This window comes from Plectropomus leopardus, chromosome 17, assembly GCF_008729295.1.
Source record: "Plectropomus leopardus isolate mb chromosome 17, YSFRI_Pleo_2.0, whole genome shotgun sequence".
Taxonomy (NCBI): Eukaryota; Metazoa; Chordata; class Actinopteri; order Perciformes; family Serranidae; genus Plectropomus; species Plectropomus leopardus.
This window is the reverse complement of record NC_056479.1, coordinates 18685119-18973476: the sequence shown is the minus strand read 5'-3', so window position 1 is coordinate 18973476 and position 288358 is coordinate 18685119. Positions and strand designations below refer to the sequence as shown.

The window sequence follows — 288358 nt, the reverse complement described above, 5'->3', positions numbered from 1 at the left end:
ACAGAAAAAGGTCATCCCTGCACTCTGTTTAGTATAGTTGCTGGTTTCCTTTTAAACTAAGATTTTACACTAAAAATGCACCACAAGTGATACACTTATAAAATACAATACATTCTTAAAACCAAGTTGTGTCCAACTTTTTTGCATAGTAACCTAATAAAAAAAAAAAACAGTGATTTCCCCTCTAAACTTCTCATATTTGCATTTAAATAACAGGCCCAAAGACAAAAAAGCTATAAGACAGAATAAGAAATACAGTGTAGAACTTTGTTATTTCTTTCTTAGTACCCCACTGATCTTCGCAAGCTTTTCCTTTTGATACTTAAAGTATATTTAGCTGATTGTTCTTCTGTAACTAAGCAGGAGCTTGAATGCAAGATTTTAACTTGTCATTGTGTGTTTCTGCATTGCAGTATTGATGCTTTTACTACAGTAAAAGCTGTTAATTTTTTTGCAAAAAATATGAGTGCTGTTATACAAAGTTTGCTCCTAATATGGCCTTGCTCAGAGCATCATATTTCTAAAACACATAAATGCATATATTCAGTGATGGTTTGAATCCTCTCTTGTGAAGGTGGAGGCCTGTTTCGGACCTGTGTCCTGCGGCCCTGTGGCATCTACGGACCAGAGGAGAGGAGACACCTCCACAGAGTAATGGTGAGAGACACAAGCAAAACAAATATATGTATGATATAAAAAGACCATTTCCTTTTTGTGTTGGCACTGGAAGAAATACACATCTTGTGGTGTCTGAAGCCTCCCTGGCAGAATGTGTTCTTGCCTGAAGAGTTTACATTATTGATGGAGCTCTGCAGGCGTCTAGTTACAGCCGCCTTTTCTTCCAGTCTGTCCTCTATGCAGTACAGTCTGCTGAAGGACTCTATGTCTTTGAGTATGTTCTGGATTTGCTGTCAAGGTAGTTGACTTTTTATATACTATGTATTGTAGGATTCCTTCAACTTAATCCACTAGTGTGAAGTCAAATTTTACAAAAAATGCATAGAAACCAGATGTAAGTTATTATACCTACAAGGCCATTAGTTTCAGTTTATTACATTACAGTAAGGGATGCTCATCACTAATGACTGAGGGTAGGGGGGCAAAGTAGGGGAAGCATGTCAAATTATTATTTTTTTTTTTTAAGGCCAGAATACCCTAAGAAAATCAATATGTTTTCTTATTGTCCCTCATCTCTGTCTCACTCTCAGATGAATGTGGAGCGTCGGTTGTTCAGTTTCAGGTTCGGTGACCCTCAGGCTAGGATGAACTGGGTACATGTAGACAACCTGGTGGTGGCCCATACGCTGGCAGCCGAGGGGCTCACACTGCAGAGGAGCTGCGTCGCTGTGAGTGTGAACAGACTAATTAAACCACGCAGGATAGAACATCACACCTGAAGATTATTTTGAAATCTTACTTTTTTTTAACACTAGAAATCAATTTATGACTTGCATTTTGGTTATATTTAACACAAGGTGATTAGTTTAGTTTTTCGATTTAAGACATTTATATCGTAAAAAAAGGGCACAAACTGGTGCAAAGCCTTCACTAGAATGCAGGAAATTTAATGTTTGATGCTCAAAATGTTCTTGCAGAGTGTGCATATATGTACCCCCAATATTGAAATGAAACCTACACCCTTGAGTGCTGCTATAGAAAATCTTTGTTCTGCACATCACAAACTAAGAGCAAAGATAGGCTACAGTTGTGTGCATGTTAACAATAACCACTGGTTGCTATGATTATATATGTAATTTGAAAGTAATGTTCATTGTCCACATTGTTTTCTGTTCTTTTGCAGAGTGGACAGGCCTATTTTATTAATGATGGGGTTTCTGTCAATCTGTTCGAATGGTTGACACCACTGGTGAGTGAACTGATAAGGCTGGGTATATTAAAAGAAGTCGTATTGTCAGTAAGTCAGAATTTCCCTCTGTTTTTCATTACCTTTGCAGTTTGAAAAGCTGGGCTACAGCCGACCATTGATAAACCTGCCTGTGTCACTCGTCTATTCTGCAGGTAGCTCATCTCTCTTTCTCTAAAACTTCTACACCTTTCAGATAATCATTTAAATATTTGGTGAGTTGTTACTGACACTGTTTCTCTTTATATTTTTTCTCCTATTTTCAGCCATCCTGGTGGAATATTTGCATGTTGTTCTGAGACCTGTGATGGAAGTGCCCCTCCTCTTTACCAGAAGTGAGGTAATTGTGCTTCTTTCTGCTTCTTCTGTCTCTTTTTTTTCTTCTCAGACTTCAAATGAATTATGGAGAACCAACCGTTTCTCTTCTTGAACATGTTTTAAGTTCATTCACTGGAATTCCTCAAAACGTTCCTTTTGCGATCTCACCTGAATAATCTAAGTGTTGAGGGGCACTTTGGATCATAATGGCATGTCTATAGTGTCGAAAGTTACAACACTGTACACTGCGTGTGTGTGTACCTAATTGAAAGTATGCGTCTCATGTTTTGCAGATAGGTTACCTGCTCTATCATGATTCTTGTTTAAGTCTCTCCCATAACAGTGACGACAGACTTCATTAGGCGGGTATTTTCCTATCAGCCCCCTCCCCCTCGTGTGATGCTATCTTTTGAGCATAAATTATTGAAAACTAAAGCCAGCCTTCAATTAATGCAAAATATTTAACATTCAATATTCAGACATGCCAGTTTGTAGCACTTTAAAAAAAACTCACATAAGAATTATAATGTATCAGGAAGTCAGGTATTCCTGCCTGGGGAGACCTTTACGATTCATCTCAAGGAGCCGCCGTCGCGGCCTGTAAGATCCTCATGAATGTGTGATGAGACAGAAACCAAAGCTGAGCCCGTGGGCCTGCACACGGAGCTCATTCTGTCAGACAGCTGCTGGCCCGGGGATCGATGATTGTCCTGTGAATAAAACATAAACTGCTGTGGGTCAGAGCAGGAAGTTCAAGACGAAGTCTGCAGGAAGTGACCTCAGTACAGTGGCTGTTGCTATGGTGAGTGGAGTCGGCTGGGTTCAAATGATCCTGCCAACTCTCATGTTAGGCCATCGCGTGACATGTAGAGGAGTTTTTCTACTCGTAAGTAAATTCTGGTTCTGCGAACACAGCTAAACGTCAAATCGACCTCAATTTAAACACTGCAGAGATCTGCATTGAAGGTCAACTGTTCAATAAACTTAACCCTTTGAAACTTCACTCGACATCACTTTCCTCGTGCCACTTTCAGACATCTCTCACAACATTGAAACCTTTGAACAATGAACACATCGGTGCAATTCCTTTCATAAACATGAGCAACTTGGTGAGATATGTTCCATAAACTGCAAGAAATTAGTAGATATTGAAAATTGATTTTAAAAAAGCTACAGCAAAAAAAGTTAAGGAAAAAACCCTATATTTTCAATTATCATGATTATATATTTAAAATTACAATACACAATCAAGTAACTTTTTAAAGAATTTTTCACCAAATTTTGTTTGCCATGTTAATTGTTTGTAATTTTATGCTAACTTGTTTCTTTCGCCGCTTATTGCCTTCTTCCCAAGTTTCTGAAAGAAATCAAACCAATTTGTTGAGGTTTCAAAGAGTTAATGGATTATTCTGTTGATTCTGTTGCAATTTATTTACAAGAGCTCCAAATGTGTATTAATCCACAGCTGAAAATAGTCCCCAGAAAATGCACTGTTCCCTCCTGTGTGAGCAATGTTTGCTTAAACTACAGTACCCAGTCTATACATGTGTGACCTGTTTAAAAGATGTTTGTCTCCAGTAAGAACGAAAGGGCTTGAATGAGAGAACTACAGATGATAATATCGGTATGTAGAACTACATACCTAAATACATACTTAGGTAATAACTCATGACAGGCTGTGGTATGTTGTGATTATATCACAGTTAAGGGGCGTTGTTCGGCACGACACAAAGTGGAGGAGACACATTCCACTTTAAACTGTTTTCATTATCATATTCATGACACATTCTCACATACACATAAACAAGCCCTCCTGGCTACCTGCACACAGTGCAAAGGGATTGCCATGCAACACACTGTTTTCATATGTTGTTTTTAATCAGATAAGTTGATTTATTTGTATTTTGCCTTTTCTTGTGCAACCACTAAAAAACTGTCAGTGAGATGACTTTGAAAACTGACTGCATGTTTTGTAAGGTGGCGGTGTGTCGCTACTACATACTCCGTATGTCACTTTTTAGGTTCAGTAGATTTTTCTCTCAGAAATATGCACGTAATAGTTAGCTTAGGTCACCATGGAGGTTTAAGTTCCTTTAAATGTATCCATGTTATGGCAGTTTGTTAGGTACCTAATTAGTTTGTGTAGTTTCCATAGTTACGAGGTTAAGTGTGGTGATTTAGAGTTGTGCAAAGAAATTAGCTGTTATATGCTGTTTTGTTTTGCTTTGTTGTGGGAAACACTTCACAGGTAATCCTTCTGTTTATGTTATGCACACATCTGAAAGGAGTACTGCATTGTTTATTACACCTGAACTTTTTTTTTTAATATTTACACTATTTATTACATTTGCACAATAATCATTCAATGCATAATAGAAATAGTCGCCCACTCCCCATTTATACCTGAAGTTATTGCTCTACACTTGAAGATTTCAACCTTTGAACAATGAGCGCACTGTTCCTTTCAAAAACATCGGAAAAAAAGACAATGAGTAACTTGGTAGGAAGGTAGGATGTTCTAAAAATTGCAAGAAATGAGTAGATATCGAAAATTAATTTGAAAAATCTAGGAAAAAATGTCTAGGGAAAAAAACATATTTATACTTATCATAAATACATATTTAAAATGATATTACACAGTTGAATAACTTTTTTAAGGACTTTTTACCAAGTCTTGTTTGCCTTGTTTTGTTGTTGTTGTTGTCCATAGTTATGAGGTTACTTGCAGTGATATGGAGTTGTGTAAAGAAATTAGTTGTTATTAGCTTTGGACCTGTTGCGGGAAACACGAAAGGGCTAATTCTTCTTTTTACATTGTGCACACGTCTGTAAGATATATTGCACTATTTATTACACCTGAACTTTTTATTATATTTGCACTATCCATCCCATTTATACGATAATCATTCACTGCAGAAATAATCGCCCACTCCCTATTTATACTTTTTTTCTAAAGTTTTAACTGTAATTTTAATACTTTTATTCAGTAATTTTCCACTCTTTATTCTTTCTCTAGTCTTTGGGTTGTGCCCTTGCATGCTTAGACTGGAGGTCTGGGAGAAACAACATTTCAGTCCCATATATGTCCTGCACATACGACTGAATTGGCAGTAAAGTTCACTTTGACCTTGTTATGTCACAGCTAACATATCATCCCCTCCACATCAGCAAATCAGCACTGCTGATTTGACTCCAGTGAGGGAAAACTGAAGACAGTAAAAAGGGCGTATCTACCAGAGGGAGATGAATCTAGTCAAGATGATTGTCAGGTCAGACAGGATGAGCAGGACTCAGCAGTCTGTAGTTGCATTGTGTTCAGCAATGATGATATACACGTAAATCATTACACAACAGAGGTGTGTGCTGATTGAAGCAGTTTTACGTCATAAGCAAAGAACAACTGACTCGTGGGAGGATGAAAAGATTAGAAAGATCTTTTAGGAACTCTTCTCGTCTCACTGTTTGAACTCTCTTCACGTGCAGACACCTTATCCCTGAGCGGTAAGAAGATGCAGTAACCGGAGGCATCCATCAGTCACTGGCTATCAGAATGTAAAACCAAGTTTGCCAAACAGAGGTTAAAGTGAACTATTAGCCTCACAGTATGACCTTTACCTTGGACTACTCTGCAATAGCTTTGGGAGCTTTTTAATTTATTTTATTTAACCTTTATTTAACCAGGAATAGCTTCCCATTGTCGGAGCTAAAACTCTGAAAGCACTTTCACCAGAGACAGTGCGGCACAAGGCATGACATACAAAAGTTTTCCATGTGACCGAAGGTTGCAGCCACTGACAGTTTCAGGAGTCAGCAGAGAACATAAATAAGAAGGCAGTTCATGTAAAACTTTTTTTCATAAAGAAAAATGTACCAGTGTTCCAGTCTACAGTTGAACAGAAAAGACAAACCAGCTTTTGAGCTTCTAAGATGATTTCTGCCTTGATAAAATATTTGTACATTTAACACAAATGCCTTCCACTGCAGGTGAGGAATATAGCTGTGAACCACACCTTCAAGATTGAAAAGGCCTGTCGAGAACTGGGTTACTGTCCGAAGTCCTACAGCCTGGTGGACTCTGTGGAGCAGTACCTGAATTCCAGACAGCCTCAGTCCAGCTCGTCTTTTCTCAGCCTCTGCTGGACGTCCCAGCTGCCTCAGCACCTGCTCCTGCTGCTGCTGATGGGCGTCAGCCTGCTGCTAGTGATGTTATCCTGCATACTTTGTCAGAACTAAATGAATGGAAAAATAAGCTGTTTTAAATTTGTTAGAAAACTCAATGTTTGATGGCGTATTCCCAACACATCTGACTTGTTATTGAAACCAATAAAATGAAACACGAAACCAATAAAATATGCGCTAAAAATATGTCTTCAGAATGTCATGTTATGTTATGATTTTTTTTTTGTTTTATCTTTGTTGATGTTGGTATATGTGTGTCTGATTTCCAAATGATGAAATCACCAGGGTGCTGAAGAGTGTTAAACCTGAGTTTTGTGAATGTTGTTGAGTTCTCTACAGATTCAAGTTAATATGAGGTGGGGGAGGGGGGGACTAACTTTGTTTTACAATTACTTACATTTTGATTGATTGTCTTAAAAGCATGTTTCCAGGTTTAATGATAAATACTGATGTGATTTACCCATCTTAAGAGTTTAATTGGTAATTTTGTACACTTTTAGAAATAAAAGCATATAACAATAAATGCCTACAATAAGCGCTTTAATTTATAAGTTCCCTCTGAAACACATATTTTTTGTTAAAAATTCAGATCCGTTAAATAAATTTAAAGTGTTACCCAACACAGTGTATCACATATGAGGAGTGAACTGGTGTTTTTGTGCACATACAGGCTACCACAGGAGTGCGCTCTTGCACTGCGGAAGATTTTGCCAGCGGTATGTGGTATTTGCAAAACGAGCCCTTCAAGTGTATCTGCGTCGTGTGCGTTTTGGCACAACACGCAAGTGAGTGAGTACAGGGGTGCTGAATGAGTGCGTGTGTGCATCTATAACGTAATCTATCGGTAAAATCAGAAAGAAATGGCAGCGGTGGGATTCGAACCCACGCCATCGAAATGACTGGAGCCTAAATCCAGCGCCTTAGACCACTCGGCCACGCTACCACCGCACACAGCGGCCTTAGATGCATATCATATTGCTATCATATTACGGTTCGTCTATTGGTAGTGTACTATTCAGATGAAGTACCACAAATCTGTATATGGATACTGAAGAGTTCTAGTTTACATGCCGCCACTGTCCGATGCTTCCCCGAAAGTCTCGGTATTCAATATTTGGGATAAAAAAACATCCAAAATGACAACATTATATGTGCAAACTGAAGACGTCAGCTGGTGGCTAGCAGGCAGATCTCCAGGAGCGGTCACAGAGGAATGCGTGCTTAATTTGTCCTGAGTTGAAGTGAATTGGACACAATACTTAGCATATTTGGCACTGTCACCACCAACGCTGCCACCATCAGTTGGCGTCAGTCGGGTGTTACGTTGCCCAGAGCAACAGAACTCTGACAAAGTTCCATCCATAGAATTTACACGACAACTAGTTCCGACCACAGTTTGTTTTGCGCTTTTAACTACGCATGTATCACTCCGCTACACAGGTGTTCTGACCTGTCAATTAACAGTGAAATAGCCTGCACAACAAATCCAAGAGGAGCGCGTTTCCATAAATAACATTTAAGTCAAATATGGATTTGTCGTAAAAAAAAATACGAAGGGAAGGATCGCCTGGATACTGCAAACCTGCAGGTATGCGCACATGACATCTGACGATGTAGCAACAATCGCTGATCAAGCAGTTAATTTATAGGCGTCACACTTATGCCACCGAAGCGACTGTCAACAGAACCGTATTTCACTGTGTGCACGGTAATAGCCTGTGGTAACGTTTAGTAACACGCTATGTGCAGGAATTTTTGCTGCTTGGCAGCAGTCAGTCACATCAGTGGCAGAACTATTTTTGTTGGCGGAGCAACATAAATGATTAAATAAACAAACAACCCCATAATCTGTTGTCACTTTTTATTGTTAGAAGTGTTGCATAAAGCAAAATCACACACAGGTCGTGCTGTTGTACTGAATCAGTGGGTGTTTTACTGCCTTTAACAACACAATGGTTTGGTTTGGTAGTTGTTGCTTAACGGACATTAGATACATTTTTCCCCCAAATTCTCTCTTTTTTAAAAAACGATATATTTCAGGGCTTTTTTGTTGCCTTTATTGGATAGGGTATGTGTAGCATGAAAGGGGGAACGAGTCGGAACGACATGCAGCAAAGGGCAGGGGCCGGACCCGAAGCCGAGGCCGGACCCGAACCCGGAAACACTGCAGCCAGGACACAACAATAGATCCTTAAAATACATCCATGGGTGCACATGGGGCGGCCACAGGACGGGCTACAGGGCGCCCCTGCCCCCCAAATGTCACAATAAGAAGCCTGCTTTGCTTTGTTGTTTTGTTACTATATTTTTTTTTTATTTGGTTTTTTTCTTTTTTTTTTTTTTTTACTTTTCGGTTTGCGCGCGCGCGCGCGCGTGCGTGCGTGCGTGCGTGTGTGTGTGTTTCCCATGTTTTGGAAAAAAAGCCCATTTGCCCATGTTTCAAAGGGTTAAGTATATAATTTGATTATATTTCCAGTCTTTGCTAAGCAACAGGTTTGTGTAAAAGGAATTAAAAGTGTGTCCTATATAGAAGCCTGTCCCAAATATAAACTTGTTGAGTTTAATTGTTTAAGGAAATAAGAGCTTGGGCTATTAATTGAAGTTTCACACTAATTTTAGGCATTTTTTTCATTACAGTGGTGTTGTAATTGTGGATTTGCTTTTTTTCTGCGTCAGTTTAGGCTAACCATTGTCTGTGTGAGGTTAATTTGTTGTAAGATAGCTTTTAGTTAGTGTAAATTATGCATATGCATTATTGTATTTCTTCCTATGGGGATGTCACCGCAGATATTTTGTTCCTTCTTGCCATCAGGGACTATGTTCGACAGCTAATCTTTATCCATTTTTTGTTTTTGTAATTAATTTTTACAATATGTTTGATCTAACTCTTAACACAGGCTTGTGCCGATTGCTTTGTAAGACCTCAGCATGTCTGCTTATGGTCTTGCCAGGACTTGTCCCCTTTAGGCAAGTGTGGTATGCAATCCCCTTGTTTGGAGATTTAATGGATTTGAAAGCAGGTCGGGGAAATCTCAGTTGTGCAAAACCTAATTATGAAAAGAGACAAAGCCGTATTAATTGTGTGCTAGAGCAAGTGTGCAGGGAGACTGAGGTCTTTTAAGAATGTGGATTCCTCTGGGTTTTGTAGGAGAGAAATGGCTCCGCTGCTGTTTTATGTTTTGTTTTGATTGTTTTTACAACACATTGCAGGCAGGACAGGTAGAAACATCTCTGCGGACAGAAACTATGTCGTGATGCTATCTCTTTTGCTGCGGTGCCCGTGTTTATATGCATGCAATGATGATACCAGAGTTGGTGTTTTAGACATGAGGACAGAAAGAAAACCCAACAGGCTCTTGCATCAGTGTTTTATTAATTAGATAGAAGACAAGTTTCACAGCTTTAAAACAGCATATTGCTAAATGCCATACTATACTGTATTCAGAATATCATCCATCAAGCTTCCTTTCTCATGAGAATCACATCACATGGAAAATGAAAGTAAAATGACGACCTGATAACACCATTACCAACTAAAGACTTAAAAATAGACTTTTTTTTAAGTCTCTCTGTTCTTTAGGCTGATTTAGGTTTTTTTTTTTTTTAAATTTAACTCTAATTTTGTTTTTCAATCACGTATCAGACAGAATATTCACAACCACAAAATAAGCACCTCAGTGTACAATTACTTTCACCTCCAGTCAACTGACCAATCTGATCTGAATGTTTTGCAACAAAGAAAATAAATATAATTTAATCCTCTCTTTCAAAAAAATAAATAAAGGAAAGTATGATTAATTCATAAAAAGTGCAGAGCTGATGTGTGTCCTGCTGGCATGGGGACACTTGTCAGAAGCTGTGCAGACATAAAAACAGAAAGCACAGACTCGTTTTTACAGTGTCCACTGATATTTCTCTGGTGACATGCCAATGACCCTCAACTGGTGTACAAACCATCACCAACTTACCAAAACCAACTCACATTAGCTGTTAAGCTAATTATCATAAACTCCTGAGTCTTTAGTTATTACATGGCTACTGCTTTTGATCCTATTACAACATTCCAACACATACATTTGCATAACGGTGAGAACTCCAACTTATTAAAATACACTAACAATATTTCATGTGTGTATTTCTCTCCCAAGCCCCAAATCATCAAGCGGTCACAGGGTTAATATTACATAAGCACTAAATACTGTTGGAGGACATAATACTGCACACTGAAATGTACTTTCTGTTAGCAGAAGATCTGATGGAACATATTATTGTTCTCACAATAAAAATCCCCAATAACAATACAATAATCCTTAACAATAATTCATCACCATCTCTAGATTTTTAACATATATTTGTTGTTGAACTTTGGAATGCATTTTGTTTTAAATCATAAAGCTGCTTTATGTAACGAATTTTATAACATTTTTTATGAGGATGGAATAAAAGGAACAGTGCTGACTAACAAAAGCATAGATGTGTCAAACTGACAGGAGCTAAGATGACTGCAGCATGTCAAAGATATTGCATCTGCACCCTCCGGGTATTTTTTATAGCTTTTTATAGCTTCGTCCAAAAACTTTGACAGACACACTAATGCAAGTCCCGAGTATTATAAATGATACAATCATCTGGCAGAGCCCTGGGCATTGCTGTCCTCAACTGGACGTCTGTTGTCCCTGAGGTCCTCTTTGGTCTTTTGTATGCAGGTGAAGATCTCCTTGAAGAGAGCCTTGTACTCGGGCTGCTGGCCGTCCTCCAGAACCACCATCAGGTCAGTCAGAGTAGCTGAAGACCGGCGGCGGCGGGTCCTGCTGCTCGCAAAGGGACTGTTGGATGTCTGGACGGCTTTATGGCTGGGCCCGTCTGCCTGCTGGCACCGCCGCAGCAGCTCGTCATATTTCACCTAGAGAAATGCATACGTTTTCTTTTAACTGCGGTCTACAGTCTAAATTAGCAGTGAAGGGAAGCATTGCAGGAGAAAATCGTAAATTGAAATTCTTTCTCTAACTGACAAAGAACATAGAAATATCACCTTGCCGTTGTATGCCGACGCAAACCTGTCAAGTTGCACTTAGTTTTACATCCCTGTATGTGAAAACATGGATACTTCACACATCTTTCCCGCCGGCAGCACAGAAGAGCTACACCATCGGCACAGTTTCAAGGTGGACGCGATTAGTGTCACCAATTCAGTATCTGACTAAATGTCAGATACTGAATTGGTATATTGGTAGATACTAACATTTCTTTTTGGTTGGAGGTCAAAGGTCGAGATCACTGTGACCATCGCAGTCTTGTGAATGCAATATCTCAAGAACACCTTGATGGAATTTCTTCAAATTTGGCACAAAAATCTACTTGGGCTCAATGCTGAACTGATCAGAATTTGGAGATCAAAGGTCAAGATCACTGTGACCTCATAAAACATGTTTTTGGCCATAATTCAGGAATTCATGACAAGATTTCACATAAATGTCTTAAAAGGATATAATGATAAAGTGATGACATTTTATATCCAAAAGGTCAAAGGTCAGCTTCACGGTGACATCATAATGTTCTGTTAAAACACTTTTTTTGTGTGATGATTGGCGACACTAATCTTGGGTGCCCTGCTTGAAACTACGCTTCTGGTATAGATCTTCTGTGCTGTTGGAGGGGAAAATGTGTGTGAAGCATCAGTGTTGTCACAGATGTAGATGTTAACTGTAACTGCAATGGAGTTGTTAAGGCACACGCCAGCAAAGCGGTAATTCTATTTTTGTTAATATATATTATACATAAATTGTACAAGACGTGAATACACCACCTGCAGTGCACTGTACTGTGCATCCACCTCGTTGAGCAGAGAGATGCCCCTCTGTTTCACCGCCTCCGCCCGCCTTATACACAGCTGCTCGTGACCACGGCGAATCTCATCTGGGTCCGTCGCTCTCAAAACGCTGTCGCTGTTACACCTCTGCCGGCTGTATCTTCTCTGCTCCTCGTCCTTTTCTACCTTCTCCTCCATCTCATCCTGACCTGGTCTTTCTTCTGTGGCAAAGAATACCGTATCAGGCAACAACAGCTGCTCCGGTCTTCTGACACTGGAGAGAGCGGAGATGACACAGAGACATAAATCTGAAGTACTTTAAGAAGTTACACCTGTTATAGGTCAGTATATAGGTATATATAGGTCTTATATCAAAGTGGTATCGACCCAAGGGAAGCCGAAATAATTTGATAATTCTAATGTAGTTCGTACATAAGTCAGACTCACCTGTTGGCATAGTCTGCACGCCACAGAAGCCGCAGCTGCTCCACTTCGGCCTCGAGCTCCTTCTGTCTGGCTCGGCAGCTGGCCAGCAGAACCAGCCGCTGCTCCAGGCCTCTGTTCTCGCTGGATATCAACTCACTCTCACGCTCTGCAGCCTCCCTGCGGCTCCGCTCCACCGCTATTTGGCTCTTAAGGGTCTGGACTGAGCGCTGGAGAGCCGCATTCTCCTCCTCCGGGTCTTGCCATTTGTCTCGATTGTAGAATGAGCCCTGCATTGACCAGAGTCCTTCCACGCGCAAACCATCGTGGGTTTGATGCCTGAGACAGGATAGGGAAATGTCAATAAATGTGTGAAAATTGCACTTTTAGAAAAAACAAACACTGACATCACAATACATGAATGGATGCTTTAAATGAGAGGTGCACCCAAAGGTATAGTCTTATCTTATCTTTGTGTCTTTGTGTATGGAGCAGTTTGAATAGCATTTCAAATTTTGGATATAATCCTAATTTTAAGACAAACTATGCAGGATTTTTACTGAAAAACAATATATTTATACAAAATGAATCGCTCTAAATCATCACTTATAGATATTGATATTGAACATCAGGGAGGCTTATTTTCTTATTTTCTCCTTATTTTGCTGTGTTAGGGGTGCTCCTGGGCACACTGTGCAGGTGGGGTAGCAACCAGGTACCAGAGCATAAACAATGTGCATCCAAGAGGAAGCACAACAACAACAACAAAAACACAATTATAGCAAAAAAGAATGAATCTGGGGTTGGCTTTCACATTCTCTAGTGATACAATAAACAAATAGTAACCAACAGTTCCTGCATAGTATACCGTAATGTACTGCACTCATATTATGGTATTTCCTAGACCTCTTCATTGTTTCCACTACTAAAACAAAACCTAATCCTTTGGTGACAAACTTTCTGTTTACATAAACATACTAGGTGTGCTTTACCAAATTTAAGGTTAACAATTGTTTTGCTGACCCTCAAACAATAACTGACACCTCTGATCTCTCCAAGCAAACAAGTGGCATGATACATATCGAGCTTAGGCAACAATCACATTTATGTATTAGTACACTGGAGACAATGAAGGAGGATTAACGTCTTTCTCTTTTGGATTATGTCCACAGGGGGACGTCTGGTCTGGATGACCTTTAGGTGTCCAGTCAGCATACAAGGGACTGAGACAGCAGTGCGCCGAGGGTAAGAGAGCTGTCACTATGCAGATAAGCCACCTGTCACTTCATTGGTAACATGTAAAAGCTGCAGTAAAGACAAAACTCTAACAGTGCTGCCCTGTGTACAACAGGCAGATTTACCTGAATATGATTTTTAGGTAAATCTGTGTCAAAATTCCCCCTTTAACTACTTTGAGTTTATGTCACAGTACTGCCTGCGTCTACCACGCATTTTCCCCTATCTGAAAATAGTCCCTCTGTCTCATCCTGTGGTTCTGCTATTATCACTATACAGCAGAACATGTGCAGTGACACACGTATGAAATACCTGTCATGGTGCAGGTCATACAGCTCTTTGAGGCAGGACACACTCTGTGCTCCGAGGCTGCGTCGCTGCTCTGCAAGCTCTCTTTTGTTTCGCTCTGCCTGGGCTGTCTTTAGCTCCTCCACCTGTGTCTGCAGGTCCTCCATGTAGGTCTGAAGTCCTTCAATGGTCTCTGTTAGACTGAAGGGGAATAAACAGAAAGAAGAAAGCGTCACTGAGGTTCTGCACTTCATAAATTATGTGTTATATATTCACGGATATCACGCAGACCAACCTTTGGATCTTTTGCTGGGCCAGACGGCTATCCTGCACTAGCCTCTGGTTGCCTTGCTCCAGATCCCTGGCGGCCACATCTAGCTGCTCATACACTTTGGCGTGCTGGTCGTTCATCTGACGCAGCAGGTCCACCTGCTTGGTCAGGTGCTGGAGAACAATAGAGGGGAAGTGTGAGCTTGATTTGTGTTATTGAGGTACGTTATGCTGTATCTTCTATAAATCACATGTAGAAATCAACTAGTCTGCAAATGTTTGGTAAAACTGTAGGCGGTTGCCATCTTAGTTTTTTTGGAGCCAGAGGTGACCAGATATTTGGATGAGAAGGTGGAGATTTTTTGTAGCAGGCTGTAAACATATTTGTATCTGCTGTAAATTTGGGCATTTTAATAGGGGGGTCTATGGGAATTGACCCACTTTTGGAGCCAGCCTCAAGTGGCCATTTGAGGAACTGCAGTTTTTGGGACTAGAGTGTTGGCTTCTTTTTTCAAATATTGACTAAATAGTAAAAAATGAGCACAGTTTATTTTATAATGCAATGTTAAACATTGTTTGAAAAATTTTTAGGTGTATTGTGAGAGCCATCTGAAATTGCTGCATTGTTGTTTTTTATGAGGAGCTTGGTAATAACACATGAAAAGAACAAAATGCTGAGCAGCAAAACCAAACCACACGGGTGACGTTAAAACCAACCCACAGAAACAAAAGAGAGGAGATAGCAAGTTTTACACACTTTGGTTTTACACCCAGGCAAATTCATTTTATTACCACACAGACAAAGGCATCTGTAGCAGCAAAGAGCTGCCAAGGGCCTTTGAAAGGACTCTCAACACTGTGGCAGGGAAATAAAACACGGGTCTGTGGGGTATATCGCATGGTGGACAAGCGTGCACTCATTATCTGCATAGATATTTCTGCAATGGCCCACTACCTTCTTTGAACTAAATTACTTTTCTCTGGCAGAAATCAATGCAACCATTTGTCTAGTGCTACAGCATGGCCTCTATTACACATACACACACGCACAGCTTTGAGACTGTCATTAGTGTGGGCAGGACCAGCGGACACTGCATGAGGATGAGGGTCAGAGAGACGTATGGGGATTACCATATCAACCTCAATAAACCCTCAAGCCACAGGCCCTCGCTACCGCAAACAAATTAAGGCTCTTATCTTTGTCGGCCTTCTGAATGCCTTGTCCTCGAACTCAAATAGATCTACCCTATGCCAACTTGTGTGCACACTGACACACGAGGCCTAGTTGTGTTTATTTATAAGCTTTAACTGAAAACTCACAAGTAAAGCAGAACGTATGCTCTGCTGTACTGTCAGACATAATTTTTAAAAGCAATACCTTAATTTAGAATAAGTAGGTGAAAGTTTTTCTATAATTAGGCAGACAAACATCCTGTCAAGAGGCCACTACTGGGTCAGACTGGTGAGGATTAGCTTTTACTCCATCCTAATTAAAGAAACTCAGAACGACACTTCCCCTCCATCAATCTTCTCAATGAATCTCCCGGTGTAGTCTCATTCATCTAAAATTACTTTATTTATGCAGCGACAATATGTATCGACAGCCGAGGACGAAATGTATTAAGAACTCTCATGAGTTCCCTCCTAACATTTATCACCTCTATCTCCTGCAGCTGCTCCTGGTTGGTGGAGTACATCTGCTGCAGCGCCTGCTCCAGCTCATGGTTCCTGTCCAGAAGGGTTTTCCCAAGCTCCGCCGCCAAATGGAGATCTGTCAAAAACACAGGAAAACATGTAAACACGAGATACAAGACAGTTTCAATGCCCAAACAGAGGCAACGGAGAAAACTAGACCATGTGTAGAGGGTAAGCCACACACACCTCATTGTGTCACACTATTTAGTTCTGGCACTGGTGAATCACGGAGGAATCTAAGGCATGCCTGGGGATCTCCTTGTGACCTTTTCTCCCACTAAAGTCTGGATGTCGTCCAGCAGCAGCGTTGACTAGTCCTCTGCAGTGAAGCAAAGCGTTTCTTATGTGGGGCTGCTTTAAAAACAATGCAATGAAACCAAGCATGTTTCATGCAGTGTACGCCCTGTGATTTTCACTCAAACATGCAATGCAACCCAGTAATAATCTTAAGCCCTGCTGGTAGCAGCTGCTGCAGAAAATGTTATCCTAAATCTACAAATCAGTTTTATTCAGCGCCGCTCTAAAATGCTACAGGAAGTCTTTCCTTCCTGCTGCCATCACTTTGTGTAAAGAGCCGCCTCTCTATTGTGACTGTAGCTCATGAAGTCCAAGATGTTTTTCTTCCTACAACGTGGACAGATTTCTTACTTGGTCATTTATGTGTACATTCATCATTTTAATTATAATAGTGATTCATTAGTATGTCATAAAATCTTTTCAGAATTAATTCATCTGCCCCAGATTGAAAAAGCTAAACATATTTACTTTTTTTCATAAACGACAAACTGAAGCTTAAAACCTCACACTTGTGCAGCGAATATTTGGCATTTTTGCTTTGAGAAAGTAGCAGTTTGTTAATATGCTTATTGATCTTTACAATTCTGCTCATTGTTCTCTCACAATTTTTAAACATCTGTGTATATTTTTCTCTTCATCTCATAGCCCCTGCCCTATTGTAACAGAGCTTACAACGATTAATCAATGAATAGTCTGTTGTCAAAAATTAAAGTAGACGGCAACACTAATTTGGTTATTGATAAATCAATTTAGGTAACTTAAAAAAGTCATAATTTTCTGATTCAAGCTTCTTAAATGTGAGTATTTTCTGGTTTCTTTACTCCTCTATGACAGTAAACTTTCACTAATCTTTGCCTTGGATGTCAAACTAATCTTTGGGTTGTGGACAAAACAAGACATTTGTGGATAAAACATTTTTCACAATTTCCTTATATTTTATAGACAAAAAAGAAAAGAGAAAGCAATCACTAAATTGAAAAATAATTAATTGACAATGATAATAACATTTAGTTGCAACCCTATATTGTCACATACCTCTACCTGAGTAAATGCACAATGCATATTCATTTTACAAATAAATCTATTTTAATATACAGCAAGTGAAATCCAGGACCTTTCCATACAGTGCATGTTACTGAGGTAAACTACTACTGGGGCACGTAATATTCAATGGAGAATTTAGTTAGTCATGGCTTATTATTAATTACCATATTAATTTCTCACATCATATTTTTTTTTATAATTGATGTGAGCCGCCTGCTGTAAGTGCACATAGTCTTGTTCATTAATGAAGTAGTCTATAAATCTATGTCTTTATCTCAAAGCCACATTTGTGAACTTGGCAGCACAAGCAAAAACTCATGAAAAGCAAAGATATCAGAAGAAAACAAAAGAAAACAACACAGGACCTGTGACAGCCTCAGGAAACCAGCTTTCACCTCATGACTAGTGTGATGTTGTCGTCACAAGAGGATAGAGTTCAGTCCAATCTCATCTGTGAGCTTATTTGTCGGGGCTTGTGTCATCAGTGCAGAGAAAACCCATATAAGAATGAACTAATGAACTAACTTTATTTATCAAAGGAGGGGGGTTGGCTGGGGTGGTGTTGTTTTTGGCGTTGTTTTTGTTGTTTTACCCTCCTTGAAGCTACGAATACTTTTTTCCTTGAGCCTCCCTGAGTGACATGGGGAAGATGAATGACTCTTCTTAAACCATAAATTAGTTGTTGATCTTAAAAACTTTCCCTTTAAAGTTGTAAAGTTAAAGTTGAAGGTGAAATCCTGGTGTTGAAAAAGCCTTGATTTTTTTCAGTTTTGTCATTCATGCTGAGTGCAAACAGTTTATTTTTGGGCACTTAAAATATGATGATTTTCATTAAAAATCATGTTATCATTTGAAAATCAAATGATAAATTCTGTTTTTACAGTATCTGGGCATGGTAAATTGTGTGATTTTTGCATTTTTAAAGAAAACATGCTTTTCAAACCTGCTGGTCCCTAAGCCAAAATAAAATTATTATTATTATTATTAATGTTAAACTTCATAATTTCCAAAATTCTCATAAAGTGCTTTTTTTATTAACAGCATTTACTTGTACTTTTGTTTACTTTCTTAAGTACATTTAATATGATAAATTACTTTTGATACTTAAGTATAAGGTAGAAAGAAGGTAGTGTTAAGTAATTATCAGATACTTTAAGACATTTACCCTTTACTTTTTCAGGGTCAATACAGATACCGATTAATAGCAGTTGACAAGACCATCACCAAATTTGGAATCGGTATGCATTTAAAACATTTGCATTTACATAAAAATTAAAATCTTTCTGTCAATGTTTAGAATTTGGAATATAACAAACTCCAACACAAAACTTTGTTTAAATGCCTTTATTAGTGACTTTATTTGTTTATAAACTTAAGTGAAAATTTGAATTATATTTTAAATTTTATCAGCGATCATTAAAATATAATGCCGATACAGATAATCGGCAAAATACCAAAAATCAGCCCCAATTATTGCTCAGGCCAGTAATCTGTCAACCCTTATTAAGTACATTCAGTATGATAAATTACTTTTGATATTTAAGCACAGTAATTATCATATATTTTAAGACTTTTACTCAAGTAATATTCTGATAGCTAAGATATCTGTACTTTTACGCAACTACGGCTTTAAGGTACTTCATCATCATAAACAAACAGCCCTAACAAGAACCGTTTATTTAATAACGAGCTTGTAGTAGAGCTGCTGTGATAATAATTATTCTGTGGAGTAATAACACATCAGCCCCGCAGTTGGACAGAGTTTAGGGTGCGACCACAGAGCCGAGCAGCTCTTACCGTGTTCAAGGTCCTGCGGATCGTACCAAACCTCTCCATTCCTGTCAAACTCTTCCTCCAAAATCACGTCTGTTAGCATCTTAGAGCCGCTGGGCGAGTCTGTTAGCGGCTCCACCTGACAGAAACCTGACACGCAGGTGTGTGAGACAAGTCTAGCAGCTTTAAGTTGTCCGCTGTCCACCACCGTGTGAGGACAAATGTAAACTACATCCTCCCGGTGTGAGTCTGTTGTCTACAGCAACGTGGCAAATACACCCCAGCATCCGGCAGGTGGCAGATAAGGCTACTATGCAAGAAAATATCTTCTGATATATGAAATATTTTCTTTTTAAACAGAGTAATTAAATTTACTTTTTATATTATGTGCATTTTTAGATCTGCAGAAAAAGTTTTATAATTTTTTAAAATGTTTGCGTTGTCGTAACTTCCGGCTTCCGTTGCCAACGCATTTTTTATTGGCGAATCACAACGCCGCTAATACAACTGAAGAACTCGTCTGACCAATCAGGTTGTTTGTTACTTAGACACCCGGCCCAGCCTCCGATCAGCCGGTACAGAAATCGAGTTTGACAGGTTTTCAGTGAAGTTTACTTTAATGTCACTCAGCGTCGACTAATATTTAAAAAGTGACTCGAGTCGAGGAATATCGTGACACGAGGACATCGTGAAAATGAGACAGCTAGAACGAGGACAAGCTCGATAATGAGCGCTTTTTATTGACCAACTTCAGTAGCTGTTAGCAATGCTAAACAACAGCAGCGTAACATAGTGATTACCAGCGGCAACATATTCTCGCTCCAGCTGGTTAGACAGACAGGTTGTTGCCTTGGTTGTTACCTGAGCTGTCATGGAGAAATATGCTCCTGGAAGAGTGAATGCAGCCCGACACCTGAGAAACCTTGGGCTCGATCCCGCGGCTGTGGCTTACTCCATGACCACTCTGGGAGCGAGCATGATAAACAACATATTCAGCTTCTACTATGTCAAACTCTTCCTCAATAAGTACAAAATATCAGAGGGGGCTTTCCACCAATCACAAGTGAGTATTTGCTGTTCGTTGTATGCAAACGTATGTAACTATAATATAAATAATAGTAGTAGAAATAATAATTGAAGGAAAGGTTTTTCAAGGTTCAGTGTCTAAGGCTGTTTATGAAGATCCCCATTAGCTTCTGTTTTGCAGATTCCCCCACTGTGGGACTAATAAACGATTATCTTAAACAGTGGCTACTCCTCCTGGGGTCTCCATCATTTTCATTTTTCAATAATTAATTTACAAGATTACATAAATACGCATAACATAACATTCATACTCACAGTTTGACTAAACACATTAAAACACCGTTACAACAACAATCAACACAAACTCAAAGACTGTCTTACACATACAGACGCTCTGAATAATGATTTATCTCAATAGTTAAGAAAATGAAGTACATAGAAACTTATCAACTAAATCACAAGAAATATTAGATAGCTCAAAGTAGATTTCATATCTTCAAGAGCCTTGAAAAGTATCATTTATAGTGGGAATAAATTAACTTTTTGTGAAAACATATTGTATTACTCTCAGAAATTAAAAAAAGACTTGCTAAATACAGTCATGTTCAAAGTTGGACCAAGGGAGGGGCAATTTTGGCCTTCAGACCCATTGTAAATGGCTCTTGGCTTGTCTTTCAAATATACTATTTAATTAACACAATACTGGTTAATCAAGCAAGATCACTTTGCATTTATTTTCATTCACGGTGGCAAGACAATCATACAGTTTGTAGACATGCACCAAGTAGGAACTGTGTAGGCAAAACCAATGTGTTTTCATAGACAGAGAGCAAACAAGCAGATGGTTACCTAACACCATGTATTTCCTGCAAAGAAACAAACATGGCCGATGCAAAGAAGCATGAAGTCAACAGTGAGGGCTGTTGCTTTTAGGAGCAGTGGGAAGTTGAATTAAAACGAATCCAGTTTAATAGCTTTACAATGCAATACTAGAAAAAAAAGTCTCCAAACAGTAAGCAAGGTTTTTTCTTGTTTTATTTTTTACAAAATAACAAAGTAGACAAACTAAAAATATTTTTATATGGCTCATCACAATTTCACTTTATGCAGTGTTTTTTTTTGTAAAAAAACAAACAAACAAGTGAACAAACTAAAATGTGCCTTTAGAAATTTCTCTCAAATGCACATAGTGTAGCATTGTAATAAAAGTACAGAGCGCTATGAATGAGTAATATAATCACAATTCCACTTCGAAGTAGTGTTATAGTTTAACTTAAAAATCTGCAGTCACAACAAATAAAAATTGGTCACAATTTTGCTTATCACAGCATTTTACTAAAACTAGTTCACTAAAAGTTTACTTCTATTGCACTTTAAGTTTTGTATCAGCTTAAGTTGAACCTGAATCAGTTTCTGCTCAGTAGTAGCAGCATTACAAAACCTGAATATCTGCTGCATATCCTCCTCTATGTTTACAGCACCTGTGTGATGGCGGATGTAAACAAAGGTGGCACCTGCTCTCAGTTTTAAACATTCAAAACACTGACACTGATGTGGCACACAATTTGGGGTTCAGTATTTTGCCCAAAGCATACTATGACATGGTGACTGTAGGAGGAGGGGATCAAACCACATATCTTCTGATTAGTGGACAGCCCACTCTACCTCCTGAGCCACAGTCCTCCCATTGTTGTCCATAAATATTCTGTCGATTGACTGATCAGAGAATCATTTCAGCACTACTTCAGACATTATTTTCAGTAAATAACACTGTCCCCGCAGGTGGTGTACATGGTGTGGAATGCAGTCAATGACCCTCTCTTTGGCTACCTGCAAGATAACTCCAAGGTACCCTGCTGCTCTCAGCGACGTCTCTCCATCCTGTACGGCGCTCCCCTCTACTCACTGGCTTTTCTTCTAGCCTGGTTCCCATGGCAGACCTACGCCCCCGGTGATTGGCTGAGCGGCTTACACTTGATGGTGACGCTATGTGCTTTTGACGGCATGCTGACGTTTGTCCTGCTGGCGCAATGTGCATTGTTTGCGGAAATTTCCAGCCACCACCAGAGCCGAATAAGACTTGTAAAGTATAGCCAGGTATATACCAAACACTTTTGCCGTCTTTCCTCTGTATGCCCCTGAGCCAACCAGGTAACTCTTTCTTCATCTCATCCCTTTCATTTCCCAGGTGGCCTCTCTCATTGGCTCTTCCAGTGTCCTCTTCTGTGGTGTGCTGTCCAGAAACATGGAGGACTTTGCATCTTTCCAAGCCTTTATGGTGCTGATTGCTATCCTGAGCTGCAGCTGCATGCTCTACACGGGCCTCCACAGTGAGAGCCGCTTTGATAGCAAGGCATCTGAATCAGATGAAACAGAGTTTGCTGACCAGACTTCCCAGTCAGCGATGTCCTTCTCCATATTAAAAACGTTGATTTGCCAAATTCTGAGCAACAGGGACTTCCAGCTTTTTGTGCTCATGAACTTCTTCCAGGTTTTTGTGATAGCTTTCTTTAATAATTTTACTTTGATATTTGCTGAGCACTTGATTCCTCCAGATGTGCTTCCGTCACTTGCCAAGAGCATTATGTATGGAGCGGGATTCATCTGTCCACAGGTATTTTACCTCCGTGACTTGTGCTTTTTTGTCCTGACAACAGAGCACATTAATACAGTGCTCTCTGGCATCCTGCTCTGAAACTCACTCAGATTTCAGAGCCCTGTTCAAGCACTTGAATGCACCAACCACAAAATGCTTGATGTACTTTATAAAATGCTGTTTTAATCAAAGTATTTATGTGGTGCTCCTGACCCCTTGTTTCCATTGCAGCTGTTAGTGTTGAGCTCTCAGAGGCTGCTCCACGATCTTGGCTACTACAAAATCATACTGTACGCTTTCTACGTGGAGGCTGGAATGGCAGCGGTTATGCTCACACTCGGTCCTCAGCACTACTTTATCCTGGCATTTTTCCTCACCGCCAACATGTAAGAGGTCAATCTTTTTTAGCTATTTAGTTTAATTTCTGTCAAAAACATGGTAAGAAGGCAATGAGCAATCAAAGAAAAAATTACCCAAAACTGAGCAAGAAATTAGTGAAAAGTGAAAGAAATTCCCCCGGTATATATATATATATATATGTGTATATATGTGTGTGTGTGTGTATGTGTGTGTGTGTGTGTGTGTGTATATATATAAATAAAACTAACCAAAAAAAAAAACAAAAGTAAAAAAAAACAAGCAAATGATCTGGAAAAAGCACTTGCAACTGTAATAATTATGTAGAATATTTTAAATATGCAATTGTGATAAATATTAAGAATAATTTTACAACTTTTTTCTTTTACCTAGACATTTTAAAAAAATATTTTCTAAAACTGTTAATTTCTTGCAGTTGCCTTTTTTCCCTGTTTTAAAAAGAAATCACACCAACTTGCTCAGGGTTAAAAGGCCTAAATACTTGTAAAAGGCACCTGACAGCCGCATATGAAAAGTGACGTCACTCCAAGTTTCAAAGGGTTGAACAACATTTGATATAATATTCTGTCACTTTTTTTTATCATAACACTCTATAATAATGCCGCCATCATAGTGTTATACCTTCACTCTCTCCTTCATCTCCTACCCAGGGTCTTAATTCAGGCAGCCTTCAGTCTTTTTTCCTTGCCTTTGGCTGACATCATTGACACAGACATGCAGCAGTACAAGCGCAGGTAAAACAAATATGATTATCAGCACACTTCCACTTATTCCTCAAGCACCAATATACAGCACAACATCTAATTTGTTTACACTTTGATGCAGCATTGTGTTAAAGCCTTTGTGATCACTACCTCAAAAAAAGGGAATTATGCAATAGCACTCTTTTGTAATCAGTCCCAAATGTACACATATATCTGACATATTCCTGTTATTTAACTAGTGATATAATCTAACATGTTCTTTTCTTCCCCCCTTGTATAGTTCCCCTCTCTCCTCCATGGTGTTTGGAACAAATGCTCTGTTCACTAAGCCGGCTCAGTCTCTGGCCCCTATGATAGTGATCAGTGTCCTCAACCAGTTTGGATATGAACAACTGAAGGATGCTGGAAAGTATACAAATCCAAGGTACACAGAGTTTCTTTTTTCCTGTTGACTTCTTCTTGACTTAAAGGTCCAAAACAGAGCCAAATAAGTCAGTCCTGCACATGACCTTTTATCTGTCCATAGTTCTTTTTATAGATCTTTGATGGTATTCTGTTTTAGTCTTAATTCAGCGTTAAGTAAAATGTGTTTGCACTCCTGGAGTTGGAAAATAAACACCATAATGTGAGGGAAAATATTAATAAAACACAGGGTCCAGTCAGTGATGTTGACCCTTTGATCTGCATGCTTTATGACTGGTGTATACCTTATATTCCCACCAATGATCATCCAAAGCATAACATAAGTGCTCAGTTTGATGTCGATCCCTATATACAGCCTTTAGTTTCAACTCATGCCACTATGGTATAAAACTAACTTTCAGTGAATTTGTGATGGATGGAACTTTTCAGGCCTGTTTTAAGAAAATAGTCAGATGCCTGTACGAACACTAACAGGTTTTTGCTTGCTGTAATCGTTCCTCCTCTTTATACTTTTAAGATATCAACTCTAGTGCACTTACAATGTTAGTGATGAGAAACAAAGTCCACAGTCCCAACTGTGTGTGCAAAAATACATTACAGAGAATTTTTGTACTAAAAACGACTTTGAAACTTGGGAAAATATCCACATGATCTGACTGACTCAAACTGCAGGAGCTTCATGTTTGGAATATATTTTTACACAGCAGGTGGACCATGGACTTTGGTGTAGGTTTTTGTCACTGACAGGCGCAGATTTTGTTATTGGAAGTGAACATTATGGGAATGATCCCCACAGAGATAGACCTTTGTTAAAGAGTAAGATCTTTTTTTTAACCAGAAGAAGCTCGAAATCGCCGTCACCAAACATATTTTCTGTATAGAGCCAGCATATTTTAACATCTTACTGGGTTAATTGAAGGTTTATTTTAACCAAACGAGACTTGCTGATTGTTTGAAAGGTGGAATGACAAAGCAAAATGGCAGTTGTGAGTTTCATTTTGCTTTTATCAGCTTTAAACAGAGTGTGTTCTACAATGATAGAATTAATGTTTATTAAAGTGGAGTCTGGTGGGTTTGGCAATAGCAATTTCTGAGCTGTTTCTGGTGAAACAAAAAAGATAAACTCTTAAACAAAAAAACATGACCTCTGTCGGGATCCTCTCCATAATGTTGTCAGGCACTTACAATACCAAATCTGAGCTTGTCACCTACAGCTCTCTCTTTAAACACTGGATCTATTTCAAAAATTGTTGTTTCCACTGGTCACATAGACACAAAAACATGGCAAACCAGGATCAAGGTTGATATAAAATATTTAAGTTACCCTTTAAGTTTTAAAGAAATAGGAACCAGTTTCTCACCGGAAGGTACAATATGAAGCTAATTTATGAACCTAGTTTATACTACCCTGATGGATTCAAGCCATAACTGCTTTGATCCCTGTGATTACAGCTGTTAGCTGTCTTATTTAAGTTATTACTCACACAGTATTTTTAAAACAGCATTTGGATTCAAGTAGAACTAGCACAATGTCATAGTGACGACTTAAGCTTTAACTACCGTATTGGAAATTTTAATGCTTGTACAAAAATCGCCTAACTTACACACAACTTTATAAGATCACAAACTTTGAAGGAACAACAGTTTCCTTTTCCCCTTTTTGATCAAGAGATGGCCTTTTATTTCAAAGGTCATCGATAATACCAATTTCATAGATTTAGAGCCATTTAAAAATTAGTTTTGGAGTCAGATATTTACATTACATTAGGCACATGTAAAAAAAAAAAAAAAAAAAAAAAAAAAAAAAAAAAATCTTAAACAAGGTCTGACATGAACTTACCATAAAAACATTTAGAAACACATGATTTTTTTTCAGTTTAAATAAACTGCCTAACATGCGCAGGTTAGTACATTTACTGTTTCCTATCATTGTCATCAGATTGTGCAACAGGTCAAATGGCGACGCCTGAATCACTGCAGTTATAAATAAATGTATTCCTCCTTGTTTGTAGTGCTGCGGAGAGCCTCCACACTGTCATGTTCTACTTGGTGTGTCTGGTGCCCATGTGTGTCGCTGGTCTGCAAGCTCTTGCTTGGAGGCCGTTCTCCATACGCAACAGTCACACAGTTGACACGAAGTACGTTGACAGCTAACTTCAATATTTTCAGCATTCAAGGGAAGCTGGTGGGATTTGGTGAAAAGTGTATTGCTAAGTACGAGATTATATTAAAAGTAATGTAAATATTTCTGTATATTTAAGGGAAATCTGTTTAAAGAGGGAACAATCTATTCTTGCAAACCCTTCCTGGATAACTGGACCAAACATAACAGGGATCATGTGTCTTTATATTCCTTACAATTCTCTTCCTCGACAAAATCACATTCTCAGACGTGTTAAATGTCAGACAATTTGCCTAGTAACTGACCTCAGCAGCTAATTAGTAGGAACATCCTGTATGATGGCTGCACTCTTTAAAAAAAGACCATTTCCTCAGAGGGTGTGTGAAAAATATTGTTTTGTTTTTAATAGGGGAACTGTACTTGTTTCTAACATCCAAGCTGAATGTAAATTAGAAAGCTGCTACAGAAATTGTCCTGCAGCTGCAACCTGAAACAGTCAACCGAAACAGAAGTGATACATACTGGCAGTGCGAATTAAGAGTGGCTGTCTTTTATAAACTATAACATTAACATCCAATTTAAAAAAAATAGCTGCAGCAGCTAAAGGTCATGGCTCCTGAACCAGGACCGAGTCTGAATATTTAATGACTGTAGACTGACTTCTTACGACCTCCTCTGTAGAACCACATTTTGCCACATCATATGTTATCAGGAAGTTATAGGTACAAAAATGTAAAATATAAACTTGGATTTTTTCATCAAGGATTTTCACATCCCGGGGTTGATTTTGGTTGTATGCTTAAGGGCATCGTATCTGAGTACACAACAAAAAAAAGACACCACACCTCTGTTATATGCATCCTCAACAGCACTCCATTAAACTTGGTTACAGCCTTTACATTGCAGCACAAATTGCAGCTGTAACTAAAGCCATACCCCAGAGTGCAATAATTCACATTTTGTATGGCCTTATATTTGTGTTTTATTGTAAATTTAAACTTGTACTTGAGTAACATTGAAGGTTAAAGGCCCTGTTTAAATTATCTATAGCATTTGGTGCATGACACAAGTGCATTTACGGTGTGTCCAACTCCACTTTTGTGGTTGTATTTAGTCATTTAATCCATCATAGGTGTGTTTCAGGTGCAATATGAATTTATATTGTCATCTCCCATTCCCTTTAAATGCCAGTAACCTAGATTCGGTAAACTGGAGAAGCAAGCAGTTTTCTGCTCAAAGTAATGCAATAAGACTAGTAATGTATTGGACATTTAAGGAGCAAAACTAAAAACTGAAGTAATAAACTTGACAGAGGAAACAGAACAAAACTTTAAGTTCTGAAATATCCAATGAAGTTTACGCTGGCCCTTGTGCATGAATGTGCACCGCTTCTCTATTAAAGGGGAGGCAGACAGTTGCTCTGCTCTGCTCTGCTCTCTGCTGTGTTCACATTTTGAAGGATGTAATTATTTTCCTCATTAATGAAATCTTATTTTACCCACCCGCAACCCATCAGTGCATCCCTGTGTGTGTAACAAGCAAACTATACGCATGTTGTGACCCCGCCTATGTGGCCACATATTACTATTTGAATAACGTGCCCTGTAAATAGCAGGACTATACTGCGCTATAGACATTAGACCAGGTTTTTCTTAGTCAGTGGTGCAGTTGTGTTTTGTTGCCAAAAAATAGCAGTACACCAACACTGCACCTGACCACACCTCATTTTAAGACTCACACACCCATGGGTGCACAGATGTGTGCAAGACAATTTGCTATTTACACAACATCAGGGGTGGCTGTGAAAATGATAAGTGCATTAGTCTAAAATTAGCAATGACAGTTAGGCTATGCTTATGCAGCACCTTGAGACAAGTGTAAAATAGGTCCCTAAACATTTTGAGCCAAGCTTACAAGCTTTAAGTGATATTTCAGATTTTTGGAAGTGGGGTTGTATGAGGTACAGTAGATATCAGGCGGCATGCCAACAGTTTTGAGAAGCAGGCTGGAGTCCGACACAGAAACTAAGCAATGTACTGCTGGATCAGATCAGATCAGATTGGATGGATCAGCAATAAAACCTATTTTAGCCACCTTAAAAAAAAAATCAGTATCTGTTTAAGTGTTTGCTATATTTAGGATATTTCACTGCTTTGCCTTGTTGTCAGACAGTGATTTCCAATAGGAAAATAAAGCAGTTACATTGCTTTCTGCAAAACCAGACAGAGAAAAACAGTGATTTAACATTGCTGAACATAGGAGATCCTGGTCTACTGCTTCATCCATTAGTTTGTGTTATTTTGTGACTTGGGTGTTTAAAAGGGCTAGTTTGGATTTACTTAAGTCACACAATAACACAAACTAACTGATCGTGGTCATGGTAGACCAGACGCTCCCGTGTTCAGTGTGCTTTTTCTCAGTGGAGTGTGGTGGTTCTGCATGGAGTATAGATAGGAAACTGAAGCTGGCCTTCCTGAAATAAATAAAATACGTGTTGTTGCTGACCACAATCCACAGCTGTAAATTGCTTAGCTTCCTGCTTCCCCGAACTGGGGGCAGGTTGTCTTACATCTACTATATGTAACACAAAAACTATGAAAAAGTACCTCATACAACCCTATTTTAAAAAAAACTGAACTATCCCTTTAAAGTTACAGAAAGGAGTAATGATTACCTTTATTACCAGAAAAGTAATAATTCACACAGACTCAGACTGAACTAAGGATGGTCAAGCAAATGGTACTGTATAAACCCAGAGGTTCATATAACAGCTTTTAATGTGTAAAAATGCACAGTCAATGCAAACACCTACTTTGACTTCATAGGCAATGTATAAGTACATTCTAATGTTGTGGTGGTATTCTTTCTGAGGGTATTTACACTGTACAAACATATAAGGAAGTCAATGTACAGAACATGACACAACAAGATGTCTCAAACATTTTAGGCTTGTAATTATTGCCTAACTGTGAGTTTTATTGTAAGCTGAAAAATGATTAGATCTTTCCTTTCTTGACGTGACAATATCTACAATATTCTGTATGATTTATTACTTATTTTTAATGTGCCTCTTTTGGCATTACTTTTTATAAGGATAAACTTAAAATCAAATGACGTGAATGTGAAATTCTGTTTCAGTACTATATGTTTTTGATTAAATATTCTACATAACTGTTTTCAGAATGTTGATACAAGTTTGTAATTTCCTTATTTTTTTGGAAAAGCGTTGGTTTACAATTAGGTAATCTTGATATCTTATAATCAAAATAGTACCTTGAAACCTCTAAAGAGAAGTGAGACTGTTGTCTAAGAAGCCTTATTTGCACTCTTGCTCACTTCTGATTTCCACTTTCATGAACTGAAAATGTAAATCATGTGTGGTGCCTTTTACTCTCTTTTTCCCCGTAAATACAATTTGCTTTATTTTTCTATCATACTAGTTATTGTTTTAATCATATGGGAGAAATTAAACTGATGAATTAAAATCGTGTGATTCAGCTACATTTCTGGATTGTTGTTTTTTTCATGTAAACACTGCCCTGGTTTTGAAATGCTTGAAGATGCTCCCATATTAAATACAATCAAAACAACATAAATAAAACTGCAAACACCTTAAGAGAGAGTAGTTTGTCTGTCGGTGCTCAAACTAAAAGAACTGGAGAGGATATTAACAGTTCTTGCCGTAGTTGTTATGTCTCATTATATAAGAAAAGGTGAGCAAATCACTCAACCAACTTGCAGTCTTTGATGATTTTCTCATTTCCTCTGTCAAATAAAAGCATCCTTCAGGCATTACATGGCTTTGGAACTTCCTCTCAACCCAAATGATGAAGGTCTGAGTCCATTATTTAATATCCTTGAATGACACTTAAACATTTTGATAGATGTCATCGGCCGAGCTTTTGAACTCGGTGCTTGCAGCCTGAAAAAAAGATTCAGTTCTGTTTTAAAATGATGGTAAAAATTCACCCATGCTGTGAAACAAGCTATGCTGGAGTTTCATGCTTACTCAATGTGTCTGTTGAAAAATCTGACCATAAAATGCTGCAATGATGCTTACCTCAACATGAGAATGGTCTCTGCTCACATTTTTTTTGCCTCTGTCCAGGTTCCTTTTTCTGTACATTTCTTGCAGCACATCACGGAATTGTGCTCTTTTTTTAATCGAGTTTTTCTGTAGAGAAAGTAAATAAATTTGTTAGATCAGATATTTATATATTATTCTAAGAAAATCCAGTCAACTGCTTTGTCATTTATGATGTCGTAAGAGCCTTTTCTAGCTAATTTACAAAGGCCTTGGTTCCCCTTCCTCTTTCTGCCTCTATTGGCTTTTCCCCGTTTAGTAAACACATGAAACACAAACTAAAACAGAAAATCAGAAACTTATCTACAACCTTTTCAGATTTGCACATCCTTCTGCAGACACTCATATTATAGCCGTACTAGAAAAAAGGAACATGTGCATTTATCATCAGTTCATTATCAGTTTACAGTCGTTTGTATGATAAAGTTTAACAATAACATATAAAAAATAAAAAAAGTAAAATGTCTGAGCAATTTACCTTCTTTAGTAAAAGTGTCACTAATGCCAGGCTGTAGATTGCCAAGAGGACAAACGATAACCACAGGAGAACCTGCATCGCCAATGATTTATCTTGTTTAAAAAGAAAAGAAAAACCGTCAGTCCCAGTTCAATCAACACATCCTAACATGTACTTCACCTTAAAAATTAGACTCTTACCCCTCACTACAAGAGTTGTACCCGTCCCTACACACTGGGCATCGAGTCCTGGGTCTCCACTCGATACTGCAGCACAGTGGTAGATCCCACTGTCCTTAACGTTAAGTGACTTAATGTGCAAAGATGCACTCTCCAGACTGTACTTGAGCGAATCGCTAAGATTGAGACGAAGATGGGAGTTTTCCTTGAAAGCAAACCACTCATATTTCCATTCTTTGCTTGAATAAGGTGATCTGACAGTACAATTAAGAACAGCACTGTGTCCTGTTTTCTTCCAGATCACCCTGTTTGGCTGGAATAAACAGCTGTCGTTGTTTTTCACACTCTCTGAAATGGATAGACAGAGAAATTGAACAGCTAGGCTACAGAATTAAGTATCTTCCAGCCTGAAATGTCTCAGAGAGACCACTGAGCTAGTGTTTAACCAATGCTGTACCAACCAATGAATTAGTGTAACGAGGAAAGATATAATTATGACATCTTACCTATAACTGGCAGGAAGGTGAGCAGGAGAGAGCACCAAAACAGCCGGTCCATGTCTGAGGCTTGACAGCTTGTGAATGATCTCATTATTCCTCGCATGAGGCTGTCTAACTGGGCGACAACATGGGAAGTAGGTATATTACACTTCCTCAACACTTGGTTCCTACTTATTTTACTGTAGTTTGCAGCGAAACGCTAACACAATGGATTTCATAAATGAGGCATTTCAGCGTGTTGGTAGAAACAAGACACAATAATGATAGCATTTATAATATAGAGGGTGAATAGATAAAATGCTTAAGATTTACAATTACAAGTCAGAATAGTGAGATTTTGTGTCACTGTAATCTGGAAACCACAAGAATCCTCAACAGCCTGTCACTGCCCATTATGAATAATATTTTCTGTAAGAAATAATAGGAAGTGTACCCTTATCTATCTCTGCGTAGCGATAAAGAAATCTAGGAAAGGAGGAAAATGTACAAGGTACAAGGTAGATTTATTTTTCATTTTTTAAAACATAGTTTAAGAAAAAATTACCCTAAATCCTGTTCTTTTTGTCTTTAGAAGGAGGAGTTGAGGAGTCTCACAGTCTGGGGAAAGAAGCTGCTCCTCAGTCTGGTGGTTCGGCAGCGGATACTTCTGTATCTTTTTCCAGATGGCAGCAGGGTGAGCAGGCTGTCTGATGTCTGATGTGTGGTAAGAAATTCTCTACATGAAATGTCAAAAAACTGTGACGTGGCTGAGAGTGTCAGTGAATATTAAAGGGGTACAGTAAATATTTGTTTTTGGTTTGATAAAATTACATATACATTGGGAAAACATGTCGAATACACTGAGACAAAGTATTATTTCAATTTAAATTTATTTAAAATATGACAGGGCATATTAATGAACATTTACATGAAAAAATAATTATTATTATTTCCGTGTTTAGTCCCATGGCAGGTTAATGTTAAATACACAAAAACAAACTTGAATGTGACCATCACAACCCATTCAGTACAAGAAGTAACCATAATTAGTAACCACTAATTATCAGACACACATAAACCGGTACAGAAAATCAAATTTGCTGAAGGCAAACCAGGATAAGAAAAGGATAAATTGCTAAGTGCTAAATATTACATTAAAGATTTTTCAGAGGGAAAAATTCCACTTTTTATGCCACCACGTTTACTGTATTTGACAGCTTTATCCCTTTCACACCTGGATCACCATCAGTTTTTTCTTGTGCTGCATTTAGAGGCATTTCACAAGCTATTTGACCCTTTGAAAACCAAGCAAGGTGGCGTAATTTATTTGCAAATGTGGGAAGTGAGGCAATGACCAACTTGGCAAGACATGCAAATATTTCAATTTTATATTTAAAATTATCCTGCAAAAATAGCACTATATACACTCTTTTTTTCTTTAATTAATTAAATAAATGAATATTTTTTTTATATCTTTTTTTAAAAAAAATGTAAAAATAGTGTTAGGTAATTTTCTTGTAACTTTTGCTAACTTTTTTGGCCACATCTCGTTAAGTTGCTTATTGCCTTCTCTATGTTTTTTTTTTTTTAAAATCCAATCTATTTTCTTAGGTTTCAAGGGGTTACTGTAAGGCTTAATATTTTACATACAGAAATATAACGATGACATATTAATATAATAATAAAAATCTAAAGAACTGTTTCAGTCAAAGTTTCCCAACAGTGTATAAAATTGCTATAATTAGCTCCACTTTGACCAGTTACAACATTAAACAGCTTCTTAGATGTTAATTCATCAGCAATAACAACCCAGTTGTACACAATTAAATGCAGTGCACATATCAAAACTAGAATTAAATGCGGGTCACACCCAAGGTAATATATCCCTCCTGATTCATACAGGGATCCATTTTTTGGGACTCCCTTCCCGTTCAGCCGGTTGTAGGCGGATCTTCTCGCGCTGTCACTCAGATTTTAGTCCAATCAAAATCTCTCTGTGTGTTGTGTCACGCCCCCTTCCACGTCGACCTGCACTCTCGCCATATTTTCAATCCTGTGGAGCCCGCAGCCCGGTTTGCTACAAAGTTAAGAGAGAGAGGAAGCTTTCACACAAGACAGAATTAAGTGTGAAACGACCCACCTCAAAGGAGAAAAGACACTTTTGTTTTTGCCTCCCAGCTCAGTGTCTGTTAATTCGTCCTGCAACAATGAACATCTTCAGACTGATAGGGGACCTCTCTCATCTGGCTGCTATCATCATCCTGCTGCTCAAAATATGGAAAAGCAGGTCATGTGCAGGTGAGCCATAGCTTTGATTTAGATTACAAATGCAACAATGTTGTATTTTTGGCAAGTTACCGTTTTACTTTGCATTTCTTCACATTGCTAAACTCGTTTTTGTCTCCTCATTTGCCCGGCAAAGCTAGCTAGCATTAGCAGCATGCTAACGTTTCCCACCCCATTCATTTGAGTTAAACCGTTAGCAGTCAATGGGCGAACTCCCGATAAGGACTATTAACCGCTGTCTGCACCTCCATCACTCGTAGTAGCAGTCTATTGGTGTATTTTCTGGCAACATGTTGTTAATTATTTGAAGTTAAAGTTAATAATGTCCGAAGATAGCATGGCACTAGCTAGCTTGCTAGTGTGTGATGGTTAACTAACATATTAGCTGAACTACGGGCTGAGGAAGTTAGTTAGGTGCCTGTTGCTTAGTAGATGAATGAGAAAATTAATACATCATGTTTTTGGGGGTTATTTCTATATTTAGTTTCGCCGGTTAGTTTTGCTTTCTGTACACATCAGCCATCTATTGAGGTTTGGTGCTCGACTTTTCTGGTCTGGCTTCTGACGTGGCATTCTAGAACGCGCTACGGAAGTAGCTTAAGTAGTTTTTGCTACTTTTATTTTGGCCTGCTTTTGTTTCTGTAGCTCTGATAACATGTTTTATGCATTTTTTGTTATTAAATAGCTGCTTGAAAAACACAGACAACAGTAATTTCTGGTGTGCAGTTGGGACGACACAGTTGTGAATGCCACTTTGGTTATAGAGCGCTATGAATATAAGGTCAAAGTTAAAGGAGGTTATGTCAGGTTACAGCCAAGAGGTGTTTATTTATGGTTAACACGATAAGATACAGCAAAGGTATATCTGTCTGCAGTATTCATGTGTAAAAATAGTAATGTTTTGGCATGGTAAAAGATAGGGGAAGATGTCAGAAGTATGTCCTATCTTTGCTGTCCTTGGAACCAAAATAAAGTTGTAAGAGGCTCTGTTTGATGTGATCAGATCAGAGATGTAAACAGACCCAGAGAGAAACCTATATGCACTTACTGTTTTCCCATGATTCCCTGTCAAGTCTAGTGTACTGTACAAGTTTAAGAACACAAATCCATGCACTCTTATGCCTGCTATCCTGAGAAGTCATAATTTTGTGCATTTAATTAAGAAAGCAATGGTTTAAAAATAGTGTGCTTGACAGTTAATTAGGAACACCTTCCATGCGATTTTATTTTTATGCTTACAAAAACTAGTCCCAAAAGACTGAAATTGCTGATTTGCTATAAAGTATTCATCATGTTTCCACCAGCAGATGTCGCTGAACAACAAGGAAAAGCATTAATGATTCACATGTTATCCAGAATATTTGTGAAGTTGTTCTGAAGTTGCTGATGGCTTAACTGAAATAATAAATCTGCTTAATTTTGTTAAAGGTATCTCTGGAAAGAGCCAAATCTTGTTTGCCATTGTGTTTACCACACGCTACTTGGATCTGCTTACGTCCTTCATCTCCCTCTATAACACATGCATGAAGGTAAGAAAGGAGAACATCTTAGCTCCAACCAGCAGCTTTTCATAAAAGTCCAAGATTCCTCTGCATTACCTTCAGCGACATGCTGTTCTGTATTCTTTAACAGGTGATCTACATCGGTTGTGCGTATGCCACAGTCTACCTGATCTACGTTAAGTTCAGGGCCACCTATGACGGTAACCACGACAGTTTCAGAGTGGAGTTCCTGGTTGTTCCTGTCGGGGGTCTTTCTGTTCTCATCAACCATGACTTCTCTGTGGTGGAGGTGGGTTCAACCTCGTGTATTGTTGTCAAACCATGGCAATAGAGCTGAGCTCTCTGAGAATATGTAGTTCTTTTCTAAACGTCTAATTAATCCTCTAAAAGTTCATTGTATTTTTTCTTGTGTAATCTGTCATCAGATCCTGTGGACGTTCTCCATTTACCTGGAGTCAGTGGCAATCCTGCCTCAGCTCTTCATGATTAGCAAGACTGGCGAAGCGGAGACGATCACCACCCATTACCTGTTCTGCCTCGGCCTTTATCGAGCCCTCTATCTCTTCAACTGGATCTGGCGTTTCTACTTTGAAGGCTTCTTTGACATGATCGCCATTGTGGCCGGTTTGGTTCAGACTGTTCTCTACTGTGACTTCTTCTATCTTTATGTCACCAAAGGTGGGTTTCCTATTCGAATCTGTTAAACACATTAGATATGTTGTTAAGTGACCGTTGGCTTTTTGTTACTCAGCCGTAATAAAATACTTCCCTTAAGTCTACCTTAATACAACACTTACATGCACTCATGCTGTTGAAAGAGTTGTTGGTTGATGTAATCTCTCCAGTCCTCACTGGCCCTGACGTAATCCCTTCCTAGAAACTTTGATGTGAGAGTTCTTGTACTCCACAAAATCAGATTCTAAAGTTCAGCCGAAGCTGATTTGAGGCATCAACAGTCAACAGAATTTCCCGACAGTAGCTCAACTGGGAACCACATAAACGGGATCTTGTGTTAAAAAGGCTGTTATGTTAGAATTGCGTACATGATTTGGCTAATCCGGTGCTGAAACCTCAAATTAGCATCGGTTGAACTTCAGAATCCTTTTTTCTCACCAACTGTAAAATGTATTCACAAAAAATCTGAGAATACTCCCAGAGAGCTCCACACTTAGCTTTAAAAAAATCTAGCACTAAATCTGTTTAATTTTAGAAGATATCTAAGCAACTCTGAGCAAGGAAGGGACAGAGATGGTTAGTGAGGAGGTTCAATTGACCCTGTTGCAACACTTAAAAAAAAAAGTGATTGTTTTGCCCTTTTGTGAGGCCTGTAAGGTGTGGAAATGAAATGAACTGCATCACAGTATGAGACTTTTAAAGTACTGCAGTGCAGAAGGACAATCTCCATAAGCCGCTCTCCTTCTTTTCTGTCTACCTGGTTAGTAGCTTCAAACATCCAACAGCGAGCTGTTAAACTCTATAAAAACGATTGGGTAACGGTGGCAGTGTGATGCTCACAGTTAGCACTGTTGCCAGCTCTTTTTACACAGAGATCGTTTTATAGGGCAGCTATGAAGTCCCTGCTTTAAGCTGTCTTTGCATTTTAAACAGAGCCAAACAACAGCTGCATTACAGCGCTTTGATATGTGAATTTTAGTCAGCATGCTGGCATCAGGGAAGCAAAAGAAGTGTGACGGGCAAGACCTGTAACACAACAGTGTCTGCCTCTAGGGTGACATATAACATGTGTTGGCAGCACCTTCTTGACAATAATTGTGACATAAAATGGAAATAAAAATTATTTACGGTTCCTGTTATGTGGGGACTGATCTCTTCCTCTGCTTGGAGGTTAAGGAGCTCCCAGATCTCATTGTTTTCCTGATTTGCAGACTGCGAAACACTGCTCCTGGTCATCATGATTCTGGTTGTGGTCGCAAAATTTGCAGCCCTGCCTGTGAATCTTTTCAAATTTAAAACCCCTTACCTTTGCAACTGTTGCAAAGTGCTATTGCTGCCAGTGTGAGTAGTTGAAATGCCTTTACAAGCAGCCAGTTTAATAACTTAAACTTGCTTGCATCTCCATCACAAAAACTAGAGTTTAAGGTAAGTTCATTCAGAAGTTATTTCAAGTGAAAACAAGATACAAAAGTTGCCATTTGTTTTATTTTGTAAAGCTGCAATAAATTATGTGTAATACACTGCAGAGTATTTCAAAGACAGACGCTGTGGAGTTTTCAGTTAGTTTTCACCTCCTCGTGACTATTTTATAGCGATTTAAAGAGAACGGTAAATTAGGAAGAACAACATGTCTCTGTATTATTTCTTGGGTGTGAAAACTGTCTCTCAAACAAGCTGTTGTTTTTTTTTTTCCTCATCAGTCTAAATTGCCTAATCTTCATGGTTCTTTAATCGCTTGGGTTTTATAGTTCCTGAAAGTATTTCCTTAAAAGGGGCTTCCAATTTACAACTGGCAACTTTCATCTGAACACAAATCATAGATTCCCCCATTATAAGCTCCGTGATAAAGAAACTCTTGCACTTTCAACTCATCCATGTGGTGTGAATTATCCATGGCAGCATGAACATGTAACTGCCCAGTTGTGGTTTCTGATTTTCTGTCCTCCTGTCTCATCTCTCAGTGTTGAAAGGCAAGAAGCTGAGCCTGCCTGCGTAAATCATTCACAAGGAGACGGCAACTCCCAGCAGACTCAGGGGTGTGAGGAGATGACATCATGTAATCTCGTGACCCACAGCAAAAGATGCCTGAGACAGAGAGCCAACTATCGGGGAAAAACACTAGTCTTCTTGATGATTGCTGATGGAACTGGTAAATACCAACAAACACCAGAGCTGAACAAAAATCACATCAAGTCAACCTTTGGATTTCGGTGTTGAGCATCTTGCCTTAAACTTCTTTTCATTGCTGTTCAAATAGGAGAAAAGGCTTTTTTTTTCTACATGTGAGGTGTACACGCTTATTTTTTATTTTATTTTTTATAATGACACAAATACGGTCGACTCTAAGAAGTTCCCTGTTTGACTTGGTAATGAAATGCACAAATGTACAGTCTTATTAAGGAGTGAGATAAAGAGGTAATGTGAGTGCCTGATGAGGATTATGTCCATTTTCTCACAGTAGTTTTTGTTTTATTTTTTTTTACTTTTGGATTTCTTTTTTTTTGTCTGCATATATTACAATACATTTAGCTTCTAATGAAAATATTTAAAGATGCCAACAGCAACAACTTTGCGCCAACACACACACATTTTGTAAAAAGATGGCTTTCTAAACTCAAAACAACATTTTAACTATTGTCCATAAATAAAAACCTTTTTTGTAAGCTGAACTCATATAAGGATTTATAGTTTCATCTTAAGTTTATGATTTAATTACTTAAATGCCAGCAATGTTTTGGACATAGATGTCAGTATTTCCAAATGATGGCTATCTCATTTGAAATTTAACCTTTCATTTGTTTCTTGATTTTTTTCTAATCTTAGCTGACTGTATTGAGGAAAATAAAATGCATCAATTGTTCTACAGCTTTAATATAGATGTCACACAATCTTTAAATAATGTACATCAAATTTTTGATGTAGGTAGCACAATTTTTTTTCCTGCTCGTATTGCACCCCACTAACAAACTCATGAACACCTCCCAACAGTGATTTTTCAGTTATCTCAAGGTTGAAATTAGTGAAGTCAAGCAATAAGGAATGGTTGAATGGTGATATTTGGCATGAGGATCCTCCAGCATTTGGACTGGTTTTGACATTTCAATATTTATCTGGGGTGTGAAGAATTGAGCCAATTTGACATGTTGCTAGTCTAATTATTGCTTAGGTGTTCACGGTGTTCATTGGGTGCATTGCTTTGAAATTTAAAGGCCTCTCGTTTACTTCTTTTTCAAAGTAGTTATTCCTAAAAGATTGTTTCAACTTTTTATGTCTTTTGTTTGCATGATATCACCTCCATTAAAGGTTTTATGAGAATCATCCGCTGGTGTTGCTTTTTGATTATTGAAATTATCAAGAGCACACCTTTAAAAAAAAAAAAAAAAAAATTAAAGCTGCCACTAATGGCTCTATAGATCGCATGCTTGGTTGGTCCACAAAAATTTCCCCATCTTTTGGCAGCCACAATTTTTTCCCTAGGGTGCTGTAATTTGGCATGAAGTTCAAGTGTGTGTGTGTTGGTTATAGGTGGGAAGCACAACTTCTAAATAGATTCACAAACTTGCACGTGATTTAATGGAAAGATTGGGAGGCAGACACATACGCCTTTAGCGATGTCCTCTTTGAAACTCACAAAACGGTTGTAGTAGGGAGGCATCATTGGACCTGTGAGAAGTGTGTGTGTCTAAATTCAAGGAACACAGTAAATTATTAAGTCTTTGACCAATAGTAGCACTATGGAAAAATGTAGACGAACTCTTCAAATCCTTAAATTTATTCAAGTTAATGTATTTAAACCACATTAAAGAATTAGCTCTTTTGGTAAAACATGCGCCCCATGTATCCTGAATTATGGCTCAGTCTTTGCTACATGTTGTCCCCTCTCACTCTACACACATATCTATTTTTCTTATCCAATGAGGTGAAAAAAATGAATGAATAAAAACCAAAACAAAACAAAAAATCTTAGGAATGAAGAAGTAAAATTCCTTCATTTGAAATTGTTACTTATGTAAAATTAATAAGGAAAATATAAAACCCCTCAATGCAGAAAGTTCTCCCTGTGACTGTTAAACTGCTGGTATATTATGTCATTAGATTATGATCACTTGTGCATAAAAGCAGTTTTTTGTTGGTTGAGATAACTATTTTGTATAGGACTGTAACTGATTATTTTTTATCATGGACAATTATTTTTAATTCTCGATGAATCTATGATAATTTGGTTTGTAAAATTGCATATGTTAGGTAAGCAAAAGGACATAGTCACAATGTTGTACAACTTATAGCACAGACCTTATTAAAAAATTATTAAAAATACAAAGAAATAATCAAAAGGATGGCAAATCCCCAGATTTGTTAAAGTGTAGCCATCACTTTTGGCATTTTTGTCTAAAAAATCCAATTTTCGATTTTACTTTCTGTCAATCCATAATCACTTCAGCTTTACTTGTATATATGGTTGGGTAGACTAATAACTTAAAAAAATATCATTTGCTCGTTTTGTGTACAAAAACTCTGATTTGTAAAGTAACTAAAGCTGTCAAATAATTGTAGTGGATTGAAGAATGCAATAATTCCCTCTGAAATGTAGAGTATAAAGTGACATGTAAAGAAAACCAGCGCTTAATGTTTCAGCTATATTTTTTTAGTCTTTGAAATAAACAATAAACATGCCAAGAAGCAAAATTTACTTTAAATCATACTGAGTGGATTCAGTCCTTAACATACGTACCGGCTATGCTACCCCAGCGTATACCACAAACTTGTATAAATTAGAAATATTTCATACTCATCCCACTCACCCACTTCAATAGGAAATACATAGAAACTTCCCCTTTGAAAAAGATGACAGTGATGAGGGTGAAAAAATAGGACAGACGTCACACACAATATAGTATTCTTGGTAAACTCAGTTTATTTCCAATACAGCTAATTGCAACATAATACATCCTAAGCATAGACCATTCTTTACCAAACTCATCTTAAGGTCCTGGCAATAAATGAGGGCATTCTCCCATGGAGTATCAATGAATTTATTGCATTGATAAATTCATCTAAAACCGATTGGTGTGCCAGACAACAGACTGTAGTTTCATCAGATAATCTATCACCAACAACACATTGATATGCATCAATTTTATTTTAAAGGCATGAACTTTCCATAAAAAAAAACAACAAAACAGCACAGCTTTAACTCTGATGACCATTTATAAACAAACCACACTGTGCTTCTTTAAAGGAGCTCTATATGATAATTAGAACATATCTTTGATTTAAGGGCTGCCTGCACCACTCTTAAAATGGTGGTGGCTGAGCTGGCGGCTTGCAGCTAATGGTGCTAACAGTGATAACAACAGCAACACTGTTGACAGTGCTAACAGCCCATGTTAACTAAAGCGCTTTTTTCCTGATACCAGCATTTTTTTAAAAATTTGTTTCAATCAGTCAATTGTGCAACTGCAGTGAGATGGTATCCCAGTACCTATAATTTAGTCCTTTTTTTGCTCTTCTTATACAACACTGAAGAGACACGCTCAATTTACAACACACAGTAGTGTGACATTATTCTTTGCTCAGGAGGCCATTACTCCATTATATCTTAATAACAAATATTTGTTGCGATCGGGATGTCATATATAGCTCCTTTGAAGATTACACCATAAACATGTAACAGCAATTTGCAGTGTATTGTTTGGCTCATAGGAATCAGTGTCAGATATCTGCAAACATACACAACTTACACAAGCATTTAAAAAAAAACATGTTAAATAGGAATAGTGCATGGCTTTTTTTTAATGATGTACAATCATGAGCCAGTGTTTTTCTGTTTTTGAAATGAGCCGCCATTCCAAAGATTTGTGCATAGTGTATAGAATACGTATGGTTTAGATTAAAATAAGTATTTGACCATCAAGGCAGTTAAAACATTCATAAATCAATGCTTTGGCTGTCATAGATATTTTATACTTAAATAAAATGCCTACATATATAGAGATTTGGACATTTAGGTATTTTTTATTTTATTTATTCAAATATTTAGCGATAAAATTAGTGATGTAGACATGCAGTAACTACCAGGAAATCTTTGTGCTTAGAAAATCTGTTACATACAGTACATTCAAGGTCTGAATCCCGCCCATTGAGCTTCAATAGTGCTGATTTAAGGCACCGTTCATGCAGAGATTTTGAGCTTTCCCACATGAAAGAGGAGAGGTGGAAAGCATCCTGCTACTCTATTTTGTTCACTTTTGAAGTTTCAGATTCACCCTCCTTCTCCTGGGCCTTACTTTGCTGGTATGACTAAAGGAAAAAGAAAAAAAATACACTCTGTAAACAATGTCAGTCATTTTGTTTATGTGAAATAAATTACCATTTTAGAAGAGAAGAATACCATACACTAAACTCAACTGATTTTATTGTATCACTGATGTTTTAGTGTAGATAACAGATAACCACCAGGTGGTGTATCTATCTTCAAGGCTGAATTTGCCTTGAAAAAGACCATGTGTAGTTAAAAGTTATGTGTATGCCGTCTAATTTTCTTCTCAAAATATTCTGAATCCTTGGTGTGCTAGGGCTGCAACTAATTCTTTTTTAATGTCAATTAATCTGTTGATTATTTTCTTAAAGCCAGAAAATGAATTACCACAAAATCATTGTTACTTATATCTTGTTTTTTTCCTCAACCCAAGGATATGACATTACTTTCAAACAGGAGTACAGAGACCAGAAAGTTTTCACATTTTAGAATCTGTAAACAGAGAATTTTTACTTTTACTAGAATAAAGTACTAGAACCAAAAACTAAGTTCTATTAGTTTAAGATCAATTAAGATCAAAAAAGTTATTAATTAAAAAGAATCTTTGCAGCTCAAGCACTCAAGCAAATACCGCTTGCTGATTCTTCAGTACATTACCTTTATCAGATGAGGGTAATAGCGGTTGAGTATGTTGGAGATGGTGATATAAAGGCCATTAAAGATGACTGATGCCATGACTGAGAACAGGGCGATGCCAGAGAGCACACACAGCAGAGTCAACCCGCCAACAAACAGCAGGAACACTGACAGACAGAAATAACAATTTTTTGTTAACAAAAAAGAACTGTCAGATGAGTACAATTTGGCTTGTAGAAGAAAGGAAATTTTGATGTGATTACACTTACCCTCAAAGAAAACAAAACCTACTGCTGACATAATAAAGGTCACAAGAGCAAAAGAGAGGAAAAGTCCGACAGGGAGTGCAGACATAGCACCGAACAGCAACACTGTCAGAGCGAAGAAAGGATGTTTGCTGAGGTACTGCCCGATTCTTGTGTTCATCATGCGTGTTACCTAACGAGAGAAAAGACATGAGGGCCGTTACCACCTACTTAAAATTTGAGGGGGGATGATTTTCTTCATCTAGTGCAAACTTACCCTCCAGGAGGGTCTCTGGAGGATATCCACATAGGAAAAAGTTTAGAAACGTAACAGCTTAAGACCATAAAAATCAGGTGGTGTATCATCAGGACATTCTATACTATGACTTTTCGTGATATTTTCGACGACATACTATAGTATGACTTTTTTGACATATTTTGGATGACACACTACAGTATGACTTTTTTTTATCGTATTCTGGACGACAAAGTATAGTATGACTTATCTTGTGGTATTTTAGATGACATACCATTGTAGGACTTTAATAAGATATTTTGGTTGACATATGTCGAAAAATGTCAAATTTTGACATGCTAAAAAAAGACGCTTTAAAATGACATACTACAGCTTGTCAAGAAGAACTTAGTTGATTATCGGCCTGACTTGTATCATTTGAGTTTTTGACAGATGTCACTGCCAATACTGAGCTGGAAGTAACATTAGAACCATAGAAACAGTTATGAGGTTTAGCTCAGTGGGTAAATAAGGTGGCTAGTGTGCCTGAGGTTGCTGGTTCAAGTCTTATCTGGGATGGATGACTTTTGAGTCATCAATGACTTACCTTGCAATGAACACTTAAAACAGAATACACAATTGTCTCCTTGTCTCCCAAATTTTCATATACTGAATACTGAATTTTCCCTGCCAAGAACTTGAAAATCGACCTAGTTTTCAACAGATGTCACTGCCAATACACAGCTAAAGGGAACAACGAAGCCATAGCAAATGTTAGGAGGTTTGGCTCAGTGGGTAAACCAGATGGTTAATGTGCAAAGGATTGCTGGTTCGAGTCTTACCCGAGACACTTGAATTTTGAAGACTGAGCTTAACCCAAAGCAAGCACTGAGCTATAGGGAATGTTAAATACAATAAGTTGGGTTGAGAGACAGGAATGACAGTCAAGAGATAGGAAGTTGGGGGAAAGAAGTTAAGAGACAGGAAAGTCAGTCAAGTTACATGCAGTTTGGTTGTGAGACAGGAAGGACAGTCAAGAGACAGGAAGTTGAGGTCAGAAACAGGAAGTTGGGTTGAGAGACAGGAAGGTTAGTCAAGTAGCAACAAGTTAAGTTGAGAGTGAGCTGAGGTGACAGAGAGGAGGTTGAGCTTAGAAAATGGACGTAGAGGATAAGAATATATATAAAATATTGGTTGATATATCTGTCTGCTCTACTGATATAAGGGTCATATGGTGTTGAAACGCGAAATTCAGTATCGGCAGTGAATTCTGTCGAAAATTCGACTGATATATGAGTCAGGCCCATATTCCTTGATTTTGACAGACGCATCTGCCGATACTGATTTTACCTGTTTTGGGACCACTACAACTGATTTATCGGCCAAAATGATATTTAACTCAACTTTACGTGCCCTAATATGTTCTGCAATATCACAATCAGCGTTTAAACTGTATGAATATACAAGCAAATTATATTTTATGGCATAAATAAAATATCGGTTGATATATCTTTCTACTCTACTGATATAAGGGTTATATGATGTTGAAATGCAAAATTAAGTATCAGCAGTGACGTCTGTCAAATATATGAGTCAGGCCGATATTCCTTGATTTTGACAGAAGTCACTGCCGATACTGGTTTTACCTGTTTTGGGACCACTAAACCTGATTTATCGGCCAAAGCGATATATCACTCAGCTTCATGTGCCTTAATTTGTTCTAAGTATTCATTGCAAGGTACGTCATCGATGACTTATATCAGCAGAGCAGATATAGCAGCTGATATTTTATTTTATTTATGCCATAAAAGTCAAAAGTCACCTGTCCCAAATAAGACTTGAACCAGCAACCTCAGGCACACTAACCACCTTATTTACCCACTGAGCTAAACCTCCTGACAGTTTCTATGGTTATAATGTTCCATTTAGCTTAGTATTGGCAGTGACGTCTGTCGAAAGCTTGACTGCTATATGAGTCAGGCCGATAAGTTCTTAGACCTAAGGGCTGTATCATCCCCTTCTCTTATCTTTCCAGACCTGTGCCAGGCTGCATCATGCTATGTTATTGATTACCTTACTACTCTACCACTTTCCTGACTTTCCTATTCCAGTCCCTTACTTTCTACTTTCTGACCCTCTCTTATTTCTATTTTCACCTCTTATACTCTCTTCCTATACCTCCATCTTCTACCTTCACTCAACTTCCTGTCTCTGAACTCAACTTCCTGTCTCTCAATTTAACTTGCTGTAACTTGACTAACCTTGAAATCTCCCAACTTCCTGTTTCTTACGTCAACTTCCTGTCTCACAACCCCAAATGCATGTACCTTGACTGACTTTCCTGCCTCTTAACCCAACTTCTTGTCTTTCCTCCAAGTGCTTGTCTCTTGACTGTCTTCCCTGTCACTCAACCCAACTTCTTCAACGTTCCCTTTAGCTCTGTGCTTGCTTTGGGTTTAGCTTAGTCTTCAAAATTCATGTGTTCCAGGTAAGACTTGAACCAGCAACCTGAGGAACACTAACCATCTGGGTTACCCACTGAGCTAAACCTTCTGACACTTGACATGTTTTCAAACTTCACTTGTCAAAAACTCGACTGATATATGAGTCAGTCCAACAATCAATTAGGTTCTTGGCAGGGAAAATTCAGTTTTCAGCATTTGAAAATTCAGGAGACAAGGAGACAATTGTGCGTTTTTTAACTGTTTTAATTGTTCGTTGCAAGGTACGTCATCGATGACTTATATCAGAAGAGCAGACAGATATATCAGCCAATATATTATTTATATCATAAAAGTCAACTTTCCCAGGTAAGTATTGAACTAGCAATCTCATGTACTCTAACCACCTACTTCACCCCTAAGCTAAACCTCCAGGCACTTACATATTTTCAACATTTACTTTAGCCCAGTATTGGCAGTGACGTCTGTCGAAAACTTGACTGATATATGAGACAGGCTGATAATCAACTAAGTTCTTGGCAGAAAAAAAAACAGTTTTCAGTATATGAAAATTCAGGTCATGACATGTTGAAAAAAACTTCTGAAAACTGCATTATTATATCTTGTCATGACACGTGAGAGTTTTCTATTTTAAAAAAAAGGCCAGAAACAATATAGCATAGTGAAAAATGGCTGTAAAAAACATATAGCACAGAATGTTAAAAAATGTCACATTGCATTCTCGGGGGGGAAGCCTTTTGACCTCTTTCCACACAGGTAATAAGAGGTGGATATCAGCAGCACACAGCCCACGACGTTCCAGCCAGCAGTGTGTAATTCAGCATAGGGCAAAAAGGGGAAGGAAGAACGCGAGACGGCAGCCTACTGCTGGTACAACTGAGGACACGGAACAAGTAGTGGGGCCTCCAGTTGAGCTGTGAGGCGCAGACTGGGTCTGGAGCAAATGGCACATACATATGAATCGTCGTCAGACAGGAGACGCGTCGCTGAAGAGCAGAGGGGGTAAATGTGCACCTCACCCCTCCTTCAATTAGGTCTCCCATCTAGTATTTCCAATCAAGTGTTGAAGAGGTCCCATCCCATTAGCCTACATCTAAAATATGTAATAGCAACTGAAGTCATCTAACTAAGATAAGTTAAGTGTTTTTGATGTGTTTCCCTTTGTTGATTGAATTTATTTCTTTATTTGCATGAATATTCATTGTTTTTGTGTTTTGTTTGCTGTGAATTAAGTTTATTGATTATTTTGGGACTCACATCTTATCTGTGGAAATCTGTGACTAATATACTCAATCTTATTTCAGAATCTGGATGTAACAGGAGGCTAACACACACAAGCTCGATTATGAAGTTTTTGGCAATTATTTCCACATTGTATACTATGACACGTCTCTACAAGTTATCATATGTGTCATTGAGGCATTTTTTGGACATGTGAAAATTTGACATTTTTCCACATGCAATTTTTTTTTGGCTTTTGCGCCGATTTCTTTCAACACGCTAATTTATAAAGGTATGGCCTGTTTTTCCACTTTGTATACTATGACTCATCTCTACAAGGAATTATATGTCTTTTTTAGCCATTTTAAGAAGCAGTCAAAATTTGACTTTTTTCGACAAACTATACTATTGCCTTCATGGCCGTTTTTTGACAAGCTAAATTATTAGGTTTTTGGCCTTTTTTGGCTTTTTATTCCCACTTTGTGTACTTTGATGCGTCTTTACAAGCCATTATATGTCATTTTCAGCCGTCGTTAGGATAGGACATACTATACTTTTGCCTGTTTGGCCATTTTTTTCAAATGCTAAATTATATATTATTTTGCCTTTTTTGGCATTTATCCGTACATGTCATATTTTGAAATTTTTGCCATACTATAGCCTTGCTTTCTTTGGTCATTTTTTCGACATTTTTTTTTTGGGTTTTGGCCATTTTTTGCAAATGTTTTTTGCAACACTAGCATATATAAAACATGACTATTTTATGCTATTTTAAGAGGTGTTTTTCAGCTGTTTTTTGGGACATGTCATTAGCCTTGCTTCTTTTGTCATTTTTTTGACATGCTATTTTTTTTTTGTTTTTGGACATTTTTGGTGTTTTTCAACATATTTTATGCTATTTCAGCTAAAAAGCATGACTTTTGGACATGCTGTTTTTGCCATACTAAGTGTTTTTGGTCATTTTTTGGACATGTCATTTTTTGACATTTTTGCCATACTATAGCCTTGCTTCTTTGGTCATTTTTTCAACATGCTATTTTTTGGGTTTTTGGCCATTTTTTGGATGTTTTCAACATGCAACTTTTATGCTATTAGCCATGTTTTTATGCACGTGTCTTGGCACGCTATTTTATGCTGTTTTAAGTGTTTTCAGCTGTTTTTGGACATGTCATATTTTGACATTTTTGCCATACTATAGCCTTGCTTCTTTGGTCATTTTTTCGACATGCTATTTTTTTTGTTTTTTTGGCCATTTTTTGCAACATTTTATGCTATGGCATGTCTTTGCACACGCTACTATGCTGTTTTAAGGTGTTTTTCAGCTGTTTTTTGGGACATGTCATATTTTGACATTTTTGCCATACTATAGCCTTGCTTTTTGGTCATTTTTTCAACATGCTATTTTTTTGGTGTTTTTGGCCATTTTTGCAACTTTCTATGCTATGGCGTGTTTCAGCACGCTATTTTATGCTGTTTTGAGTGTGTTTTCAGCTGTTTTTGGGACATGTCATATTTTGACATTTTTGCCATACTATAGCCTTGCTTTTTGGTCATTTTTTCAACATGCTATTTTTTGTGTTTTTTGGCCATTTTTTTGCAAACATTTTGCTATGGTGGCGTGTCTTTAGCACGCTATTTTATGCTGTTTTAAGTGTTTTTTCAGCTGTTTTTTGGACATGTCATATTTTGACATTTTTGCCATACTATAGCCTTGCTTCTTTGGTCATTTTTTCGACATGCTATTTTTGTGTTTTTTGGCCATTTTTGCAACTTTTTTTGCATATGGCGTGTCTCTTAGCACGCTATTTTATGCTGTTTTGAGGTTTTTTAGCTGTTTTTGGGACATGTCATATTTTGACATTTTTGCCATACTATAGCCTTGCTTTTTGGTCATTTTTTTCAACATGCTATTTTTTGGTGTTTTTGGCCATTTTTGCAAAACATTTTAATGCTATGGCGATGGCGTGTCTCAGCACGCTATTTTATGCTGTTTTTGAGTGTTTTTAGCTGTTTTTGGGACATGTCATATTTTGACATTTTTGCCATACTATAGCCTTGCTTTTTTGGTCATTTTTTTCAACATGCTATTTTTTGGTGTTTTTTGCCATTTTTTTGCAACATTTTAATGCTATGGCGTGTTTTAGCACGCTATTTTATGCTGTTTTAAGTGTTTTTCAGCTGTTTTTTTTGGGACATGTCATATTTTGACATTTTTGCCATACTATAGCCTTGCTTTTTTTTGGTCATTTTTTCAACATGCTATTTTTTGGTGTTTTTTGCCATTTTTTGCAAATTTTATGCTATGGCGTGTCTTGGCACGCTATTTTTATGCTGTTTTTTAGGTGTTTTTCAGCTGTTTTTTGGGACATGTCATATTTTGACATTTTTGCCATACTATAGCCTTGCTTTTTTGGTCATTTTTTCAACATGCTATTTTTTGGTGTTTTTGGCCATTTTTTGCAACATTCTATGCTATGGCGTGTCTCAGCACGCTATTTTATGCTGTTTTAAGGTGTTTTTCAGCTGTTTTTTTGGGATGTCATATTTTGACATTTTTGCCATACTATAGCCTTGCTTTTTGGTCATTTTTTTTTCAACATGCTATTTTTTGGTGTTTTTTTGGCCACATTTTTTCAACATTTTATGCTATGGCGTGTCTCTTGGCACGCTATTTTTTATGCTGTTTTTAAGGTGTTTTTTAGCTGTTTTTGGGACATGTCATATTTTGACATTTTTGCCATACTATAGCCTTGCTTTTTTTGGTCATTTTTTCAACATGCATTTTTTGGTGTTTTTGGCCATTTTTTGCAACATTTTAATGCTATGGCGTGTCTCAGCACGCTATTTTATGCTGTTTTAAGTGTTTTTAGCTGTTTTTTGGGACATGTCATATTTTGACATTTTTGCCATACTATAGCCTTGCTTTTTTGGTCATTTTTTTCAACATGCTATTTTTTGGTTTTTTGGCCATTTTTGCAACATTTTTAATGCTATGGCGTGTCTCAGCACGCTATTTTATGTGTTTTTTTAAAGTGTTTTTAGCTGTTTTTTGGGACATGTCATATTTTGACATTTTTGCCATACTATAGCCTTGCTTTTTTGTCATTTTTTCAACATGCTAATTTTTTTGGTTTTTTTGGCCATTTTTTTTGCAACTTTTTTTCATGCTATGGCGTGTCTTAGCACGCTATTTTTATGCTGTTTTTGAGGTGTTTTTTCAGCTGTTTTTTGGGACATGTCATATTTTGACATTTTTGCCATACTATAGCCTTGCTTTTTTCATTTCATTTTTCAACATGCTATTTTTTGTGGTGTTTTTGGCCATTTTTTGCAACATTTTTGCTATGGCGTGTCTCAGCACGCTATTTTATGCTGTTTTTTGAGGTGTTTTTTTTAGCTGTTTTTGGGACATGTCATATTTTGACATTTTTGCCATACTATAGCCTTGCTTTTTTCGTCATTTTTTCACATGCTATTTTTTGGTGTTTTTTTGCCATTTTTTTTGCATTTTAATGCTATGGCGTGTCTCAGCACGCTATTTTATGCTGTTTTTAAGGTGTTTTTTTAGCTGTTTTTGGGACATGTCATATTTTGACATTTTTGCCATACTATAGCCTTGCTTTTTTTTGGTCATTTTTTCAACATGCTATTTTTTTGGTGTTTTTGGCCGTTTTTGCAAGTTTTTTTCAACATTTATGCTATGGCGTGTCTCAGCACGCTATTTTATGCTGTTTTAAGGTGTTTTTTAGCTGTTTTTGGGACATGTCATATTTTGACATTTTTGCCATACTATAGCCTTGCTTTTTTGGTCATTTTTTCAACATGCTATTTTTTTGTGTTTTTGGCCATTTTTTTGCAACATTTCTATGCTATGGCGTGTCTCAGCACGCTATTTTATGCTGTTTTTTTGAAGGTGTTTTTTTCAGCTGTTTTTTTTTGGGACATGTCATATTTTGACATTTTTGCCATACTATAGCCTTGCTTTTTTGGTCATTTTTTTCAACATGCTATTTTTTGTGTTTTTTTTGGCCATTTTTTTGCAACATTTATGCTATGGCGTGTCTCTGCACGCTATTTTATGCTGTTTTTAGGTGTTTTTAGCTGTTTTTTGGGACATGTCATATTTTGACATTTTTGCCATACTATAGCCTTGCTTTTTTTGGTCATTTTTTTCAACATGCTATTTTTTGGTGTTTTTGGCCATTTTTTGCAACATTTTATGCTATGGCGTGTCTCAGCACGCTATTTTTTTTGTTTTTTGAGGTGTTTTTTTAGCTGTTTTTTTTTGGACATGTCATATTTTGACATTTTTGCCTACTATATAGCCTTGCTTTTTTGGTCATTTTTTCACATGCTATTTTTTTGGTGTTTTTTGGCCATTTTTTTTGCAACATTTTTATGCTATGGCGTGTCTCAGCACGCTATTTTATGCTGTTTTGAGGTGTTTTTAGCTGTTTTTTTGGGACATGTCATATTTTGACATTTTTGCCATACTATAGCCTTGCTTTTTGGTCATTTTTTTCAACATGCTATTTTTTGTTTTTTTTGGCCATTTTTTTGCAACATTTTTGCTATGGCGTGTCTCTCGCACGCTATTTTTTTGCTGTTTTTAAGGTGTTTTTTTTAGCTGTTTTTGGGACATGTCATATTTTGACATTTTTGCCATACTATAGCCTTGCTTTTTTTGGTCATTTTTTCAACATGCTATTTTTTGGTGTTTTTTGGCCATTTTTGCAACATTCTATGCTGCTATGGCGTGTCTTAGCACGCTATTTTATGCTGTTTTTTGAGTGTTTTTTTTTAGCTGTTTTGGACATGTCATATTTTGACATTTTTGCCATACTATAGCCTTGCTTTTTTTTCGGTCATTTTTTTCAACATGCTATTTTTTGGTGTTTTTTGGCCATTTTTGCAAATTTTTTGCTATGCTATGGCGTGTCTCAGCACGCTATTTTATGCTGTTTTTTTAGGTGTTTTTTTTTTAAGCTGTTTTTTGGGACATGTCATATTTTGACATTTTTGCCATACTATAGCCTTGCTTTTTTGGTCATTTTTTTTCAACATGCTATTTTTGGTGTTTTTTTGGCCATTTTTGCAACATTTTTTGCTATGGCGTGTCTCAGCACGCTATTTTATTATGCTGTTTTGAGTTTTTTAGGTTTTTAGCTGTTTTTGGGACATGTCATATTTTGACATTTTTTTGCCATACTATAGCCTTGCTTTTTTGGTCATTTTTTTTTCAACATGCTATTTTTTTGTGTTTTTTTTGCCATTTTTTTGCAACATTTTTTGCTATGGCGTGTCTCAGCACGCTATATTTTATGCTGTTTTGAGGTGTTTTTTTTTAGCTGTTTTTGGGACATGTCATATTTTGACATTTTTGCCATACTATAGCCTTGCTTTTTTTTTGGTCATTTTTTCAACATGCTATTTTTTGGTGTTTTTGGCCATTTTTGCAACATTTTTTGCTATGCTATGGCGTGTCTCAGCACGCTATTTTATGCTGTTTTTGAGTGTTTTTTTAGCTGTTTTTGGGACATGTCATATTTTGACATTTTTGCCATACTATAGCCTTGCTTTTTTGTCATTTTTTTCAACATGCTATTTTTTGGTGTTTTTTGCCATTTTTTGCAACATTCTATGCTATGGCGTGTCTCAGGCACGCTATTTTATGCTGTTTTTTGAAGGTGTTTTTAGCTGTTTTTTTGGGACATGTCATATTTTGACATTTTTGCCATACTATAGCCTTGCTTTTTTTTGTCATTTTTTTTCACATGCTATTTTTTGTGTTTTTTGGCCATTTTTGCAACATTCTTTGCTATGGCGTGTCTCAGCACGCTATTTTATGCTGTTTTTGAGGTGTTTTTTTTTGTTTTTTTTGGACATGTCATATTTTGACATTTTTGCCATACTATAGCCTTGCTTTTTTGGTCATTTTTTTCAACATGCTATTTTTTGTGTTTTTGGCCATTTTTTTTGCAACATTTTTGCTATGGCGCGTGTCTTGCACGCTATTTTATGCTGTTTTTTTAGGTGTTTTTAGCTGTTTTTGGGACATGTCATATTTTGACATTTTTTTTGCCATACTATAGCCTTGCTTTTTTGGTCATTTTTTTTTCAACATGCTATTTTTGGGGTTTTTTTGGCCATTTTTTTTTGCAACATTTTATGCTATGGCGTGTCTTTCAGCACGCTATTTTATGCTGTTTTTTAGGTGTTTTTTAGCTGTTTTTGGGACATGTCATATTTTGACATTTTTGCCATACTATAGCCTTGCTTTTTTTTTGTCATTTTTTTTTTCATGCTTTTTTTTGTTTTTTTTTGGCCATTTTTTTGCAACATTTTTGCTATGGCGTGTCTCAGCACGCTATTTTATGCTGTTTTGAGGTGTTTTTTTTTAGCTGTTTTTTTTTGGGACATGTCATATTTTGACATTTTTGCCATACTATAGCCTTGCTTTTTTTGGTCATTTTTTCAACATGCTATTTTTTTGGTGTTTTTTTTTTGGCCGTTTTTTTTTGCAACATTCTAATGCTATGGCGTGTGTCAGCACACTATTTTTTATGCTGTTTTTTGAGGTGTTTTTTAGCTGTTTTTTTTTGGACATGTCATATTTTGACATTTTTGCCATACTATAGCCTTGCTTTTTTGGTCATTTTTTCAACATGCTATTTTTTGGTGTTTTTGGCCATTTTTTGCAACATTTTTTGCTATGGCGTGTCTCAGCACGCTATTTTATGCTGTTTTTGAGGTGTTTTTTAGCTGTTTTTGGGACATGTCATATTTTGACATTTTTGCCATACCATACTATAGCCTTGCTTTTTTGGTCATTTTTTTTTTCAACATGCTATTTTTTTGGTGTTTTTTGGCCGTTTTTTGCAACTTTCTATGCTATGGCGTGTCTCAGCACGCTATTTTATGCTGTTTTGAGGTGTTTTTAGCTGTTTTTGGGACATGTCATATTTTGACATTTTTGCCATACTATAGCCTTGCTTTTTTGGTCATTTTTTTTTTTTTCAACATGCTATTTTTTGTGTTTTTTTGGCCATTTTTTGCAAATTTTATGCTATGGCGTGTCTCAGCACGCTATTTTATGCTGTTTTTTTTGTGTTTTTAGCTGTTTTTGGGACATGTCATATTTTGACATTTTTGCCATACTATAGCCTTGCTTTTTTGGTCATTTTTTCAACATGCTGCTTTTTTGGTGTTTTTTTTGGCCATTTTTTTGCAACATTTTTGCTATGGCGTGTTTCAGCACACTATTTTTATGCTGTTTTTTGAGTGTTTTTTTAGCTGTTTTTTTGGGACATGTCATATTTTGACATTTTTGCCATACTATAGCCTTGCTTTTTTGGTCATTTTTTTTTCAACATGCTATTTTTTTGTGTTTTTGGCCATTTTTTTTTGCAACATTTTTGCTATGGCGTGTCTCAGCACGCTATTTTATGCTGTTTTGAGGTGTTTTTAGCTGTTTTTTGGACATGTCATATTTTGACATTTTTTTGCCATACTATAGCCTTGCTTTTTTGGTCATTTTTTTCAACATGCTATTTTTTGGTGTTTTTTTGCCATTTTTGCAACATTTTTGCTTCTTTGCTATGGCGTGTCTTGGCAGCACGCTATTTTTTGCTGTTTTTTTTTGTTTTTGCTGTTTTTGGGACATGTCATATTTTGACATTTTTGCCATACTATAGCCTTGCTTTTTTTTTCATTTTTTCAACATGCTATTTTTTTGTTTTTTTTTTTGGTTTTTTTTGCAACATTTTTTTTGCTATGGCTATGGCGTGTCTTGCACGCTATTTTTTATGCTGTTTTGAGGTGTTTTTTTTTTGTTTTTTTTGGGACATGTCATATTTTGACATTTTTGCCATACTATAGCCTTGCTTTTTTTGGTCATTTTTTTTCAACATGCTATTTTTTGTGTTTTTTTTGGCCATTTTTTTTGCAACATTTTTTGCTATGCTATGGCGTGTCTCAGCACGCTATTTTATGCTGTTTTTTGAGTGTTTTTTAGCTGTTTTTGGGACATGTCATATTTTGACATTTTTGCCATACTATAGCCTTGCCTTTTTGGTCATTTTTTCAACATGCTATTTTTTTGTGTTTTTTGGCCATTTTTTGCAACATTTTTTTTGCTATGGCGTGTCTCAGCACGCTATTTTATGCTGTTTTTTTTGTTTTTTAGCTGTTTTTGGGACATGTCATATTTTGACATTTTTGCCATACTATAGCCTTGCTTTTTTTGGTCATTTTTTCAACATGCTATTTTTTGGTGTTTTTTTGGCCATTTTTTGCAACATTTTATGCATGGCGTGTCTCAGCACGCTATTTTATGCTGTTTTGAGTGTGTTTTTTTGCCAGCTGTTTTTGGGACATGTCATATTTTTTGACATTTTTGCCATACTATAGCCTTGCTTTTTTGGTCATTTTTTTCAACATGCTATTTTTTTGGTGTTTTTTTTTGGCCATTTTTTTGCAACATTTTTTGCTATGGCGTGTCTTTCAGCACGCTATTTTTATGCTGTTTTTGTGTTTTTTTAGCTGTTTTTGGGACATGTCATATTTTGACATTTTTGCCATACTATAGCCTTGCTTTTTTTGGTCATTTTTTTCAACATGCTATTTTTGGTGTTTTTTTGGCCATTTTTGCAACATTTTATGCTATGGCGTGTCTCAGCACGCTATTTTTTGCTGTTTTTTGAGTGTTTTTTTAGCTGTTTTTGGGACATGTCATATTTTGACATTTTTGCCATACTATAGCCTTGCTTTTTTTGGTCATTTTTTCAACATGCATGCTTTTTTTGTGTTTTTTTGGCCATTTTTGCAACATTTTTTGCTATGGCGTGTCTCTTGCACGCTATTTTTTTGCTGTTTTTTGTTTTTTTTCAGCTGTTTTTGGGACATGTCATATTTTGACATTTTTGCCATACTATAGCCTTGCTTTTTTTGGTCATTTTTTTTCAACATGCTATTTTTTTGTGTTTTTTTTGGCCATTTTTTGCAACATTTTTTTGCTATGGCGTGTCTCAGCACGCTATTTTATGCTGTTTTGAGGTGTTTTTAGCTGTTTTTGGGACATGTCATATTTTGACATTTTTGCCATACTATAGCCTTGCTTTTTTGGTCATTTTTTCAACATGCATGCTATTTTGGTGTTTTTTTTTTGGCCATTTTTTTTGCAACATTTTTTGCTATGGCGTGTCTCAGCACGCTATTTTTTTATGCTGTTTTGAGGTGTTTTTTAGCTGTTTTTTTGGGACATGTCATATTTTGACATTTTTGCCATACTATAGCCTTGCCTTTTTTGGTCATTTTTTCAACATGCTATTTTTTGTGTGTTTTTGGCCATTTTTTTGCAACATTTTTGCATGCTATGGCGTCTCAGCACGCTATTTTTGCTGTTTTTTTAAGGTGTTTTTTAGCTGTTTTTGGGACATGTCATATTTTGACATTTTTGCCATACTATAGCCTTGCTTTTTGGTCATTTTTTTTTTCAACATGCTATTTTTGGTGTTTTTTGGTTGCATTTTTTTTTGCACATTTTTGCTATGGCGTGTCTCAGCACGCTATTTTATGCTGTTTTTTGAGGTGTTTTTAGCTGTTTTTTTGGGACATGTCATATTTTGACATTTTTTGCCATACTATAGCCTTGCCTTTTTTTGTCATTTTTTTTTCAACATGCATTTTTTTGGTTTTTTGGCCATTTTTTTTGCAACATTTTTGCTATGGCGTGTCTTTCACAGCTATTTTTTGCTGTTTTTGAGTGTTTTTTAGCTGTTTTTGGGACATGTCATATTTTTGACATTTTTGCCATACTATAGCCTTGCTTTTTTGGTCATTTTTTCAACATTTTTTTGCTGTTTTTTTTCCCATGCATTTTTTGCAACATTTTTGCTATGGCGTGTTTTCAGCACGCTATTTTTTTTGCTGTTTTGAGGTTTTTTAGCTGTTTTTTTTGGGACATGTCATTTTTTTTTTTGACATTTTTTGCCATACTATAGCCTTGCCTTTTTTATGCTTTTTTTTTTTGCTGTTTTTTGGACATTGTATATTTTTGTGTTTTTTTGCTTTTTTTTTTTTTCAACATTTTTGCTATGGCGTGTTTTTGCACGCTATTTTATGCTGTTTTGCAGGTGTTTTTTTTAGGTGTTTTTTAGCTGTTTTTTTTGGACATGTCATATTTTTGACATTTTTGCCATACTATAGCCTTGCTTTTTTGGTCATTTTTTTCAACATGCTATTTTTTGGTGTTTTTGGCCATTTTTGCAACATTCTTTGCTATGGCGTGTCTCAGCACGCTATTTTATGCTGTTTTGAGGTGTTTTTAGCTGTTTTTGGGACATGTCATATTTTTGACATTTTTGCCATACTATAGCCTTGCTTTTTTTGGTCATTTTTCAACATGCTATTTTTTGGTGTTTTTTTGCCATTTTTTTGCAACATTTTTTTGCTATGGCGTGTCTCAGCACGCTATTTTTGCTGTTTTTTGAGTGTTTTTTTTAGTTTTTTGGGACATGTCATATTTTGACATTTTTGCCATACTATAGCCTTGCTTTTTTTGGTCATTTTTTTCAACATGCTATTTTTTGGTGTTTTTTGGCCATTTTTGCAACATTTTTTTGCTATGGCATGTGTCTCAGCACGCTATTTTATGCTGTTTTTGAAGTGTTTTTTTGCTGTTTTTGGGACATGTCATATTTTTTGACATTTTTGCCATACTATAGCCTTGCTTTTTTGGTCATTTTTTTCAACATGCTATTTTATGGTGTTTTTGGCCATTTTTTGCAACATTTTTGCTATGGCGTGTCTCTCAGCACGCTATTTTATGCTGTTTTTTGAGGTGTTTTTTTAGCTGTTTTTGGGACATGTCATATTTTGACATTTTTGCCATACTATAGCCTTGCTTTTTTGGTCATTTTTTTTCAACATGCTATTTTTTTGGTGTTTTTTGCCATTTTTGCAACATTTTTTGCTATGGCGTGTCTCAGCACGCTATTTTTTATGCTGTTTTTTAGGTGTTTTTTTAGCTGTTTTTTTGGACATGTCATATTTTGACATTTTTGCCATACTATAGCCTTGCTTTTTTGGTCATTTTTTTCAACATGCTATTTTTTTGGTGTTTTTTGGCCATTTTTTTTGCAACATTTTTTGCTTTTGCTATGGCGTGTCTTTCACAGCACGCTTTTTTGCTGTTTTTTGAGGTGTTTTTAGCTGTTTTTTTGGACATGTCATATTTTGACATTTTTGCCATACTATAGCCTTGCTTTTTTTTTCATTTTTTTTTCAACATGCTATTTTTTGGTGTTTTTGGCCATTTTTTTTTGCAACATTTTTATGCTATGGCGTGTCTCAGCACGCTATTTTTTATGCTGTTTTGAGGTGTTTTTTTTTCTGTTTTTTTTTTTTTACATGTCATATTTTGACATTTTTGCCATACTATAGCCTTGCTTTTTTGGTCATTTTTTTTCAACATGCTATTTTTTGGTGTTTTTGGGCCATTTTTTTGCAACATTTTTTGCTATGGCGTGTCTCAGCACGCTATTTTATGCTGTTTTTTAGGTGTTTTTTTTTAGCTGTTTTTTTGGGACATGTCATATTTTGACATTTTTGCCATACTATAGCCTTGCTTTTTTTTTCATTTTTTTTTTTGCATATTTTTTTGTTTTTTTTGGCCATTTTTTGCAACATTCTTTGCTATGGCGTGTCTCAGCACGCTATTTTTGCTGTTTTTTAGGTGTTTTTTTAGCTGTTTTTTTTTTTGGACATGTCATATTTTGACATTTTTGCCATACTATAGCCTTGCTTTTTTGGTCATTTTTTCAACATGCTAAATTTTTTTTTTTTTTTTGCCATTTTTTTGCAACTTTTTTTGCATTTTTTGCTATGGCGTGTCTCAGCACGCTATTTTATGCTGTTTTTTAAAGTTTTTTAGCTGTTTTTTTTTTTTTGGACATGTCATATTTTGACATTTTTGCCATACTATAGCCTTGCTTTTTTGGTCATTTTTTTTTCAACATGCTATTTTTATGTGTTTTTGGCATTTTTTGCAACATTCTATGCTATGGCGTCTTTGCACGCTATTTTTTATGCTGTTTTGAGGTGTTTTTAGCTGTTTTTTTTTGGGACATGTCATATTTTGACATTTTTGCCATACTATAGCCTTGCTTTTTTGTCATTTTTTTCAACATGCTATTTTTTGGTGTTTTTTGGCCATTTTTTGCAACATTTTTTGCTTGCTATGGCGTGTCTCTGCACGCTATTTTTTTGCTGTTTTTGAGGTGTTTTTTAGCTGTTTTTTTGGACATGTCATATTTTGACATTTTTTTTTGCCATACTATAGCCTTGCTTTTTTGGTCATTTTTTTTTTTTCATGCTATTTTTTTGGTTTTTTTGGCCATTTTTTTTTGCAACATTTTTGCTATGGCGTGTCTCAGCACCTATTTTATGCTGTTTTGAGGTGTTTTTTTGTTTTTGGGAGCTGTTTTTGGGACATGTCATATTTTGACATTTTTGCCATACTATAGCCTTGCTTTTTTGGTCATTTTTTTTTTCAACATGCTATTTTTTGTGTTTTTTGGCCATTTTTTTTGCAAACATTTTTCTATGCTATGGCGTGTCTCAGCACGCTATTTTTATGCTGTTTTTGAGGTGTTTTTAGCTGTTTTTGGGACATGTCATATTTTTTGACATTTTTGCCATACTATAGCCTTGCCTTTTTTTTTGGTCATTTTTTCAACATGCTATTTTTTTGTTTTTTTGGCCATTTTTGCAACATTTTTTTGCTATGGCGTGTCTCAGCACGCTATTTTTTGCTGTTTTTTGGTGTTTTTAGCTGTTTTTTGGACATGTCATATTTTGACATTTTTGCCATACTATAGCCTTGCTTTTTTTCATTTTTTCACATGCTGCTTTTGTTTTTGGCCATTTTTTGCAACATTTTTTTTATGGCGTTTCTGCACGCTATTTTATGCTTTTTGACATGTTTTTATTTTTTGCATGTTTTATACTATTTTTTTTTGCTTTTTTGGGACACATGTCATTTTTTTGACATTTTTGCCATACTATAGCCTTGCTTTTTTTGTCATTTTTTTTCAACATGCTATTTTTTTTTGGTGTTTTTGGCCGTTTTTTGCAACATTTTTGCTATGGCGTGTCTCAGCACGCTATTTTATGCTGTTTTGAGGTTTTTTTCTGTTTTTGGGACATGTCATATTTTTGACATTTTTGCCATACTATAGCCTTGCTTTTTTTGGTCATTTTTTTTTTCAACATGCTATTTTTTGGTGTTTTTTTTTTGCCATTTTTTTGCAACATTTTTTTGCTATGGCGTGTCTCAGCACGCTATTTTATGCTGTTTTGAGGTGTTTTTAGCTGTTTTTGGGACATGTCATATTTTTGACATTTTTGCCATACTATAGCCTTGCTTTTTTGGTCATTTTTTCAACATGCTATTTTTTGGTGTTTTTTGGCCATTTTTTGCAATTTTTTGCTATGGCGTGTCTCTTGCACGCTATTTTTTGCTGTTTTTTTGTGTTTTTTTTAGCTGTTTTTGGGACATGTCATATTTTGACATTTTTGCCATACTATAGCCTTGCTTTTTTGGTCATTTTTTTTCAACATGCTATTTTTTGGTGTTTTTTGGCCATTTTTTGCAACATTTTTTGCTATGGCGTGTCTCAGCACGCTATTTTATGCTGTTTTTTAAGGTGTTTTTAGCTGCTGTTTTTTTGGACATGTCATATTTTTTGACATTTTTGCCATACTATAGCCTTGCTTTTTTGGTCATTTTTTCAACATGCTATTTTTTTGGTGTTTTTTTGGCCACCTTTTTTGCAACATTTTAATGCTATGGCGTGTCTCAGCACGCTATTTTTATGCTGTTTTTTTGAGTGTTTTTTAGCTGTTTTTTTTTGGGACATGTCATATTTTGACATTTTTGCCATACTATAGCCTTGCTTTTTTTTGGTCATTTTTTTCAACATGCTATTTTTTTGGTGTTTTTTTGGCCATTTTTTTTGCAACATTTTGCTATGGCGTGTCTCAGCACGCTATTTTATGCTGTTTTTTTGGTGTGTTTTTAGCTGTTTTTTTTTTTTTGACATGTCATATTTTGACATTTTTGCCATACTATAGCCTTGCTTTTTTTGGTCATTTTTTTCAACATGCTATTTTTTGGTGTTTTTGGCCATTTTTTTTGCAACATTTTTTGCTATGGCGTGTCTCAGCACGCTATTTTTATGCTGTTTTTTGGTGTTTTTTAGCTGTTTTTGGGACATGTCATATTTTTGACATTTTTTTTGCCATACTATAGCCTTGCTTTTTTGGTCATTTTTTTTTCAACATGCTATTTTTTGTGTTTTTTTGCCATTTTTGCAACATTTTATGCTATGGCGTGTCTCAGCACGCTATTTTTATGCTGTTTTTTTGAGTGTTTTTAGCTGTTTTTTGGACATGTCATATTTTGACATTTTTGCCATACTATAGCCTTGCTTTTTGGTCATTTTTTTCAACATGCTATTTTTGGTGTTTTTTTTGGCCATTTTTGCAACATTTTTTGCTATGGCGGGTGTCTCTCAGCACGCTATTTTATGCTTTTTTGTTTTTTTTAGCTGTTTTTTGGGACATGTCATATTTTGACATTTTTGCCATACTATAGCCTTGCTTTTTTGGTCATTTTTTTTCAACATGCTATTTTTTGGTGTTTTTTTTGCCATTTTTTTTTGCAACATTCTTTGCTATGCTATGGCGTGTCTCAGCACGCTATTTTTATGCTGTTTTTTGGTGTTTTTAGCTGTTTTTTTGGACATGTCATATTTTGACATTTTTGCCACTATAGCCTTGCCTTTTTTTTGGTCATTTTTTTTCAACATGCTATTTTTTGGTGTTTTTTTTTGGCCATTTTTTTGCAACATTTTTGCTATGGCGTGTCTCAGCACGCTATTTTATGCTGTTTTGAGGTGTTTTTAGCTGTTTTTGGGACATGTCATATTTTTTGACATTTTTGCCATACTATAGCCTTGCTTTTTTTTGTCATTTTTTTTCAACATGCTATTTTTTTGGTGTGTTTTTGGCCATTTTTTGCAAATTTTTTGCTATGGCGTGTCTCAGCACGCTATTTTATGCTGTTTTTTTGGTGTTTTTTTAGCTGTTTTTTGGGACATGTCATATTTTGACATTTTTGCCATACTATAGCCTTGCTTTTTTTTTGGTCATTTTTTTCAACATGCTATTTTATGGTGTTTTTTTTTGGCCATTTTTTTTTTGCAACATTTTTGCTATGGCGTGTCTCAGCACACTATTTTTTATGTTTTTGAGGTGTTTTTAGCTGTTTTTTGGGACATGTCATATTTTGACATTTTTGCCATACTATAGCCTTGCTTTTTGGTCATTTTTTTTTTTGCATTTTTTTTGTTTTTTTGGCCGTTTTTGCAACATTTTTTTGCTATGGCGTGTCTCAGCACGCTATTTTATGCTGTTTTTAAGGAGGTGTTTTTAGCTGTTTTTTGGGACATGTCATTTTTTGACATTTTTTTTGCCATACTATAGCCTTGCCTTTTTTTTTCATTTTTTTCAACATGCTATTTTTTTTTTTGTGTTTTTTGGCCATTTTTTTTTCAACATTTCTATGCTATGGCGTGTCTCAGCACGCTATTTTATGCTGTTTTTTGGTGTTTTTAGCTGTTTTTTTTTGGACATGTCATATTTTGACATTTTTGCCATACTATAGCCTTGCTTTTTTGGTCATTTTTTTCAACATGCTATTTTTATGGTGTTTTTTTGCCATTTTTGCAACATTTTTTGCTATGGCGGCGTGTCTCAGCACGCTATTTTTTATGCTGTTTTTTTGAGGTGTTTTTTAGCTGTTTTTTTTTTTGGACATGTCATATTTTTTTGACATTTTTGCCATACTATAGCCTTGCCTTTTTTGGTCATTTTTTTTTTCAACATGCTATTTTTTTGGTGTTTTTGGCCATTTTTGCAACTTTTTTGCTATGGCGTGTCTCAGCACGCTATTTTATGCTGTTTTTTTAGGTTTTTTTTGCTGTTTTTTTTTGGGACATGTCATATTTTTTGACATTTTTGCCATACTATAGCCTTGCTTTTTTGGTCATTTTTTTCAATGCATGCTTTTTTTGTGTTTTTTTTTTGGCCATTTTTTTGCAACATTTTTTGCTATGGCGTGTCTTTCAGCACTATTTTTATGCTGTTTTTTGAAGGTGTTTTTAGCTGTTTTTTTTTGGACATGTCATATTTTGACATTTTTGCCATACTATAGCCTTGCTTTTTTTTTTTTCGTCATTTTTTTTTCAACATGCTATTTTTTGGTGTTTTTTTTGTTTTGGCTTTTTTTTTTTGCAACATTTATGCTATGGCGTGTCTCAGCACGCTATTTTTTTGCTGTTTTTTGAGGTGTTTTTAGCTGTTTTTTTTTTGGACATGTCATATTTTTGACATTTTTTTGCCATACTATAGCCTTGCCTTTTTTTTTCATTTTTTTTCAACATGCTATTTTTTTGTTTTTTTGGCCATTTTTTGCAAATTTTTTGCTATGGCGTGTCTCAGCACGCTATTTTTGCTGTTTTGAGGTGTTTTTAGCTGTTTGACATGTCATATTTTGACATTTTTTACTATAGCCTTGCTTTTTTGGTCATTTTTTCATTTCAACATGCTATTTTTTGGTTTTTTTTGGCCATTTTTTGCAACATTTTTGCTATGGGCGTGTTTCAGCACGCTATTTTATGCTGTTTTTTTGAGGTGTTTTTTTTAGCTGTTTTTGGGACATGTCATATTTTGACATTTTTTTTGCCATACTATAGCCTTGCCTTTTTGGTCATTTTTTTCAACATGCTATTTTTTTTTTTTTGGCCATTTTTTGCAAACATTTTTGCTTGGCTATGGCATGTTTCGCACGCTATTTTTATGCTGTTTTTTTTGAGGTGTTTTTAGCTGTTTTTGGGACATGTCATATTTTGACATTTTTGCCATACTATAGCCTTGCCTTTTTTTTTTCATTTTTTCAACATGCTATTTTTTGTTTTTTTTGGCCATTTTTGCAACATTTTTTGCTATGGCGTGTCTTCAGCACGCTATTTTATGCTGTTTTTTGAGGTGTTTTTTAGCTGTTTTTGGGACATGTCATATTTTTGACATTTTTGCCATACTATAGCCTTGCTTTTTTGGTCATTTTTTCAACACATGCTATTTTTGGTGTTTTTGGCCGTTTTTTTTGCAACATTTTTTGCTATGGCGTGTCTTGCACGCTATTTTTTATGCTGTTTTGAGGTGTTTTTTAGCTGTTTTTTTGACATGTCATTTTTTGACATTTTTGCCATACTATAGCCTTGCTTTTTTGGTCATTTTTTCAACATGCTATTTTTTGGTGTTTTTGGCATTTTTTGCAACATTTTGCTATGGCGTGTTCTCAGCACGCTATTTTTTATGCTGTTTTTAAGCTGTTTTTTAGCTGTTTTTAGCTGTTTTTTTGGGACATGTATTTTTTGACATTTTTGCCATACTATAGCCTTGCTTTTTTGGTCATTTTTTTCAACATGCTATTTTTTTTTTTTGTTTTTTTGCAACATTTTTGCTATGGCGTGTCTTTGCACGCTATTTTATGCTGCTTTTTGAGGTGTTTTTTAGCTGTTTTTGGGACATGTCATATTTTGACATTTTTGCCATACTATAGCCTTGCTTTTTTGGTCATTTTTTTTTTTTGCTATTTTTTGGTGTTTTTTGGGCCATTTTTGCAACTTTTTTGCTATGGCGTGTCAGCACGCTATTTTTTATGCTGTTTTTTAGTGTTTTGTTTTGCTGTTTTTGGGACATGTCATATTTTTGACATTTTTGCCATACTATAGCCTTGCTTTTTTTTTTGTCATTTTTTTTTCAACATGCTATTTTTTGTGTTTTTTTGGCCATTTTTTTTTTTGCAACATTTTTTGCTATGGCGTGTCTCAGCACGCTATTTTTTGCTGTTTTGAGGTGTTTTTTTTTTTTGTTTTTTTTGGACATGTCATATTTTGACATTTTTGCCATACTATAGCCTTGCTTTTTTGGTCATTTTTTCAACATGCTATTTTTTTGTTTTTTTTTGGCCATTTTTGCAACATTTTTTGCATGCTATGGCGTGTCTCTCAGCACGCTATTTTATGCTGTTTTGAGGTGTTTTTTTAGCTGTTTTTGGGACATGTCATATTTTGACATTTTTGCCATACTATAGCCTTGCTTTTTTGGTCATTTTTTTTCAACATGCTATTTTTTGGTTTTTTTTTGGCCATTTTTTTTTTTGCACATTTTTTGCTATGGCGTGTCTCGCACGCTATTTTATGCTGTTTTTTGAGGTGTTTTTTTAGCTGTTTTTGGGACATGTCATATTTTGACATTTTTGCCATACTATAGCCTTGCTTTTTTTTCATTTTTTTTTTCAACATGCTTTTTTTGTGTTTTTTGGCCATTTTTTTGCAACATTTTTGCTATGGCGTGTCTCAGCACGCTATTTTATGCTGTTTTGAGTTTTTTAGCTGTTTTTTTTGGACATGTCATATTTTGACATTTTTGCCATACTATAGCCTTGCTTGCTTTTTCATTTTTTTCAACATGCTATTTTTTGTGTTTTTGGCCATTTTTTTTTGCATTTTTTGCTATGCTATGGCGTGTCTCAGCACGCTATTTTATGCTGTTTTGAGGTGTTTTTTTAGCTGTTTTTTGTTTTTGGGACATGTCATTTTTTGACATTTTTGCCATACTATAGCCTTGCCTTTTTTTTGGTCATTTTTTCAACATGCTTTTTTTGTGTTTTTTTTTTTTTTTTTTTGCAACAAAAATTTTTGCTATGGCGTGTCTCAGCACGCTATTTTATGCTGTTTTGAGGTGTTTTTTTTTTAGCTGTTTTTTTGGGACATGTCATATTTTTGACATTTTTGCCATACTATAGCCTTGCTTTTTTGGTCATTTTTTCAACATGCTATTTTTTGGTGTTTTTGGCCATTTTTTGCAACATTTTTTTGCTATGCTATGGCGTGTCTTTTGCACGCTATTTTATGCTGTTTTTGAGGTGTTTTTTTTAGTTTTTTTTGGACATGTCATTTTTTGACATTTTTGCCATACTATAGCCTTGCTTTTTTGGTCATTTTTTTTTTTTTGCTATTTTTTTGTTTTTTTTGGCCATTTTTTTGCAACATTTTTTTTAATGCTATGGCGTGTCTTTGGCAGCACGCTATTTTATGCTTATGCTGTTTTTTGAGGTTTTTTTTAGCTGTTTTTGGGACATGTCATATTTTGACATTTTTTGCCATACTATAGCCTTGCTTTTTTTCGGTCATTTTTTTTTCAACAACCTATTTTTTGGTGTTTTTGGCCGTTTTTGCAACATTTTTGCTATGGCGTGTCTCTCACGCTATTTTATGCTGTTTTTTGTGTTTTTTTAGCTGTTTTTGGGACATGTCATATTTTGACATTTTTGCCATACTATAGCCTTGCTTTTTTTTTCATCATTTTTTTTTCACATGCTATTTTTTGGTGTTTTTTTGGCCATTTTTTTTGCAACATTTTATGCTATGGCTGTGTGTCTCAGCACGCTATTTTATGCTGTTTTGAGGTTTTTAGCTGTTTTTTTTGGGACATGTCATATTTTGACATTTTTGCCATACTATAGCCTTGCTTTTTTGGTCATTTTTTTTCACATGCTATTTTTTGGTGTTTTTTGGCCATTTTTTGCAAACATTTTTTGCTATGGCGTGTCTTTGCACGCTATTTTTGCTGCTGTTTTTGAGGTGTTTTTAGTTTTTTTTTTGGGACATGTCATATTTTGACATTTTTGCCATACTATAGCCTTGCTTTTTCATCATTTTTTCAACATGCTATTTTTTGGTTGTGTTTTTTGGCCATTTTTGCAACATTTTTTTATGCTATGGCGTGTCTCAGCACGCTATTTTATGCTGTTTTTTTGTTTTTTTAGCTGTTTTTTTGGACATGTCATATTTTGACATTTTTGCCATACTATAGCCTTGCTTTTTTTTGGTCATTTTTTCAACATGCTTTTTTTGTTTTTTTGGCCATTTTTTTGCAAACTTTTTGCTATGGCGTGTCTCAGCACGCTATTTTATGCTGTTTTTGAAGTGTTTTTTTTGTTTTTTGGGACATGTCATATTTTGACATTTTTGCCATACTATAGCCTTGCTTTTTTCGGTCATTTTTTTTCAACATGCTATTTTTGGTGTTTTTTGGCCATTTTTTTGCAACATTTTTTGCTATGGCGTGTCTCTCAGCACGCTATTTTATGCTGTTTTGAGGTTTTTTAGCTGTTTTTTTTGGACATGTCATATTTTGACATTTTTGCCATACTATAGCCTTGCTTTTTTGGTCATTTTTTTCAACATGCTATTTTTTTGGTTTTTTTTTTTTTTTTGCAAACATTTATGCTATGGCGTGTCTCAGCACGCTATTTTTTTTATGCTGTTTTTTTGGTGTTTTTTTAGCTGTTTTTTGGGACATGTCATATTTTTGACATTTTTGCCATACTATAGCCTTGCTTTTTTGGTCATTTTTTTCAACATGCTATTTTTTGGTGTTTTTTTGGCCATTTTTTTTGCAACATTTCTTGCTATGGCGTGTCTCAGCACGCTATTTTTATGCTGTTTTTGAGGTGTTTTAGCTGTTTTTGGGACATGTCATATTTTGACATTTTTGCCATACTATAGCCTTGCTTTTTTGGTCATTTTTTTCAACATGCTATTTTTTGGTGTTTTTTGGCCATTTTTTGCAACATTTTTTGCTATGGCGTGTCTCAGCACACTATTTATGCTGTTTTGAGGTGTTTTTTAGCTGTTTTTGGGACATGTCATTTTTTTGACATTTTTGCCATACTATAGCCTTGCCTTTTTTGGTCATTTTTTTTTTGACATGCTATTTTTTGGTGTTTTTGGCCATTTTTGCAACATTTTTTGCTATGGCGTGTCTCTTGCACGCTATTTTTTTGCTGTTTTGAGGTGTTTTTAGCTGTTTTTGGGACATGTCATATTTTTTGACATTTTTGCCATACTATAGCCTTGCCTTTTTTTGGTCATTTTTTTTTTTCAACATGCTATTTTTTGGTTTTTGGCCATTTTTTTTGGCCATTTTTGCAACATTCTAATGCTATGGCGTGTCTCTCTGCACGCTATTTTATGCTGTTTTTAGGTGTTTTTTAGTTTTTTTTTTTGACATGTCATATTTTGACATTTTTTGCCATACTATAGCCTTGCTTTTTTTTGGTCATTTTTTTTTTCAACATGCTATTTTTTGGTGTTTTTTTGCCATTTTTGCAACATTTTTCAAAATTGCTATGGCGTGTCTCTCAGCACACGCTATTTTATGCTGTTTTGAGGTGTTTTTTTTGCTGTTTTTTTTGGACATGTCATATTTTTGACATTTTTGCCATACTATAGCCTTGCTTTTTTTTCATTTTTTCAACATGCTATTTTTTGGTGTTTTTTGCCATTTTTTTTGCAACATTTTTTGCTATGGCGTGTCTCTAGCACACGCTATTTTATGCTGTTTTTTAGGTGTTTTTTTTTTAGCTGTTTTTTGGGACATGTCATATTTTGACATTTTTGCCATACTATAGCCTTGCTTTTTTGTCATTTTTTTTTCAACATGCTATTTTTTGTGTTTTTGGCCATTTTTTGCAACATTTTTTGCTATGGCGTGTCTCTCAGCACGCTATTTTATGCTGTTTTTTTGTGTTTTTTTTTTTGTTTTTTTTGACATGTCATATTTTGACATTTTTGCCATACTATAGCCTTGCTTTTTGGTCATTTTTTTTCAACATGCTATTTTTGGTTTTGTTTTTGGCCTTTTTTGCAACATTTTTTGCTATGGCGTGTCTCAGCACGCTATTTTATGCTGTTTTTGAGGTGTTTTTAGCTGTTTTTTTGGGACATGTCATATTTTGACATTTTTGCCATACTATAGCCTTGCTTTTTTTTGGTCATTTTTTCAACATGCTATTTTTTGGTTTTTTTTTTTGGTTTTTTTTGCAACATTTTTTCTTTGCTATGGCGTGTCTTTCAGCACGCTATTTTTTATGCTGTTTTTTTTTTGGTGTTTTTAGCTGTTTTTTGGGACATGTCATATTTTTGACATTTTTGCCATACTATAGCCTTGCTTTTTTTTGGTCATTTTTTTCAACATGCTATTTTTTTTGTTTTTTGCCATTTTTTGCAACATTTTTTTGCTATGGCGTGTCTCAGCACGCTATTTTATGCTGTTTTTTGAGGTGTTTTTTTGTTTTTTTTTTGGGACATGTCATATTTTGACATTTTTTTGCCATACTATAGCCTTGCTTTTTTTGGTCATTTTTTTTCAACATGCTATTTTTTGGTGTTTTTTTGGCCATTTTTTTTGCAACATTTTTTGCTATGGCGTGTCTCTGCACGCTATTTTATGCTGTTTTGAGGTGTTTTTAGCTGTTTTTTTTTGACATGTCATATTTTTTTGACATTTTTTTGCATACTATAGCCTTGCTTTTTTTGGTCATTTTTTTTTCAACATGCTATTTTTTGGTTTTTTTTGGCCATTTTTTTTGCAAATTTTTTGCTATGGCGTGTCTTTAGCACGCTATTTTATGCTGCTTTTTTTTTAAGGTGTTTTTTCTGTTTTTTTGGGACATGTCATATTTTGACATTTTTGCCATACTATAGCCTTGCTTTTTTGGTCATTTTTTTCAACATGCTATTTTTTGTTTTTTGGCCATTTTTTGCAACTTTTTTTGGCATTTTTGCACGCTTTTTTGCTGTTTTGAGGTGTTTTTAGCTGTTTTTGGGACATGTCATATTTGACATTTTTGCACATATTTGCTTTTTGCTGTTTTTTGAGCTTTTTTTAGCTGCTTTTTTTTTGGGACATGTCATTTTTTTTTGACATTTTTTTTCCATATACTATAGCCTTGCTTTTTTGGTCACTATAGCCTTGCTTTTTTTGGTCATTTTTTTTTTTACATGTTTTTTAGCTGTTTTTGGGACATGTCATTTTTTTGACATTTTTTGCCATACTATAGCCTTGCCTTTTTTCATTTTTTTTCGTTCATGCATGCTATTTTGGTGTTTTTTTGGCCGTTTTTGCAACTTTTTATGCTATGGCGTGTTTTAGCACGCTATTTTATGCTGTTTTTTGAGGTGTTTTTTAGCTGTTTTTTTTGACATGTCATATTTTTGACATTTTTGCCATACTATAGCCTTGCTTTTTTGGTCATTTTTTTTTCACATGCTATTTTTTGGTGTTTTTTGGCCATTTTTTGCAACATTTTTGCTATGGCGTGTCTCAGCACGCTATTTTATGCTGTTTTGAAGTGTTTTTTTTAGCTGTTTTTTTGGGACATGTCATATTTTGACATTTTTGCCATACTATAGCCTTGCTTTTTTGGTCATTTTTTCAACATGCTATTTTTTGGTGTTTTTTTTTGCCATTTTTGCAACATTTTTGCTATGGCGTGTCTCTTGGCACGCTATTTTATGCTGTTTTTTGAGGTGTTTTTTAGCTGTTTTTTTTGGGACATGTCATATTTTGACATTTTTGCCATACTATAGCCTTGCTTTTTTTTTGTCATTTTTTCAACATGCTATTTTTTGGTGTTTTTTGGCCATTTTTGGCAACATTTTATGCATGTCTTGCTTTTTTATGCTGTTTTGGCAGCTGTTTTTTTTTGGACATGTCATATTTTGACATTTTTTACTATAGCCTTGCTTTTTGAGGTTTTTTTTTCAACATGCTTTTTTTGGTGTTTTTGGCCATTTTTTGGACATTTTTTTTTTGACATTTTTTTATTACTTAGCCTTTTTTTTTTTAGCTGTTTTTGGGACATGTCATTTTTTTTTTGCCATACTATAGCCTTGCTTTTTTGGTCATTTTTTCACATGCTTTTTTGTGGTTTTTTGGCCATTTTTTGCAACTTTATGCTATGGCGTGTCTCAGCACGCTATTTTATGCTGTTTTGAGGTTTTTTTAGCTGTTTTTTTGGGACATGTCATATTTTTTGACATTTTTGCCATACTATAGCCTTGCTTTTTTGGTCATTTTTTTTTTCACATGCTATTTTTTGGTGTTTTTTGTTTTTTGCAACATTTTTTGCTTTGCTATGGCGTGTCTCAGCACGCTATTTTATGCTTTTAGTTTTGTTTTTGGGAGGTGTTTTTTTGACATTTTTGCTGTTTTTTTGGACATGTCATTTTTGACATTTTTTTTTGCATACTATAGCCTTGCTTTTTTTTCATTTTTTTCACATGCTATTTTTTGCTTTTTTTTTTTTTTTTGCCATTTTTTTTTTTGCAACATTCTATTGCTATGGCGTCTCTTGCACGCTATTTTATGCTGTTTTTTTTGAGGTGTTTTTTTAGCTGTTTTTTTTTTGGGACATGTCATATTTTTTGACATTTTTGCCATACTATAGCCTTGCTTTTTTTTTTCATTTTTTTCACATGCTATTTTTTGGTGTTTTTTGGCCATTTTTGCATTTTTTTTTCAACATTTTTGCTATGCTATGGCGTGTCTCAGCACGCTATTTTATGCTGTTTTTTAGGTGTTTTTTTAGCTTTTTTTTGGACATGTCATATTTTGACATTTTTGCCATACATACTATAGCCTTGCTTTTTTGGTCATTTTTTCAACATGCTATTTTTTGTTTTTTTGGCCATTTTTTTTTTGCAACATTTTTTGCTATGGCGTGTCTCTTGGCAGCACGCTATTTTATGCTGTTTTTTGAGGTGTTTTTAGCTGTTTTTGGGACATGTCATATTTTGACATTTTTGCCATACTATAGCCTTGCTTTTTTTGGTCATTTTTTCAACATGCTATTTTTTGGTGTTTTTTGTGCCATTTTTTTTGCAACATTTTTTTGCTATGGCGTGTCTCTGCACGCTATTTTATGCTGTTTTTGAGGTGTTTTTTTTGCTGTTTTTTTGGGGACATGTCATATTTTGACATTTTTGCCATACTATAGCCTTGCTTTTTTGGTCATTTTTTCACATGCTATTTTTTGTGTTTTTTTGCCATTTTTTGCAAAATTTTTGCTATGGCGTGTCTCGCACACTATTTTATGCTGTTTTGAGGTGTTTTTAGCTGTTTTTTGGACATGTCATATTTTGACATTTTTGCCATACTATAGCCTTGCTTTTTTTTCGGTCATTTTTTCAACATGCTATTTTTTGGTGTTTTTTTGGCCATTTTTTTTGCAACATTTTTGCTATATGGCGTGTCTCAGCACGCGCTATTTTATGCTGTTTTTTTGTGTTTTTTAGCTGTTTTTTTTTTGGGACATGTCATATTTTGACATTTTTGCCATACTATAGCCTTGCTTTTTTTTTCATTTTTTTCAACATGCTATTTTTTTTTGTTTTTTGCCATTTTTTGCAACTTTTTTTGCTATGGCGTGTCTTGCACGCTATTTTATGCTGTTTTGAGGTGTTTTTAGTTTTTTTCAGCTGTTTTTGGGACATGTCATATTTTGACATTTTTGCCATACTATAGCCTTGCTTTTTTGGTCATTTTTTCAACATGCTATTTTTTGGTTTTTTTTTTTTTTGCAATTTTTTCTATGCTATGGCGTGTCTTCAGCACGCTATTTTTTATGCTGTTTTGAGGTGTTTTTTAGCTGTTTTTGGGACATGTCATATTTTGACATTTTTTGCCATACTATAGCCTTGCTTTTTTTTTTTCATTTTTTTTCACATGCTATTTTTTGGTGTTTTTTGGCCATTTTTTGCAACATTTTTTGCTATGGCGTGTCTCAGCACGCTATTTTATGCTGTTTTTTGAGGTGTTTTTTTAGCTGTTTTTTTTTTGGACATGTCATATTTTGACATTTTTGCCATACTATAGCCTTGCTTTTTTGGTCATTTTTTTCAACATGCTATTTTTTGGTTTTTTGGCCAGTTTTTTGCAACATTTTTTTTATGCTATGGCGTGTCTCAGCACGCTATTTTATGCTGTTTTGAGGTGTTTTTAGCTGTTTTTTGGGACATGTCATATTTTGACATTTTTGCCATACTATAGCCTTGCTTTTTTGGTCATTTTTTCACATGCTATTTTTTTGGTGTTTTTTTTGCCATTTTTTGCAACATTTTTTGCTATGGCGTGTCTTCAGCACGCTATTTTATGCTGTTTTTAAGTGTTTTTTTAGCTGTTTTTGGGACATGTCATATTTTTGACATTTTTGCCATACTATAGCCTTGCTTTTTTGGTCATTTTTTTTCACATGCTATTTTTTTGGTGTTTTTTTTTGCCATTTTTGCAACATTTTTTTGCTATGGCTATGTGTCTCAGCACGCTATTTTATGCTGTTTTTTGGTGTTTTTTTAGCTGTTTTTTTTTGACATGTCATATTTTGACATTTTTGCCATACTATAGCCTTGCTTTTTTGGTCATTTTTTTCACATGCTATTTTTTGGTGTTTTTTGCCATTTTTTGCAACATTTTTTGCTATGGCGTGTCTCTCACGCTATTTTATGCTGTTTTTTTAAGGTGTTTTTAGCTGTTTTTGGGACATGTCATATTTTGACATTTTTGCCACTATAGCCTTGCTTTTTTTGTCATTTTTTTTTGCATTTTTTTGTTGTTTTTGGCCATTTTTTGCAACATTTTTTTGCTATGGGCGTGTCTCAGCACGCTATTTTATGCTGTTTTTTAAGGTGTTTTTTAGCTGTTTTTTTTGGGACATGTCATATTTTGACATTTTTGCCATACTATAGCCTTGCTTTTTTGGTCATTTTTTTTTCACATGCTATTTTTTGGTGTTTTTTTTGGCCATTTTTTGCAACTTTTTTGCTGCTATGGCGTGTCTCAGCACGCTATTTTTATGCTGTTTTTTTGGTGTTTTTTTAGCTGTTTTTGGGACATGTCATATTTTGACATTTTTTGCCATACTATAGCCTTGCTTTTTTTGGTCATTTTTTCAACATGCTATTTTTTGTTTTTTTGGCCATTTTTTTGCAACATTTTAATGCTATGGCGTGTCTCAGCACGCTATTTTTATGCTGTTTTGAGGTGTTTTTAAGCTGTTTTTTTTTGGACATGTCATATTTTTTGACATTTTTGCCATACTATAGCCTTGCTTTTTCATCATTTTTTCAACATGCTATTTTTTGGTGTTTTTGGCCATTTTTTGCAACATTTTTGCTATGGCGTGTCTCAGCACGCTATTTTATGCTGTTTTTGAGGTGTTTTTTTAGCTGTTTTTTGGGACATGTCATATTTTGACATTTTTGCCATACTATAGCCTTGCTTTTTTTGGTCATTTTTTTCACATGCTATTTTTTGGTGTTTTTTTGGCCATTTTTGCAACATTTTTTGCTATGGCGTGTCTCAGCACGCTATTTTATGCTGTTTTTTAGAGTGTTTTTAGCTGTTTTTTGGGACATGTCATATTTTGACATTTTTGCCATACTATAGCCTTGCTTTTTTTTTTCATTTTTTTCAACATGCTATTTTTTGGTGTTTTTGGCCATTTTTTGCAACATTTTTTGCTATGGCGTGTCTCAGCACGCTATTTTATGCTGTTTTTTTGAGGTGTTTTTAGCTGTTTTTTTGGGACATGTCATATTTTGACATTTTGCCATACTATAGCCTTGCTTTTTTGGTCATTTTTTTTTCAACATGCTATTTTTTGTGTTTTTTTGGCCATTTTTTGCAACTTTTTTGCTATGGCGTGTCTCAGCACGCTATTTTATGCTGTTGCTTTTAGGTGTTTTTTTTAGCTGTTTTTTGGGACATGTCATATTTTTTTGACATTTTTGCCATACTATAGCCTTGCTTTTTTGGTCATTTTTTCAACATGCTATTTTTTGGTGTTTTTTTTGGCCATTTTTTGCAACTTTTTTTCTATGCTATGGCGTGTCTCAGCACGCTATTTTATGCTGTTTTGAGTGTGTTTTTTAGCTGTTTTTTTGGGACATGTCATATTTTGACATTTTTGCCATACTATAGCCTTGCTTCTTTTTTGTCATTTTTTTTTCACATGCTATTTTTTGGTTTTTTTTTGGCCATTTTTTTGCAACTTTTTTTTTGCTATGCTATGCGTGTCTCAGCACGCTATTTTATGCTGTTTTGAGGTGTTTTAACTGTTTTTGGGACTGTTTTTTTTTTTGGACATGTCATATTTTGACATTTTTTTGCCATACTATAGCCTTGCTTTTTTTTTCATTTTTTCAACATGCTATTTTTTTGTGTTTTTGGCCATTTTTGCAATTTTTTTGGCAACATTTTGCTATGGCGTGTCTCAGCACGCTATTTTTTTGCTGTTTTTGAGTGTTTTTTAGCTGTTTTTTTTGGGACATGTCATATTTTGACATTTTTGCCATACTATAGCCTTGCTTTTTTGGTCATTTTTTTTTTTCACATGCTATTTTTTGTGTTTTTTGGCCATTTTTTTTTGCAACTTTTGCTGCTATGGCGTGTCTCAGCACGCTATTTTATGCTGCTGTTTTTTGAGGTGTTTTTTAGCTGTTTTTTTTGGACATGTCATATTTTGACATTTTTTTGCCATACTATAGCCTTGCTTTTTTGGTCATTTTTTTTTCACATGCTATTTTTTGGTGTTTTTGGCCATTTTTTTGCAACATTTTTTGCTATGCGTGTCTTCATGCACGCTATTTTATGCTGTTTTTTTGTTTTTTTAGCTGTTTTTTGGACATGTCATATTTTTTGACATTTTTGCCATACTATAGCCTTGCTTTTTTGGTCATTTTTTTTCAACATGCTATTTTTTGGTGTTTTTGGCCAGTTTTTTTTTGCAACTTTTTTTGCTATGGCGTGTCTCAGCACAATATTTTATGCTGTTTTTTGGTGTTTTTTTAGCTGTTTTTTTGGGACATGTCATATTTTGACATTTTTTTTGCCATACTATAGCCTTGCTTTTTTGGTCATTTTTTTTTCAACATGCTATTTTTTGGTGTTTTTTGGCCATTTTTTTGCAACATTTTTGCTATGGCGTGTCTTTGCACGCTATTTTATGCTGTTTTTTTTAAGGTGTTTTTTAGCTGTTTTTTTTTTTGACATGTCATATTTTGACATTTTTGCCATACTATAGCCTTGCTTTTTTTTTTCATTTTTTTTCGACATGCTATTTTTTGGTGTTTTTTGCCATTTTTTTTTTTTTTTCTATGCTATGGCGTGTCTCAGCACGCTATTTTTTATGCTGTTTTTTTAGGTGTTTTTAGCTGTTTTTTTTGGACATGTCATATTTTGACATTTTTTTGCCATACTATAGCCTTGCTTCTTTGGTCATTTTTTCGACATGCTATTTTTTTTTTTTTTTTTTGGCCATTTTTTGCAACATTTTTTGCTATGGCGTGTCTCAGCACGCTATTTTATGCTGTTTTTTGAGTGTGTTTTTAGCTGTTTTTTGGGACATGTCATATTTTGACATTTTTGCCATACTATAGCCTTGCTTTTTTTGTCATTTTTTCGACATGCTATTTTTTTTTTTGGTTTTTGCAACTTTTTTGCTATGGCATGTTTCAGCACGCTTTTTATGCTGTTTTTTTTGGTGTTTTTTAAGCTGTTTTTGGGGACATGTCATATTTTGACATTTTTGTCATATTTTGCATTTTTTTGCTCATACTTTTTCAGCCTTGCTTTTTTGGTGTTTTTTTTAGCATGTTTTTTTGTTTTTTTGACATGTTTTGCATTTTTTTGACATTTTTTTTGCATACTATAGCCTTGCTTTTTTTTCATTTTTTTTACATGCTTTTTTGGACATTTTTTGACATTTTTGCCATACTATAGCCTTGCTTTTTTGGTCATTTTTTTTCAACATGCTATTTTTTGGTGTTTTTTGGCCATTTTTTGCATTTTTTTATGGCTATGTATTGTTCAGCACGCTATTTTATGCTGTTTTGAGGTGTTTTTTTAGTTTTTTGGGACATGTCATATTTTGACATTTTTGCCATACTATAGCCTTGCTTTTTTGGTCATTTTTTCAACATGCTATTTTTTGGGTTTTTTTGGCCATTTTTTGCAACTTTTTTTTCTATGGCGTGTCTCATAAAACATGCTATTTTATGCTGTTTTAAGGTGTTTTTAGCTGTTTTTTTGGGACATGTCATATTTTGACATTTTTGCCATACTATAGCCTTGCTTTTTTGGTCATTTTTTTTCGACATGCTATTTTTTGTGTTTTTTTGGCCATTTTTTTGCAACATTTTTATGGCTATGTATTCAGCACTATTTTATTTGCTGTTTTTAAGTGTTTTTCAGCTGTTTTTTGGACATGTCATATTTTGACATTTTTGCCATACTATAGCCTTGCTTTTTTGGTCATTTTTTTTCGACATGCTATTTTTTGGTTTTTTGGCCATTTTTTGCAAGCAACTTTTTGCTATGGCGTGTCTCAGCACGCTATTTTATGCTGTTTTAAGAGGTGTTTTTAGCTGTTTTTTTGGACATGTCATATTTTGACATTTTTGCCATACTATAGCCTTGCTTTTTTGGTCATTTTTTCGACATGCTATTTTTTGGTTTTTTGGCCATTTTTTGCAACATTTTAATGCTATGGCGTGTCTCAGCACGCTATTTTTATGCTGTTTTGAGGTTTTTTTAGCTGTTTTTTGGGACATGTCATATTTTGACATTTTTGCCATACTATAGCCTTGCTTTTTTGGTCATTTTTTCGACATGCTATTTTTTGGGTTTTTGGCCATTTTTTGCAACATTTTTTTGCTATGGCGTGTCTCAAAAACACTATTTTTTTGCTGTTTTGAGTGTGTTTTTAGCTGTTTTTTTGGGACATGTCATATTTTTGACATTTTTGCCATACTATAGCCTTGCTTTTTGGTCATTTTTTTCGACATGCTATTTTTTGGGTTTTTTTGGCCAGTTTTTTTGCAACATTTTGCTATGGCGTGTTCAGCACGCTATTTTATGCTGTTTTTAAGTGTGTTTTTTTGTTTTTTTGGACATGTCATATTTTGACATTTTTGCCATACTATAGCCTTGCTTTTTTTGGTCATTTTTTCGACATGCTATTTTTTGGGTTTTTTGGCCATTTTTTTGCAACTTTTTTGCTATGGCGTGTGTCATAGCACGCTATTTTATGCTGTTTTTTAAGTGTTTTTTTAAGCTTTTTTTTTGGACATGTCATATTTTGACATTTTTGCCATACTATAGCCTTGCTTTTTTTTTTTGTCATTTTTTCGACATGCTATTTTTTTTGGGTTTTTGGCCAGTTTTTTGTTTTTTGCTATGGCGTGTCTCAGCACGCTATTTTATGCTGTTTTCTAAGTGTTTTTTTAGCTGCTGTTTTTTGGGACATGTCATATTTTGACATTTTTGCCATACTATAGCCTTGCTTTTTTGGGTCATTTTTTCGACATGCTATTTTTTTGGTTTTTGGCCATTTTTTGCAACTTTTTTTGCTATGGCGTGTCTACAGCACGCTATTTTATGCTGTTTTAAGTGTGTTTTTTAATGTTTTTTTTTGGACATGTCATATTTTGACATTTTTGCCATACTATAGCCTTGCTTCTTTGGTCATTTTTTCGACATGCTATTTTTTGTTTTTTGGCCATTTTTTTGCAACATTTTTTTCAATACTATATGGCATGTATCAAACGCTATTTTATGCTGCTATTTAAGTGTTTTTTAACTGTTTTTTTTTGGGACATGTCATATTTTGACATTTTTGCCATACTATAGCCTTGCTTCTTTTCATTTTTTTTTTTCGACTGCTATTTTTTGGTTTTTTTGGCCAGTTTTTGCAAGTTTTTTTTCAATGCTATGGCGTGTCTCAGCACGCTATTTTTATGCTGTTTTAAGTGTTTTTTTAGCTGTTTTTTGGGACATGTCATATTTTGACATTTTTGCCATACTATAGCCTTGCTTCTTTTTGGTCATTTTTTCGACATGCTATTTTTTGGTTTTTTTGGCCATTTTTTTTTTTTTTCAACATATGCGTGTAAATCAACGCTGACTTTATGCTGCTTTTTTGTGTTTTTTAACTGCTTTTTTTTTGGACATGTCATATTTTGACATTTTTTTTTGCCATACTATAGCCTTGCTTTTTTTTGGTCATTTTTTCGACATGCTATTTTTTGGTGTTTTTGCCAGTTTTTTTGCAAGTTTTTTTTCAACTATGGCGTGTATTTCAAAACATATTTTATGTGTTTTTGAGTGTTTTCAGCTGTTTTTTTTGGACATGTCATATTTTGACATTTTTGCCATACTATAGCCTTGCTTCTTTGTCATTTTTTCGACATGCTATTTTTTGGGTTTTGGGCCAGTTTTTTTGCAACATTTTTTGCAACATGTATCTCAGCACGCTGATTTTATGCTGTTTTAAGTGTGTTTTTAGCTGTTTTTTGGACATGTCATATTTTGACATTTTTGCCATACTATAGCCTTGCTTCTTTGGTCATTTTTTCGACATGCTATTTTTTGGGTTTTTGGCCAGTTTTTGCAAAGTTTTTTTTCTATGGCGTGTCTCTAAAAAAAACATGCTATTTTATGCTGTTTTTAAGTGTTTTTTTAGCTGTTTTTTGGGACATGTCATATTTTGACATTTTTGCCATACTATAGCCTTGCTTCTTTGGTCATTTTTTTTTCGACATGCTAAATTTTGGGTTTTTTGGCCATTTTTGCAACTTTTTTTTGCAACTGGCGTATATAAAATTTTATGACTATTTTATGCTGTTTTAAGTGTTTTTTTAACTGTTTTTTTTTGGACATGTCATATTTTTTGACATTTTTGCCATACTATAGCCTTGCTTCTTTGGTCATTTTTTCGACATGCTATTTTTTTTGGGTTTTTGGCCATTTTTTAAATTTTTTTTCAATGCTATGGCATATATGTATTAAAACATGCTACTTTATGTGCTGTTTTAAGTGGTTTTTTTAGCTGTTTTTTGGGACATGTCATATTTTGACATTTTTTGCCATACTATAGCCTTGCTTCTTTGGTCATTTTTTTCGACATGCTATTTTTTGGGTTTTTTGGCCATTTTTTGCAAGTTTTTTTCAATGCAACAGTATAGTAAAAACATGACTCTACGTGCTATTTTAAGTGTTTTTAAGTTTTTTTTGGACATGTCATATTTTGACATTTTTGCCATACTATAGCCTTGCTTCTTTGGTCATTTTTTCGACATGCTATTTTTTGGGTTTTTGGCCAGTTTTTTGCAATGTTTTTTCAACATATATGGCGTGTCTAAAACATGACTCTACGTGCTTTTAAGTGGTTTTTTTTGTTTTTTGGACATGTCATATTTTGACATTTTTGCCATACTATAGCCTTGCTTCTTTTGGTCATTTTTTCGACATGCTATTTTTTGGTTTTTGGGCCATTTTTTTTGGTTTTTTTTTCAATGGCATGTCTCATACGCTAAAATGACTCTACGTGCTGTTTCTAAGTGGTTTTTTAGCTGTTTTTTTGGACATGTCATATTTTGACATTTTTGCCATACTATAGCCTTGCTTCTTTGGTCATTTTTTCGACATGCTATTTTTTGGGTTTTTGGCCAGTTTTTTTGTTTTTTTTCAACACTGTATATACTAAAACATGACTCTACGTGCTATTTTAAGTGTTTTTTAAGCTGTTTTTTTTGGACATGTCATATTTTGACATTTTTGCCATACTATAGCCTTGCTTCTTTTTTTGGTCATTTTTTTTCGACATGCTATTTTTTGGGTTTTTGGCCAGTTTTTTGGTTTTTTTCAACATAGTATATAATATGACTCTACGTGCTATTCTAAGTGGTTTTTTTAGCTGTTTTTTGGACATGTCATATTTTGACATTTTTGCCATACTATAGCCTTGCTTCTTTGGTCATTTTTTCGACATGCTATTTTTTGGGTTTCTGGCATTTTTTGCAGACATTTTTTTCAACACAGTATACTAAAAACATGACTGTATGTGCTATTCTAAGTGGTTTTTAAAGTTTTTTTGGACATGTCATATTTTGACATTTTTGCCATACTATAGCCTTGCTTTTTTTTTGGTCATTTTTTCGACATGCTATTTTTTGGGTTTTTTGGCCATTTTTGGATGTTTTTTCAACATAGCATATTAAAACATGACTCTACGTGCTATTCTAAGTGGTTTTCAACAGTTTTTTGGACATGTCATATTTTGACATTTTTGCCATACTATAGCCTTGCTTCTTTGGTCATTTTTTCGACATGCTATTTTTTTTTGGTTTTCTGGCCAGTTTTTAGGTGTTTTTTTTTCAACATAGTGTACTAAAAAACATGACTCTAAAAGCTGTTCTAAGTGGTTTTTACAGTTTTTTGGACATGTCATATTTTGACATTTTTGCCATTCTATAGCCTTGCTTCTTTGGCATTTTTCCGACATGCTATTTTTTGGGTTTTCTTGCCAGTTCTTAGGTGTTTTTTTCAACATAGTATACTAAAAAATGACTCTACGTGCTATTCTAAGTGGTTTTCAACAGTTTTTTGGACATGTCATATTTTGACATTTTTGCCATACTATAGCCTTGCTTCTTTGATCAATTTTTTAGACGTGCTATTTTATGGGGTTTCGGGCTTTTTTGGGGTGTATTTTGCTTAAAATAAATTACTAAAACATGACTCTACGTGCTATTCTAAGTGGTTTTCAACAGTTTTTTTGGACATGTCATATTTTGACACAATACAATACAATGTTGAAAAAACATCCCAAAAGGGCAAGAAACCCCATAAAATAGCATGTTGAAAAAATGACCAAAGAAGCAAGGCTATAGTATGGCAAAAATGTCAAAATATGACATGTCCAAAAAACAACTAAAAACCACTGAAAAGAACAAGTAGAGTAATGTTTTAGTACACAGTGTTGAAAAAAACATCCAAAACTGACCAGAAACCCCATAAAATAGCACGTCAAAAAAATGACCAAAGAAGCCAGGCTATAGTATGGCAAAAATGTCAAAATATGGCATGTCCAAAAAACTGTTAAAAACAACTTAGAATAGCACGTAGAGTCATGTTTTAATATACAATGTTGAAAAAAACATCCAAAAACTGACCAGAAATCTAAAAAATAACATGTCGAAAAAATGTCCAAAGAAGCAAGGCTATAGTATGGCAAAAATGCCAAAATATGACATGTCCAAAAAACACCTGAAAAACACATAGAATATCACATAGAGTTATGTTTTAGTAGACAATGTTGAAAAAACATCCCAAAACGGCAACTAACCCCATAAAATAGCATGTTGAAAAAAATAACCAAAGAAGAAGCAAGGCAAGGAAAAAATATGAAAATATGACATGTCCAAAAAAAAAAGCTGAAAACCACTTAGAATAGCATGTGGAGTCATGTTGTGATATACAATGTTGAAAAAACATTTAACAAACAATTAAGATAGCATGTAGAGTCATGATTTAGTATACCGTGTTGAAAAAACACCTAAAAACTGGACAGAAACCTAAAAAAATAGAATGTCGAAAAAATTACCAAAGAAGCAAGGCTTTAGTATGGCAAAAATCTGGAAATATCATGTCTAACAAACTCTTGAAAACAACTTCAAGTAGCATGAAAATTTTTTTCCAAAAAAAACTGCTGAAAAACACACTAAATCACATAAAATAGCGTGCCAAGACACGACATAGCACAGGTTGTTGCAAAAAAAAACCCGAAAAACACCACAAAATAGCATGTTGAAAAATCCACCACAAATGCAAGGCTATAGTATGGCAAACTTTTTTCGACATATTATATTAATATTTTTCAAAACATGTCTTTCAATGCTTTTTTAGTCTAAAGGTGCCTGAAAACAACTTATAATAGTTTGACGAGACACGTCATAGAATAGCATGTTGAAAGAAATGGCCAAAAAAATCCTAATATGTTGAAAAAGGCTGAAAACGACATTGTATAGGATGTTGAAAAACGATATAGTATAGCATGTCGAGACACGTCATCGTATATTATGTGGAAAAAAAGGCCCAAAACATCAAAATATAGCATGTAGAAAAAAAATGGCTGAAAACGTCAAATGTTGACATGTTGAAAAAGCAGCTGACTATTACATATTGTACGTTTATTTCACTATTTTTTGACAATAAACTTTTGACTTTTAATTGCCATTTTGGAGTACCTACTCCATTTTATTTAATCATTTAATTTAGTCATTTAATTCTATTTTGGTCAACATACTATACTCTGACAATTGACATCTGACATACAGGAAATTTCATTTCATTTTGGATCATATGCTTTTAGTATGACTTTTTTTTTTTTTGGACTACACATTATTAGTATTATCTATACAGGACAACATAATTTACTGTGACTTTTCTTTTCTATTTTTGGACACTGTACTTCAGTATAATTTGTTTTCTTCCCATTTTGGACAAGACGATTTACTGTGACTTTTTTATGGCATTTTTTATGGCAACATTGCTATGTGAATTTGGACAACATACTTAACTAAGATTTAATGACAATTTGAACGACTTACTGTAGTAAATCTTAGTAATAGTAACATGTTTAATTCATAGGCCACTTTTCAAATTACTTTTTTAAAAAAAGATAATAAAATAGAATACGCAAAATACACAATAAAATACACACAACATTAAATTTCACACAATGCTAGTGTTAGTTAAGTGTTACCTTAGGGTCATTGTAATAGTGCTGCAACTGAGTGATCCAGCTGCTCCACAGATGCTGAACCTCTGAAGTCTCACTGCTGCTGCTGTTGCTGCTCTGCTGCATCTCCACAGACATCTGAACAGACTGAAGTCAGGGGGAAAACTCAGTCAGCTAGTTGGTGCATTTTGAATACTCCAAGTTTTGACACAGACCAGATTCAATTGAGCAAAAGTTACTATCACACATAGTTAACTAGTAAACAGCTGTACTGTAAAACACCACTTTAGGACATTTCTTAAAACATACTACAAAAGTTAAGTCAACAGGTACTAACCTGAACTCTGTATTCAAGCTTGTTTGATTCAGGCACACATGAAACTGTGTTGACTCAGACACCCCAACAGCAGTACCAACACACCCTTTTTGAAAACACACCTTCTTCTTCCTCCTCTTCCTGCTTCCTCTTCTGGGTTCTTGGTAGAGAGACTCTGGAAGGCTTGTTGATATAGCTGCTGCCATCTACTGTTCAGTAATATTTTTTAACACAGGGGGCTTTGCTTTTCCAAAGGATTGCTTGAGTGTTATTGTGGATTATATTTAAGTCAAGTATTTTCTAAGTTATTGTAAAGAAAATGTATCTACATTTCCGAACATATCTGGATTCACCCTAATTAAAATTGGCAAGATTAGAATAGTAGCTAAAACTAAACTAAAGATTAAAATAAATAAATAAATAGGAGTAAATAGTAAAAAATAAATAAATAAATAAATAAATGTGAGTGATATATTTTGACAAAAAGAATACGATTAAATAAAAAAGCAGCTAAAAAACAATTAATCTAAAATAAATAATTAATATACATTTATGTATTTATTCATTATATACTAATACACCATAACATATTATGGAATCAATTCAGTGGAAATAACAAAGAAATGTACCCCAACTTGTTATTCTCATTATAATTACGAGGTATCTACAGATTTTTATTTGTACCTGTTTATTCATGAGCATGAGTATTCAGGGCCCTCCAGTGGTCAGAGAGAAAAACTGCAAATATTTATTGAATTATTAGCCAGCACACATTTTAAATAGAATTGCTATTGATATTACAATATATAACACATTATAAGTGTGATTATAACAAACAGCAGCACTTTCATTGTTGATAATAATTTCAGGTATAAAGAGCTTTTTTCTCATGTGGAGACTTCCTGCTTCTACAGATTAAACCAATGACATCCTACCATTTTGGTGACTAAAGGAGGAAAGAAATATAAATGCTTGTCGTTACTATGATAACCACGATGTCAGTGTTTTTTGTGTAATAGATTTAATCTGCTCCTTGCATTGTTATTCTCATTTTTTATCAATTTATTGCTAAGACACTCCAGGAGTCCATTTTTTATTCTTTTCAGAGGCTCACTTTGTTGGCTGTTGGTGAGAGCATTTCCCATCTACATAACTATATCACCACCACCTGTACAATCATGTCTTCTCCTCCGTCTCAGGCACATTACTCATGGACATTAAAGGACCACTGTCACTAATTATGATGGATGTCATAGCCAGCCTTCTTTGATTCGGCCTAATTGCGCCATAAACCACCAATCGTCTTTATTGGACAGTCGACAAATTATCAAATGATTTGTTTGTGAGGTACAGAAAGCTCTGTTTCTCTTTTATTTTCTCCCAGGTGACTAAAATTGGGGCGACTTGAGTCATGGATTGATTACATATCTGAATGTTTGTATGAAATAAGAGGCGATCTGGTGCTCACGTGTTAAAAAATACAAACAGGAGGGAATCAAAATAATGTTTCTCCACAGATCCAGCAGACGGAGGTCACAGTTTACTTCACAGCTGTCAGAATGAAAATGCTCCTTAAAAATAATGACCGCACTTTCATCCCCTCTGCTCTGTGCTGCTATTAGATGGCAACAGCGAGAATTCACTGTGAGACTGATCAGAATACTAAATGACTGAACTTCACCACCATCGATGATTACTTCTTCAGTCAAAGATATGAGTGTCCACGGCCACCAACAAATTACGTTTAGCCCCTTGAGTTTTTAAATATATGAGGGCACATAACTGCGAGGGAAATGGCCGTGTGATCAGTTTTGAGCTACACTACAGACAGACACCCCAGGGATCTGTGATGACAACTTATTTGGACCCTTTAAAGCTGCTGGCCATACTAATTAATCACTCTCTTTTTGTATTGAGTACAGGGGAATGATTCGGTGAGAGAGAGACTGCATCCACCTCTCCAGACTGCTAAACACAATGAACTCAGTGAACCAAGACACAAGCTGTGTGTGTGTGTGTGTGCAGGTTGTGTACAAAGCAAGGAAATCCCCAAAATTAACTACTTTTTCTGCTCCCTTTTGTACTTCAGGCTTTTACTTTTACGACCCTCTCTTGTCAGGTTATATAGTTAATTTTTCCACTTGTCTTTTCTGTATTTTAGAGTTCACTGCAGCTTGGCTGCTGCAAAGCCAAAAAGAACACTTCACCCACAAAATGACCGTTTGTAAATCAATTATTCATGCTGTTTCAACTTGAATTCCTGAAGAAAACTGCATTTCTTGCATTCCTCCACGGAAAACAGATAGACATTGATTCATTGATTGATAGGCGACCAGCTTTGACAAATGTATATCAAAAAACTACATCAAAATATCTGTTTACAAACTCTCACACAACTCGTATAGTATAATCCAAGTCTCGTTTATCCAGATGTATGCTCAGTACTTCACAAACATATGCATTTTCAGTAAAACCTTGTTATTTAAAGCTGATAATAAAGGGAAATTTATCTATGCTCTCCTTAAAGCCAGACTCCAACACTAAAGGTTTTTAGTAAAATGCATGTTTGGGAGGTACAGGGCATATAACTGAGACAAAGAATCTAAGACAAAAATCAATGTTTGCTGTGGAGGCATGCAAGAAAAATTTATATTTCCTGCACAAATTCAAGGTAACATAGCATGACTATTGGATTTACAAAACAATCATGTTGTGGATGAACTTCTTTAAAGAGATAGTTTGAATTTTTAAGTGTTTTTTGAGACACTTATCTATAATCAGTGAGTCAGCACAACCCCAGTTTGGAGAAGCAGGCAGTACTACCGACACGAAGGCTGGGCAGTATACTGCAGTCAGTGGAGTCAACAACAAAATGTATTATACCCACCTAAAAAAAAAATCCCCATCAGTTGAAGAGTACACTGTATTGAGAGTATTTTCACCATCAGACAACCTGCTCGAACAGAAAAGCCTTTAAGAGCTTCAGTTCCCCAGTTATGCTCTCTTCAAAGCCATCAGACTCCACTGATAAAAGGAGTCATTTTGGCTCACTGAACACAGGAGCTTCTGGTCTAATGTTGCTTCGATCAGTTAGTTGGTGTGACTTTGGTGAATCTGAACGAATCCTCTACAAATGCCAAAGTCACACAATAACACAAACATAGTAAGTGACTGAGGCAGCGGTAGAGAAGTTAAAGCACTGTTTTCCTCAGTGGAGCTTTGAAGAGAGTGAAATAATGTCCTTGATTCCTTGTTGGAAACTGTTTTAGGTGTTTTTTAGGTGGCTAAAATACGTTTTGCCAACATGTTCTTGCTCCAAACTTGTCACATAATGATGCTTGGTCAGTAATCTTCTGCGTAAACCTATGACAGTCACAGTGACCTTGACCTTTTTACCACCAAAATGTAATCAGTTCGTCTTGAGCCCAAGCGAACGTTGGTGCCAAATTTGAAAAAAATCTCTGAAGGTGGTCTTGAGATATCGTGTTTACAAGAATGAGACAGACAAGGTCAATTTGAAGAAATTCCCTCAAGGAGATATCGCATTCAAAAGAATTTGCCAGACTGACCGACAACCCAAAAACATTATGCCTCCGGCCTCCAATATTGCTGGCATAAAAAAAACCCACAGTAAAACCCCAGCCACCCCCCTAATCTGATAAATATAGTACAGTCCCTAAAAAATGCCAGTCAAAACACAAGGTCAGCATTTGATTGCCTCCAGTTTTTTTTACATTAAAATATGCCACAACTAGTGAAACAAAGCAGGCAGCACATACCCATTTGTAGCTTGTGTGTTTTTAACACACAAACATCTAGTTTTTTTTTTTTTCGCCATATCTTCACATCAGAAACACATTTTGACCTCATGAATCATGTGATTGCAGCTCACCAGCTTGTTTCCAATATTCCACGTACAAACTTGTTTTCCTGTTGAGCAAAATAAGACGGATGAACAGAGTTGTTCCACGGCTCCTGAGACAAATGACTCTTGTGACAAAGCAGCCCGCTCCTGTACTTGAGGGTAGATGAAAATTGAAAGTTCTTAATGTGTTCCGTATACCTGTACCACAGATATATCTGAGTGTCTGAGAGCAAATTGACTGTACAATATGGCTACTGGCACGTGCTGAGACGCTCAACGTATTACAGCCAGACTGGGAAGTGATAGATGGCCTGTCGGCAAATTCCAATTTGCATCTGCTGATTGTAAAAACTAATCACTGCGAGAGGAGGAGCATGGAGTAGTCGAAAATCTCCTGTGGTTCCATATCAACTGATGCATGTCCACCTCATGTTTGGCCTCCAAAATTATATCGTGTTACATTATTGATGTGTGTGTCCATCACTGACATGCCACAGTCATTGCCTGCTGTGTTTTATGAGAAAATGAGAGTGATCTGGTGCTTTTTTTGCCCCTTGTCACATTCGACAGCCACACCTCTCCATCACTATCCCCCCATCCCCCTCCCCTCTCTCCCAGACCCATTCACCTCTCTTTGAAGTTGCACAGGAGTGCTCGGCCAACAGCTGGCCACAAGAGAACAAAATGTCTTTGGAGTCTGCCCCGTGTCAAATAGATAGTCCTTATTGTCAGTGGTTGTCATTTTGCCAGATAAAGGGGGGCAGCTTTTGGTTCCTGTCCTCCGACTGGGGAGAGCGAGAGGCTCAAAGGGAGCTCCCTGGAGGGTGGTAAAGGGCGCTGTGGAGGACGAGTCAGAGCCCTCATAAAGTTCTCGAAGCTCACCAGCAACAGCAGCAGCCTCACTGCAGACATACACACACAGGAGGAAATACTTTGTTCATCATAAGAGTATGAAGATAAACTTTGTAATATAATGAATATATTACACTTACACTTTTTAACATTTTTTCTATACACTAAACTCAACTTTTTTGTACATTTTTATGGCATAGCTACTGTACTATGATATTTTCTATAAAATGTTTATGCCATACTTTACTATGATATTTTTATGACATACTTTATTGTGAGTTTTTCTTTAAAAATGTATTTGTTTTTTTTTGGTATACTATGACATTTTTCTGACATATTTATGGCATATTATACTATCACATTTTTAATGACTTATTTATGGCACACTATACTATGATTTTTAAATTTTTTTATAAAATCGCATTGTTTGTTATTTTTTGTCATACTATACTATGACATTTTAAGATTTTGTAAAATTGCATTGTTTGATTTTTTTTATCATACTATACTGTGAAATTTTTGCCATCTTTCTTATATACTATACTATGATATTTCTGACATTTTATGAGAACATACTATGCTATTTATGTATTTTTTCATTTAATCTTTTAATTTATTATCATAAAATTATTTTTTTTTTTATATAATTTTGACATCTTTAATGCCATATTATACTATGACATTTTCTGACATACTTTTCTGTTTCTTTTTTTAAAAACATTTTTATGACATACTATACTATAATATTTTTATGCCATTTTTTTCATACTATACTGTGATCTTTTTTGACTTTTTTTCACTGTACTATACTATGAATTATCTTTAAACATTTTAGAACATACTATACCATCTTTGTCTTTACAAATCTCTTTTTTTTTATTTTATATACCTACAAACAATAATGTTTTAGGAGTCACAGCTTTTTTGTTTATCATCCACTTAATTATGGACAATAATTGATTTCCAATATTTAATCATCATGTTTCCTACATTCAGTCATGATGAATCAACACCGCCACTGCAGTCTATCAGAAAACCAACTTTTTTGTCAATAAGATGCAAAATCTATGAGGCGCCGGCGAATAACAAAGTGTGGAAATTTTCAAAAGTTAGGTCAGTGGGTTTACAGTTTGAAAAAAACAGAAATAAAAAATGGACCTGATCAGCAAAATGTTGTTGCATTGTGTTGTTTCTACTGTACTCCTCATCAGATATGCATGCAGCTCGAGTGTTTTGATGGATTGCTGTTGCTGCCATTTGTTCTTGCATTTTGACACACTGTTTGAGTTATGATTAAAGAGGGAGATGGCTAAAAGCTGAGGCAGGATTAGTGACAGCTCTTGAGGAATAAAATGAAGAAGAAGAAGAAGGAGGAGGAGGAGGAGGAGGAGGAGGAGGAAGAGGGGTCATCATTAAAGAAAGGTGATGGAAGAGTAATACATCCTTATCCATTATTTGCTGCACCTTTGTTGGAGTCTGACCTGGAGGAGACCTTTTGACTGGAGGAGAAGGTGGAGAATAAAGAAAGAGGATGAATAGGGGCGGCACCATGGGGCCGAGGAGGAGTTCCTCTGTCTCATTAAACTGTGGCCATCCTTTTCTATTTTCCATCACTTCACAATGTGTCCCTGAGGAAGGCGGGGGAGCCTCTTCTGTCCACGTGCCGCAGTTTAAATGTCAGCTTCTGGACTCGCTCATTAAGCCTCATTTGATTGTTTAGAACCAAAGGGAGAAATCCATGCAGCGGTGTGTGTTTTGTGCAGGAAAAAGATCTCAGGATCAGGATCATATTTCACGTGTATTTGCAATGCACCACATAATGTCCTCTGATCAAACTGTCTAGTGGTCTTTCACTGAACACATCTTTTATGATGCAAACTTCAACAGATTTGTCAGGTGCATGTGCATAATATCCCACCCATACAATGCTCAACTTCACAGGTGACCTTTTGTCCATAGTTGTTTGGACATGCAGATTGTTTGATGCTCTAACCACCCTGAATTAAGCACTACTCCAACATCAAGGTGGTGTTGTGAGCTAGATGAAAGCAGAGGAGGCTGCATGGCGGGTAAAACATAAACAGGCAGGTATTCAGAGCCACAGGCAAGGCAGCTGGGGAGAAGGACTAGGTGTGATGAAAAGGGGGATTAGCATGGATTCATCAGCTCTCTCTATCACCGGAAAGCTGTGAGTTGCTACATAAAGCGACTCAGCAGGTTTGTTAAAGTATCACAAAGTGGCTGCAAAGCATCAGTGCCTTTGACTGGTCTGGATGGGAGACATTTTTATACCTAGTGAGATCTTAAATGATCAGCACTGGATTTATAGCACATATTGTTTTCACTGGTTAAAATGTGATGCAATACAGAAAAGTAAAATGATACAAAAAAGAAGCTGGCTGGAACTGGTGCTTTAGGTCCAAACCCTTTGTTTAGAGCCCCGTTTAGATGCCCCTGAAGGGGTGCATTTCTCTATACTGTAAAATATTCACAACTAAATGAAAAACAGCAATTAAAAAAAATATCTAAGTATCATTTTCTTACTCTGGGGCAACTCAGCTGTCAGGAAAAATGTTGGCATCCATGGTTTCTGAAAACCACGGATAAATTACATTTCCACATTATTATGTAGCGCTTTTACACTGCCTGTTGAAGTGGGACTATCGCGCACATCATGTCTATGTTATGCTTTTGGAACCACAGATTCTTTACATTTGTACGTTACTATATAGCGGAGTTTGAAATAAACTGTCAACATTTGCTACATATATCAATCCAGAGTATCGTTTTGCCACTCTGAAGGTGTGATTCCACCAGCTGTAGTCGGAAAGAGACTCAGGTGTGACACTGTCGACAGTAATTTTGAAGATACAAATTGTTACCGACTTGTTTGAAAATCAGTTGCTGATCATTTTTCTGCGTGAAGAACTTGAACCTCATCAGTTGAGTCACAAGAGAGAGTGCTGCAGTCTCTCTGACCTGTTTCTTTTTTATTTACTTTATTTCTTTCCAATCTCAAAGATCTGGTCCGACTATTCGAAAGATGAAAGCAGTTATTGCTCGGTAAAGAAGATAAGTTGAGTATTTAAGAGAGAACCTGAGGCGGCTGTAGACACAGACACCTACATCACAGACAGATACGAGGCGGAAGCAATAACAATATAATGCAATCCAATAAAAGAGCTCTGCAATGAATTTAACCTTTGTGAAAAAACACCAAAGTGCTGGAACATGTGTTAGGAAAATGCAGTCCAGCAAGACAAATGTGAACTGCATCATGCAGTCCAACCCTGTCTCCTAGAAATGAGGCTTCTATGTTACTCAACTGCTTCCTCAATTGTGTTTTTGTGGCAATGTAATCGCCTGGATTATGTTCAGAGACAACATTTTTGTTGGGTAATGAAACGCTACAGTCATGTATCATGTAGGCTTTGGAAGGAGGTGGTTGGGAAGGATGTCAGGTGTACAAAATGCAGGACTTTGACACTTGAACTTTGGGTTTGCATTCAGACTGCTGTATTAGGTTTAGGTCACAAAAGCACTTTGATTAAGGTTGGGAAAGATTGTGACTTTGGTTAAATGCTAATATAAAATGTAATCAAAAAATAATGCTTTAATCTAAGTGGATACATCGTTGCAGGATTGCTTAATTTGGTGGAAAACAACTAAAATACTTTTAACATTTGTTCAGCTTTTTTGTGACTTTCCAGGTACATTAATCAGCGACATTTCCTCATAGAGTGGTAGCGAGTTTTTGTAGGCCAAAATTGAAGGTTGATTCGCACTGGTTTCCTCATCAAAAAAGCCTATGGGATTTTTCTATTGGGTTTTTGATTACGGTAGAAAATAAACCCTGTGTGAAACAAATGTTTATGATATGTTTTGTTTAGCTAATCTCCACAAATGAACACAACTCTTAGGGAATTTAAAGGCCTAAATGCAATTACCAGAAGTAAAAAGCTAATGATATCATACAACAAACACACTATGGTTGTGAAGTGATGATGCTCTGTAGTCTTTGCATTTTTTAAGACACATTAAAGTTTTCAAATTCACAAGTGGGATATTATGACATATTTTATGTCAGAGAACAAAACCTGAAAGTCTTTAAAGCTCATGTTTACCACAGACCTTATTTCAGGCATCTCACAAAAACACACAAACAAAAAAAAAAAAAAACAAATACTGACATTAACATTGACTTTGAGATGAGGGGGCCAGAGGTGCTGAAGTGTTAACTAATTTCTGTGTTTTGGGATTCATAACTGGGGCACAGAAAATGTCATTTGCATTGCATTACCAGCGGTGTCATGTCATGTTTTCTTGAAAGTATCTATACTTTAATCGAGTTTTTATATTTCTTTCAACTTTGACTTTTACTCCACTGCTGTATCAGAGTAAAATAATTTTACCACACTTTTAATCCAGTGTCTATGTAGCCCATTTCTATGTTTTTGTTACTTTGTTACTACAAGATAAAATCCAAAGGTTGAAAGAATCAGGGGTCCTAGTTTGCAAGGTAGTTTTGTTAATCATAGCTGCAAATGCAAACACGTGCTCTCAAAGCCAATGTAAAGCTTTAATTTCCTCTCAAGCCCCATGAATGTTAAATGAGATGCTACATGCCAGTGACAATATTCCACACAATTATAAGAATGACGTCATGATGGGAGCAGAAAATGGCGTCCCACTGCTGAGAGGGCGGGTGATGATTCAAGAAGAAAAAGATCTGTGACACGTGAATGTGCAGCAACTGTTCTCTGCACTGCGTAAGCCCTGGAGCTCAAAGGTTTCCTTTAAATCCTTTGAGTTGTAAAAACAAACAAACAAACAAAAAACCTTGTATCTTCAAATGTAATGCAAGCATCTTATTTAAAGTGGTATACATGTCTAAAAGAAATAAACTGTATAATCCTCAGAATACTGACCGCTTGCTGTTTTATTAGCACCACTTACTCATACTTTTACTTTTTTATACCAGATTTAATTTCATAAAATTACTTTTGATACTTAACTAAAGTAAACATCAGATACTTTAAGACTTTTAATCAAGTAACATTTTAATAGGTGACTTTAACATCTACCAAAGTAATTTTCTTTATTTTTTTTCTGGTACGATATCTGTACTTTAATTCAGTAGAGCTTTCAGGTACTTAATCCACCATTGTATTTGCTCTTTCAAACTAGTTGTGTATAAATGCGGTTTCTCGAGAGACAAGACAGTAGTTTTTGTAGAATCATTTTATGAGATTGCTGTTACTGTGTCCACCCCCTGTAGATAAACCACCTTTTACATTAGCAGTTTTGTGATATAAACACTTTAAAAAGCTCCCCAGTGCCTCCTCAAGGTTAAGTGGATGTCTATGCTCTGTTAAAAGCTGAGCTCAAGTGAAAAAAGCACAGTGTTTCATCTACAACTGAACGATCCTGTGATGCGGTAAAGACTGCCGAGCAAATTATTTTTCCCAGCATAGAAATGATATCATAATAATCCTAGAACTTTATTTGAATCCATAAATTGTCTTAGAAATCTCTCGCATTCTGCTCAGACTCTGAGTTTTAAATGTTCTGGGTTAAAGCTCCATTAAGCAAATTTATGGCATCGCAGTAGCATCAAATCAAATGACTCACTGTGGCGTGAGGGAGTTGCTGTAGCACTTCTTATCACACTAAGAAGCAAGACACAGCTCTATAAGTCTTTATCAGCCGGGTTTGCAGCCTTATGAGGCTTAAAAGTCAAGCCTCAGAGGTATCAAGAAGACAAGAGATCTTTTTTGAAGCAAAGTCTGAAATTACACCCTCACAGCTGCTACAACTGGGCAGTGCTCCAACCTGGTCCTCCTTGATCTCAGTGCTGCTTGTGATGCCATCGATCGCTGCGCTCTCACATCTCCTCACATCTCACAATCCACATATCTCTCTCTCTCTCTCTCTCTCTCTCTCTCTCTCTCTCTCTCTCTCTCACACACACACACACACACACACAGTAAAATTGTAGTGGGATGATTTATGTAATGTAAACGTAGCTGGAAAAGCATGTTGTATATAATAACATCAAGGATGGAGAAGGGACAGTATATGACAAGCCAACATGCACAGAGGTAAGACCCTGAAATTGAAGCAGGTTAATGAAATTCAGCTGTTATCAATTTTATTCTGTAAAACTCTACAATCTCTAATTTTAAAGAAATTCTTACTGCTGAAGAGATAGTGTTTTCATTAAACTGTGCTGTCTAGGCAGTAGAAAGATCCAGAGCAGAAATACATTTGAAACTGGTGCTACATGACCAGAGAGAAGAGAAAAGGGCTGTGGCATTCACTTTTGCTCAAGAGGAGGGAAAACTACAATTACCAGAATGCACTGTGTTGAACTGGACCAATAAATGTTTTTGCTGGTGGACCTAATAAGAGCTAGACAGTTTTGACACAGGAAACAACATGGTGCCTGGACGGCAACAAAACAATCTTGTATTAGTTACAAGATGTTTCTGAAAACATTTTAGGCAGAATGGCAACAAAGCAACTGAATCTTCCTGTTCAGAAATTCTCAAATTATGGCTTAATGGCACACTAAAATATGTTTCTGAAGACATTTTAGGTAGGAAATAGGCAAAACAGCACCCATAGAAAGGGATGCTGGAAGCCAAAATCAAGGCAACATGGAGGGAAGTCAGTCTTCTCATAGAGGTGCAGAAGGGTGTGACCAAGAAAGACCTTCACCAAACTGTCCATACCAGTGATGTGAGACTGCCAAACAAAGACTGACACCACCTGAAGAGGTACACTAGAGAGGTAGAAGGCAGGAAAATTAAAAGGATGTTCCAGGAGTCCAGGAGGAAATCCAGGAGTACATCAAGAAGATAGCTCCAAGCAATGACTTGCTAAGTGAATGTCTCAGGCAGCATAAGACCAATGATGATGATGATGATGATGAAGAGGTGGAGCTGTCATGGAAGGACAAGCCGTTGCACGGCCTGTACCACCGACAGATAGCAGAAGTAGCTGGTATTGAGAAATCCTACCAATTGCTGGAAAAGGCCCGTCTGAGGGACAGCACAGAGTCAATGTTCATAGCGGCACAAGAAAAGGCACTCCAGACAGTCCAGCACATGACAATTTTTAAAATTATTTAGTAATTGATTTTACCTTTTATATCTTATCTTATCTTATCTATGTTATTGCTCTGTAAAGCACGTATGTATGAAATGTACTATACAAATGAAATGGCCTTACCTTAACAGCAGTGTGTAAGATGCAGGTAGGTACAGTGTTCATGGAGCGTCATAACCAAGTGGCTGGCATCGTGTACAGGGACATCTGTGTGGGCTACAAGTCCCTAGTTCAAAATGGAAATAACAGGGCTAAGATCCTGTGGGACTTCCAGATCCGTACTGACAAACTGGTCACGGCTAACCAACCAGTCGTCACAGTGTTCGATAAGCAAGAAAAAGACAGTAGTATTAGGTGTAGCAATCCTGAGCGATAGCAATATCAGGAAAAAGGAACACAAGAAGCTCGAGAAATACCAAGGGTTGAAAGAGGAGTCAGAGAAAGTGTGGAAGGTGAAGGTACCAGTGGTACCAGCAGATTCTGTCGCAGGTTTTTCTTCTGTTTTGTTTGTGCTGTTACTCTTTTTTTTGCTCAGATTCCCAGCCACAACAAACACAGTGAAGAGGAGGTGTCGTATATATAAAAATAACACTTTTTATCGATAGGTAAAATGTAGATATGTCCATGAATCTCCTTTTACCATTAAAACACTGTCAAGTTAAAAGATTCAAAGTGTTCAACAGTTCAAATCCGATACAGTTGGGACTCACGATACTCCATGTTTTCCTTCGAACCAAGTGCAGGAATTGGATCCTTCCCAGCGGAGGTGTAAATGCGGCAATGCAGCGATGCAGGGCAGCTACAGTTCGAACCGTGACATCCAGCGCGGGGATTTCCACACAGCCAGGCCCTGAAAGGTGAGTGTGCCTTGGGATCGCTGTGCTGCCTCCAGTGTCCTTGGACAGGGAAACGGGACCCAGTCAAACTCAAAACAGCAACTACACTGAACCAACTCACACCAAATGAGAGGATGTTTACACTTTCCTTTATCTGGTGGATTGCGAGCTTTGTATCAATGAAATCCAGCCTCAGCTTCGTCACGGCAGGAGGAGAGGAGGCGATCCATGTTCACTGGTCAGCGACATCTTTCTCAGCAGCACCAGCAACAGCCGCTTCAACAACAGCAGCTCCAGCAACAGCAGTTGTGGACTGACAACTGGCGAATGACATCGCTGGTTGTTAAGCGGATACAGCTGATTTGTCTGCAGCATGTGCATTCATTTAACAGGTAGGTAGCACATGATAATAATAAAAAAAGAGTTCAGTTAGATGAAGTCCACAGCAACACACGATGAACATACACCCAAATGTCCCAGTATCACACTGAAAATCTTAATAAATCACAGCAAATCTACCTCCCGTAACCATGCATAATGTATGCTCTGTGCTTTATGACAATTCCAGGTCTAACAACTGAGATCTCAGTCAACAAGAGTGCAGTCCTAGAAACAGCTTTGATACTGCCAGGACCCTTAAGCTCCCAGGCCTTGGTAGAGGACCTGAGCTTGAAGGAAGAAACCGCACCACCCTGACATTTTCACTGGCCTCCATGCTGCTTTCTACTGTAAGTTAATTTGTTTTCTGGTCTGCTCATGTTGTTGAACATGACACAAAACTACAAAGAAACACACACACACACACACACACACACACACACACACACACACACACACACACACACACACACACTCAGAAGGCATACTTGTCTGCTGCAGAGCATTGTACATGACCCCAGTCTACTGGCAATGGGAAAGCAGTCCATTGCTTAGTTTTAGTGGTATGTCCCATGCTTAAAAAATCCACCTACATGTGCAAAGTTTTGGGGATAAAGAGTATTACTGTTGAATATTGGTGGATGTTATGTGTACGTGAGCAAGAATATACACCACATAAAGTGGTTAAAAAATCTGCATTCTTGTCCCTACATTGCATGATTCAAAGTCCCTTCTGTGAATATTTTGACAGAAATATATAATAAACAGCCTTGGCATAGAGTAAGAAATACCCTTTTCTTGCAGTGATGCTCTTAGGATGTTATTTTTTTTCTACTTTTATCTCTGCCCTGCTTTTTTGACTCCAAAATGTACACACCAGCCTGAGGTTAAACTAAATGAATAAATCTTTGTATAAACATACAGTCACAATCAACAGCAGCCCAATCACAGCAGCATCAGACAGACTCATCTATCTTTATCACAGCAGCATCACACTTGCAAGACTTAGCACACAGGTGTAGAGACACACACTTTTTTTCTCCTCCCTGCCCTTCCATCTTTCTGTCTTCATTCTCTCATTTTCCCCTCTTCTCCCGTCTGTTGCATAAGCTTCACATAAGGGGACAGTTCAGGGCTGATGGGACATTTATCAGACAGACCTACTTTATATTACGGTACAGATGAAAAGTGCATTGACCTCGGCTTATGTAATGTGATTTATTGAAAGAGCTGCGGGTTGTCTGACTAAAACAGACAGAGATCCTTTTTGTTGCAGTTGCAGGGGTGTTTATGCAGGGAAGTGTCAGTTAACAGTGTATTTGGCTGCAGTGTTTTTCAGTGTTAATTGTCTTGTCCTGAGCTCTACGTATTGGATTGGTATACTGTGTGTATGAGCAGGACTGTGATTGGCTGACTGTGCCCGTGGATGTAACCAGGGGAATATTGAAAGATGACACACTTGTGTTGCTTTAACTTCACTCAGAGGTGATTATAAGCGATGAAATCTGTGTGTGTTTGTTCTCATGAGCGCTATGCTATGTTTCTCACTGACATTTGACAGGGACAAGTGAGTCAGTGCTGCTGTCAAGACTTTAATTGGGCGCAGGCGCAAACACACACAAACACACACACACCCATCACACCTTCCTCTCTGAGCTTTTGATTATCACCTGGATTGCCACAGTTGAGCTGGTGCTGTGTATCAACAAAGCCCTATTTGTCACTGCATTGCACAGTGTACCGTCCTGAATTATAACAAAACTGTTATCACACTAACAAACACACACTGTGACCACACAGCAGCAAACTGGCAGCCAGCACTGCTGTAAGTGCTCTGCAGAGTGTTTAAAAGTCAGGTCACCGTGCACATGTTGATCCTCAGTGATCATCAATCGACATTCATCTTCTGTTGGAGAACTCGCAGATGGAGGCAAACATCCTGGTGAGTGTAGCTCCCATCATTTTAATGCTGTACAAACAGTCTGGATTTGGATCCATTTTGAAATGTCAATAAGCAAGAGAGAAATTTAGTCCAAGATGTTTATATAGGTCATTTGAATAATTAGTTCAGATGTGCATGAAGGGGTAACTACAATCAATAAAGTGTTTCATTCAAAACTGAAAAAAAATTGTTTTGTTTTTCTTCATGAAATCTGATGAAGTTTCTGGGAAATAATTAATAAATCAGTAACAATTATATAGAAAAGATGAATTTTTCCCTGACAGAAAACTTTGACTTAAGCCAAGCATTTATTAATTCATTATAAATGTACTATTGGAAACTTAATACTCTCTATATGTTGATTTTTTGTTGCCTTGTAGACAGATTTCTCACTCAATGCTCAGCTCAACTAAAATACTCTGTAGGTTAACAATTAATTGGTATTGACTGACTGCAAGATTACCACTTGAACACTATCTCTTGTCTACAATTAATACCAAATTACAGGGTTCTTTTTTAAACTGAATCAGAAATCAAAGGAAATTGTTGGAAAATTGTTCATAAATCATAGTCCCTTAAAGGTATACTATGCAGGAATTGTTGAGTACTGTTTGATGGCAGTATAGGCAGCAAAATCAAAAGCCAGTCCCAGATTCACAGTAATTGTATTTATATTTTCAGCACTATGTCTCTGGTTTTCCTAACTTCCTCTCAGATACATGCAGCTTACGGTCACTACCATTTAATAAAGTCCCGACTTCAACTGCACGCTGTACCCAGGAACATCCCAACCACGCTAAATAAGAAAAATGTAAGAAAATACAGGTAGAGGGCAGAGTCTCTGCGGAAAAATGGAGGTCAAAGTGGGTCATAAGTGATGATTGAGAAGGATTACTTTTGCTTGAGTCTATACATTGTTTTGTTGCATTTTCAAAAAAAAATCTTGCATTGTATACATTTAAAGCAAAACATTACCAGAAAAGTGATATAACAGTAATTACTTAATGGCAGGTTATACAGTCTGTAAAAGTGTTTATTAACACATGTAAACTATTAAGAAAGCAAAAATCTTTCAAAATTAACAAGAATGATGATTTTTTTTAAAAGATATTATAATCAATTTATCAAGGTTGTTTGCCTTTTTTGGATTCTTCAATCAGTGTGGAGGCATGACAGAAAAACACAATTTTCTTCACAAATTCAAGGTAACTGGTGAATAACTGACATACAAATGATAATTTGGGGGGTTAAATATTCCTTTGTATGCAAATAAAATGAAGCGTGCGGTATTTAAAGCGTGTGATCTCACATGCAGGAAAAAGAAGACGGATCAGCAGCAGCACTATATCTCAATAGACATACTGTTCTTTATTTCTTTAATCAAAAAAATATCAATATTAGCCAATACTTTTCTGCATACTTTCTCACAGCACAGTAATACATGTTCTTTGTACAGTCAATACATTCATTAGGAAGAAAAATTATGCAAGCCTATAATCACTCCAGTACAATCAAAAAACACAGTTCTGAAACACTGCCATGGAGAAAGGTAAAATACTGCCCAAAAAAGGTCATTGTGTAGAAAATCACAATCAGAAAAATACCAACAAAATAAGCCAGAAGCATCAGTTGTACATTCATGGATATATTGTTATAATACTGTGCTGTATGTAATTATTTTTATCAAGTATAAATACATATTCAATTTCATACATTACATGTCCTATGGCACAAACACTTTTTAAAGCTTCGCTCTGTCTACACGGACATTATGTACACACACTCGCACATACATACACACACACACTTGCACACGCGCACTCTGTAGAGCTACACAGGAGAGAGACGGAGAGGAAACGGAGGAGGTGTGAGAGAGAAAATACAATTTCACCCTCTGATTGATTTATGTTTGGTTATCTTTTTAATATCTGGCTGAAGAAAATATAGATCTTGGGTATTTTTTTTCTCATAATAGCAAGTATTTCTTGGCATCACCCTCAAACACAGACACACACCCTCCCACCTGCTCCCAAGTGCCTCACGTGGAAGATGAAGAAGCACCTGCATGTGACACTCTTTCTAAGCCCCCCACTCATCCATTTGCTTTGGTTTCCCAGCATGCCTGCCTCATTCCCAGGGGGCCGTGGGACTGAGGCGCTGGTTCTCCCACAAATGTCACATTAACATCGCCCAAAACACTGGATGGGGTTAACACGTGAAACAAAATGTCATGGCAACATTGTTCTGGCATGAGCTCCTCAGGCTGATGCCCAAATAATTTTTTGTGATCTTTTTGATAATACTTGAATTATTAGGCTATATTGATTGAGTATTAAAGCACATATTTTAGTGCCTTTATGCTGAATGAATGTCTGGCTGAGGATGACTTTGATGGACTTGAAGTCAAGGAGTCAGTTGAGTGATTACTGGTTATCGACCTTCTGGCCGTTGATTTCCATCAAATAACGCTCGACATCCACCGGCTTCATCTCAAGGTCTCTAACCGCATGGATCCATTTTCTGATGAGAATGTGCTCAGTATGCACATGTAGCACAAAAGACTTCAAGGTAATCAGTTAACGAGCAAAAAGGACACTTGTGAAATTAACTTTGAGCAAGTGTGTCTGACACAGAGTGGGAGGAAAGAGGGATGAGTGGGAGGAGGGCAGAGTAAAGTGGCGATCGGGGCTCCCTTCATTCACATTGCAGTTTTGAAGAAAATCAATTTGTGAGGAACAAAGAAATGGGAATTGAGAGTGGAGGAGCGAATCACAAGTGGAAAAAGGGGGAATTTGGAGAAATAGGTTCACTCCAGTTGAAGTAATCTTTGATGGGAAAAGAAATTGGAAAGACAATCACATAAGCTAACAATTGGAAATGGCCCAAATACAGCAGTAAAAAAAAGTTTTTAATGCAGCTCTGAGTGGAAATTGAAGAGAATTTCACTTCCGTCTGTCTTTTTGGTCATAATTCATATTGGATCTAAGTTATTCACCAATTATATTGCTGTGATCTTTTACAGCACTTCAGTCAGGAACAATCTTGTTATAGATTTAACCATTTATTGCAACAAAATGAAATACCTCTATGCATGGTGCTGATGGCTCTGCTCATAAGATGGTGCCTGGACAAGACAAGCAGTCTGCTAAGCCAAACCCCCAATTCCCCCTGGGGATACAAGAGTTGGCCCCATGCAAGCCATTAAATACCATGTTGACCTTTGAGCCATGTTAGGACTCTGAATTAGAAAGTTGGAGGCAAATCTTTATAAGCAGCAGCAGCAGCAGCGGTGAGCATAGTAGGAATAAGGGAGAAGGAAGTCACTTTTAAATGGACCCCCTTGTTGTGAGAATAGGTTGCGATTGTTGTGTAACTGATTAAAAATGATGAGTCAATCAACACGCATACCCCGATGATTTCGAGAGACCGTGAGCCACCAGTTTCTGCCTCGCTTAGGCTTCCAGAGCCTCAGATTTTGTGGGCCACGGAGGACAGCTGGCTGTGGGTCCTCTGCTCGGGCCAAGCCAACAGCCTGGCCTCCCTCATCCCTCCTGGTTCTCTGCTGTGGTACCACAGACATGAACCAAAGATTAAACCAATTGAATCGTGTTTAACATAAAGATTGCTTATGCCTGTATACCAGTGTATTTTTTAATTTGTAGTTGTTATTCCTTAATTCACCAGAATGCAGGAAACAAAATCTAAAAGTTTTTCAGGGGGACGACACCCAGACACCCCTGCTTTGGTTTTGTGGTTTTATCCTCCCTAATTTTGAGGTCTCACCATCAGAAAGTACACTGATCACTCGTACCGCTACAGGACTGTCTTGTTGAGTGGACCTGTCCCCACATCTCAGCAAGGACGCTGGTTTAACATTTAACCAGCGTCCTGACTTGAAAAATGGCCTAAACTATAAAACCCTGATTTTTAGTGTCTGACACTTTTTGTTTTGTTTTAACAGTTGCTATGGTGAGAGAAGGAGTAGCGACACACCAGTGGTTACCCCCTAAAGTGTCTCAGACGTTTGAGTGCTAAGAAAGAGTTTGGAGGGCATGACTTTATTGGCGATGACAGACACCCCTAACATTCATCAGATTTAAAGCCTTATCCATTAAAACAAGGCCTGATGTGTCTGATATCTCCAGGCAGGTATTAGAAGATATCTGCCCTTTGGCGCAGCTCCATTCTTGCAAGATAGATGAACACTGCTAATACCCCAAGGTGTCTGCAGAATGGATGTGCATTGATCTCAATGTGCTCTTTCTGTGGGCAATACTGAGCATAGCCTGTGCGTGCGTGCGTGCGTGCGTGCGTGCGTGCGTGTGTGTGCGTGTTAATGTTTATGGTGTGTTATCGGGCAGGACTGTACGTGACTGTGTTTGGGTGTAAAATGTTACTGACTTGCTGTCAGCTGGCAGCAGAATGAGCAGAGCTGAAATGTGTCACCACGGCCCTGAGACCAAATTCACTGCTGCATCATGGGACAGAAAACCTCGGACGAGGCACAACAAACCGAAGGGAAGGACAACAGATTTTCTGTCCTCTCTATCTCTCTCTCTGTTTTCTCTCAGTCTCTCCAAAAGCTAAAGGGTTAAAGAGCTGTTCAGTTACATTCATTATATTCATCCAGATAATGGCTAACAGTAAGTCACCAAAGACCATTAATAGTTAATAGAGGACTATCTACTAATAGCAGAAATTTCCTCTTCCTAATATTGGAAATGTGATAACTAGATTAATGACATCTTGGATCTGACCCCAAGTCATATTTTTTGTCTTGTTTTTTTTTGCCAAGCTACAGTAACAGTCAAGTCTACCATTAATAAATATTTCACCAACAATAAGCAGAGTCTATTCGTCCTACGACAACCTGTGGGCTAACTTCCATAGCTAACGCCGACTTGTAGGTGACCTGCGCTGCTAGGATGAACTCACACACACACAAGAAAAGTCTGGGAGGACTGTTTTTTTCCATAAAAGCCCAAAATTAACATGCCTTTGAGACTCCCCTGCATATTAAACTGAAAACAACAGCGCTGTGTTAACATTGCTTGAGAGACAGCCAGAACCGGCGGCGGCTCTGCCTGAGTGAATCACCCCTCGAGGTGAGATGTTCAGCGCCCAGACTTGATATCTCTGCTTTCAGGAAACGACTCCCAGCGGACAAAGGCGCAGCTGTTCAAAGCTCATCACCGTTGGCGGCAGTATGCAACAAAGAGCGTCCATAAAGAAATCAATGTCTCCGAGCGTTTCAAGCTTCACAAAGGATTCATCTAGTGTCAGTTTATTCTTTTGCGCTGTGGCTCAAAGTCAAGTGATAGATGGTGGTGTTATCCCTTTATCAGTCTGTGAGTCACTTAACAGTATTTTTTTTGCATGGAGGAGTCAACATCTATTTGATGCTGGTCGCTGCTTTGTGAATACTTTATTGAACATGAGAGGCCATTTTCTGTCACACACGCATCTGCTGTTTGCTTTTCCACCTTGCTAGCCGACTGCTTTGTTATCGCTCAAAGCTAGCTAAACTGTCCCCTCTGTGCTCACCGGGCGTGTTGACATTTTCAAGCCTCAAAGAGTCCCATGCGGGCAAAGCTGGTCACCAAGGAGACAATGCCTGAATATGTTCCCCAACAACTGAGAGGTGGGGGCGGCTGCTGGTGGCTGAGGACTCAAGAAGAAATACAGATGGGCTTCCCGTTTTTGTCATACTGGTACACCAACATCTTGATGCAGTGAGAGTTGGCTGGTGAGATCCAGGGGCTGCTTGTGATGGAAAAGTTGTGGCTGGCATAAAACGGCGGTGGCTGCTTCCGGCAGTGGACCAGGGCTCGCAGCACATTGGCCGCCATACCCCGGAAACGCTTGCTGATGAAGCAGTAGAGGAAGAAGTTGACCCCAGTGTTTAGCAACGCTAGCATGTTTGCCAGATCGGTGAGCATGTGGAGCAGTCGGCCCGCACCTTGTGAGGCTGGAGGAGGGGAGTAGAAGTGGTAGAGGATCATGAGTGTGCGTGGCGCCCACAACACGGCAAAGATGGAAGTAATGGCAAGGAGAATGGCGGTGGTTTTACCGGTGGAGTAACCTCGCAGGCGGAAACAGCTGCGGCGTCTGCGCAGCTTGCGAACTATGACAGCATTGAGGGAGAAGAAGACAGTGCAGGGGAGGAGGTAGACGGTGGCGCAGTGGGCCCAAACCAGGACGTGCTGGGCCACGGTTCTCCTGTTGCTCTCCCCTCCTCCTCCACCTCCACTGCCAACCCCAGGCAGGCTGTGCCACAGCTCAGGCCACCAGTAATAAGGAGCTGCCGAGAGCAAGCACCCAATATACACAGCAAATATCACCCTTCGTGTGCGGGCCGGGTAGGACACCGTGTGGTAGCGCAGCGGGTGACAAACAGCAATGTAACGGTCAATGGTTAGAGGAACGGTGATCCAGATGGAGGTGTGGATGGAGGAGAACTCCAGAACCTGCACTGCATTGTTTAGTGACGGCGGCAGCGGCGTGGCCAAAATAAAATCCTCCAATATGAAGTCGACAAAAACAATGAGGAGCAAGACCAGAATGTCAGCGGCTGCCAGAGCTAGGAGATAGTTGTAGGAGGACTTCTGACGACGCAGCACCAGCTGGGACAGGATGACCACTGTCAGGATGTTAGCTAGAGGGAGAAAGGAAGGGAAGAAGAAAGGGATGGGAAGGTGATAGAAAAATAGGAAAATGTTGGGGACGGAAAAAGTACAAGATTGGAGATGGAATGGGCACAAGTTGGGGTAGGGAGAGAAACAGAAAAATTGAGTGTTAGTGGGCAGGCAATTGAAAAGAGGCAACAAACAGTGCTGGATGAGGTACCTGAAAGCCATACTTGAGTAAAAGTACAGATATCTTACCAGAAAATGACTTTGGTACAAGCCACCAATAAGAATATTATTTGGGTTAAAGTCTTTAAGTATCCTATATGTACTGAACTCAAGTATTGAAAGTATTTTTTTTATATTGAATGTAGTCACGTATTGAAAGTACAACTAAAAGGCCGGTAATAAAAAAAACAAGCAGTCAGGATTTTAAGATTTTTAACATTTACTTCTTGGCAACAACCTTAAAAATGAAGCCTACATTACACTTCATAAAAAACAAGATCTTTCTTACAACTTGAGAGATTTAAAGAACAAAATCCAGTCTTTCTTTCCCCCCTTCCTTCCCTATTTTTGTCGTAAGTAATGAAGATGCTTAGGGGGAATGTAGTGGATCAAAAGTATACATTTTATTTCGGAAATGTAGTGAAGTAAAAGTGAAAGTTGACAGAAATATAAAGACTCAAGTATAGAACAGATATGTACGTACGTAAGATAAGCACTGTAACAATCCTAGGAACAAAAACATGTTTTCAGCACCATCAATAGCACCAAGAACACATGTTCTTTCAGTTCCATCCTACCATATGCAAAGAAAACCCAAATCTGTTATCACCCCCAGTCAGTATACCACGTTCAACCAGCTCTCCTACTGTGTAATCCCTCCTCTGTTTATTTCTCCCTTCCCTCTCCCTTCATCTACACCTGCTGTGTAATTCCAGCAGCACCTGCCTCTGCCTTTGGCCAAATTGTTATCTCTAATAAAGAGCAAAGCCACAACAAAAACAGGAGGGCAACGTGCAGCACCACAACCATGGCAATCTGCTGAGTTCGGTACTGCTTACCACCCTGCCGATGGCAATTTAGCTCCTAAAACAAAGCACAAGGACGCCCCATCTCTCCCTGTCTGCCTCTCTTTTTCAATCTCCGCTCCATATCTCAGACATATACCATCACACCTTCTCCTCTGAGTTGCCAGATTAAATGTTTCTCTCGCCACCTTCTTGTTTATTTATTCTAACTCTGTCACTTTTGCTGCACTCATTTTTTGTTAAAAAGAACGTGGAAACAAAGGCCTGGATGTGATTTATCCCACTGCTGATTTTACCAAGGCATGACCTCTGTGCGCCAACATCAGGCAGAAGCAGCACAGCTCTCTGCCTCTCACGTGGAACTGCAGTTTGGTAATGTGTTGAACAGACTCATTACGTGTTGTCCTATTCTGTTCCCTGCTGTTCCCTGTGTTGCCACATGTGCTTATCATTCCCAGGTAATTCCCATCAACAGACAGTTGAGTTTACAGGATGTGAGCTCCCACAAATGTTAACTAAAGAGGAGACAGTGAACAAGACACTGGCTTTGCTTACACTCTGGTGTACTGTGACGTCTACTTTTTACACTTGATTTGTTGTCATTAATGGTTCAGAAAGAATGTAAATATTAAAAGTATGACACGTTTTTTGTAGCTCTCAATGTACAAACACAGAATAGACACTGCTGGGACCAAGTCTTTGTTTACCAAGTCACAACAAAGTTTTTGTACTCAAGTCTTAAACTTAATTCTTAAACAGGGTACACCCTGGAGAGATTGCCACACTGTCAAAGGGCTGATATTTCCACCAAAATTAGTGTGTGCATGTGGGTTTGCAATCACAGGTAAAGCCGCTAAATATTGGTGCCCAGCTGCATTCCCTCTGCCAGTGAACACACCGCTGGTGCACACCTGTATATCTGCCTTTTTAGCTTCATTCCCAGTGCACAAAAAACTCGCTAACACCCGCTAACATCTGGCTTTTTAATGCTATGGGAATGCGTACGATCAGCATTCACACCCGCGTCAAATGACTCTGCAGTAGTTGTTGTTTGTTTTGTTTTTGTGTCCTGCTACTTCACCAGTCTTATGTCCTCAACTTTAGGCAACAACCGCACGTAGTATGGTTCAGAAGAGCACACTACGTTGTTCATAACATAACTTCACTGAGTTTTGATTTCACGTGGATAACAAACAGTGGGTTAAAGTCTGGAATTCTTTTATGGTCTATAGTATTTGGAAAAGTCTATTAATTAAAGGAGACACTGGTGTGTTTGCATATTGCACAATAACAACATTCAATACATGTGTGAAGTGTAAAATTCAGAGGTGATCAATACTCCAAAGATTCATGTTTTTTTATACTGTTCAAGTTTATTTACCTAAACTAATAATCAAGTACACACAACTGTTTCTATTCTACTGTTCTGTTGCTAACCAAACCCATTTAATGAAACTTGCTGGTGCAGCGTGAAGACATGTCACATCTGTTTCCTTGGACGAAGATGCCTCTGACATTGATTTGTATTGCAGCATCACTGAGACATCAATGCATTTAGCAGCTGTCACTGTCCATACAGCGTCTGTGTGTGTGTGAGTTCTGTGGTCCTGTCCCCCTCTGCAGTAATAGATCTGGGATTGGATTAAATATGGCAGCTAGGAGTCTGGTACATCACACTTCACAGCCTCAGCCACTATCAGCTGATTACAAATTACAAAGCCGGCTCCAGCTAATGACTAAAGATGTCCTTGCCAGACCAGAGGATGTGCAGCACAACACACACACACACACACACACACACACACACACACATTAACACGTCTGCACATGCACACAAATCATTAGGGATGCACCAATACATTAACGTACAATCTATCAATAAACATAAAATGAGACGTCAAAGCAGTTTACGAGTCTCGGCAAGCCAATACGTGTGTACACGTAGGACTGCTGGGTTGCACTGCACCCCCCACCATCACAGTCACCACCGCTGGTGCACCACACCAGCCTCTGCACAGGCAAGTTAAATTGCTTTCATGTCGAATCTTGGTCCACTGTGTTATTGATTCTTTGTTTTCAGCTGCAGGTCTCTTACTTTCTGTCTGTTTCTTCTTCTTTTCTGGTGGTCACTTTGGCCCATGATCATTAATCCAGAATACATTAAATTTTAGGTTAACCTTGGACTCAAGGATATGGGTCTTATGAGGATTTTTAATAACCTTCAGTGTAATAACTGCAGGTTCTTTTAGACTGATTTTGTATTTACAATTTGTCTCTTTTGGCTCAGCCCTGTGCACAGAAGAAATCCATCTAAATATGGATGTGGGGACATAATGTTGTAATTTTATCAAAGACATAATAATGTCACTGTGTTCCAGGACTGTGTACTTTACGTTATGTTTGTCAGTATCAAGGTGTTGAGTATAAATGATCAATTTGATCAAACCTTGGCAATAAAAAGAAGTTACATTGAAATTCCACTGACTTTAGGCTTTGCATCAAAGTCCAGCCTACTCTAACTGAAAAATCAACCACTTAGGTCAACCGTGGAAGCCGCTTAAACCCTTAACACACCAAGTCAAATGTCGGCTGTCTGTCAATGTTGGGTTGACGGTAAGCGTCCATGACCCTCATCGCTATGGTTTGTCCCATACCTTTGGCCCTTGCTAGTGCTCGTCAGCTTTTGATTCGCCGATTCAGTACGCTGAATCTTTCAATATTGGGTTGTGTTGTTAACGTGCTAACTGGTTAACAAGTTTTATGGCGGTCTTCCAGTTTCCCGTTTTGAATGATTATTGCAGATGACTGCCATCTGCTGGTATGGAGGGGTGCTTCTTCTCACACAGGTGCAGAACGTACATGCCTGTTGGTTGATCTGGTGTATTCATGTGCAACTTTTTGGCCACAGCGACGCAGCAAGGGGCTTTCGTCACCACTAGTTCTCTGATGTCAGTTTAGTGTGTCTGGGCCTTTAGAGAGAACCCCAGGAATGAGTCCTAAAATCCAAAAATTTGTTAGCACCTCTGGTTCCCCTGTCTCCAAGACAATAGATTTTTTTTAAGGGATTCTTGTTTATATGAAATACGATAGGACAGAGTCTTTTATTCTTAAATTTAACCGGAAATTTAAATGTTGTGTCGCTGTCTGACTTCCTGTCTGCACTGTGCTTAATTTGGCTGAATTGATACGAAGTGCTTCGACATCTGACAAAAATAGAAGCCTTGCCTATCTGATTTGCAAGGGTCCGGACTGCCGGAGCTGGGACAGGGTTGATTCGCAATACAGTGGAGACAGTGGAAGTAAACACATAAACAAGAGTGTAATCTATTTGCTCTGTCTGCCTCGGTGTATCGGAGCCAGACCGGACACGGATCTGGTGGAAAGTAGCCGTGACTTTCACAGAAAACAAAAGCTGCTTCAACCAGCACATCGCCAGTACCGCAGACGTGCGCAAAGGTGCAAGGCCCGTCCATTGCTTCCTGCAGCTTTAATTAAGCTCTCAGCTGCTCATAAACTTCCTGGTGAAGGTCAATTACAAACCTTGTACAATGCATCACACCCTAAATCAGTCGCCTCACTTCCTGTATTGTACCTTAGCCCGTCAGTTTTCTCACTTTCTCTGACCACATTGTGCTAAACAGAGAGGAGTGACATGAAATGGAAACAGTGAGGTGTAGACTGTCACTGGCTTGGTATTATTCTATTTGGGCTCCCCAGTGAGACGGGGCCTTCTACAGACAAACAAAAGGGATCTGTGGTGAACCTGACATTTCCATTTAGCTCTAGCCAGCCTGCACTGGATTGCCCATTCATTTCAATTGACTCTTGCTCCTTACATTGTCTGGGGGCCAGGGAGGGGAGGACAGATGAGTTGGAGAGCTGCACGCTTATGCATACACAGGACATAGACATGAGAACAACACGCAGACACATCTATGCATGCATAAAAAGACATGTGAATGTCATGCCTGTGGAGACACATGCAAAATGCCTCCTAGTTTTTTTTAAAGGGATAAATAAGAGTCTCCTGCTGAGAGGGGAGTAGAATGACCTGCAGGACAGATAATGGGATGGTGTTTGTTTGTCGTCTGTCTACATTTGCTTATGTGTGTGTTTGCATGGGTGACCCCTTCTGTCTGTTTGTGTGGTAGTGCTTTTGTGCCTGCACTCCCCCTGCTGCTCCTCTAATATGATGGGGGACAGGGCCATTGACATCATTTAGTGGGAAAAGAGACAGCACAGCGTGCTCCCCGAGGTGTGCAACGAGGCTGACTCATCCCACCACTAAAGGGACGTGTTCAGATGGGCTGTCGAAAAACGATGCTGCGCATCTTAACCCCTCAAAACTGGTGGCAAAACATGAGATTCTGCACACAATCTTTAGGCTTTCTCATGGACCCCATTTTACAAAGACAGAACATTATAAAAAGGAAATTAGCCACCCAAAAAGTGCAATTAAGCTTTTTTTGTCATTTGTCGAGAAAATTGAGGTTTAGCTTTGACGGCTTATCCTGAGGCTAATAGGACAAGATGAGTGTTGAAGAGAGGGATGAGGGAATGGATGGAAGGTGAAGGAAAGTGTGGTCTAAGGAAGGTCACAGATAGTTAAAAAAGAGAGCGTGTTACTGAGAGGGAATGGAGGGGAGAATTAGATGGAAAGACAGAATGAGACAGAGGTGTAGAGGAGAGACAGTGGGAGGAGAGGAAGAGAAGCGACAGACAGAGGGGGAGGGGGGAATCAAAGCTTGCTTCAAAGGTCACAAGCACTTTGTTCCTGATGACAACCATTTCCCTTTTGTCTTCTCTAAGTGTCACACTGGACATAAAGCAGGGTGATTCCTTAATTTCCCCAAACGAAAACCAGGAGCACATCTCTGCTGCAAAGCCACACAAAACATACATTAAAAATAAAATGATGATTTTACTGTCATGTTTTAAAATGGCTTAAAATGAGGAGAAAACCCCCGATGTTATGAAGTGAAAGTGCTTTGGAAATCAATCTTGAAATGCCATGCAAATGTAATATCAGCTAAGTTGCCAGATGTTGGCATTGTTCATTTAATGCTACAGTGAATACATTTAAACATTGTATACATATCAAATCAACATTTCTAGACTACAGGGCTCTGCAGCTTGGCAAACAAAAAAACAGAATTGGTTGCGTTTTAGTGAGTCATTGCCGTGTTTCCAGGGTTAGGGTTAGGCTCCAGATGAGGGTATTTAGTAGGTGAGAACTACATTGGGATTGGGATCCTGACATAAATCTTGCGGGAGCAAGCAGTTTTAATATTTGTCAATGTAAGAATATTAGCTTAGTGAATTCTAGAGAAAAGTAAGTAAGTAAGTATTATTTAAACCATGCATCTCTATTTAAGTTAATTTTGTTATTACAGTCAGATAGATCTGCAAACTAAGTACTGTTTTTGTCAGTAAGTATCCGCTGCCTTTGTTTAAGCAACAATGGTTGCACTGCCATGCCATGTGCCATTGTTCTGTTATTTATGTATATAATGTTTGTACTCCATACAATGTGATATTGTCTTGAACTAAATAAATACATGAAAATAAAATAAATAACTGATGACCAAAAAAAGGGGAAAAATTTTTTTAAAAAGCGGGTCCTGCGATTTGTTGCCTCAAGTGGCCATTCAAGGAACTGCAGTTTTTGGCAGAAATGCCAAAAAAATGCAGTTCACTGACTGGCCACTGGCTGGCTCCAGAAGCAAGTCAACCCACAGAGATCCCTATTTTAAAACATCTAACTTTACAGCAGAAATAAACATGTTTACAGCCTGTTAACATTTTCAGTTTATGCCTGATTACATTTTAATAAGGCCCAAAGTTATGCATGATTTAAGGGCGTGGCCGCTTAAGTGACAGGTTGTCTGTGAGGCGTCTGCACAGTCTGTGAGTCAGATCCACCCCAGCTTCACCCTCTTGTCCAAATATGGTCACTTCTAACTCCAAAAAACCAAGGTAGCCAAAGCTGAAATGCTGAACTCCAGGATTCAAAACAACAGTCCACAAACCAGTGGGTGACGTCACTGTAGCTCTGTCCATTATCTATACACTATACATATGGTGAAAACATGATCTTTTCATAACAATTTGGTTGCTTTGCTGAAACATAACCACATGTAGCATCATTGTATCCTAAATTTAAAATGTGTTTTCTGCGTTTTGCAGAAACATACAATACCAACATTTTTTCCTGGCGATTTTGTTGGATGATATCAACCCAATACATTTCATCATGAGCATAAGCCTGAAGTGTATGATCGGAGAGGTAATGAGGAAGGGTAAGGGAAGCTCATAAGCAAAAGAAAGATGCAATAAAGATGATAGAGCATGAGATATATATTGAAACAAGATATTTAAGGTTAATGAGCATATTAAGAGCGAGAGAGAGGCCCTGGTTGCTACTAATGATATTGATGCTGCTGCAGTGCTCTGCTGCTGCTCACCTCTAACAGCCATTCATCTCAAAGACAGGCCACAGTGAGTCAAAGTTTGGTAGAGATGACTGTCCTTACATCAGGGCGAAACACTGCTGCCAGTGATGAGACACTGCAGGGTAACAGCTCATCATGTTTAAAAGGTATATAAACAATACTTACAATTATAATGTGCTCTGGGATCTTCTCCAAATGTTTTTTATGAGGTTTTTAAGCTCAGATAAAAACGGTGAGAGTTATTTGGAAAGAGATAGAGGGAAGAGAATTAAAAGCAGAGCGGAAGAAGGGTAAATGGATAGAAGATGAGGAGGAAAATGAAACATTAAGACGACATCCAGATCACAGCACTATAATTATCCTCAGACTGATGTATCGCTGTGGTCCAAAAAAATGCCAAACGGCACGCAGGGGATTTGCAGTGTTTTCAGCAGCGACAACTGTTGTCAGCTAGTCAAACAAAGTCAGCGCTGTCACTGCATCAACAACATCTCTGATTTATTGCCTCGAACAACAGCTCCCTCCTCTCTTGCCTCCTCTGTCCTCCCGCGTCCTCTCTGGCTCATGTCCCCCATGACAAGCTGACACCACTTCTCTCCCTCCCTTCCTCAGACTGGACAGAAACCAGATCAAAAATCTCTTCCCCTTGATTCACTGAATTTTCACTATCTTTTCACGGCTTTCACATCCTCTCCTTTTTGTCAAGTTTACACCACCTAACCTCAAACTCCACTTTCAGAGTGATACTATCTATTAACAAGCCACCATACCGCCCTGTGCTCTCTCACTGGTGCAGATTGACAGATCAATAAGTCCAAACTGAAAACCGCTGGGGCTTGCCTCTTCGTTAAGTAGCGGCTGACACCTGGCCTACACCATGACGTGGAACAGAGGGCTGTTAGCACTGAACATCCTCGACCTTTTCCCCTTCTGGTGTGCAGATAAGTGGGAGTGGGAGGGGATGTTTTTCAGCTCTCACATGCGCCAGTCACACCGCTGACTGTCGAACAGCCACACAAACTGTGAGATGCTCCAAAGAACAAGGAAGGAATGCAACAACATATAATGAAGTACGTGAGTTAATGCACGTTCGCGCACACATGTGGAGAAGGGGCACGTCCACATGTATCTCCAGACTATACAACCACTTGTTGGCATGTTTTTAATGGTACACACTTACATGATGTCATGACACCTGAGCTAGTTTTATTTTCTGGTTGCAAGTACTCAAAAAGTCAATAAACATTTATTTATTTATTATATTATTATTAATATTATAATATTTATTTATTTGGCTAAATGTATACAAATATTTTGGGTTTTTTTCCAACTCCATTTTTAAATTCACAAAATATCTCCATACACACTAGAATGCAAAAATGACTCCAAACACGGACTCCACAGTCTATCATCATCACAAAGGTAGTAAAGTATATGGACAATGTTGCCTTTTTCAAAATACTGACGGGATATGTCATCACAGTTTATTCCCTCTTTGATATAAAGACTAAAGAGCTCTTTCACAGATACAGGTGATGCTCTGGACATAAAAAAGTTTCCCTCCACTTCTCTGATAACAGGCCCACTCTCAAAATCCTACCCATTGCTGGTTTGACTGGGACTGATTCAAAACTGTAGTTTCTGGCAGAATTTAAGCCATAGGCGCTGGGTGGCACAAATAACAATGGGTGCAGCAAACGCCTCCGTTTATCCATAAAGTGGAGTAGCAATACCAAGTTTAAGTGTAAAGAAGTCATTAGAATATGAATATGAATATTTCTTTATCGTCATTGCACAAGTAAAACGAAATTGAAATGCAATCCCCACAGTGCCTCTTCAGGCAATACACAGGTATCAGCAGTGATCTTGAGTTAACAACGCCTGTGCCGGAGGCATTTAAGATGTATGCGCACAGGTAAAAAGTCTATGAACACCGTCATAAAGAACTCAGTGTGTAGAGAAAAAAAACACCAGCGCATGACAGCAGCTGTCTGAGCCCGGATATACAGAGTAACTTCACACACAGAATCACACAGAATCACTTCATTCATCAGCTTCAACAACCTGTACAGTACTAGTTGAGCGCTGTGAGACATACTGTACTGTACAAAGACCAGGCCTCACTTCCGTAATCCCAGCATGTCAAAGACTGAGGCAAAGCGCAGAGTCCTTCATTGTGCTGTTTGCTATGCCAGCACACGTCTGCTCTGTCTTGAGCAGTGTGGTGTGGAGAGAAAGAAAGAGGGAGAGCGAGTTAGCGATTAATTAAAAATGTGGCAATTCGTCTCGGCTCCGTCATCTGTAGCTCCCCCACTCAAGGCTCAGAGGTGCTACTTCACTGGCTCTGCCGCTATTCATCTATTTCTCTTAACTCCACTCTTTCTAGTCTGGGTGTCCTTGTCTTCATATTCTCTATCCTGTTCATCCTGAGCTTTCGGTTCATCATTTCGCTAGGACACGGCGTAATCAATTCCCACCACTTGACTTGCGTAATCCCTTTTCTCATCACCTTCCTTCGTCTTTTTCATCATCTGTGCTCTCGATGTGACCCACAACTCTGTCTGCAGCTTAAAGGTCAAAATCTGTGAGAAACATCATGATGATGTCTCCCTCAAGCCCTGTTGCTGTTTTAACTAATAAAGCACTGGCTGGTAATAACAGCCTCAAATCCATCTGGAGTGTTAAATACCTGTGGGTCTGTAGGTCACGCTGCTACTACTCACACATGCAGCGCTCATGAAACATTCATCATTAAGCTTGAGTGGAACGAGCTGTGTCATAATGATTGAATAAGTCGAACTCGGCTGCCGCAAAGTATCAGCCCACCGCACTCAACTCTGCCATTAATTCAGACAACTATTGTAAGATTGCATTACACTCTTGGGTTATTGTTACTTAGTGATTAAACAAACAGCTTCAATCACATTTGTAAAGACGACTCAGCAGCAGAATCAAATAAAACTTCCCGGGAGGAGAAACTTGAAATGACAGCAGAGAGAATTGCTTGCACAAGACTTGATTTGTCGTCCAGGAGAAATAATTAGGTGAGATTTGATCAGAAAGGCAGAATTTTACTTTTACAAGGCTGCAAAATCTTGTGGAGCAGCTGCAGTCTTGGTGTATGGGAGCTTTTCGCTTTGCATTGCAGATTTGTTTTGAACCAGAGCAGCTTTGACTGTTGATAACATCTCACTCTCAGTCTTTATTGGGGAAAAGGGGTTGTGGAGCTGAAGAAGATATGTTAATCTTATAAATAAGACATGAAAAGTCACTGATTGTAGTCATAAGAATCATGGTTAATTAGTAAAACAATGGAGTATGATCCTAACGACCTCTGATAATACACACTTTTTCTCTTTCATCTGACCTCCATGTTTTATGTCTCATTCTCATACACACACGGATATACATGCACACATCGCTTTGCTCTCCTGTGTGAGACTAGGTCAGTGTTCATAGATCACGCAGTGGGAGTGAGGCAGTAAATGGGTCTGACACTGACTGTGAATGGACTAATCAGTCAATGGTGATCAGTCAATGGTAAAGACGCAACAAGGAAGTGTCATCAATTCAGGCCATTGAGAGGAGCCATGTACCACACACTTGTCCCTGAGGTCAAACCTTAGTCATCACTGGCACAATCTGTCATGCACACATTCATCTCAAAATTAACAAAAAAAAGGTGCAGTTTCAAAGGGTTAATAGTCAGATTTAATGACGCTCTGCACATACAGTTGCTGTTTTTACTCTTTAAATATTTCCAAGAAAACAAATGCACAAAACAAACTCCGAACAGCAGGGCACGAGCGGGGACAAATGCATACAAAGTACGTATGCATGCACAAGTGATTACCACAAGGTCAGAATGACAAATCAACAGTGTGTGTGCGTGCATGCAAAGAGTGACACACAGGAGCAGCTGTGCACGACACACACTCACTCAAACCTGCAGACAACTGCACAACAAATCAAGATGCAAAGCATGACTCCTGCAAAGCACAGATGAGCAAATTCACACAGAATGAGACATGCACAAGACTAGACACACACACATGTAAAACATATACTCATGTCTTACCCGGCAGGCCGAGACAGAGCAGGACGCTGTAGTAGATGACAGGCAGTGGTCCGAGAGGGCATCCCTGGGCAAACTCAGAGGGATGCTGCCCTGGGCTCCAGGTGCTCCCATTTGGGGCAAAAACAGGGAAGATGTGGCTGTGCTCCATGGCCTCTTCCTCGTCCTCTTCCTCAGCTAAGCTCAGTGTCAAGAAGCCTAGCTGCACGAGCAAACCGCCTGGTCGCCGGTACGGGAGAGAGGGTGCTCTGTCCTTGGGTGCCAATCAGCATGAGTGTATGCACGCGAGTTTGCACGAGGCGGCAAGGTTGAGTGCGTGAGAAGAAGGAGGGAGAAATGATGGTGGTGGTGGAGAGGGAGACAACAGACGGGGAGATGCCAGAGATGATATGTGTTAGTAGGTGATGGAGAGGAAGGAGGCGAGAGGTGAGTGTGAAGGTAGAAGTGGAGAGGGGAGGATGCTGCCTGAGTGTGTGAGCGAGGGGGAATGAGAACGAGTCGAGAGAGCAGCGGGAGGAGGAGGAGGAGCAGGAGGAAAGAGGAGGAGGGGAGAGGGAGGGGGAGAAGGAAGGAGGAAGGAAGGTAGATGGAGACTGAGGGCATGCTAGAGAGCAGAAAGTGAGGAAGAGAGACGGAGGCAGCAGGGACGCTCAGTGAGGGAAGGGGGCTCCTGTTTGAGGACAGCAAAGAGACAATAAAACTGACGAGGATGTGACAAAGATAAATGGAGGGTTAAGTCGACTGTGGAAAAGGATGGAGTGTGTTTGTCCTTGTCATATTGTCAATGTGTCTCTTTACTGCACATCTCTTTAACCTCAGTAACTTTGCTTTTGACCATTTATCCACAAATGAATGCACAAACATGAACCCACAAGCCTATTTGCATATGGCAAACGTTACATACAGAATAACAGTATAAATTCATGTGATTGTGTGTAGGTGTGTGTGTGGGGGGAGTGGGGGTTGGGGCTGGCTGCTCAATCTAATTTGTCATGCAGTGTGAACTGTTTGAATCTCCAGTTAAAATGTGCTAATGAGCAGAAGGCTGACACTGAAAAACACAAGTTCCTTCTTGAGAAACACTCCAGTTTCTGGTTTATCAGCACTGCAACCGACAGTTATGTTCCCTACAGATGAATCTAGCCATTTTCACAATACATCCCTTAGCTGTTTAGTCAAAATCCTTTCTGTTTGTATGAAATAAATTCCCAGACCATTATGAGCACAAGCATAACTGATGCAAATCAATTTAATGAACTTTTCTCCAATATGATATGTTCATTCCCCAAACAACCGTCAGCTACAGTACATTGCTTTCAACAGCATAACGAAGGAAATATAGCTGAAATCGTTTGGGGAATACACAATACAATGCTGGAGAGGAGTTGCAGGACCTATTCATTAATTTGCTCTTGATAGTCTGCAGAGTGAAACAAAATTATTACAAAGCAAAGACTCAAAATTGCTTGTTTAGTTTTTCCAATGGTCAAAAGAAAAAAAAAACAAAAAACAGTTTTCAACTTCTAACAATACCATCGAGTCCAGAGGTGGAATGTAATTATGTGCATAAACTGTGCCCAAGGAAAGTTCATGAGTCAGTCAGTACGATTACATGATGATAAAAAAAGTTTAATTTTTGTGTTAGTTTGACTAAAATGGACTTTTAAAATACATGTTAACACGTTAGCCCAACTGAAATCGTACTGAATCGAATTTCTCGAAGTTGGACTAACACACCTAGATAATGCAGTTGGGGGGCAATTTACTGTTTTGTATATACACCTCAACTGGACCTGAACTGGCCTAGGCATTCCACATGTGCTCCAAAATCCCTGTGTCAGGCTTTGACCCGAAAGTCGAACAGCATAAATTCATAGAAGAAAGCTGGGAGAAAAAAAAGAAGGGAAGAAAACAAAACAAGTGTAGAGTTGGTATGAAATGTACAGTTACCACTCTTGCAAGAGATGCAAAGGGTACTGGCTGACCATGTGCCTTGTAGCAACCCTAAAACGTATGTAAACGTATGTAAACGTATGTACGTAATGTGAAAAAGGGCAGTGTGTCAGTCCTCTCTTTGACACACAACAAACCCCCCACCCCACCCGACCACGTCCATCGTTTTAGGAGTTGCTACATGTGCAGAAAGTAGGCATCACAGCAGCTTTGGCATGAGTACAGTGAAACATCATGTCCATTTAGAAAGCTGTCAGCTGTATTTCTGCTTTCTCTCTGTGCCTTTTCAGCACAATCACGGCCTACACCATCCCTCCACAGGTCTGAGGTAACAACCACGCTATTCTCTGCCCTGCTGTCTCAGTGAGATACAGTATATCATTTAAAAGGTAGCGCATGTGGCTGCGACAAGGACCCGAGGGCAGACGAGATTAAAGAGTTTTACACAAAGAAAGAGACGAAAAGAGGTTTTTGTGGATGAAAAACTCATGAGTCACAAAGCAGGGGATCACAAAAGAGGATCAGCACCATCTTAAAACCTGCTTGGAGCTTCAATTACGGCATCTTGAGCCCCCTCCATACTTCATATGGAGGACACTGTATGAAAGGAAGAATTAATTACAGAAACAGCCCAATAATGTCTGACCTGTTTCTGCTGAATGCCCCCTGAGTCAGATGCAGGAAAGTGAAGGAACAGCATGAAGGAGTGAGAATAGGGAGAAGAGTATGAAGGAGCAATCACGTGCTCTTAATTCTTTTCTCCAACATGTGAACAAAGAGCTGCAGGGGACATGGGGAGGGCAGCACCACGATTAAGTGTTAAATAAAATATGGCCGGCTGACGTGAATTGATCACGGAGAAATGTGGGACAGGGGAAGGTGATTCTTCAAGAGTAGCTAGTGTAGCTGTGAAAGACCCCCAAAGGGGTAGCGTGTGCCTGCTCTCCAGTACTTAATACAACATCATCATTGGTCCTTGTCACACAAACTCAATTACATGCAATCTTCTAGCGCTTTGATATAGGCAAGATTGTGTTGTGTGTGGGTTGTGGTTTGTTGCTGAATTCAAAACAGGACAACAGATACTGTACATGTGTGAGGGTATTTTTGATGTTCAACTTTAATATGGCCTTATAAACCAGGGCAGGTGGTGGTTATGTATTGTTGTTTATGCAGTGTGATCGCAACTGACCTCCTTACTTTTGGTAATATACAACGGTAATATATGTGAAAGAGACTAGTGGTAGGAAAGGTCTGTGCAGGTCATTAGTGTGTCTGTGTGTTATTAACCCATTACATCATCATTACACATATTGTCTGGGGACCTCGAACTGTCACATCCTCATCGAACTGAACAATCACACGCGGACACACACAAACGTGCAAAACCAAACTCATGTTATTGCCTCAAACGCCACAGAGATGTTTGTCATTCTGTTTGTTGACATTTATGGTTAGTTACTAAGCAGGGCAAAGCTGGTCCATGTGGTTTATGGTGTGTGATGCTTGCATATCAGAGTCATTGAGTATCTGGATGTAACACTGTAAAAATGACCACAAATAAAGGCTGATTTATAGTTGTGCATTGGCTCTACGCAGCGCCTATGCAGTAAAATATCAGACTGTATAAATAATGGATATGGCTACTGTGACATCAGCTATTAGTAAATGGATGAACCTGCACTTGTATAACACTTGTCTAGTCATTTTTGACCATTCAAAGCACTTTCACACTTCAGATTCACCCTTTCACACACATTCATGCACTAGTTGCCAAGGGTACCGTACACGTGCCAGCTGATATTCAGTCTTCTACCATTCATATGCACTCACACATCAATGGAACAGTTATCAGGCGCAATTTGGGGGTCAGTATCTTGCCCAAGGATACTTCAATTTGTTGACCAGAGGATCAGGGGATTGTACCGCCATCCTTCTCTTTAGAGGACAACCCCCTCTACCTCTGTTCTGAAGCCTAGAATTGGCATTTTAGCCATTGCTAAAGGGCCAGAGGTGACCATATTTGGTTGAGAGGTTGGAGCTGTGGAGCAGCAAGGGGTTGATCTAACTATCAGCAGTAAGGCATTTAAACATGGGGGTCTATGGGGAACCCACCCTCAAGTGGCCATTTGATGAACTGCAGTTTTTGGTATTTCTACATTGGCTTCAATTTTCAGCCTCGAAAGCTGCTGCTTATCACCTACAAAAACCTCAAAAACACAAGTGCTGTAAAGGTTGATTCATTCAAACACTTGTAAAAAAAAATGGGAAGACAATGACATGATGTCAATGTTGAAAGCGAAACAAAAATGAGAGTCCACAGCCATGGTAGTAGTAGTGTTGTAGCATCATAATGTGGCAGTGCAAACACAAAAACACCAATCCTACCAATCACCACCAATAATGATTATGATAACACAGGAAATGGAAGAAGCACAGGAAGAAACAGCTCCTGCAAACAAACTGCAAAAAAAATGCAATACCAGCAACTCAACAAAAGAAAGTATAAGCAACAAAACACACTGATCTTATCCTCACAGGGAAACCTGTCACACTCGCAGTGTCCTTATGAATAGTTTAACCACTGTCTGCTGAGGCGAGCACAGCCAAAACCATGTTGCCAAGCCAGATGCGTTACAAAAAACAAACAAAAACAATGAAAGCAAAACCAATCAAATCAAAATTAAGGACTGGCATGTAGAGTGTGGATGCTGAGAGACAACACTAGAGATAAAACCACATGAAGGTGTGGAGAATTTTACAGAAGTTCTGCCAGGAAGTGCAAATGGAACAGGCCAGCATCTTGATGCACAGTCTGGCCAACAATTACCAGAGAGCAGAGAAGTAGCTACTCAGCAACGGCGGGAGGGTGAGAGCCGCCAGCCATGACTTGCTCACTCCACAAACAGTAAATTTGCATTAAGGGAAATAGTATTTCATCGATCTAAAGAGGGCCCTCACAAAAAACTAGGTGGTCTATGCAATAGAAAGACAGAAAGACTGAAATTGGTGCTATTGCTTTTGCTCAAGAGGTAGAAAACCTACAACAACCAGAATGCACTGCACCATACCAGACCAATAAACACTGCTGCTGGTGGTTGACATAATGCAAAATCTTATAGTCCACACATTGGCGGATGTAAACATAAACTAATGCTTTCTATTTGAGAACGTTCTTTATTATATCAGCCGCCATCCATTTGAGAGTACCCAAAAAGTTTGGTCAGGCTGAGCGCACTTATTGAGCACCTGAGTGGACACCATTTCTTTATTCCACTGTCTGCTGTAACCCTTCAACATTGCAGCTTCATGTGCATGTGACATAACCCATAGCTCCCATGGGATTAAAGTCATTGTCCCAGCCTTTATTTAATTGCCTTGCCCCTGACATGGAAGCCAGGTAGGAAATGCACCTCCAAGTAGCGGGCACTGCGTGCCCGATATAGCACTCAGCAGTGCCATCCAGTAATTAGGGCTCTAGGGAAACACTGCATGCAGCCCGATGATGATAATGGGCAGAAAACAGAGAGAGCCCACTCTGATACAGCAACATTTGCTAATTAGCACAAAACACAAGGTACAGCTGAGGCTGATGTGATTAGTTTAGGTATTTGGTCTTAAATTTGACCTGATGGTGGCGCTAGATGAAAAGTCAGGAGGTGACCAAAGTATAGAGGACCCCATTAATAAGTCCTAACACCAGGAAATCTATGAGCATTTCAGCACCTTCTGTTCCCTCAGTTAAAAATCAATGGGTTTTTTGAATGGGCTTTTGGTTGGAAGGTCTTTGGCTAACACAAGTTGAATAGACTTTCACGTTTTGTTCTACGACATAAATGACGTCAGCAAAAACTTCACTTGCAGACGTTGAAGCTTTTATGTGTCTTAAAAAAGGTAGTTGCTGACAAGTGGCCAAATGAAACTACACAATGTCATCAAGCCGATCATAGCTTTACAACTTAGTGGTGGCAACGCAACCATGGTGTAGCTTGTGTTAGCCTAGCAGTAGATTTTTACTTCCGGTGATTACATTTAGGCTTCAAAAATCATGAAAGTAGTCTTTATTTGTGGCTATTATCTTGCTGAACAAAACATTTACGTATCACAAACATCTGTTTGGCACAGAGCTTATTTTCTGCCAAAATCCAATGCAAAAATCCCCTTGGCTTTTTGACGAGGAAACTGGGGCAACAAAAGCTTCCGGGTTAGCCTACAGAAAAACATCCTCTCTGGAAATCTCTATTTACAATGAATCCTCTGGGGATCATGAATGTTTGCACCACATTTAATTGAAATTCATCTTGTAGTTAAGATTTTTCAGTCGAGGAAAAAGTGATGAAAAGCAGAGGAGGTAATAAGATGCAAGAAGGATAATTGAAATTCCACCATGCAGGGAGTCCCGGGGATTTCGTCTCCGGCCTGCATCCATCACAAAGTTGTCAAGAAGCAGGTGACATTAATTATAGATGCCTTCTGTGATGGCTGTTTGTTTAGCATGCCTGTAAAATTGGATCCTAGATTTGAAGAGGAATGGGTCAGCAAGGTCACACGTGAGCGCTGCACCGCTCTCCTTCCTGCTCGTGAGCCGGCACTCAAAGAATAATGAGAGGAGTGGGAAGACATAGAGGCAAGAGAGAGAGTGAGCGAGTGTGAGAGAGAGACAATACAAAAGGGGGATGTTGAATAAAACATAATTGAGAGAAAGAGACTGATGACTGGGGGAGATTTGTGCTCCAGTGCATGCAAACACAGTGCATGCTCCCATACTCTACATATAATATTGCACATGTACAAACACGTGACTCCTGGCAACAACTTTGGATTTCACCTCACACGACAATCACCCGGGAAATGAACAAAATCATTTACACCTCTATCTGCAGCTCTGCTTGTCACGGCAGTCTCTCCTTCCGCTCTCCTCACCCGAGGTGGGTCTCCCTGGACTGGGCAGTCCAGCTCCTGCCCCTGTCCAGCACCAGGGACCAGCTGGTCTAAGCAGGCTCTTATAATACCTCTGTTATTAGACTTGGGAAATGGAGACATTTAACACGGCTGCAGCTGAGACGAAAGCCCCACGGCCCTGTCTGCAAATTACATTGCTCTCACAAACAATCCCACTGAAATAAAGCCACTGAAGAGGGACTTTGGGTTTGGAGAGCGTAGCCTTGATGGCCTAGTTTCAGCAACTGTTATCATTGTGTGTTTGATAGTCCCCATACAAGAATCACAAAACACATCTGACATTAAAAATGCAACAACTCTAAAGGCTCATAATTCCTCCTGAATTAACTAAATGATCTAATAAATCTTTGAAATGTTATTTTTTATTTCAGATACATGCTATGACTGTTCTTCATTGTACTGAAAACTTCACAGCCTCTCTGCCCTCAGTTTCTCAAGAGTTTCCATATAATCCTCGTGTCCTCTATGATTTTCACTTGTCTGCTTTATGTAGCTGATGTGTGTAAAGCTCCAATCTGGTTGTTGGCTGTTTGCTGTTGTCTAGACTCATGTGTGTTTGTTTGCAGTTAAGCTTCTCCTATTGATCACAGCAGATAGTATCCCAGTTTGTTTGATCAGGCGTGTGCATCAGAGGAGTTCCTGATTCTGATTACACTGCTGAAGAAAATAACACTGATAGTCCTAAATCTTTCTGTTTTTTTTTTCAAATGCAGGTGTGTATTAATGTCTGCAGATATAAAAAGACACATCGACATGCTAAACACGGGCCAAAGATTAACAAGCAAATTCCAAACTACTGCTTTTTCCTCTGTGACCCCTAATGACACGTGACAAGTCTTGGCCTTTAGGTATCTTGGATTGTTCCATTGGGAGGATCTTTAGATGCCTGAAAATATTCACATTTCACATGTATAAGGCAAAAACATGAGAAAAGACATGAAAATAAGTACACCTTTTATCCTTTAAACTGTGACACCTCAGATCTATCTTCCCTTTGGTGGTTTTGATTCCTGGTTTAGGAACAAGAATTCACCCTGCTTCAAAAAGCCTAAAAAAATGGAGTCAGTGACATGGTTCAATACAACTTAGCATGTTGGGGCTTCAGGACACTTGAATTGCTTCGGTCAAGCAGTATGGACAGACAGGAGTATTATTATTTTGTTAATGTTTGAATCCTGGTCACCATTTGCTTCAATTGTTTGGGAGATAACTGTGATGCCTTTTCCCTGTGAAACTCCAGCAGTGTTTTGTGGACTATAAAACTTCACCTGGCTTTCCATCAGCATGAGGGTGAGAAGATAATGACTGAATTTTCAATTTTCGTTTAAATATTCTTTTAATATCATAAAATTACTTTTGATACTTAAGTACAGTATTTATCAGATACTTGATAGAAAAGCTAATAGTCAGGGCTGGCTCAGGCTTGCCATGTGCCAGCCCCTAGTTAGGCTGACATAGGCTTAGTCTGCCCGGGGACCTCCTATGATACACTGAGCTCCTCTCTGCTTCTCTGTCTCTCTTTATCTGCAAAAACTCATGTCCTATTACTAAAGTTCACTAACTCGGCTTCTTTTCCAGAGTGTTTGTGCTACCTTGTCTCGTTGTTTTATTGGATCATGGCTGCACCTGGTTTGTGGTCATGGTTGTGTTGATGCTGTGGTCCTGTCTATGGCTGCGCCTGTGTTGTGAGTCTTGGTTGCACAGATGCCGTGATCCTACTTGACACCAACGTCTACTGTCATTATTATTAGTCATGCCTCCACTATTAATATACAAATATGGTTGTTATTGCCGCATACATAAACGACAAAATTTGCAAGGTAATATTACATGCTATCATAAATTACATTTTTTGGAAGGGAGAGTTTTTTCTTAGTTGATGTGAGGGTCTAAGGACAGAAGAATGTCGTATGCTGTAAAGCCCACTGATGCAAACTGTGATTTGTGATAATCGGCTGTCAATAAAACTGACTTGACTTGAATTGACTTAATGACTTCTGCTCAAGTAATATTATAATAGGTGACTTTAGCTTTTACCAAAGTTATTTTCTGGTATGAAATCTATACTTTGACTCACGCATGGCTTTCAAGTACTTCATCCTCCACTGCTCATCTAAAGTCAGTCTTGCAGGCTCTTGGTAATGTGTCTATGTCCTGCAGGACAACATACTGTACTGCACAGGGACAGTCAGCTCTGTCTTACAGCGCCCTCTAATGGCCTCTTTATTCCATCACACTCACCACAGGCAGTAAACACTGTGCAGGCTTGGATGTGGTCATCATCCGTTATTTTAGATTGTTAGGCCCGATCCGTGCAGGAAGCTGCGGTGTGTAGCAAGACCAGCGGGCAGAGAGAGGGACCAGACCGGGCCGGTACCGTGAATTCAGTCCGGAGCGGTAGGTACCGAGCATCACTGCTGTTAATGTTGCTGTTTCGTACCGTTACTCTGTTGGACCCGCCCTGAAAACACACGGATATGTAAAATGTTAATATTCACATCTATGTTACATTGCAGCAGTTGGTGGAAGAGCAGCATCCTGTATGTTTCTGCAGCACATTAAGATGCGTTTCACTTTTTCTGGCTCCTTCTGTGTTTTGTAACATTACATGAGCTAAATGCTACCAGGCTGCTAAAAAGCTACGCACACGCACAGTGGAGACTCTCTGAGATCAAATAAACACAATGTTCTCTGCTGAGGTGACTATCAGTGATATACACACTTATTATTGTGTATTGTTTAGAAGAATCTTTCATTCAGTATTTGTTTACAATGTGTAAACAGAAAATAAGGCCCACTAACATGGCAGCAGTGCAACAATGACTCAGTGATGATAAAACAGTATGAGGTCATTTACTGGATGCTCATAAATTATTAAACAAACAAAACATGAGAATAATGGTGTAAGGTTTTAGTTTAAATGGCATTCACAACAGACATTACAAAATTAGAATAAATATGTTTTAATAAATTCTTCTTATAGTCTAATTTACTAAATGCAAACTCTCTTGCAACAAAACAACAGGTTTTTAAAGGTACAATAATTCTTTATACATGGTCTTAACTCTGCCGTAATTGGTGCAATAATTCAAATACAGCAATAGCCTTTGCAGTTATCAACTGTGAAATGTTCCTCCCACTGTTGAATGTGTATTTAACATATTTTGCACATACATTCCTATTTCTGCATATATTGTGTTGTACTTTATAGCATTATACACATATTTTATATTTCTAACGCTACATACTAGTTTTATACATTGTTATGTAGCATATAATGGCATATAGTTTTATATTTTTTACTCACTTTGCATACTTAGTGCATTATACATATTTATATTTTTTATACTTTGCACAAGTATAACTCTGTAGAATATTTATATTTATATTTTTTTTACATACCTTGTATTTTATTTCTAGTTTTATAATTCTCTATGCTTTACATTAGAGCAACTGTAATCACTCACAAATTCCCCCTGGGGATCAGCAAGGTATTTCTGATTTTGATTCTAATTGATCAGACTAGTCTTTACAATTGCTTACATAGTTATGTTACTTTGATCCACGCATAACTGTGAAGTACACCTTTGCATTTTTAGTTGAGTATATCACATGAACATTTTATTTTGTAATCTGCAAAGTGCTGAAACTGTTTAAACATGTGTAAAAAGTCATATTTCCATGCCTTTTTTAAAATAAAGTAAGTATAGGTGCCAAATTAATGCTGTGAATGTATATAAATGCTCAGTCCACACAAAAACACATACAGTCTATATTCAAAAACGAATTATTATTACTTACTTATTAACAGTTATTAGTTATAATTGTTTTTTTTTTTTTTAACTAAAATTCATTGCTAATAGATCTGTCCCATTATTTCAACAGTATTGTTACAAGAAGGATCTCTCTATTATTTATGAATGACCAGACCATATTTGTGTATATTATTGATGTGCCATCATCGTCTTCTAAAACATTAATGAACCCTGGGCAGACCTAACACTTTACCAGGCTTCTACGTCTCATTGTCTCTCTCTGATTTATCCTGTGCATCATGTCTGTAATCACCTCGTCTCGTTTGTAGGAGGACACATTGATCCCCGCTGCACTGATAACTCAACTCAGATCACGCTTCAGTGTCACCATGCACTCCTGGACCACATTTGCCACTCTGCTGTGTCTGCTGGCAGGGGCCATGACAGCCGTTCAGACCCCCCAGACAGGTGAGAGCCAGATGGGTCTGCAGAGCTCGAGGATGCCGTAGTCTGAGCTCTAGAGAGAGGAAAGAAAAGAGTATTATCAAAATGAGGTCAAGTTGGCAGAATGCTGAGTACATGAAATGTCAGAGTCTCTCTGCTGTGTTTTTAAGGGTTTCAGGGTGGTGGTTTTGTAAAATACCAGCTTTAGCCTCAGTGGATGAGATGCTGCATATATTGATTAGTTTAGTTTTGTTTATTGGTTGCAGATTTGTTTATTTCTGCCCTATTTCAAAGCACAGCCTTTTCTTAGGAATCGTCTTTGTAATGATAACAGCCTTTTTTATTTAGTCATCATCATCTAATGTAGGACTGCGATTAATGATTATTTTCATTGGCTGTGTTCAAAATTCCATTAGCATGTACAAAACCTTATCATGAAACCAATAGTAATTAAACTGCATGCCGAAATATTACAGTATGCAAACACAGGACATTATTCTGGCATAAATATTCTGCAATGCAGAGTGGTAGATCACAACATTCACAACAGACAATATAAGACAGCTCTGTAATGTCAATAACACTTCCATTTAAGTATAAGTGTTAGATCTCACTTTACAAGGTGTGATGCATTTTTAAAATGATTTTTAAAGTGCCGGAAAAGCTGAGGTTGGCCTTTAGTGGCAAGGATTGCAGATTGCAACCAGCTGAAACGTCTCCTGTGCGCCAATCATGAACTCTTGGTTAGAATTTCCTGTTTTCAGTGTTCTAGAGGATTTTAACAGGAGACAAATCATTTGCAGAGATCTCTTCGTCTCCATATTTCATCTCTCCCATTAATTAGAAGAGTTTCATGTTACAAATCAGTGCTTTTCTGACGATGTTTGGCTTCTCTCTGAGAGGCTGCTAACTACGGTGGCCGTTGCAAAAAGACAAATGGCCCTTTCAAGAGCCAGTGTTTGGTTTGATTATTCTGGGCTACTGTAGAAACATGGCGTTGCAACATGGCGGTGGACGAAGACCTGCTTCCAATGTGGATGTAAACTGCTCATTCTAAGGTGATGAAAACACAACTAGTCTTATTTTCAGTTGATTATGCACTAAAGAAAGCATAGTTATTATATTATATTATATTATATTTCTGTCAATATAGCCCTTTAAATCCTACACACTGGACCTTTAAGAAATTATTACTATCCAAACAGCTGATTATTTTTCTGTCAACTAATAGCTACTATTTTATTATCTCTCAAAAAAAGGTACGTGCTAATCACACAAGACCCGCAGTGCTTCACAATGAGACTTTTTCTGTTCCTCTAGTGTTCTTGGACAAGCAGCAGGCGAGCTTGGTGATCTCCCGTCAGAAGAGGAACGTTGGAGGCAGTAACCCGGCTCAGCCTTCCAGCTTAGAGCAGGTTTGCATGGAGAAAGTGTGCAACTATGAGCAGGCCAGAGAGGTCTTCCAGGACTCGTATCGTACGGTGAGCTCAAGAACCCCCTCCTCTGTGCCTCTTCTTTGCTTTGTCTATATCTCTAACTGCATCTATGTCATGAACGCCCTGTGTGAATGACTCACTTATCACTGATATTTTCTCCTGCAGGATATTTTCTGGTCTGTCTACATTGGTAGGTGCTGCACTGAATTACCTTTCAAACACTGCACAGTCATTAGCAGTACATTACATCTTCTCACAGACTTTCTGTCTGTGTGTAGATGGAGACCAGTGTGCAGAGAACCCCTGCAAGAATGGAGCCATGTGTTCAGACAGCGTTGGAGGCTATGACTGCGTCTGTAAGTCGGGTTTCACAGGAGTCCACTGTGAAAAAGGTGAGAAGGTGTTGGCAGGTTGTGTGTGATCTTCATCATTAATTCACTTCTCATTTGGTGTGTGAGCACTGCAACCTTCTCCTTCTGTATCCACGATGCAGACGAGACTCTCTGCACGCTGGAAAAGGACAAGGGCTGCTCCCAGTTCTGTAAACCAGGCTACACGTCCTATGAGTGCTCCTGTGCCCTCGGATGGAAGCTGAGCCGCACAGACAGGAATAAGTGCGAGCCCGCAGGTATGCCAGTATTTCAGTCCAGCTGAAATTAAAATGCTAAAGTTATTTATTATCATATGTACAGCAATTACGGAGAAGCAGTCATTGGAACTTTCAGGCTCCTTCTAACAATGGTCGTACAAATACGTATAGAATGGAAATCAAGCAAAAATGAAACTTGCTGACAAAGTATTTATTATAACATATACTAAATATAAAATATTATGTATTCGGTAGACAGATGTACAGTACTTGTAAAAATGAATGAACTGTATGTCAGCAGCATTATTGTAAATCTGTATGAGTAACTTGTTTCCATACGGCCAATCAAATTCTTGCAAGTACATCAGCTTTTTATCATAGGCAGGGCAGGCCGTCTCACCGAGCAAGACAGCAACCCACTACGCAAAACAAAAACCACAGACTACATTAGCTTTCTTTCTCATTTTAAAAAGTTGAGGCAATTTTTGACTGCAAAGAAGGTTGATTAAATTTTTTTTTTTTGGAGAATTGATGTTATTGATGTATTTATAATCATCTCACATTCTCCTTTCAGTCTCGTATCCCTGTGGTAAAGTGAGCAGTCTGACTCAGTGGGAAAGCCGACTGTCCAGCAACACTCGCAGCAACTTTGAAGGACTTACCTGTAATTTATCCGAGTGTCCCTGGCAGGTAGAAACACTCACACTGTGACTCATTACTGATCACAGTAAACCAGCATCTTATTTCTGCATGTCATTATGTTGTTTGCAGGCTCTTCTGAAGAATTCAGATTCCACAGGTTTCTGTAGTGGCATCATTCTGAAGGAGAACCTGGTTTTGACTACAGCTCAGTGTGCCAGCAAATACCGCTCCTTCAAGGTGACTGTCGGTAAGTATAAAAACACAATCAGTCCTCCACCGCTTATATTTCTGAGCTCCAAAATATTTTAGACTGAGCTGCACTAAAACCAAATCACAGTAGACATTTAAAAAGTATATATCTAACATATCAGGAGGTTTTTACCGGGAGCCAAATCATCCGCAGAAGTCTCCTCCTCTCCATAATAAATGGAGCAGGTGATTAAAACAGTAAAAACACTGAATAAAGCAGTCTCATGTCACAAATCTGTGTTTTTTCTATGCTGTTTGGAGATGTAGCTGACGGCCCGTTCATCCAGCGCCTGCTATGTGTGCGCACTTTCTTTTAACCAGTAGAAACTTCATCCGGTTAGGATTTCTGTAGTTTTAATTGTTCAGAAGATTTTTACCAGAAGCCAAATTATACACAGAGGTATTTTCTTCTTCAAAACAAATGGAACCTGTGATTTAAACTGGTAAAACACTGAATAATGCTGTTTTACATTAAAAAAACAAGTTACAGTGGCTGATGAGAAAATGTAAATGGCCCTATCTAGAGCAAGTGTTTGGATTGTCTGTTGTGAACTATTATAGAAACATGACTGTGCAACATGATGGACTCACTGGACAAGGACCCGCTTCCTATGTAAATATAAACAACTCATTAGACACTAAAAACATACTTATTATACTATATTCAATGTCTTTCAATAAATCTCCCTAACTCCCACACAAGGGAAGTTTAAATGCCCTGTTTCCTCCAACCATCAGTTCAAAAATATTCAGTTTCCTACAGATAAGCTTAAAATTTTCACTTTTGATAGGCTGCAAACATAAAATGTTTGGCATTTTTGCCTAAAAAAATGACTAACAACTATTTGATTATTAAAAATGGTTGTTGTGGATTAGCTAGTTGATCGAGCAACCATTGTAGCTCGACATGTCTGTATGTGTGCAACCCCATAATACTGAATGTCTTCTTACCTGCACCTCCTCAGGCACCCGCACCACCAACTCTGGTGTTGGAGGGGGCACGCTGTACGCAAAAATAGTTCACATTCACCCGCGCTACGTGGCAGAACGGTCGGAAAATGACCTGGCTGTGATTGAGCTCCAGGGCCGCATCAGCTTTAGGCAGGACGTGATTGCTGCCTGTGTGCCAGAAAAAGACTTTGCCGAAAGTGTCCTAATGTCCGGAGACTTACCGGCCATTGTCACTGGCTGGAAAGAATCTGCTGCTCTATCTGATTTCCAGGGCCCGCTAACCCTTAACCAACTGGCGTACAACAGCCTGCCTCAGTGTGTGGACACTCACTCCAACCTGATGACCAATAAAATGGGCTGCACCACTCCCCGCACCAACGCCGACTGCACCATGAGCTCCGGCAGCCCCCTGCTCACCCTGTACAGGGAGGTGTTCTACCTCACTGGGGTGATCAGTCGGCCCCAAGAGGCTGACTGCAGCAAAGGCTACGTCTTCCAGAAAGTGTCGCGCCACCTCGGATGGCTGCGGTCTCTCATGGGTTCACGTTAGATGGGCTAGTCAGGGAGAGCATGGAGGTTATTAGTAATGGAAAAAATATTATAATGCAGGTAAATATAAATAAATACTTTAAAACAGGGAATCTGATGAACATTTTCATGGATCACCTGTAGCCCAAACTTTGTTTTGTCTTTGTGTCTTTTAATAATATCCATCTCCTGTAGGAAAACTATACCAACCATATAGTCTCATTTTAGGCTTCTGATCCGTCTGCGTGGACTTCCTCATTTATCCACATGGTGGCTCTCTGTTAACATAAACAGAGAAGCACTTTCTGTATGAATCAACTAACCAGATGGTGAAAAGCAGCAAGAAATACAATGGATTATTCAGCATGTGTTTTGTGACGTCGACATACCTTTTATTAACCTTTCATGTGATGATACTTTAAGCGACTACTGTACTGGCTGACATGCACCTTGTAACACTCCAGGTAATCACTGTTCTATGAATGTAATAAACCCTACCAAAACACCTGATGTCAGCTTTGTCATTGTTTCAGGATGATGTAAAAAGTAGTAGTTCTGGAAGATGCTGAGGACAAACCTATTCTTCTTCCTTTTTTTATTTTTTATTTTTAACTTAAAGTCAATATCTGAGCATTCGGAAATACAATATGAGTGACTGTCACAGTAGATATAATTAGATGTTAAAAGTTTTTAGCAATTTGAAGACATAATCAGACTGTAACAATATTAAACAATAAATAAACATTGATATAATTATCTAAAATGATCAAAAATAATATTTAAGAAGACTTACCACAGCATGGTAACCAGTCTGCCAACCAGTAAAGTTATGGTTTACATCCATGTCAGTCAAGTCATAATGTAGCCATGAAAATAGGCAGTGCTTCAGATATGGATGTTGCCGCAAAGATCAAAAATTCTGAAATGTTGATGCTGTACACACATCCTTCCCTAGCAGCACAGAGGATCTATACACCCAACATAGTTTCAAGATAAATGCCACCAATTCAGTATCTGACCAAGTGTCTCTCTTTATGGTTATGAGTTATGGTGTTGAATAACGGCCAGAGAAGTTTTTTTGCAGAACGTTATGACGTCACAATGAATTTGACCCTTTGGATATAAAATATCATCTCATTATCATTTTACTCAATTAGTCATTTGTGAGAAATTCTGTCAGAAATCTGACAAAAGCATATGAATATTTGAATTCTGGCCAAAATCAGGTTTTGTGACACTTTTGGGATGGTTGCTTTTGATATGTAACAGATTACAGATTATTAATTGCACTATTAAAATATTAATAAGTCATGTAACTACTTTAATCATGTAACTACTTTAACTACTTTTCTACTTATTACATTTGTTTCATAGAACACTTTTTGAACAAATGTTTTTAACTGGGGAGTAAGGCTGACAAATGACTGGAAATAAGCTATGCCGAAAGAAGACTAAAAGATGCAAAGCAACAGAGTGAATGTTATATCGTACTCATATGTTTTTAACAGAAAATAATATAACTAACTAACTAACTAACTAATAATAACTAACTGATTACATTACGTGTATTTCCTTTTTCCTTTTTAAAATTATATTCATTCTTGAATCTAAGTACATGTTTGCGCCAAATTTAAGGAAATTCCCTCAAAACATCTGATATTGAATTAGATATTGAATTAATGACAATGAAACGGATTGAAGGACAACCTGAAAACATAGTGTAGCAGAGACAGAAAAAACCAAAAAAAACCAAAAAGCCTCTTCCATAACCTCAAATATCACTACTGCATCCCTGATATAAAATGTGTGGACAACTGTCGCACTAAGAAACATTTTATCGGTAGTAAAATAAAACATATGCAATGTAGAGGAAACAAGACTACAGTCATGTAAGTGGCTCTCAGGCTGCACTGAGGCACAGTGGTGCTCTGAACTACTTTTGAGTAGGCTTGAGTAGGGTCCCTGCACTAAATGCAGCTAGAGCCAAGTGAGTGACTGCTTATTTTACTGGAGCACCAGTATACACATCAGGGTCTCAAAGACTAAAAGAAAAAGAGGAACAGGAAAGATAGCAAACTGACTTTGTGCATGAAAGCGACATGGATCAAGGGAGAAGGGCAGGGGGCCCACAGAGACTGCTTATGCATAGGGCCCTAAATTTGGTGCTGCGCCCCTGGCCGCTCACATACAGATGACAACAAAATTAGTAATGAAACAGTAGGAGTAAAAAACAAGAGCAAGCACATTTGAAATGACTTGAAGTCATGAAAAGAAGTGATTTTAAGACTCGCTCAAGGCAGTTTTACTTTTCTGATGATGAATTAAATTAAAAGGCTCCTCTATTTCTATTTATACAACCTTTCAAGCACAGATAAGAAAGCATCAAATCTGCAGCTCTCATATACAACTGTAGTGTCAAATGTAGCTCTGAAAATCTATCTGAACTAGTTGTATATTCCTTTTTTGTCCCAGACAATATTAGCTCGCCTTCACTGTCACATACCCCCGTGTTGTCTGGCAATATTTTCCCACAGACACTCGCCCTCTGCAGTCTTCTCACAGCCTCCCTGGTGAACAAGGCCAGCACCGTGTCATGCAGGCAGAGAAAAGGAGAGGCAGAAGAATGGGCAAGAGGGAGCGAGAGTAAGAGACGCCACATAACAAAAAACCTGGCCTGCCACTTCTGATCGGGCGCTTGAAAAGGACAGCTCTGAAAGCTGGGGCCCACGTTGGCTGTTGCCATGGTACTCACCTAGGAGATGGCTCCTTGCTCCCAAAAATGGCTCTGCTCCTTTACTGGGCCGTCCAGTGGAGATTAATTTGAGTGGAGCTCCTTCCTTCCTGAGTCTGGTCCTGCTCTCTGGTCCTGCCAGCTCCATTTATATGCTCAACCCTACGTATACACAGAGACGCACATAAACACACACGCAGGAAGGTAGAAGCTTATCTTTAAAGTATTTCACCGCTGGAAAGATGGCTTTTTAATAAAACTAGGATGTCCATACATAGAACGACACCTAATTTAGGTGTTATGTGACTACAGAGAACAGAAAAAAGGGCCCTTTTAGTGAGGTAGAAAACCTACAACTACCAGAATCCACTGCGCCACAAGGAACCAATAAATACTTCCACTGGTGGGTGACATAATGCAAACTAGTACATGTGAAACAATGGTGCTGGCTTGCAAGAAACAATCTCATATTATCATTATTTTAAGAAATAGACATGCTCAGAGCAGCTGGTGACTGAACACAGGGAAATAGAGATCCATGTGGGTAAATAAGACCCTTTGAAAGAAGAGAAAACCCGGGCCATGCTAGCTGGTCGAGAAGCTCCGCCTACAACATGGTCAGCTCAAAGGTCATTTCCGGATAAGCCAGGGACAGTTTAACAATCTGCTGTATATCGCCAGGCGTAATTACTGTTGGAAAACAGTAGTTGAGACAATAATTTATTCAGTTGTTTTGTAGCTTGCCTAGGGTGACACTAACTTAAGGGCACACATAAGCAGCTTTAAAATAAGCTAATATTGGCAGTTTCAACACATCGCTGTATTTTTGTACCAATGCAAAATTGCATCTTCACAACATGTCCAGTTCAACTTTGGTGAACTTTGACCGCCCAAGTCGTAGCCTAAACCAATAGCAACAAGTATGTGTGGGGGATACATTTATTGCTGCCGGGTCAAAACATCTGGTATTGTATGATATTATCCATGAAAAATACAAACTGCCACGGTGATGAAATGCTGCCTGGCTGGTAGTCAGCTGGGAGAATGCAACAATAACATAATATTTCACCCATAGACTGTATATTCAGATGGATTGCAAAACAGCAAAACTGAAGCCCAAACATCGCAGTTAAACTGTAGAAGAATCTTGGTTTAAATTAGATCAGCGCTGCTAAATTTTACCATTTGATCTCAGTTTCTAAAAAACATTTTCAGCAAGAATTAGCACTACCTAGTTTTAACTCGTATTTCAGCCACAGTGGCAGCATGGGTAGCAGGAAGTACGCAAATGCGAAGGTACAGTCTGTAGTTTGAGTAACAGCCTGATAGCCAGCCAAAATCCAACGCATCATGTGTTTTGTAACACTTTGCGTCATCCAGCAGAGTTTACCGCAGGAAGGAGGGATATCCAGGCACTGGTAAGATGCAGGGAAGTCTACCACAGTTCATTAATACAAACTGTCCACATTGTTTTGGTACAAAGCTGGTTGAAATTTGGCAGAGTGTCCCTTTAAACTTGCTCTGAGCTGCTGAGCTGTTTTAGTTCATTTAAGTCTTCTTTAATGTATCACTTAAAAATTCAACAATAACTGTATCGGTTGGATTCTATTCCCTGAATCAAACCTAAAATCTGAGCAAACGTGGAGACCAAGACATAATGTGGATGCTGAGGGGGAAAAAAAAAGCAAGACGGGAAGAAAAAGGGCAGAGTGAAAGATGTGTGACAGGCCGGGAAAGCGAAGAGAAGATGAGATGGAAAGTGGCTTGTAGATGATGAGCAGGGACAGACCAAGAGATTGGGGATTTGCAATGCTGACACAGAAAAGAAGTCGTTGTGTGGACAGATTGATGGACCTTCACTATATTAGACAGGAATGAAAAGACCCTGTAGTGAAACATTAGTGAGGCCATTAAGCACTCAATGCATAACCTTTCTCTCTACACAAATGACGCTGGTCAAGATTGCTGCAAATAGTTGAATTTTATGACGATGTGTCGAGCATGTGGGTACATCTGGCCAGTGTCCCACTAAATCAATAATCCTTTACCCTCCCCAAAACCAAAAATTAGTGTGGGGGAGACATCAAATGACAGACTTTGAAAAGGATTATCTGTCTGTGTGGTGTCTGATTCCACGCAGGGGGTTAGCAGTTTGTCTGAGCGTGGAAGGCAGATTGAGTTAAAGTCTCGTGCAATGTGTGCAACGAGCACTCTGCTATCTGTGAAGGCACGCCTGTGATTTTGTGCAATAATCCCCCTTTACCAAAACCCATGTCCCCAATCTCGTCTCCCCCATCAGGAAGCAACAGACATGGGGCTGTGCAGTCACCCCACCCCGTCTCAAACTGTGCCCAACGCCAGACAGAGCAGCTTCCACTTGGTTGGGTAATTGTGCAGGAGGGGGGAGGTAACACAGGACCTCGAGAGGTTAGGGCCTGGACTGGGATGAAGTGGCTGCAGGAGAAAGAGAGAGACAGGCTGTGGACTTTTATATAACTCAGCTGTAGTCGAATTTCCCCCTCATATTAATTGTTTAACAAGGTGCCAATTATACAGAGCGAGTTTTGCAACTTGCAAGGTGCACCGGACTGCCTTTTTTAGGAGACCAGCAATTCACCTTTCCTTAGCTTGACCACTATTTTGCTGTGATGTAAACTTATACATCTGTATCTTCAAATCTGCAATAAAAAACAGACAGGCTAGAGCACTTGGTGACTGGAAACAGGAAAACAGAGATCCATGTGGGTAGACCTTCAAAAAGAGGAGAAAACACAGGGAGTACCAATAACTGAGTTTCGCTTGGATCATGGTCGGTTCAGGGCTTATTTAAGGACAAGTTGAGGACATTTTGATAACGTGCTGTCAATCGCCGGGCCTGGTTACAGTAGGTAAAAGATTAGAAAGTACACAAGACAACAATTTGATCAGATGTTTTGCAGATTGCCTAGGGTGATGTTGAAAGTGAGCCAATATTAGCTTAAGTGTACATTAACATGGGCGAAATTAAAACCAGCAAATAGTTCATCCCGTTCAGTTCAATACAAGCTTAGGAGTAAATAAATTCGATTCAAGTAGTAAAGCAAATTTGCATATCCACACCAGATGGAGTTCGGCTTTGGTGAAGTTTGTCGCAGCCTCAATCAATATCAACACGTTTGTGTGGAGGCGATTTTGACTGTTGCTGTGTCTAACCAGCTGATATTGTATGATATTAGTAGGGATGCATGATAATATCATTGGTATCATAAGATATTGGCTTTAAAATGAGATATCAGAATCGGTCAACATGCTAATTTCTGTCGATATATGTATATGTATTTCTTTTTGATTGACAAAGTGAACATGTAAAAAACATCAACCCCAAGTTGAAGTATTTTTCTTATTTTGCACAATGAATGAATATTACATACACTGAAAAGAATTGTCTTTCATGTGTCCATCTGCTGGTAGGCCATCATGATACGAGTATATGTAATATAATGTTAATTCCACTACAGAAGAGGCTTGATGATCACTAAAATTAGTTTGAAGAAAAAGTGGATGTGGATATCTCGATATCCGTATCTGTTATCAGCCAAATGAGTTGTTATATATTGGCATATTGGATATCGGCTAGAAATCCAATATTGTGCATCCTGAGATATTAGCTATGAGAATTACAAACTCCCACAATGGAGAGATACCACCTGCTGGAAGTAAGTCGGGAGACTGACTACAGTATTTCACCTCCATGTGTGCTAATTGTATATATGGAAGTGACAATAAGCTGATTCGGATTCTGACTTGGAATAAATGGGAAATGCAACAATAACAACATATCTCACCCATAGACTGTATATAAAGATGGATGACACAACAGCTTCCCCAAAGTGAAGCCACTCACACAGGCCTCATCTCAAAGGCCTCCTGGTGGGAAACTGACCAGTGTATGAATGTGTGTGTGAATGGATGAATGGTGCTTGTGTTGTAAGGTGTTTTGAGTGGTCACTTAAATGCCAGAAAAGCAATAGATGAATGCAGTAAATTTAGTTTTGCTGGTATTAGGTCAAAAATCAAAAGTATTGGACAAATTTAAATTTGACCTAGATGAAAGGTTAAGGGATCAAAGTGATTAATTTACAATTAATCCTGAAGGGGACCAAAATGTCTGTGCCAAATTTCATGGTAATACATCCCAGAGCTGTTGAGATATTTCACTTTAAACCACAAATATTAACCTCTTGATGGCTCTAGAGTAAAATAGTTCACCAAAGACAATAGGATTCATCCAACGGGGAGCATGAATTGTGGCAATCCATGTTACAGTTGTTCAGATATTTCAACATTAGACCAAACTGTTGAACTAACCAACAAACCATATATATTTTCATCCAAAGAGCTTCATTGCTAGAATCAACCAACCTCATGCTCATATTAAAGGTCATCTGAATGACTTAAAAATGACCTATGTAAAGATTTTCACGTTCTGTATCTGGAGGACAGGACAAATACACACACAGCAGTCGTATCAAAGACCACCACATGGATCGTAGTGTGTTTTCATTTGTCTGCGCTCTTAGTTATACAGACAAATGGACGTCTCTCTTGCTAAATAAAAATATCACTTCATATGAGCTCTGAAGGCTCTCCTGCATCCCACTTTCATCTTTTCTGCAATAGACGACATTTCTGCTAATAACAAAAAGTCACACAATCCTTTTTCCACCTCTGTCCTTGAGACAGGCTTTAAAAACAATACGCCTTTCAGTGCATGGACACGGTGACTGGATGTTAGAGGAGGAAGGTAAATCCTGGAGCTGCCTTTATTCCACTGACCTCACCCTGACCTTCTGAGGGTTAAATCCTGTTTAGGGCCATTGAGAAACCTGAGGAGCTGACAGAGGCTCACTGAATGAAAACAAGTGTGCTATGGTCCATGCGGTGGTCTTAGAAGTGGTCAGATAAGACCCATGTGTGCATGTGTCCTCCATATACAGAACTTGTAAATTTTATTTTTCACTCCAATGACCTTTAATTTCTATACTTCTTTCTGCAGGGCTATGCCCCTTCAAAAGGTCATGACCTCTGCAGGTTTTCCATATTCTGAAAGGCCAGCAACAGGCGGAGGATTTAAGACACTGATGACCAGATGAGGTCAGGATAATCCCACTGAACATACTACCTGAAATACCTCAGTGACCAAGTCAGCATATTTCACTACACAGCACCGGCAAATCAAATTAAACATTTAGCTAACTTGCACATTTACAGCAGTGCTTATTATTCTGCACTGTCCCTGTTATATAAGCCAACATATAAATACATCTCAAAAAAACATGGGCAACATAAGTGAGTGTGTGTCGTAAAGGGTACCTATCCAATCTAGACCCTATTTTCCCATGTTTTTGTATCTAAAGGCCGATATACTCTGTTCGATTTTAGGCTTTCCCAGAAGAAAGATGACAATTGTGAGAGAAACATGGTGGTAACTTTGGTCGTGGTCCTACGTCGCACAGTGAGAGAGGATCTGGGATGGCTGTTGTGCGATCAAAGACAGCTTGGGATAAAATTCTGACAGTGTCAAAATATCGAGATGACCATCTAACTGTGTGACTGCTGTTATGATCTACATCTACGAACCAACCAACACAAATGAGGCATGAACTGACACACTGATTAGCAAGATTAGTGAATGCTAAATGCTAGTTGATGGTAATAGTCACTTCGAGCTCTCATTGCATGCCATGTTTCACATCGTCCACCTCTGAGATACATTGTTGTCAAGTTATAATGTTTGTCTGGAAACGAAGTGCTCTTTAAAATTAGACTTTCTTCCGGCTGGTTTTGGACACCTGCATCCTGCAATAGTTATTACATCCTGCAAGGTCACTGGCTTTCATCCTGATGCTTGTCACTGGAAACAGATGCAGCATACGGCCCCGTATGTCGGCCACCCTGCCGTCACTTTTGTGATTCATTGTGTTTGAGCCGAGCAGGGTCTTAACAAGGTAAGGCAACCTCGGGGGTGGGGTGGGGGGTTGGATGTGTAAGCAGGGGAAGGATGAGAGAGAGGAAAGAAGGAACAGAAACACAGATAAAACATGGAGAGAGGTGGTTGACACTGAAGAATAAAGACAGAGACATAAAAAAGTTCCTTTACATACAGTACATCATATACAAGTATAGTGCATAAGCCAAAGCAAACATGACAGACAGTGGCTTTGACACTGTTGTTCCTGTCCACATGACACCTTAAGAGCATGTGCTCTCTTCATTAAAGGACAATAACTCACCAGGCAGAGCCAAACTTAGTCTACAGCCTGTCTGTAAAGCTATATTAGTCAGCGACTGATCCCCACACATGATCATCACACTGACACAGAGACAACTTGTCACCCCCTAAAAATATTGAAGCAGAAGTTCTTCACTGGCTGCTTTTATCTGATATTAACACTATGCGAACACGGGCACATGCAGTGGGACAATCTGTTGCAATGTCGCTGCTTTGCCAGAGAGCTCTATAAATGTGAAGATTATTTACAAAAAACAGGAGTGGTTCAGCATCCAAAACACGTTTTAGCTCGCAGGCAAGTTAGTTAAGCTCGAATTATTCAGGAAGTCAAACAAACAAGACAGTTCATTCACACAAAACCTGGCATGACGCTCAAAGTCACACTAATTCCAGCAATCACAGAATCAGAGAGGAGCTAACAAAAACTCTGTGTTTCGCAGTTCATCTCAGTATCATGGTGACTAAACTACAGAGAAACCAATTTTGCCACTTCACAGTTAGGAGCTTCTGAAGGCCTGTGACCTGGCGTCATGGCTATTATTATCTTCAAAGTCAACAAAGAATAATTGAAGTATTTATCAAAAAAATGCAATACTTTATTCAATATGTATGCATGTGTTAAATATATAGTATGTCTAAACAGTATGTACAAAGGGGGTTGGAAAAATTTTGGGAAACACAGTCTTGCTTTCTTGTTGAGAGTTAGAAGATCAATGCCACTCTAACGTTTGCGTGGTGAATAGCTATTTCAGCAGCTTAGCGTAAAGATTGGAAGCTGGGGGAAACAGCCAGCTGATCGCTCCAAGTTTGTTTGAGTTACAGGGTAGATATCTGATCTGTCAATCCGCTAATGGATGAGATCAGAAGCTGCTTCAGAGGTAAGTAGAGGCAAACTTTTAGACAAGCACAATTACAGGTTAAGTTTCACTTTCACTGTGTCTGGTGTTCTGCTGCTCCGTCTGTGCCCAGAGTAGGCTCTGCACTCCAAAAGTGGTGAAATGAATATTGGTTTTATATATATATATATATATTTGTATCAATGAATATAAATATAAATAAATATAAATATATATATATATACCCCTGTGCAGTGTCCTTAATGTTACTATAATGTTGCTGGGGATACAGTGAGATGCACCAGGCTATTCACTAACACAAGTTAAACTCATCCATGTCTTTATAAGATGCTCATAGCAACAGATGTAGGATGAAAGTCCACTTAGGGTGGGCAGGAGTGGAGGTGGTGCAGCAAGCACTGGACTTTGACCTAGGATATTGGTGTTTAAGATCAACAAACAACAACATAAGCTGCAGTGTTTTACAGCTTGAAGTCTGAAGTTCCTCCTCAAAGCGATTACTTTTACATATGTCCACCTCATTAGTTGAAACTTTGGCCACATTTAAGATTAACATCTAACATTGTAACATTATATAATCAGGAAAATCACATTTCCCCTTTAAATAGCTTGTTCTCCTACTCCTGTGAAGTGATGTTCTTTCAAATCCATTTATTGCGATTACTTATGTGATCCTTTTCAGCACACAATCTGTCACTGCTGATAACCACTATGATGAGAAAAAGGATGGTATTGATGATATACTGCCTTAGTCTGTCTGCTGATAAAATGCGAGAGCCATTAATCTCCTTAGTCGTCCTGTTTCGAGGAGTGACCCCTCCCCTCCTCCTCCTTCTCTTCCACCCCCTCTTCCCATGCTGTCACTCTCTCAGCCTGCACCTGTCAGATTAGTCTCACATCCTCAGCTGCCACTCCATATGATACGCCTCCTTACTGCCCAGAGCCCGCATGTCATCTCACTTTGCATGTATTTAAGCGTGTGAAAGGGAAACTGGGGGGAAAAAAGCAATGAGAGAGCAAATCCCATGCAGGATGTGAGTGTGACTGGTTGTTGGTTCCAATTGTACCCCTCATATTGCAGCAGTATTTGTTTTTTTTTTTACCATTAAGATGTAAGACATAAAAAAAAAAAATAAATAAATAAAAAAATCACATTTAATTTTATCTGCATCAAGTAGCAGGAGATATGATGGGGATTGTGAGTATCAATAGATGGAAAAGAAATTTCTCAAGTCTCTCACAGTGACTTTTTCGTTGATGAATAATCACATTTTGTAAATGTCTCTTGTTTATGAACGTCATATTATTCCCTGCTTTATCCCTATTTGATTTATGGTATTGTTTGGGCAAATTCATACCCCTCTAATTATCATACATTTTATTTGCTGCAAAAACGATTTGTAGGACTGGCAACTCTCTCATTCTCTAATGAGGCTGATGTTCCACTTTTCAGGAAACTGAACATTTTCTCAGTATATTACATAAATATTTATCAGATATGTGCGTTTATATATAAATGTGTGTTCTTACCGTTTTTCTGTAGCATCATCCTTTAGCCATTTCTTTAAATCAAATTTTAAAAATTAATTCATGTAATATTAGACAGGTCGATCAACTTCCACCTTCTGTGTTACAAAACAAAACATGGTTGTTTTCTCAGACGTCGCGGTGTACTTTCCCTAATCATGAAGTCAGGACTTAACATGCACTTTGCACCTGATGTGCACTTACTTGATCTTTTTTTCCCTTTTACTGTGAAAATTGCTGTGATATTTTGGCACTCTAGTATTCTTTTATTTGTATTTCTTGCTTGGGGATATGCTCCATTTTATTCTATTCTGTTGGAATGATAAAGTACTCATTATTAAGAGCTCATTATCTGTAGAGACTTTTAAAAGGAAATTATCATTACAATTAATTCATGATGTTAATTCATTTCTGTGTGAGCATATATCTTTTCTTTTTCTTTGTGCATGTGCTCTATGTATATCTTGGTTTTTATTGGGCTACTTTCTCTGCTCAGTGTGCTTTTTGTTGTCAGTTATCTTTTGTTGTATTTTTCTGTAAAATGTTTTTTTATTGTTGTTGCCCCCCCCTCTTTCTTTGTTATTGTTTGTTCTTTTCAAGTTGAGGGTGGATCCATTTGCATAAGCCTCTGGCTCCTCTCCTGACACATTTCTTATTTTCAGTCATCTGGATTTTATGCAGTTTTAATTGTGTGCAAATAAACTAAACGAAACTCCCCCAAATCGCTGGATTATTTGCAGTCTCACAAAATGAGGTGTAACCCTGTGAGTGGACAGAGAGGGAAGGTTTGTTCCTGTATAGTCAGATAATATTCTACACCAGCAGCTGCATTGTGATTACCTGGTCAGAGGTGTCATGGCTGCCATGCTCTGCTCCTGCTTGACTGCAGTTTGGACACCCATTTCAAACTTATTGCCACAGGCGACTTCCACTGGCTCACATCATACACCAGCATAAAGGCAGGATGGTGGGGGGTGGAGGTAGTGGGGGGAGTGGGGGCTCCAGTATTGAAAGCCTCCCTGGTAGACAGACTGGAGCAGCTGAGGCAACAAGCATGTGACTAGAGGGAGAAATAATAAGCACCACATCAGTTTAGGGCTGAGTCAAATAGCTAGAAATAACCAGAGCAACAACGGAAACAGGCTGGGTATACTTTCAAAATAAGAGTCTCATTTCTTTAAAATGAAAATGAGTTGCAGAAGATGTGAGCACGGAGTTGACATCATTTATATTATAAAATCCTCAATGATAACAATATGGCAAGTCTTTGTGAAATACTCACTGAGTTTGCTGCGGGGTTTGTGGTTCAGTCTCTGGCTCCGTCCAACTTCTGTCTACATGTTGCAGTGTCCTTGAGAAAAACACTGATTCTTAATTTTCCCCTGATGGTCAGGACTTGCAGGACAGCTTGCTGAATCACTGTGTGCCTGTAAATGAGAGACAAATAGACCTTTTAGACGTGTCTGTTCAGAAAAAGCACAGGTGTATTTAATAAGATTGATGATGGCTGTGTTCCAATTAGTGGAGGTCCTAGAATTGTGGATGCTGACTAACTGGAGCAGCTTTCTGGCACACTTAATGGAATTGAGCCATCATTAATGTTGTCTGGGAGGAACCTATGCTGTGAAAAGGGTTGGGATTTTGCCATAATTGAAAAAAAATGTTGTTTTTTCACTATTGTCATGCATGTGTGAGCGCAGCATTTGATGTTTTTACAAGATCTGGTTAGTTCAAATGTTTCATTTTTGAGTAAAATTGTTAAATGAAACTTAAAATTAATTGATTATTTAAGACATACAACCTGCATCAAACATAATGTGTCTGAGGGCCACCAAAATTTGAAAATTGGACAATAATTTTTATTTTTGCAGTTACTGGCTATGATATAAATGGATGGATGAATGGATGGATGAATGAAGATTTTTTTTTGCTTTCTGCCTTTATTTGATAGGACAGCTTTCGAGTGAAAGGGGGAGAGGGAGGGGATGACATGCAGCAAAAGGCTATGGGTTGGTATTGAACCTGCAGCTGTTGCAGCAAAGAAATGGCCTTTGTATATGGGACATGCACTCTACCAGATGAACTACTGGTTGCCCAAATGGATTTATTTAGGTGATTCTTAAAATAAAGATGCCTTTTAAATCCACCACTGGAATTTGGGGCTCAGAGGTGGTTAAAAGTAATGCAAAATATTACTATTTAAAGTTGCAGCTATGTTCCTCCCCAAAGCCAAAATAAATAACACAATTCCTTCCCAAATGCATAAAAAAAAAATAACTGACATGCCTTTCCTGTTTTTCACCACTTCTCAAAACGAACAGTCCCATTGACAAGGGGCTTATGACTATTAGTTTAAAAAAAACTTATTCTGAAAGGTGCACCCGGAAACTACATTTTAACAATCTAACTTGACACTATATTGGCAAATTTTCTATGACTTAGAGCAGTGGACGAGGCAAAAATCAGTACAGCAAACTGGAACTAAGCAGGAGGGTCCAAACTGTGCGTACAAGCTGTGACAGTGACATTAAGACAAAAGATTTAGGAGGTGTGTGTGTGTTTGTGTTTGTGTGTGTGTGTAAGGGAGAGAGAGAGGGAGCGAGAGAGAGAGACTCGCTGTGCGTCCACAAAGGATTTATTAAGGTGGTCCCCCTGTCAGGCACCAATTAATTTATCGGAGAGTAAACCAGTTAAAGGGAGGGAGGACAGAGAGGAGTTACTGGCGGCTCTGAAGAGCTGTCACTTTGTTTGTACGCGACGTGTGTGTGTGTGTGTGTGTATGTATGCGGAGAGGGATTATCAGTACGCGCGTTATGCGGAGCGCAGTTTTGGTGATGCATTCAGTCGGGAGATGTGCAGCGGGGAGCAGTGACCATCAAGCGGGACATTCAGCGGCGTAAGGCGCAGGAGAAGGGGGGTCCAGCAGGGTTTCTTTTTTTTGTTTGCTTTTTGGTCGGGGAGAACCGTCTCTGCGCATCACAGGATTTCGACTCATTGTGTGTTTTATGAATTTTTGATGACTGCTCCTTCGCTGGTGCAGAGTGAAAGTCAAAGATGCGCACCGTTGAACAAAGGATTTAGGGGAAAACGATCAAGAACATCGTTTTAATCCTGACACCCCGGCGTGTTTCGTCCATGCCCATTCTGCCTCTGAGGACAACAGATACGGGCTGAATCACCGGGTGCCTCTGGTGTCAGAGCCTGAGCAGGAGGAATCATCTGGGCTGATCGAGTCCATGTGGATGGAGAGAGAATACGCAAACGCAGCAAGCGGAGCTCATTCCGAAATGTGACATTTTTACTCTCCCAGTCTCCCATCCAACCTGACAACTGTGCATCTGCCCTCCTTCTCGATCGGATTTGTTTACATCGATTAAGGTACGTGCTGTCCACCATGTAGCCCATCGGACAATGATTAATAAAAAAGGGGGTGTGATTGAGGTGATGCGAGATATGTATTCAGTTAGCAGAGAGGATCTCGGATTATATGAGTGCATCTCTCGGGTTGTGTTGTATTAAAGCTGTTTCGGGGCTTATTGCCACTGAGGTGGAAGTTGCATCACTGACAGCCCGGGGAGAAAGGCGATGTCGATGCACCAAATGCATAGGTGTGTGTGAAGCAGAAAGGACACGCAGTATTTTAGACATGAATGCACATTTACGCACAGGGTTTGGCACATATGGCCTTGACATCAAAGAGCATTTGGTAAAATCGTGATAAGCTTAACTAAACACATGGAGGACTTTGACCTGTGTGAAATGTAAGGACTGATTGGCTGTGGCACTTTTTTTTCTCTCATGAGGATTAAAACGTTGATGTCTATTAGTAGCTGCACCTCCATTTTCACCCCCCAATGCATTTGGATATTTTCGGAGTGTCAGTCACTCCATTCTTTCGTTTAGAGGTTAGATGTCATTCTTTATATGTGTCACACACACACACACACACACACACACACACACCTAAGTAACAATGGTCTTACTGCTGTTCCCTCAAACAAACACTCTTCTGGAACCCCCCAGGGACCCTCCCATGTGGCCATTGTTAAGAGGCAGGGGGATGAGCCCAAAAAGAAAAGAAAAGAGAGCATTCTCCAACTGTGTGTTTGCATTTAACTGCTCCTTAGGTCAGCTAAAAACCAAGGGTGTCCCCTTTAGGAGATGTGTCCCTCCCACGCTGGCCCCATAAACAAAAGGCTTGTTGTCGAACTCTGGAAAGAAATTGTTCTTAAATGGCCACTTGAGTCCAATTAGACAAGGAAGTTTGCATGGAAATGGAAGTCAATGCATAGATTGACTTTCTGCTGGTCAATAGATAGATGATACATGAGCCTCGAGCTTCCGTCAGTGCAGTATTTGTGTACTCAGAAAGCTCCCGGGCCTATTTTGGCGTGTTCTGTTTTCCATCATTAATCAATATTCAGCAGAGTGGAGCTGTTTATTCTCAGGCTGCGCTTTCATGAGTTAGTTAGCTCTCTCATGGGAAAAGAGGATGCTACAGTATCTCCTCGGGGCTGATGCCATATGTACCTTGTTTGGATGATTGTGTGTGTGCGGCCTCTTTATGTACACATGGCACAGCTGAGTGCAGGAGCTGGATGTTCACATACATGGGAAGTTCTCCTTTCATATGTGCATTTGTGATCATGAACCCCCCCACACACACACACGCTCGAGGCACAAGGCTCGCTCCAGTTCTTCCTTCCCCTGTTTCTGCTGCTCCTCTGATCACTATCACACTCTCCAAACCAAATCTGATCTCACTGGGCTCCTGTGATCAACGCCCCCATTCATCCTATTACTGTATCTGTAACAGAAGATGCTTACTGACATCACATAAAAGCAAAACACATGACACCGGAGGTCGGTGGCCATTTTTAGGTTCAGGATGCCTTCACATCTGCGAACAGACTGCATCGGAGGAGGAAGAAGAGGAAGAAAAGGGAGCAGAGGGAGGGGTGTAAGGCACTGCTAATTGTTAAGTCAATTAGCATATGGTCTTGCTGTGAGCCCAGTCACATGGTAATGAGGCCTAATGAGGATGGCTGGGGAAAATACTTCCACTGTCAGTTTCTTCATGGTGACACCCAAGAGGCCAGTGCAATGAATGGACTACTACTTTTTCAGTTTCACCATTTAATCTGACATCCCTGTGACGTCCTGTCTTCTGCGAGTCTATTTTTTCCCCAAACTTGTCCTCACCAACTCCTTTTCAATATTTTAGCACAGCCATACGTCATACCTTGACGTCTACCGCATCGCTCCCCCTCTTTCTTCTTCCTCATCCTCTTTTTATGCCCATCTTTTTATCCACCACACAAGGGATTGGTGATGTCACTCTGTAAGGTTACAGATGCTGGGAGATTGGAGACACAGACGGATCAGATTATGCGGTGCAATTCATGGTTATTGTTCATTTTATTACAGGCAGGACGCTGGATAAGTTTGGAGCTAAATGCATTCCTTTGCATTCGTTCAAAGAAAAAAATCATCTGAGGATCGAGATACTGTAAATGTGTTCTTAAGTATCCATGCACAGCAAAGTTGTGTTAAAGGTTTACTGTGCGTACAGCTATGGATTTGGATGCCAGGTCTGTTTATTTCAGCAAACTTGCACCAGAGATATCTTTCTCAAAACGCCGACTCGAAACTCTCATGTAAACTGGCTGTGCTTTTGCAATCTTCTGCGTAGGAGGTCTCTGACTGAATGCATGATCTGTAAGGAAGGCCAACTCTGCAAAGTTCAGGGATTACAGCGACCATGTGTCCTGTCGAAATGTCCTTGAGTGAGAAAGAGAGTGTCTATCTGTCTATCTGCAGTGGATGAGGTTCCAAACTAAGGCCACATCCTCATTAATATGTTTTCATTTTAAAACGGCATTTTAAAACAATCTATGTACACATAAGCATACACAAGAAATAATCTCCATCCAAACTCAACACACCTGAAAATGCAAATCACACAACCATCCATGCACATAGGCTTGCATGTGCCAATATAAACAGAGCGCAGTTTGTCTACTCTACTGGTGATTGCTTAGTGTCAGAAAATACCACAGAAATCTGAAAAAGTAAGACCAGAGATTTCTTTGCTTGAATTTATGACAAGGTAGAACTTTTAAGCCCATTGTCCACCGCACAGGATACACACAAACACCTGCTAACATCTGGATTTTTAATGTAATGGAAAAGGTTACAATCAATGGGATCTAATGACTCTGCAGTGGTCATGGGTATTTATCGTCTCCAGCTCCTATCAGCTTTAATGGAAGCACAGCATTTGCGTGAGCGCGCTAATTTTAGCCCCATTACTGGTGGGACACATGATGCGCCACCACAAAACACTGTCTGTCTCTACCCAAGCAGCACTCAAACATGGATCCAAATTAGTCCAAAGAGTTTGAGAGAGAACCTGAGTAAGTAAGAGATGTATAAGGAGAAACAACCACTGTAAAGTTTTCACAGGCCTCCACGCTGCTTTCTACTGTTTACTAACCTGTTTTGAGGCCTGTCCATGACTTTGATTGTGACACACCAAATCAAACAAATAAAAAAAAAAACCACACACACAGAAAAACATGCTTTGCTGCAGAGCCGTGTACACAGCTCTGTTTTATTGGCAATTGGGAATGGAGCCTATAACCTGTGTATATGCATATTTATTTTAGTGGAAAAGGGGTGTTACTGAGAGTATTTTGAGTATGAGGCAGTAAAAGCAACAGAAAACAGAGTAAATACAGCAACATATTAGAGTGAAACCAGCTGGGAGCATTATCCATCACTACAGAAAGATATTGCATGGGGAAAGAATTTCCCGATCAAGAAGAGTAAAATCACAAAGGTACCTTGACCTAGCAATAAAAGTTTGGCTTGACCAAAGAAAGGCATCGATCACCGATCAGCATTGATGGGAACACACCTGGGTGATCGTGCTAATTTCAGCTACTTTGTTGGTGAAATGCAATGACACGTCACTAATTACTAGTTGTCTCCTCGTAAGCAGCATTAAACCATCACTCCAAGTTAGTCTGCACCAAGTTTGAAAGAAAGACTGAACAAATAAGAAATAAATAAAGAGAAGAAAATACTGAAAAGTTTTCAAAGACCTCTGTTCCTGCTGCTGTCTATGTTTACTTGTTCTCCTGCCTGTCCAAGATGTTGCATGGACACACCGACAAAACCCCCAATGCACACACACAAGTTGACAAAAAAGCAGACTTGTCTACTGCAGCGCTGTGTTCCCAGGCAATGGGAATATAGTCTGTCTCCTATATTCAGCAGGGTTTACCCGTGTTTGAAAAATCCATGTACATGCACTAATTTTGGTAGTTAAAGGGTATATCTAAGACCTCATGTAAGACAGAAAGGTTCCTCAGTGGTTCTCATTACTTCTGTGTCTTAATTCCTTCTCTTTTCTGGACCATGTTTCACATTAGACTTCAGCAACTTCAAGGCAATTACTCTCACTCAAGACATCATAGAAGATCAAGACTGCTTAACACAGAAGTAGCAACTGATAAAACCACAGTCTCCAGTGACAAACCTATTGAAAGTAGAGCATTCAAACTTATTTAGAGGCACAGATGTGTTTTTAATCCAAAGTCACAGAGTGAGACAAGACATCCAGACAGCTTGGGTTAATTTACATGACTGATATCTAAAGGCCTTATGTAATCCCAGCCACTGATGTAAGATGTAAATTTATGCACGATCAGAAAGGAAAGGTCTGTTAGTTTTAGAGAAGACAGTGAATAAGGCTGCGGAGTCTGGAGTGGCGTCAGCAGCAAGCAGATGCCAGCGCAGGTCCTGCAAATGACCTGCTCACCTCAACAGCTGGCTCAACGTGTTCCCAGCCGTACACCTACACACTCACTCACACATTTTCTCCATCAGTAGCCTGAATAATACAAAAGTAGGAGAAAAAAAATCAAGAACTGAAGCAAGTCGTCAAAATGCAATAATCCTCCCAATTATCACCGCAGTAATTAGGCAGCATCTGGTTGTGTGCTATGTCTGATAATTATTGGAAGAGGTAATTGTACAGGACACCCCTGCCCTTCCAGCCTGGAGCAGATTTAAAGGACTGCAGTGCTGCACATTTGCACTCTCATGTCTGTATTCCTGTTGTGTGCGTAAGGAATGCACGCTGCATACTTGTCACATTCAGCTTTGTGTGAGAATGTGGTGCCTTCACACACAAATGCATAATACATGTCGCCGAGCAGACTGTTATATTTACATGCAAATAGACCCAGCAAACATAGGCATTATGCCAGTCTGTGTGTGTGTGTGTGTGTGTGTGTGTGAGAGAGAGACACGTGCAGCGTGAATGCATGTAACCCTGCGACGTGCAGAATACAAAACTAAGATGGACCTCTGAGTGCCAGCAGGCTGCTTGGCACTGAGGAAGATGATGCCTGAGAAACAGCAGCCATGCAGCAGAACTGGCAGGAGCTGGATCTTTCCCCAGTTACGTAAGATACACAAGAATAAAGGCAAGGGGGGTGGGGTGGGGGGGCACAAGGAGGGGAGAAGGAGAAGCCAAAATGGAAGGAAGAGGGTGTGTGTTTGGGATTAGAGGATGGGGGGGTAAAAAGAGGGAGGATATGTGGGGAGAGGAGGTGTGTGAGGCGCATCTTTCACAGTGCATCTTCAAATGTAGCAGAGAGATGAGACTGCTCTGGCTGCTCTGGAGTAGATGTGGAATTGAAAGCCAACAGAATAGAGGATTTTAAATGGAGGGGAGGACAGAAATGGCTGCACGGAGCAGGAGTGACAGAGAAAGAAACATGTCTAGAAAGATGGGAGGGAGGGGAGGATGAGACGGCGGCAGCATCCTCTGTGCTGCACAAAGCAGAAGGCCAGGGGCTCCCTCTCTCTCTCTCTCTCTCTCTCTCTATCTCTTTTTGCACGACTTGTATTAGTGGGAAGTAGGGGACTTGAGTGTGTGGCATGTGCATAGATGTGTATTCTGTATTGTGTGTCGTGCATTTTTGCAGAAGCATCAGTGATTTTGCACATGTGTAGCCCTCAGTGTGCATCCTGCAGCTGTGCCAAGTCCCACTCAAAAAGCAGCCAGAGCAGCCATCTGTACAAGAGGGAGTGACTGGGTGAGAGGGTGAGGGGACATTCACCCATGTGCACAAGCTCCAGCCTCTGTGTGTGTCTGTGTGTGTGTCTTGTCTGCACTATGTGGCTTCCCAGGCTCTGTCATTAGAAAAATGTGACAAAGAAGAGAAAAAGAAAAGATCGAAAATAAAAAGACAGAGGAGGAGCAGTCTGCTCGGCTTGTCGAGGATGAGTGAGCCTTTCTCTCTTTGTCTCCTCTCCCTTTTTGTTTTATTCCTGTCATTTAAAGATGGGGTGTGACCATGCTTATCACGAGAAAAACAACACCATGTTCAAAGAAAGCAGGAGTTTATCAGAAGTGTCTGTTTTTGTGTCAGTGTAAGGTGTTTGAGTGTGTTTTGGTGACTCATCCCTGTATGAGTGCTGATTGATGTTAATGTAGACCAATAATATCCAGCGGCAGTGAGCTGCTGCAACAAGGCGGGAAGGAGACTACAGGAAACGACAGGCTGAAATAACGGCAGGAAACGAGGCAGCGAAGAATTTTGGTAATGAGGAGGCGTGAGGAGGAATTTGGAGGGTGTAAATCTCTGGAGGACACATGAAAGAGCTTTAAACAAATGAATATGCACAAGCACACACACACATATGCACACATGCATATTTCACTGTTACGCCCTCTGGGGTCTCACTGAAATATGTCAAGAGTTGTAAACAATATCTGCCTTAAAAATATGCTCTTTTTAAAAATATGGATATTAGGAAAGACATATCAAAAGCTTATAAATAAATGGATGGACCAGCTATGGGTATACTCTCCTACATATTCCAATAGTTTTTTGGTTAATAGGTGAGTATACTCTAAACAGCCAGAAAAAGAGGTGGGTATACCCTGTATACCCTCCACTACACTGATGTCTGTTTACATATTTGTGTTTTGTGTGGATGTGGAAATTTGGGGGATAATCGAACCACTTGTTTTGATAGAAAATTACATATGCCAGTGTCTTAAATTATATTACATTCAGAACAGTGGTAAACAGTATCCAAAAACAGTGCTTCAGCTCGTAGTCACAGGGAAACAGGTTTTGGTGCTATATGGCACCTATGTTTTTAAAGTGCTATACAACACCTTCGTTCAATAAAGAACCATTGGAGGTGCAAAACTGCACTGAATTGTTTGAACACTTTTGATCCTATCGTATAATGTCAGATAATAACGTGGATAACTCAATATGCTTCTAAATGACACTTGAAATATCAATGATTTTAATTATTTCTTAAAAGATTCATAATCCTATACTAAATGCTTACTGAGAAACAAATATGTGACCTTTTCAAACCTCGAATATTTCTGTGCATATGCAGAAAGGCTGAGAGCCACTGCTTTAATGTGTTAACTGCTGGAAATACAGTTTGTAGGCTATTTTTGGTGTGATGTTTTTAATCTTCCCCCAGTAAACTAAACTAAACTAAACTAAACTAAACTAAACTAAAGAACCAGAAGATAACCTCGAAAGAACTATATAGGAGCTTTAAATGTTGATTCTTCAGCTTCAGGGTTCTTTCCCAGAAAATTTGAACTTCAAACACTTAATTTATGGCATTCAGTAATATTTTACCTGCATCAATTTGAACATTTTCTGCATCAATTTATGGCAATTTAAAGGTCTCTAATTTTGTCAAGATAAAAGTCCTCTAGTACTTTCATGTTTTTATTGGGGCACGTGTTCTGAATAGACACCTTCAAATTGCTTGTTTTGCCTGAACAGTAGTTAAAGGTCCAGTGTGTAAAATGAAGGGGGATTTAGTGGCATCTAGTGGTGAGACTTGCAGATTGCAAACAAAACAAAACTTAATTTGGTAAGGATTCCTTCAATGTCCATTGTTCACCAGTTTTTTTTAAATGTAGAAACGCAGAATAATGCACATCAAAAATCTGTGTCTATCCAACGCTTCTTGGTCTTCTTCGTCTTGGATGAGCTGCTACCTACGGTGGCCGACATGAAAACACAGATGGCCCTTTGATGAGCCGTTGTTTGGTTTGTACATTCTGGGCTACTGTAGAAACATGGAGAAAAATATTAAAAGCTCATGGTAAGGTAACAAAAACACAATTCCTATATTCAGATGATAAAAAAACCAAACATAATAATTAGGTTATATTCCATTTATGTAAATATATCCTCCTAAATCCTAAATGCTGGACCTTTAAACAAAACACGTGGAATCAGTAAATCCTCTCTTGAGAAATTTGGACCATGAAATCTTTGGGGTTTTTTTGCTTAAAAAAAGAGAAAAAAAAAACTGACTTGAAACAATAAATCGGTTAATTTTTTTTTTTTTTTTTAAAAAAGCAGTTCAACTTTCCATTGAAGTACTAATCCATTAATCTACAAACTGTTTCAACTCAGATTTTTTTATATATATTTAATTTATAAACAGTGAATAATATTTTGAAGCTCTTTGTTTTGTTTGAAATCTTAATTTTTAAAGTAACTATTGCTGTCCAATGAATATTATGTGGCTGTTAGCTGAGTAGAATTACAAAGTAGCAAGGAATGAAAATAAGTACAAAATTTGTGCTCCAGAACAGTGCTTGGGTGAATTCACTCAATGTCAGGTGCATTAAAGGGACATATCATACGAATGAAAACAGGTCTAGTCTGAGTATATTTGCTGCACATCCACTAGACTTCCTCCCACTTCTGTCCCTGTTTTCTAGTATCAAGGGGTCTGTCTCTGTCTTGCTGTCTGCCCCATTTAATAAGCTCCACGCTGGAAGGACTGTGTGTGACCTGTAGCCCCGGCTGGTGTGTATTTAAATCTACCACTCTCCCCTGACGGCTCGACCATGTAACTCTCCCCGACTTATCGGCATTACTGGCATGGAGAGAGAATATGAGGCTGGGGATATCCAGTGTCCTTTATGTGGTATGTAAATATTGTGGTACAGTCTATTTGTGAACCCCGGGAGATATTTCATGTCAAAACTACAGCTGAAATAAACAATCCAAAGTGTAGCTTCAAGCGTGGAGCGGCTCAAAAAGAGTGTGTGTGTGTTCTTTGTAAGAGCAGATTGTTTGACACACTAATGTATGAGCCAGCCTGGAAAGAATTTCTGAAAGCTTAGCGATGTAGCAAAGAGACAGTTGACAGTATCCTGGCAGAATGATGTGGTGTGTGTGCGGCTCCGTGGTGGCTTTAAATACAGATCAACCTCTCAAAAAACACACAGCTTGTCAGGTGAAGCGACAGCACTGATCATCCCAGCAAAGACCTCAATGAAACGATGTGTGTTTGTGTGTGTGTGTGGCTGTCTGACAGCTGTGATGAATAAAGGAATAGGCAGACTGAGACAGCATTGATTTCGCTTACCGAGTGCTACTGTGTTGGGGTTTTTTTTCACCGGGACACAAAAATACTCGAGTGTTTGTACTTGCACTCGAGGCTCTGTGCATTTGTGTGCCGTGTATTATGCATTGTCTCACGCCTTGCTAGATGCCCTTAGATGCCTGATAGTGACGAGAACTGCTTGTACGCACTACTTCCTTTCTCTGTATCTCTATTTTTTTCTTCATAAAAATATGCATGATGCTGCAGCTTTACTGTCAGTGCCCCAGCAGCCGGTTCACTGGACAAGACTGGACAAATAATAAACCTGAAACGCTCAGCAGAAGCATTTAAGGTGCTCCGTCTCTGACCTCACCTCTCTGTAAATAAACTTAAGGTAGCTTATCTGGGCTTTTCTGGGTTTGTAGGTATTTTTCTGCCATGTGTATGCTTTTTTTTGCTACAAAATGAAACCTGAAAGCCTTTAAAGGAGCAGTGTGTAAGATTTAAGGTGATGGTGTCTAGCCATGAAGATTGCAAGCAGCTGAAACTTCTCCCGGTTGGGATTCCCTTCAGTGTTCATTGTACAGGAGGTATTGACCAGGAGCCGAATTCTCCGCCGAGGTCTCCTCCTCTCCAAAATGCACAGACCAGGTGATTAAATTCATTGTAAAATCACTGACTAAAGTAGTTTCATGTCACAAATTTTTGTGATGCTGTTTGGCATGTTGAAGATGGATGTTAGACTAGCACCAGCGTTAATGTGTGCTCACATTTTTTCTCTGACAACGTAAGATTCAGACATTCAGAAGGTTTTTACTGGGAGCCGAATTGTAAGCAGAGGTGTCTTCCTCTCAAAAATAAATGGACCAGGTGACCAGAACTAGTTAAAATACTGCATACAGCAGTTTCATGTTAAAAATCAGTGTTTCCTCTATGCTGCTTAGCATGTCACAGACAGGCTGCTCACCCACCGCTATGTATTTATTACTTACTTATTTCTGATCTATACGTTTAGGAGGTTTTTTACCATAAGCTGACCTTTCTACAAAGTTCTTTGGCATGTCAGAGAGTTTGCTAGCTGAGCAGCTGCTAATGTTTTCCCACCTTTTTACTCTGATAACTTAAGATCCAGACGTTCAGAAGGTTTTTAACTGTAAGCCGAAATATCCGCAGGGGTCAGTTGCTCTCAGAAAAAATGGAATCCAGTGATTTTAACCAGTTATAAAACAACGACAACAAAAAATTCTGTGTTTTTCCAACACTGCTTGCTGTGGAGGGGCTTCTTACTATAGTGGCTGCTGCAAAACTGCGAATGGTCCTATCTAGAGACAGTGTTTATTTTGACCGTTCTAAACTACTGTAAAAACATGCCAGTGCAACATGGCGATCTCTGTGGCTTGACCCTGTTCCCTATGGAGATATAAATGGCTCATCCTAAGGTAACCAAAAAAAACAGTGGTTATACACTACATAAAATATACTTATATTCAATTACTGCAAATATATGCCCCTAAAACCTATGCACTGGATCTTTAAAAGAGCGCAGGGCTAGAGGCAACCATTGGTGAAACAGTATGTGTGAGAGTGTGTTTTTGTGTGTTTGGAAAGGCTTCACTCATTCACCCTGCATGAACTGCTGTCCTTTGTTTCCTCTCTAAAACACAGCAGTGGCTGATTGTTTGCATTGTCACTCAGAGGCGGATGATTACTGTGGAAATGACTGACTGCTCAGCTCTGTTGCATTTATGACCAGAATGACTCACTCTTTCTCTTTCTGTCTCTCCATTCTCCATCTTTGCTCCTTCACCCCTCTCCGTCTTCTGATCTGTTGACCTCTCAGAGATGGCGTTCCTCCCGGTCCTCCTCCTGCTGCTGCTGACTGTTGCTCATCGTGCCACCGGCCAAGACTCTGAGGAATCTGAGGCTCTCCCGAGAGGCTGTGGCTGGGGCCTTGTCCGTCCCTACACCCTCCTTTGTGACCTGGACTCCATATGGGGTGTGGCGGTGGAGTCAGTGGCCGCTGGTGGGGTGCTGACTGCCATCCTGCTGGCCTTAGTCCTGCTGTGCCGCTTACACCACATCAGTGAGGCTGAAAAGCGCAGCGGTGTGGGACCCATCCTCCTGCTGCTCTTGGGCATCCTCGGCTTGTTCGGCCTGAGCTTTGCTTACCTGATCGAGCAGGATGAGTCTTTATGTTTGCTCCGCCGGGCCCTGTGGGGTCTCCTGTTTGCTGTCTGCTTCTCCTGCTTGCTGGTGCAGGGTGTCCGTCTGCGCAGGATTGGCCGTGAGCGCCGGAGCCCTGGTGGCTGCGCCCTAACAGGCCTAGCGCTGGGTTTGAGTGCCGTGCAGGGCATCATCGCAGCGGAGTGGCTTCTTCTGACCGTGCTGAGGGAGGGACGAGCTGCCTGTCAGTACCTGCCACTGGACTTCTCTCTAGCCTGCAGCTACGTACTAGCCCTCCTACTAGCTGCGCTGACTGCCGCCTCGTTGGCCCTGTGCGGGAAGACACGTCAGTGGCGCTGCAATGCCATCTGGCTGCTGGTGACCTGCCTGCTGTCGCTGCTGCTGTGGGTGGCCTGGGTGGGCTTCTATCTGTACGGCAACGCCTGGTTGGGGAGGGCCCCGGACTGGGATGACCCAGCGCTGGCCATTGCTTTAGTTGCTCAGGGCTGGCTGCTGCTGATCTTCCATGCCATTCCTGAATCCCACATCTGCCTGAGACCCCCTCCGCAGCCCACTGCTCCAGATTACTTTGACACCTCTCAGAACTCGACACGGATGAGGGAGACCAGCTTCGATGAAGACATCCCTCTCTCTCACAGGCAGTTTGTGGAGAACCAAGGATACGGATACAACGATGAGAACACTGCAGGTACAGTACAATCCAATATTTTAGAGCAGACAGGCGTAATGTGTGAGGACAGTCTGTAGGCGGAAGTAGGCCGAAGTGAGTAATAGAACACTAGGAAATATTTGCATACGTGGCTAGAATAAGTGCAGGAGGAAATTTCTGTGGTGCAGACTTACATACAGGATTCCCACACATTTTTACCAATACATTTTCCCGAATTTTCCATCATATTTTACCCCAATACATATTTAAAATTATGGTACGAAAATATAATTTTAAGCACATTTTTCAGGTCATTTTCCTGTTTTTTTTAACCTATTTTCAGGTCATTTTTATGTAAGTTTTAATCATTTCTATCAAATTTTTGGGTAATTTCTTCTTTCATCGCTCATTGCCTTCTTCCCATGTTTTTAAAATTAAAATTTGTTTGTTCAGGTTTCAAAGGGTTAAACAATATCCAAAATAATATATAGTCAAAACTTTTCCAAATCATTCTGTTAATTCCAAATCATTTCCAGCCCTGGAAAAAAAAAGTTTTTCTAATTTCATAACTTTTCCAGGAACTTCATGACCATGGGAACCCTGTACATAGCAAATGTTTCTTTAAGAAGGACAGTGATGTGCTGAGTCACAGCTCGTAATCGCCTCTGTCTATTCCACGCCAGGCTTGAGGAGCGGTGGCGGTGCTGGGCAACATAACAGCAACACCGGCGCCAGGCCTAGCGCTCCTTTCCGCAGCAATGTCTACCAACCCACCGAGATGACTATGATCCTGAACGGGGGAGCGGTGAGTACATCCTCCCAGTCACAGGTACACGCCGCTTACACGCCGCTATCTCATTCGACCACGCCGACAAGACTGCATGCACATTTGTGCGTTCCAGACCGTACATCATTGCACAAGAATGAGGGAGAGGTGTGAGTATGTGTGTGTGCATCGGTTTGCTGGATGCATGGTCACATGGCCTGTGTGTGTTGTATGATGTGCATGGATGGTTTTTGTCACAAATGATCGCTCATCTGACATTGAGTCTGTGTATGGGTGAGCGTGAGAGAGCTACCATGTGCTCCCATGTGTGGAAATACGCAACAATGCTATCTGTCCACTGAGTGATGTGACTGTCCGCCGGCCTGTCACGCCCTTCGTTATGCAGGATGAATGGGCACTCTGGCTGGCACAGGTGGACTTATTTCCAGCCACCAGGTTATGAATCAAGCACAAGAGCACAACACACCACCTTGCACACTACTAGAGGCTGAAACGCTGAAGCAACACTGTACTGACTAAAAGATCATTTGTAGCCACTATTCCTAGAGACTGCAGGTGTGCTTAGGGACAGTTCAGCCCAAAATTAAAAATACCCTTTTTTCCTCTTACCTGTAGTGCTATACATTAGTCTTGATTTTTTTTGGTGTAAGTTGCAGAGTGTTGGAGATATCGGCCGTAGAGATGTCTGCCTTATCTCTAATATAAAGGTACTAGATGGCACTGGACTTTAAAAAAATAACAATAATTTGAAAAACTCAACAGCAATGTCTCTTTCCAAAAATCATGACCTGGTTACTCAAGATCCTCCACAGACTTTGTGAGCAATTTCATGTAGGAACTATATTTCCTCTACTGAATTACACCTGCCAACTGTGAAGGAAGTGTGCAATTACTCATGGATGTGGGTGCATGCAAATCCGTAGGAAGCGTGCTGGACTTTGAAGCCAGTTTTTGTAGTGGCCATACAGTGAAATTAGAACTTTTGAGTCAGTCACGTATGCCATTGGGCCCAAATTGGTCTTTCCCATTTACTTATATTGGGAAAGAGATGTCTATAAATCAGTGGATACAATTTTTTGAGTGTCACAGGCTCGCAAAATGACTTGTTTCATTATCAGGATTTGATCCACTGGGTCCAATAACTTTTTGAAAAGTTGAGAAAAGCTGCACGATTAAAGCATTTCATCCCCATTCAAATTAAGCATTAAATAGCCAGCTCTAATGGTGAAAGTCTCTAATGCACCTGCTCTATGTAATTTTACACACAGCAGTTGAAAGTTTTTAGTGTCATTCGCCACTAATCAACTTTAATAGCAATGATCAGGGTCCTGCCACTACTGCGTTATCTAGGTCTCTTTAAATACATGGGCTCGTGCTCATAACAGCATGAGATGTAAACATTAATGGCATCCTCCTTAGCTGAGCTGTTACACTGACTCGCTCTGTGAAACTCCTGAAATCCTCTTTCCTTCCTTTGTGCGCATTGTGGTACAACTGCTCAGTAATGCATGTGGCGGGTGTAGTTCAAGAAAAATAGTTCCTACTGCTCACAACAAGGTCTGTGGATTATCTTGAGTAACTGGGTCATGATTTCTGTAAAGAGACACTGCTGGTGAGTTTTTTAAATATTTTTGCTTGTTTTTTTGCACTTTTAGCATCACAAGCCGAGTGCCATCTAGTTCCATTATATTGAAGAGAAGGAAGACATCTTTCTGCAGATATCTCCAACACTCAGCAACTCACACCGAAACAATCTAGCTAGATAAGTAGCACTACAGTTTGATTTTGGGATGAACTGTCCCCTTAAGATGCTCTGCATAAAGTATCATTAGTGTTTTTGTGCATTCATTATAAATTTCATTTATTCATAAAGCATGCTTTATACTGAAATAAAAATGCTTTGCATAAGCATAAAAGATATTAAGTGAGAAATTCAGCTTTTAAGGGAGCAATTTAAATGGATAAAATATATTCAAAAGATGAAAGCACAAAATTAAATTGAAAAGAGTAGGATGCAAGAGCAAAGTAAATACTGGCCTAAGTGTGTAAGATTGAGTTAACTGAATACTTTAACATTTCAGGAAATAGGCTTATTAGCTTTATTACAAAGGGTTGGATGAAAAGATTAATAACACTTTCTAGCCTCTAGAGCAGTAAATTTAGCTTAGCGTAAAGATGGGAAGTAAGGGGAAACAACTAGCTGGGCTCTGTCCAAAAGGAACAAGTAACACCTGCCACAAACAGTTTTACTCCTCAATTTTTGTGCGGACTAAACAAATGAGGTAGGAGAGGGAGCTTTAGAGGTGCTGGTAGCTGGATTTTGACAAAGCCAGGCTTAGACATTAGATCTTCTTTTCTAATGGAGAAGCTTAGTTCCCAAAATATCAAACAATTACTTAAAGGAGTGTAGGGCATAAAGGACTATGACTTGGGTTTAAAGATGGTCAGAGTTGAGCCAGCTCTTCCACATTGCTGAGCATGATAAATAAATCCTGCTTCTCTGTGGTTTGCCTTAAACTCTGGGACTGTTATGCTGCGGTAGAAGGTAGACAACAAACAGGATATCATTTTAGAGGATGAGGGCAGGATTTCGTAATTAGGCTGGCAAGGAATACCGGCAATTATAAATGTAGACAACATGTCTTTTTAAAGTTTAAACATTTTAACTTCTTGCTGTTTCCACAGCAGAATTTACAAACAGATGTTACATAGGAGCTCCTTCACAAAAAGGTAAAAAAATGGGGGATCTGAAAAACCACTGGACATTACTATATTAATTACATAAAATAATATACCGAAAATAATTTTATTATGTTTTATGCCATACTTTGTAAACACAACATCACCATCGTGACATATCGTTGTGCACGTTTCATTTTACTGTTCTGCCATTCTGCTGGACTGTTTGTTTTTCCTGTGCCATCCAGAAGGCGTTGTCCTGTCAGTTTGCCGTCTACCATCTGCCTGTTTCCGTGTGATTGCAGCATTAAGCCCCTTTCCCACTGCACAATGAACCCACTAAAACTTGCTGGCATCTGGCTTTTGTGTTTCATGAAAGAAGTTACAACTTGCTTTTACTCTCAGGTCAAATGAGTCTGCAGTAGTCGCTTGTAATTAATTTCAGCTTTGATTGGCAGTGACAAAAAAATGACACCCGGGTGGAAAAAAAACCATCACTCTCTGTCCCAGTAGCACTAGACTATTTCTCCAACATTTTCACCAGCCTCCATGCTGCTTTCTGCTATTTGCTATTCTGTTTCCAGCCCGTCTGTGATGTTGAACATAACACACACACACAGAAAGGCATATTTGTCTACTGTAGAGTAGTGTACACAGCTCTGGTATACTGGCAAAGGGAAAGGAGTCCATAGCCTATTTCTAGCAGGTAGTGCAAACATGCACATATTTCTGTATTTGACAGCTACTATATGACATAAGAGAGCCTATTTTAAAGTAGAAGACAGCCAGAGATGTATTTTGCATTAAACCGTGTTTGTGGAAAAGCATTAGTAAAAAGTTTAAATCGGGCCTATGCAGCTTCAGCATGCATGTGTGTAAAGACGCATTTGTGAATATATGAAGGTATCCATGATGTTTCATTTACAATCATAATTTTTCCTCCTACAGGTGCCCTCTGCCCCTCCAACCTACACTGGGAGGCAGCTGTGGTGAGTGAGAGGATTGGAAAGACGTGTGGTCGAAAATGAAGAAGAGGATGGAGAGGGTGAGGAGGGAGGGGCCCAGGATGAGGGGCCCGCCTGGTTGAATTGGACTTAAAACGTGGATGCCAAGGGCCCTTTCATTCTGTGTACAGACTTAAATACTGACTGTGTGCCAATCAACTATTGTATGAGTGTGTTTGTGAGACTGAGAGACAACAGGGTATGGAGGACAGAGCTAAAGCTCTTCTAGCACACAAATCTCTATAGAAGGGTTCAAAAACTCGAAATGTGACCAGCAAGTAGCAAAACAAGACACGCTGACTCAGATCTGAAAATATCAACATGCAGTATTGTTTTTTTTCTTTTTGTTTGATTTGCTCCCCTGAGACTATACAGCACTGTAAGCATCCTTGAGAAACTGTGAAATGTTTTGCTTTTTCTTGCTCTCTCTCTCCTCTCCTGTCAGTCAGGCTGTCTTTCCCTGCTGCTGGCGCTCACGTGGAAACATTTGGCTCTGTCCTCCATCCATCCACAGTATAGGTGAAAAAAGAGCACATGGGCAAACTGTACAGCTCGAGCACCGCCCGCTTTAAAAGAATCCAGCCTCTGTGGGTGTGTATGTAGAGTATAAGAGAGGAGTGTGTGTATTCCCTACATCTCAAATCTGCCGCTCCAATAAACCTTCTCCCTTAAGACTGTTACCCCTCCGCGAACACTTCTTCTTCCTCCCTCACTATTTCACTGCACCGTATGTGAATACAATGCATAACACCTTGCCTCATCCTCCCACCTGCATGGACACTTCGCAAAAATGTGAAACAAACTGTGAAACTGCAGACGGAAAAGAAGTTCCCAGTGACCGCGCACGCAGCAAAAGCAGCCTGGAGCACCTGAACAGAGGGATCGCAAGCTGCTAATGAACTGCTGTTATATACACTATATACTGTATATACAGCAGATTAGAGTGAATTGTGATTGGACAAGGAGGGTGTCAGTCGTCGGCGGGGAGGCACCGCTTTCATGAATCTAGGTCAGACTGCTGTGTGCTGCTCTCCCACATCTCCGGTGGCCACTGGCGTTTTGAGGCAGCCAGGAGAATCTGTCACTTTATATCAGCAGGAAACGAAGCGAGCAAATTAAACTGTTCCTAGCTCTATCTGTGTTTACGTGTGCGTACGTGTGATTTTATGAGTGTTGGGAGTTGACAGGTGGGGTGGACGAGGGGGAGGGGGGGGTCAAAAAGTCAAGTTTGCTTTCTGGTGCTAAACATCCCTCCAACACAACTTCCCAGTGCAGCACACAACTACAGTAGTCAAATCTGTGAGTGACAGGCTATAGATAGAGCTGTGGCTGGTGTGTGGAGATATCCCAGAGCCTTAGAAAGATCAGATTTACAGTGTGGTGGAAAGAGGGAGATCAAATACAAGAGGTGGAAGAAGGGGGATGGGAGCGAGGAGGAAGGAGATGGCGAGTTGCGGTCCGAGGGGGGGGGGAATGGGGAATCTATGAGACAGATCTGTGTGAGAAAATGGCTCCCTGGTCTGTCTGTGTGTGTGTTTGTGCGTGATGTGTGCAGGCGGCAGCGCTGCTCTGCTCTCTGTGGTCGTCTTCTTTATCTGGTGAAGCGTCACTCCCTCCTCCTCCCCCCTCCTGTCTCCCCGTGGTCGGCTATAGCTCAAGTGTAGCCCCATGTGCCAAGAAGGACTCTCGTTTCACTGGAGTCTCCGTTTCACGCCCTCTCCCTTCATCACCACACCAGCTCTCTCTCGCTCTCTTCACCTGAGAAGCTGTGTACATAGTAGTGCTGTAAAGCTTTGCTTGCTTCCTTACTTTTACTTTTTCTTTTTTAACTGTAGCCTGAGTTTAGACACCAGTGTGGTACGACCCACTGGAGGACTGACTACTGCAAATTGTTTTTATCTGGGGATTTTTTTAACTGGTTTGCTTTGTTGTTCATACATTTGCTTGTTGTTACATTATGCTTTTATTTCTCTCTTGCTGGTGTCTTTTTTTTTTAATTAGCATTTTGGAAATGTTTTGCCAACACTAGATATGCTTTTATTTTTTGTTTGATTAATGTTAAAGGAAATGAGTAGGTCCACTCTTTGCTGTAACAGTTATGGGGATACAAACACTATTTTTATTTTTTCAGGAAAAAAAATGACAATGGCTGTGAATAATTATTTGGCACTTCATGCAGTAAACAACATATTCTGCGATACTTTGGGAATAATTAGAAAATACAGAGCAGGGAGGGCTGAAAAACTTCAAGCACCCCCAACAGTCATATTTGCGACCCCTGGTTTTACAGCAGCCCTTAACTAAGAAAAGACTATGGGTCAACCCTTGACTGCTGCTGTATGTTTATGTCTTAACCACTGGCTATTCTAAAATAGGACTGGTACCAGCAGGCCAGCTCCATGCCCAAAGAGAGCGTGTCCCGCCACGTCAGGCTCTGTTTGGGTCAACCCTGGTCAGAAACAGACTACGAGCCTTCAGAAACGTGCGCCGTAGCCCATGAAAAACTGTCTTTAGGGTTTTGGATGATCGGCAGTAATGAGACAAAACTCTCAACACTCAGAGCGGAGGAGGGGGGAGGTTTCAGTTCTTGCGATGTTTTCACTCAGTGTGGAGTACAAAAAAAAAAACAAAAAACAATAATTACGTGACTTTGTAGATTTTGCACTTGTCGACTACCTATCTGTGCATGCTTATCACCATTTCTACATGTAAGACCTTTCTCAGACGTACTTTTGAATACTAACTCTATTTATGTAAAGGTCATGTGACAGCAATCATAATTTCAGTGTATATCAGATGACACACTTTATGTCTGTGCTTTCTTAAACACAAAAAGAGAGCTGGCTCTTGAGAAGCAAAGAGATTAAAGTCAGGGGGAAATGGTCCAAAATAGTATGATTCCCCAAAAAGGAACAAATCGCCATCATGACTGGACCTAATAAAAACCTCCTGTTTTGGTTTGAAGACATGAGGGGGGAAAAAAGAGAATCTTCTGACTGGTATCGTCTCTGTGTTTAAAATCAAATAGACTGTGGTGAAATTTGCACAAAACTTCTATATGTTAAGTCTGTCATCCCTGGGCAGCCCACTGAACACCCATCCTCCCTGGGTTTGACATGTCCTTGCCTGTCCTCTCCTGATTTGTCTTGCCTTCAGACTGTTCCAGCGGGGCAGCTGACAGGGATGATATTGGTTTTCACAGCTGTGACTGTGCAGTGACGCAGCATGCCTATGTATAGAACTTGATTCCCCTGATTAGAAAAATAATTATTAAAAAAAAAACAACAACAGTTAACTCTCTTGTTTCTGTAACTGAATCAGGAAAAAAAATAAGTTCAATAAAAGTGTCATGTTTGTAGTTAACTTTTAATGGGATGTGGTGTTTTTTTTTCTTCAGCTGACTACATGATCATTCTAAAGATTTTCAAAATTAAAGCACCTAATTTGAGTACTTCAAATTTTAAAATCTAATGATGATATACTGTCCAATGATTTTTAACAGAAACACTGTGCAACTTTAGGATCCCTTTAATTAACTTATTTAAGACCACGATATGTACTACGTGGGACATGTTACATTTGTCAGTGCTCTTTGTTGGTTAAACCATGCAATGGAAACACTGGCTGTCATTTATTAATCTAATATTGAAGCTGAAGAGGCTTCACTTTTGTTCTGCGACATATAATACATCAATAAATACCCAACACATGAAACAATGAACGAAACTCCCCAAGCACAGCCGATGTGATCGTCAGGTGCTGGTCGGTGGCAGGAACATTTAAAGTGAAAAAGTAGATCACCGCACACTGAATGACTTTAATGTGATTTTATTCAGAGCGAGCGATGCGTTTCGCCTGCGGCCTCTTCAGGTTTGCTCAGTGCAGGCGAAACGCGTCGTTGCTCTGAATAAAATCACAGTAAAGTCATGCAGTGTGCTGTGGTCTACTTTGGTTTTCGCCCCGCTCGTGAACTTAGAAGCCTTCATGTATCTAAGAAAAGGCAGCTGCTAACAAGAGGCTAAATGAGACTGCAGAACGTCCTTACGCTGCGGTTTCACAGCCCCCTAATGGTAGGGATGCAACTGTAGTGTATTTTGTTTAGTGGTGTTCATCTGTGAAGATTATCTTGCTAAACAAAACATTTAAGTATCACAAACATTGGTTTGCCACAGAGCTTAATTTCTGAAACAATCCAGAATCAAATAGAAAAATTCTCTTAGGCTTTTTGACAAGGAAACCAGGGCGACATCAACTTCGGCTTTGGCCGACAGAAAAACGCCATCCCTGGGGTAATGTATATATTGTCAGTTTAGAGGCCTTGCCCTGAGAGTTTACAACATGGACAGGCCAAGAAGGGAAACATCTCTGAGCTAGAAATGGAAACGCTGACATTGCAAGTCCAATTTAACCAACTGATCCTATTTAGCAGCCTGAAAAATGGCATCAAAAGAAGTCGGAAAAACGCAGTATGGAACAAAATCACTGCTGCGGTCAACACCGTTGCGATGAACAATCAAACCCCAGTTGAGGTTGCAATATTTAAAAAATACGTCTATGGACATGCATACATATTAATAATATTCACCTATATATTATATAATAATGATAATATTGTGATTTTCATATAAACTTTTTTGGGGTTACTGGAAATAAAAATTAAATAGATAACACCTGATAATGACTGGTACATTTCAGTTGAGGACATCTCTGACTGTAAACAGATACAAAGGTCGAACATCTTTTTAAAATAAATTTGGAAATATTCTAAAGTAAAAGTCTCACATTTCTATCTTCAAATGACTTAAAATCTGAAAATGTAAACAACAACAAAATTGCTCCATAATTTCTGAGAATAAGTGAAATATTTGAGTTTAGGACATCTCAAACTACACCCATACTGAAAGTCAAGCAATTTTACTGTTTGTTAAACTGTAAAATATCAGATAGTTTTAATGGACCAGCCCAGTTGACGTTAAATTGAGCTCTATGTGGAACTAAAATGAGTTTGACACCCCTGATTTGGGCCTTTAACATCCTCCATGTTTACCATGTGCTTAGATGTAAACAGTTTGACAGACATGATGTTTACATCTAAGAACATGGTGTTAGAATCGCTCATTAATCAGTGTATTCATAGCCCACACAAATCAAGATCTCTGTATGTAAACACAGTTCTGCTTTACATTTCCACCTTCAGCCTGGAATCGAAGCCCAGAACCAGTTGTTTTCTGGCTCTGCTCCGACAGCCCGGTGCCCACTCCCTCCCACTGGTGTGTGATCCAGTTTCAGTCGGGCCCAGTGCTGCCAGACTCTGGGGAGCTGGCTGCACTATCAGATGTCCCCAGAACGAAATGGGCTGTTTTATCACCTCACCCAGTGGCAGCTGTCTCCCAGGCATCCACATACCTGCAAAAGGAGATACATGACCCTCTTCATGCCTCCCTGCGAAACGGTGTGCATCAGTGACTGGGATGGTCTGGAAAGCCGTCCATCACAAGACAGCCGACTTGCCGCTCTGCAGAGACACTGGAGGGGGAAACCAGAAGTATCCTATCAGGTATGTGATGGAAATATGCCAGGAAAGCACTTTATGCACTCAGTTTAACTGACACAAAGTCAGGAGAAGACGCTTATAACCCGCACAGTCTTTACAGAAGTGCAGTTGAGCAGCCTGCAGTCTTTTAATCCTGAATATTTTTGCTTATCAAATTTTCGTGAACTTTCCGTGACTGATTCATGACATTTAAGATGATGTTTGGATGCTACTATGAGCACAAAAAAGGACAGCTGAGGGTGATGGACTCATCAGCGGCAAAATACAAAATGTCTAACCCTGGGGTACTTGCAAAAAAACAAAAATACATAATGACAATAAAAATATTCCAACTGATGTCATTTTAGAATACTGAAAAAATAAAATACAGCATGTACAAAATACACATTCAGACAATACAGAAGGACACCATCATACAGTGTCAAACTTTCATGATATGGGCATATGTAATGTGATGTTGGTTTTTTATGTCATGCTTTAAAGTGGATGTTTTATATTAGGTTGAGAGCTAAAACCATTGCTGTTTCTAAAACTGGACTCTTTCATCAGTACACTTACACAAGGCACACTGCGCACACTACATACTTACTTGTGTAGTGCACAAACTTTAACATGGTGTCTTAAATTTAATGTCGCTATTGCGCACTTATGGGAAATGACAATCACAAGATTTTGCAGCTATTCTTCCTCTAGTTGGAGAGTGAGAGTCACTTAGCAACATTTATGCTTCCTATATCTGGTTGTCTGCTCATTTGACTTCCTCTGCATTTATTTATTTAGTGTACTAAAAATGAAAATGCTCCCACGGCACTTTTCTGTTTCTACAAATGTCCCTGGCTGATACTGGTTGGCTCTATCATCAGCTGATCCATCCAGTTAATGATAGCTGCCAGATTTTGCAAATATTAAGCATCTGACCTCAAATCTAATGTGACCAGGTTACTTAATATACACAGCTCAGATTTAACTGGAGCCACAAATTGCTTTAGCATAAAAATAGATCTTATTGACATAGATAAAATAAAACTTGTCTCTATTCAACCAATTAGCAGCAAGGAACTAAACTGAAAAACCTAAATGCAAGCAAACCAGGCATACCTTGTTTTTTGGATTATGTGTCTCAGCAACCACTCCAGCAATTAGTCCATCACCAAACATGCATGATCTACCAAACACATTTTCAACCTAACCTCTAATAAATCTGCATTTTATGCACTAAAAGATACATTTTATGGCACTACAAGTTTACTTTTGAAATCATGCTTCTAACACATTTGGTTTTAAAAAGGGAACCTACCAAATCAAAGATGAAACAAGGGTCTGATTCAGCTGCTGGTGTGTTTCAGAGTGGCATGAAACGACTTCACTGTAACACATTCACGGCATGAAAAGCCCAGGTGAGCTTCCTGCCGCTTCTTATAGACTCCGCCCCTTTCCTGGGTCCTAGTGCCACACTGGAGAGCAAGCCCCCAGGAAGTGCGCCATGCGCTAATGTAAAATTTACATAGTGGCCGAAAGTGGAATTACACCGTTTGAGTCGGTTTACATGAAGACACTGACCCAGAAAGACTTTCCCCCATTGACTAACATTGTGAAAGAGACGTCTGTAAATTAGTAAATTAATTTTTAGTGAGCGCCAAAAAACCCGCGAAACGTATTCAATCCCTATTTACATGTAAACCATCCAATTCGATATCATTTGGAAAGTCTAAAATAGCCGCAAGTTTAAACTTTTTAGACTGCCATTCAAGCTCGACTAGGGGTTAATCCGGAAGTCGGTCGCTCCGCCGGCGGAAGTCGCGCTCGGCCGCCGGTAATCTCTTTATATGCCATTCCATTAGATCACCGGAAATGCTGGCGTTTGAGGTGTTGTGTTGTGTTGTGTTGATCAAACTGAGAGAGATTTGTTGTTAGACAGATAGATAGATACAATACATTATTATTATTATTATTATTACTAATTTAACCCTTGGGGACCCTTACCTTTTCTTCTTCTTTTTTTTTTTTTGATAATTTTGGTTGTGTTGATGCATATGACAAGAATTTCTATTAATTATTGAATTTGCAGCTCAGCTCTTGCAATAAGTCTAAAATACACTGTATAAACAAAATTGTTCTGTTCATACTGTTAAGTAGAAAGGATGTGCCATTGAAACTCATTCAAACTGTAATTTTTGATCCCATAGCCATCAAAGCATAAAAACATGCATCTGGGTGTCTGCACTATCAACTAACTATAGCATAGGACCACCATCACCATGTCACATAAAATTGCTAAGAAACAGTCACCACATACAAGAACTAAATAAATGATTGAATTTGCATGACGCCTATAGCCTTTTGGGCTGGGGAAAAGGGAGCTTTCAATCAAAAAATTAAATGATAACTGCAATGTCAGCTTCTGCCTGTGGATGCCAATGCTGAGCAAACAGGTTTTGAAACATTTCAAAACAATGGTATGAAAGTGTTGAAATGTTTCAGATTTGCCATCTCTACTAGACTGTTACCTTTTTCAGTGGAGAGGACAATTTAATATGCATTAACACTGAATTTTACTTATAGTACACTGCATTATGTCATATTTCCCAGTGTTAAAAATACAGAGCTTAGATGTATCCAATCTCAGACAGAACATGACATTACTTTTCTACCGAAGCAAAAGTACATATGGTGTAAACTTTAATAAATTTGTAAAAAGTAAAAAAGTTTCTTTTTCCCTCATGACAATAAGCTGCTTTTTCTATAATATATACATGAACTCATGTTAAAAAAAAACATTTATTGTGTAAATAGAGTGTAATGTCCAGCTAACCTTACTAAAACTAACATTTAATCCACAAAGGCTCTGTTTACACTTGGTATTAACATGCGTTTTGGGTGATACAATCAGAAGTGGACAGCACTAAATACAAGTGTAAATGACCACAAAGATGCACTGTGATCCGATCACTCAAACTGCCCGCCAAGATGGTCTGTGAAACATTTGACCACACATATTTTTTATAATGTTTACGCTAAGTACCGTGGCACACCAAGCCAACAGTTGGTCGGTTGCCAGGCCCTCGTCACAGTGGTACGTCCTGCAACCTTAAAAAACCCAACCCAATATTGAAAGAGCAAGGCATATTTACGGTGCACCAGTGAACAACAAAACACAACCTATCAGGAAATGTTTCCATTAAGAGCACGTCTATTTCTCTTCTCATACGCCAAACTCTATGGCCAATCATTGGGATTTCATTCAATGACGGCCTCCATGGCTGTCGCCGCCGATTTAACATGCTGAATCAGCCTTAAAAAAGCTGACGTGGGCCAACGGTGCAAAACACACCACGTGAAGAGGGCCGTGGGCACTCACCGTCAGTCCATCGTGGGCAGACCGCCGACCGCAGGCTTGGTGTATCACGGCCTGAAGGAGAATAAAGGATATTCCTGCTTGCTGCTCAGTAAAATAGCTGTCAATCTCCCACCTGTGATCTCTGTGATGTTTAAACATTTTAGTCTCTGTTTCCCTGACAGGGTAATTTCCTTTCCTGATAAACAGGATAGAAAGTACTGCTCTGCGCGCTGACTCACCTTTCACTCTGGCCTCGATTCCTGGCTTGAATGGAAATGCTCTAACCTCTTTTGTGGAGTGATATGTATTGCTAAGGAAAAAGGAAATGACAAGGCAAGGAAATACGATTTGGTTATCTTCCAGTGAGCTATCAGCTGGAGGTGCTGAGGAAATATTAAGTCTGTTATGGAAGGCTTCACTCCCAGTAATAATACGTGACCCGTGCTATATGATGTTCATTTGTTGGGTGAGACTCGTGAAGGGGAGTGATCCATCAAAAAGGCAATGAAAGCAATCAACTAATTAGACGCGAATCTCCGACCATAAATCCCTGCCTGGCCATATCCAGTTGGTTACAGGCGTTTTTAATGGCATGTTTGACTTACGACTTTGGTCAGTTTGACATAATCCTAACAGAGTTTAATAGCCTTTACACACCAGAAAAACCTTGTTCACACAGCTAGTGATTACAGTCAACAGAACCACCAGTCTAACATAGGTTTAAAGACAAAGACGCTGCAGTCATGGATTTGTCCCCATGCAGGGATACAGCCAGGGAATCAGTTGCCAATTATGTAGAAGCCATTTTCTCCATGCTGTGCAGGCCAGGGGTCAGCCACTCAACACCGTCAGGGGTCATCTGCTGGGTGGGGGTGTGGACCACAGTGCTCTGGGGGGTGGGGGAAACCACTTGGATGGACACATCGGATTCGCCGGGCTGGGGGCTTCCTGGAAGATCCGTCATTGCGGATCCCACTGGAGACAAACAAGAACTGTATCCTTGATATCTCAACACTAAGCTTTATTTTTGAAAATCCGGACATGTTGCTGCACTCCACTGAGCCAACAGCTGTATTTAAAAGTGCCTTTAAAATTCAGGAAAAATCGAATAAAATTTCAAAATCTCACAGAATTGTCATACAGACAATTAAAGGAATACTTCACCTACAAAATGACCATGTGTATATCAGTTAGTCACGCCGTGTCACCTTTAATTAGTTAAGAAAAAATATTTGTGATTATTAATAGATTGGGGAAGACATATAACAACAACAAAAAACTACAGTATATCAAGACATTTGTTTACCAACACTCACATGACTTGTGCAATATAATGCAAGTCTCATTTATCCAGTAGTTTGCTCAGTACTTTCCAAACCATGCATTTCTGTAAAATAAAAAAGTTATTTAAAAAAATAACTTTGTGGGCTATTAGATTCTGGCTTTGAGGAGAGCATAGATATGGTTTACAGTTCAAATTCAGATACTAAGGTTTTAGTTAAAATACATGTGTCTTTGAAGTACTGAACCTTTATAAATGGACAGAGTATACTGCACAAGTTGTATGAGTTTGTAAACGGATGTTTTGATACAGTTTTGCTGTTGTTTAACACTGTTCTCAAAAAAAAAAAATTGTCATGACTGATATACAAAAGCACTCAAAGTGCTCCTGTGAGTGTTTTACCAAAACATGCCCAAAAGGCTTTTTTTTTTCTGTCAGGTTTTATACTTTAGACTTTTTATAGATTTTTTGCACAACTTTCTGTTTCTAGCAAACACAGTGCAGTGAAAAATATCAGAATAACCTTTTGGAAAGAACTGTTTGCGACTCCTATTTTTATCTTTAAAGCATATCTTAATATACTTTTAGCTGCCTGTTTTTTGGTGAGTACATTATGCTGGTATTTAAAGGCATACACTGAAAAATAAATGTTCTGCTGCCCTAAATCACAATTGCAGCTACAGGAGACAATAGCAGCCCAAAGGGGACACCGAATTCCCCCTTTATCCCCTTATGTAAGCTTTTTTTGTTCCTTTACTTTTTAACATTCAAAAAAAATCGACCACAGTGGAGAGTATGTGGAGAGCATTACAGTAAGAGAACATGGAAAGGCAAAAGCCATCTGGGGCTCAGTGCAAGAAAAGAGAGGAGGACAAGATTTGCACATATTCTATTATTTAATTGTTTGTTTTTTTTATTGTACCTGTTTGTTAGCTAAGTGGTTTATTTGTGTTGATTTCTTATTAACTTATTAACTCTTCTTGTTGATAATAAATACAACACATTTGAAACATGCAGGGGGGCACCAAATTTCCTCGGTCCAGCACTGGGTGATTATTGACAGATAACTATTTTAATGAGGCCTGGTTTGAAATCTGTTTCACAAACCATGATTCAGCATGACACTTTTTTCACTGACAGCTGCAAGGCCATCGTGGTGGCCTTTTGTTATCTGCTGCTAAAAGGCAATGGCTTTGACATTATGGAAGTGAAGCTATGATGAATAGATTGCTATATTTGGCCATATTTATACAACAAGAGGCACAGACAGATTGGAAAAGATGGCGGGGAGAGTTGTTTTGCTTTATTTACAAGCTAATGACTGTAACTGTGGTTCTGAAAACTCTCTGAGGTGCATCAGTACCATCTGTAGCGTCAACAATCTGCACCGATGCTGCTTGTTAGTACCTTTTTATCTAAAAATGCATGTCTCTATTTAAGATACAATATTTATAAACTAGTTGTGGAGGCTCTTTAAAATAATTGATGGTAATAAAAATGCAGAATGTAACTTGTCTTGGGGACAACTACATTATATAACTGTTTAACTCTTTGAAACTGGAGCAAATTGGTTTGCTTTCTCTCAAAAACATGGGGAAAAAAGGCAATAAGCGACTTGCCAAGAAATGTCCCCAAATTGCAAGAAATTAGTAGATTTAGAAAATTATGTTTTTAAAAAAGAAAACTACATTTGTTATTATCATAATTATATATTTAATTATTTTTTAATATTCATTTACTTTTTTACAGAAGTACAATAATTTTTAAGCGGTTTTTCAGGTCATGTCCTTTTTTTCCTTTCCCCTTTTGTTGTTGCTTGTTTGTTTTTGTTGCTAATTTTTAGGTAATTTTCTTGTACTTTCCACCAATTTCTTGCTTATTTCTGGATCATTTCTTTATTAGTTGCATATTGCCTTCTTCCATGTTTTTGAAAGAAATCAAACCAATTTAAGGTTTAAAAGGTTTAATTTCATTATTTTCTATGGATTTTTTTATATCATTTTGATATGAAACTTATTACTAATATTACCATGAGGAGGAAAGGTGTTTTTCCAGGCTAGCTAACTAGTCTGTTTTAGCAGCGTTTGAACTGATGGTACATGTCAGGCTAACGTCAAGGACAGTCATGTCGTGATTCATGAGCTGTTGAGCGCTGCACCTGCCCCATGAGCCATGACCTTTTGACCTTGAAGTATCATCATGCGTCTGCTCTCTGGGTCACTTTGCTATTTCCCCTTTGTTTTCCTCTCCGTCTCTGACTAATTCTGATTTCAGACTGTGAAATGGCAGAAGACATATAATGCCGGTCTCCTCAGGTCAAATGAGACGCGTGCAGCTGTTGCTGGGTCAACTTAAAGAGCATGTATACAGTAGGGAGGGGGCTTCCCTAAATAATTTCTTTCCCTCACTCACCCTCTCTCTCTACCACGGTCTCTATCCCAAACATGGGTCATTTATCTGTCAGTGCTGGGGGGCAGAGCTTGCTTCGTTACACCCAAAACAACAACAGGCAAACAAACTGCAACTTCAGCACCAATCTCTTCCGCTCCCTGCCTGCCCCTAGCTCGCACATTTCTGGTTCTCTCTCCGTCTCAACCATTTCAGATTCTGTTGAAGAGGTCAGAAAATGGCTTCCATTCAGGACAGTCTGGGCAGACTCACACACCCTCTTACAACAGACACACACACACACACACACACACACACATCCCCAGGCCCCCTGCTAAAATGTCAGGTCAGCAGCAGTAGCGGCAGTTAGCAGCAGCAGCACAGCGTGGTTGTGGCACCCCGGTGGAAGAATGTTCGTCGGCCCGCGGCGGCTGCAGTGAGCGCCTTTGTTGTGTGTGAATGTGTCAGTGTGGAAGAAACCTGTGTTTATGGGGGCATCATTGTTTGTGGGTGACAAAAACAGAGATGCTACGACACCCGGCTTTAGTGTGCAAGTTGGAGCGTGTGTGTTCGTCATTATCCATATGCACATTTATTTCAAGTGGCTATAATCAGTTTTTTTTGGGATGAATGCATCACATGACAATGTGAATGTGAGAGGGCTTGCTTAGGGGCACAATTACAGAAAACTCTGAACATCCACTCAGTTCTCAGAGTTTTATAATATCTTATCTTATCTTTGGTTTCTGGCCAAAAACTGTGCTGTTTGGTTCACTTTCACCCCTTTCATAAGAGCCTGTTTACAGATAATGTATAAAGATAATGAATTTACAAAGTAGTTACTTTGACATCACCCGCTGGTTTGTGGACTCATGTTTTGAAGACTTAAGTTCTGCATTTCAGCCATCACCCACTTGATTTTTTTGGAGCCAAAAGTGATCATATTCTGTTGGTGATGTGGAGGAGCGACGTGGGATCTGACTGAGAGACGAGGACAGTCTGTCATTAAAAGTATAAAGACATTTTTAATAAAATAGTAGCGAAAATAAGCTAACATTAGATGGTCATGTTAGCCTGGTAGCGATGCATCCATGCACAGAGTTGAAATACGAAAGACAGTTAAATTTAAGCACGTTTACTCATCTGGCCAAAAACAAGACAGCAATTGTTTCAGTTGCGGACCAATACAAAATATTTATAGCCCACTTGACTCTTTTACACGTCTGGTAGCTCACCATGTAACGTAAGTAATGTTAGTAACATAAAGACCGAAATACACAAAACCGACATCAGCGAACTACGTTGCCCTCACATCATCATCAAATGGTTGAGTTATGGGAAAAATCACTTTTCTTTTTTGTATGGATCACGTCCAACATGCGTTTTAATTTTCTGATGATATGTGCCCTCCATTTGAATTTCGCTGGTCATAATAGTCATGTGATTGTGAAACAAGCTATTTGTAATTCTCTATGTATGTATATGCATTTTACTTCCCTTGTTAAATATATATATATATATATATAAGAGAGAGAGAGAGTTTTTTTTTAATTTGCCATGGTCTATTCATGTACCCTCTTGTAACTACATAACAATACAAGGGGTTAAAACTCGCTGGATGGAAAGCACTTGAACAGTGTAGCACTGTGTGTGTGTGTGTGTGTGTGTGTGTGTGTGTGTGTGTGTGTGTGTGTGTGTGTGTGTGTGTGTGTGTGTGTGTGTGTGTGTGTGTGTGCGCTCAAGGTCAAAATTTTGTCACTCTCATTGAACTCTAATGCCAGTCAGTCACACTGGACATGGGCCTGCATTCTCAGCTGCTGTGCTAAGTCTTTCATGTGCGCATAGTACAAACACACACACACACACACACACACACACACACTTTATCCTTCTTTGTCTTCATCTCCCTCCTTCTTCGCTCTGCATCTCTTCTCTTTCTTCACGTCTCCCCAGTCTCCATCCCCTGCTCTATCTTGCTGTCACTCAAACACACCCTGAACCCTGCAGACATTTTCTTTCTCTCCTTCACTTCCAATCTTCTCCCTCTTTCTCCGACCCACTCCCCTCTGTCTCTTCTCTGTCTCTGCCCTCATTCACTCTCTGTGTCACTGCTCCCCTCATCTCTGTGCTTTGACTTCAAAGCCTTGCTGGAGTGAATACTGTATCTCTGCAGTTGATATGTGTGTAACTGCGTGAGTTTGTACTGCGTACTGTATCTCTATGTATATTGGTGTGTATAGTGCTGTATAGGTTGATAACTTTGTAGCCTGTTTATGTGAATGCTCATGTGTGCCGGCATCCTGCGTGCCAACCAGCAGCTGTTGTCGGCCAAAGGAGAAAATTCAAGATCAATGGTATTGTGTTGCCAGCGAGCCTGAGGCCTGGCATTCAGTGATACCATGGGAGTGTGTGTGTGCATGTGTGTGTGTGCCCTCACCTCGGCTCTCTCGTTGGGACCAGAACTGCTCGACAGTTTTGGCAATGTCACGCTTCTCTCTCAGTTCTTTCTGCCACTGGCGCAGCTCCTGCACATCTGGGCGTGCCCTGATCTAAAACACACACACACCACAGCACACTCGTGAATGCAGCACATGCATAAAAACACATAAGCAACACCATCAATAACTTAATTAAGCTGCGAGCTAATAAGTGCGAGTGAGTTGCCGTTGTTTTCTTAAATGACCCATTTAAAGATTCAGTTATGTTTTTTAGTTAATGTATCATTCTGTTTTACTTGAATGATTAAACAGTGAGAGCGGCTCATTTACTGGTGACACTGTTACCTCGATACTTCATACTCATACAGTGCTTCTGCTCGGTATTTGTGCTCATGTAAAGTGATAAATTGACTTTACTTAAAATATTTACTGCATGCTAATGTGTTTTTCGATTGTTCTGTCAGGTTTGGACCTCCCTGTGTCTGAGGTTTAAGGAATCAGAAAACATATATAATACCTTAATAATAATAGTAATCATAATAATAATAATAATAATAATAATAATAATAATAATAATAATTAAGTAAAAAAAAAAAAGTAAGAGTTATAAATGAAAAGGCAGTGTGAGATAAGCAGAGATGAACTCCAGCTGTTATGAGTTGTTGTTGTCTCTCTGTCTACTCTGTAGTTAACATAAGTTAAGCTTTTGTTCTGGGAGAAAACCCCTGTAGTTGTTGTGTGTGTGCTGCTGGCTTTCCTGAGAGATTACAAAACAGACTTGCTGTTTTAGTTGAATAGAAAATGTCCCTGAAGAACTTTCTTTATCTTTCTTCTCTTCTAATGCTATTCTCCCACTAATTCGGCCTCCTCCTCCCTCTCTTCTTCAGGTGTGTCTCTCCCTCTCCTCACACTCAAGACGCTATCTCTAATACCAACACCTAATTCTCTCATTCTCCAGCACATAGATGTTTCATCTCTTTCCTCTCTACTCTGTATTCTCTCCCACCTCTCCTCTCTCCAATCTCGTTTTCCTCTTACTCCTCCCACTCCCTTCGACTGCTTGAATGATGACAATAGTGTTGCTATTAGCAGTGGGTATGAAAGTGGGCCTGTTATATAAGCCTGGCGATGGGCTGAGGAATGGGTAAAACTAGCGGGCTCCAATAGTTAATTCACCGGGTGTCACAGTGCTGCAACAGCCCCTCTGCTGATGGGAGCAAACCATAGAAATGGAAATGAGGGGTGAGGGTCAGGAGGGGTGGGAGGGCGGTTGGAGTCTGTCATGTTTGCTCACCATCGCTTGTGTGTGTCTATATTTGTGTCTGTGTGGCCATTTCTACTCTGTCACTTTCCATTGGTGTCCCGCAGCAGCGTTATACCTCCAGTTCTTCTTCTGCTGCTGTCAACTACTGCTAAACGGCAGAGATTATTTACTGCCATGGGACCCCTGAGACGATGCTTTACCATAGGGGACACACAAAGACAAAATCCAAGTCTCAGCTCTTGGAAAGATGACTTTTTTTTTTTTTAATATACATGCTTTCACAGGAGGCTGCCAGTTTGTGTGTGACAGCAGTAGACAAAGAGCCGGGCTGAGTGTGTGTGTGCGTGAGCATTTTGAGGCCTGTCGGTGTGCATCAGCACAGCTGATTAGCAGGGGTGAGGTATTGTTTAGGCTGTGTGCATGTGCATATCTGTATGTTGAGTGTGAGAATATATGCATTTGAACATGATTTGAGAAGACCAAATTCTGTTTTGTGAGCTATTTTTCCTGGTTTGAATTATTATTGGCTATTTAGTTGTTGCCTGTTTACATATTTATTTATTATTCTACTTTGTTGTCCTTTCATCTACCTTTCATTCGCTTTTTAGGGTATTTTACTTATTTATTTATATTTATTACTTTTATTTATATATTTATTTTATTTTATCTTTTATTTTTATCTTTCTATTGATAGGTTTTAAACTGCTTCTGGTGTTTCCTCACTTGCGGTCACATTTCCTCAGTTCCTGGTTTTAATGAGTCCTCTTATTTTAGCACTTTACTTAATTACAAAGTCTTCCTTTTTATTTATTGTGTGTGTGTATTTTGGTTTTGTTGTATGAAGCACTTTGTGTTACAGTTTCCTTTGTATGAAAAGTGCAATACAAATTAAGTCTGATTTATTTATGTATTTATTTATTTATGAACCTTTGATAATACAGTTTTGTGTGGCGGTAATCACTGATGTCTGCGCATGTGTCTCATGCTGCGTGAGTATGCATGAAGATCAGAGTGAAAATTAGTAAGGCCGCATGCATTCACACGCATTATTTGACATGCGAAAGCACTTTTGCAAGAATACACATTCACACATTGAAAAAAGCACAAAACACTAAAAAGAGGGACTGCATCCTCCTCCATCTCTCAAAGCCAGCAGCAGAAGCAGTGCCCCCCCACGCTCACCACCACGCACCCACAAAAATGCACACAACCACACAATGACACAAATGGTGCCGTCTTTCTCACACACACTTCAATTCTGCTGCACAGCCTTTCAAGCTGCCTTCCCTTGCAAAGCTGCCTGTGAGACCGTGCTCCTCTCCCAGTCTCACACTCTGCAGCAGCACAATAGCTCCTGTTTGGACAAACTGGCTGCAGTCACATCACCAGGCGCACTGACAGGCTGCACAAAGACACAGCCACCACAGCCTGCTCCGTCAACACTTCACACCCCATCCACCCACCGGTCCATCGATGCTTCCAGCGAGGTTTAACCAGCTGAGGAACCTGTGATCTGATTCATGCCTTTGTAGACAAAGGCACAGGAAGTGGTTGCACTGTGATCCTGCTCTGCTTTGCAACAACACTTAAAATACTCTCTATGGTACTCATGATAGTGGATATTACATGACTACCTGAGGAGGCCTTTTAAAATACGAACACTCCATGTAATTCTGGGAAAGTGTGCCTCTACAGCCACTCTGCAGGAGAGGAAAGTGAGGATGAAGCAGAGCCACCGGCTACTGAACGTCCTGAGTGCTTGTGACATATTTTCTGCATGAGTGTCACTGCACGTGGCCTGTCACTGACTTAACACACTGGACATCAATTCAAACCATTCATCTGTCACTGCCCTCGGATCATTCAGCTGGAATCGCAGACCTAGTTCTGCTGTTGACTCTACAGCTCCCTGAGTGTGAGTGTGAGTGTGAGTGTGTGTGTGTGTGTGTGTGTGTGTGTGTGTGTGTATGAGAGAGAGAGTCATTCAAACAGCTCTATTAATTTATGTCATGTGGAATATACTCAGTTCTCACAGTGTCCTACTTTTGGACAATAAGTGGACTTCCTAGTAGGGGTGTAATATAAATGCCCTTAAATATCATATTATGTTTGTGATACTTTATTGATTCTGAAAAACCCTGCATTTAATCAATAATTTACATCAATGCAATGCACCACTGGCATTGACAATTAGAAAATAAATTGCATTTTATCACCTTGCTCGCAGTATTGCAATGCATTACAGATATATTTTATTGTAAACCCTGTATCACGATACGAGTACGAGTCTTGCCACTACAAAGTCCTACCTGCTAGCCCAAGAAAACTTTCCTCAGACATGTCGGGATCATAGACTGTAAAGCTAAATTCTTATCACCCCCTAGTGGCTGGCTGCAGAATAGGTCACAAACCATGCCCCCGCAATGTTAGCTGATAGGACATGGGCCGAACTAAAATATCAAAGTACAAACATACATTTTTCCCCAAAAATGGTTTCTGACATTTTAGTTAGCTCTTATCACACTGATGTTTATTTTTCTGGTAATTTTGGTTTTAATTAGTTATCTGAAGCTATAAAAAGGGAGTTTGATGTCATGATTGACAGCTGTGTGCGCCAATTGGTGCACTCACGATGGATGGCGCTTCTTTTTATTTATTACACCAGAGAAACAGGGTGAGGAAAGTAAACAGCCTTCGTTGCCATTAGTTTTTTTTTTTTAATTCCACTTGGTGTGTCTGTGCCTTTAGCTTTGTATTTACAGGACAAATATGAAAGAGGTAACAATCTTCTCATCCAACTCTCATCAAAAGCAAAAAAGTGTATTTCCCAAAATGTTGAAGTATTAAGTTCTCTAAATAGACAAACAAAAACTATAGAATCAAATCTGATGACTGATGATGGAGTAAAAGAAGAAAACCAATAACGAACATCTTGTCTCACCTGTGTTAGATTTACACATTTAACCTGCTTAGGTTAGACAAGGCTGTGCTGCACAGGACAGTGCTGTGCTATGGTCAGGAAAAGGCCATACACAGTGTGTGCATGCTTAATAGATCAGCAGAAATGATTTTGATAAAAGCCCTCTCCTCTGCCTCACCACATACCCTTACACTGACAGCCTAATTGTAATGCCTATTCATTACACAGCAGCCACATTACTCCAAGTCAGCTGACCAGACCTAAGAGAGCCTGAGAAGCCTTAATGAACAGCAGAGTGTGTGTGCATGTACATATGTGTGCATTACAGTAGCAGGCATGGATGAATGGATTAGAGTTGGGCTAAGGCACACAGTGTAAAGAAGATTATGTAATATGTTTAGACCGAGCAGCTCTTCATAGTTTTACATGAGACAAACAACAATCACATTGTCTGGGCTGTAGATGTGAATTAGTGTGTGTGTGTGTGTGTGTGTGTGTGTGTGTGCGCGCACGCGCACACGTGTGTGCTATCTCTACTGCTACTCTTCTTCAGTCCTCATATGTTTTGATTACAGAGATTAATAATGGAGGGATAAAATTCTAAGGTACAAAAATACTGCCTTCCCTGCTTCCTGCCTCTCAGTCCGTCTGTCTTTCTTACATGCATGCATGCACGCACGCACACGCACGCACGCACGCACGCACACACACACACACACACACACACACACACACACACACACACTCACACACACCCCCTCTGCAGTCAGCGCTGCGTCAGGCAGGTTATATAACAGCAGTGAGTGTAAGAGTGAGGGGAAAGAGAGAGGGGGTAGAGAGAATAGAGCATATTGACAAAGGTAGAGGTGTGCACTTTGGATTAAGCTCTTATTATTATTAATATTATTATTATTATATCAGATATCTACATGTTAACATATTAAGCGAAGTATTAAAAAACATCACAGAGAACTTAAATTCATCACTGAGGCAAATGTTTTTGTGTGTGTGTGTTTTTCTACAGCAAAATCCCATAATCCTATTAAACTCCTATTATAAACCATCAAAAATATTCTCATGGAATTAACAATTAGGACAGATTATGGTGAAATATAGCCTGATAGTGTTCACATAGATATTAAAAGCAACAGTGTGTAGGATTTAAACAGATTTAAGGTGATTTAGTGGCATCTAGTGGTGAAGATTGCAGATTGTAACCAGCTGAGTCTTCTCCTGGTTAGAATTTCTTTAGTGTTCATTGTCCAGGAAGTTTTATAGGGAGATAAATTATCTGCAGAGGGCTCTTCCTCTCCAAAACATATGGACTATGTGATTAAAACACTGAATTAAGCAATTTCATGTTTCAAATCAGTCTTTCTCCTGTGCTGTAAAGCTCATCAGAGAAGGGCCGATTGCACAGAACCTGTTATGTGTGATCACCTTTTTTTCTCTGATAATTTAAGATTCAGATGTTCAGAAGGTTTTTACCAGGAGCCGAATTATCAGCAGAGGTCTCTTCCTCCCCGAAACAAACAGACCCAGTTAAAACGCCCAGACTTAAGGCGGGAAAAAAATGAGAATACAGCATTTCATTTAAAAAAGAAAACATCTAACACTGCGTGTTATGGATGGGCTGCTACCTCAGGTGCCAGACATGAACGACCCTTTCCAGAATCAGTGTTTGGTTTGTCCACTCTGGGCCACTGTAGAAACATGGTGGTGCAACATGGCTGACTCCATGGACAAGGGCCTGCTCCCTTAATGTAGATATGAACGGCTTATTCAAAGGTAACGAAAAACACGATTCCTTTATGTGGTGATTATACACAGAAGAAAATATACCTACTGTGCAAGAGTCTTAGGCCACCATAGATTTGATGTTTTAGCAAAGTTATGAGGTTATATTTATTTCTCAGTCTCTTTTTTAAGATACAAAGAATACAGAGAACATGTAGAATACATTAAAACACAAAAAGTCAGAACAAAATGGCTTCTTCAGACTAATGTCAATATTTAGTGTGAAACAGAGAATTGAAGTCAGAATTAGGTGTAAAACATGGAATCAAACAACCACAACAAAAGGTAGGTTAAACAATCAATATTGAGCTTTGGACATGTCTCGATTGCAACCTGGTGTAAACACAAGTTCAAATCATGCAAGTAGAAATAAATAATTGCAACTTTAGCCTGCTGAAGTTGTTTTATTCTGAAATACTTGAGTTATGAATACTGTATATATATTTCCTGTATGTTGTGATTGTATATCAGTAAAGAGACTACTGATAAATAAATGTGTATGATCATTATAACCTTGCTAAAATAACAAAGTTTAAGGTGGCCTCAGAGTGTTGCACAGTACTGTGTATTATACTGCATTTCTGGAGTCCCCGTAAATCCCAGAAACTGAACCTCTAAATATGCGAACCATGACATCATGATATGAAAGTTTTGTAAGGATACACTTATAATGCAAGACAGTATTGAGTTTTTTAGTGCGCCATTGCTTCACAGATGACTCTGCCTTAGCTGCTTGCCTCACAGCTACACAGGATGTTACACACACAGAAACTAATGGAGTTTTTCAGTGCATCAGTGCTTCACAGATGACTCTGCTTTTGCTGATGTCCTTGTCTCTGCTCCGCTGCCCGCTGAGTTGTTAACTGCTTTTTTTCTCGCGCCAAGGTAACAGCAGCCGTGACACACCACAACGCCCGTCAGGACTTTGCCTCAGTGCCTACCCAAAATATCTCCACCCTATGTACTTTGAATAAGTCATGATCTTCAGACGCACACCCTCAACTTTGGACCCTGACTGTGCTGCGTTCACAGCCTCCCAGTGCTTCTCAGAGGCTGCATCTCGCTCCCTATTCTACAGATGTTGCCGAATCTTCATCTCCCTCACTATGCCCCATTCCTAATCCCAAATCACTCTGCAACATCATCTTGCCTCTCTCCTCCCTTTCGTCATCCACCCATCCATCTGAAAATACTCCTAGCGTAGCCTACGATTCATCCTCCCAGATATATCCTCTCAGTCTCTCACTACTGTCTCCTTCTGGCTGTGTTTCTTCCTCTAAATCCCTCGGGTGCTCTGGGCTGCAGTGCTATCAGCGGCCCTAGTGAACCTCTCTTAGTTCAGGGTAAACAAAGTGAGGAGTGACAGGCGGTCGGCTCACTGCTGCCACCCCATGAGCAGTCTTTTTTGGTTGTTGTTACAAATAAAAGAGAGGAAGTGTTGCCCCCTGCTGGTGCAAAAGTAGCCCAAACATGGATGCATGCACACACACATTCAATACTTCTTTTTGCGCACTCTCCCACAAATTCGACTACATGCAGAAATGTTCAGATCATTCAAACAGAACGTAATTGTACATGACAGCACAGCTGGCATCTTTTTGTCTCAATGGTTTGTGCAGCGACACTGAAGCTGAATCCTCTCACAAGCACGAAGGATAAGAAACGAAAAAATAAGTGCTTCTGCTGAGACAAACAAAAAACACAACCTCTTCTTAAATTCCTACAAAGTACAACACTGGGCTTTTTTGTGTGTGAGCGTGGAGAATTTGCTGCCGCTTGCCTCTGGTAGTGTCTGTTTATGTCTATTTATATCTCAGCACAGAGTACTTCAGACCACAACGCCCACACAGGAAGGAATTAAATCCCGCCATCACTGATGACATAATCAAGCTGCTGAATGAAATTGCAGTCCCCTGTGGAAGAGGGACTTTTCCGTGGGATGGGATTATACAACAAGATCGCACTGTGGGCCAATGCACACGCAGGAGGGCGCCTATTGTTTGTTAGGATAACAGACCCACACACACACACACACACACACACACACACACATAGGCAGGCGTGCTCACTGTGGTGTGTTGGGTAATAACAGGGTTCCTTCAAGCCTTCTATCTTCAAAATTTCCACTCTGTAACTTCTTAAATCTATCTGAAGAGTTTGGGAGGTGGTAATTAGAGTTGGTCAGCCTGGAAAAGCCCAGGCGTAGCTAAAGTTACGTTCAAATATGTCAAGCGATAAGAGTTTTTAAATCCTATTTTCTTAAGCTTTAGAGTTTATATGCTTATGTGTATTTTCCATGTTTTTCGAGGCTTTTAAAAACTGTGTAATTAGTTTTCTTTCACCTGTGTCTGTCTGCATTCCTTGCCCTATTTCTTAATAATCCAGCATACCTTGTATCCCCTCCAGAAAGCCTGGATGAGCAGAGCGGCTTGATCCTCGCTCAGCAGCAGAAACAGAGGGATGGGAGGCCTGGGACTGAAGACAGAGAGAAAAAGAAAAAGAGAAAAGATTTGACAAGAGACAAAAAGGGGGGGATACATGCTGCATAAAAAATACAGCATGTATCTGTGAATAAGCGTATTTATGAGTTTTAATTACTTAAATCTAATTTTTGTATAATTATTTTCCTTGAAATTTTGGGCTGAACACAGATTTGTGTGATTTTCTTACAATGAATGTAAACAATGAATTTAAAGGAAACAGCTGTTGCACGTGCGTGTGTTGGGTGACATTTAGGACACTCACTGCATGCTGAGCCAGTCCTTGACAAAAGGGATGTCATGGAAGTTCAGTGGGACCTGTTCTCGCCTGCGGGGGTTGTGGCTGATGAAAAAGGAAAGGAGGACAAAAAACCCCAAAAAAGCATGACACACAAACACAGTTTTTTTTGCACATAGCACTTAAAAACACATTTGAGGAAACTGATGGGGTGAGGTGAGGATTACACAGTCGAGAGAGAGAGAGATGTATGTGTGTGTATGTGTGTGTGTGTGTGTGTGTGTGTGTGGACTGTTACTTGTAGAGCCACTCTGTCAAGAAGTCACACGGGTTAAATGCCGTTTTTTCCCTCTGCAACACAAAGAAAATAATCAGTGCCATGCATCATGCGGAGGAATTACTCAGCATTACTTAAACTCATTACATGTGAAACGGTAAAAAAATGAAAATGTAAAAATACTCAATTACATGTTAAATGTACTTAAAGTATTAAAACTCTACGTTATATTATTGTAGATTATATTCTTGGACTAGTATTACTGATGCAGCCATGGGTAAAATTTTAATGCTGTACTTAGTCAGGATTAAGTACATTTAAATTACTTAATATTCTACTGGGTAATTAGAAAAGAAAAACGTGTACATATTACAGTAGTTATCTCAACAGACTGTGAATCCAAACACATAAATTAATTTAATTCTTTAGGGTTTTAAATTAATCTCTAGTTATTTTAACAACATTGGCCACCTGTAGTTTGTTACATGTTTCTAAGAAGAAATTCAGACCTCAAAACAACCATGTTTCTGTGCTTCTTTCAGTAAAGCCTCCAGTCCGGGCAGCAGCACTGGAAACACTCTCTTCTCCAAAAAACGTGTGACAGGACCTGACAAAAACACACAAACATACATTTATACAAAACAATATATGGCAAGGTAGATATTATAATCTAAACTGTGTTTGTGTGCTATATCATAGGGGTGGGAATCAGTCATTTTTATTGCAGCAAGTTGTATGTAGAGGACAGAAAAAGATAATGACTTTATTATTCTAGAAGGCTACTAAAAGTTTAATTTGAATTTAAAATAGTTAGGGTTTCCTGACACCCTCACAGACAAAATATGACAACATTTCATAACCTTTGAAAGACATTTCAAGGACCCAAAATATATGTGTATATGTTTTTCAATTATCGGCAAGTAGCCCATAATTAATAATTTTTTAAACTTTCAATGATTTTTTACTAATTCCATGACTTTCCAGGCCTGGAAAATATGACTGTGAAATTCCATGGCTTTTTCAGGTTTTCCAGTGATAAAATATTACAGGACATGCATGGAAATGAAACACTGATACAAAATTTATGCTGAAACTGTAAAAGTAGACATAAATTACGGCAGATTTAGCCACCCCTCCCCGGTGTTGACTCTATGGTTACGGCCTTGACATATAGACCAGAACGGCAGTTGGACCCTGCAGGACAAAGCCCACTCATCTTACGTTCATGTAGTTGTGGTAGTGATGTAGTTTCAGCTGTTGACGGGCGCTTCTGGCTTGAATGACGAGGTTTTCCCAACACAGAGTAGCCGGCGAGAGCAGGGTGACAGAGAAGAGGGTCAAAGTCTCTCAGAGGATCATCGTCCACAAACACCTAATCAAACACCACTGCTGATTACTTCAGAGCATACTAATAATGATAACTTTATTTACACAGCACATTTAAAAACAGAGTTTGACAAACGAAGCAACGCAGACTCAAGACACCTCAGAGGCAATATAACAATAGTCAATAACGCCAAACAAAGAACTAAGGTAGAATTAAACACAAGATTAAGATTTAGGATAAACACAATATAATAATAATAATAATAATAATAATAATAATAATAATAATAATAATAATAATAATAATAGTAATAATAATAATAATAATGATAATAATAATCAGGATCAAGACAGAATGAAAAGATAAATTAAAAGATAAACTAAAAGACAAATTAAAAGATGACATCACATAAAAGTAAGTCTAAAAAACAGGTTTTAAGAAATGATTTAAAAGATCCACATGGTAAGCAAGTTTTTGTACTTCAATCTGTGGTGTAAAATTATGGAATAGTTTTAAATATTAAGTTGAAGCAATGTTTAAACATGAAAAAAAATGTACAAGGATATGATTTTCATAAGGTACAAGGGCAAAGAAGGGATTTGACATTCACCAGGTGTTTACAGGGATTATAGTACAATTTATTGTTTTGTATTGTTTTGTATTATTTCCTTTTTTTGTATCCTTCCTCTTTTTCGGTAAAAAAAACAGTTAGATATGTTTATATATAATTTTATATGGTCTGTATAGTTTATAGTTTATATATAGTTATATATTGTTATATAGTTTAAGAAAATTCAATCAATTTAAAAATGGAAACAGTACATTTTTTTCAATAAGGGTAGGGTGTGGGAGTGAGGACCATAATTATAACCACACAGGGATAAATGAGCTGAAAGATAAGCTGACCTTGGCTGTGGTGAGTCCATAAAAGACTGGGGAGTGTATACTGGCGCTGTACTGGGAGAACTGGGTGCTCACTGAGCTGCTGTCTGTCCACACAGCACTGGGAGGACTGGGCTGCTCGGCTTCATACTCTTAGACGACAAATTAAACAAAACAAAAAACACCTATTACGTTCATATTTTTAATTCACAGAATCGCAAGCATAATGTTGCCATTTTACCTTCACACACTTGTTGCCAAAGTGACTTTTTGGCACCGATTATCTTCGCCATTATCGTTCCGCCTTTTCTCTCTTGCGGTTGCCAGGGGCTCGCTGGGTTGCCAAGGAAGTAGTCATGCCTCTGACTTCCGGTGTAAACAAAAGCAAACTCATCAGTAGATTCTGCATTTCTATCCAGATCTAAGATTAATTTTAAGATTTCGCACAATTTCTACCCTTCTGATGTTATTTTTTTTAATTTAATGATGCAGATAAAAATTTACATTTTGTGGAACTAAATCTGAAACACGGATATATTTGTGCTATAGTTGTCCTCACTCATTTAAGATCTGATCATACGTGGAAATAAATATTTTAAGGAAGACTGGTCACTGTGTAAAACTAAATCTCAAAGATTGCATTTATTTTAAAAGCCATGGTAACTTATTCAGCTCAGGGTAAATTTCATTTTCACAAATCTAAATGTGCAAAGTCATCCTCCTTTTCTTCTCTTTTTTTGTGATTGATTTTTTAGTGTATGTTTTTAGTTAAATAAAGTCTCTGCAACATGTAAATAAAAGGAAAGGTAGGCTATATCGACCCAACAACATTTTGACCTGCTATTTGGTAATTTATGTTTTACATCATTTTAAAGTGCTGTCTTTTTTGGGGGTGTTTTCTTTTTGTGTGCTTGGTTACTGGTTGCACAATATGACCTAAAACGTACCTGAATAGTGCCAAACAAACAGCGCTTCTCCCTCCATTGTTCCGGTATTGGTCGCCAGAGGGCAGCAGATCAGCCGCTGTGAATACAGGCACGATGACCTATCGATGCTGGAACAAAGAAACAAAATATGATTTCAAATTTGCTTCACTGTAAACTCTTAAAGGAAAAGCAGGATACATTTTAATACTAACTCAATGTCGGCATTTCTATATAGTGTATTCTGAAAGGTATTTTTAAGACTAAGTATGATTCTCCCAGTATGTTTTGCAAACTGTTTGACTGCAACTCTTTTAATAAATCCTATCATAGGTTTTCAGTGCCTATAAGAACCCCCTATACACCTTAAATGGATAAGTTACACATTAGTTTGTAATTACTAAAAGGATGTTACATGCTTATTTAGTTAAGGCCTTTTGCCTTTTCAAATTAATAGACAGGACTATGAGAGTACCAAAAGCCATAATCTAGCAAACAAACATGTGATTCATGTTATTCTGAGGGATTCTTATTTCATACTGCTAGTTATCTTGTATTTTTTGCTTTATTTTTGCTTTGTTTAGTTAGATTTCTGGGGCCATATTCACAAAGCTTCCTAGTACCAAGAGATATTCCAAGTGACAAAATCATAAAAAAAGTCTTAGAATTATGGTGTTTTCGAAGAATTTCCGCTTAAAGCTAAGAGTAGATCCTAGTAGAGATAAAAATATTCACAAAGCGTTTTAACCATTATGAGGCCATTAAGGTGAAAAACTGTTAGGAGTAAGGAAGAGGACTTTTAAGAGCCTCAAAATTTCCTTAATCTGAGGAGAATATGGTGAAAAGACAAATATTCTAACACTGGATGACAGTCAGATAATAAAATGCTACAGATGAGATTTGACAGGGATGATTTTGTGGTCTATCTTAACAGAGATTTGTTTACATCTCCCAGTCAGCTCAAAGACAATATAATGCCATAAACAAAGTGATGACAAAACTGAAATATTTTGCAACTTGAAAATAAACCAGTGCAGCAGCGGTGTCACTTGGTCTGTCTCACCTTTCCATCAGCTAACAAATACAGCACTTTCACCGTCTCTTCTTGTGATGAAGTTCATTTCATCTCCATTGGGTGTCCACACCTTCCAGGCTCACAAAAGGACAACCAATCACACCTGTTAAAAGAACACATCACACCTAGCAGCAGTGTTCACTACACCTCTTCACTAAGTTTAAAAGTCTTTGTCCCTTCCTCGCTCAAAGTTACGCTGTGACCTTTCCTAAATCACTCCTTGCCTAAAATGTTTCAGCCAAGTTAGGAGCTCTCTAAAAGTATTCTCACAGTGTTTGTGAGTACAACCCCTGATCTGCTAACACTGCTCTTATACCAGGAAGAAAGTTCAGTCCTACATGTCAGATCTGGTACTATCGGCTCTAAATGTAAGGATAAACCAAAAAATAATATTGCATGTTAAAAGTTATTATCTATACAATAATAAAAAAGCAAAACATAACACTTTTGCTAAAGAAAGCAGAACAATCTTCCTCACTAGCCATTACTATAGTATTCAGAGAAGTTTTTCAAAATTAAAGTCTTTATTGGAATATATTCCAAAGCAGTTAAGTCATCTCATGACTGAACGAAAATAGCCATTTATCTTTAAAAAAAAAGTCCCAAGATGGTTCCAAAATGCACTGAAGAGCTTTTTGACAAAATATACATTGCAGTAACTCATATCTTGCAGTCACTAATTGACTTGTTAATAAATAAGATTGTGAACAAAACATTTTTTATACATAACATTTTAGGCTTCCCCATATTTGCAAACTAAATTAATGACTACACACACCTGCCGCTTTTTAAAACAAATCGTGAAGACCCGTGCCGAAAACATTTCTCTAACATTTCTCTGCAGTGCATCCTCTGACATCATCAACAAACCCCCGCCCCCGCCCCCGCCCCCGAAAACAAAACAAAAACCAAAACAACACAATGAGTAACAGTAGAAATAATGGTAGTAATACAATAATAATTATGATAATGACAGGATGATTTATATAAAGCAACACTGATAAAAGCAGATATCATAAAGGACCAGCTATCAACAATGAAATATACAGATTACATTCCTTCAGGGTTTCAGAGTAGAGGGAGCCCACGTGAGGAGGACGTTTAGAACTGAGCTAGGAGACGGACAGTCTCCTCTTTGTAAAACAGAAACGTAAAATCACACTCTTGTCTACAGGAAAGTTATATTATTTAGCGTTCAACAGTAAGATGAAGAAAGCTAAATAATAGTGATTATTATTTAGCTTTCGACATCGGTCATTAGTAATTTGAGTGAATCTTGGTGAAGGAGTCAAACCTTTAGAGAGATGTAAATCCATGATGCATGTAAAAGTTAAGGAGTATGGTTTGGGAGGAGTTACATGCTAGATTAATCCATCCATAACCATACACATATTTTGTCTAATGTACACTTGCCTTCTAATGGTGTAAACACACAGAGCTCAGGTCAGTGGTTATATAGTGTTGCAGTTAAGTTAAAGGATAATTTGCATCAAGCCTCCAGTTGAGGAAACATTCAGAGCCTGTCCGCAGGCAGCATGTTTAGTTCCAAAAGAAAGAAATATGGCTATGTGGATGCATGATGCCGAGTCTTGAATGTAGTGAATCTTACATGTCCAGTATACGCCCGCTGTGACCGTGGTCCAGTCCTGCAGGCTGCCCAAACGGCTCAGTTAAAGTCAGTGACACACCTGGACAGCGTCATGGGAGAAAGGTACTGTGGCTTTGATCCTGAAAATATTAAACTAGCAGGAAATCAAAGTTACATACACGTGAATTAAGAACACAAACCAAAATCAGACTGAGATGCAGTGTGTGAGGAAATGGTGGAGATGAGTCTGCAATCCCCCATTTCAAGCATCCACCTCCCTGTAGGAGTGGAAGGTGCCAAGAGTGGGATGGATTTGTCCGCTCAGTGGAGCCTGCCGCCCCTCACAGGCTGATTCAGTGCAAGAGGCCTTCTTACGAAAAGGGGACTGGGAGTTTTAGCTTCTTCCGTGGTTCTCTTCTTCTGCGATCATCAACAGTCCCCATTCAGACTTTTTCTGTGATCCTTTCAATATTACAAAACACATGTTCACGATTCAGTCCGGCCATATTCCTTTAGCAATCCACAATTTAAATGTCTTCTTTCGTACAAAAATGTCCACAGAAAACTGCCAAGTCCCCTCCGTTTCAAAGAAGTTGGCGAGAGCTATGTACAGATAGGGTGATATGTCATATATGAGCGTGTACGGTAACGGTTGGTTCACTGAGGTCTAGGTTCTCCGTGGACTCTAAAGCGGTACATGCAGGTGTACTCTGGATGACCCCAGTTAGACAGCACCCGCACCTCGATGATCTGGAAGGCCCTGTCATTCTGCTCCTAAAAGAAACAAAGGGAAATATTCAGGACACACTGGCAGACAACTGATTTTTATTTCTGATTGGTTACAAGGGATACTTCAACTAGATTTGTATCATAACAATGCGGGAAGAATGTGTTAAATGAACTGTGGAACACTTCCCTCCATCTCACCGGTGCCCAGCTTAGGCGAAACTTTTGCTGGCTCTTGGGCTGTTGCTAGACCTACAGGCTGTACTTATGCACTTTCATATCACCTGCTACCCATCCCACCATCACGAACCCAAAGAATATAGAAGTGCATCAAGGGAAAGACTCGCCTCTGTCTCTCTGAAACTCAGACGAAACCCATTCAAAAGGCAAAACTAGGCAGTGCTGATCAAATATACACAAAAGTTTTAAGAAAAATTTCTTTAATGCCTTGAATATCAAAAGTTTGTCTCCAAGAAGTAGGCACAATACTGTTTACTGCATAGTAAATACAGTCTGAAAAAAAAGGAAAGAGATCAAACAGTAAAACTAAGCAGTGCTGATGTAAAATGTAATGTATGTACAAATATTATCCAAGATTCTGTTACTGCGTGCGTTGCCTATTTCTCACCTCAGATGTTTTCAGTTACATGTTTTATTTAGCTTTCTGTTAACTGTAAAACAAGATAGTTTGTTGCAAGCTGGCCGATGTTGTCTTGAACGAACAGGTCACTCAGCAGTGGGAGCATGTATTAGTCTGGTGCAGCACAGTACAGCCTGGTAGTTGTAGGTTTTCAACCTCTTGAGCAAAAGCGAATCCCAAAGTCTTATTCTCTATTTTCTCTGCTCATAAAGCACCAATTTCAAAAGTGTTTCTGCTGCATAGACAGCCTAGTTTTATGAAAAGATCATTTTTCCAGAGGTGAAATACTTCTAAGTTACCATGACAGGAAAGGTTTGCAGTGACTCTCCATCTTCCTCGTATACGTAGTGCCCCAGCAGCTTCCCTTCTTCCTGGTACTCATCATCGAGACCCTGTATGCAAAAAAACATCAGTGAAAACCGGCATTTATCACTGTGCCCAGTTGTAAATTTTTTTTCTTTGTATTTTTCTTTGTATCTTTCTTACAAAAACAGTGAAGTTGCGTGGGGCGCTGGTGATGTTTCCGGTCGGCGACAGGGCCTTGGGTATGTGCTCCACACAGAAGGATGTGGGCAGGATCCTCAGGGACAACCGGATCACCAGATAACCCTGAGAGCCTTTGAACGCCCAGCAGTTACCCGGGTATACGTCGGGCTGAGGACAGAAAGTGAGGGAAAAATATCTAAATAAGTTCAATAACAGCAGCCAAGACTTTTGAAAAAGCGTTCCTACTAATTCCTATTTTAAACCTTTAATATTAAGCTTAAAGAATAGGTTCACAATTTTCAATATTCAAGTCCGTCTTAAAACAATATGTACCCTGATGAAAATTTTAACAGGTCTGGCAGAAATTATTCCTCCTATTCAAACTGGTCCTAAGGAGCTGCCATCTCAATTTGCTTTCAATTCAGTTAGTTTACATGATGTTAGAAAAAGTTGAATTATTGAGTCTGACTAAAACTGGACTTAAAATAGTCCAATTAAATGGCCTAATCGAGCTATAACTGTAGCTCGACTTACAGCAAGTTTTCAAAGTTTATCTGGCCACCTGACTTTTACTTTGTTAATGACCGATGCAAAAAATTGTGAACCTCTCCTTTTACTGTTTTAATGTCTCTCGAGGATATCTCACAGGGAGGCTTACCTGGATGACGACACGTGGAGACTGGGAGAAGTACCAGAGTGGCAGGCCAAACAGACTCATGAGGGCCGTCTTGGTCTCATATGTCTCAGAGCAGCGAGTGCTGAGGATGCTGCCACCTGAACACAACCACACACACACACAAACACAAACACACACACACACACACACACACACACACACACCCACACACACACACACACACACACACACACACACACACACAGAGAGGTTAAGATGAAGCTGTAAGCTTGAATTTAAAATTAAATGATTACTGAAGAGGACCTAACATGTTCATTTTCAGGCGCATACTTTGATATTAAAAAAAACCACCTTCATTTCCTCATACTGTGCGTGCAGGAACACTGTGCTGTATTCACCCTCTGAGACGCTTCATTTAGTGCGTGTCTCTTTAAGCCCCCCTCCTAAAAAAGCCCAGTCTGCTCTGACTGGTCTGTGTATCTGGGTCTGCCTTATCTCCGTGTCTTTGGGCTGTCATTGCAGCCATGAAATGACTAATGGAGAACAGAAGCACCTTCTATAATATATAATTCCCCATGAAGGCTTCAAAAACACAAGTGGACATATTCCAGCAGGAATCTGATCTGAAATCAGTGAGATGCAGGCAGCTGCTCGGAGGAAGCGAGGCTTTGCCCAGTCAGGCTCTGACATAATTATCTTCTGCTTTCTGCTTAGAAGTGACAAAATTTACATCTCAAAACAGCTTAATATGATATGGTTTCTGGCTTTTGTTTGATATCTAGTGTCGGCAAAAACAGTTGCACATTTCCAATCTGTAGTTAGCACACAGAAGCTCAGAGAGCTCGTGAAAGTCGCTGTTACCAGTTTAAACTCTTGAACTCTTTACGAAAAGGAAGAAATAGTCAAATATTTTTACTGAGCAGCCAAATGGATTTGACAGATATAATCCTGAGTTCAGTCAGTCTGTAACCAGTGTTAATTTTGTTAATGAAAACATACTATTAATAAAAATATCATAGCTAAATAAAAATCACAGCGCATATCTGTGAAGACAAGCCAGTCATAATGTCCAAGCCTGCTATCTGGGGGGGCAGTCGCTCATTAAATTGGGAATCAAAGAGAAATGCATGTAGATGTATGTGTACTTCCTGTGTGTGTGTGTGTGTGTGTGTGTGTATGTGTGCGTAAACCTCTAGAGAGATGATAAAGTACTGCTCTTTCTTTTCTTCTTTGTAAAGACCTTTTCAGCCTGTATCGATAGCGTACAGTCAGGAAACAAGGAAAAATTCAATGAAGGTCCACGTCTCAAAGCAAAGTGCGGTGGCTGTGATTATATGGGGTGCTCCTGAACCACTAGGCTCAAATCCGGGCTGGCAGTGAAGTGACTCTCTCATATAGGTCAACAGACTACTCAATAACACGCCTTACAATGGAGCCAGAGCTTTGCTGTTAATACCCTGTTGTCCTCAAGCCTGACTAATGCCCGCAGCCTTGTTACGTAAGAGACTTACATTAGAGCACAGTGCAGAGCAACAGAGCAGCTATCTTGCCAACCCCCCCCACCCACCCAATAAAGGGTTAACTTCTGACTTGGATTTGACAGTTCACTGATATCGATGAGAGGCTTCGGTCTTACCTCCGGACTCCAGGGCGTAGTCCACCAGGCCTGTTCGATCCTGGGAGTAGAGTCTCAAAGCATTCTGGACAATCACCTTCACTTGCTGGAGCAGACACCACAAAAGGTAAAGATTAAATAAGAGCCTAAAACCCAACGAAAACAAACATTTCAAAAGGGTGATGATGTTGACAAGAGACGTGTACGTTTATTACCTCTTCTGTCAGTCCCTCAGCGGCAGCAGTGTGCTGGACAGTCCCGGTTATGGTCTGAACGATGGTCTTTGCTTGTGACTGGGCCTCAGTGACAGCTTGTGCCCGGTTCAGCTCCAGCTGCTGGGACACGTTCTTCAGGATGCTCAGCTCCATTGAGGACAGGGAGGCCTGCAGGTCGGGTGTGCTCACGTAGCGCTGGGAAAGCCAGAGGATCAGAGACTCGGGCACCTCGCCCTGCTCCTCTCCTGGCCCACCACTGCCAAAGAACAGGGCCCGCAACTCCTTACGAACCTGGGAGGACACTTGGGCTGATATCTGTGAAGACGACACACAGGAATGTAATGAATAAAAACATGTAGTGGAAACTGGATGACAGGAAAAATTATTTATTTATTTGCATTACATCAAGGATTGATTAAAGGTCCTGTATGCCACAATTAAAGCAGATTTATAGCCCTTTTTACACAGAGATAGCACTATTAAGCTGCTATAAAGTCCCGTTTTTATGCCGTCTTTGCATTTTTCACACAAAAACAAAAGACAGTGGCCTCATTCTGCTCCAGGACATGAATACAGACTGCATTCTGGCATTCTACAATCAAAAGCAATACAGCAATAGCAAGTAATTGCAACCACGGCTGTTTTTGCATCCAAGTTTAAAACAATTATCTATAACATTTTATAAAATAATGCATCATTCTGTTCTCTTAATTATATTCAAGTACTTTTACTAGGACCAAGTTAAAAAATGTCTGATTTTCATGGTATTTAAGGGCTTAAATTTCTGAGTGTCTAATTCAAGTTTTGCAGGTACCACAAACACGTTGTATGAACCCTAACACACACAAAATAAATGTGACATCACTCTCTGCTCAGGACACCATTGCTATATCTTTACACAGTGCCTGTTGTTTGCTGCTGTATCAATGCTCCTAATGTTGCATAGAACTCCTTTAAAGTCTATACAGGAGTCAAAATTTGCGTTACTTACGCTCTCCTGCAGTGTGTCCAGCTGCTCACACTTGCCCTTGCACCCTAAAACACCCTGCAGGTCTTGTCTGATTTTGTCCAGCTCCACCTCGAGCCTCTGCACCTCCACCAGCAGAGCATCATGTTCCTCCTGCTTCACACCCACACTGAATGAAAGACAGACATTAATCTAAGACAGTTTTCTCAAAAAAAAAAAGAGAATAGCATATAATTAAAAAGATAATGTGAATTTGAAGGCTCCAATTATTTCTTCCTGGTTTTCGTACCTGACAGGAACTGTGTCTGCTGCTGGAGCAACAACCTCCTTCTCTCTCTCCTTCTTCTCGTGCTCATACTGCTGCTGCCTCTGTTGCACCTCCTACAACAAATATAAGGAAGATTACCGAAAAAAAGAACAGACACTGCACACTCATAGAACAGTGACATTTTCCCAGGAACACGCTTCCATCTGATAAAGCACCACTGCTTCTTTTGTATACGGACTTGAAACCTGGCACAAACACCACCAGATCTGATTCATTCCTGTTCTTGTCCGTCCTCCGCTTTACCTGTCTGAGCTTGTCAGGATATTCTTCTGTGTTTTTCACACTTGTTTTCTCTATGGTTGTGGTACATTGTTTCACAGTTGTTTTTTTTAGTTTTTTTTAGCTAATAATTAGACTACAGTCTTTATATGACTGTGTGTTGAATGTTCCCTGTTAATGTTTACCATTCGTCCTAGACTCTTGCATTCTGTACTTCGTTGTGGATTGTAACCTTGTGCTTACTTGCTTTTGTGATTCATCTACTCACTTCTGCTGATGTTTATAAATTGGCAGTTTTAATTGTGCAATTGGATAAGTCAGTTACTGGCCATTAGACATTCAAAGGTCCAGTGTGTAGGATTTAGGGGGATATAAAATGGAATATAATATAAGTTCACAGCCCTTCCACAATGAGCGGTGTTGTTTTACTGTTTGTTTTGCAGAGGAAAAGCCCTCTGTGGATAATTCGGCTCCAGTTAAAAACCTCCTAAATGTCTAGATGAGAAAAAAAGGTGAGCACACATTAACAGATGCTGACCTAGTGTTCTGTTTGGGATGTGCTGAACTGCATAAGAAACTGCTTTGTTAGTGTTTTTACCGGTTTTATTCATCTGGTTGTTTTGTTTTGGAGAGGTGGAGACCTCTGCCGCTGCTGGTAAAAAAACGCTTGAACAGTGAATAATGAAGGAATCCGAAACGGAAGTTCACGCTTAGCACATAGGAGAAGTTTCAGCTGACAGCAATCTGCAATCGTCACCACTAGATGCCACTAAGTCCTACACACTGCTCCTATAAATAACACTGTGTTTAGCCTGTAAAATAACAAATAGCAAAATTTAAGATACATAAGCCATCCTGCCAAACTCTATGCCTTCTTGTAGGTATGATTTCAGGTGTTTTCTCAGTTTGAAATAAAGTGAATCAGCTGTACCTCAGTCTTGGCATTCAGAGCGTTGAGCAGCAATTCTATATGAGCCAGCCGTGCTGCATGACCCTCCTGATGCTGTTTCTGCTGCTCTTCACTCTGCACGGAGTAGAGATAAAGAGAAACAAAAAAGTGAGATACATGTAACCATTTCCATCAAAACATCACTTGACACATGTCCTCATCTCTTTACCTGTGTTCTGTGTGCGTTCTCCTGCTCCAGTTCTCCCCGTAACACACCGAGTTTCGGCTCCAGCAGGGAGGACACCCACAGTCCCAGGCTCTCCCTGTCGGTCTGAGTGTGGAGCTGCTCCTTCAGGGCGCTGTAGAGACCCAAAACTTCCCCGTGATGTTTCTCATGTTTCTGGTCACCCTGCTGGACTCGTTCCCACAGCAGGTTTAACTGGCGCTCCACGCGCTCCAGTCGCTCCAAATCCACAGCAGAGAGCGCCACAGGGGGAAGGAACGACTAGGGAGGAGCAAGTGGGAACAGATACAGAAAACAGTTAAATATTTGTGGTAATTCCAGAACAGTGCTGCCTTGTACCTCACACACAATGGCGGTAGGGATAGGCGATATAACAATTATACTCAATATATTGAAACTTGTTCCACATGGGAGGCATAATCGTCACTTTTTTTGTAAGGCACTGGCATAAGACCACCTTTGGCGTTTCGTGTACAGCATTTGTGTCAAAAAATAAAGAGCAAAAAGACTGTGGACATCAAAAAATGTCTTAAGTTGAAAATGCTTGAATTGCAACATACATCGTGTAATAACTTTTAAACACACTCACAATGGCTCAGTGCTTTCTAATAATAATTTAATGCTATTCAGTGATTTGTCTCTGCATCTTACTGGTGCCTGTGAGACTGGGGTTGCCGGGGTCACTTCCACTGGAGTCTCTGGTGCGGGGACTGGGACTGAGGCAGGAACTGGAGCAGAAGCTGGCACCAATTTCGACAGGAGGGTGAAGGGAGATGCAGGACGCCACTCCGTTAGGTTTATGGCTGGGAGGTAGGCGAGCAGGGCAGCAGTGGACGGACCCCACAACCATAAAGCTGCAGACAGAAAAGAGATGTTGAAAGTCAAACCACATTTATCTGCTGGTTGGTCACTCAAACAAAACCAATATATAAAATATTGAAACAGATATCTAGAATATTTATATTTATAGAAAAGCGGGGAGCCTGGTGGCTCAGTGGATAGAGCGACACCAAATGTGCAGAGGGTGTGTTGTCGCCATAGCAGCCACAGGTTCGAATCTCCCCCTCTCTCTCTCCCTCTTTCACACTCACACTGTCCTATCAATAAAAGGCAATAAAAGCCCCAAAAAATAATCTTAAAAAAAGCTGCAGCCACATCAACATGCAATCTAGTGTTTTTTTTCTCCAATCTAAACATTATTGACACAGTAGCTTCAATAAAGTGAATTAATTATTAATATTTACTTATTTGGTCCACTTTAAAATTCACTTAAAAAAAAAGTAAAAGAAGGATTCAAAGAACAAATGTGTAAGATATGGACTGGTTCACCAAGTAACAAAAGAATTAATAAATAAATATGTTTTTCTGCGTAGTAGTTTTGAAACACAGAGTAAAGTAACTCACTAAAAGCCCAGAGAGGCTGACCTGAATCTGGTGCTGGATTTGCAGAATACTCTGGGGATGTGTGCTGGTTGAACATCTACTGCCTCTCTACAGACCAATTTTTCTCTGAATGTGCTCACTAAATGGGTTACACCTGTGATAAAGGAAGAGAGCACTTCATGTGAACTCACCAAGGAGGAGCAAAAGGGGCAAAAGGAGCAGGAGCAGCCTCCAGAGTTTGGGAAGGCATCTGAAACACAAAGTCGCACAGTGTTCAGAAAAACACAACTGGCAGAGCATGTGCCGCTAATTCTAAAAAACACAAAATGATTCAAACTATTAAAACTCTTCAAAAGAAAACAGGCACTGTTGAATTATTTATCAAAATGCAGTAATTCAAGACACAAGGTAAATCATTACAACACCATTGCTGTCATAGCTCTGAAAATTTGGTTGTTTTTAAAAACAAAAAATGGTGTAATACATTTGTAAATTTTAAAATGACGGGTTTGTTTTCATTTAAATATTCGAGTTACCTCTTCTTGAGAAGCAGTGACAACCGCTCTTGTAAAAGCACTCGTTAAATCTTAATGATTAAGCAGGAAATCATACATTTTGAACATTTAAACCTGAAATAAAATATATTTTTTTGCATTTTAGAGACAACTGAACAATGAAATATCACCTCATAAAGTTCGTACGATGAATTTGTTAGCAAACAGCTGTTTATTTAAAAACAAAAGCAAATTCCCTGTAAGTAAAAAACCTGATTGGCAATAAATCCTTTCTCTGATTCTGCTGATGTAAGCCACTCTTTAATTTGACAGAACACGTCATAACAAAAAACACCCGTTCAGCCAGGTTGCATAGAAACAAACCGGTTTAAGCTGATACAAAACTAAAAATCAATCCAGTTTTAGCCGTAACACCTTTCACATTGCACAGTAATTTGATATATTGTTATTATAAAAATACAAAAATATAGCTGCCCTAATATTTTTGAAACACTTAGCTGTTGCAAAAAATGTGAGACTCTCACTTTTATTGCAACACCGGAAGGTTCAGAAAGATAAATGGGGGGAACTGGGCTCTTACCGTGTCAGAAAGAAGACATTGAGGAGAGACATGAGAGACACCAGCTGGTACCATCCTGTTGCAAGAAACCACAGAAGTCCCCTGCCTGCCTTCACTGGGCAGATTGAATAAATATATATATTAAAAAAAGCACATACCAACAGAGATTGAGAGTGCAATGTGACCATGTTGCCAAATAAAGAAGAAGAGCAGATGTATAGAGGATGACAAAAAAGTGCCACCAACCTGGAGCTGCCAGAAGCATCCAGAGCAGTGAGAGCAGCCTCTGCACCACCGTCCCAACCCCTGATCCCAACGCTTTGCCCACTCTCACCACGCAGTAACCTGGCTGAAGGAGGCAGTGACCTGGAAGACACAATATGAAAGAGAGAACATTTTAAATTGAGCGAGTGTGGCAGGAGTGGCCCACACCTACAAATAGGCTGAGTTACAGACTTATCTGTACTAAACATATCCTTGTTAAAGTATATCTACAGGCTCTCATTAGCAAAAATGAAGTGCTGGTTAACCTGTGTAAGCTAGGACGCTCCACAGTGCCCCCACCAGGCGTCGGGGCCTGGAGGACTGTGTGAGGAGGACGGTGTGTGTCTCTGAATGCTGCTTCCCTTTACAGTCATCACCTGTGTATGCCGAAATGATGGACGACAGGCAAACAGAAAACACAAAAAAAAAGCATGTGTGAATGAATGACATTAAGATGACTTGCAAGCAAAAAAAAAAAACAACACTATAACACAATTCTGCAAATAACCAAAGCAACAGGAAAATGAATTAGTAAGAAAAAATCAAATGAATAAAATAAAAAGAAAATCCAAAGAGGGCACTGGCATGCATGTTGCACAATATGTGATAAATTGTATGTGATGACAATATGAACAGCTCAACACATCAGTGTCATTTACACTGGTGACAGGACTTCTGGAAATGTCTGATTTTGTCCCCTTCAGTCTTTTAATGCACAATATGTTGAATATGTTCTGTAAAATAGCTTGCACCAAGAAATGTTAACTAACGAATGAAAATACTTCGAGAAAGGTTCATTTGTAAACTAAGAATAGACACAATGCAATGTAAATAAATATAAAACAAATGTGCATTGTCCAAAAAAGTAATATAAGCTAAAAAAAAAGACTACAGATTCCAAAATGTCCCAAAAACCTGTATGTACCAATCAGTAACTCTTAACACATTCTTTCCCAATTTCTCTTTCTGTGAAAATGACAACACGATAAGCTGTTAAAGTCCAGAGGTTTATAACTCTGAGGGAAGAAACAGGCAGTGCAGTAACAGAATCTTGATTGATATTTGATCAGTGATTCCTAATTTGACAGCTTGACCGCACTTCAGAAGCAGTGATTGACAGCTGCGTTAGAGACTCCTCGGCTCTGATTGGCTGTTTTCGTTAACTTGCAGTACGGCCAGTAAAAGCTCTACAAAGCAATAGACTCGGCAGAGGAGGGATAGATTATCTGTCTCATTTAGTGCTGTGTGAATATAGCGACAATTTCAGTAAATGTGACAAAGGTTATTTTAAAAGTTACTAACTTTACCTCTATTATCTGCTTTTACACTATTATTTATACTGCATATAGAAGTGCAAAATAAAAACTAAACTCACCTAAACAGGCTGTTAACCTTAATGTTTATTAACGCCTGGAATAATGATCAATTATGTCAAGATTTGGTGTGACATTTGTCGCTTGAAACAGGTTTGGAGGACTAACATGACTGAAAGAGAAGTATCTGCAGGTCACAACGGTCAACAGGCTGCTGAGTAGTTAAAGCAGTTCACACAACCTCTGCTCATGGGTCCTAACACAGGTCACGCATATCATTAACTCTGTCAATCACGGCTTTTTTCACAAGAAAACATGTGTGTGTGTGTGTGTGTTTTGGGTTTCTGCTTACACAGGGAACCATTGAGATTAAGATGTGAGGCATCTTCAGTCACCAGATCCTTCACATTCATGCTTCCACAGAAACTTGAGTGAGCTGCAACATACATACAACATATTTATTTACATCACAAAAACCACATTGCGTGAGAAAGATGTAACGAGACGAACAATGGAGAAAGACGAAGAAGAGCAAATGCACATGTGGCCATTGTGACGGCAGAAGAGCTCGATGTCATCATGAGGGAAATGAGAATAGAGGTGAGAACAGTTCAGAAGAGACACGGCAACAACTGCTGGAAACAAGAATAAAGAAATGAGTCGATGAAATTCTTCTGCAGCTGTGAAGGAACCAGCTTAAAGCAGGAGTATACGAGAAATAAATCTGACCTTGTACACAATGAGCATTGCAGAATTATTCATGTGGTGGAAATAAGGCTGAGTTTCTAGTTCTGCTTGAGAGTTCATTTAAGTGCACATCTTCTCACAAACCTCGAGAGGGATTAACACACATTTTCACGAATACATTTTCATGACTTTGAGGCAAATTTTTAAGATCATACATTCTCTGAAACATCGATACTCCTCGTCAGTTCTTTTTAATTACTACATTGTAGATTTTGTAAAAAAGTATTGTTTTTAAAAAAAAGTGAATTGAGAAGAGGATTAGAGCTTATCATTTAAATATAATTTAGGGGCTGATCGTTATTTATGAGAGGGCAGGTGGTGGTGCAAAAAGGGAGGCAGGTCATAATTTTCTAAGCATTAAGGAGGGAATTATGTCTTTTATTTTGGCTTTATGGGAATACAACTTAAAATGGCTGCATTTTGTATCTATTTTTAAAGAAAACATGTTTCAAAACCTGAATGTGTTCTCTTAAATTTTTTATTTTAAAATTTAAAAAAAAAATTAATTAATTAATTAAAATTAATTAATTAAAATTAATATTTTTGGAGATTTTTAAAGAAAAACATTTGGCAATTTATTATTATTTTCATTGGATTATCAAATTCCCAATGATCCTTGATCACATCACATCTTATTATACAGTTTTGTAAAACAAAATTTCATGACTTCTACAACTTTCGGGGTGTATATACTTTTCCAAAACTTTCCCAAGCCTGGAAATTTCTATTTGCAAATTTCATGACTTTTCCAGGTTTTCACGACTATACAAACCCTGTCGTGAACTAAAGAACTCCCTGTAAAAATGCAACTCATCACATGATAGTTTTTTCTGAATTTAAGCAGTGGTGTTTTGGGGGAATGTACAGTTTTAATTTTGTTTCTTGTATACTTCCTCCTTCAGAAATAGAAAGCAACAGTATGAAAGTGAACACTGGATGGAGTGAGGAAGAAACACAGATAAGAAAAAGATTCTTCAAGTCAATGCAACTACATGTTTAAACTAACATGAGGCTTCTTACTCCTTAAACAAAAGAAGTAGGAGAGAAAGGAGAGAAATTATGACAAAAAGTCTATTAATAGAGGAGCAGCAGAGGAGGTCAGGAGCTGTGATCCTTAACCTTTGCCCCTTTGTAGTTATGGCTGGTACCTTGTCCTTCATAGCCATTAGCCCTGTTGCCCATCATCCTGTGGAGAGTGCTCTGCTTAAACAGCCACAGTTGGGACAAACTGGAGGACACTGCTTGTCTCATCGAGTCCGAAAATGACGCAAGGACACCTGGTGACACACCCGCCATGTACAATCACTGTTAGTCAAAACGCAAAGTCGAGGCATGGCTAGAGACACTGAATTTGCAAATAAAAATGGGTGATAGGATGAAGCGGGGAGTGAAGTGGAAAGTGGAATAATCCCCTGAAGATACCCTGACAGGAAAATGACAGGAAGCCATGAAAAGCCCAATAAGAGGATGTTTTTAACTTTACATATCCGGGCTCAATCCAACAACTGCACATTCTACCATGTTTGCAATCAAAACTTTCACTTATACGAATGAAAACCCACTCTCTGTTGTGACAAGTCCACTGTGTGCTGGAAGTTTCAGGTTACTTGTTAAAGTTTGCTACCGCGTTGATATGCATTTCCTGTACTAGACAGTGACTGGCTTTCGTATTATTGATGTATTTAATCCAGCTCTCCTGGGGACATTTGAATCTCTTTGAATACATCTTTAAATGGGGGAGGTCTTTAAGAGGGATGATGAGAAGCCTACCAAAACAGAAAGTTGAGATTTCAAATTAGCTGCAAAAAAGAAATGAGCCTTAAATCTGTCATTTTTTCCTCAAGATCACTGAGAATCTCAATTTGAGTCGAGAGACTCGGGAAAAATTTCCACCGCAGAAGAAAAAAGAATGATGGGTAATGAATGAAGAGCAAAGAACGTCTCTTGTGGTATACCTTTTTCTTGAGGGCTCTTGGCCCTTGAACCCAGCCAGAGCACATTGTTGAAGAGCACGGTGACTAAGGACACTATGGGGGCCAGGGCTCGTTTGCTGTAGCGCATACATGTGTTAGACATAGACGCCAGGACACCTGGAGAGAAACACCGCTACCAATTATACTCTCATTATTACAACATTATGGCGATTTCACTATCCAGCTCCAATAATTTTAACATTTAGGAGGACAAATGTGAGGAGAGTAGCACTCAGTGTTTCAAATATGACATTTTAGTCCAACTCAACAGTTCAACTCACCTGTTTTGTTCCTTCGACTCCTATCTCTAGAGTATATGCTTGTGAAAGGTGACGAGGAGGAGGAAGAGAGGGCGTCCAAGGAAGCTTCTGCTGCCTGAGATGATGATGATGACGAAGATAATGATGTTGACGAACGTGTGATAGAGGAGTCCATCTTTTGAGAGTGAAAAGAGCAGTCTTTGCAGATGTAACCGTTGGCGAGCGAGGTGTGGGACTTTGACGCACTGGCGTCACCGTTGACACTTGATGAACTGTGGTCTTTGCTGGCGCTCCTCTCTGAGAGAACAGTATGCACATGGAAAAATTAAACTTAATGAATTAAAAATACACAAAAAATGTGAATTCGTAAGTTTTAGTAAAGACGAGCAATTATGCTTGTGCTTTATTTCTTACATAGTGCAACAGCAAATACCCGCTGTGGTGAAGGAAGATCAGTTCATAGTAGTGTAGAGCTCATCTTACTTATTTTATATACTGTTAGTTTAATTTACTATATAACAATGTACTTTAATTTGCATGCACAATAGTGCACTTTGAAATGTGATTAAGTGAAAGCATGAAGTAGTATGCAATTAAAATGCTTTAAGTACTCAGAGACTCAGAAATGTATTTTAATACAGTACCCGAGTAAATGTACTTTTCACAATTTAATACCTTTCATACACAGCTTTAGGAATGCAGCTTTTGCAAGGGTTGGGTAATGAACTCTGTACTTTTAAGGGTACCGACTGAATTACGGCAGTACTGCCGCGTACCATTTCGTGTTAAATCCATTGGTACCAAATGTCGGTAACTGAGGGCACATCTCACTGTGAACACTGGGGTGAAAGTGCTGCGAGGTGCCCCAAAGCAGGCCAGACCAGCTGGCCTAAACTGCCACTGCAGCACTGATCTGCTGCTTGTGTTCCATATTATTTGCATTCATTCATTAATAGTTAAAGACATGAGATCACAGTTAAGCAATCATCTCTCACACTAAACATGTTCAAAATATTGATCTAAAAGATTAACCTGTAACTAGTATTCATCATTTCTTTTATCCTGATGACTTTTTGGATCTATGGTACCTGATTTTCCCATGCAGATCTAAAATTAAATGTTCTCGTGATTTACTGCACTCTTAAGTAATTACTATCTTGCTACTAAATAAGAGTATTGAGGGTATATTATAAATAATTGTCGGAAGTATATCTTTAGAACCAGATAATAACCAGGTTTCTAAAACTTCAAAATTAGATTATTTCCAAATTTTCAGGGGTAAACTTGAGTTGCATATACTGCATAGTGGAATTCAATAAAAAAAAAAAAAAAAAAAGCTCAAATAATATCTAAATTTTGCAAAAGCATAATGGGTCAAAATTTTCAACAACTGACCCCAGTGTCCGTCCCCAGAAGTCGACGTGGTGGTTGTGGTTGTGGTGATGGTGCGTTGTCTCAGGTAGGGCTGGTCCAGGATGGAGGTGAGCTGAGAAGCATCAGACGCTGTGTTGCTTTCCTGAATGACGCTGCTGTGAAGTGGGGTATTGGCAGCTGAGAAGGAGAGGGTTTTCCTCGGTGTGCCAGCTTGGCCCAAGGATAAAGACAAGGGGGTGGAACTGGACTGCTGCTTTTTGCTGCGCAGTGTCCTGGGAGAGAACAGACAAAAAACATAGGGTATTGACAGAGGTCAATACTGTACTACCTACCTACAGCACTTAAGTGTGCGCTCACAGTACGAATGTCACAAGAGCAACCTCCTCAGTTCCAAAACAATGCCGAAATTCAAAAAATGTGACAGTTCTTGGTTTTCTTAATACAGGTACAGAGGACGTCATTCTTCCAGACCTGACGGGGCAGCATCAAGGCGACAAGTGTCTAGTCTGCAAATAAAATGCCATATGAAGAAGAATGACACCTACCAGCGACAGCTCTGCTTTGACTCAATGAAAAGAAAACCTCTTTTTCCTGAGGCCAGTGTATTTTGTTAACTTTGCAATGGATGCAGCGCTTTTTTTTTTTGTAACTATTCAACAACTGCAGCAGTGTGACAAGGCCCAGAGTATCTATTCTGTGCTGAATGCTGCAATGCTACATTTTTTCCCCCTTGTCTTCAAGAGCTAAAAATGGTAAACGTGCTCGTCACTGTCACTTTTTACAAAGCCATGCAGCCCCACAGAGAAGGGGTGGGGTAATAATCACAAAGATCAACTGTCCCATCTTACATGCACAAGTGCTGAAGACCAACAACAATAAATGTAAATATACTGTAGGCTGTTTGTAAACATGGAATCTCATGGATCAAGATAAACTAATACTTTGCCTGTTTTTTTTTTTTTGTTTTTTTTTTAAACCATGGTATCCGATTGGGTATCCAAAATAGTGGATTTTCACTTGTACTGGTATCTCGACATACAACAGCTGACAATTTTAAATAGAAAATTATTAATTTTTTATTTTCCTCATTATTTTTCACTCCTTCCTTAATATTACCACCCAGATGTTTTCCCCAGAAACATGTATTACTTTATTATTACAATCATTTTTCAAACCTCACACAATCACACAATAGACACATTAAACAAAGATATTATTATTAGAACTATTAAGACTATTATTTCATCCTTTTTTCCTGTTGTTTGTTATATTCTATATGTGTCATGTTAAGTTCTCCATCAGTGACTTTAAAAAAGGTATAGATTCCTTAAAAAAAAATATTTCAGGCAGAGAACTTCAAAATAATTTGTGCTGTGTCACTCTTAGCAGAGCTACATGCTGCCCCCTTGATTAATGTCTTTATTAGTTGTGTGGGAGCATTAGTATCCATTGCTCTTCTTACCGTGTCTCTCTCCTGGTGCTGCTGGTGTAGCTGCTGCTGTTGTTGTAGTTCTGGGAGTAATCAGCCAGGCTCTCGTTGCCATAGTGACCGGCACTGGTCTGCAGACGCAGGCTCCGCCGTGACATCCTGGGCGACTCGTACACAGCGGCAATCTGGTGCTCCTTTTCAAAATCCAACGCTGCTGTGGAGTAGCTGGAGCTGAGAGAGACAGAAGAGAGGAGTGGAGCAAAAAGAGCGGGAAAATGGGGAAAAAAAAGAAAAGGACAAAAAATAGGTTAGATGAAAAGAAGTATTGCATGACAGTTAATCACAGGGAGGGAAGTTTCTAAAGTCTGCTGCACGGAAATTCATTTGGAGACAACAAACAGGCCTCAAATCAATACTGCACAGGGATATCCTGCACGTCTCCTGATGTGTGTGTCATCTTCAGAGAGGCTTTCTTTCAAACAAAACAAACAAAACATGGGAACAGACAGTCCGCTTAGAGAACTGTTGTTTCCTGCAACTGGCAGTGGGCCTAACAGGAAGTGACTCACTCACAAGGGAGGGAGAAAAAAGGACAAAAGAATATTGTATTTCTGAAAGTCCCATTGGAGAAATGCGGCAGATAAACAGCCCAAAGTATGCAAGAAAGCTGAAAACAAACCTACTCCACTCAATGCAATCCAGAGCAAACCACAAGTGGAAACACACCACGAATGTTGTAAATTTTGACTTTGCCATGCCTTGTGCAGCTGTGAGTCACAGGGCCACACCCACCTGGCAGAGTGGACAGGCGGAGTTAAGGCCAACAATCAGACATGACTAACAGGCAACAGGGCAGCAGTTGCGAAATTCAGTGGAACCATTATAAAAACTATTTCTGTAAGCCCTCTTGGCTGCTGTAAAATAAGAAAAAAAAAAACAATGCTGAAAAAAACAACCATGCCACAGTGCTACAGCAGGTAACACTTTTCAGGCAACATGAAATCAATTATCTAACTTTTTTACGCCTGGATCAACATCAGTTTTCATGTGCTGCATTCAGATTCCTTTCACTAGCATTTATATCTGTGAAACCTATGAAAACTTTTTTTTCCAGAAACACAGGAAAAATCACAATGAGAAACTTGCAACTAGTCACATGAGTTAAAAGCTGTTTATAAAATAATCAATGCAATGCATCACGCCGAGGAACTACTTAGTATTACCTCGATCAGCTAGGTCAGGCAGAGCTACTCCAAAGACATGCAAGCATGGTCAAATGAAAAGGTGGAGCAACGCTCTTTATCAGTCACTGGAGGACAGAGAATAAACTTCCTGTGAGACACTCAAAAAAGAGTAACCTTCCCTGTATAAACAAAAACTGCCGGACACAAGCACAGAGTGTCCGTCAGTGGCTGTTGCACAGCAGCAGTGAGTATATCAGGGCAGAGTCATGCACACTGGACAAACTGTACACTAAGCAGTATCAGCAGTGTGTACGTGCATGTGTACAGTGCATGCCGGGCCCTCCCTCTGCCTCCAAACCCTGAAGATTACACATCAAGAGCCAATTATGTGCTTTCGTCTTTGCTCTGCCTCCTGCTCCAACTGGCTTTTCTCTTAAAACATGACCAGGGTAGCACCTCTCCCTCTGTACCTTGCTGATCTAAAATGGACCAGAGCTAGCTTCTACAGTGTTAAGCATTCGCTAAGAGGAATGACTGTAAGTACTGTTTTGGACCAGAGTCCTTGTTTACATGTGTGTTTCTGTGGAATATCTACTTTTTAACTAAAAGAACAACACTATCTCTACTTTTTTTTAACACCCGCAGACTCATCAACTTTTCTTTTTGGTACAATCCTCTTCTGATGTCAACCCACAGCGTGTGGTGAGCATGTGTAAAATTTGAAAGTCATACAAAGAGGTACATTGATTTAAATCTACGCTCTTTCTCTGCGCTCCTTCACTTCGAGTGTCTGCATGTGTGTCAGTGTTTTACACACCGCCCTCCTGGGATTTCTCGGTCACATACCGATGAAAAAATCTCTCCCAGGAGGAATGTAAGCAGTACGGCATTATATATCAATGACACTGCTGAGCTGTGATCCACTTTATTAACAGACACCGAATTTTAATTAGTGCACAATTGAAAATATCCAGCAATACTAAACTTCAAATCAACAGTCTAAAATATGATGCAGATACATTTGTAACTATGTATTACACTGCCAGTGATACCAGAACAGGAGGTCATGCAAGGACAGCTGAGCAGAGAGGTGAGAAACAGTCACGGAGGCTCCCTGCAGTAAAGAGTACATGAGGACTGTGGAGGGGAAACTCTCAGCTACGGTCTACAGGTGGATCATCTTTCCATCACATCTACATCACTGCTTCTGATCCAAATTTAAAATTAAAATCTGGGAAAACAGCAGTGTGAAAGTGCAGAGTTCGTTTTGTGTTTGCTTTAAACGCAGAGTTTCAAACTTTGAAGATAATAATATTCATTCAAGGGGACCAAATGAGCACTTCATGACAAAATTTTTAACACACCCCACGGCAGCTACGACAGCCAAGGCGCCAGGAGAAAATAACTGCATTGTACGTTTCCACAAACCTCAGTTACATTACATTTGTACATTTCATACCAAGCATAGGTGACTTAGTTCTGATCACTTGTATGAGCTAACTTGAGGTGATTGGGAGGTCGAGGGGATGGTGAATGGTGTGACAACTTGGCACAACATCTGCCATGCTGCAGACCACAGAGCAAGACAACAACAAACAATAACACTGGTTATTTTTTAAGGAGCTATCACTGTATTCCAGTGGGCATTGTGCCACAAAAATAGAGCTGAAATTATCACACGTTGGGGAGGATGAATGGCGTGATACCTAAGTGGGACAGCTGCCAAACTGTAAACTGATGTTTGAGATGAACAAGTGAAAAAAAACATTTTTTTTTTTTTAAGGTGAGCCAGTTGCTGTTTTTTCAGCAGGGATTGTGCCACCAAAACCAGGTATTTTAAGGCATAATATGACCTTTCTTCTGACCATAATGAAGAGTTTTTTTGTGCCTAAACATGATCATATGTTAACCGGAGAATTGTTGAAATGTATCGTGTTTGGTAGTTTAATTTGTAGCAAAACACATTTTATATATTTTTATGTTTTTTCTGCAAAAATCTTAATTTGTAAAGCAACTAAAGCTGTCAGTAAAGTAGTAGAAGTAAAAAGTACAATATTCCCTTTGAAATGTAGTGGGGTAGAAGTATAAAGTAGCATGTAAAGTACCTTGAATTCATTCTTAAGTACAGTAAAAATTCATACTTATGTACAAATGTACATATTCGTGGTAAAAAGTATAATGCCAATATTTTTTGGATAAGCTGCATACAGTTGCAGAGTTCCTAAAGTGAGCAAAGCTTGCTTTCAGGTTATATCCTGAGCCCAAAAAAACCTGACTGTAGTATGTCTTCATAACGCACACATGCACCGTAGTTTATCAGAGCATGATGGTTCCTGTATTGTTACTGACTGAGTGCCTGGGGCGTTGAAGCCCTGTGCAGGGCTGGGCAGGGTGTGTGTGAGAAAGAAAACACACTTGTATGTCTCTGTAGCCTACCGCCAGGCACAATCATTAATGTAACCTTCAGCTCTCCCTGGCAGTTCTTGAACAGAGTCACAGAGATCTTTATTTGAACAACAAAACCACCTATAAACCTGTCCGGATCGCACAAAATTAGTGTGTGCGTCTCCCTGCGGTGCCGGAGATCACAACCTCCTTAAACAAACTATAACAATGTTTAACACTTAACGGCTGTTCAGATCCCAGCCTTTCTCATCAGAAGCTGTAAACAATGTTTAATTAGTTTGCAAACTCTTTTCTGTTGTTCTGGGTATCCAAACTGATCTGTGTGCCGCTCTCTCTCTCCCAGGCGGCTCCCACGGCCCACACCAGTGATAAAAATAGAGACGGACACTGTGCTTTCAGAAGTGAGTGGAGAAGACACAGATGAAGAGACAGACATACAGTATGGAGGAAAAAGACACTTCAATCCTGACATTCAGCTTCCTGGAATCTCTCCTTGCATAACACTAACACTTTGATACTCTTCCCACACTCAGTGGGCACAGCCGACTTTCTTACAACACACAACTACACAAAGCAGATCTAGTAGGATTCTACATTTTCAGTAGCTTATGTTTTGCTCTTTTTTTGCTATTTAGCACATATTATTATGCGCAGCTACATGAGCAGGAGTTTAACGTTGGTGGGAATCAGAGGATAATGCAGATGATACAACACTCACATAATGGACTCACATTAAGTTGCCAGCAACTGAGATCCAAGGATACTTCAAACTTCAAAACAAACTAAATATTAAATAAAAAGCTGGAAAATTATTGGCTGATTAATCTATTATGTTAGTTTCCTTTGTTAGTATTCTATGACAATATTGGATTTTTTGCTGATATCCAATGTGCCGATATATTACAACTCATTTGGCTGATAACTGATACCAATATCGAAATATCCATGTTTTCCCCCTTAGGTTTCCTCTGTCAGTAAAAAAAATAACATCATATTATGCATACTCTTATTGTGATGGCCCACCAGCAGACGGAGACATCAAATGCAGTGCAATGTACGTAATAGTCATTCATTGTGCAAAACAATTACGGATTACAATTACAATTTACGGAAGCCCTAAGCGGACGTGTTTTTTTTTGTTTTTTTTTACAAGCCGTTTTCTCGATATAACGAGATATTATCTCGTTATAACAAGATATTATCTCGTTATCTCGAGAAAACGGAGTTTGTTTTCCTGAGATATTATCTCGTTAAAACGAACTTTGTTTTCCCGAGATATTAAGTCGTTATCTCGAGAAAACAAACTTTGTTTTTTGGTTTGTTTTTTTTAACTTTATTGAATGAACGTCAGAAGAAGAAGTGGCGGGTGGGTGATGTGACAGCAGGTGCCGTGCGGTGTTCAGCGCGGACAAATGCGTGCAGGTTCTCGCCCCTGCACGTACCAAAAAGCACCGGAGCAACAGTATAATAATCTAGTTATGATTACTGATGAATTTGGGTGATGTGTTCCTGTAATAATCATCTTACTTTGCGCATTTGTCCGCGCTGAACACGGCACCTGCTGTCACATCATCTACCCGCCACTTCTTCTTCTGACGTTCATTCAATAAAGTAAAAAAACAAAACAAAAAAAAAAAAACAAAGTTCGTTTTCTCGAGATAACGAGATAATATCTCGGGAAAACAAACTCCGTTTTCTCGAGATAACGAGATAATATCTCGTTATATAGAGAAAACGGCTTGTAAAAAAAAAAAAAAAAAAAAACACGTCCGCTTAGGGCTTCCGTACTGTTTTGTACATGTTCACTTTGCCAATAGAAAAATGTATATACCTTTTATAATATCTGCAGAAATCAGCAAGTTGGCCATTTCTGATATTTGGTTTTAAAGCCAAAATCTGCAGATGCCCATGACCTGCCCATACCATCGAGCATCTCTATAGTCAACTGAATAATTTCAGGTTTTGGACTGCTGGTCAGACAAAACAAGCATTTTAAAATTGGGCTCTGTGAAATTCTGACATTTTATAAATTAAAATAATTGTCAGTAAAATACTAGACAGATTGATCGATAATGAAAATAAGTGAAGTGCTCTACGAGCAGGTATCAAATCCCATTTGTGCTATTGGAATATGAAGAAAAATGGACTTTTCAAGGCTCATATGCACAATGGGAATGACATCAGATTTTCCAGACAGCCTGAGGATGGGTTAATCTGAATCTCAGTCGTTCATCCAGGTGAAGATGCAACATAATGAATGAGTTCACATCATTGTAAAAGTATCTGCCCGTGGGGTGAAAGCACCATTACTTCAGCGTCTACCCTTTACCGGCTTATCAGGAATTGTAACCTGGAGACAACAAGAGACTCGACTTTTTATGGCTTTGTGGGGCTCAGAGCAGCTCCCAAAACAACAAAGACAAAACCAGCTTGCCATCATTTTTTTTCAGATTCAACAAGAGAGCCACAGAAGACAAATCCCTCCATGACAAAGAAAAAGTATCTCTAGTAACTTCACTTTTTGGTGAGTTTACACCTCCAGCACCATGTTTGGTTTGCTGCCACTAAAAGGGACTTGCCACCCACCCACCTTCTGCCTGCTTTGCATAGTGAATGCAAAAAAGTGAGCTCACGGTCCCATCACAAAGCATGCAGAGTGGACACAATGAGACATCAAGTCTACATGCAGGTACAGTGACCTAGTACATAACTATTTGCACAGCAGGTGTAGTTTACATTTGAACAGATCACCTTTCTGCTAATAACAGAAAAGCACAGAAACTGATCTTAATGGGACCTAATCTGCAGCTCCAGGATGAAAGTCTCTCTTTCTCTCTCACACACACTCACACACACACACACAGAGAGATTATAGAAATCACGTGGGTTGTAAATCTCAACTTCAAAACCACAAGTGCGGTTACAAAAGCCTTGTCGTATGCTTGCCAGAAAGCCTGTACCCTCACACCAGAACAAAAAAAAAAAAAAGGTTTTACCAGACAAGGGGGCGTGTTGTTCCCAATGAAACCCCATGAGCAAAAACTGCCAATCAGCATTGCTGAAGAACGTTTGTTAGTTCATACCAGACTACTAGATTCTTGTCCTACCGTCTAACAGATTAAAAGATTAATACGACAAAATGTTATGCTGGCAAATGTAAACAGCCCGGAGTCAGACATCCGGTCTTTAAACACATTTGTAACATTTTCAACGAACGATTCTGAAACTGCCATCTCATAAAATGAAATTTGTTTGGTTGGCTCTATAATCCAATTTTATCTACATAAATGAGTTTTACTCCCTCCTCTCTGATGCACACGCAGAAGTAGTGTCTAAATTTGCCAACAACAAATAATTTTAGAGACTTCGGATGCTGTAATTGCACTGTTGCAATAAGTATTTTGTCACCCATTCCCAAAAATGTATTTAATTTATTCTCTACTACACAGTGGGACCATGCTGTGTTTACTATAATTATACTGCACTCATTTCCCCCCTAAAATTTAGCTGTGAGAGAAATGTGAGGCAAATACTAAATTCCCATTTCCTAAAACGGTTAAAAAAAAGTCTTTTCCCCTGAGGTTCTGAAGCCTATTTTTACCAGAGGCCAGGAACTGAGAGTCTGGGATGAGCAAAGAGCCTTCGAATTTCCATCCAACTATCTCTGGGTGGGCAGGATTTGGCACCACGATTAGGATCGTTCCAGCCCACCCTCACTTCCCCTCCCACTGAAACCACTTCTGCCCTGCTCTCTCTGTGGCGTCCTTCGCTTGCCATGTTATAGCACGATAGTGTGCCGTTTCATGTTGCTGCGGTTGCCACAGAGACCACTCCAAACAACTCCCTGGCTCATGTGATAAGTAGCAGAAGCTGGTAATGTAGCACTTCCAGAAGACAGATGCTGTAACACCAACGAACACAAGTCAGGTTGATACAGAACAGTAATGCTTGCAATGTCAAAAATACCTCTGCAAATGCTTTATGCATGCAAGGAGATGTGTTTTGCTTTCCAGTTTTTTTCAGAGATCTTTTCATTGTAGTGGTGTCAGTTTGAAAAGCAACAACAGTTATAGAAATGTAAAGAAAGAAATTAAAGTGTTGAGAATTGAAACCCTCAAAAAGGAGGAACTATAGCACAGGCCGACTCCAGCTGCTGTCATTAGTTTGGCTCTCGACCAGTGGTGCATGTACTGAAAAACACTCAGACCAGATGTCAGAGCAACTGTGACAGCAGCAGTGTGAACAACGCCTGTCCAACTGGCATCCATGAACCTCCTCTTGTAGAGCGTGACTTGCATGTGAGAGCATCTACTGTATTTTATGTGCTCTCTCAGATGCATGTTAAAATCAGTTTTAATGAAAATACTTTAAGGTATTTAACATTTAATGAGGACCTAACCACGAGGATTACAGATTGTAACAAGTTGAAACTCCTCCTGTTTATAATTCCTTTAGTGGTTACTGGTCAGGTTTATACTGGGAGGGGAGCCCAATTATCTGCAGAGGTCTCTCAAAAACAAATGAATCAGGTGATTAGTTTCACAAATTAGTGTTTCTGCAATGCTGTTTGACATGTCAGAGACATATGTTAACCTAGCCATCACTTTCATGTGATTATACACTAAAGTAAATAAAGTCATTATGTAATATTCCATTTCTGTCAATATATCCCTCTAAATCCTACACACTGGACCTTTAATTTGTGTCTTAATAAAATTGCAGTTTCAACTAGACTTAAACTTGAAAAAAACATCGGTTTTGGTTGTATTTCAAGGGATATTTGCAAGGATGGGAACTTGATTTTATAAATTTTCAACCTCTCAACAATTGAACATTTTTTTCATGAGTTATCTGCTGCTGCTGTTCCCAGACCGCTGAATCGTATGACTCTATCACTGCTGCTGTTTCCTACTGTCACAGTTCAGTTATCGCTTGTGAGGGAAAAAACACTCCAGCCAGAGGCCCCACTGACCCACTTCTACCATCATAAAATATAAAAAGGGTCTGTGTGAGTCCATACACAACACACATGCCTGCTTTGAGTGAGGAGGTGGGAACATTCAGTCTCTGTCAAGAGGTGGAACCGTTTTATGCTGAACTACAGAGTGTAAAGAACCACTGAACCACTTTCCAGCTGGGATGCAAATCATAAAGCATCGATGCTGTGCTTCTCTAAATTCTGGACCAATTTTGGCTGATAAAATTGTATCGTGTGTAAGTATTTGTGTGTAGAAGTATGGATAATGCAAAAAGAAATTAAGGAAAAATAATCTGATTACACATGAATTTCAGTGAGTATTTCTTCCAGTTTATAATAGATTGTTTTATCTGAATAGCTATACTATGGATTTTCTTCCCCCTTCTTACAAACTTTGTGTTATTATTGTTAATAATAAACAAAAAATCTAAATATTGTTTAAAATAAAGACAACTGCCTCAGAAATATTACACATTTTCAAAAGGAAGGGTTCAAATTTTTAAAAATGTAAGATCCAGGGGAAAAAACAGCTTCATTGCATATAAAATAATACACTTTAAATAGCATTTAAATGGAAGAAAAGCAAGATAACATGTATGTTATGATTATGATTGAAAAAAGAAGAACATCTTAAATTAGAGGCTTACTAAAGTTTTTTGCATTATTTAAGATCTGTGAATTGAAAGTTGGCTTTAAGACATTGCAGGTTTTTTTTTGTTTTTTTTTTAAATCACTCAGCAGACAATAACTTTTTTCATATCTTTAATATAGGGCTGCAACTTACAATTAGGCCTTTTTTCTTTGCCAGTTAATCTGTTGATGAGTTTCTCGATTCAGTGATTATTTATTTGGCCTTAAAAATTGTAAAATTGTGATCAGTGTTTCCCAGAGCCCAAGATAACTTCCTCTAATGTCTTGATTTTTTCCCCCCAGAACCTAAAGATATTCAGTTTACTGTCATAGAGTAAAGAAACCAGAAAATATTCACATTTAAGAGGCTGGCATCAAAAAATTTTGTATTTTTTTCTTCAATTATCACATTAGTAGGCGATTCATTTAATAGTTGACAATGAATCGATTTATCATTGCAGCTCTACTTCAATATGATGCAGATATTAGTAAAAAGACAATCGTACTCTACTCAAATCACCGAGTAAAAAAGGAAAGTGAGAGCAACTGTGAGGATGTGATAAAACATAGACACCTCCCGATTCACTAATAAAAAAAATCTTGGTTTCAATAATAAAGCTATTAATAAAAGTGTTTTCCTCATTGTATTTACAATACTAATTTAATAAACACAAGGTTGGTGATCCAAATTGTAATGGTCTCCCCCTGGTATGTGGACAGAAAAAGAATGTGATTGGCTGGCCTCCTCTCTCTCTTTCTCTCGGACTATTCAATGGCACAAAACTTGTCGCTGCCCTTTTGAGTTTTGACAACAGATGGGCCAACGGTTTCTGTCACCTGACTCTGTCCGTCTCTGCACGGCTCTCTTGTATTCACTGTCGGCCACAGACATATAAAGACACACTCTCAAGTCTGAGACTGATGGGTTCATACTGTTGAACTCTGAACAAGCAACAAATACAACATTCACTGACTGGCTGTTCTGCTGTTTACTTGGTTTAGACGCTGAGACTAGAATATATAACTGACTTCAGTAAGTTGATCTGTATTTCAGAAACTTTGTTTCTCAGAAGAGCTGAGAATCATTAGTACACTCAGGCTAATAAAAACAGATCTCCCAACTAGCTAGTCAAGAAGCATAAACTATTAGTCTAATCCTGGGATCAGGGCTACGGTTGTGACTGAGGTTCATTAATAGCTTCTCAGCTGACTGCAGTCAAAGGAACACGATTAGCTTGTTCCAGCCTTTGAGTCTACCTGGCAGATTCCAGCAATGAGTCAAACAAGCTTTTTTACATTTTATCGGGCTTTGCCTTAGTTTACAGTGTGACTCATAGGACTAGTTTTCACATTACTGAAAAGCGCAAGTGTGCAATAAAGCTGTCCTTACAGGGGTTACGTTTTTTTGAGGGGGGATGCACCGATTGTGAATTTCAGGGATGATACTGAAGTTTAAAATAACAATTTAGACGAAAGCCAATACAGATGGGTTTTTTGTCATTTTTTCCCCATCTGTGCCAGGCAAACAAAGAAATCTTCATTGTAAAAAAAAATAATACGGAACTGTTATAAAGTAAATAAGCCCTTCATTACACTATCTTTAGATAAGCACAAATGTGATCATACACATTTCTGAAAACCTTTAAAATAACTTTATTTTGCATGAAACACACAATAACTGCTTCAAGTCTTTTTACTAAATATAAAAAGAATCATAATTCCCTCTCTAATATCTATTTTATATTGCTGTGAAAACAAGTTTCTCCACCAAACAACTGCATTTATTAAAGTTTCTCTACAAAAACTATATTTTAAAGGATTACATTTGAACACATCATGAGGAAGTTATAATATACCATTGCCCAATACTTATTTTTACAGAAGAGAGCTTGAACGCATCATAATGTAACTCAATGAAACCTCTGTGAGCAGTTATTTCTGACCACCAGCTACTAACAGATAGGGTTAACTAGCTCTCCTTCTGAGGATGTAAACACAGATTTGTTGTTTACAACATAGCACTATTAGAAAAAAAATAGGGTGCATCCTCTGACACATCAGTAGAGACTTTACTGTGTCCTTTTGTCCCAAAAACCTCCAGGGTAAGAACCTCAACTAGACGTTTTCTATCGTTCCAGAGACGACAGGACGTTGTCAGATTAATATGACATAATAGAGGACCATCAGTCACTGCCATAGGTGAATATCATCTTATTTTCTGATAGGGTGATAGCAGTCAAAAAGGCAAATATCAGGCTATACCAATGTACGGCTGAGAAATTGGTGCATCCCAAATTTTTTTTGCCATTTGATTTGCCAATTATGTCATGATTCAACATCAGCACACCAGCTTTTCTAAATCAACACAAAAACACACAACAGGCAAATCCTCTCTGTGCATTAATGCCATACCCACAACCTATAAAAATATAAGAGCTGCTGATATCAAATTATATAGAATGCAACTTTCACCTAATGTGACTTATTATTGTTGATAATTTTACTGCTTAAAGAGACTGTGGCCTCAACTTGTTCAGCTGCACGGTAAGGAGTGCAGTTTGCACAATGTGCTCTGCATTTCTGCAAGACACAGCTGTAAGTCATGCAAATAACTCTTCAATCACCCAGAAGCAGAAAGTGAGTTCAACATGGGGCAAGGTGATATTTAACTTCCTGACCTACAAGCCCTTTCTCTGTACTGAGAGCCGCCACGGTGACAACAGTGACAGCGCTGAAGAAAACAGCATTCCTTCACATGCACAGACCTTCCTGGTGAAGTGTCAGCCACACCTACAGTATGAAGTGTGATGAGCAGCTCAAGAAACAATGCATGGATGAGAAGCGTAATGGGAGTGGTTGGTGTTACAGGAGTGGCATGTACTGTGTATCCAAAACTGGCAGTGCTGCCTTTAAAAAGCTGAAACAAAATTGTTGCTGGCACCTTGAATCTACAGTATAGTAAAAGTATATATAGAGATATCTAGGGTGAATGTTCTGTTTTTACCCTATGCGAGGCTCCCCAATTCCCCACTAGGCATACAAACACACACACCAACTGAATCATGAGGCTGAGTCATCAAAACCACAGGATTTTTTTTAGGGAAAAAAGGAGTCGCCTAACTGACTTGCAAAACCTCTGCAAGTTAAAAATCAACAATGCAATCAAGAGAAAATAAATTTGAAAATCTCATCACCAATTTCAAATCTTGCTGGACTAACAAAGCAAGCTGCTTGCTAAAAACCACACAAACTCAACTCATTGCTCTTATTGTTTTCCTCTTTTAACTGAAAACCAGCACCAGTGGTGAATATTAAACAACCTCTGACATAATTTGGCAGCCTATAAACCTTTTATTATGTTACACTGTCATAAAAACATGAGTAAACTGTCAGAAGTAATAGCATTAAGGTTAACAGTGCTCAACAGCATGCTCTGTTCAGGGAAAAAAACAAAACAAATCAAGAGCAAATGGAAAATGGAGTAGCTGGGTGACACTACACTTGCAAAGCCTTGATTAAAATGCAAGAGCAGGGTCTCAAGGACAATTTAGCTTCATTCTTAGTTCATTCTCTGAGCAGCCTGGAGTCACAAATGACAGGCAGGGTGTAAGTGAAATGCCACAGGCCTGACTGTTTGATGCTGCAGCCAGCGTACTGCAACACAGCACTGAGGTCTCACCTGAGAGAGTAGGTATAGCCGGTGTTCTCTGGAGCACACTGTGGCGGCGTATATGTGTGCAGCTGGGAAAAATCCATGGTCATTCTTCTTTGTTTAGACTGCAAGAATCGGGATGCAAGTGACAGGACTTTTTAAGCCAGAGCTTACAAAGTGGAGGGGGATAACAGACAAACTAACTACTACGCATGCATTGCCTTGTTCAGCCTGTCTTTAGCACACAAATTAATTTTGCTAATGAGCTCAAGTTTTGCCACTGTGTTACTGTATTTCAAAAACGGATTCAGAAACCACATTTACACATTAAATACAATACCGCACTGGTAAATTCCCTGCCTCTTCCCAAATCAATTCCAGCGCTATTCACTAGGCTGCTCTCCAAGAAAACACAACAACCAGTTACTGCTACGCTACAACTCTGTAAGGAAGATTAACAGGCCCTAATGAGAGCTGCTGGACATTCCTTTTCCTCAGGAGCACAACAATGCTACTGTGGCTCTGACAGTGGAGGAGAGCTGGCCAACCTCTTCCTGCATGTTGGCTCCGGCTGGTTGTTGACAGAGGCTACAGACAGACACCAGTGAAGCTGTAGTGAATGACTTGTCTCTTCTCATCCGGCTGGTAACTGACGGGAATGGCTGGTAGTGACAGGGCAAAGAGAATGACGATCCTCACTCCCGTTGTATTAGTGTAGATTCCTCAGCAGGACAGCTACTCCTACAGTGACTGCTTGGGTCCGCTCCACACACAGACTGAGCAGTATTATGAAACCGAGTAAAACAGCAAGGGGTGGGGCTGAGTTTTAGGCAATGGGCGGGAAACAACTGCCCAGGGTTGAGCTTCTCATAGGGAAACTTGCATTATATGAACCAGCTGTGCAAATACTGTTATACATACACCAGTTTATTAATTTCACTGAGAAAAAAAACTACACAAACGTATACAAAAAACATGCAATAAATCCAACCTTCATGAGGATCATAATGTTCAACTGCAGTGACATTTTGGAAGCTGCAGTTAGTGCTGCAGTTTAATCGCAATATTTTATTTTATTTATTATTTTATTTATTTATTTATTTTATGAATATTTTTTCTGTTATTTTGTTTACCCCATTTATAATCACTGAGCGTAGGCTAAATCAGTGGTTCCCAATGTATGGGGTCAGAGGATAAATCTGAGGGGATGTGAGGTTATTACACTGTAAAATCTACCAAGTTGATTTTACATTTAAAAAATCTAGGAAGCCAATTGCCTTGAAAAAATATAACTACTAGTCTTAATTTATGTTAACTTTATATCTAATTGTCAAATTAACTTTGAAACGTTAAACTAATTTTGAGAAGTTGTTGAAACTTTAAAAAGACAAGTTTAATTGAATCAATCTTTTTAAGTGTTGGCAACTTCAGCAAACCCAATCTACTTTGCTATATATCTGTATTCTGAAGGTTGCAAACTAGCCAATAATATTTGCATTCTTAAACATGTTAACAAAACAGAGTGCGTAGATCTGCCTATATCATCATTGACAAACTCCTCTTTGTGATGATCAATTTAAATCAGACTAACTTAGCTCAGGGAGAGAAATTATCAGAAATTAATTATACAAAAAATATCCATAAAATGATATTTATAATAATAATTTTTGCAATTATTCTTGACTATTTGATTTTCCTTTTTTCTTTAAATCCTTTTTGTTTCACTTTTTAACCCTTTTTCTTTCTTTCCTTGTAACTTATAACTTATTACTTCTTCCTTCAGGTTTCAAAGAGGTTAAAACTGTTCAACAAAAATGACGATTGCAACATACAAGAGGGTAGGATTTATTGCAGTATTGTTATATTAGACTGCATTAGTTTTAGCTGGATGTAACTAATAAACTTGTAGCTGGGTGTATATTGTCAGCCACATTGCATAGCGTACTTAAGGTTGTCAGCTATGAAAACGTAAAATTTAAGATGACTTTCCAATTTAGGTTTAACCCTTGGTCTTTAATGAACACAATAACTGTGTCTGCCTGGTTGATCTAACAATTTGTCATAAGAAGCTCAAATATGCTGCAAACAACTCCATTTCTGTGACTAAAACCTTCTCAGGAAGAAGGGAAATCCAACTTCTGATAATGCAATAACTGAGCGGCAAATAAAACAGATGGCTTTTCCTAAAATCCGCCACCAAAATCTCAGCCCATAATCTTAATCATGTTTCAAATCCGCACCCAAGTCTCCGAGCCGAAAAGACGGATAAACAGAAACAAATATCTAAAAGCCAAGAGGACGACTTTAATTCAGGCAGGATTAGTTTTATTTTGACTTGTGGACTGGTGCAATGAATCATGATGCCAGCACTGAATGTAGGCACTCCAAAATCAAATACCGGCCTCTTATATTACATCAGCTGGGCTACAACTACTGCAGGACTAAGAATAAGGAGCACGGGTAACACTGGAGTTCATAATAGAAACCTATTTATGTTGTAACTGAATATTTACAGGATTATTATAGCATTTAATCCTTGAGCTCATAATTCAAGAGACAGGCTCGACAATAACAGAGCATGCGACAATCTCACAAACACACACCTCCAATCTAAGCATGCTACACACAAATACACGGTTTGTTTTGCTGGCTCTTTTACGCAAACCACCTGCGACAAAGAGGGCAAACTACTGCGTCCTGTGACTAGTCCAGCTACTGTCAAAACAGTGTTTCAGACCGGCGCCGTGTAAAAACACATATTGAGTTTAATAATAACTGCACACAGTGTCCGGCCAAATGACATATAAGCCCCGTAGCATTCCCACATTGCTCGGTGCTAAATTTAAACGCCATGTATTTAGACTACGCCGTCACTCGCGATAGCACAGACTTACAGGCTTCAGCAACGACGCACTATCCCCATTTCTTATCATACAGAATCATTGAACATTTCTCAGACAAAACATGCACTCTTGACGACGGATAACACATTTACTAACTGATAATGTCGCAGATGTGTGAAAATCAACCATGAAAATAAGGCCTGAGACTGCGTTATTTGTGGGTAAAGGAGCTCAGCAAGGACAAGATAGATCTGGATAAAACGAAATGACACATTCACAACAGAAAGCTGCAGCTACATGAACGTATAGGATGTTATTAGCACGTCAACTTGCCCGCGTGGTAAGAGTCCATGTATGTTATTATTCTTTAAGAGCGTAATCCAAAGGGAAAAGATCCAAACATTACTGCCACGGAAGATGCGCAAACTTCTACCGGCATCGCGACGCACGGAAACCAAACGATTATTTATCACTGCGGAGCCGCAGATTCTAAAGGTTATTTTTTCTGAATAAAAAACACAAAAGTTTGCAAGTAGCTTGAGAGTGTTATGCTAGTGCACAACAAGCAGATTTCCAAAATGGCTTCCCGGGCGTAACAAAGCCAGAAGGATCGCTGTCGAGCTGATCCTCCCACTCCAGGGCCCTCTATTGTCGGCCAGGGCGCACACTTTAAATCTATTGGAGGACAGCAGCACTGCTGCAACGGCATGCACCGGGCTGCTGCTGGAGCTCCGTGCGCTCTCAAGGACCACACTATTGTTTAAGTTGACACTGAACGCCCGGAGGAGATTTCAACTGAAACTTCAGACCCCCGTATCACATCTGCCACCAAAACCATCATGAATAACCGATGATATACTACTAATAATGCATTACTATTACTGACACAGCTCACCGAAGTTCATCCAATGAAAACAAGAAGGCACATTTGTTTTGAATGCCCCAAATATTCTAATTATTAAAACATTTCTAGCAATCAATGTTGGTTTTTGCTACTAATTATAAAGTAAACAATAGCAAAATTAAAGAGGCACGTCAGGGTTATATTCTGACCCATTTAAAGGTCCAGTGCATAGGATTTAGGAGGATATATTGGCAGAAACTGAATAAAACAAATATATTTTCTTTAGTGTATTATCCCCTGAAAATAAGAATCATTGTTTTTATTACATTAGAATGTGCCATTTATATCTACATAGGGAGCAGGTCCTTTATGGAGATATTATTTTGCACTGTCATGTTTTTACAGTTACCCAAAACAGACAAACCAAACACTGGCTCTAGGTAGGACCATTTGTGTTTTTGAATATATAATAATATTGATAAATTACCTAGTTATTTCTATTTGTTTAGTCATGATGACACAACACAGTGACAGATGTATCAACGTTGCACAAAACCGTTACTCAGGAGACAATATAGTGAGTAAGGTGCTGCTTAAAACCCTCAGAGAATGAACAGCCCCCTCCCATCAAGATGTTTGAAGAAAATGTAAAACAACGTGTAGGAGTAAATGTAGGAGATGTAGGAGTTGTGTAGAGCTTTGCTGGTAATTTGCAAGAAGTCATCACAAACTAGTAAAAATACTAAAGCTGTAACTTGACCTGCAACAAACTAACAGACACAACCCTAAAGTCCCAACCTTTTTTTAATCTTACTACACACAAAAATAAATTGTGTGTAAAAATCTTGCAAACATAAGTTTTAAATATATTGTTCAGGAACCTTGATGACTCTGTAGTGTAACACAGAAAATGTCAAGTTTGCATAATTAGTACTTTTACTTTTGACACTAGCAGTACATTTAGCTAGTAGGGGTTATGTACAAGTAAGTCTTTCAGATGCAGGACATATATGATCAAAACCTGTATCTGATTCTCATAATTGAGCTGAGGAGAGCAAATAAGGTTTTGGCCAAGGCGCCATCTGCTGGACAGCAGTCTATACATTTCTTCAGAATGGACTTAGGACCCATTCTGACTGAGACACTGCAGAAAGCAGGCTATCTCTCTGCCGAACATTAAACAACAGAAGTTTTCACACCCTGTTTCAACCAAGATAAGACCTCTATTCTCATTTAGTATTCCTCATACAAGTGTGTTTGCAGATTAGCCAGTCACACTGATTGGTGGAAGAAGTAGAAGCAGTAGAGGTCACAAGATAAATCTGTGGGGTCATGATATAATAAATTGGACAAGAGCTAACAATAAAAAAACAACGTTCTGCAATAAAATCTGCAGTTATTTTGGTGACTTTTCTTAAATCTAATTCTAATTCTGGGACCTCTGGACAAGTTCTGGGACCAGTGATTTTTTATTGTTGCTCAGCCCATTCTAAATATCAAAATAATCGTTTCATATAAATCACTTTTGTAGGAACAATGCAATAACATACACTGTAACTTGCTGCAAATATTTTAAAAGCCGTAGCTGTAAAACATTATTAGTCCCTTTTCACCTGACTATGGAATGTGATAAGGGGCCCTAAACAGATACTGGGGATGGATGATACTATCGGCACGTCATTGGTGTCGGCCAACATTGGCTGATTTCTGCTGATATCACAAACCAATATTTTTTTTAACTGAGAAAGTGATAAGGTAGATAGGTATAAAACATGAACCCTGAGTTGAAGTATTTTTCTCATTTTGCACAATGAATGAATATTACATACACCAAGAAGTATTGCAATGCCTGCTGGTGGGCCATCACGATAAGAGTATGCATAATATGATGTTAATTCCAATACAAAAGAAACTTGATGTATCCATATTGGTTATCATCCAAATTAGTTGTTTTTATATCAGCATTAGAGCTCCAATGGTATGAGATTTTCACAATATGCTAACCGTTTAAGATCACGGTATTACAGGATTATTATAATTATCAGTCAGAATGACCCTTAAAATAATGAAAACAGAAGGGTTAGTTTTAGTCTAACAAATGTTTCATCACTAAAATTGAAACTTGAAACCATATTTTTAATGGAAGTATGTGTAAAAAGTTTCCCTTGAAGTAAAGGTAAGATTCTCGATCCATTTTTTTTCAATATCATAGACAAGCAAGTACGATAATAGTTTCATAGTTTAACTTTCATATCACAGTATATCTGAAAACTCAGCTCTAACCCCAACTTGCATATCAAATATTGTAAAAAATCCAATATTGTGCCTCTCTACCAGATACTGCTTCTTGTAAGGGCAAAATATTCATCTAAAAAGTAACAAGTAGGCCTAACTATAGCTGTAAGATTGATACATTGAAGTAAAAAAGATACAATATAAGTATAACATGACACAAAAAGGGAATAGTCAATTAAAGTCCAGTGTTGTCAGTAGCCCCTCTTTATCAAGCCGTGACTTCTGTCCTCTGTGTCTAGGACAGCCTGGAACCAGAGAAACATCTTGCACATGCTTGTATACCATTGTGTCTATCAAGACAACCCAGTAAACAAACTCCAACTGTCTCACGGTTTCAACGAAGACGGAAGTGTACTAAATTGAAGCCCCAAGTTTTGCCGCTGCTGGTGTAAAGTCCAAGAAAGTTAAAGTAAAAAGCCACAACAGACAGGAAGTGTAGCTAAGTTAAAATGTGATTTATTGCAAGCCTCTCCTTTTCTGCAGCTGGACAAAAAGTGGTACTTTCAATGAGTCCGTGGACAAGGCGGTCAAGTGACCTTACAAGACATTAGCCTAGCGTTAGCCCCCTGCTACTGCACTGGTCAGTAAAAACAAAAGCTGTCAGTCTCTCTGCTTGTTTGTAGGCTTCGTCTTTACATTCAAGTGTTTGTCAATGTAAATGTCGCAGATATAAACAGTCCACGAAGACACAACACGTGTTCCCCCACAAAAACCACTGAACTACAGAGCAACGTGTGAACGATGCTATCAGCAAACTAAAGATTGGAGATAAGTTGAAGCTCTCATGACAGTTCAGGAGAGCACGCGCGTGTGAAATTAATTTACATGTTATCAATGCAGCGATGAGAGTACTCACATTTTGACTCTGACGACTGTCAGCTGCGTTTATCCTGAAGTCTGTTGCATCCACTTCGTTAAAGCTTCACGGGCAGTTGCACATTAACTCCCTTCAAAAGAGGACCTTATTCTAACGTTCGCCTTTCCCGCACACGGTCAGACTTTCCGTTGCGACACGTAAGTCACGTGCTGCAGTCCTTTTATGGTAAAAATGACCATATATGGGAGCTGTCAGAACGCCCTGAAACTGGCCTTTGGTGTAAAATAGCATCACTTAGTGGCCACTGTCAAGAACAACAACTAACAGTTAATTAATTAAAAAAACTGCTACTAGGCTATTACTATACCTACCTATTCCCTCCAATTAATATCGATGATAAGACAAAGACGAAGACGCAGACTGTCTCCTAATTTGTCCCTTATGTGAGGTCTGACAGAAAAAAGTGTTTCAAGAAAATGAATTAACCCTTTAATGCCTTCACTAAGACAATAACAATTAACAATAACAATAATCAATGTTTCTTCAAAAAAAAAAAAAGAGACACACATGTTAAATAAAGACCTCTATTAAACGGTTGAGATTTTAACTCATAGAAATTATAAACAAATTACAATTGTTCATAATATGTTTGGACACCAATTTATATCAATGTGTTACCATGGAACTAATATTACCAGTTCTAGTATTATTTCCATGTATTGATTCTAGATATATGTACACTACTTAGAAAACATCTCAGAAGTGACAAAAAACATTCTGATATATATTTTTTAGTCAAAAATATAACAGAATAATATTAAATATATAGCATTGCCAAAGTGAATATTATATCCTTTATTTAATAAAAATGTATTTTTTTAAAATGTATGATCTTAGCAACACTACCTTTACCATAAACGGGTTATTTAACCATTTGGTTAGGCATGGCTTTGGAAAGCTAAAAGTCATACTCACAGATTTATTTCAGCATATTTGTAATGGATAACATTAAATGTGTCATTAAGTATTGTTTTTTTATTACTTTGCTGGAAATGGTCAATTTTAATTTCATTAGCTTGCCTTTACTAACCATTAAAGGCCAAATGAACCATATTGGCAGAGCATGTTTAAAAAAGTTACATAAATCTGTTCAGTAAGACCTCAGAAACTATAACATGTTTATAAAGTATGCCTTTGAAAATCCCACCACAAAGAGCCCTAATGTCTAAAGTGTCTATTTTTGTCACTAACCTTCTGTAGGAGGCAAACTGAAAAGGCAGACTATTTAAAGACACAGCAACATCTAGTGCATTATTTAGCATATCATACCTAAACAGAACGGTGTAACGGTAAAAGGTTCTAAGATACTTCTAAGATATGAGTAACATTGATTTTCAAGTCCTCACAGCATTAAAGTAGGCTATATCTGTGTATCTGTAAAGGGACTCGCTTTGGCAAAATGTTCAAGTTCACAGTAAGATTAAACCTTTTATACAGAACAGTGGAATAACGGAGCGACTTTTCCCTCCTTGAACAGGCAGTGTAAATGGGGTTTCTGTTTTCGTTTTATGTCTCTTTGAGTTCACTTGTGGTCAGTCTCTCCTGGTTGGTATTTGAGTGACATTTTGCAGATGAAGACTATAGGGGAGGCTCTGTCAAGTTTGGGCCCCTGAGCCTGTGTCTTTAAGACCTGATCAATAATCTGTCCATGTGAACAACTCAATCTGTGAACAGTCAGAGAAAACCTGAAAAACTGGACACCTGTCATTTGTGGAATGATGGTGATGCCATACCATTGTTCTTGAGATCACATGACCTCATTATTGTAAGGGAAGATGATTCAGCCTGAGCGCAGACTACTCTGAATTTACGTCATTTTCCTATGGTGTGTAGAAGCTGTTTGTTTGGTCTATAGTTGCAGACATGAAGATCTTTATTTTTCTAGCGTGTGTGTGCTTCTTTCTCCCTGTGCAGCCTGAAGACATGGACCGCTGTAAGTAAATTAAACACTACAATTCTTCTGCTTTCCTGAGCCATGATAGCATTTGCAGTTTGGCTAGTTTCTGTTGACTATTTTCTTTTTAACAGATGCCTATTGTGAGAGTTGTCTAACAGCAGCACAAGGTATGGTGGATAATATTCACCTTGCCTCAGAGCAAGAATCAGTGGTTTAAAATGATACACACTAAATAATCATCCACCATTTGTATTTACTATTATCTTTAAGATAAAAAAAAAAATAAAACCATATATATACAACCCCTCAGAGATTGAGAAAGCCATGAAGGAAGCCCCAGATGAGAGCAGACAGACAGTAGTTGAGAGGCTCATCAGTGGAGGTGTGTGTGAGAGACTGCTGTCCCACCAGCATGGCCATGTCTCTAAGGACAAAATGATATCCTCCTGCATGCACTTATTAGGTAAGATCACAAGGACATAACAATGAATTTGTGTGTTTTTACACTCTGATTAATAATTTATTTTTGAATCCCCAACCAGAGTCTCACCATGACCAGTTCCATATAGCTTTGGTGAACAAAGAGCCAAAACATCTGGATATAGTCCTGTGTTATGAGCAGTCCACAGCATGTGTAGGGGTGAAACGCCAGTCTTTTGAGGTAGGCTGATGTGGGCATAATTGTGACATGTATAAACATAAATATCCATGTTGCTCCAATGAGAACTAACTGTGTTTAACTTTTGTGACAGAGTTCCAAAACCACCTTTACGGAGAGGCACATTGAGGCTCTGCTTCGAGACAACAAGGAACGTGTGCGCATAGCTCAGCCTGTACCTCCAGGTTCACCTGCGCACTCAAAAGATGAGTTGTAAAAACAGCAAACGACATTTTCCTTCCTGCTGAATGTATAATTGCTTGTTGTCATGACACTGTGTTTTTGAGTGCCAGTGTAATAAAGACATCATTGAAAAACTTTATCCTGGAATGTACATTATACCCGCCATGGGCTTGCCTTTCAGCTATGTATACACAGGGCTTCAGACCCATGTATTAAACAGGACACATATACTTGTCTATAATGAGTTTTTTAAAAAAAGACACCCTTGTCTGCATGACTGTATGGGCACTGAAATAAATAAAGAAAAATGTAAGACATTTAAGTAGCAGAACTTATGCTATTATATTATCTTAAAAAAAAACATGAAAGGGGTGCCTTCTTTTTTTCTTTCTTTTTTTTTATTGCTTAAGCACCTGCCCCCCCAAAATGTCTGTGCACATTCCTGGTAGGTTAATACTATGCACCAGTGATACTCAACTTGCAGCCCATGGGCCAAATCTGGCCTGCAATGGGATTCACAGTGAAAATAAACTGATTCGCAATGGACTTTTTATTTTTTAAAATGTGTTTACTTTTTGTACTTTGAATCTAAATAAGGTGCCAGACATCATACAAGGGATTAAATAGGCTAGAGCTTTTTTTTTTTTTTTTTAAAAAAAAAATAAAAATAGGCTACAGCAAACACATTGAAAACAGGCAATTTATTCATTCCACATGCTTCTGATAAATATTATCAATGTTAGATTGTTAACTGACATTAATGACATTAATTTCCATCATCTTCATCCTGCACGTTTTTGTACTTATTTATTAATATAGTTTATTTTGCACAGTTATCTTGCTATTTTGCTATCCCTTTGCTGCTGCAATGTTGGAAATTTCCCCACTGTGGGACTAATAAAGGATTATCTTATTTTATCTTATCTTATCTTAACAGGCTCCTGGCTTCCTGCCAATTACAAAAGTGGCCCCTGGATGAAACAAATTGTGCTTCCCTGCTATACACAATGCACAGAGTTGACAGAACGCTGTTATGTATTATGGACAAAAGGAAAAATGTCCGTTTTAATCTGTCACAAATTAGCTGATTTAAAATGTATATAGTGAGGTAATTGCCCGACAAAGATCTCGTTCCATTTTTCTCATAGTTTCACCCTTTACATTCCTGTACATAGTTTACTATCTCTTTCCCACCATATTTGCATAAAACGTTCATCAAAACGTTCTAGAATCTTTTTTTCTCGGTGCGTGACTGACAATGGAATAAAATGGTTGATAATAGCAACGTGGACAGGTAGCGTGGACCGTATTGGAACGTGGCCGGCGCGCTGTTGCTAGGAGGCGCTGTTGGAGCCCGGAAGAGTTGAAAGCGATGATGATGGGCAACCCGAGATTGAAGGAGAAATATGAGGTGTATGCCGCTTAAAGCTCCACTTTGTTGTTTCTCTGCGACATTTGTGCGTGTCTAACAATCCCGAGGTGGGGAGAAAGAAAGGAGAGATCACTTTTCTCCCCATTTTGAAGGTAAGAAAGGGGTAATGACCTATAATAGGCACGGGTGCAACGTTATGAACTGCCTTTCTGCCAGGGCACATCTGGACTGGCGTCCGTATGGTTTTAATAGAGGCTTGAAATCGAGTATCTCTCAGATTATACCAGATCTGCCGGTATCGAGCTTGCTGTGTAATAGCCGGGTACTAAAGGAAACCATCCCCACCTCCTCTGTGCTGTCACCAGGCTGTAATGAATCAGTGTGCGGTAGCTACTGTAATTAGGCGACTGGAGACCACAAGGTTACTGGCAGCATCGTAAGGACCCCTGTTTGAATAACTGAGAGATGGTAATTTTAATAGATAGACTCTATAGACTAAACCACATTAATGTCAAACGAGATTTAATTGAAATGTTGTTATAATTTTGTCCACACAACAGCTGTTCGCCTGGGCTAACGCCCTGTGTTACTCTACCTGTCTGTGAAAGCTTTGGTCTATCCATTTGCTGACAGGCATTTCAAAAATAGACAGTGTATTGATTAGACACACATATGCATTTCCATAAGACACGGAGAGGGAAGTCAGTCAGTCACCAGCAGTTTGTCAGGGAAGAATGGCAGGAATGTGATGAGTCTGATAAAACCATTAAAGGCAGACAGACCCTCTTTTGTTGTAGGCTATTTGTCCTGCTCTTCCTCGTATAATCACAGATGGTTTCCTCTAGTGATCCACACCCAGTCTAAGCTCACATGTCCACTGACTTGTGGACGTCCATCTAATCCCACACTCTCCATTTAATTTAACAGCTGGGTGACGAGGCTACATGGTGTGTCTCTTCTGTTCAGAGAGTGGATGTGTGGGTGTCCCGAGATGGAAAGCTATGAGGAGTTCTGTCTGCGGACTATGGCCATATTGCAGGAGGAGGGGAAATTCAAGAAGACGACATGTGAGCCATTGTGCACCCTGAAGGCTCTCTCTGTCATCCACTTCCATGGAAGGGCTGTGCTTTCGCCGCTGGTGAGGAGGAAATAAACAGACACGAGAGCTGAAAAACAAGATGTAGCTAAGCCTTTTGCAGTTTCTAAGTATCTTTATGAAAAGTAGAAAGAGAACACTTGGTGTTCAGGAGATCTGCAGATGGCTTAGTGTCCAGAGTCCATATATCTGGCACTGTCCTGGCTGTGTTTTTGTATCTTTAAGCTGCATAGTAACAGAAAGCTTACTCTGTTCAGGAACAGAATGAGAACGATTTAGAAAAGATGTATTTCAGACACACACAGCGATACATAAACACATAGTTTGGATTAGGTTAATTCAGGGGAAAACATGTCTTTTTGAGCTACCTATGTCTGAAACACGTGGCCTGAGTAGTCCAAATTAGATCAGCAGTTGGCAGGGGATCGAGAGAGCAGATAATTGATGACGAGGAACACTGAGGCTGTTTGATGTCAGTCAGGAGAATCCATCTGCTAGTGACTGCTGACAAAACGACTTCTCAGGAATAGCCATATGATGGAGAGAGGCCAGCGTGAGGCTAAGGGTGGTTGAAGATTTCTCACTGAAACAAAGGAGACACAAACATATAGCAGAGGAAGAGTGACTGTCCTGTCTGTAATACCTGAAAATAGATCACAACCAAACCTCATGAAATAAACTTTGTGTACAGGAAACCTAGTAATAACCAGTGTTGTGTAGCTGGAGAGGTACACGTTTATGAATCAGTGTATTAAACAGTGTGTATTTCCTTTTTCTAGTTGAGTGCAGAGCAGCGCAACGAGATGTGTGACCACAGGCGGAGGGCGGTCCAGCTGGAGGTGAACAGGCACAACCAGAAGAGGAACAACCTTTTAGCGCGGGTTCAAGACATACTGGACCAAGCTCAGGTCAGTAGCACAGTATGGAAAAATGAATATGAGATGTTTGGTGAAATTAATGTGATATTGGCTTATGGTGTACACTGAATATTAAGCCACTTTGTTCATTTCATAAACATGTTTTATCTAAAATTCAATATGTGAAATAGGTCTGTGTGTCAGTCCCACGATACAGCACGAAAACTAAATTACAGTCTGTCCCAGAATCTCTCATGACATTTGCAGACTTGAATACAGGTTGTCTGACTCAACACTGTCTCTGTGAGGCTGTGCTATTTTTACCTGATTATGGTCCTTTTTTGTCAACTCAACATCCAAAGCAATATTGTTTACTTGCAAATTCCGGGTTGTTAAACAAACATGACTGGCTAATTATTGTCTTTTACTGCTGCTGCTTCCGTGATGTGTTTTTGTCACAACCAAAAGGATGTCTGCAGTATGTATATCTACTGGTAAACCAACATCAACAATCCAGACTCAGCTATATGTTAAGATATCTGGATTAATATCAAGTGTGTCACTTAAAGAGTCTCAGGTGTGGAAATAGCATGGAAACACTGACTGACTGATGTTAAGTTGATGTTAATTTTCCTATATTTTTTCATATCGTAACATGTTTTATCTGAATTTGGATAACATCCTTGACAAGTGACTTGTTTTTAGTTTAGTGACATTTAGCTGACAACCAGCATATGTCTGTCTGATTTTTTATATTGTTTGTATGTCTATGATGAATGAACTGCTTTAAAGGGGAATATCACCTAAATTAATATATCCAATAATAATAATCCAATATAATATTATTTATATTATTTCATTTTTTTATCATGAGCTACTCTCTTAAAGCCAGACACCAGAGATGTAAGTGTCAAACATGATGTCATGTGGTATAAAGTATGGAGCTGCTCTATAGACTGTGAATGGGAGACAGATTTTGTATACCCACAGAACGTTTGTTGTTTTTTGTACCAAATGATCTTTATTCTATTGTGGTGTTCTCGGGTCTGAAACAGAAAATACTCAGAGCATCCTTCTGGGTGCTCTCATTGTTGTTTATAACATCGCTCCCATTTATTTTTTATGGAGCAGCTCCTGATGTTTTTGGACTACCCTGGACTATAGATGTAATATACATGAAATCTGAAAATGGTGACGTTCCCCTTTTAAAGGTGTACTATGCAGGAATTGGTCGGTTTGTAAACAGTATTGCTAGTGAAAGTGAAAGCCAATCCGAGTGTTGTCTGCTTGGCATTTTGCCTCACTATATTTGCGTTTTTTCTGCACTGTTTATGTAGCTACCTCTCTTTTGGCTTTTTAGGATAGTCCTGAATAGTATACCTTAAAGTTTTGGCCATATAATTCCATCAGCTGGTCATTTGTTATTGCCACTTTTGATTTGAGCGATTATATAATGATCAGTCTTTATTACTTATTGTCTCCACACAGGCAGATAAAGTACCAAGTGAAGATGTTAACAAGCTGCCAGTTTCTAAATCTGCGACAGTCAGTGGCTACACCCTGGTCACTGACTCTCCTGGACTTCCCAGAGACCCTGGATTTGAGCTTCAAACAAGTGATCAGCCTGACGCTCCATGCTCTGAGGCTCCCACCCTCAATGGCTACAAGGCAGTGGAGGAGGTGATGGTGGAGAAGGAGGAGAGGAGTGAGGAGGAAGAGGATGAGGAGGAGGAAGATATTAGTTTGGACAGCCTTCTTAAGAGATCAAGAGAGTATGTGAAAAGAGAGCAGAGTCAGCAGGGGTCAAAAGTTGTCCAGACAGTCACCAGAACTCCCCCGCTGCAGACTGTCTCTGACAAGGGGAACAAGAGCTGTAGTCCTGTGGGAGACACGGGCGTTGAGTTTGGATTCAGTCTGCACCATAGCCCTGTTGGCCCACCTCAGACACAAATCCAGCATCAGACTCTGTACAACCCCAGTCCCCAACAGTCTGGCTGCCTCTCACCCAGTCTCCCCAATCGGTATGCTCGTCTCCCCAGTCCAGAGTCCAACATTAGTCCCCGTGCACAGAGGCGCAGACCACGCCCAGTTTCTACAGGGAACATTCATATTTCATTTCCCATCGGCCCAGCAGACCTTATCCCTCGAAGCCCAGTAAGATCAGGGGAAGGTGCTGGCATGGCAGATATTGGAGAAGCTCTCTCAGGGGCCATAAAGTCCCCCGATCACTGGGGCTCGGTGGGGAGTGAAAGTGACGGTGGTGTCAGCAGGAGTGGCACTCGTCGATCCAGCCACGGTGGTACCAGTCCAATGCAGGACACCTGTAGCCCCGTTAGTGCCTCAGGACACAGCAAGGGACACCATGACCACCTGGCTGCAGGATTTCGCCGGCGCTGTCACACCCTAGACAGCCAGCTCCACAGCTACCACTCTGGAGTTGAGCACATAGACCGCAGCCAGGAAAGGGTTCCTCGCTTCATGGCAGGAGTAACATGGATGGCTCCAAGTTGGCGCACCCCTGCAGCCCCCTTAAACCAGCCATATGAGGTAGATAATCCCTCAACATCTCTGCTGAGGCCCCGCATGACTCCTGACTTGGCCCAGGTCACATTCAGGAGGGACCCTGATGACCCTCTGGAGACAAACACTGGAAAGATCACTCCAACTATCCTCAGAAATGTAGCTGAGGCACAGGCCAGCAAGACAGGTGAGACTCTCTTGAAAAGTCCCTGTAATACACACAGGATTTATTAAAATCAACAGAGTTAAACTGTGTCATTTCCACTGAGATCACTGTTTCTCTCACTGCAGTTTTTTGGTTAAATTTTGTATGATGTAGAGACGGGGGAGGCAAGGAAAAAGGTCAAATCTTTAAAATGTAAAAGAGAAACAATTTTACATGTTTTTATTTGTGTACATCAACAGAGCAGACCCAGAGGCGAGCACAGGCTCTGGAGGACATGCAAAGGCGTCTGGAGGAGGAGCATGCCTTGCAGATGTCTCTGCTTCTGGCTGAGCAGGAGGAAGAGCAACAGCGCCTCTGTCTGGTCAGCACATGGAATCACAAAATACACAGTCTAAATAGAAGTAGATACCAAAAATTATTATTTTTTGTGCTGTATTTTTATCAGTTATTTTAAACCTTACAAAGAAAAGCAACATCAAAACCTATTACATGTATTTTGTTGTTTAACTGAAGAGGGAATGTCCTCTCTTTTGCTTTTCTCCTTGAATATAAGATCGGCTTCAGTTTATTATAATGTGTTGAGATGCTTTTCACAAACTATTTAAGCCTCTAAACCTAAGCAAATTGGTCTGATTTTGTTTGAAAAATTGCAAGAAAGTAGTAAAAGGTCACAAAAAATGATCTGAAAATTAGTTTAAAAAATAGTAAAATGAAAAATTCTATGCAAAAATATCCAGAAAACTATATTGTAAACATATATTTAGAATTATTTTACAGAGAAAAATGTATACATATATTGTTTTTCAGATTTTTTATGAATATTTTTTAGATTATTGTCTTTGTCTTCCACATTTATTTTTAATTTGCTTATTTTCAGGTACTTTTCTTTTTTTTCTTTTTACAATTTTTCCCCTAATTTTGGCTTCTATTTTGTGAAGTTGCTCATTGGTTTCTACCCATGTTTTTAAAAGAAGTCAAGCCAGTTTGCTCAGGTTTTAAAATGTTAAGGTTAATGTGCCAAAAAGTGTTTTTTTTGTGTGTGTGTGTGTGTGTGTGTGTGTGTGTGTGTGTGTGTATGTATGTGTGTGTACTGTGTGTGTACGCATGTGTTCAGGAGCTCGAGGAGACAGAGAGAAGACTGAAGGAGCAGGGCTGCGTGCGGCCTTTGAGTGCAGATGCTTGTGGGTGGAGCTGTAGGTCTGTGAGTGACAGCCGTCCTGTTGTTAGCCCCTCCTGCCCGGGACTAAGCCCAGCCCACACACCATCTGAGCGATCACCAGGACACAGTATAGGTGACACCATGCTCACTGTTTTGGAGTTTGTAACAGTGGTGATAAAAGACCACAGAGACAGAAAAGTTTTGTGGTTTATTAACTCTGGAAAAATTGTTTTCCAAAATTGTCTTTTATGAAAACCCAAAAGCATAAAACTTTAAGATTTCTGTCCATATTCTATATTCCAAACTTCCTAACTTTCCAAACACATGCAGACTGTTCAAAACAGAGATGATCAAACACCTAAACTGAATGTATCTGTTTCTCCCTCCAGGTTTTCCCAGTCCTGTAACTTCCAGTGTGTCCTCTCCGTCTGTCCAGCCTCCAGTCTTTCTGTGGGGGCCCACATGGGCAGTTAGCAAACCTCGAGCGCGGCTTAGTCTGGTGGGTACGCACAAGTAGACAAGAGGATGTGTGTGACTGCGTGTGTTTATACATTAATTTTTTACTATGCTTCCACACTGACAACAGATATGGCCTGAGGCACTGTGTTTCTGTCTCTGTCTCCGTCTTCTGTCTCTAGTCTTGTGAATACAATATCTCAAAAACGCCTTGAGTTAATTTTTTTCGAATTTGGTGCAAAAGTCCACTTCCACTCAATGATGAAGTTATAGATTTTGATGGTCAAAGGTCAAGGTCACTGTGTTTTTGGCCAGAACTCCTAAAAATGACAAAGTTTCACACAAATGTCTCATAGGATGAAATGATGTCATTGATACCAAGTGGATGTTTATACCAAATCTGAAGAGATTCCGTCAAGGTGTTGCTGCGACCTTCACAAAAATAAGACGAACAAAAGGTCACAGTGACCTTGACCTTTGACCACCAAATTCTAATCAGTTAATCCTCCAAGCGGATGTTTTCACCCAATTTAAAGAAATTCCTTCAAGATGTTTCAATTTCAAGTTCGCAAAAATAGGACGGATGGACGGACAGGCTTATTTCTCTAATGTTCTCTGTGTTTCTGTCTTGGTCTTCAGGTTCTGACAGCAGAGCAGCAGAGAGCATTCTGTCGAATTGGCGCCATTATTCGCGGCTTCCTCACTCGCAGACTGCTCAAAACAGAGAAGGTCAAACACCTGCGCCAGACCATCACGGTGAGATAACAACCTGACACACACAGACACACACACACACACACACACACACACACACACACAGACACACACTTAAAATTAGCACAACCAATTAAAAAAACACCAATTTATTTGTCATAAGTGTTGTTTAATAAGTGTAAAGTGATGTTAGTGACTGTAGAATAAAACGTTTTGAATGTGCACTGTATATGTGTTTAGGATACGCAGGAGTTCATCCGCTCATTCCAGTCTGAAGCTCCGCAGAAGAGAGGCCCCTGCTCAGCACAAGATCGCTCCCTGCAGGAGAGAGTTAAAGCCCAGGTATGAATGTGTAGTCATTGTCTCTAGAAAGCAGAGGTCCACTGATCTTTATGTTTATGTTTGCATCTTCTGTCCCTCAGTTACGTGCAGCCCTTTATGACATCCATGACATCTTCTTTGAAATGCCTCTGGGGGATCGATTAGCACTGCTGCAACAGGACAGGGAGCTCCGAGCAGAGAGGAAGCTACGAGACATGGTAACCTGAAAATCAATTGACCACATATTTAATGAAACACTGACATTTATTGCTCCCTTTTTAACCTTTTGAACCTGAATCAGCTTGTTGTTGTTGTTGTTGTTTTTTTTTTTTTAAAACATGGGAACAACGCAATGAGCAATAAAGAAGAAATGAGCCAAAAATTTGCAAGAAGTTAGCAAAAAAATACAAGAAAATGACCTGAAAATAAGTGGGTAAAAACAACTGAAATTGAAAAAAAGTGGTTAAAAGAAATATAATTCTGTAATATATTTTTAAATTTGTAATTACAATAATTATAAAAATATAGTTTATCCCTGGCTTTTTGCTTTTTTCTCGAGACATTTTCCCCTAGCTCTTTGAAAGTAATTTTCTAAATCTGCCAATTTCTTGGAATTTCTCACCGGGCTGCTTGTTGCCTTTTTCACCATGGAAAGAAATCACACTAATTTGCTCAGGGGTCAAAGGGTTAAATACTTGTGATAGGTGTCTGAAAGCAGCACAAGAAAAGTGATGTTGCTCCCGGTTTAAGAAAGGCCCAACGTTCAGACATCTTTTCACTCTCAGCACAAAGTTTGGTTTGGCGAGCACTGAAGCATTCATGTGTACGATTTGTAGAATGTTTGTCAAACTAAAAAATCAAGACAGTTATGGCTTATTATTTTCATATGTGATTTGTTTCTGTGTGTCTGTTTAGTTTAATTATACTTTTTATTATTATTCTACCTGCTGAGATGGTGGTACTTAAAAAAATAATTACTATAAGCTGTATTAAGCCAATCAGGAGACACTCACTCTAAGTAAAAGATAATCCATTAACATGCACAAAATTATAAAAAATGTGAATAGTCTTTGACAATTAGACCCCTTTGTGATGCCATGAGAGTCCTGTTATGGAGGTTAGATGCTGGTGGTGGTGATGGGATGAAGAGGATGCTCAGAAACTGACTGTGATGAGGAGCAGACTTTTAATGAGCTCGACGTCCTGATGATATGATGACTGGAGGTGGATGAGATGGAGAAGGAAGACAGAAGAGAGGAAAACATATTTAGAGTTTGAAAGCAGCAACCTGATTGGCTGATAGAGACTGACACAAAATGCCTATAATTAGCTGATTGGAAGAAGTGGGAGGAGTGAGATAGAGAGAGAACTGTGAATTAAAAAGGTACAAACAAAGTCTTCCTGATTGAACTTACACAGAGCCTCATATTGCACCTTGATTACCAAATTACAAAGTGACTTAGAATAAAGAAACACAGCTTTGTGACATCCTTATGACATGCCTCATCTTGTGCTGTTAGCGTCAGTGCTTTTATCCTAAACTGCGCTCTTTGCTGACTGTGTCAAACCTGCAGGAGAAAGCCAAGTGCCCCAAGGAGCGAGTGGTTCTGTCTGCTGCCACACAGAGGTCCCTGGACAGAAAAAAGAGGTGCGATGGGAAAGAGGAACACAGCCTCACATTGCAGATGGAATCTTGTTTTAAGTGTTAATGTTTTCAGTGATGAGATCCAGTGATCTGCAGTGTTGTTAGTGTGTGTATTTGGTACTTTTTAGGGTTGGTGAATCCCCAGCACAGGCTAGAAAGATGCAGCAGAAGCCAAAGAGCCCCACAGCCAACAGGTGATTTTTATTTGGTTTGGTTTTGTGCGTCACACATATTTTTTTTTAGATTATCTCTTCTCTAAATGCATACTTTTTTCCTTTCCCAGAGTCCTGAAGCCAAGCCAAGGCCAAAATTCTCCCACTTCAGGCCAGCTGAACCGCCAGGGGTGAGTTTAAAATTGTTTCACCATAGTGCCTTAAATTGCTGTCATAAATCAGACAAACTGTAATTTATTTGGACAACGTTCAACAGGTCAGAAATCCACTTGCTGGAATGATTTTTTTATTTTCACCTACACAAATGGTTTTATTGTTAATTTGTTGTTGTTAACTTAATTGTTTTTTTTATCTACATTTTAAGTTAGTGAATCAGAAAAAGGACACAGTTTACCTTTGATTTATCGGGCATCAGACTTGCTGTCATACTCGTGGCATACATAGTTTGAGCTTTCGCCCACATCTTACAATGCTATTCAACTAAAATTCTGTTTCTGGGATAATTGAAATGCTTGCCTGAAGTATAGCTCATAAACTTTGTCTTTCCTGAACTTTCTCAGTGCCCAAGCAGTATTGTACATGTGCAACTCTCAATAGAGATGTGAAGGAAATGAGATAGTTCATTACATATGTACTTCCATCATCAGCTCTGGAAAAACTGATGTGCAACATCACTGTCATGCCAATATTGACAGTAAAGCTAACCCTCGAGTGTCATATTGTGATTTTACAACAGTTACGTGGAAAATAAAAGATACAATCAAAATGTATTCGTATTGTGGCACAATTCAGTCTTGAATTAAAACACTTTTTGCTTTCATAGGGTCTGACTAATAACTGGAAAATAATCACAGGATCAAGGACAAATGAAATTTCGTTAAATCAAATTTGTTAAAATCTGTGTTTGTAAGCACTTCATTTGGTTCTACTGCCAAATTCATGGGAAACGACATCAGAGAGGACCTATGGTAGTGAAATTTGCATCAAGTTCACAAGCAGCAACTCTGGTGGACGTTCCTGCAGCCAGCATGTCGATGGCACGCACCCTCAAAAGAGTGACCTTTTGTAGACACCAGTGTAGTAATCAAGCTGTTTAATCAGCATCTGGAGAGCCCACACCTGCTCTCTGCTGTTTATATTCCACCTATCAGCAAATACGTAGCAGCAGATTTGCTAGTTTTGTACATTTTAATGAAAGGCAACACTGAATTTGATTCATGGCTGTTTCCTCTCAGGAGCTGGTACAGAAAGACCCCAGAGGAGAGAGTGAGGCGTTCAGACAACCTGAAGAAGCAGCACTCTCTGGGTTAACGGGTGATTCACCATCCCCCCTGACCTATGAACTTGAATTTTTAGTCTTTGAATACAAACCTTGCAATTTCAGTCAGTGCTGCTAATATGATTGTCTCATCTACCCTCTGAAATTCAAATGATTGTATTCACTACCACACTTTAGCTCACTGATATACATCATCACAATGCCTTTGTTTCTGACTGTTGTAACTTGCTGAATTTTTGAGGTGGCAAGAACCGATTGTTATCCACAAATCTTACTTGTAGCTTGATACTGTGTGTGGAGGTAGGTACATTTTACATTTTAGTGGAAAATAAAGTTCTCTGCTTAAATGCAAGCGAGAAAAAGGTCAGAGTTAACGTGATGTAACTCAATATTTTTATCTGTGCCTAAGAACTATGCCTTTGCTCTTGTAACATTTTAGCATGCATACATTTATGTAATATCATCATCTAGTGCTTATATCTGTAAAAATCAATTTTGATGCTGACAGTCACATAATGTAGTTTACGTATGGAGAGTATTAAAGGGACAGTTCACCCAAAAGCATTTTTTTCCCCTCTTACTTTTAGTGCTATTTATCAATGAAGATTGTTTTGGTCCAAGTTGTCAAGTGTAGGAGATATCAGCCGTAGAGATGTCTGCCTTCTCTTGAATATAATTAAACTAGATGGCACTTGCGCCAAAAAATACATTTGAAAAACTCAACAACGTATCTTTGCAGAAACCATGAGCCAGTTACTCAGAATAATCCACAGACCTTGTTGCTTGCAGTTTCATGCAGGAACTATTATATTTCTACCAAACTGCATTCACCAAATATCACCAAACACAGGAAACATGCATCTACACAGATGAGAGGCTCATACTTGTGACAGCATGAGAGTCAATCATTAATGTTGTCTTTTGGCCTGAGTTGTAATGTTAGCTCGCTTGTGTGAGTGAGCAGTATTACCTAGTTGTTAGCACAGTTCCTTCTGAGCAGTGATATGATCATCACACCATTATATTCAAGAGAGGGCGACATCTCTACGGTCGATTACTTCAACAACTCACACCAAAAACAATCTAAATTGGTAAATAAGACCACAGGTAAGAAGTAAAATTTGTGTTTTTGATTGTGGAGTGAGCTATACATTAAAGTGAGTGAAATTCATGAATTAGAAATTTTTTGTTTAAGGGCTTTGAGTACCTGTTTGTGCTTTGCTCCTTAAATGGTGCCGTGTTTACAGTACACTGAGACATTTCAACATTTGACTTAAATCAATGCAAAATAAAAAAAAAAAACAACAACCCAACAACATAGAGCAACGTTGTTTACACACTGGCATGCTGTTACATTAATTTAGCTTCACATAACAAGAGATGCACAGCAGACACTGAGTTCCTCTGGAGACACACTGACCATTAAAAATTCTGATTAATAAAACTAAGTTAATAAGACCATGTAAAATGCATGCCAAATTCTCTAAAAATATTTCCCTATTGTTCACTGCCCACATCAAGAATAAGGGTCAGACTCTGAATAAAAGAATATTTATGTAAACACATCATCTAACCACATGTTCAGGAACTGGTACACCCACTTGTTTACTGCGATACCACGCCGACGTATACTAGCCAGTCAGTATTTTTCAGTGTGCTGATGTTGTTTGCCGGTAATACCGTATGCTCTCTTTTATTTATTTATTTTTTTTAAATGCCAGATTGTCATGTTTTCTATGACCTGAATAAAATCTGAATTTATTTGAATTTTATGACCTCTGACTGATTCATGATAAAAAGGAAAGATATTTGGATTCAAACTGGCTTGACTCAACAAGCTCCCAGTCGGTGCAGTCAGGATGTCAATGGCACGCTCCTTCAAAAGAGAAGTATTTTACTGTGACCATCACAAGGCACACCTGTGTGGTAATCATGCTGTTTAATCAGCAACTTGATAGGTCACACCTGTCAGGTAGATGGATTATCTTGGAAAAAGAGGTGCTTAAATCTGAGAGAAATATATCTATTGAGTGATTTAAAAAGTTTTAGATCTTTAACTAAAACCTTTGAAATGTGTGAAATGTATGCATCTAATTTTTTGTGTGGTATATTTACAACCACTTGGACACAATTAGAATTTATGGTGTAACTAAAAATACTGAGGCTACTGTACTGCTGATTTATGTCAGGAAATATAGCTTTCGGTAAGAGTTTTTAGGGATTTTAAGCAAGAGCCTTTGACAAGAACAAAGAAGGGAAAATAAATTGTTTATCTGACATGAAGTGAAATTGAATGAAAGTAAAGCAGCATTTAGGTTATTTTAGAACATAAACCACAAACTCCATGTGGTACTTTGACTCAAAAGAGAACTTTATTGAGATTGATTCGACTGTATACCATATCACAGACATTCATGCATTTTAAAACCAGTTTAACCTGAAACAAAACACGATTACTAAAAAGCCATCATCATCATCTAGTTGTCTCAATTTTTCATACATAAATGAAGACACACACAAATCATTATTTTTTCATAGGCGACAGTTTTGTCGTTGAACATGAAAGAAAAAGATCAATATAATTCATTAAAAAGCTTAAAGCAAACCTGCACTATGTATTGTAAATCAAGGTTCAAGGTTGAAATTAGAAACCGATAAAATCATTGAAATGTAATGTAATGTGATCCATTCTATACTAAACTAAAAAAAAAAAAAAAAAAACATGTGAGAATGTATTCAAAAAGTAGAAAAAAAGTTGAATCAAGAAAAAGTAAGGACATAAAACCATAATAAAACCATAAAAAGTACTGGGAAAATAAAAAATCCAACTGCAGGACTTTGTTGTCTCTAATCACCGTGCTTCTCTCCACTGAGCAAACCTGAAACATCAACGAGAGATATAAACAGCGAATGACATTGAACAGTAATAAAAACATGAGCTGCTGTATCATCTGTCCTATCATTGACTTGGATCATCAGTTTCACTAATGCACACGTCATGGACCGAGTGCAGCTGCGGGGAGAGGTGCATTAACACTAGTGTAATTAAAAACATTGCAAGCATTGTTCAGAACAGTTCATTGTCAAGGGATTATGTGAAAATTATTATGTGAAAAGAAAAGTTTTACCAAATTAGTGATGGTTCTTTATTTGGGTTTCAGTTCGTCGTAGTATTTCGTCACCTTCACAAGCTCAGCTGAAACATCTAAAAAAAACCCCAAAAACATTTGTTTACAACATATGCACTATTAAATACACTTTTGAAATTTTATTGATTTATTCTTTTTAATCAATATTTAGCATGTTTGAGTGGTTATCAGATTTTTGTGGATGACATTACATGCCATTTTACCTGGGAAAGAGTCATCATCTGCCTTGAGTGACAGCTCGATTGATTCCTGCATCGTTTTAATCAGTTCATCCACGATTTTCCCCTAAATTGACATCAAAATCTGTATCACTTATCAGTCATACAGACACATACTGTGTTCAAGATTAACTGAATCCTACATACATTAACTGTTCGGATGTGTGTACAGAAAGCTGCTTTATATTTCTATCTATTTAAAAAAAAAAGAAGATTATTTTTTCTGGCTTTTATTGCCTTTACTAGACAGGAAAGTGTGAGCGTGAAAGAGGGAGAGAGAGAGGGGGTGACATGCAGCAAAGGGCCAAAGCAGGAGTTGAAGCCACGGCCGCTGCAGTGAAGACACAATCTCTGGGCTGCCGTTCTATCAACTGAGCCACCAGACAACCCATATATTTCTATTTTAGTAGAATGTTTGTTAAGTGCCTGCAATGTTTAATAGCAAAGCAGTTTTCAGAATGATGCACATTTCATTTAAAGATGAAAATTGTGGATAAAGATAAAGATGTGCAGCACAGCATGTTTTACTGTGTCCTCATAGTATGATGTATCATAAAATGTGACAAACCATCAAGTTTCTCAGCTGGTCCAACATGTTATTTTTAGCCCGCTGAAACATGATGTCCTTTGAGTCATGAACATGCACCTCAATAGTCTCCCTCATGTTTTTCAGCATGCCATCTCCGTCAATCTGTGCTGCATCTACAATTAAGGAGAAAAAATGAGTCAATTTAATGTTTCTGCACAATAATGATGAATATAAATATTTTCAAACATTGTGTCAGGTTTTATATGTCATAGACATCTCACTGTCATAGCATTCTTGCATGTTTTCTTCGATTGTTGTTGTCAGACTGCTGTAGACCTTTTTCTTTTCTTCCCGGATGATTTTATTGAGTTTTGTCTTAATTTTGTCTTCCTTAAAAAAAGAGAGACCAGAGTATACAAATCAACATGTTATGCATATATTTATAAATTTTGGACCGATGACAGGCAGTTAATTATTCAAATAGATTTTTTTGAGTCATGGAGTCATACATACACTATCTTTTGCCGACTTAGGTCAGAATACCTTTAAATCTTCAGCATGTTGACATTCAACCTAACAAAAATCTGTGTGCTAACAACATTCACTGTATTGATAGATTTCTTCATGTACCATGATTACGAATATGTTAACAGCTCAAAATTTCTATTTTATTTTCCTCCCAGTCGTCAGTCACAACTTGACATTTGGATTGATTTGCTCACCCTTCTTCTGCTTTAGTCACCCTGACCTGGACAAACAGCTTGAATGGATTAATGGATGGGATGGATCTTTTACCTCTGTCTTGAGAAATATCAGTTGCAGTTCAACATCTTTGTACTTCCCCTCTCTCATCATCGTCTCTGTGCCAAGTGAGAAGGAACTGATGACTCCCTTGAATGGTCCACTGTTTCTGTCATTTCTGAAAGTTGAAAGGTTTCATTTAAGAAAGTATTAACAAATTAATATTTTGATAATGGAATTTGTATATATTTATTATATTACATCATTTGTCTAACTGCATAATGTGTAATTTTTTATTTCTCTATAGTTTGTAAAAAAAAGCCAACATAGGGGTTTGTGTCTTCATTGAGTCATATCTTACGGAAAGGTCTTCCTGAATTCCTCATCAATGCTGTCAGTCAGGCATGAAGCTAAGTTCATATTGAGGCGAACTGTTGTTCCTGCTTTTGAGATGTAGGTGCCGCCGTTCTTAACTGCACACTTTAATATCTTGCAAAAACCTCGACCAGATTTCTTAGTCTAAAAAAAACCAGAAATATTTCTGAAACATGTTCATATGTGGTGCAAAATCAGTTGTTTGAATTTGATTATAACAAAAATTTGTCAGGGACAATAGGGTAAATCGAGCCAGTAGATGAAATGAGCTGAGAAAAAAAAAGAATATATATACTGTATATAAATGTATATATATGTGTGTGTGTAGTAACTATTACTTGAAACAAATGTATGTACCAAATTTAAAAAAAAATGGTTCATCATACCCCATCCTGCGCTTCAGGATATAAGACCGACTCCAAGACTTTTTCACATGAACTTTTCGATTCCTCAACCCCCTTATTGAGGCATTTTTCAAAGGCCTCATATGTCTTTTTCATGATTTCTTTGACTTTCTGAAGTCCATTCCTCATTTTTTTTTCAAGGGCTGTGGAAACATCTGTTTTGTTGCCATTCTGAAATAGAACAAACACATTTAGTATTTAAAGCACTAAATCTATACTGCTAGCTAACTGATTTTATTTCAAGACATTATTTATTGTTAATTTCTTGTACTGAGTACAACCTCACTTTGTTTACTGTTGCTATGCAGTCTCTCTGAAGCAACAAAAACTCAGGAAATCAGCTACCTTAGGTTACTTTTTTGCTACTACTAATATTATTTTCTGTCAATATTACTGAAATTGATAGACAGTAAAGAAGTTTTATTTCTTGATCTTACCCATTCTCTTCTTCTGGCCCCTTGTATCAGTGAGAGAATCCCATGAGCTCCAGACACATAGTTTAATGTCTCTGAGTGACAGTCATTTAGATCCTGCAGAAATGCCAGAAGTCTGTGTATTTCTGGAAAAAAGTGGTTAAAGTAAGTTTAAACAAAATGTGTGTTGGAACTACACAGTTTCTGTCATTTACAAAATGTTAATACAAGGCGATTTTACCTACCATTGATTTGAGGGTCTAGAGGTTTCACTTGTTGAGAGAGAAACTCTTCAGAGCTCACTGTTAACACCTCTAAACATTTACCACTGAAATGTTTCTGAAAATAAAACACTTTTTAAGTCAGGTTTAAAGGTCTTAACGATCTTTGCGTTAAATTTTTTTTGCCAGTTTGTAAAACTCACCTTGATCTTTGGTCTTGTGTCAAACTCCTCTTTCACATCTGTTTTGGTTTGAGTACAAACATCAGCTGCTGATCTGTACATAAAGACATGTTCAAAGTGGCACCTCATTTGGAGCACTAAAAATTCTTCATCTCTCAAAATGTTTTGTGAAATCTGTACCTGCTGCTAATTATTTTATTATTCATATTAAAGCATAACATTTTCACACATTTCAACACTTTCTCAGACATCCAAAGAAGTTTCTTCTATTCAATACGGAAATTGTTACCTGGCAAAATGAAGAGAAAGTTGGAGACAGCTGTTTAAGTTTAGGTAGCTGTGCTAAATTAAAAAAGCAGTTGCTGATTTCTAGCGAAATTTATAAATAATATAACAAATAAAAAAAAAAAATCTTTTGTTTATCTGCAGTGGTGGACCTAGAGCATTATGCAACGTAGGCAAGCTTCCCCCGTGCACACCAAAAAAACAACTTTTAGATTTTTGCTTAGCATACAATACAGTGGACGTTCGGCTCTCTGAGGGCCCGTTTACACAGTAACGGTTCTTTCATGAAACATTAACCTTTTGCTGTGGTTTGGTCTTTTGTTCCCATGACAACAGCATTTTGGGGGCATAAAAATGAAAACTTTTGAAACCAGTGTCCCATGGTGTAATCTTTTGAAAATGCAACCCCTTCTGTTGCTGTGTAATGCGCAGACGATGTGAGAATGGTGACATCATGGCTGCAATTTGTGCATGCGCATGGTGTTATTTTATGGCGTGTCATTAAAAAATTACACTGCCAACTGGCATGCGTATTACAGCGTTTTGGGTTGTTTTTGCGGATCTGTGTACATAAGGGCCTTTTTTTACAATGTCACTTACTGCTCCGACTCTTTAACAAGATCAGACTTGGTGCAAATAAAGTGAATGTGCTGACACTCGCCACCATTTCCCATGTGGCTACTGGCATTTTCCAGGATCTCCCAGGCTTCTGCCTCTGATGCTGCTCGATTAATTTCTGTCACAATCCACACCGTAGAACAACATCCAACAACCTGCAGGACATAATAACAAATTCATTCTCAGCGCTATTACAGTTCACAAATAACACAAAACACACACACACACACACACACACACACACAAAATAGATGCATATGATTAAATTACCTGTTTCCACATATTATCTCTTGTCTTGTTATGGTCCCCATTTCCAGGAAGATCCACAAGTGTGACATGGTGGAGAAGAGGTATATTGGGCACCCTCACTGTCACACACTTCACTAGTGGCCAAAAACTCTTCTTCGAATTTCTATCAGTTCTTGTGAATTTGACCAGTTCTGAAGATAGCTTTCCAATCTGCAATAAAACAACAATGATAAATTAGGGCAATTCAAGAAGATTTTAAACTGAAAATGTTTTACAATTTGTTTACAAGAATTACAACAAAATAACATAAAAGAGAAGAGCAATCAACAAGCTCTCCTTCTCCTTGATGTCCCCTGAAAATCAGTAATTGCAATGCGTTTGTTGGCAGATGAAGGCCTGAATTCAGGCTGACAGTGTTTTCACAGAATAGACAGTATGTGTGCATGTGTGTGTGCATGTACGTTTTGGTGTGTGAGAGCAGATTGTGAGCTTTCTAGGAACATTGCTACAGAGATCCAGTTTGCAATGCAGTGGAAACCACTTATAGTGATCGTGGTTATAGACATCAACTGCCTCTATAAATCAAAAGTTCAAGGCAGAAATAATTCCTACACAAATGTTTTAAATAATCCATTAATGATAATCCAGCAGGCTGCTTGCATACATGAAAATATATGGAAAAAAACCCTCTGTGATTTTATTTTATTTCTTTAAATGATGTGAAAGAGAAACATAGATTTGAGTATTGTCAGCATAAATGGGTAAATTAATGTTTCCTTTGTTTTTTTTCTTTTTATAATACAAAGACACCATAACTACACTAAATTAAAGGGTGCAACTACTGTATCTTGCAGGAAGTCCTCAAACCCAAACAAGCACAAAGGTTCTTCGCTCGTGCCCTCTAGTACTTCCCAACGAGCATTACCTTAAATTAGAGGTAGTTCCCTAACAAAAAACTCAGTGTGGTTCATCATAAACTGCTTGTAAAAATTAACTATAAATTCAGTTTTTGGAGAAGTAGAAGAAGTACCACAGTTCCAATTCCTTTGGTACCCCGCAGGTCACACTGACCTGCTGGGAACGCAGATATGTAAATTAATAAAGTTGCTGGTAGACAATATTCTCATGATTTTATATGGGTTAATGGTGTGGACAGGCGGATTAAATCCATTCTTTTTAAGATTACAATTAAATTAAATTAAATTAAATTAATGTTTACTTGTACATTTGTTGTACCATTGAATTTAACTAAACCAACCTGGAATGGTAAGGTCATGTATAAACCTCAAAAACTGAAAATTCATAACAATCAATCTCTCAGATCTCAAAGAGTGCTTTCTATGAAGTGAAATATATTCAGAGTGAAGTGAACATTTTTTTTCAATTACTCACTGTTAGATATTTTAAAAGCTTTCTTCCTCTCTTGGGATCGAGAAATTCTGTAATTCCTTTGAAATATTTGGGATCCATGAGATCATCAGTGGATTTATTTCTCCATTCTTCTCCATACAGTGCTGACATCTTTTTAATGGCATCACGGTAGTCTTTGTCACATTCCTGATCATTTTCCTGATGTGCATTATTCCCAAGGAAATTCGACAAGGTCCACAACTCCTCTTTCCAGTCCTAAAAATAAAATAATTTACAGTCCTTTCACTTATTGGCATATGAGGTAATCAGCAATTGTATTTTTACAAATAAATCATTTCGGATACGTTCAAGTAAACAAACTTTTTCAACACATTTTACCTCTTTTGCAATGAACTCAATGTCTGCCTCGTAGTTCATGTTTTGCATGTTAGCCTCCACTTTAATAATGACTGAGGTGCATGCACTCCCAATTCCAGAGGGCAACAGATTCTTCTCTCCAATGATGGCATTTATCAAAGAGCTCTTTCCAGCCCCAGTTTTACCAAAGACACCCACCAACTCCTTTCGGTCTGTCTCCAAATCCCGGATTTTTTTCCTGTTGTACAAGAGCTTAAATATAGATTAACTGATTCAATTAGAAAATAAACAAACACTGAAAGAATTGAAAATGGACATTATTCTATCAACAACCTCCTCGGACAGCCTTAATCAACAAATTTATATGAAAATGTCTGTAATGACTACTGCTGTGTTAAAATGGGTCACTCAACGAGATAAAACCAAAAAGAATTATCACCAGACTTTGCAGTTCCCTTTATCTCTACAGAGGTTTATACTGTCCTCTGCTCATTGTTTTGATTGTTTTTTGGCCTGCAAGTTATTCCTGCTCTAAAACTGCTTGATGAAACTAGCTCCTGAACCAGGTCTGTACAACAAAAAATGGTAATAAAGAAATCTTAATACTTACTCCAAGAACTCCTTGAGTTCTTTGTTGCCTTGGTCAGGTAGACTCTCACTGACACGGCTCATGATGCTTTTCACATCAGACAGTATTTTTTCTGACGAGGAGAACATAGCATTTTCTGTGGCCAAGTTATAAAAACACGCATTTGCAATACAGGTAAAAAATTACATTGCAAAAAAGTTGTCAGTTGTTAATTGTTTAGAAAGTATTATAAATACCTGAGCGGAGTCCCACTGAAAGGTCGCGTCGCCGTTTCACTGATGGTGATTGCCGTTTGCTGGACTCATCCTGAAGATCCAGCCTTCTCTTTCCTGAATGGATTTTAAGCAAAAAACAAAAGTTTGTTGTATGTGCCTCTTGAAATATTAATATGCGGTCTCTTTATATTTGCTTTATCCAGACAAGATGTAACTGTGGTTATTTTGTTTGTGTCTTAATTAAGACATATAGAACATTGAAGAAAAGATACAAGACATAACATGCAAAGGTTTATGAGGCAGAAATTAAATAAAACCCCTAAAGGGCTTGAAAAGTGGCATTATTTATTTATTATCTTTATTTTGAAGAAGCTTCTGCCTTAACGTATCAATGAACACAACATGTAATCAATACGTACTGTATCTCACCTCTATCACTAGTGCCACTTGTGGAAGGACAATCCTGTGGATGAACGTGAATTTTTGACGAAAACCAGTATATGAAAACAAACATTTTATTCACACTGACATGACTTTAAAGGCACACACTGAAATTTGCATTTATGTTCTCATAAAATCTGGGATTGTTTTGGCAAGCCCTGCACAGTGAAGTCTATAAAAGGGCTGACAAGTGATGACATTCATTATCCTTTTTCCTCCATTGAACACTGTGATCCAATTATACAATTTCTCAGTCAAAGATGACATTGTCTCAGAAAAATGTCTCAAAAAATTAACAAAGAATACAGGCACATTCACTGATTACATTTTTAGATGCCTGTTAAATTCAATGTCATACTTACCTGAACAGATAAAACTGCTTCTTCGTGCTCCTGTTGACACTACAGACAAAAGGAATAATAAGTAAGTAACCACTAAGGGATAAGTGCAAGGCCATGGAAAAGTTTGAACAGAATAAATATCTTAGATGATACTAACGTATATAAAATTGAATTCCACTTACTTGAGCGAAAGAATCACCTGTGTCTGGATTTCTTATATTTTGTTTCTTTTAGTGACAAAAGAAAGTATTAACAAGTCAATATAGTGAAGACAATTCTATAAAATTCCAGTAAATGCTATTGTTGTCAATGAGCTTTAATATAATCCTTCATCGAAAACATCAGAATGTTTAAACAGAAGTTCATGCTCCTATAAATGTATCTAAGTGAGATTTATGTGACCTAATACTGGTTATATTTCTATAAACTGTTTTCACAATGAAGAACGTTACCTTTAACAACCTGAGTCTCTCCTTGAATTTTGTCCTGGGTCCCGCTTTTGGGATCATTTTTTCAATTTCTTGATCATTAAGACAGTAAAAACTTTCCTCATCAATTTCTTGCTCTGTAATTAAAAGTATTCAGTTGAATCTCAGTCATGCGAAAAAAAGAAGAAAAACTGTTGCAGAAAAACAAGTGAAACAGATATTGGTTTCATATGTACATTTTTTAGAGCATTTCAGCCTTGGGGAGCACAGCATTGTTGTCTAAACTAAATGTATATAGATTTTTTTGTATTTTAACAAGTTATCACTTCAATTTCAGTCTTTTTTCAGCACTGCTTGTGGTGGAGTCTCATCTCACATACCCCTCAAGATGCTACAGAGCAGCACTTATTCTCCTTAATGAATGCATCATTTCCAATTAAGTAAAAATCTAAAAACTTCTTTACCATTGATGCTTTTGTATGCTTTAAACACAGATGAGAATTGCCAGTATTTGTTGGCGCTGATCAATCTTATTTTCTCAAAACATTTTGTCAATGATACATGAACACTGCACTGTAGAAACATATGGCAGCATTTTTTTTTTTTTTTTTTAAATGTTTGTGTTAGTAGCTGCTTAGATGTTTCAGTACTAGTATAATATTTGTGTCCATCAAAGATACCTGGTAGTACTTTACCTTGAAATGTGTTTATATAAAGTTGCTGAGATTCCATTCAATTAATCTGTCACGAACAAAATAATCCATGTCTAAGAACTGCAAGAAAAAAATAAAAAAAATAATAATTATGTTTTAATCACTCAAACCATTAGGCTACTGTAACAGGTGGAGGTAAAATCCAGTTGCAGCAAAATAACTGCAGCTTTAAATTGGTGATGACCTTTATTGCAGATTATGGCAGGTATAAAGGGTAACAGGAGAAATAAAGCAACCCTCATTGTCACATATGCTAAGATAGCCTAATAATGAAATGGGCTTGTTTAGAACCCAGATGCAGTACGCCAAAACTCAGAAATAGTTGGTAATGACTTTTATTTAAACCAACACAAACGAAGAATAGCTCACAGATATTCAGTTCGTTCTTCAGGTGGGTGGCCCAAACAATGTCTCTGGGAATCCCTCGAAGAGAAGACACGAAGCTTGAACCTACTGTGGCTGGAGAGCAGGAAACCCCGTAGCTCGACGAGCCGACAACACGTGTGGGAATGTTGTCGGGGATTGCGCTGAGGATTGGTCGGGGGCAGGCAGAAGATCCGTTGCTGGGAAAACAGTCCGAAGAAACAACGGTACCGTCGGGGAGCAGGCAGGAGGATCGTCGTGGTCGAGCGGTGAGGTCTTTGCCAGTGGAGCCGTCAGATTTCCGGAACGCCGAATCGGAACACGTGGTCGGGGACAGAAGGCAGGTAGGTACACGGGGAGACAGGCGAAGAGTATATTATTACTGGTAATTACAACCATTGGTAAGTAATGGCAAGTAGGATCATTTACCCTGCTACACTCACACACACAAAAAAGGAAGTGAAAAGGCAGTGGTACCGTGAGGGAGCAGGCCGGGGGATTCGTCGATGAAGCAGTAGATCAAAAACTGGATGAGCGATCAGTGAGGCAGGAGAACCAGAAGGGAGCACGCAGGAGATTAGTAGAAGCCAAGCGGAGGATCAGGAAACCAGATACACCCTAAATGATGGAGGGAACAAAACAAACAGTAGTCTGATGTTAGGTATCCCACATGGCTGAGAAACTCACACGGCAAAGCAGGAGAATGCAAGGCAGCCGAGAGGACAGGTAGATGGAGACCAAGAAGTGCAGAGGCACAAGAACTGGTGGGTGGGGAGAAATGGTGAGGTTTTAACCACAGCAGAGATGAGGCAGGATGATCAGAGCAGAGCAGAGTCAACAGGAAACAGGAAGTCAAAGCAGCGGTGAGCACTTGCAAGCAAGAGAAGCCAAGGATAACCTGGCAGTGAGCATATAAGTAAGCAGGCAGGAGAAGTATATACTGGCTTGGTTGCAGATTAGCTGCAGTAAGTAATAATGACCAAATCAACTAAATCTGCAAGTCTACAAAATTGCTGCGAATAACAAGGTATTGCACAATAAAGGACAAAAGTTTTATCATGAGCTGTATGAGCACAGTCAACTAGGAGACTCAGAGCAGTGCCTACTCTAAATTCAGATCATAACAAACAGGAAATAAAGTGAAACTAAATAGCATAGTAGGTTACTAACTAGTATTTTAAAAGTAATCTCTCAATACTATATTCACTAGTGAATGTGATGCATTAATGTTAGTGCTTTACTCTTGATCCAACTTTAGGAATCAAGACATTGATGCGTGCTGAATCTCCAAGACCCAGAAAAATCTTCTTGTCAATAGCTTCATCAGTAATGGAAGAAAAACAGATTAATCTTGATTTTCCATTGGGTCCTGTTGTCATAAAGAAAAAAATTAATATATGTCATTGTAAGTACAATGTGATGTGTCACAAGCCATTGTGACACCCTGATTGACTGAAGCTACACTCTTCACGATGGCAGCATTTGTATAATATTGTTTTTTTTGTATTGTTTCGATGTGTTTTAATGAGTTAATGTTGTGGTATCTTTGCAGTAAGATTAATTGGTAATTGTCTTTGCCAAAGTTAAGTTGATGTTAGTTAAGTAATACTTTACATAGACAGAGTTTTGCATACAACTAAACATCCCTTTTATTACACAGGCACCTTTATACAACACGAATCACACACATGTAGTCATAGTTTTCTTTACACTTTAGTTACACTCAAAGTAAGGACTCAAAGTTTCTGTTTGTCACATTTGCTTTTTTGTTTTTTTGATGGCCATCCTCGATTTGGCCGTCCTCATTGTACTGATTTCCTTTGTCAGCCATTTTGTCTTTGTGTGGTCACACTGAAACAGACACTTCCTTCTCTCTCTCTCTCTCTCTCTCTCTCTCTCTCTCTCTCTCCTCTTAAAAAGTTGCTTTTCAATGCACTAACATGACTCTTCTGCTATTTGTTTTAACATGATCTCCTCTTTATGCTGTCCCTACCCTTCATAAGCAAACTCTCCTCCCTGCTCTCGAGAAGTTTGCAAAAGATCAATTCAACTGTAGAAATGCACTGCAGAAACTTGCCATGGATGGTGGAAATTTCCCTATACCCAATGTAAAGTCCTGAAGCTTGATTTGAATCCATAGAAATTTCAACTGCAAAGTACCACACCAATACAAAATGTCAAGGCTTTTGTTTGGTCCTAAAAGCATAGAGATCATATTCCTACTCTTTCTTCCTCTGTTTGCTTGTGCATTAAATGAAAAAGGCAACACAACTATATTGTCATAAGTCAGCCTGCTGTTTTAAACAAAAATCTGCACAACCATATCTCATTTGTGCAGCAAAATATTAACTTAATGAAACAACCGAATCAATATTGTATTTGATAATTAAAATGTACTTACGTTTTTTTCCTTTAATTATTATAAAGTACATCGACTCATGTTCACTTGATACTCGCTCAGTGGACTCTTTTACAATCACTGCCCTGCCCTGCACTGACAGAGATCACATAGCTTAATGAGTCTAACCATTGCTGCAACAGCAAGGCGTGAATAAACATGTAAGACATAGTTTATAGGAGCTTAGAAATGGCTTTGGCAAGTTTAGACCAATGAGAGTGCAGCCAGAGAATACTTCTTCAGTGATGTATCAGAGCATAAATGCTAGCAGATGTTCACGATTGAGTTTTTGCTCATACCATTGGTTCTGACTTTACACCCTCAACAAGTCTCCAGACTATGACAGGGCTGACTGCGACAGACATTTATGCTTGTGTGGCGTGGTGAGGCGTGTGTTCACTAAGTAATGTGAGGGGGAGAACCGACAACGCCACCTGAGGAATTGCGCCCCAGGAAATACCTCAAAATATTAAAGTTTGGAAGATCAGTAAGGCACACAGATTCGTTTCTGAAACAGGACAGAGACGTATTTTAAATATATAAATAAATAAATGAATAAATAAATATTTATTTGATAATCAACATAAACAGGCAGGGCTGGAACTGCAAAGGAAGAGGGAAAAATTAACTAGTCAAATAAACTGAATCAATAAACAACATTAAAGGGATTAAAAATATTTTTATTACAAAGTTGTCTAAAAAAAGGCCTTAACAACTACAATCTAAAAATCAGATGTGGTAAAATATCAAAAAAAACCTCAGCCCAACATAACCTAAATAAAAGAGTGAGCAGAGGCCATCAGTGGGGAGGCAGACTACTATGGAGGGGTGCCTAAAGGTGCCACCACTACTCACCTCAGTGAAACACAGCAAACCTCACAGCAATCCTCACAGCAATCGTGTCCCAGTGCCTTTACTCACATGCAATGTGTAGGAGTCTCACCCGGGGTGCCTAGCCTCCCCAGCAAAATGGTGCTCCACTTCACTAAAAGAAAAATGCTAATAGCAAAATTAACAAATACAGCAACCCAATTGTTTCAATATATTCAAAGAAAGGAGCAAGAATAAAGCAAAACTAAGAGCAAAATACAAAGAGAAAAACAGGAAACCAAACAACAAAACAGAAGCAAAACGAGGGCAAAACAGAAAACCAAACAACAAAACAGAAGCAAAACGAGGGAAAAACAGGAAACCAAACAACAAAACAGAAGCAAAACGAGGGCAAAACAGCAGTAAATCGCGTGACCCACTTGGATTACGAGACCACTACAGCAGGAAGGCTCAGACACTACTGCTAACTCCAGCCTACCAGAGAGAAAAAAAGGGGGTTTTAAATAAAGTGCAGGGAAGAAATAAAACATGACAACTAAACTGAAAAGGGCTCCCGTACCTACCAGAACAGCCACCACACACAGGAACCAGCAGCCAATAGGAAGGAACATGTGCTCACTGGTCCCTTATATAGGCTGGCTGTGATTAAGAGAGTGGCTACTGAGGAGTGGAGTCTGGAGGTGCATTCACAAGCGCCACTCAACTGTCAGGTGCTATACCTCACTACACTTGCATTCACACCTATGGCTGACGTTTAAAGTCACCGATTGACCTTGCTGCTGGTGACCTTGCTGTCATTACACAGTCACCAACAGGGGGACCAGAGAGTTAACACGGATCATCTTAGACGTCCCCTCTTGATAATGCTGTAAATCATACTAAAATCATGTCTTGAACCTCTGATGACTTTTTTAAACTTTAGCAAAGAGGGGACCTGAAGTTGTGTGAGTGTTAAAGTTCTTACTCAGCACTGCACCCACAAGCTGGAGCAGGTATTTTAATGAGTCATTCACAAGTTACTTTTAATTTGCACAGAAAATATTATTTATTCTCAATTCAGTGGTAAGTAATATTTCTGTAATACTATTACAGAACAAATGATAAAATTGAAGTTCAACTAACGATTTTTAAAGAAATAAAGTGTTTGTTCACAACAACTACTCATTAGGTGAGAGACTAGATGGACACTTTCACTGTAGCATATGTAGGTCCCCTCCTTGAGAGATAGACATTGCTCAGTGATGCCTCTCATGGCCTTTTTTTATTTGTTTGAAAAGTATAGAAGCATATTTGCAGTAACATAATGGAATAAGACCCCCCAAATAAATTTTCTCTTCTATTTTTGGGTTTTCAACATGAACAGAAGTCCACAATTGGGTGGAATTTTGCGACAGTCCCCTGTTTGTACTATTGGAGTTTCTGTGTGTGTGTGTGTGTGTGTGTGTGTGTCTGTGTTTACAATAATTGGAATGCTTTGTAGATAAATAACAACAGAATGCAATGTTTTGCATATCTGTTTGTTATATTCAATAGAATGCAAAGTACTGAGCTAACAATTCAGCCATATGAATCACAGTTAGTGAGACACTGTTTTAAACAGCTATGAACCATTGGTTTAATCTTAAACATCACATTTTAAGAGTTAATTGTATATTTTAATTTACATTCTTCACCTAAAAATCAACTAGTAACTGCAGCTGCCAGATAGATGTGCTACAGTAAAAAGTACATTTAAATGTTGGGATTATGAAGTATAAAGTAAAAAACATAGTAAACAGTAGTAATATCTCAAATGTGTACTTGGGTGCTGTACTTAAGACAATGTATTTAGTTCTACCACTGCTAAAAGGATAGGGTTGAAGGGAAGGGTTTTCGTCATTGTTGCTGCACTGCTGACTCCTGCTGGATATTTGGAGTGCCTGCAGAGAGGGGGTGGAACTGTGGAGACAGCATGACACCCTGAGAGGATATTGCTGATATAACATATACACCGATCAGCCAAAACATTAAAATCACCTATGTGGGTAAGCATGAGCAGAAAGAATTAATAACGCCAAATCAAAGTCATTCTGCAAACTCTTACAAGAAATATAACTAAACCATGATAATCGGCACTTTGTGTTTTGTCTGTTGTTTTTGTTTTCTTTTAAGTATCTTTATATTTATTAATGTTGTTGCTTGGTTACTTTAATCCAATATCAAATCCTAAATCATCAGTTTGTTTACTTTGTATTTGGTAATATGTATGCACTAAACTGTGAAGAGAGCGTTTATAGAACAGAAAGAAAGATTAAAACCACTGACAGGAGAAGTGAACAAGCTTGATTATCTTGTTACAATGCAATGTTGCATTGTAACAAGACAATCAATGTTTTTTTTCATTCTTTTTTTAACGTCCAAACAGCGAAAGTCATCATATAATGCCACTTTTGCGCATAAGACCCCAATGCAAAATGCCACCTTTCGCAGCTATATGATATGCTGCTGGGTGGCATCAGCTAAGAACTTGGCCACATACAACCGGCAATGGGGTTATGATATGCTACCGGATGGTGGCCTCAATTGATAACGTGTCCTGAGGGAACCTGACATGATTGTATAATATGTTAGTAACTACATAATATAAGGAACTAAGAAGGTCCCCATAGGGTGGACAAGAAAGGTGGTGGATGGGTCTGACAAATACCAGACTTTCACCCAACAGGTCCCTGTGTGGATGTTTTTATTTCTTCACCTAACCATGTGCGCTTTTTGCCGAACTATCTGTGCCTTTGTTGACTAATCTTAACCATGTTCATACTTGCGTAAACATTACCATGTCTTTTTGTAGACATTCTTCCATTGGTAGCTGCACCCTGAACATCAGCAGTAGATGCAGAAGTCCACTGAGAGTGTGGCAATATGTGATGACTTGGAACGAAAACATGTTGGTCAGTCTCACCTTAATCACATAAAGTCTGACCATAATTGTGTACACAGGGATCTTTTATTTGGCAGAACCCCTCAGCGCTGTGTCCATTTACACTGCAGCTTCTGTTGAAATATTTTGGGTAAAAAGGCTACAATACCAATTGAACACTACCAGAGAAGAGGCAGGCAAAGTAGGGGTTTAGCTGAGGAAAACAGTCGAGCATTTAGAAGCAAATGAGCCTGGTATTTTCCTCAGGAGAAAACAGAGTTAAAAGGGGCTGAATATTGGATCAGTATCAAGTTCACTGCCATATGTTAACTATAGAGATGCTTAGCAAATATGTTTCTAAAATTTTGTTTATCATATCTTCAAGTAAAAGGCAAAATAATAGCAACACCTTTTATTACACAGAAATGCAGTTCAACAATGGCACAGAATAAAGCCCCAAACATAAACATAGAATCACATTTACACCTCTCTGACACATCTGTAAATGTCAATAAATAAGGAACATAAAATGTAGGATTTCCAAGCTACTGTGTTGGATTGCAGCGGATGTGACTAAATGTACCAAGTGTACCGTGTGACTCTGCAAATGAGCGTCCCTGTTCACCTGCCTCCAGTACCAAGCCCAGCTGACCAGACCTTTCCATGACCCTGCTCAGTGGTGACAGCTGCACCCAGTCTCAATGGAACAACACACCATCCCAGAACCAGCCAAACAACGGCTCCTTCAAGACAGTCAGGCAGTCAGACCACGTCTTGAGCCAGACCTGAGTCAGCCCCAACCACCCAGGTGTGCCTTGCTCGCCCCAGCTCAACAACTCTTCTATTTACCCCTTGTTTACCTCACTGTACCTCATTTCCCCTCATCTCCTTGGTCTATATTTGTAGTCATGAGAAGCGGGGGGATTTTCCTGCTGACAGATAAATTCTGTCAAATCAAGGAAAACATATTAGTGGTCACCTTGACTCTGTGTATGTAAGAATTAATAGAGAATAAAAACTAAAATCTCACTAAAGAGCCAGTGGAGGGAAAAAAACAGGGGTGAGTGGTGCAAATAAACATACAGTTTGGCGCACCTGTGAACTTGAACCAGAAATATGCAATGGTCAACCAGGACACCTGCGTTTACTTGTGACTGAGTACAGTGCATGTGCAGTGCATGTCTCTTTGTGGCAGTCACATCCTCTGCCCACTCGGCCCAGAAAGGACCAACAAGAGGTCCTGTAAGCTGGCTTTGATGTAAATTCTTATCAAGTTCAAACCTTCTATTATTTTCGCATCTCGTACGCCCCTAGACTTTCACTTTCAACCGCCAAACCATCACTAATGCTACAGTGTTTATCATCACCTATTAAGCATACTAATCAAAGTCTCACAAACGTAGTTACAAAGATTTTAACATGCACATATAAACTGGTGGGCTGAAGCTTGTGAGTTGCACTATTGTTTTTGGTGCCTTTGAAATGTCCTCAGCACTAATTCTCGTTCATTCTGTCAGAAAACCCTTTCTGGAAAAAAATGCTATCATTTTAAGTCAGACCATCATCTTTTTCTAAAACTTAAGGACTATCAGGGATCTTCCGACAGAAGAGCACGGATGATTTTCAGTCTGCATGCACATCTTTTCCTGAAAATGGCTTTTGTTTACATATGACATGTGCTCTGTCTGTTGACTTGCAGTTTCTCCAAAAACAAAATATTTCCACACTGATGACTTCTTGCACAGTAAATAATGTTCTCCTCATCATCTTTCTCTTGTCTGCTCGCTGTCATCTGCCTGACGCTATGTGATGATGTCACAGAATTTAAAAATAAAGGCGCATCCGAAAGAGAATCAGTCCAGATTGATGGATATTTACACCCCCAGTGTGTACCTTGTACAACCCTTGTACACAAAAAAATGAAATAAACTGCAGCAAGAATTAAAGGGAGCGAGCTGTTTCCGCTTGCTGCCATTGTCATTATTTTGCTAAATATCCTGTCCTTTCTTTCATATGGCCATTCTCTACCATCTCTGTTGTCAGTTAAATCTCCCCAAGTCTATGTGTGTGTGTTTATGTGTGTGTGTGTGTGTGTACAGGCCCATGGAATTTGTCAGTATGCTCGCATTGGGTAAACACGGCCTCCAGCCAAGACAAGCTGTGGTGGTCGTGATGTTGTGCATGGTAATTGGAGAGAAGACAGGCCTCTGCCCAGTGTAAAGCAGCTAGATTAATTTAGATTGTATAAATCCAAACAAGCCAAGTAGACTGGCACCGTCTCATACAACCTGGGATCTCTCTTACAGAAACATGCATGGTAGAGGATGCCAGTGTGTGAGTTAGGCATGTATGGAATGATGCTTTCAAAAAGTGAGGGGATCAGTCTGATTTAGGAGGCTCCAACTCAGATCTTGATCATAGGGGGCGTCCAGAACATTTCTGCCTGTTATAACAGGGGTTGTTACCTGGTAACCAAACACAACCAGCTGCACACTAGGGATACATTTAAGAAGGAGGAAAAACAGTGGAAAGAAAGATGAGTCTTCATTGGTCTTCTTTTCTCTCTCTCTTGCTCTCTATCTCTATCTCTATCTCACCCAACCTCTACTTCAGACCATAAAAGGCCGGGATGTTGTGTGATGGATGGCAGCGGAGCCTCTGACAGAACAGGGGGCTGTGGTGCCACTCTACAGAGTCCCTGCAGTGTCTCCATTCAGCTCCATTCATAGATGACAGCACAGGGGGAAGCTCCTCTCCTACTGAGCAGAAACACCACATCCTGCCTGCCAGCCCACCTCCCTGCTCCCCTCCCTTGTCCTCAGATCCAGGCCTAGTAACGCTGCTGTATTTTTATGGTGGACGACAAACTGCTTCTTAGCAACCAGTCCAAAGGCAACAAGGAGGCCCATGTTCCTAGCAGTGCATCTAAAATGAGCCCCATTCTTCATAGGAGGGGTATTCTCAGATGATATGTGTGTACTTTCCTCTCAGGAGAACCAGGGATAAAGTTTAGCAAAGACATTGTCACATGCATTTAATACAGAGTAAAGTTCATGGTTTAAGTAAAAGCATCCTGTAAAATTCACCAGAACTTTATTATTTGGTACCTTTAGAAACAGCTATTACAAAGGACTTTGAAAAACAAAACAAAAGCAGATATGGGATATATAGAAGGCAACAGAGAGCCAAACAGTGCTACTGAACACAAGCAAGACAAAACCATGGTCGATTTGGGATCAAACAAAAACAAGAGAACAAATAATGCAAGATGCAAGTTGCAAAATTTTGATGTAAAATAATGAAAAATCAAAACCAAAAAAAGCACCAAAAGCAATAAGAACACAAAAAAGAATAAAACATGAATAAAATAGATAAATGAAAAAAGACAACATCACATGTACATGTACATGGTCTAATTTGAGAGGTAATGTACTTAATTTTTTTCCCCCCAACAGTGTAAAATGTTTATGTTTTTATGTTTGCCTGAATATTTTCTCGAAAGAAAGACTAGAACTTTGAGGAATTAACTGTAAAACACAATGGAACCAAAGTATGAAGCTTCACATAGTCTTAAGTCAAAGTAAATAACAATATAAGAAAAAAAAATCTTTTACACATATCTTTCATCTCTTTTGGTCAGTCACTTAAAAAAAGAGGCAGGGATAGGGTCAGGTTCTTGCCAATTTAGAGTAGTGTTTTTTGTTTTGTTTTGTATTTTTAATTAAACTGGCCGTTTTAATGCATAAATGGGAAAGAGGGACAGAAGGGAAGAGAGAGATAGAGAGAGAAGGGGGCTCTGTGACTAAGAGAAGAGTAATATAGTGGAGAACTGAGGGGAGTGAGAGAGTGCAGAAGAAACGAAAAAGAGAGAGAGAGAGGGGGGCTGCAATGTGACTTGGTTGGCAATGTTTCCTTCTGCCTTCCCGGCAGTGTAGACATGTGCTTTTGTTGCCTAAACATAACCACAGGCAGATTAATCCCAAATGCTTATGTTGACATGATGGTTGCAGCATCCTGGAACCTCAATAGCAGAAGGATACCTCGAGGGTAACATGTAGAAGTTCACTGTAAAGCATCAATATGTGACGACTTGGGATGAGAACGTATTCACCTCACAGACTTTTCTTACTTGACATCCAGAATGTCATCGCAATTACAGTATGTGAGCATATGCATAGATGTCCTGGGGGATGGGACACGTCCTATTCATTGCATTTGTCCCCCCTGCCCCCAATTAAAAACCTGAAAATAGCAGCCATAACTTGATGCAGAAAAGACATAAACTGGTGCATAAAAATCTGCCGGACTGCAGGAAATTCAGCGTCTGATGATCCAAATTTTCCTGTGGGGGACCCAAAACCACACCATTTCATATTTGACCCACCCCTCAACATTGGAATTAAACCTATGCACTTTCATGCCACAAAATCAAGTCCTGCCTACAGTATATAATAAAGTATGATTCAGTGTGACTACATTTTATAAAGCTCTTAATACATAAAAAAAAGAAGTGTGCAATCATCTAGATCCATCCTAGTCCTCCCTTTACATTTCTCTATGGAATCAACACCTACCTGCTCCAGTAAATCCGACTGGGCATGAACTGAGTGCTGCTCTGTTGACAGCCGGTGTTTCACTGAGTGGAAAAGCTTGTACTGAACACACAGCCAAGGGCAAGCACACATCCGCATATGCAGAGTTACAAATGTTGATGGAGCCGAGGCTGTCTCACAGCTCTGCGGGATTCTAGGAAAGTTAACAACGTCCCCTTTCCCTCCAGCTCTTCTTCCATCCCCTCCCTCCAGCCCACACCAGTCCTTCTTTCCCTCTCTAACCAACATCCCACCACCACCGGTTGCCTCTCCATCATCCTGAATATAGACAGTTTCCTTTCGTTTCCATATGTTATTGTCATATTTAACCCCTTTCTTATATTTAACCCTTTGGAAACCTGGACATCACTTTTCTTGTGCTGTGTTCAGACCTGCAAACCCTGAGCATATTGGTTGGCTTTCTTTTGTGCACATGGAAAAAGTAAATGAGCAACTTGGCAAGAGGTGTTTTGCAAATTGTAGGGTATTAATAAATTAGGAAAAAAAAAAAAATTTAAACTGGGGGAAGTGTTTTTAAAACTATAATTTTCATAATTATATATTTAAAATTATTTTACAGAATATTATTATTATATTATATATATTACATTATATCATATTATTTTCTCTGTTTTTTAGCTTTAGTTTTTGTTCTTGGGTTTTTGTTTTGTTGTTTTCACCAGTTTTTAGGGTTTTGTACTTTTTAAACTTTCTTTACTAATTTATGGGTCATTTCTTCTCATGTTGCTCATTGTGTTCTTCCCATGTTTTAGAGAGAAATCAAGCGAATTAGCTCAGGTTTCAAAGGGTTAAGTTGTATAGAATATTTAGTCTCCTTGCAGTGTGGCCTGAATCAAAAGATTATACATGAATACTTCTCCTGGATGGAAGAATTAATTTTACAAGACGCTGTTTAACATTTACCAACGCTACATTACACAAAAGATGATGACAGTAATCTGACAAACTATAAAGTTCTCGATGCTGCTGCTGCGCCATGTGTCTCTGTGTGGCCTGAATGCAGTCTGCGGCCGTGTGTCTCATCAGTGTGAGAGCTCAGGCTGTGGGCTCATCTGCCGCCAGGCGTGGTGAGACAACTTGCATATCCTCCGCTGTCTCCTGTGATCTCCTCTCTCGTCCCACAAGCATGGCTACGCATGTAGCTTGGTATGGCCATACCACACAATTATGACTGTGCCAGGATACGTTTTTAATGTTCTCTCACGCCCACTGCTTTCAGATTTTGTCATCAGTTGTCAAGTTTGCACTGTGAGCCCGTATGGTGCTGTTAAAACAAAATTCCTCCACTGTTGAGGAAATAGTTGGAGCAGATTAACACAAGATTAATTCAATAACAGGGTTCAGACACTATACATCCTGTGTTTGGCAGGACATCAGCTCTCATCTCACATTGCATTACATGGTTGTGATTGACAGAAGAGCATTTGGCTTTGATTTTATGAAGGCAGAAAGCAAAGTGTCACATCCTTCTTTTCCTGTCTTTTGGGGACTCAACACTTGCCCTGATGACTGTGATCAACAATCTCACTGTAGCTGGTCCTAACCATGCCTCACCTCTCTCTGCCTCGCCCACAATTGTCTTCTATCCCCTCTTTCAGGAGAGGATAAAAAACCTTTTGGCTTAGGGTTTTTGATTTCCCTAAATCTGTCATGGAGGAATTTTAATTTGTAGCTGAGCTCAAAAGAGTGTGACGGGGGAGAAAGGAGGGAGAAACAGGTGCAGAGTTCTTCTCAGCTATGGGAACAATATCCTGTGTCCCTGCCGCATTTAAATCTGAAAAGACAAAGTAGGTGTGAGCGATATCGCTTTAAAGTAATATTGCAATTTTTTTAGGATATATATCTTAATATTTTGAAATCTCCTCTAAACTAATGTAAACTACTCAAATACATAATTAGTAAATGAACAACAGTTACAATGAAGCTAGTTAGATAGCCTTTATTTTCCCAAGGGGAAATTCGTTTTACACCATATGAACACAAAACACAAATAACATAAAATCAGTGGGTTGATAAACAAATTCATCAAACATTTTATCTAAGATTTTACCAATCACAAGGTAGTTGATGACTGTATCCTCTTGGATTTTTTTTTAACAACTTGACTTATTTAGCACACCTGCATTTACTTAGAGGATCCTGAGATGTTAGGTCTGCCAAAGCATTCAAGTGATAAAAAAAGGGAAATTATAAGGGCTCGCTAGAAATGGCCCTATCACCTTTCGGGCGCTTTACCATCCAGGGGATGCATCCTACTTTTTCTTCCTGATAATGCTATTTTGCTATAATGTGATTATTCCACTGATCAGTTCTGTATTGACTCATGTCACTTAAGACCTGATGATGCTTAACTGATCAGGGGTCGTGCAGAGGCTGCAATGTCTCCACCATATATCTAAAATGAAAAACTCTTCTAAGAAAGAAAAAGAATACAGAAAGCAAAGTAATCTCTAAATGTTGAACAATACATTTGATACACCATGTTGGTGATTATTATTAGTTTTATTATTATACTTCATTATTACTGTAGTGTCCACGTGTCTTCAGACTTTTTGGAAAGAATGGCCTGACTGTCTGCAATGGACTCATCAAGTTGCCTAGATATTAGTTAGTCTGTCTTTGTTTTCTCTGATTATTAAGAGGACTGTTTGTGGGTTTCTGTTTATGCTGTTTTTCCATCCTGTGTTCTCGTGCTGCCTTTGCTCATTTGCCAATCTACACGTCTGAATTGAATCAGCCTTGTTAGTGCTTCCCTGCTCCCCAGTCTTTCCAAACCTGCCTGTTCTTAATCACCTTATTCCCCTCACCTGAGCTTCTCCACCTGCACTTCATCCCCTCAGCAGACTAGTTTTTATTTATGTCCTGGTTTTCAAGTCAGTCTTTGTTGTGGCCTTGATTTTAGTTCTGTGATCTGTTTTTTTTTCCTTTTCTCAGCCTGGAATGAAGAGTGATCGATTTGAGTTCCTGTTTTCTGGAGTCCTTGCATTTGGGTCCATCTGGGACCCAAGGACCCAGCAGGTGATCTTCATGAGGGGACTTTAATCTTCAGTGCCTTAGAAATGACTGATGATACTTCAGTTGTGTGGACAGCTTTATCATCAGCATGCCAGACAGTTTCTTCAAATTGCTGGCTAAAGAATTTGCTGCCTGGATGGTTAAAGGACTTTTTGATCACCTATAAATCCCAGTCTGCACCTCAGTCTGCTATCTTTGATCCTGCTTTAGGCTCGAGTTCGTGAACCGACAGCCTTCATATCCTGAGCTGACTCCAGCTGACTCCAGCTCTCAAATATGAACTGAATGTTAGCAGTAGAGCAAAAGTCGAGGGATCACTTAAGTTAGTAGGAATATCCTCTGACCACAAAATGTCATCCAACAGTTGTTGCCATTCCTGGAGACTGCACTACTATGGCTAAAATTAGGCTACTTAAATGATTTATCATCAGTATTATTGCAGACTGACCAATCAATAAGTCCATTTATAGTTTCACCTTTAACAGTAAGGGTACAATTAATTTTGCCTAAAGCCCTGCTAATATGCTACTTGTGGTTAATGGTCCCCACCATGCAGCTCATTGACCAGGCCCTCCTTAAAATGAAAAGCTTCCCAGGATTTGCCAAGCTGCTGGCCTCCTCGGTGAGTCCTCATGAGTGATGGTTTTATTAAAGCTTCTACTTTGGCACGTGGGTGTAGGGAGGAATGGCAAGATGGAGAGAGAGGCAAGTAGAGAGAGAGAGAGATCCCAGTTTTCGTCATGATCAGCCTGAATGTGGCACATTATTATGGGCTATTAAAAGAGGTAAATCAGCCAAAGACTAAACATACATGTAGGGCAAGAGTAGAAGTTTTAATATTAGCAGTGTAGCTAAAGTATTTAAGGCGTCCATTCATACAGTGACCTTTTCTCCCAACTCTCTCTTGTCATTCCCTCCCACCTGTCGTTAATACAGAAAACAAATCCAAAATTATTCAGAGTAATGAAGGCATATGGAACTTTACTGCTGAATGGAGCACACAAAAGACAAAGTGTTGACTTATGCGTTCTCAGAGGAATCCTTGTTTTATAGGCAAGACTGTGTTTGTATTCATTTTGGTTTATTTAAAACTTTCCAATCTGCCAGGTTAATGTTTTAGGAAAATTTAAATCTTAAAGCTGCTAACTATTGAGGGTGGGAGTGGTGCAAAGGCCAGGAAGACCGTGAATGCTGGCTCTCTCTTTCACACATAGTATTGACAGACAAATGGAAAGACAGACAGAGACATGTACATTTGCACACATTCACAAGTGATATCTTTAGCGAAACATCACACTGGTGCAAATGTGATAGAAGAGTAATTGTGTAAAGTCTGGTAGTGTGTATTACCTGTCTATGATATGGTAAATGAGACTAATATCCTTTCTTAAGCTAATGTATGTTGTCTCAACAGAATAGAGTTGTAGGAAAGAAACGGACATATTTCATATGAGCGACTGAGAAAGAGAGAAGGTTTTGCTCTCAGGATGAAAAAATGTCTGAGAATATTGAGCAACTAACTCTCTATGACCTACAGATGGCGCAAGATAGCCAGTCATAAAGTGAAGTCTCCTCTTTGATCTATGTGATTCTGTGTCAAAGTGTAACTGAGACAAGGACTGAATGTTTGTTTGTGTGTGTGTGTGAGTGTAAGAGAGAGAGAAAGTGTGACGCTCCCATTACAGCGTCTGCGAAGGAAGTTGACTCACAGAGAGGAAAACACTGAACCTCTTTTTCCTGCCATATGTAACGGCCTTACATACACATTCATGCACATAAGCTTATTGATCCTGAACACACATTCCTATTGTGTGTTAGAAAAAGATTAACCACTTTTTTAGTGGGTCAGCAGGAAGATTATCTAATAAGTAGTGCTCAAATGATTAATCGATCGACTGAAAATTGTTAGAAAAGTTGTTTGATCTACCAAAAATACCAAAAAAACAACAAAAAATGACCTGTGCTAGCTTCACAAATGTGAGAATTTGCTGGTTCCCCTTTGAATATCTTCTAGGTTGGACAAAACATTAGAAAATGTCCCCAGAGGGGCTCTGTGGAATTGCGTTTTATAGACCAATCAATTGGTCAGTTGATCAAAAAAATAGTAATAGTATAGTAATAGTATAGTAATAGTATAACTGAAAATAAAATAATCCTGAGTTGCAACCATAGACTTTAGAATACACCTTCCCCTTCAAAGTATCAAAATTAGAGAGGAGGGATTGTCTGGTGTGCCCGTGCAATATCATGGACAGAGAACCAGAGAACAGGTAAGCAGCAGAAAGCGACATAAAAAGAGGTCTGTGAAAACTTTATGGTGGTTAACTCAGTTTCTTTAAACTCAGACTTAAACTGCCGACTTATTTGGATCAGCGTGTCTAAAAGAGGTTGACGCTGTGGTGTAACGAGGGGTGGATCTGACTCATAGACTTGAATATGTGTAATTGGTTCTGAATCCGCAAACCAAAACCATTTTTTGTTGTTTTGTTTTGTTTTTTACCAGGCTTGAAACATGTTTATTTCTGCTGTAAAATTTGGCATTTTAACATGCGAGTCTGTGGGAATTTGCCCTGTTTTGGAGCTTTCGGTGAACTGTAATTTTTGGCACTTCCTCAACGGCTTTCATTTTCAGCCTTGGAGGTTGCTGCTTGGTTGCAGCTCTACTGAAAAGGTGAAAGGTGATAAAACTTAACTACACTGTAAGGTGTTTCCATTTTTTTGTCTGCACCCTGACTATAATTGTACTCTGATCTCACATTTGACTGCACACTCTCTCCATACTCTGTACATACAGCATTTGGTGACTGCCAAAAGATTTTTATCTACCCTGTGTAAACACATAAAAGCTATATCTGACTGTGGGAGCTCCTCTCTGACTATTTCACTGTACAGCAGCAGTGTTGTTGGAGGCCTGACTGGCTTCACTAGGATCCTCCTCCTAGTTCCTCCATAAACAGAAGAAAACCTCGAGGAAGAGCAACTGATTGATTCAGTTTCCACTCTTCCCTTTGCTAGAGGGAGTCTGGGGAAGTCGGGAGGTGCACGGGGAGCTGACTGGAAAACTAAACATGGCAGTGCCAAAGGATGGTATGGCACAATTAAAGGGTGGAGGGTTGGGGGTTGAGGTGTTGGCGAGCATTTCAGACTCCTTAGCAGTTGCACCCATGTAGAAATCCCTCACCCTCTCTCTCCAAAATCTCACCACTCAATGTCCTGAAAACACACCAGAACGCCCACAGGTCAGTATCAATATTTGCTCTATCTGTGCAGGCCTCCTTGCCTCTTATTGTGTATGTGAGCTGCCTTCTTCTACCTGCCTGCTCAGCCCATGTCCCTGCTATCTTTAAAACTTAAAGGATGTTGGCTAATGTGAGGAATGAGGCGGCAGGTGAGCATGCCACACAAGAATACTGAGGTATACAATGTCAGATGCAGCAAGATTAAGCAAGATAACCATTCGTGCCAGCATGTGCTTTTGTTGACATCCCAGCATTGGTTGCCATTTGCTGCCCAAACATTACCAAGTGCAGTGTAATCCCACCATGTGCTTTGTTGACGTCATGGTAACAGGAACCCAGAATGTCAACAACAGTTCACTGCAAAGCAGCAATATGTGACAACTCGGGATAAGAACATGTAGTACTGACACAACTGCTACAGTGACTCACAAGCTAGCTACAGAGCAGCTAGCAAAAGTGTGCATATGATAACTGTGTGGGTCACAAACAAAACCCAAACACAAGTAGCCAGTTGGAGGCGCATGACAGAGACAGGTGAACAGTGAACCTGTGTTTGGATTACCAAAATGTATGTTAATGCCAGGTCTAAACAGGCTGTTAGATACTTGTCATGTTATTTTACACATGTTTTGTAATATTCCAAGGTCCTTTTCTTTCTCTTACTGGCTGGGGCTTGAACATAAGACTCTCACTGTTCCAGCATCTTTGCCTATAAGATAACAGAGAAACAGACGGATGACATGCAATAAAGGTCACTAGCCAGAGTCAAAGGCAAAACTCTAAACTGGGTGGGAGGCATTCTTGTCAGACGTGTTTGTTGGTGGGATGCACCTGAGTCATAAAGTTTTGCTCTGTAACTACCAGCCGTTCAGCTGACAGCCCTTTAGATCAGCTAGCTGACCCAACTGCACCAAGGGATCAGAAATAACAGGGCTGAATGGAGCGATTGTGGACGAAAGAGAAAGAGGGACGACAAGTCGACACAGCAGGCCACGCACTAAAGTATTTATTCAGTATACCGTACCCTCCAGTGCCATCACCATGTAGCCTCAGAGGGCTGCACATCTCATATGATGTCAGAAAACAAGGGGAATTTTCCATGTATTAGTACTTAAAAAATCATCAGTAGGGCCAGTAGTTTCCCAGTATATCATGGGATTGCTGCAGCTCTTGTAACACAAACATGGTCATGTGCCTGTTGGACAGATAACATCTGAATGAAAGTTTTGAAAAGCTGGCCACTTCACTCTCCTATAGAGGGGGTTAAATGCCAACACTAGATGAGCCCAGTGGCTTCACGCCAAAATCCCAAGCCTATTGAAGTTTATTCAAGCTTTAATTCAACCCTGCCAACAAATATTTCTTTGAAAAAAAAAACTGACAAGAAAAAAGGAGAAGCAAGGGCTTGCCAGTGGCGAAGCACTATGTACACACGGAAGCATATCACAGCCAGTAAGAGCAGAAGCATCAAAAAGCCTCGACATTGGACGAATCCCAAGAGGGAAATGCACGCAGATATGTTTCTTCTTGCAGTTTGTTACGCAAGTGCCTCAAGTTGTCTTAAGTTGTTCTTCCCTCCTCTGTATGAAATTTGTTAAGGTTCAAAGAGGTCAGTTTTGTGAAGAACATACACACCTACAGTGTAAGCCTCACTGACTGTAAAAAAAATAATAAATTGTGTGCAGGAGCAGGCTACCTTTCTCTGTTTCAGTTTGTTTTTTGAGTAAAAACAAAGCTGCAGATAGAGATTTGAAGGAAGCCAGATCAGCATTGAACTGAAGTGGGGTTTCGTTTTCTTGCTGCCTGTTGATGTTCGCCTCTGTGCCTCATCTTTCATGTCAGACTGTCACTGGCGTCCTGCAGGGTCGAGTGTTGGGTCACGTCAGTGTGGTGCCAAGTGTCCTGGTGTCTCCATTGCTGTAAAGCCGCACTAACACACACGTGGATGTACAAGGAATTTACACGCGCAAACAGGCAGACACATACACAAATGTCGCCGGTACGCACACATGTATGTGACATGCATACTGCACATGCATGCACAAATGTATGAATGCTCGCACAGACTGTAGACCTATAATGACTCTAGTCTCTTTGCCACCTGATCAATCATCCCAACTGCCATTAGATCTACAGGAGAGGCATTCCTTCCTAACAACTGGAGAAGGGGGTAGGGGGGGGGTGGGGGGGGGGGGGGGGGGGGGATTGAGACATGAGGGGAAAAATGCCATGTCTTCAGTCTAATGCATTCGACAAGGGCAATATTTTTACTTTGAGCAAATGAGCAAAATTAGTATGACTGAGAATAACTACCAAAATGAAAACAATTTCATATTATTTTTCTGCAACAGTGGACAATATTTCCTTTTATATAATCACTTTTCAGATTTCTCATTCCTTGTTCCATCTCACTTCTCTTAGGTTCTGTGAAACATAGCTGGCAAATGTAAGAGGGAGAGAAAAAACTGTTGAAAAGCTAAAGAGAGAGTACAAAAAAGCTGCCTCTAGCTCAGGTCGTGTTGATGCATGTTTTTGCATCACACTCGTGTAAAAGTAGTAGAGGAGTGAAGAGTAAAGCCTCAGTGGATAAGGTACTTTATCTACCCTGCTGTCTATCTTTCACCCCGTCCCTCCTTCTCCTCGCCTCTCTGCTCTTTGATTTTTCTCTCTCTTCTGTTTGCTGAAAGAGCTGACTGTGCTGCTCTCAGTGAGTGCTCCAAGTGAGTGTGTGTGTATTGTTCCCTTCGTCCTCAATATGATGAGAAAAGCTTGAAATAACAATGTCTGGGGGTGGAGTGCGACCCCTCTGTTCTCTGTTTCATCTCTTCTCCCTCTCTGAACTCGCTTCTCCAGATGACAGTGATGCTCTCTGCAGATCTCCTGCAGGTGTGGGCTTTTTGCCCCCCTCTGAGACAAATTGCACTCTCATTCCTGTGTGCATATACAATAAGATATAAGTTTAAATATGTGCACAGACATGCACATGCTCACACATTCACATGAAGGCTCTAGCAAGTGCATATACTGCACAAGTGCTGAAATAAAACAGGGTGTCATCTGCCAAAGCATGCAGTGTGTTTTCCATCCTCTTGGTCAAAACCTAAAAATACTATTGCTTCTTAGCAAAACTAAGTGACCATCCATAGCAGAAAAAAACTAAACAAGTTATTGCACATAACTTTAAACCTCTCTGGTTTGAGGAGAGGACAAACCTATGTACGCCAAGCTGCTATGCGGGACAGGATTATCACAGGATCTGACCTGCTGACCTTGAGGAGGTCATGTGTGAGGCGCAGGCTGCAGCCGCTGACCCCACCAACACCAGAATGTCTGACGTCTCAGGAATCTGTGCAGCGCCACTGTGCCTGACCACGCAGAACAACACAGAGCTCTACACAGAAGTTGGGTCCTCTGTGAGGCTGGCAGGAGCAGAGGGGATAAAAGTAAAAAAGAAAAAAAACTGGGAGTTATGACTCACTAACATCAGCTCATAATCGCGCTGTGATAACAATTTGGCTCTATGCATTTCTGTGCTGTGTGCCCGTGTCTTCTCAGTTTTATTTCTAGGTTTCTAATTCCAAGATAATACTGTGATATAGTTTTTATATGATCAATTTATCAATCAATCCATTTTTGTGGAATTATACAAGGTGCATCCCCAGTGAAATGTGATCAGCTTGTGTAACTTGCATTGCTTGCGTGGACTGTAATATAGTCCTTCTTTGCATCTTCTTACATTGTATGTCACTGGTTGCATATTGAGTGCAAGGATACCAATAGGGCAGGAGGGAGGGTGGTGGATGGCTCTAAAAAAACCCAAATCTTTCACCTGGAAGGTCAGTGTCACCTCCAGTTTGAAAGTAAAGCCAAATCAATCTGTTTTTCTGTTGTCTAAATCCAACCATCTATGCCTTTGCGGTCTAATCCTAACCATGTGCTGTTGTTGACATCATGCCGTTGGTTGCCATGTGCTTTTGTTGCCTAAACATATCCACATGTTGTTGTTGCCTTATCCTACTCTTTTCCTATGCTTTTGTTGACATCCCAGCATTAATGGCGACATCCCAGAACATCAACAGCAGACGCAGGAGGATACCTAGAGCATAATATGTAGACCAAATAGTCCACTGACAAGTTAATGCGTTACTTAAAACTATAAGAAATATTCATAAATATCTTTACCTAGAGCATTATCTGGAACTTTTCTTTAACCTATTCATAACCTCATTACACACTGTACATCAAAGCTATTAAAGATGGCCGGAGGGGCAGATCTTACGCACAGTGGGCCGGGTGTCAGGAACAGCTGAAGCTTGATTTATTGCAAGAGAAAAAAAAAATCTCCCAAAAAACATTGACAGCAGCTTCACTACCATACCAAGCTATTTAGATCCTTCGATGAAGAGCTCTACATGGGCCTCTCCTTATGTTCCACATAATTCGGGTGCAAGTGTAATGTGTGTAGCACATGTGTGCAAAACATAGCAGCCACTCAGAGATCTGATATGCAGCTCGGGGGAATTAGTTTAACAGAAAAGAAGTGAGGGATTTTCTGATTTTCATATCAAATGCACACTTTATCTAGAACAAACCTGATTGCCCGATGTATCAGACAAGTTCTTGGCAAAAATGGTTAAAGAAATCCCAGGCGCTATTGTTTGATAAATGACATCAGCAGTAATCTGTCTGATCAGTTGTACCTCTTTGTGTTCATGCTCCACTACAGGTGGTGGTGATTCTCAATTAGTTGCCTGCGCTCACGAAAAGTATCAAAGAACTGGAGATTGATTGGAGGTTGAGGCAGTGTTTATATTGTCAGGTGACCTCACAAGTCAAGTTGGCTTCAATTAAAGCCTCGGGAAGGCTCTGCAGCGGTTACGCACGGCTCCCCAGCCTTGCTGTCTCTCCTCCGGACGACATACCGCTCGTTATCCCTCCACTGCCTTACCGTCAACACCACAAAAATCTCTGCTCTGTGCATGCATGGGTATGTGATTTGCATGTGTTGCTATGTGTGCAAGTAAGCACGTGTTTGTGTGTATTTGGGCATAATTGTGTGTATATATCTAACTGTGTTTTTGCAGGAGCTCGCACCAGCCGCAATCACTTTTGATGGATATCTACTCTGGCTTTGGAGAGCTGTACGTTTTCCAGTGGGTGACTCATGGGGCTTCTGACGGATGTCTGTACCAATTTACTGCTACTGCCACTGCTGCTGCTCTTGTTCCCCACCCCAAGTGTGTGTGTGTGTGTGTGTGTGTGTGTGTGTGTGTGTGAGCCTATGAATAAGTGTCCTGTGCATTGGCTGGTTGTGGTTGTAGTTTCCAACTTCTGCTTATGGACTTTCCACTCTTTTCTTGAACAGCAGAAGAGGAGGGTAATGGGAGAGTGGGGCAGCTAGAGCTCTGTAATGACTCAGTTAGGTGACTCACTCCCATCTTTTCTTATAATCAGACACAAATGACGATCACTCAAATTATTAATCTAATCAAAGATGGTGTTACACGCCCTGATGTACAGACAAAAGTGCAGACTTTTCTTTTGTAAAGGTTACCCAACTTAATTGATGGTATAAACAGATTTATGTATGGCGACAACAATACATTTCCTATTCACTGTGGCTCTACAGGTACAGGTGTCATGTGGGACTTGAACTTTTGAACTTACGAAGCCCTGGAGTGATAGATTCTTCACTCACATTTACCTGGAAGAGCATACTGTTGCTTTATTCATTTATTAGCTTGACACCCAGAGCGTCTCTCAAGCTGTTTGAACTCTTTGATATCCAAAGTCAAGACTTCAAAGGATCAGAGAGTTACCAGTATTCTGTATTACATAGTTACACAAAGTGTGAACTGTGATACAGGAAATGGGTATACAGAAAACAGTGAGAATGTGATATTGATGAATCCCATTCTGTAAACAGTGGACACTGGACAAGGAAGATTTGTTTGTGGTCTTTGTCTCCTGGACAGTTGCAGCTATGTGTGATTGCGTGTAACGGGAGGTATGTGGAATGACTGAGAGGCTCAAATAATAAACAGAAATCAGTATTAGATTAAAAGCAAAAAAAAGTTTACATAAGGTGTTTTTGAACCAAACAGTTCTGGGGACTCGCTGAGAGGAACAGCCAGCTGGGGAGCTCCCCCAAGAACTGCATAACTTCAAGGACTTTTTTCCTGTTTGCATTCACACCAGTGATAAGAACACTGAAGCAATGTACTGTAGCCATCCGGCGGTTGGTATGGCAACATATCTTTTGCCTTGATGAATCAAATTTGTGTTGTATTTCCACCTTTGCATACAAACTCAGTAAAGCCTGAACTTTACTGTTGGTACATTTGTCCATGGTTTTTCATTGTTTTCATCACAAGCTGTTGTTTGTGGGTTTTTTTTAAAATTGGCTCTGTTTGAACAGTCTCTATCATTTACATCGCTCATGGCTCCACTTGTGCTGTGAGAGTACCTATTCCGAAACAGGAGCTTAAAATGTCCCTCAAAAAGGGTTTCCAGGAATTACGATTGTTGCCTCGCTTGTGATGCAAACACAACAAAATTTTAGGTCATTAGAACTAGGTCCCTAGATTTGTGAAAAAGTTCCTTCAAAAGCGTCATTACTGAATCATCTGTATCAGCTGAAGACTAGGTGATATTGTGATTAAGAGTGTATGAAAAACTATGCAGAAACTTTCACGGCTGAAGAATGAAGCCAATAAATGCAGTTCATCAAATGGTCACTTGAGGCGGGCTTTAAACCCAAGTCAACTGCCAGAGAACCATGCTAAAATACTCAACTTATAGCAGACAAAAAAAGGTTTGCAGCCTGGTAAAAGAAACAGTTTTGGTCTTGGCCAGTTTCCCCCTTCATGACAACTGTACAACGGGTGGACTTTTTTTTTTATAACCCATATGTTTACATTTTATTAAGGCACACACTTTTGCATATTTTGGGCCGAATGACTGACAGGTTGTCTGGGAGGCATCAGCACAGAATTTGAATCAGATCCACCCCTCACTCCTCACAAGAGTCTTTTCTTTGTCTCATTAGAAATAAATCAGCACCTTATTTGGAAATTACTATATTCTGATCTTTTGTTCCTAACGCCTACTTAGGGGAAATTAAAGAACAAATTAATAATCAGCTGTGTTTTGCTGTGCTCATTGGCTTCTCAGAAGTGATGAAAGTCTGAGACCACATAAAATACAGAGTTGAGACTGATCACTGAGACCAATTCTGAAATTGTGCAGATTCATTTATAAGCCAATTAAGTTTTCTTTTGGATTTTACTGTCCAAATAAAGATTACTCTGGCTTTAGAGAGCAGGCAAATAAAGATTTGTGCAATGAGAGAGAAAAAAAAAAACATTGTACGATCTTGAATTAGGATTGGTCTGAGATAAGAGGTAGGCTATTTCTATGTCCCAGGAGTTGGCTTAAGTATGAGAAAATGGTCAAATTCTCATATTAACATAAAATTTCCTTTCCTCTGGTAATGGTGGCATCACAGTAATTACATCCATTATTTCATACAGTCTTGGTGAAAACTAGTTAAGCAGGAAAGTCTAAACAGTAATGGATAAACAGTTGAAAGAAATAGCAAAAATCATTTGAAAAGAGCAAAAGTGATTAATAAATGGTTACATTAGCTTGTTAAGAGTAATGGATAAATGGCTAAAAAAAACGGATAAACCGTAAAAAGTTAACTTAAAGTAATATATAAAAAAAAATAATTACTTCATAGAAAGGTGATTGAATGGTTAAAATTGTTTAGGTGGATATAAAACTGGGTTAGACTGTGTTATATGGTCATTGCTGACGCGCGCACACACACACACACACACACACACACACACACACACACACAAACTGAAGGGGAAATCCCCTTCACTGCAGGTAAAACAGTATTTCTTTGGAAATGCCGGGAACTGTAAGACTCTAAAGGGATCACATATCTTTGAGCTGAAGTCGTTCTTTGGCTAAAGGGACTTATTGCAGCCTTAATTACTTTGGTAGGCCCAGTTTAATTTAATCCAACCCAGCCTGGCTGAGGAAGGAGTGAAAAGCCTCATCTAGTCAAGTACAAGAAAAAGGAGATATAGTTCAGATCCCCGAAGACGACATGGCTGTAATGCATCAAGCATATTTAAGAACTGCGTGACTAATGGCTGACTGCTTCAAACAATCAGAAACTCTTGCTCAAGCCTGTGGCCTGCCAGGATGACATCCCACCTGGGAATCATTCATAGATCATGGAAATACAGCTCATCCTTTTAAACACAGCATTTTTTTTTTTTTTTACATCCCCCCTTTTACATCTGTCGTCTGCTATTAAATAGCATGAACAGAATAAGTAAAATCCTTTGGCTCTGACGCACGTGTGAATGGCCTGACCACCCAGTCAGCTCTCAGGTTTCCAGGTTCATTCTCTCCAGAAAAGATGCCAGTTACTGACCCAGATGTGAAGCCTTTTATCGAGGATCATCCCCGGGTGGAGGGACCTCTATTCACTCTGTTTTCACCCCCTCCAATCCTCATCAGTAAGCAAAGGAGCCTAGCACACCACTGTGATTCCTGTCTTCATCGCAGGCTATTCTGGGCTGAGGTTACCCAGGACACCATGTGGCTTCACCCAGATTTAGCTGCCCACAGTATGCCTGAGTTAAATCATCTGTGTTTGTTATGCAAATAATAAATATTCATTAATGGTTCTTCCACAGTTCTTCAGATTCTTCCTCATTATTTTGTGTCAGCTCTGTAATCTCTAAAAGGATTTTACCCCTCTGGACTTCTAGAAATAATTCTGAACTAATATTGACACGTGCTAAAGAAGTGCGCCTGCGGTGGGAGAGTTGGACCAGAGGGCTGTGAAGAGGGTCGTGGAGCCAAGGCCAAACCGCGGGGCTACACAGAGAGGAGAGGGCGGCCTGCGGAACAACGGTGCATCAAAGACACTGAGTTGAACCACCATCCTTGTCTCCGCTCCTCTCCGCCTCTCGCACTCATACCCTATTTTCAGAAAGACCAACATGAGGGCAAACAGCAAAGCCTCCATTATTGTTGTTATCATTTCCAAACAGGAATCTTGTCAGGCCAAAGCAAATTTAGGGACTCTGGTGTCTGATGTGTATGCATGGACATGCACAGGCACTTGCGTGTGTGTTTTGTCAGGCAGCACACACCTTTTCATAGATCTCCATGTGTTTACCCATGCTGGTTTAGCTCACGAAGAGTCATATTCTGTCAGTTTTACTGTAGCCAGTGGGTCCAGAGCCCCCAAGCTGCTCTGCCCAGTGCTGTGGCTCAGCGAGGGATGGACTTGGCCTGGCATGGTCACTCTGGGCGCTGGTCCCATCTCTACACTGAGGTGATGAAGGAGGACTCTGTCCCCCTCCCACATCCCCACCCATGGCCACAGAGGTGAGGAGGCACCCAGGGGACACGCTGGCTGGCGTCTGAGGCCACATTCACCCATCTGACAAGAACAGGCTTGGCTGCTCTCAAAGCAATGGTGCCAGGGTGTCTTGCCCGCTGCTGCCCACGGTAACACCACTCAGCTGTGAAGTGCTCCATGACCACGAGAGTATAGTCAGGTCAGCATTTCCCATCTTTATCTGTTCATTTTTGAACTGACTGCATGTAGGTCTCTGTAAAACTGGGTTCAGCTTTGTCACATTGCTGTAGGGAACGGGGATTAAAATGTGATGGCAGACGTTTCCATGTGGTTTAGAGATTTAGCCAAAGGTTACAATAAAAATGCTATGCAGTCTGTTGTAATATGTATGTGTCATGTCCCGTAAAGTTCCTGAGTTTGTCTTCGTTGGATTTCCTGTTTTATTTTGGTAACAGTTGTCTGTCGTTTCAGATACCACCTACTGTCAAGTTTTCCTTCTCATTAATTAGTCAACCTGTCCTAATGTGTTTCATCTGTGTGTCATTATCTATCTTGTCTCAGAGTATTTAAGTCCCTGTCTGCCCCTCCTTTGTTGCCAGATCATTTTTACATTCCTGCGAGAGTCCCGGTGTTTTCCTGTGTTTCCTGTGAGTGTATGTTTGGCCACTTTTGACCACCCTTTTGCCTGATTTGGATACCTTTGCCTATGTGACTGATTACTTGTGTACCGACCTGAGCATGATTAAATACCCTGAACTTTTATCCCAGTCTGTGAGTCTGCTTTGTGGGTTCATCGCCAGCTTTTGCTTTATAGTATGATTGCACATTTAAACCACAAACTGGCCTCTCACGTTGGTACCTGATAATAGTCTTAGGATTTGACTCTCATACACTCCGCAGTCACCCTCATCTTGTTAAGAAAGAGGGCATCATTTTACTGCTCTCTTATACCAGGACCAAATTGCCTGTGTGAGCAGCACATTTGCATCATGGAACCTGTTGTTTTTTATCTCAGCTGCTCTGCTGCAGCACATCCAGAAAAACTGAGTCTCGACCTTTTTTACCATGTGATGGTTTTTAGCAAAAAATAGACAGTCAAAATGGTCTTTTGATAATTAGATTGGCATTATACTACCATATACTACCAGTTTCAATGTCTTCACCTAACACAGACATGAAGGAATACAAATATATCTTTCTTACTTAACCTTTCCTTTTTCAGTTTCAAAATTAAAGCCCTCTGACAATGTTTTTGTCAACCAAATCCCTTCAGTTGTGGACACAAAGCCTTTTATTGTGAAATATTTGCAGGATCATGCTATTGACAATGCAGTAGCCTGCATGACTCCCTAAATTAGTGGAGTATTGGCTTTTAATTGTGGAAATATAGTAGTTATAGCAGCAGGCAGCACCACAGCAACAATGCATTCAATGTGAACATAACAAGAACGTGAGCCACAGCAGTTCAGCAAGGTAGTCGTGACACGCTGCTCACACATGCAGTGTGGCCTGGGCATTAGTCTCTTGACTCTTCCAATCCAATCTTCTGAATAGGGTCACGCGTTTGTTATGATAACACAGCAGAAAGGTTTAACTGTGCCAGCCTGCCCAGGTGCTGGTGAATAGGGAGCTGCGACAATGGGCCATCAACTGAATGGAGCATCAAAGCCACCACTGATGATCTGATGATGACTGAGGGTCCTTGCATGAGGGTAGGGCCTCCTGCTTCAGAGAGCTGTTTGTGAACGAAAAGCACCATCATACAGGTTCACCCTGCCTTTGATTTGAGTCTTTCGTTAAGTGCCATAGTGGCGCCGATGTCAGCTGCATCTCACTGATCATTGGGCTGCAAGGACAAAGGATTGTGTTAACCAGGTGCATTGTCTTGATCTTAATGGCAAACAGAGGCAAGAGCTGAGTGGGGATTTTCGTTTGAATTTTACTGGAGAACAGAAGAGTTGTAGATAAAAGCAAGAAGAAAATAAAGCTGCTTTTTTTTCTTTCCGTCAGTGAACTAAAGAGACAATCCAGACCAGACCCACATGACCACTGTAGCCTGCCACCTGTTCCGTGAGAAAGCAATGTTCAGGACAAGAGTTCTCAAATCCAAGGGGGGATAAAGAAAGAAAAGAAATTTAGAAAAGAATGGAAAAGCAGTTAGTTTGAGCACGCTGGGCGCATACCAAGACTTAGCTCGCAGATTCCAAAGACAAGCTGATGGAAGTGAGCCAGGCCGCCTCACACGGGAGGGGAGGAGATATGAAAGAGAGGAAAGAAGAAGATGGAGTAAAAGGTGAAGAGAGGAGAAAAGGGGGGTTGTTAGTTGGAGGCATTAAAGAGATATTCAGGGACCTACAGGACACTGATGGACAAGGGACAGTGAGTGATGGAGGGAGATGTTGAGAGGGGAGGCCTGGGGTGCGTGAGATAGAGGGGAGTATTTGGGGAACACTACAGCTGGAGTACCTCAACACCCCTCACCCCAGTAACCCCTACCTGCCTTCTGTTTGCCCTCATCCCCCAACCCTAGTAAAAAAAACTTGGCTAACACCCCAAAATGCAATGACAGAAAGAAAAAGATTAATGCAGCCAGGATGCTCCGTGAATCATCGAACTCATCCATTCATCCATTGACAGAGAGGCTTTGATAGAGGACAGCAGCTAAGCAGGGCCATGCAAGGATTAATAGTTCAGGGAGATGCAACCATGCCACAAGTGGTTTGTCATGTTCTCTCTACAATTTCTCTCAGCACTCCCACCCCCCACCCCCATCCCACTCCCACACACACATGCACACACACACACACATCACAGACACAACTCCAGGATCACAGACTCTGAGCTCTTAGACCAGACTCAGTGCATGTAGGGTTAGGTACCAAAACTCCTTCCTATATGACTGGTACCTACCGGACCAAATCATAATGCAATGCCTCATTTCGGTGCCAGATTGTGTGAATAATGACAGAGAGTCAGCGCAAGCTAGAAAAATAAAGTGAGCATGTGTATGCAAGTGCTGCTGAGGCTGCAGTGGGCAGAGCAGAGAGTATGAAGTTAAGTGACAGTGTAATGTGTGAACAGTTTAGGCTGTTGAAGTGAATACATGCTACAACTCCTAAAGACCCAAGACAAACTCTCGTGTCTTGCCAACATGTTGTCAGCCCAACTTATGACACGTTTCAGCTTTGTCAATAGACTTCCAGTTCAACATATTTTGAGTTAGGTGTCCTTCTGCATCTGTTGTTTATGCACTGGGATGCCACTACTGTGACATCAAATGCACTTGGTGGGATGACGTGGTTTTGTTTAAGCAACAACAGCACGGATGGTTACATACAAATAGGAATCAAATATCTGACCTCTGCATCAAAATCCAGGACTCATCCAACTACCCTCTCACTCACCCTATAGACGCCCTCACAGTGCTTATATTACAATGTTAGCATAGTGTTACAACCTGACAGCATCCTGATGTGTCTTGCGCACATGGCAGATTGCGTATATTACGCAGCACATGCCAATTACAACACTGCGACTTGTTCCGTCTGTCCGCTTTCTCACCCGACACTGTCCAGTGGCATTCCATGCACATGCAAAAAGTGCCTTTTGGCGTTGCACCCTTACAGCAAAAGCGCTGACAGAGCGGCGCTGTTTTACGAAATGAATGAGAATGGGCTGGCCTTGCTTATCACCTGCTGATGAAGTGATGGGGGTTAGCACCAAAGTCAGCAAACTAAGTTAGCCTCCTAGACTCCCTAAAGGTAGACTGTTAAGATGGATCAGCTGTTCCCCTTGTAGTGACAGTCTCAGCCACTCCCAAACAGATAAAATGTGACATGTGTCTGGCTGCTGATTCTCTCCTATATTAGTGAGGCAATTACAGACCCATATCATAATTTATTTGTTTTTTTAGTAGTCCAGTGACTGTTATTTCATGTTAAATCATTATTCATAAGGTGAATTTGTTAATAATGCTTTGTAAATGGTACCCAACCTTAAGTGCATGTTTAGAGAACATGTGAGCCTCTTTGTTCAGTGACAAAAACCATCCTTCACTCCAGAGGTAACTCACTGACAGACTGCTCAGACGCAAGAAGAGAGATGGATGAAGACACTTTGTACCTTGAAGAGAGAGGGAGGGGAAATGGACTGATAGGACCAAGAGATAGCAGATAGCAGAAGAGGATATGTTGTTATCAGTAAAGCGGTAGAAAGACAGAGATAAGGGACAGCATCAGAGAAGATGGAGGACAGCAGAAAAGAAAACCCAACATAAATTTGCTCGGTTTAGGCCGGAGCAATAGGAGCTGCATCATCCTGAGACACAGCGGCATCGCGGGCAAGATTACTGTCTCCACTGTCTCTCAGCTGGACCTCCCTGACAACCAATCCCCATCCAGGAAGCTTTGTAACCCAGGCCATGAGAGGGTGGGGCAGGGTCAGGGGTTGGGAGTTTTAGGGCTGACAGACAAGAGAGATTGATGCCCGTTGACAAAACTTGAGCCCTATTCGGTCTCAGCAGCAGCCCTGCCTGCTCCCCAGGGGCCAGTGGGTGGTGGGGGGGGGGGGTCAGAGATACAGATACAATCCCCCATCCCCGTCTCATCCCCAGGGACACACACTTTGACTGCCCCCAACTCACACACTTAAATGCAATCCCACTTTCCTGTCCTGTCTTGTTTGATCATGTCTTAAACTGTAAGAGGAAGCAGCGAAAGGCCTCAGTAAAAGGAGAGCTCTGACATATATTTTGTTTCATCCAGCCGTGAATTCCTGCGAGGGTGCGCGCGGCATTACTGTATGTGTGTCCATTGGCTAGAATAGAGCATGGTGTTACTGGGAGACGGTGAGATCAGTGGTTTCCAAGTAGTCCAGCCACAGGATCAAGATTTGTCCTTAGTCAGTAGTTCAAGGTCCTCACATAAGATAAATTACCATATATTCAATTTTATTTTCACAAAATGTAAACAACACATGAGCTTAGAATACAATGAAAGAAAACATATTGCAAGATTCAAGTGCAGTAACTTAAAACTCAGTGGATATACAGCACTGCAACCAAAAAGAATGCATATTATTGCCTCAAGATCAGTGACATAAAAATGCTGCAACGGCACTGCATGTTAATGTGCCAAATAATACCATAAAAATGTTTCTGTACAAAAAACCCAAAAAAACCTCTCACTTTACAGCAGAAACTTCAAA

At 38.9% G+C, this 288358-nt stretch overlaps 13 protein-coding genes and 1 non-coding gene across 25 annotated transcripts in view; 6 read left to right on the top strand and 8 right to left on the bottom strand.

Moving 5' to 3' along the window:
- sdr42e2 (short chain dehydrogenase/reductase family 42E, member 2) overlaps nt 1–6638 on the top strand; it is a 14487-nt gene extending 7849 nt beyond the window's left edge. For both annotated transcript variants that reach the window (XM_042505542.1, XM_042505543.1), the window contains exons 7-12: nt 575–657; nt 1209–1346; nt 1802–1867; nt 1956–2019; nt 2131–2204; nt 6167–6638. In XM_042505542.1, coding sequence (XP_042361476.1) covers nt 575–657; nt 1209–1346; nt 1802–1867; nt 1956–2019; nt 2131–2204; nt 6167–6415 — 674 coding nt within the window. In that variant the 3' untranslated portion in view covers nt 6416–6638. The remainder of the gene's footprint in view (nt 1–574; nt 658–1208; nt 1347–1801; nt 1868–1955; nt 2020–2130; nt 2205–6166) is intronic.
- Nucleotides 6639–7222: 584 nt separating this feature from the next.
- Nucleotides 7223–7304, bottom strand: trnal-uag. Its single transcript has one exon. It is a non-coding gene; the product is annotated as a tRNA-Leu (tRNA).
- A 2411-nt stretch (nt 7305–9715) lies between these two features.
- cdr2a (cerebellar degeneration-related protein 2a) lies at nt 9716–19427 on the bottom strand. Its single transcript, XM_042505176.1, has 7 exons — nt 19221–19427; nt 16046–16158; nt 14413–14561; nt 14142–14318; nt 12618–12932; nt 12168–12444; nt 9716–11264 (listed from the first exon to the last, which is right to left on the bottom strand). Exons 1-7 carry the CDS (start codon nt 19297–19299, stop codon nt 10986–10988), a joined length of 1389 nt encoding a protein of 462 aa, XP_042361110.1. The 5' UTR covers nt 19300–19427; the 3' UTR covers nt 9716–10985.
- Nucleotides 19428–19774: 347 nt separating this feature from the next.
- mfsd13al (major facilitator superfamily domain containing 13a-like) lies at nt 19775–29760 on the top strand. Its single transcript, XM_042504983.1, has 7 exons — nt 19775–20259; nt 22005–22319; nt 22411–22836; nt 23050–23204; nt 23847–23930; nt 24181–24324; nt 26336–29760. The coding sequence occupies exons 1-7, from the start codon at nt 20068–20070 to the stop codon at nt 26475–26477; spliced, it is 1458 nt and encodes a 485-aa protein (XP_042360917.1). The 5' UTR covers nt 19775–20067; the 3' UTR covers nt 26478–29760.
- On the bottom strand, nt 27387–32307 carry si:ch211-139g16.8. Of its 3 annotated transcripts, none has more exons than XM_042504986.1 (7): nt 32210–32307; nt 31672–31780; nt 31187–31513; nt 31008–31099; nt 30840–30887; nt 30506–30619; nt 27387–30367 (listed from the first exon to the last, which is right to left on the bottom strand). In XM_042504986.1, exons 2-7 carry the CDS (start codon nt 31766–31768, stop codon nt 30314–30316), a joined length of 732 nt encoding a protein of 243 aa, XP_042360920.1. In that variant the 5' UTR covers nt 31769–31780; nt 32210–32307; the 3' UTR covers nt 27387–30313. The 3 variants fall into 3 exon arrangements, with proteins under 3 accessions (XP_042360920.1, XP_042360918.1, XP_042360919.1); XM_042504984.1 differs by having other exon boundaries at nt 31672–31776; nt 32210–32298; XM_042504985.1 differs by lacking the exon at nt 30840–30887 and having other exon boundaries at nt 32210–32287.
- A 1373-nt stretch (nt 32308–33680) lies between these two features.
- LOC121956589 (ER lumen protein-retaining receptor 2-like) lies at nt 33681–38706 on the top strand. The gene is made up of 5 exons (XM_042504878.1): nt 33681–33942; nt 35359–35459; nt 35563–35721; nt 35858–36110; nt 38069–38706. The coding sequence occupies exons 1-5, from the start codon at nt 33852–33854 to the stop codon at nt 38101–38103; spliced, it is 639 nt and encodes a 212-aa protein (XP_042360812.1). The 5' UTR covers nt 33681–33851; the 3' UTR covers nt 38104–38706.
- Nucleotides 38707–41004: 2298 nt separating this feature from the next.
- LOC121956588 (lipid droplet assembly factor 1-like) lies at nt 41005–84147 on the bottom strand. Its single transcript, XM_042504877.1, has 5 exons — nt 84056–84147; nt 83743–83865; nt 43272–43440; nt 43024–43169; nt 41005–42407 (listed from the first exon to the last, which is right to left on the bottom strand). The coding sequence occupies exons 2-5, from the start codon at nt 83854–83856 to the stop codon at nt 42336–42338; spliced, it is 501 nt and encodes a 166-aa protein (XP_042360811.1). The 5' UTR covers nt 83857–83865; nt 84056–84147; the 3' UTR covers nt 41005–42335.
- A 20258-nt stretch (nt 84148–104405) lies between these two features.
- gpr139 (G protein-coupled receptor 139) lies at nt 104406–117530 on the bottom strand. The gene is made up of 2 exons (XM_042505779.1): nt 117208–117530; nt 104406–105672 (listed from the first exon to the last, which is right to left on the bottom strand). Exons 1-2 carry the CDS (start codon nt 117353–117355, stop codon nt 104687–104689), a joined length of 1134 nt encoding a protein of 377 aa, XP_042361713.1. The 5' UTR covers nt 117356–117530; the 3' UTR covers nt 104406–104686.
- Nucleotides 117531–126355: 8825 nt separating this feature from the next.
- proza (protein Z, vitamin K-dependent plasma glycoprotein a) lies at nt 126356–133218 on the top strand. Its single transcript, XM_042505061.1, has 9 exons — nt 126356–126516; nt 128204–128342; nt 129639–129799; nt 129920–129944; nt 130033–130146; nt 130248–130382; nt 130918–131033; nt 131115–131232; nt 132200–133218. The coding sequence occupies exons 2-9, from the start codon at nt 128264–128266 to the stop codon at nt 132733–132735; spliced, it is 1284 nt and encodes a 427-aa protein (XP_042360995.1). The 5' UTR covers nt 126356–126516; nt 128204–128263; the 3' UTR covers nt 132736–133218.
- Nucleotides 133219–146580: 13362 nt separating this feature from the next.
- On the top strand, nt 146581–165937 carry gprc5ba (G protein-coupled receptor, class C, group 5, member Ba). 2 transcript variants are annotated; one of them, XM_042505546.1, is made up of 4 exons: nt 146581–147477; nt 158345–159376; nt 160021–160142; nt 163752–165937. In XM_042505546.1, the coding sequence occupies exons 2-4, from the start codon at nt 158347–158349 to the stop codon at nt 163794–163796; spliced, it is 1197 nt and encodes a 398-aa protein (XP_042361480.1). In that variant the 5' UTR covers nt 146581–147477; nt 158345–158346; the 3' UTR covers nt 163797–165937. The 2 variants fall into 2 exon arrangements, with proteins under 2 accessions (XP_042361480.1, XP_042361479.1); XM_042505545.1 differs by having other exon boundaries at nt 160021–160166.
- Nucleotides 165938–173488: 7551 nt separating this feature from the next.
- On the bottom strand, nt 173489–190303 carry iqck (IQ motif containing K). 2 transcript variants are annotated; one of them, XM_042504126.1, is made up of 9 exons: nt 190233–190303; nt 190016–190143; nt 189004–189154; nt 188292–188389; nt 187804–187856; nt 187533–187610; nt 187178–187262; nt 178806–178917; nt 173489–173673 (listed from the first exon to the last, which is right to left on the bottom strand). In XM_042504126.1, exons 1-9 carry the CDS (start codon nt 190282–190284, stop codon nt 173489–173491), a joined length of 942 nt encoding a protein of 313 aa, XP_042360060.1. In that variant the 5' UTR covers nt 190285–190303. The 2 variants fall into 2 exon arrangements, with proteins under 2 accessions (XP_042360060.1, XP_042360061.1); XM_042504127.1 differs by having other exon boundaries at nt 173566–173690.
- A 2191-nt stretch (nt 190304–192494) lies between these two features.
- On the bottom strand, nt 192495–230171 carry sun1b (Sad1 and UNC84 domain containing 1b). Of its 4 annotated transcripts, none has more exons than XM_042505625.1 (23): nt 226387–226625; nt 223238–223335; nt 210394–210591; nt 208953–209203; nt 207579–207854; nt 207280–207414; nt 206473–206601; nt 204930–205013; nt 203531–203641; nt 203247–203366; nt 203022–203115; nt 202118–202176; nt 201195–201397; nt 200529–200804; nt 200342–200434; nt 199153–199244; nt 198888–199032; nt 197897–198211; nt 197703–197787; nt 196088–196203; nt 195430–195597; nt 195243–195335; nt 192495–194351 (listed from the first exon to the last, which is right to left on the bottom strand). In XM_042505625.1, the coding sequence occupies exons 2-23, from the start codon at nt 223318–223320 to the stop codon at nt 194235–194237; spliced, it is 3243 nt and encodes a 1080-aa protein (XP_042361559.1). In that variant the 5' UTR covers nt 223321–223335; nt 226387–226625; the 3' UTR covers nt 192495–194234. The 4 variants fall into 4 exon arrangements, with proteins under 4 accessions (XP_042361559.1, XP_042361558.1, XP_042361561.1 ...); XM_042505624.1 differs by lacking the exon at nt 226387–226625 and adding an exon at nt 223759–224214; XM_042505627.1 differs by lacking the exons at nt 223238–223335; nt 226387–226625 and adding an exon at nt 230049–230171.
- Nucleotides 230172–234192: 4021 nt separating this feature from the next.
- On the top strand, nt 234193–246271 carry LOC121956866 (centriolar coiled-coil protein of 110 kDa-like). Of its 2 annotated transcripts, none has more exons than XM_042505287.1 (14): nt 234193–234331; nt 235146–235317; nt 236055–236183; nt 237621–238839; nt 239058–239179; nt 239933–240110; nt 240367–240476; nt 241073–241189; nt 241388–241489; nt 241570–241686; nt 243043–243116; nt 243242–243307; nt 243397–243456; nt 244522–246271. In XM_042505287.1, the coding sequence occupies exons 2-14, from the start codon at nt 235153–235155 to the stop codon at nt 244595–244597; spliced, it is 2535 nt and encodes an 844-aa protein (XP_042361221.1). In that variant the 5' UTR covers nt 234193–234331; nt 235146–235152; the 3' UTR covers nt 244598–246271. The 2 variants fall into 2 exon arrangements, with proteins under 2 accessions (XP_042361221.1, XP_042361220.1); XM_042505286.1 differs by having other exon boundaries at nt 235107–235317.
- Nucleotides 246272–247320: 1049 nt separating this feature from the next.
- Nucleotides 247321–259321, bottom strand: LOC121956929 (nuclear GTPase SLIP-GC-like). 3 transcript variants are annotated; one of them, XM_042505371.1, is made up of 25 exons: nt 259169–259320; nt 257245–257385; nt 256774–257043; nt 256387–256464; nt 255716–255828; nt 255446–255490; nt 255285–255323; nt 254911–254944; nt 254503–254595; nt 254288–254402; nt 253699–253915; nt 253342–253575; nt 251971–252159; nt 251683–251855; nt 250819–250891; nt 250640–250733; nt 250419–250540; nt 249964–250152; nt 249564–249721; nt 249257–249380; nt 248743–248851; nt 248501–248634; nt 247918–247999; nt 247694–247770; nt 247321–247444 (listed from the first exon to the last, which is right to left on the bottom strand). In XM_042505371.1, exons 4-24 carry the CDS (start codon nt 256421–256423, stop codon nt 247712–247714), a joined length of 2433 nt encoding a protein of 810 aa, XP_042361305.1. In that variant the 5' UTR covers nt 256424–256464; nt 256774–257043; nt 257245–257385; nt 259169–259320; the 3' UTR covers nt 247321–247444; nt 247694–247711. The 3 variants fall into 3 exon arrangements, with proteins under 3 accessions (XP_042361305.1, XP_042361306.1, XP_042361307.1); XM_042505372.1 differs by lacking the exons at nt 247321–247444; nt 247694–247770; nt 247918–247999 and having other exon boundaries at nt 248543–248634; nt 248743–248847; nt 259169–259321; XM_042505373.1 differs by lacking the exons at nt 247321–247444; nt 247694–247770; nt 247918–247999; nt 248501–248634 and having other exon boundaries at nt 248767–248851; nt 249184–249380; nt 259169–259321.
- Nucleotides 259322–288358: the final 29037 nt, after the last annotated feature.

Coding starts and splice junctions, on each gene's coding strand:
- cdr2a (XM_042505176.1), bottom strand. CDS start 19,299: ATGCTAACAGACGTGATTTTGGAGGAAGAGTTTGACAGGAATGGAGAG. Junction 14,562..16,045: donor AGCAGCTGCAGGAGATAGAG/GTGATAAATGTT, acceptor ATTGTTCTCCAG/CACCTGACCAAGCAGGTGGA. Junction 12,445..12,617: donor CGTGCAGACTATGCCAACAG/GTGAGTCTGACT, acceptor CGCTCTCTCCAG/TGTCAGAAGACCGGAGCAGC.
- mfsd13al (XM_042504983.1), top strand. CDS start 20,068: ATGGAGAAATATGCTCCTGGAAGAGTGAATGCAGCCCGACACCTGAGA. Junction 20,260..22,004: donor GGGCTTTCCACCAATCACAA/GTGAGTATTTGC, acceptor CTGTCCCCGCAG/GTGGTGTACATGGTGTGGAA. Junction 23,931..24,180: donor ATGCAGCAGTACAAGCGCAG/GTAAAACAAATA, acceptor CCCCTTGTATAG/TTCCCCTCTCTCCTCCATGG.
- si:ch211-139g16.8 (XM_042504986.1), bottom strand. CDS start 31,768: ATGCGAGGAATAATGAGATCATTCACAAGCTGTCAAGCCTCAGACATG. Junction 31,100..31,186: donor TACAACTCTTGTAGTGAGGG/GTAAGAGTCTAA, acceptor TTTTTAAACAAG/ATAAATCATTGGCGATGCAG. Junction 30,888..31,007: donor TGACACTTTTACTAAAGAAG/GTAAATTGCTCA, acceptor CCTTTTTTCTAG/TACGGCTATAATATGAGTGT.
- LOC121956589 (XM_042504878.1), top strand. CDS start 33,852: ATGAACATCTTCAGACTGATAGGGGACCTCTCTCATCTGGCTGCTATC. Junction 33,943..35,358: donor GAAAAGCAGGTCATGTGCAG/GTGAGCCATAGC, acceptor ATTTTGTTAAAG/GTATCTCTGGAAAGAGCCAA. Junction 36,111..38,068: donor CTATCTTTATGTCACCAAAG/GTGGGTTTCCTA, acceptor CTCATCTCTCAG/TGTTGAAAGGCAAGAAGCTG.
- LOC121956588 (XM_042504877.1), bottom strand. CDS start 83,856: ATGTCTGTGGAGATGCAGCAGAGCAGCAACAGCAGCAGCAGTGAGACT. Junction 43,441..83,742: donor ACTATTACAATGACCCTAAG/GTAACACTTAAC, acceptor TTCTCTCGTTAG/GTAACACGCATGATGAACAC. Junction 43,170..43,271: donor AGGTTTTGTTTTCTTTGAGG/GTAAGTGTAATC, acceptor TCTGTCTGTCAG/TGTTCCTGCTGTTTGTTGGC.
- gpr139 (XM_042505779.1), bottom strand. CDS start 117,355: ATGGAGCACAGCCACATCTTCCCTGTTTTTGCCCCAAATGGGAGCACC. Junction 105,673..117,207: donor GCTCTGTCTCGGCCTGCCGG/GTAAGACATGAG, acceptor TTCTCCCTCTAG/CTAACATCCTGACAGTGGTC.
- proza (XM_042505061.1), top strand. CDS start 128,264: ATGCACTCCTGGACCACATTTGCCACTCTGCTGTGTCTGCTGGCAGGG. Junction 129,945..130,032: donor TTTCTGGTCTGTCTACATTG/GTAGGTGCTGCA, acceptor GTCTGTGTGTAG/ATGGAGACCAGTGTGCAGAG. Junction 130,383..130,917: donor GAATAAGTGCGAGCCCGCAG/GTATGCCAGTAT, acceptor TTCTCCTTTCAG/TCTCGTATCCCTGTGGTAAA.
- gprc5ba (XM_042505545.1), top strand. CDS start 158,347: ATGGCGTTCCTCCCGGTCCTCCTCCTGCTGCTGCTGACTGTTGCTCAT. Junction 159,377..160,020: donor CAACGATGAGAACACTGCAG/GTACAGTACAAT, acceptor ATTCCACGCCAG/GCTTGAGGAGCGGTGGCGGT. Junction 160,167..163,751: donor GTACATCCTCCCAGTCACAG/GTACACGCCGCT, acceptor TTCCTCCTACAG/GTGCCCTCTGCCCCTCCAAC.
- iqck (XM_042504126.1), bottom strand. CDS start 190,284: ATGGCGAAGATAATCGGTGCCAAAAAGTCACTTTGGCAACAAGTGTGT. Junction 189,155..190,015: donor ATGGACTCACCACAGCCAAG/GTCAGCTTATCT, acceptor GTGTTTGATTAG/GTGTTTGTGGACGATGATCC. Junction 187,611..187,803: donor TTGACAGAGTGGCTCTACAA/GTAACAGTCCAC, acceptor CTTTTTCATCAG/CCACAACCCCCGCAGGCGAG.
- sun1b (XM_042505624.1), bottom strand. CDS start 223,848: ATGAGAAGAGACAAGTCATTCACTACAGCTTCACTGGTGTCTGTCTGT. Junction 207,415..207,578: donor GAGTCGAAGGAACAAAACAG/GTGAGTTGAACT, acceptor GTTTCTCTCCAG/GTGTCCTGGCGTCTATGTCT. Junction 203,367..203,530: donor GAGCGTCCTAGCTTACACAG/GTTAACCAGCAC, acceptor TGTGTCTTCCAG/GTCACTGCCTCCTTCAGCCA.
- LOC121956866 (XM_042505287.1), top strand. CDS start 235,153: ATGTGTGGGTGTCCCGAGATGGAAAGCTATGAGGAGTTCTGTCTGCGG. Junction 241,687..243,042: donor AGAGGAAGCTACGAGACATG/GTAACCTGAAAA, acceptor TCAAACCTGCAG/GAGAAAGCCAAGTGCCCCAA. Junction 243,457..244,521: donor GGCCAGCTGAACCGCCAGGG/GTGAGTTTAAAA, acceptor GTTTCCTCTCAG/GAGCTGGTACAGAAAGACCC.
- LOC121956929 (XM_042505371.1), bottom strand. CDS start 256,423: ATGGAATCTCAGCAACTTTATATAAACACATTTCAAG. Junction 255,324..255,445: donor CAGGTGATTCTTTCGCTCAA/GTAAGTGGAATT, acceptor TTTTGTCTGTAG/TGTCAACAGGAGCACGAAGA. Junction 250,734..250,818: donor ACACAAGACCAAAGATCAAG/GTGAGTTTTACA, acceptor TTTTATTTTCAG/AAACATTTCAGTGGTAAATG.